Raw genomic sequence first — 281781 nt, forward strand, 5'->3', positions numbered from 1 at the left:
ATTTATAAACTACCTCCATTGGGCTTACAGTTGTCTCATCTGACCCCACAGGAACAAGAAACACCCCTCAAAAAAGAAGAGCCACACAAAATATATTGTGCGCAGCTAGGAAATGGTTTGCTCCCAATATATCTCATCAGGGGAAAGTGTGTTTTAACATGACGGGGCTGCCCTATTATAACCAGGATCATGCCAGTGAAGATAGTATGACAAATTAGCAGGGAGTCTCCCACTGTAATGTGTAACAAGCCCCATCTCTGATTTATGTGCTGCAAAACCCACTCCACCTTTAACCAGCAAATAATTTCTGTGATTACAGCATAGTGTGCAAATGGCTGCAGTTCTCTACCTGCCAGGACAGGTAAGTGGCTTGGCATGAAACAGCTATTTTCTGATTAAAATGAACCCATTATTTCCAGTAAAAGCAGAGCTGATAATCTAATAGATGTTTCAAATAAAATATTTTCTTTGCAGCTACAACATTGAAACAAGAGTCCGCAGCAGTCTTCTGCGTATCACTAAGGCAGGCATAAAGCAAAACCTACAGATCTCTGAGAATCTGCAAATCACTGTTTTATAGCTACTCTGTACTTCCTTGAAAGACTGTAATGCTTCTTACAAGAAAAAAAATATCAAATTTGGTACATTCTGACAACCTCTAAAGCAGTTCTTAGGAATTTCTGGACCAATCCTCACTTGGTCCTGTGAGGCAAGTATCATGGGTACTACTGGCATTCAACAGAAGGGAAAAGAAAGGAGAAAAGCTGGCAGACATAAAGAAGACAAGATGTGAATAGAGAAGAATCCCAGGACCACTTTAAATACCTACAGCACTGAAAACCACCACATTCAGAGAGAAATTAATCTGAGCAGGTTCAGCTCTGCAGAGGGCAGACAGATAAGCTACTCTAGGTCTCTAGGCTGCTTGATGGTAATCAATAGGAGAGGCACCTGCCCCCACAGGGTAACTTGTGCTGTCCTACCATGCACACCCAAAGTACACCCTTTTACAGGATATCATAAAGTAGAGCTGCCTCACTCTAGAGAGGTGAAATAAATCCTAACTGCCATGTAAAGACATAAGAGCGCCCAGGAAACATTTGAGAGCTGTCTGATCTTAAGCGTAGTACAGTCATTTGCATAACAGGTTGAAGACTTTTCATACTAATTTCGATTGACTTTGAAAAATGGAAGCAGGGTGCTATCAAATGACTGATTCTGTCTAAAGAACGGATGGGGATGTCCTAGTCACTTCCTCTGGCATCCACTGCAGATGCAGGTGTGGAGGCTGGTCGCTGTGGTAACACTCACCCACATGGATCCTGGTCCCATGCTAACAGTGTGTGGCAACAAGGATGAGAGACAGCATTTTTTCTTATTAGCTCTTAAAATAAGCCTGGTATGGCTAAATTGCAGCAGTAGTACCTTAGAAATTAAGTAACTGTTTAATTTCCACAACACAGAGGTGGTTTTACTCCATTTCTAGACTATTGCAATTACTAAACTAAAAGGATGGCCAAACTTTCAAACCAAATTCCCAACCCCTCCTCCCACACCTGATACCCTAAACCCATCTCCAATTCACAGCAAACACCCTGGATCTCAAAATGCCACACTCCAAAAAGCACGGAGATCTTACTACGGTCGAATTAAAATTCTGTGCAAGGAAGGAGTAATACAGAAATGCATTATACTTACAGCAGTCAGGAAAATATATCAAGGTGAACGTAGCCCTGAAGCTTAACATATGTGAGAGCTGCCAAAGCTATTAATTAGTTGACAGTATGAGGGAAAGTAGTTGATGCATTAAGAAAAAACAGTAACTAGAATGACAGCAAAACCAGCCTTGCAATCTTAGTGAAGTGTTAACACAGTGCAGATGGTCTTCTGTAGCCAAAGAGACAGTTTAAGGACTCTCAAGATAAAAGGGGATTTTACTGAGGAGGTAGCTTGCAGAGCTTTATATAGATACAGAAAGTAAATTCAACCCTACCATTTCTCTGGAAGGTATTTCTTCGATGCAGTATGAACAGTGCTATGACTGGATTGCAAGAGGAGATTGCTTGAGCAAGTCAAAAGGTGGCACTATTCAAATACCTCCTGCTGTTCAATCAAATAATTGCACTTTGAGAGAAATAGCCATGCTTCATGCTGGGCAAGGAAAACTTGAAAAACTTCATTAGGTCAACGCACTACATGAACTAGACTGAGCATAAACTTTTACCCATGGTATCTGGCTATCGTCTTCCCACAATCTTAATGTTAGGTATGAAGTTCACTGGTTTCTGTGACCTCTGGTGTTAAATAGTGCAATCCAGCTGATCATCTCTACTGCAAGAAAGATTCAAAACTCAGCTGTACCAAAAATCAGGTCAGAGAATTACGTGGCTTAATACTTCTAGCTAGGGTAAACTTGAGTTCCAAACCAATATTCTAGCTGTTTGATACCTTCATGATGTAACTGTTCTGACGTTCTCACAGCGTGACAAATGGTTAACAGCACACTAGGACAGAGTTATGCAGGACTGTAAAATCCTTCCTACCAAACCTACCAACAGCATCATGATTTTAGAGTGCTATTCCAGAAACACCTCAAGAGAGAAATCTTCTGCCTTACAGAACTCATACAAAGTGGAGAAGACAGAGAACAAAGTGGAGTGGCAGAGAAGGATGCTCATACAGGACTATACGAATATCTTACTGCTTATAATAGTATAGATCTCCTTTGGTGGTTTGCCACAACACAGAAATACACAAAAGGATGCTCACCAAAAGCCAGTGGCAGTTGGTGCCATGGTAAGTCCCAGCACTGTCTTCTATAGATCACAGAAAGGCACGGCCAGCATAGTTAGCAAGGCCAAGGATACAAAATTCAAAATGCCAAACCAAAAGAATTCCAAGCCATTAATTTTGGAGACCTCTTTTGTTATAAGCCTCTCATGCTCCTCTATTCCTATTACTTGCTAAAAATGGGATCACTCTCAGAAATCTAACATTGCATTAACAATATCTTCTTGCATTTAAATTACCCCACCTTAATGCAGTGTGGGGAGGGAAAATGGAAGTGTATTGGCCTTTTGGAAGCACAAGAACTCTTCCTTTACCAGAGACGCCTAAGGTTATTTGGATTACCTCAAAACCTTTCTTCCAAGCCTATTCAACATCCAAAACCAAGTAACAAAACCCTAAGCTATACAAAAACCTACAGCTGTGGATAAAGCAGACAGCAAAGTAACTTAGCCTAGCAGATACTTCAAGCAAAAAGTAAGTATTATCCCCAAACAATTGCACCTCAGGAAAAAAACAAACCCAAGGCTTTGGTTCAAAAAGAACATCTCAAGCCAAAGAGAGCTTTAACAAATGCCTAGGTTTATTCATGTATTTTAATTCCACTGATTTCACTGGAATTTAAATGCTGGTTTAATTTATGCATGCTGATCTTGTAAAGTGCTTTACTGGATATGGGCCAAAAGAAATGGATGCTTCTTGCAGCTTGCCCTTAAGAACCAGAATATTTCCACTTAACACCAATGAATAAAACAGTTAAAGCGGTTCCTGAAGGCAGCAATGCAATATGAAAGTGCCTTTCCATCACCATTCCCTTTTTAAGGAGAGCTCAGAACAATACTCCTCCACATACCCTACTGCCACAGGTAGTTTTGTCAGATGTTCTGAAGAAGTCCCTCTCCAATCTCTACCGTTCTTGTGATGTTCTCTTTACCATGTTCGTATACAGTTACATTTCAAGCATCTTAGGTACAGATCCACAAAGTTTAATCAGTTCCTACCTAGGCTGACAAAGACTACCATCCAACAACATACTAGACTTGAGAATTAATCAGTGTACGTTAGAGCTTTCTAGTAGCACCAAATCCACTAAGAGCTGACCAGCTATTCTGCTATACTTGCACCAGCTGACTGCTAACAGCTAATTTAAAATTACGTTGGGAGACAGCTATTCACACATCAGCACTGCTGCTCCTGGAAGCCCTTCCTGTGCCGCGAAGGAGTGCACTTACAAATAGACAAGCAAATACAGTTAGCAAGTTCCCCTACCTTTCTCTGGACATCTTTTAAGGTTTAATAAAATAATGGGATTCTTTCTCTAACCACATTTCCTAAGGAAACTGACAAGATGTTACTGAAACTTGTTTGAGTATCTTTGTGAGACAATGGAGAAGGATCACTTAGGTTTAGCCAGCAGTGAAGTGAAACTTGTGGGGAAAAAAAAGTAAATAAAAATCTTTGAAGTGCGTAGTTAGAAAGCTGTATAGGCCCAGGGTGCAGATATGTTTAACTTGAGCTGAAGCTTATGATTCAGATTTCCCCTTTTTTTTTGTTAAGAAAATTATTCTATTATATATATTGTTTTAATCAAGTTGTGGTCTTTTTAAAACTGGGAGGAGTAGGAAAGTATAGCAACTACATATGCACAGCTATATTGCTTTGTGGACAATTTATTATGCAGTAAGAAAAAGAATAAGCTTTGAATAAGCTTTTATACAAGTCAGGAAACTGCAACAAAGTATTAGCTAAATATTACAGTACTAGACCATGTCTTAAGCTATAATTTTTGATTTATAAGTCAAATGCACGGGATACTTAATGCACAAGTAGATCTCATTCATCAATATTTCACTATTCAATACCCTCCAAAAGAAAGGAGAAAATCAGAAACTCAAGCTCATTTCCAGATTACTTTGAGCATGGCTGTCATTCTGGAAATAACTACATTAATACTCATGTACATATATCCATCTTTCAGCACAGATGTATGTGAAGATCAACAGATCTAGTTAATGATGTGTTAAAATTCCCATCTGAAACCTGTTATGACCACATACAGCACCTCCTTCTGTGTCCAGTCAACATGCTATAAGACTACCAGACCCCACCAGAAGGCAGCACTCTCAGCTGAAGTTTTAAACTGGTCTATCCACCACAATGAGATTCAGTTATTTTATTATTTTTTTTTGCTACCTACTTCATGAAAAGATTATGATAATTTTGCTAAAATAAAAATGTATTTAATGATGGGGATCTTAAAGCAATACTGCTTATCAATATTACCAGGGCAGGAGAGGCTACTACTCTTATCTGAAAACTCCCTTGAATTTTCATTACCTCACACCCCAGTATTTTCATGCTTTCAAAGCATCAAGACATTTAAAGACCTAATAAAACATCAGCGTTCTCACACTCATCTGCAGATACGCATAGGCAAGTCACAGATTCTTCAGCATTTTTAACCAAAATCAAACATAAAAAAAAAAAACCCTGATGTGTCTTTTTTGAGCAAACTATTCAACCTGAATATGCAAAACAGTTTGGTGAGCAAAACTGCCCTTTCCCAAACACAAGATCAATAAATTTTACATCATGTAAAAAGCTTGGTAGTTAGCCCAAGCTAGGTCTATCTATTCCCTTTGTTCAATGAAGCAATAAAGCACCATATGAAAGTAGCTGTTTGCCTTTCAGTAGAGGATCAGCTGTCTTCTGAAGGTGCCTATGCCTCTACCTCCAATAGCAAGATTCTGGGGTTCAGAGGCTAAAGGACCTAGAAGACCAGCTTACTTCTGGCATCTAGTCTGTGGAGAGGCGAACATCACTTTTGAGCTCCAAAGCAAACATACACATGTAGGGCTATATAAGAAGTGTCAGTTTGTGACATGAGGCAAACATCCCTCACCTTTGGCACACTGCATTTAAAGTTGCATTATCTTTTATAAGTTTGCGTGTGCTGGAAGCTTTACTTTGGATTTTCACAGTTTTATGGTAGACTTCTGGCACTTCTATTTGCATGAATATGAATTAATTTGGCCTGAAAAACAACTCAGTAGGGGGTTTTTGTTTCTTAAAATCACCTCAGAAAAGCAATGTCTGTTGTCCAGGAAAAAACATCCCTACATTTCAGCCTGAAGAACCCTCAAATTTTCACTCATCTTGCTCATTCATTTTTAGCCTTCAGCATGCCTTACTGCATGACTAACTATACAATACTTTGCTTGCTATGAACAGGCATTTTTTCCTCACACATCCATTTAGTGTTCTTCCAGAACATGAAAAAACTACCTTTCCAGAAATCAGATCAGTAAAAATCTTGTGTGTTACGTAAGAGAAAGATTATCATAGTAAGAACAATCCACCACAGTATGAATCTCTGAATTGCTCCCTTGTCGCGACGGAGGGAAGACACAGTCACTCAATATGAGTGATCAGCAGACTTCGTTTATTGTCCCTTACAGTCACCTTTTATGCCTTCTTATAATTAGCTCATACATATTACAAAAGTTAAGCTCATTATTGGTTAGTTGCCTAAATACCAAGCCCGCCCCTAGTTTCTCTTCTGTAGTTTTCTGTTCCCACCTGCAACATTCTTTTCCCACCGCGATCTTCCTGTTATTAGTAACAAGGACAGCCAAAGACAGTGTATTTTGCTTTACTTCAGATAAGCTGAGAGCGATGTGCATTTTTGTCCAGCCAGCTGGACTATGTCTATGTGACCCTTTTCAGCTAGCCAGTTATCCACACTCCCTCTTGATGATTTGTAGTTCTCTTAAAAAAAACAAAACAAAAAAACCAAAAAATGGATAACATTAGTTTACTAGCTCAGTTCAGGTTTTGTTTTCCTTGCACAGCTCTTCATCCATCTGTCAGTTGATGCCAGACACTGAACATCTGACCATGAGAGAGAATGCAGTCAAAGCTGATAATTAGCTACATCCAAGGGACTGGAATATCAGTGACTGATCCCAATGCATACATGAGGAGGGAAAGAAAGTGAAGCTTGAAGAAGCACTGGAATATTAAACCATGGCGTCTTCACTTCTGTAAAAGCTCCCTCTCTGCTCAGTTAATTTACATTATGTGCCATCTTACGTACTCAATAGGAGGCTGTTACAATATATATATAAACACATAAAACCTTATTTTAATGTAGTATGTAAAAAGAAATCCCTGGATATTGAACAACTGAAACTGAAAGATGGAAAAGAGAAAGATATGGGGCTAATGGATTTTTTTAAAATCATGTTAAATCATAGAGGACGTGGAAATTCATCTTCTTGCTTAATTCTGTCAACATTTTTTCCTCTGACAGCTATGCATGTTTATCTTGGTTTTGTATAGGATGAACAATTTCTCTCTGAAAACAGAAGATGTATGAAAAATGCATTTACAGGAAATCTTGCAACTCCCATAGGTACTAGAGAAGTAGCTGGGAAGATCCAAGGCTTTACTATTTCAAGAGAAGCTCTGACACCACAGCCAGGCTTTCATGCATTCACGCCCTAATGGAGATAGGCAGCTTCCTCCCAGAAATGCATGACTACTTCCATGTGTTAGCTGCTTGACTGCCAGAGAGTGGAACAGAACACTCTGATCAGAGTTCAGGTTTTTCCCATTTCAAATGTCAAATGGTAGGAGGAAAAAACCAACCAATCATGCCTTTTTTGTTCCTAAATCTGTCAGTCCAGTTCTGTCTCTTTGGATCTGAAAATTTTCATCACAACCTCATTTCCAGTACCACCTCTAGACTCTTCAATCCCTTTGTCCTGAAGCCCCCAAACTCCAGAGGATGGATAAGCAGTGTGGAGGGTTTGCTACTCAAGGATGATACTCTTGTCTATTCTGTACAAATCACAGCTATGGCTGTTTAGAGAATCTGAGGTTGTCAGACAGAAGGAATTCCAGTTCAACAGTATCATCAGTGGTCTCTACTGGTACATTGCTCTTTTCCACAGGGCTTGAGTAATTCTGTACTTCATGTCTTGAAGCCAATATCCTTGAACTCCTATTGCAAGAACATGCTTCTGGTTGTCTGATGCTGTCTGAGCAAATATGGTTAGGATGGTAAATGCTTGGACAGGAAGTTGTTTGGTGATGACTAGGGATGTAGTATTTAGTTGTCAATGGACTTGAGTCTACATGAAAAGAATCATTAGCCGTGCAACAGGTCTGGAAATAGTTATTATTTCTGAATCCATGATGAAGGCCTAATTTAGCAATAAGGGGCTTCTCAACATTAACTTACTTCCTTTCATCCATTGTATCTTCTATTCCTGGATACTCATAGTGCAAGTAAACAGTAAAGATCAAGTGTTCCTGCAAAAGAGAAAAGGGGGGCAGGGGGTGGGTGGAGAAAAGTTACACTTCCTCCCCAGATAAACAATATAGGAAACACTTAAAGAGGCACAGTCTACTGGAGAAAGACACTAATCTTTTTTAGGAGCTAAAGACATATATTAGGGAAGACTTGTTTACTGAGGACCTCTCTTGCTTAATACCTGCTCATCTGATAGTCTGTTTCTAGAAGCACTTGTATTATACCTGCTGCCAAAAGCACTGAAGAAGAGATACGAAGTAATGTCCAGCACAGATGTTTGTGATACAGATACGGAGATAAACTTAACAGTGCCACAGTATGTTGAAGTGAGAACCTTCCAGAAACTGCATGTCCAAGAGCACAGATTGGAATGGAAGGAGATGATATGTAACATTTTCATCTCCTATGAATGACTTTGTAAGATGCAGCTCTGCTTCAGGTCACATCTCCACAGTGTGCAATAGATTATCTTCACAAAAATAATAATCTTGTCGAAATTCAGTATGGGCCTAAAAAATATAAAGTGTCTTGCACGATGGTATCAGCATCGCATATGCATTGATTCAACTAAGAAACTAAAGTCACTGAATTGCACTACTAGCCATTTTTCCCATCCAAAGAACATATTATTATGCAAGTAATACACAGCTATCTCAACAGAACTGCAAAGCAATGTGATTGATGTAAATTATCTGAACAAACTTGTGAGGAATAATATATATATTAACCCTTAGTTTTTGCAGTGAACTTAGCCTAGTGTAGAGGCAGTGTTTGGGAAGGTCCTTTGATACTAAATAGCTTCCAGTTTCCTCAGGAGTTCCTTTATTGGCCTCTTTAGGATCCACATCCAGGTCCTGTTGCAAGAAAGAAATGAGAACTCAATTGAAGGTACAGAATTTGTAGATCATAAAATAGTTAGCAGTATTTCTTTTTATAAAGTCAGCATTTTCTTCTTAAAAGGAAATAAAACACCAATCTTTGATTACTTGCAAAAGCTGCTGAAACCACTGTTAGTCACAGGCAGCAGAGGTTACATCTGAGTAGGTTACCCTCTTTTGCTAATGGTTCCTGTCAGGCTTGCTTCAGGGCTGCTTTTTTGCATGTTAACTTCTACCATGAAGTACAGTACTATACCACTAATTCTATGAGCTAAAAATACCTGCATTTATTATGCACATTAACTCAAATATTTAATTCATAAAGCATCAGAAGTGTCCTGTTTGTTCTGTCTAAAAAGGTTTTCTGCCCCATGTCCTCTTTCAGAGACATCAAAAAAGACAGTTTTTTGCCCCAAGGAGCTTTCTGTTTTAGTCTTATCCTTCACTTCACTGTGATCAGCTGAGTAACATCAATGGAACTGGACAGGATCACCCAGGTGCAAAGAACTGTAAAACTAAAGCCTAAGAAACCTTGTTCTGCAAGGCAGATGTCTCCTCAGCTCACATAGGAGCTACTGACATTTAACTTCTTTAATTAAATATAACAAATATATGATATTAGACAACAAAAAACAAATGAGACTTTGAAAGAGATGACCCCAGATTAATTTTAATGTATTTTATATATTTAAAAATATGATTAAAAAAAGAAGTGTAAATGTGTGTGTTTGTACAGGCACACATATGCAAGCACCTGATTTCAACATTTAGACCTATTTTATGACAAAAGATGCAGCCTGACATGGACAGACCAGATAATTTTCAGCTTCAGTGGAAGGAGATCACTGAGACCAATAGGAAGCACTTAAAAGTGCGAAGTCTGTAACGTAGGCTCTGCAAACTACTATTTCAGGTGGCTTCTTTAGTATTGGTGTGTAGATTATCATGACATTTGAAAACTCGGCTGCAAACCCCAACTGAATCTGAACACCACATTTGAATTCAAGATACATACTTTCTGGAAGCTCTGCAAATAAATAACACATCATTAAGTTCTAAATCAAACTTAGCATATATATTTTCTATTTTTTTAATTTTGTTTTTAAATTCAAAAGTTTTAAAAAGGTATAGACCTCTTCCTGTTGCCCTCCCACTACCTATTACATATTTACACTGAGGCAATCCAGGTTAGAAGCTAATCAGGCAGCAACAGTGTTTGCTAGTATCACATGGTAACCTGCAGACACTGCCAGAGAGCTGACTCAACTTCTGCTTCATCGGTTTCTTTCCAATCTCTGCAACTAGCAAGGTAACATTTACTTTAACTAGGGTATAGCTTACTGACCCAAGAACTTGTTTACATATCTGTAATCCAACCAGTAAGGTTAATATGGTCTATATCCAATATGTATGAGACACAGCTATAGCATTGTAAGAACTGAATCTGACAGCAGAACAAGTTTCAGGTTCATTTTTTCCCTTTCACAAAGCCTATTAACACGTTCCCAAAGCCTAGCCTGCAGCATTTCTCTATATTTTGGTTCTCTCTCAATCCATAGTAATATATCTGAAAGCACTCGAGAGCCAATGACATCATTCTGCGTCTGTATGCTTTGTACTGATTTTTCTACTCCCACTGGAAGTGGATTATTTAACATTATCATAGACATATCTTTATACAAATATAAAGGTTATCCTCTTCCCAAATTCCAAACACATTCTCTTCTATGCATGGCTTAAAACAAATAAACCATAAGATAATATTATATCTTTATAATTTTTGTTTTGCATTTCAATCATTTAACAACCAAGAATTAAGGGCTTGATTGCACAAATAAAAATCCACATCTGTGAAAGACTCTGCCTACATGACTAGTTGTCTTAAAAATGCCACCCCTGGCCCTCTGTCCAATCTGTTTAAGAAATTTGAAAACGTACTCCAATATGTTTAGGTGAAAAAGATACAAAGATCTTAAACCTCGCTGCCCTTCTTAAAAGAAATCTAGAAAGCCTGAAACCAATCACACCCTTATATTAGTTTTCTTAGTTTGTATACATGGAAATCTCCTTTTTGTCATGCGCCTTGACCATACAGTTCACCTGGCTATTTTAAGTGATGGCTTTAGAATGAGATTAGCGATGTCTTAAAAGCATCATTGTTAGACCCAAACAGACTACTGGGAAATTATTCCAGGAGGTAGACATCATATAAGTCTCCCAACAGCGTTTGAGCTGTTTGAAATACACTTACTCAGGGTGAATTCTATATGTCACCTTGTTCATTACGATCTCATGTAGAGGTAAACCCCAGCACAAAAATTTACAAGACCTGAATGTACTAATGAAAATTCAAATACAAACTTGAATTTCTTCCATTCAGTATCACAACCCACAGACTAGAGATTATTAAGGAAGTATGTCCTCTTATTTTTTCCATCATGCCAGCAGGACCATCCAAAAGTAGACTGTACTATACCATGAGCTTTAGCCCACTGTAGGTTCCGGGCCAGAGACTCTGCAGAAGCTGTCGTTTGTTGAATGGGATCAGTTAATGCCCTTTTCTCAGACAAACTGCTGCGGATCTCCAAAGCTTGCTTGCCTTTGGTAAGGTGACATTTGCCCATATCTAAAAATAAGATGCATACAGCTTCTTTCAAAACTCAATGCTGCTGAAATTGTAACTGAATTAAGTACATCACTGCATTGCTGTGTGGTTGCTATGGTTATGCCAGTGTCAGCATGTCCATAAAAACTTGTAGTGTTAGAAGTATTCATTGCTCAGCTATTCATTCAGTTAAAGCTAAAACAGCATGCCAGATACCTGCAGAGAATCCTGAGGGTTTTGCATGTGTCCTAGTCAACATGCTCACATGTTATTCAAAAACCAGTTCAAGCAGGTCCTTCTGAGGACTCAGTTAATTGCTTAAACAAACATGGCAACGACTGGACTATCACCAGCAGCTGACACCACAAGACAGAAGAGTAGTTTTTGTGGATGGACAGATCAAAGCTTCATGCAGAAAGACACTCAGAACACATGAGGCTCACTTTTTAAAAAGGAGAGTATAAAATTGATCACTATTAAAGAAGCTAAAATCCCTTTATAATATCACAATCTTTGTTAATGTGCTGCCCAGTAGCACCTGCCTCTTGATAAAAGCTGCTATTTTAACAAAATGCAACAAGAAAGAGCTTAAAGTAACGTAACACATTCACCATGAGAAGAACAACATTTAAACAAAGAACTTTTTAGTAATGCAAGCTGTGAAGACTGTTAGCACAGTAAGCTGGAGTTCATCTTCTGCAACCTCATCAAGCAGTACAGTAATCTTCTTGTCTTCTAACAAACAGTCCTTCAAGAACTTCATGAAGATTCCATTGGCCAACCCCAACTGCTGAATTTCAAAAGCTTCTGCTCCTTGGCACCTATGAGATCACCAATATCAGACAAGGGAAAACCACTGAAACATCTGTATGATTAACATCAACATGAGGACAAAAGGAGTAAAGTTATGTTGGGAATGGGGAAAAGAAACCCTACAATTTGAAAACCAGGTTGTGTCTAACACCAGCTGCCTTTTCACATTCATTTGCAAGCAACCTATCCTGGGAAGATTTCACTTACAGTCAAGCCACAGACCAGAGCTGATTTCAAACTGCTTATATGAGGAGCTCAAATTTCTTATAGAAGACTTCATTAAAGCTCTACTACTTTTGTTCAACAGCTTTTACATTTGACTTGAAAATTGATAGAGGTTATTTAGCTTTCTGCTTAAGTAGTCTCTTCAAATAGTTTAAATTGCAGCCGTAACTTTATTCTTTACACCAAGAATAAGAAACACAGGGACCAATCTATATGCTACTTCTCCCATAACTCTTTTACTTACATTTCTATTTTTTTCTATAAATTTAACTTGCATTAACACATGACCAAAGAGGGTACAGCATGTAGGTTATAGCTCATAAACTGCTCCACAGTACTTGACCTTCTGTACAAGTTCACAGTGCAGTAAGTACCATTAGAAACACACAGGACATAACTCCCCCTTCCCCATCAGCATAAACATAAAAAAAAAAATAAATCGAACACTATGGTCTGAGGGTAAAATTTGCTTTTTACTTCTCTGGTTTTTTTCATCTCTAATAAATAATACTTTGATGAGTAGAGCACTCCTACAAGTAACCATTAGGAAAAGATCAGGAACACTGTCCAGCAGTTTCTGGTTTGCTGAATGCAGTTCTCTATCTGCCATTACCCCACATATGAATAGGAACATTAAATACTGGGAATCACTACATACGCATTTCCACAGTCAGACTGTGGAATGATTCAAAGAAAGAAGCAAAAAAGATAGTGTGAGGACACAGATACAGATATGAAGTACTGGTCCTTTAACACCACAGTTAGTATTTTGCCTGTAAAAAATTAGCTATACAATCTCAGTGCTCAATTCTGGCTTCAAAATTCCTGTAGCACAGCAGGAGAAAAATTTCCTTACGTTGCATATCCAAAAACGATGTTGGCCGTAACCTTCAGAGCATCTAAGATAAGAATTGTGTCATCATATTCATTTCTACAATAAATGGAAACACATAAAAGAAAAACAATAATGTGAGAACTAACAATGGTAACAAACTCTAGAGTTGTTCAAAATATTGAAACAGCAATTTTATTCTCTCCTGCAATTGTGGAATGAATCCTGACTGCTGAAAGACAAAAATCAGCATCATCATCAGTCTTCATGAAGGCAATGTAGACATAGTCAAGTGTCACATGTTACCCAGCTGAGGGCAGGCTGTATTAACCAATATAGAGTTTGGTTACAATTTCTTAAAAAATGATTTCTGATAACTAGCCATTTGAGGTTATAACAAAAACTGTATGAATTCCGCCGCCCTCCCCTCCCCCGCCATGGTGTCTGTGTAGTTAACATGAGGCTTATGTAGCTGTACTTTCTATGTGGACAGCAGATTGTAAACTGAACTGGGTCACTGGCATTTTATTAGCAGTGAAGTTTAGAGGCTCTACAAACATTAAAGCACTAGCAATTTTCTATTATGAAAGATTCCTTAGTGACCAAATTTCAGACGTGCTGACTGAAGAGTTGATTTCAAGTGCAACTTTAATTGGATATAGTAGTCTCTTAACATGGAAGGAAAGCAGTAGTTTGTTTAGAAAAATCCAATAAACCAGTTGATTTTTAGCTCTAAATAAAGATACAACATTCCCAGCATAAAAGCAGTCTGCAAAATCCATGTCTTTGAAGAGTTCTAAAATAAGCACTTCACTTGAGCCCTTCTGCCAAATTAACATGCCTTTCATCATGGAGTCTCCTTCCTGTAATGATGAAGATAATAAATGATGCAAGGGGGAAAGGTCATTTTCCTTTTTTAAGATGCCTAATTTTATTTTTATCTAAGAGTGACACTTCATAACTTTTAAACTTTTAACTTTAACTATAACTTTTAAACAAAAGAAGAAGAAATAAATGTCATTCAAATCAAGAGGCAAGTATCTATCCATTGAAACAGAAAGTCTAGTCGCCAGCTTCACATTCCCATCCAAGGCCAAAGGCAAAACAAATCTATGAATGAATCCTATTAACTTTAAAAGTACTCGGGTACAGGCTGTGAATTCTCAGAACCATGAACTTTCAAGTACAGTGAATTCTCAGCCTAAAGTCTTCTCCTCAGTGCGAAGTCCAGCTTTCTCTCAAGATCTCTTGCTAATCTCTCAAAGTGGCTGTTCAGTTTTATTTGTTCATTTTTAAGATACACTCAGTTTCAATCTGTTGCTGCAGTGAATGAACTGAACTTCACAGTTGGTTCTCAAAACTACAGTCATACCTTTCCTTCTATCATGAAGCAAAATAATTCCTCAAACATTTAATGTCAGTTTGCACTATTCATGAATTATGAGATTATACCTTTTCCGACACATATCCAGTAGGAATATATTAAGTCCAGTCTCTTTTTCCTGCATTAGTTTGAGGATGTTCTGCACGCACAGACAGTTGGCAGATCGGTAGGGATTTGGAGCATCAATAGGAACCATAAAACTGTTTCCATAGTTTTCGTAGCCATGGCCAGCATAATATAACAAACCTGAGAGTTCAAAATACACATGACTGAAAACACAATTCAAGAGTACATTTCTATAAATTATAGCACAGTCAAAAACTTAATGCACTACGTCTACACTATGTGTCTGTGGGAGATTAAGATCATTCAAGCTACTCCAAGCAGTTATGGGTTTTTTTGGTATCAATATGTCTTTGTTAATACAGGAAGAAAGGAGAGACAGTGGGGGAATCACGTTAACATCAACTTCACAATACACAGACACCACACATTTTGAAAAAAAAATATTTAAAAAATCACTCATGCATACTGGCATCAAACACAAAGTTAAATACTCTTTAAATGCTTTAAGTAGAATTACGACCTGTAACAGAAATAATCTTTTATGTATGATATATAACTCAGAGACATGAACAAGGAAATGTGCCGACTGTAAAACATATTCTCCACATGTGCAATTGCAAAGCTTTGAGCAGCAGCAAGTCAGTGGAGATTTTCTAGATGGAAAAAAAAAATTACGCTGAACAGTATAGATGGATTATTTTTTTTTTTTTAGATGAGAGATGCTGTCATCTTTAAAATTATTCTCCCTTAAGTTTTGGGGTTTTTCTACTTACCATTAAGCACTGGTAGTTCTTAAAAGTACTTCAAGTAGAAAAAAATCAAGAGAAAAACCTTGCTTGCACTATGAGAGCATTTTGCAAGTTTTTAGTTTTGCTGTTTCCTCTGTACCGTCACTTCCTACAGTTGTTTTTGTCTTTTTTATAAAAGACATAATATATGTCTTTTATATATTATATATAGAGAGGGTAAAGAGGGATAAGAAAGATTTTTAAATTTGGGGGGAGGGAAGATTATTCCATGAGCATGTTTGGTAGGATTCCAGAGCACATTCCCATTACTAAACTACCAACAACTGATTTTTAGTTGATTGTATCTACATCTCTTTACAGTTACAGTCTTATGACTCTTGAGGGTCTATTAAACAAACAAATACTTTGCACGCTTACCTATATACAAAAGATTATCCTATAATCACCTCCTTCAGGTGTCAATACACAATGGCCTACAGTATTTTAAGATTTAAAATCCTCAATAAAACATGCAATGTTTTGTATAAAGAAAACATATAATGAAATTTTAAAAAGCTTTTCTTAACCCTGAAAAAGGGAACTGTAACCTAGGGCTTAGATTTTACTTATATGACTAAAAATGTCAAATATTAAAATCAATTTGCCCTAAGATTAGATGATTTTAGCATTAATAACCTCCACTGCTGTAAAATGCAGTTATGAGATGCTTGTATGATTAAATGCAATTTTCCTATTGTCTGCTCCCAGTACTAATTTTGCATATCTATGGCAAGTTCCATCTTCTAAAAAGAAATTTTATTTATCTGTACAAAGTAGTCTATTGATCAGATATTCAAATATTTTATAGTGCTGCAGCTGAATAAAATTCAACAGAGATATGATGATTTATGCTAGAGATATGGTCTTATGTCATTACTCTTACTAAAAATAGCTGTGAAATTTATGTCACTAGAAAACTTGAATATTCAGAAAAAATAAAATAAGGCTCATCCTAACATACTAAAAAGATCTACATTTAAATCAGGTTGAGTAGGTAGGTATGCTAGATGTTTTTATCTTTTCATTACAGATAGCTACAACGAATGAAAACACTTCTCTCACACAGCCCTGTACTTTTTGTAAAGGAATATAGCACTTCAAATTAATCCTTTGGTTCTCTTACTTGTAAGCTCTCAAGTCATTAACAACTATGCCAAGACCTTGCAAACTGCTCCATTCAATCAACAGCGCTCAATTTCTTTTTATGGGAAACATGCATAGTCAAGATAAGCAGCCAGCAAGTGCATACAAGGTAAACTCCAGGGTACAAGGTTTCACTTAAAGAGCCTAACGGTTATTCATCTGCTAGAGTCTTGGAAAATGGCAACAGCTTTATTCAGTTAAAAGTCAGATTTCTAAAGGGCACAGAACTGAAAGTGTATGATTAAAAACCTAAACAAATAAAGATACTATGGGGCTATTTATAAGATATTGGGCTATTTATAAGATTCCAATGGTTACCTGAGACTAGGTAGTTTCAAGAGAGTTAAAAATGAAGTGCCCAGTTGCTGACTCCATGTCAGGTCCTAAGTTAAAAGGAAACGCTTATATTTGATTTCCACAGAGTTTGGATCTGGACCTAAATCAAGGTCATATTTGAAATTATATACATCTGAGTGTATGTTAGATAAGTAACTGGACTGAGTGTTTCTTTAATGTAATGAAATGTTTCTTTAATGTAAAGCATGATTTATCAGAGTATTTCCTCAATGAATAGAAATGTCTCAGAAATAACAACCACATTTCTTTTATATCCTTGGCAGATGACTATGCTATGCTTATTTGATGAGTACCTGCAACAGTTAACATGTTGAGCTCAAGACCAGAAATAAATCTCTGCATACCCAGAGTAAGCAGAGTAAACATGGAGTGCCTCATTAGACACTGTGACACAACAATTTCAAGTAAGCTCAAGTTCCTCGTAGATGTCAGCATTTAAGCAATATCTGCCCGCCCTGCCCCCCCCCCTTTTTTTTTTGTAAAAAAAGAAAGCAGCCTAACTTTCTAGCCTTTAAAACATATGGGTCTATGCTTTTACCTTTTGTGGAATACAATATTAATTACATCTTACATCTAGAATAATATAAACTAAGGTATCAGAGGAGACCATCATCACTGCATTTACTGCTTCTGCTCTTAAAGAATGCTATCTCAAATGCCATTTTCCTGGTCACAAGCAAGAATTACACAATGTCATATTAGGCACCATGAATATGTGTAACAAGGACTAAAACAGAAGTAGCCACTGTGTGTCTTCTATTTGGAGCTATGCCTACTAAAAATGCAATAAATCATTATCTATTTGTGCACTGACAGCATGTTTTATATGCTTTAAGACATTAATAGCCACTATCCAGAAAGAACAAGTGACCATTTAAATTGAAGTAGTTATTGCCAAACACTGAAAGAATACTCTGCTTACCTTTCTGAAATATCAACTTGCTGGAAAAACACACCTGCAAAAATAAGCCTTATAAAAGCTTTCATATGGTGCTGTGGTGAGAAACTCTTTATAGCTTTTCAGTACTGTATTTTCTAAATTCATGTCAACAATTACAGAAAAAAATTGAGAAGGTACAAGAATCTAAAAGCTCTCTCAAATGTATAAGCACATTATTTCCCAGGGAACAACAGAAGAAAACTGCTATCAGAAAGTCTACTAAACTTTACTGCCATACTTAGTTTTCATGCCATACAAGTTTTGGCTCTGATATTAATACGCAAATATCAGATCAGCCAGTTCTGCACAGACAGAGCATCAGGTAACACACCATTCAAAAAGTCATACTAAGAAATAACCTGACCTTGTGTTCCAAAAAAAGAATCAAATAATGTTTTCTTGGGTGGGCATTACTATAGGAGTTCTGCAATTTAAGTAGGATAACCGGCAGAACTTTTTGGTCTCCATTCTAAAGAATTTCTGGAGCTATTTACACTACCTTAGCTTTTAGAAAAATGACAAAAACAGTGGCAGTCGGTAGCAAACTCCTCAAAACCCACAGCAGAACAACTGTTTCTTACACTCCAAACCAGGTCATTCTAGGCCTTTTCCATGAAAGACATGAAGGTTTTTGTTCTGTGCATCAATTCCACTATGCCCTCCCTCAGCTAGCACACCACCAGTTCTGTCTTGTGTTTGTCCCTCAAAATCAAGTTTATGCAAGACAAGGTATCCCAATATATGAGTAACCATCTAAGAATCAATGCATATCAGTAGTAGCAATGCATACCAGACCCAATTGGTTAGTCATTATCCAAGCAGAAGGCACCTCCTGCGCATGTGGAGGAAAGCTTAAAATTTTTATTAATATTCTATTATAGGTATCTTATAAATGGATGTGACTCAAATTACAAAAAGAAAAACGTGTTAACCACATATCTTTTAGTACGCATACTTTGCTTAATTTGTCTTCCTATAACTTAAACCAATACTGATAAGATGCTGCAGTACAATTATGAAAGCGATGCTGCAATTTAGAGGTGGGAGTCTTGGAATTTTGTGGGGTGTTATTTTTAAGTCTGAAGACTAACAAAAAAAAAAATAGATAAGGGTTGCTGCCTGCTTAAGCAGCATAACCCCTATTAAGCTTTCCATCTAATGTGCAAAGACACACGGGAAGAGTAAATTTTTACTATAAATTCAGACCTTCCACAGAACTCAGAAACAATAGTTGTAGTTCTGCCTGAAGAGGAATCTTAGTATTCAACTCAGTGAAAAGTTCTTTATTATTGACGACTGTAGCCAGTCAAAACCTTAAGTCCACAGCTCATTAATTTCTCAGCTAATGCCTTTCCTTAAGCAAGGTATATTCTGCAAAGGATAATGTGAATTCCCCTCAGTTTTATTTTAGTTCTTTAAAGTGCACAGACATAAGAGAACTACATTTTCATTTCACATAAACTTATTTTCAATTTTCTTTTTGAAGTGGAAATCCAGGTTTGCACAACTCGCTCTCATTCCCTGTCAAGAACATTATGAAAAACTCTGTGCTTGCCAGGCCAGTATCACAATAACTGAAAGGAAGCAGCAATTCAAAATAAGAATTTCTACTGAACCTGAAAACCTGGCAAAAAAGAGGGAAAAAAAGATGTCCCACTCTCCTCCCCCCGCAACACACCTGGTATCAGAGTGCAGCTCACTGTCAAGGCAAAGGAAAGCACTCCTCTTCCTCTGTTCTTTACAGAGCTGGCAAGTGAGGACTAAGAGAACAGAGCAGCCCCTCCCAAAGAGCACCAGAAGGATGGAAATCCAGAAGGAAAAAGCACTCTGCAGACATCCAGTAGAAAGACAGGGGATAAACAGAAGGCAAGCCCATAACATTCATGCTGTGCTTAAGGCTGTTCCCCACCTCCCCAACAGAAGTGCAACCTAACAGTCTAAGTAAGCCAAGGGACTGGCTAGTGTGAATCAAATCATTCATTTGCAGGCACAGAGAAGGGAGGAGAACACAATAAAAGTTTACAAAGAAGATGTTTAAATGGTCTCCTAAAGGCACCAAGGACTGCTGCCCAAGACTACAGGTAGTCTTGTATACTGCAGTTACACAGTTCTCAACTACCAGCTCATTTCCAGAATACACTAATACAGGTAACAGAACAGATTATTCTTGCTCTTGCTTCAAAGACTAATGACTTCTAGTACAAATGTGCATCTTCTGCAGAGCATGTTGTCAAATATACTATACAGATGCAGCAGGTTTTAGCAGACAAAACATATCAGTACTACCAAACAAGAAAGTGCACTGCAGTTTTAGGCAGAAAACATAAAGAAAAAAGTTCAAACATTTTATTTGTTCTAAGAATAAAGAAAGAATAACATTTTAACCAAAGTCAAAAGGCATGCTGGTGTGCGTTCTTCACTTTTCCCATTCTACATACATGCCATTTACCATGAAGTTTGCTTTGCTATTGCATATGGTGAGCTGGCAGAGGTAAATACCAGATGTTTGTGTACTTGATGCATCATAAAACTGACCTACTTCAGAAGGGATGTTGCATGTTCTTACCATATACTCCTTTGTCCAGGAGAAGTAAAAATTCATCCACTGCATTTCGCATCTCAGACTCAGTAAGATCCAGCAAAGAAACAACATTGAAATCCAGCTGTCTTAGCAAATTGGTCAATTCATAGACATCAACCATTGGAGCCTTGAGTTGGTGATTCCAGTAGCTCATATTTCCTATTAACAGAGCTACCTTATCTGTTGCTGCAAAGACAAGGGAAAAACAAAACCACATCAGGTTTATATATTCCATGGGTTCAATACCTTTACATTTAATTTCTTCCAAAGTGAAAATAGTATCCAATCTCACTTCAGGCACAAGATTTTATATGATTTTAGAAATCATCCTACATCAGTAATACAGGTCAACTCTCTTCTCATCCAAAAAACCATTTCAGCAAGGTCTGACAGTTCACATATCTGACCTGTGACGCATCTCAGGCTGGATAATCTGTCAAGAAGTGAGTTACTAAGGCTATCTCCCATTTCTTTCATTTTTCTGAAAGCACAATTATTGAATTCCCCCATGCAAGAAGAAAGTTAATAAACATGAAAAATCTTATGGCAAGTGGCCAAAGCTACGGCCGGTATACTTTTCCAATAACCTCAAATTTTCTTATGCTTCTGTAAAAACAAACAAAACCCCACCACACACAAAAACACACTTTCACATGTCCCGTCTCTCTAAACCACAGTACATTTAGGTGGAAACTTTTACAGGTCAGAAGTTAAGTCTTTTTTCTGTTTGTTAAGGTTTCTTTTTACTGTTGCTTTGGTTAAAAACAATTATACAGAGATATAAGAAATTTACAAAATTTGGAGGAAAGTCTACTGATATTCTCATAGTTTGAGAGATGTTCATTTTGATTTTAATATAGTCTAAAGTAATTCTGTCATAAGTAAACAAAGCAGCAATGAAACAGGAAAAAAGTCACATGAACAGAAATGCTTTAGGGACCACTAGCCTGATTTTTATGCAAAAAATTGCAACTAAGTTACAGAAAGGCACTTATTCAAAGTAAAGCATTTCCTCCCTGGTTTGTTACTTCTCCTCTCCAATAGGTATTATAGTCCCACAGCTCTGGTGGCAAATGACGTCATATGAATGCCCAAAATCATCTTCAGAATCAGTAACCCTGCACAGCTAGATTCAGAAGAGCATGTCTGTCCATAGCTTCCAAGTTTAACATTTCACCTCCTTCAAACAAGATGTTTCCAACATTTTTGCAGCTGGAAAACCTCCAAGGTTTTGAACAGTGTAAACTATTTTAAACAGCAGAGACTGATTAACAGTGGCATACTGTCATTGAAAAACACTTTTAAAAGTACAGGCTTTAGAAGTGATTTATAAAAGATGAACCAGAACCGGGGAGCACTTCTACTCCCTCTCACACAGATGAACCTGAAAGTGGTAAAATTTTGACAGAGGCCAGCAGCCTTTCCACCTGGTTTAGCATCGACAAGACAACATGCCTGACCATAGTCAAGTCTACCATGCAAATTTAAGAATGCAGTTAAACCCCAGCAACTATTCTTCATAACACGCATATGCTACACATCCATCTTTATGAGCTCCAGGTCAGGATCAAAGCATCCTCACACCGTGCATAAGAGCTAAGCTTGCAGGGAGAGCATACCCTTAGCAGACAGACTACCAATCCTTTTTAATCATATCATCCTAATACCTCTATCTCCAACTGCCAAAATAGTCAAAGTAATGGAGTAACACACTAGTTAAGGTTGTGGCCAGAGGAATTTGAAACAGTAAACTGAAACAGATGAGAAGTTGTAGATGCTCCACTGAGTCACTAAAAATACTGGTGTCCTCACCACAGTTTACTACTGAAAGGGCATCCAAGCATTATAAAAGGACTATAAAAATACACAGAAGTCTCCCTCCCTGCAGCTATTTGAATGCACTACAGTTATTTCACTAGCAGTGGCAGAAGAAGCAATATTCAGAAGCTAAATGTATTTCCTAGATATGAAATACATACGTTCATTACAGCTACACAAAACTACTTACCAACAGATCTGTGATTTGATTGTTCTTGTAAGTCTGCTTGAAATAGATTGAAAGAGCAGATCATCAGTAACTACAGTCATAGTTGCCAGTGTCAGAAGATGAACTGCACGTTCCATACAGCCAGTCTATTGGTACTGCTTTGCTTAATATGTTACTAGTTTAAGAAAAAAAAAGCGTGCTTCTTTTTTTCTGGTGAGGTTTTAGGGTGGTGTTTTTGTCATTGTTGACCTGATTTCCTTCACCCTCTTCCAGCAAACATAGCCCAACAGGATATGAATAGCTAGTTCTACAAGTTAAGAAATAATAGATGATTACAGTATAATTTTGAATCTCATAAACTGCACATCAGCATTTTTAGTAACTTCCAAAACAGTTCATCCTCTCCAAATGAAAGCAGACATGTAAAATTAGAGATGTTTAGCAGAGATGACCATCTGTAGGTGAAAAGTCTTTTATTTTGTACTTCACAAAGGGCTGGTAGAGCCAATGCTGTGCCAAGAGGAACAGGTAAGTGATATGCCAAAGTGGTACACTTTGGGTTACATGTTATTTGTCATGACAGTACCACTTCAGTGACTAAAACTAACTCTTGGCAAAACTAAACATATCTTTGATATCTAACCTAGGAAATTATATGACCTTTGTGATTCGAGATTTTGGGAACTCTATATCTGGGATAATCTTTTATGGAGCACTACTCCAGATCTGTGTTTCTATAATAAACATCAAACAGGCTTCAAATCACATTAGCTCACTCCAACATGAATTTAGGAAATATACCAATTCAATCTATCGTGTGACAGTCATCTTACATCTTTTTCACCTTAATCATCTGAAAAAGCAGCAGCATACTAAAACTTAGAATCCAAAGCAGCCACAGACAAGAATGCAAAAGATAATTCCTTCTATATTTGTATAAGTATACATGCAGTATAGAAGACCAGCCTTGTGTGATTTTACAAAGATAATAGCAACCCTATGATTCACTATATTCTTCAAGTTAATGTATTGGAACCAGAAAGCTGTGCTGCTCTTAACATGATATGAACCTCTATTAAGCTATATACTGTAACTATATATTAAACTATATATTGTAACCCTGCTAGGCTTCAGTGATTTGTAACATAAGATGAAGATGCAAAATTAAAGTTTTTCAAAACTTATCACTTACCTGGTCTTTGAAGATCAGTTAGACCTTCTGTGAAGAAATACACCAGTAAAATCAAAATGAGAAGCAAAAAGATACAGTTTTACTAATAAAAATATAATTGTCATGCCATTATTAATAGAAGCTGAGCATTAGAAAACAAACTACCTTTCTAAATACTTTTGGCTTTGCATTTCTGTAAATCTAATCTTTCATATATTTATTCCACTCAGAGAGAAGAGAAAATCCTGTATCAGTACACGAAGCTATGCTAGAAACAGCATTATAACATAGCATATCTCAAATCAAAAAGAGAAACATACTATGCCCCAGTCCCACAGACATGCAAGCAGCTGGAATGAACAAGGAACAAGATAGCAGAATCAACCATTTGAAAAATAGATGGTTGAAGGACTGCTGTAAAAGCAACATCCTGAGCAAGAAATCTTACTTTGTAAAGCCATGTGTATTCAGAAAGACTTCAGATAAAATTTTCAAACATTCTAAGCTACGACAGGTTTCACCTGTTTATTCTGAAGACATTAGAAACTATGGAAAAGAAAAATAATTTACCTGAAGCACCAGAAGTCTCTTAGAACAGGCCTGCTCCATCCAGCAGAGCCCTAGGCAGACCTCTTAAGCCACAAAAAGCAGGCTCATATATCCACGTGAGAGACTGTAGTAACCCAGGGCAATATTACTGTAGGTGTTAATATAGCTTAGTAGCAGAATGATGTTGCATCCAAGCAAACTGTAGTTTGGGTGTAGACACCAACAAATATGGTGGTTACCTTCTGCTTCAAACAGTAGTTGAATCACAGGCAACAAGGAGGCTTCTGCATGGCACTCTATCAGGTAATACACACACCCCCAAGCTAGAAAAGATGTGAAGGCTCAAAGAGACCACCAGTCACAGAAGCTATGCCATGGAAGCGGCTGATACCGAAATGTGTATCTCTTGCATGTTCCAATAAGTGACAGTATACAATCCCGTCACAATGTTAAACCTTTAACAAAAGAGCTAAAGGGGAACATCAGCTCTGGTTAAAATCTGAACAAGAAATGATGCAGAGCAGTTTGATTCCAAGAAAACTCTACAATTCTATGAAAAAAAACCTGGGTAGAGAGTAATTTATTGTACTTTGCAAATCCATTTGTTTTTTTCATTGTTGGTGGATAAGCTGGGGGGGTGGGGCAGGGGGAGGCTGCTGTGAGCAGCCTTACATCTTTATACATGATCCCCCCATGATGTAAATATTACAGGCTTTGAGATGCTTAGCAATCAAGGGATGGCATTAACACTAAAGTTCACAATGCACTTCTTCCTCCCCACTGCAGCAATGCAAAGGAAAGCAGAAATTGTCCTAATAAGGTTGCTAGAAATACCTCTTGCAAGAGCTGACAGTGGAACTAGCTCTATCCAACTCTCTAAGGTCACCCAGGTTCCTAAACACTTTTAGGTTTTCTTGCAAGGATGTTGCCTCCTGAGCCCAGCCAAAGGAATCTCTAGATCTTTAATTTCACAAGAAACTGCAAGCACAGGACAAAAGTCAGTGCAAAAATCAAACAACTTTGAATACTACAGAAGGAGGAAGTAGTTTGCTTTTTCTCCCATGTGCTCTAGATCATGGTATCAAGGCAAAGAAGACAGAAGCACATGCAGAAGGAACGTTGTATCACACGTCAATGTTTTAAAATAGACTGAAGCTCTTAACCCACACATGCTTTTCAGTAACACACTCAATCTATCATCCCCATCACTAATTTTTAAAAATCAATTCACAACTAAAGATTTACTTTACCTTCTGTGCACTCCACTGCCATAGCTTTCCTTCCTTGGGTTTTAAGACAGGGCGGGGGGGGGGGGGGGGGCGGAATTGGAAGACAATTTCTCTCAGTTATGAGAGTTAGCACACAAAGTGAAAGACAAAGGTCACTTCCAAGCTTCTCTACAATCTGGCTTATTTTATAGCAGTACAAATCAGCACTGACCACAACACTGTATAGTAATTATTACTACAATTCAGGAGTACTAAACTAGACTATTTCTTAGGATAGGAAACAACTTTTCATATGAGTTATGTAATAGTATTCCCAGCTAGATCTGAAAGCTATACAGATCTTTTCTTTAGTATATTGCAAATATACGCACATACACTAAACTGTGTTATATTCATTTATTCTGCTTGCTATGAATAATCTCACCTGTTCTGATTGCTAAAGGACTCAGCGTAACACAGTTCATATCACCAGCAAGGGTTAAACCATATTTTAGTTGTCAAAAAACACGAAGAGATCAGCTTGCAATCTGCTGACAAGCCACATACATGTTAGCAGTGCCAAAAAGTGATAGCATTCCTATGCTGGTTACCATAAAAACTCAAAGCCCTTTATAACTGATAAAGCTCTAAAATTCCATTTGCTGCAGGCAAGCACAGCTATTTTAACAAATGGATAAACTAAAAAATGCAGAAAGCACGTTCTTAGCTTAATACTGAAAGCTTCAAAAGTAAATTCTAATGATAAGAAAGAAATCGATAAATCAGATGACCCGTATCAGAGAAAAACTCCTTACCTATTACAACTTCTATCTTCTTGCTGTCTTGATCTTCCTGGTCATTGAATACATGACACCAATACGTCCCTTGATGTTCCATTCACATGAGTTACCTATGCAAGCATCATCATAGTCACCCACCAGACTCCAAAAGAGCACCTGTATCAGTTTCATTTAAGCCCACATGCAGGAAAGAGTAAAAACTAAAAGCAAAGCCTAAACAAATCCAAAAGCTACCGAAACCCTCATTCTTCAGTAAGCTGGACAGCATGTGTGTTCTAGAAATGCTTTCAAGAATTGAAGACAGACTACAAATCCACCTCAGGCTTGAGATGCATTAAGCACTGAATGCAGCAGCTTGTACAAATCTGAGTGCTTTGCAGGGCAAGACAGAAAGAGAAGATTACATTTTTACTGATACTTTGTTATGTCAGTATGTCACACCAATCTAAAATACACTATAGACTTACATCTCATGACTACCACCTGAAATGTGTTCAGGATTAAAATTACGCACCCGAGCACCTCAGAACAATATGAGCAAATAAGTAACAAGAACAGGAGTACAACTTACAGCAAGCATTTCTATATGAGGTTATCAAGGCTATAAAGAAGTTATTTTCTTCAAAGAAGCTTTATGTGTAAGGTTAAGGGTGGTTACACATTAGCTCCCCCAAGGCTGCCACTTTGCAGTAACTTACCATGTAGACATTTTTGCTCCCATTTGCCAAGGGAAATCCATTCCTGAACCACTGGTAACGAGGAATTGGGTTTCCAACAGCTCCACATTCTAGTACCAAAGCATCTCCCACTGTCAGGTTTTGTGGCTGAGGCTGAACACAAATGTGCAACTTATTTTTAGGGAAACCAACTAAGCTCCCTTTATCAAAAAACAAAAGTGGAAGAAAAAAGGAAGGGTGAGACAATCTAATCACATATAGATTAATAAGAATTGATGACATATGGCCACATCTTCCTGGAACTACAAGACTGTTTTAATAGCAATGAGATTAAGTTACTTGTCTTTTAAGAGTAAGCTAAAAATGAATAGCTACAGCTTTCCAGTTCTTCAGCTGAAAAGCAAAAAGCAATGGACATTAAATATATCCCAGAAGTAAAAAAAACAAATGTAAGGCCTCTTTGCATTATTTATTCCTGCCTGTAGGATTATAAACGGTCCAGAGAAAAGAGCAAGTACAAAGAAGAATGGCTACTGAAGGACTGACTGAGGTCACATAGACATAGTCCAGCTGGCTGGACAAAAATGCACATCGCTCTCAGCTTATCTGAAGTAAAGCAAAATACACTGTCTTTGGCTGTCCTTGTTACTAATAACAGGAAGATCGCGGTGGGAAAAGAATGTTGCAGGTGGGAACAGAAAACTACAGAAGAGAAACTAGGGGCGGGCTTGGTATTTAGGCAACTAACCAATAATGAGCTTAACTTTTGTAATATGTATGAGCTAATTATAACAAGGCATAAAAGGTGACTGTAAGAGACAATAAACGAAGTCTGCTGATCACTCATATTGAGCGACTGTGTCTTCCCTCCGTCGCGACAAATATTTTACTTCCTGCTGACACAACTGAAGCTTAGAAAGAGATGCATGGTGACCTTTTTTTTCTGCTAAAGCCGTACATAGACAAATAGTATCTTTCAAGCAATCTTTGTATGTCTTGCTGGCAAGTAACAAATCATCTACATATTGTACACATATAGAACCTCCAGGTAATATAATATCTTTTAAATTTTCTCCTTGCCAACCCAGCACATGATCCTTAAAATAGTTGCAGGTGTCAGAGGCAGCTTGGTCCACAAACACACTTGCTGCCAATTCATTATTAAAATTCTGGAGAATCATTCCCTCATACTTCAACAAAGCCTGTTGCAATCTTCCCCAGTAGTCACTGGGGTGTTCCCCTGGCCTCTGTCTACATTCCTGTACTTTTAGTTCAATTTACTCTTATCTCCTGGCAAGCTCTAATCACATTTATCAGATTTCTAACCACTATTCAGCAATTATCTCTATCTGTTTGATTATTATAATCCCAATTAGGATCAGCCTAAGGCCAGGCAGTGTGATTTCCCCTGGCTGTAGGGATAATTCCACATTCTTTTCAATTATCTTTCTGTCTGGACCTGGATGGAACAACTCTCTCAATAACAGGTTAACATCAGTCCAGGATGGATTATATCCCAAATATATATTGGAAAATAATAATGCACATAGACCTGCATCTTCCTTTAACCTGGGCATTTGATTTCCCCACATAACCAAATCCCTGGGGTTCCAGGGGTGATGGGTGTATACATGTAACACTGGAGGTGGGGGAGGAACAGTTCACATGCACACACCCATCTCTCCACCACTGGCTGCATTGCAAGAGGATTAGGGATAACGTTAGAAAACACAGAGTAAGGCCCAGCAGAAGCAGTGAGGACAGCAGAGGCAATTTGGGGGGGGAACCAACAAGCAATACAAAGGGAGGAGTATAGGGTGGTGCAGTTACCCACAGCTGCTGCAGCTGAAGTTCTTCCTCAAGGTTTTCGTACTCGTTTTTGATCATCCTCTTTATGGTGGTCATAAGCCAAATTATTCCATACATATCAATAATCCATTTGCTGAAATTTTTTTTCACCTTCCAAAATTTTCCAGAGGGTAGCTAATTTCTTTAATTCAAAGGATCCTTCGCGGGGCCATACCCCTGCTCCTCTAAGTGCTGGCCAGTCTTCCTTACATAACATTACAAGTGAGTTGATTAATCTGAAGAAGGATGCGCATACTAACTTGCAAAACTCAAGGTCCTTTGTGTGGGCCCAAAGGATAACATCAACAGGAGGCCTCACACATCAAGTAGAATATGAGTTAGAACAGAGTCAAAATTGCTGACCCCCTGCAGTGCTTGAGAAGGGATAATACTTAACAGGGTCAATACAAGGAAAGTCTAACACTAAATCTTTTGAAAATGAAATATCATAATGGACTCAAGAAACAAAGAGTATGCTTTAAACTCTTTGCAAAACATGGTCAAGTTCCAAGCCTCTGTGTCTATGCACAGTCACTAAAATCTATAGAATCACAGAATGGTTTTGGTTGGAAGGGACCTTTAAAGGTCATCTAGTTCCAAGCCCCCTGCTGTGGGCAGGGACATTTTCCACTAGATCAGGTTGCTCAAAGTTCCATGCAACCTGACCTTGAACACTTCCAGGAATGGGGCATCCACAACTTCTCTGGGCAACCTATTCCAGTGCCTCACCACCCTAACCATAAGAAGTTTCTTCCTTATATCCAATCTAAACCTACCCTCTTTCAGTTTAAAGCCGTCGCCCCTTGTTCTGTCACTACAGGCCCTCTGTTCATCTTCGTAGATGATCTTCATAGCTTCCAGGAGGATCTATCTGTTCCATGATCTTACTGGACACAGAGGTGAGGCTGACTGGTCAGGAGTTCCCAGGGTCCTCCTTTCCACTCTTTTTAAGAATGGGTGTGATGTTTCCCTTTTTCCAATCACCAGGGACTTTGCCTGACTGCCATGACTTTTCAAATATGATGGAGAGCGTCTTAGTGACTACATCTGCCAGTTCCCTCAGGACCCTGGGATGCATCTCATTGGGTTCCATGGACTTGTGTATGTCCAGGTTCCTCAGGTGGTCTTGAAGCTGATCTTTTCCTATGATGGGAGGCACTTCATTCCCCTAGTCCCTGCCTTGAGATTCAGGGACTTGAGAAATGTGGGAAGAACAATTGCCAGTGAAGCCTGAGGCAAAAAAAATTGTTGAGTACCTCTTCTTTCTCCTTGTGAGTTGTCACCAGATCCCCTGTCTCATTTTTCAGGGGTGGTGGTGGTGGTGGTGGTGGTGGTGTTTCTTTTGTTGTCCTTTTATGACTAACTTACTAGTAGAAGCCCTTATTATTCTTCACGTCCCTTGCCAAATTTAGCTCCAGCTGTGCCTTAGCTTTCCTAATCCTGTTAGGGATTCCTGAGCAGTATCCCTATATTCTTCCCAGGATGGATGTCCCTGCTTCCAATGCCTATGCATTTCCCTCTTGTGTTTCAGTTTGACCAGGAGGCCCTTACTCAGCCATGCTGGTCTCCTGCCTTCCTTGCCTGATTTCTTGCACGTGGAAAATGAGAGTTCTTGTGCTCTGAGAAAAATGTCCTTAAAGAATTGCCAGCTCTTATCTGCTCCTTTATCACTGAAGGCAGGTCCCCAGGAGGTCCCATCCACCAGTCCCTTAAACAACTGAAAGTTCACTTTCCTAATGTTTAGGGTCTAGACTATACTTTTCATCTGGCCTGTATCCCTCAAGATCATGAATACCACTGGGGCATGATCACTGCAGCCCAGGGTACCACCAGTCTTGACCTCTCCAATAAGTTCCTCTGCATTGGTGAGCAACAGGTACAGTAATGCATCTCCTCTGGTTGGGCTTAGAAATCACCTAGCTTAGCAAGTTATCCTCAATGCACTCCAAGAGTCTCCTGGACTGCTTACAACTTGCTGTGCCTCTTTTCCAGCAGATGTCAGAGTGGTTGAAGTCTCTCAGCAGGATCAGGGCCTGGGAGTGTGATGCTTCATGTAGTTTGAAGTAAGAATGCTTCATCAACATCCTCCCCTTGATCAGATGGCCTGTAGTAAATACCAACCGCAAAGTTTCCTTTGTTGGCTTGGTGTCTAATTTTCACCCATAAGCTCTTCACCTGTACACTGCTGTTTTTCAGGCAGCTCTGTGCAATCAATCATTTTTTTTACGTAGAGGGCAACCCCCACCCCTCCTTCCTTTCCTGTCTCTCCTGAACAGTCTATAGCCGTTGATTGCAGTCCTCCAGTCATGCTATTCATCCCACCAAGTTTCAGTGATAGCAAGAAGATCATAGCTTTCTAGCTGCACAGTGGTTTCCAGCTCCTCTTGTTTCTTACCCATGCTGCATGCATTGCAATAGAGACACTTCATTTGGACTGTCTCATCTTTTTGGAGGAACTTTTTTGGAGGGTTGGGGGGCATTCCTCACTCACTACTCTGGTAGGTGCACTCATCTACCCTGTTGCTTGTGAATACACAAGTGTCACAGCTTTGGACACCCCACCCCCCCACCCCCACACCCCCAAGTTCATCAGTTTAAAATGCAATTCACCGAGTCAGCCAATCTGCCAGCAGAGTCTCCTTCCTCTTCTAGATAGGTAGATCCCAGCCCTCCCCAAAAATCTGTATTTATTTAAGAATGTCCTGTGATCATAGAAGCTAAAGCCCTGGGTGACGACACCAGCCGCAAAGCCAGGTGTTGATCTGCATGATGGGTCAACATCTGCCCACACACCTATCTCTAACTTTCAAGATAGAGGAGAAGATCACTTGGGCCCCTGTCCCCTTCACTTGTGCCCCCAGCGCTCTGAAGTCCTGCTTGACCTTGCCTAAATTATGCTTGGCTGTGTCATTGGTGTCCACATGGAAAAGAAGTAGGGGATAGTAGTCTGTGCTTTTTACCAGTTGTGGCTGTGTCTCTGTGACATCCTGGATCTTGGTTCTTGACAATCAGCAAACTTCCCTTGAGTGTATATCAGCCTGGCAGATCAGTGCCTCGGTGCTTCTCAGTAGAGTCACCCACTGCTAGCACTCGCTGCTTCCTTTTGCAGCTTTTTGCAGCTTAGATGCTTGTATTTGTGGCTTACACCAATTTACTCATAGTGAATAGGTCTGGAATGAAAAGCATACTTGAAGTTCAGGTTAAATGCCTGTTAGTCTAAGTAATGAGAGAAAATAGGCAATATTAATCAATTTTTAACAAAGCAGGACACAGAAACTAGATGGTTATTTTCTGTTTTATAGGTTGTTCTTTATGTTGCGATGCATTTTTTCTTTATATTGCCCAAATGGTGTTTTAACTTAAAATTTTCTTTAAAATCTTTAGATCCAAAGTATTCTGAAACATCCCTTACTTTAATGCAAATTAATGGATTCACTGTGAATTCTAATTACATATTAAAAGAAAAACAGAGAAAGAAAACATTAACTTCTAGAATTAGTGGCATGGTCAAAATGTGTTAAAACTTTCTGTCTTCTGTGTAAAAGTCACAGAATGCTAATAGAAGGTTAATAGTTGCTTTTGCTGCCCCTTCCTCCACACTGGGAAAGAAGTATATTCTCAGTCAGTTTCTTAGGTTGATTTTTAAAGAAGTTGAAATAAATGAGTGGTCTGACTGATTCAGAAGTTATAAAAGATTACTAAGTACATCATGGATTACAAAGTTTTAAACATGTTTTTGAGGGAAGAAATAATTATGCCAACCAGCAGGAATCAGACGTTGAGAAGAATGTGTGGAAAAGTTATACCAGATCTCCTCTCTCCAACACAGTTTTAATTAAGTGAAATAATTAAATATCTAAAGCTCAATTAGCCTATAATAGCAATTTGAAAAATTCTGTGTTCTGTTTTCTTGAGCTTTTTGAAGAACAAGAAATTGGATATGCTGATGTTTTCCAGCCAACTAAAGGATGAAAATAAAAATGTCTCCATAGAAACAAAGCTTCTTTCTAGATGGTTTCTCAAGATATGCCTGAACTAGAAGCAGATGTCTGATTTGAGAACCTTCAGTGTAAATGAATGACTTATCAGCAGGTATTGGAAATAATGTGGAAGTCCTATTAAAGGGCCCTGGGTTCCTGTCACTCAGGAAGCCCCTGCCAAAAAAGGGTTGGTTGTCCAAATAAAATAGAATAAATTCTCATTAGGCTTTAGCTTTTCTCAGGAAATTATTTTCTCTGCATGTTCTTTCTCCTGTGAATCTGAACATAAGTTGTTTCTTCTGTTCATCTATTCTGCTGGCTCTCACTTTCTCCACCTCTTTTTGGATTAACACTTGATATGTGCTGCTACTTTAAGAGTTGTGACATTTGTGATTTTTAACCCCCCAACCCTCTTTCCCCCACCTCCTGTGATAAAATAACAACCAGAAAAGAAATCTAACAAGGCATTGCATGCCTGTTGAGAGAGAACAACCTTGATTTAAGGAGAGAACAGAAAATATGTGACAGGGGAAGTGGATCAGCAAAGTTATAGACGGCTAATTTCTCCAGTTTGTGTGAATTTATAGATTATGTTGTAGCCCTTGACAGTATAACACCAAGTGTTGCTAAAAAGAAAAAGATTTTTCTTTTAGAGGGACCACAACTTTGAAAGAGTTTCGATAAATGTGTCAGCTTTGATTACTGATGATACACTTCTAGGATTCAAAATCAGATTATAGGGGGTTTTTTTGGTGTTCGGTGTGTCGTTGTAGTCATCTCCGTGTCCCCCCGTCCCCCCCCCCCATCTGACTAAGAAGTATGTACATTTTGGTTTTTCTTTCCTTTTGAAATTATTGAGAAAATTTATCTGCAGTTAATAATGTGTTGTTCTAATTTAACATTTGTGCTGCATTTGCACTTTCTAGCATCAATTTTGGACCCAGACACCATTGCACTAAGCACTGTGCAAATGCAAGGCTAGAATTTGTTTACTTACAGCCAACAGATGAAAAACTTTATCACAGACCTTTCAGAAGCAGACACTTAGGACATGTTTTCCAATGTTTCTAGATTGAAAGTCAAGACCATATTCCCCGCTGCTCATCTCTGCTTTTTTTCAGTGTCTAAGATGTACATAGTGATGCTTTTAATAATACTCAAATGGATAAATGTGAATAAACACAAAACAAGGCTTCTGAAAAGCCTCAGTATTACTATGCAGCGTTGTTGTGGGTTAACTAAGCACCACAGACAAAATAGAACCATGGGGTTCAATTCCATAGCTGTTTGTTGGCACAATAAGGGACTCAGTAATTAATCTGCATCGTATGGAGATGTTGTCACCCTGAGCCACCATAAAAGGGGGTAAAACTTTATTTTTATCATTTAGTGTGAGGGTGGTGTCCATGCCATGGTGTGTGACTATTGCAACAAGCATCACTGGGGTTTTAGTTACAGCATTTATTTTGAATTTGAAGGTCAGACTCAATAGATCTGATTGGTTTGCCGGATTGCTTCGCCAATTACACACCACATAGACAGGCCTCGTCAAGGTGAAGTTATACCAACAGTCAGTCTTGTCATTTTTAGAAGATTTAGAGATCTCAACGTTGTTGGTACTTGGGTCCAGGGTGGTATAATTGCCGACGTGCTTTTGGCGACAGCACATAATAAGGTATTCTTGCTTATCACATTCCCACTCAGCAGTATGACAAAGTTTTGCTGAAATACTGGGGTGAATTCTGGTTGTTAAATTTGGATCCAAAAGATTCCCAGAGATGGTAATTAAAGAGGCCTTTTCATAGAGAAGTCCTTCCACTTTTCTACATCCTACCGTAATCTTTTCTCCAATTATTCCAGTCAAGGTTCTGATCCAGTCTTTCCTATCCCACTCCCATTCAAGTGGGGAATAGGGCTTATCATCATGCAGTACTACAGTGGCCAAATTTGGAAAGTGATTCTTTGGATACTGCCCGGTAAAACCAGTATACCCAACAGTAACTTTAGACCAAGGCCATTCAGCACCCTTTTGGTTATGCGTAAGTGGGAAAATACAAAAAAGTAGTACCAGTCCAATTTTACTATTAGTAATTTTAAAATTTAGGGCTTTGAATTTTCATCTATTTATAGTTCATGTTCTCAGTGTCCCTCAGAGTTCTCCTGCAAAAATAAAACAACAGAGTTTGCCTCCCTGAGGCAAAAAGAGTTAAAATGATGGGTATTTATCTTATGTTCCTTTCCCAGGGCATCAGAGGCCACCCAAGCACATGCATTCAGTGGGGCTTTCAGTACCAGTGGTACGTTTCCCACAGTAGGAAGTGCCACCAGAACGGGTTGCCCTGAGAAGTGAGCTGGGTTCTTTAAATCATTTGGTCCCTTTAATGAGGGAATCAAGGAAGGAGCCGTTGGGCAAAAAGCGGTTATTTTGGGGCATCCGTTTACCCCTCATCTATCATTTACACCTTTAACAGCTTCCCACAAGCGGACATCCCAATTTCCCTCGTGAGGTTTCAAAAGTCGTTTTAAGAGACCATTGGTCCTTTCTACAATTCCATTAGTATAATGGAATAATTACTATAGAGCATGTTCTTCACATCTTGCCCAGTCTGAACTTAACAGTTGTACTGTTCCCACACTTGGTCCTGTGTTGTGAGGGTCGCTGCAATCGGTGACAGGAGCTTTGGGGGCAGAGGAGGTTCAGACGGAGTTGCCATCGTTGACGGTGTGTTGAGAAGAGCTGTGCTGTCAGTGGAATTTACAGCCTCCCCTGGTTCAGTGCTCACGCTGTTGTTGGAATTTACAGCCTCACCTGGTTTAGCACCATTAGTAGAATTAGTCGAAACTTGGAGAAGAGTAGCTAGAATTTGCCACAAGGTTGCTAAATGTATTCCCCACCGCGGAGTCCCCCTCCGCGGCAGCATCATACAATCGTCTGCCGACCGCTTGCCAGGCAGAAATTTGCAAAGTGCCATCAGGTGGAAAGTCCAGCACTTTGTCACGGATCCATTCTAATAGAGTCACTAGCTGCGGACCCGCCACAGCTCATTGCTGAGTTGCAAGCAGCCGTCGCAATACATCCAGGCTGCGCTGTTGATCTCGGGATAACTTCCCGCCCATCGTTCCCAACTATTCATCTGTTTTTTAAGGTGATGGGTGCACAAAATTTTCCGTGGCTCCTGGTTCAGTCGGGCTATGCCACCGGTTCGGGCTCTGTGAGCCTCCCTCCTTAAAAAACCCCACTGTGGGGCGCCATTTGTGGCGTACGAGGCACAGACATTGCAAGGATGGTGAAGCAGACTTTTATTGTTAGTTAGTTACAGCTTTTATAAGTTTATACTCTGTACACGCGCTGCTAAAAGCTTTATTATTGGTCAAACTCTACTGTCCACGCACCCGGCCGCTGTTCACTATAGGCTACTCTCTGCTGTTCACACTGTATCCTTATTTTCTAGAGGTGAGATCACATTCCTCCTTTGTTTCTGTCTCATCCGGGTTTCTTCTCATACTCCCTCAAAGTTATTTACCTCTTTGCTGCAGGATCACAGCTGCACATCGTCAAAGCAAGGCCACAGCTGCATATTATCAATGTCAAAACAACTCACTGCCTCCATTCCCTACACCACACAAACCAAGACTCCTTGATTCCCATCCAGGAGCTGATTCACCAACTAGAGAACCAAGGAGTGATCAGCAGAACCCATTCACCCTTTAATAGCCCCATATGGCCAATGTGAAAATCTAATGGAGAGTGGAGACTAACAGTGGACTATCGTGGCCTGAATGAAGTCACGGCACCATTGAGTGCTGCCTTACCAGACATGCTAGAACTTCAATATGAACTGGAATCAAAGGCAGCCAAGTGGTATGCCACTACTGATAGTGCAAATGCTTTTTTCTCAATCCCTTTGGCTGCGGAGTGCAGGTCACAGGTTTTTTTCAACTTGGAGGGGCGTCCAATACATCTGGAATCAACTGCCCCAGGGGTGGAAACACAGCCCTACCATCTGCTGATCCAGGCTGCACTAGAACAGGGTGGAGCTCCAAAAAATCTGCAATACATTGATGACATCATCATATGGGGTGATACAGCAGAAGAAGTTTTCAAGAAAAGGGAGAAAATAGTCCAAATCCTTCTGAAAGCTGGTTTTGCCATAAAACAGCGTAAAGTCAAGGGACCCACACAGGAGATCCAGTTTTGGGGAATAAAATGGCAAGATGGACGTCGTGAAATCCCAGTGGATGTGATCAACAAAACAGCAGCGATGTCTCCACCAACTAATAAAAAAGAAACTCAGGCTTTCTTAGGTGTCATCAGTTTTTGGAAAATGTACTTTCCAAATTACAGTCTGATTGTAAGCCCTCTTTATCATGTGACCCAAAAGAAGAATGATTTTAAATGGGGTCCGGAGCAACAACAAGCCTTTGAACAAATTAAAGAAGAGATAGCTCAAGCAGCAGGTCTTGGGCCTGTTCAGACTGGGCAAGATGTAAAGAATGTGAGACTGGGAAGGGACACAGCCAGGTCAGCTGACTTGAACCAGCCAAAGAGGTATTCCATACCATGGGACGTCATGCTTGGTATATAAAACTTGGAGGGTTAGCTGGGGGGATCGTTGCTTGGGGGCTGGCTGGGCATCGGTCAGAGAGTGGTGAGCAGTTGTACTGTGCATCACTTGTTTTTTTCCTTTTCCCTTTTCCTTTGGATTTTACCCTTTTCCCCCACCTTTCTGTTTTAATTGTTATTATTGTTATTGTTGTTGTTCTTACCTCTTTATTCTGTTTAAATTATTAAATTGTTCTTATCTCAACCCTCAAGTTTTACATTCCTTTCTGATTCTCCTCCCCACCCCTCCGGGTGGGGGGGAGTGAGCAAGTGGCTATGTGGTACTTGGTTGCCGGCTGGGGTTAAACCAGGACACCAAGTCAGTGAAGAAGTGAGATCGTTTATTGCATACATAAATGCTAGTTATATACAAATGCTTATCTACCCAAGTTCTGCCCTGGAATGTGGCTACGTGCAGCAAGCACCTGGGAATTTGTCTATGTGTAGCAAAGCAGTTACTTATTACGAGCTGTTCACACTCTTGGGGTTTCACTGCCAAATTTGGCCGCTTATCTGTACACTAACAGCTCTGCCAATTCAGCCTTGTTCCTCTACAAGGTCAACTTATTTTAGTCCCCTACAATATTCCATAGCGTATTATGTCATGCTTGGCAATTAAGGGAAAAGAGGGGATTTTAGGGGGGGGTTAGCCATCTTCTGATCAGGAACTGTCTGGGCATCAGTCTACCTACAGGAGGTGGTGGGTGATTACCTTTGCATCACTTGTTGGGTTTTTTTTTTATTCTCTCTTTATCCACTTAGCCTTCACTTACTAAACAATTTTTTTGCTGTTTTATCTTAATCGCCAAGTTTTCTTGCTTTTACTCTTCCTTTCCTTTTCCCCTGTTCCACTTGGGGTGGGGGGAGAAGTGAGCAAGCTGTGGTGCTTAGTTAACCCACAACAACGCTGCATAGTAATACTGAGGCTTTTCAGAAGCCTTGTTTTGTGTTTATTCACATTTATCCATTTGAGTATTATTAAAAGCATCACTATGTACATCTTAGACACTGAAAAAAAGCAGAGATGAGCAGCGGGGAATATGGTCTTGACTTTCAATCTAGAAACATTGGAAAACATGTCCTAAGTGTCTGCTTCTGAAAGGTCTGTGATAAAGTTTTTCATCTGTTGGCTGTAAGTAAACAAATTCTAGCCTTGCATTTGCACAGTGCTTAGTGCAATGGTGTCTGGGTCCAAAATTGATGCTAGAAAGTGCAAATGCAGCACAAATGTTAAATTAGAACAACACATTATTAACTGCAGATAAATTTTCTCAATAATTTCAAAAGGAAAGAAAAACCAAAATGTACATACTTCTTAGTCAGATGGGGGGGGGGACGGGGGGACACGGAGATGACTACAACGACACACCGAACACCAAAAAAACCCCCTATAATCTGATTTTGAATCCTAGAAGTGTATCATCAGTAATCAAAGCTGACACATTTATCGAAACTCTTTCAAAGTTGTGGTCCCTCTAAAAGAAAAATCTTTTTCTTTTTAGCAACACTTGGTGTTATACTGTCAAGGGCTACAACATAATCTATAAATTCACACAAACTGGAGAAATTAGCCGTCTATAACTTTGCTGATCCACTTCCCCTGTCACATATTTTCTGTTCTCTCCTTAAATCAAGGTTGTTCTCTCTCAACAGGCATGCAATGCCTTGTTAGATTTCTTTTCTGGTTGTTATTTTATCACAGGAGGTGGGGGAAAGAGGGTTGGGGGGGTTAAAAATCACAAATGTCACAACTCTTAAAGTAGCAGCACATATCAAGTGTTAATCCAAAAAGAGGTGGAGAAAGTGAGAGCCAGCAGAATAGATGAACAGAAGAAACAACTTATGTTCAGATTCACAGGAGAAAGAACATGCAGAGAAAATAATTTCCTGAGAAAAGCTAAAGCCTAATGAGAATTTATTCTATTTTATTTGGACAACCAACCCTTTTTTGGCAGGGGCTTCCTGAGTGACAGGAACCCAGGGCCCTTTAATAGGACTTCCACATTATTTCCAATACCTGCTGATAAGTCATTCATTTACACTGAAGGTTCTCAAATCAGACATCTGCTTCTAGTTCAGGCATATCTTGAGAAACCATCTAGAAAGAAGCTTTGTTTCTATGGAGACATTTTTATTTTCATCCTTTAGTTGGCTGGAAAACATCAGCATATCCAATTTCTTGTTCTTCAAAAAGCTCAAGAAAACAGAACACAGAATTTTTCAAATTGCTATTATAGGCTAATTGAGCTTTAGATATTTAATTATTTCACTTAATTAAAACTGTGTTGGAGAGAGGAGATCTGGTATAACTTTTCCACACATTCTTCTCAACGTCTGATTCCTGCTGGTTGGCATAATTATTTCTTCCCTCAAAAACATGTTTAAAACTTTGTAATCCATGATGTACTTAGTAATCTTTTATAACTTCTGAATCAGTCAGACCACTCATTTATTTCAACTTCTTTAAAAATCAACCTAAGAAACTGACTGAGAATATACTTCTTTCCCAGTGTGGAGGAAGGGGCAGCAAAAGCAACTATTAACCTTCTATTAGCATTCTGTGACTTTTACACAGAAGACAGAAAGTTTTAACACATTTTGACCATGCCACTAATTCTAGAAGTTAATGTTTTCTTTCTCTGTTTTTCTTTTAATATGTAATTAGAATTCACAGTGAATCCATTAATTTGCATTAAAGTAAGGGATGTTTCAGAATACTTTGGATCTAAAGATTTTAAAGAAAATTTTAAGTTAAAACACCATTTGGGCAATATAAAGAAAAAATGCATCGCAACATAAAGAACAACCTATAAAACAGAAAATAACCATCTAGTTTCTGTGTCCTGCTTTGTTAAAAATTGATTAATATTGCCTATTTTCTCTCATTACTTAGACTAACAGGCATTTAACCTGAACTTCAAGTATGCTTTTCATTCCAGACCTATTCACTATGAGTAAATTGGTGTAAGCCACAAATACAAGCATCTAAGCTGCAAAAAGCTGCAAAAGGAAGCAGCGAGTGCTAGCAGTGGGTGACTCTACTGAGAAGCACCGAGGCACTGATCTGCCAGGCTGATATACACTCAAGGGAAGTTTGCTGATTGTCAAGAACCAAGATCCAGGATGTCACAGAGACACAGCCACAACTGGTAAAAAGCACAGACTACTATCCCCTACTTCTTTTCCATGTGGACACCAATGACACAGCCAAGCATAATTTAGGCAAGGTCAAGCAGGACTTCAGAGCGCTGGGGGCACAAGTGAAGGGGACAGGGGCCCAAGTGATCTTCTCCTCTATCTTGAAAGTTAGAGATAGGTGTGTGGGCAGATGTTGACCCATCATGCAGATCAACACCTGGCTTTGCGGCTGGTGTCGTCACCCAGGGCTTTAGCTTCTATGATCACAGGACATTCTTAAATAAATACAGATTTTTGGGGAGGGCTGGGATCTACCTATCTAGAAGAGGAAGGAGACTCTGCTGGCAGATTGGCTGACTCGGTGAATTGCATTTTAAACTGATGAACTTGGGGGTGTGGGGGTGGGGGGGTGGGGTGTCCAAAGCTGTGACACTTGTGTATTCACAAGCAACAGGGTAGATGAGTGCACCTACCAGAGTAGTGAGTGAGGAATGCCCCCCAACCCTCCAAAAAAGTTCCTCCAAAAAGATGAGACAGTCCAAATGAAGTGTCTCTATTGCAATGCATGCAGCATGGGTAAGAAACAAGAGGAGCTGGAAACCACTGTGCAGCTAGAAAGCTATGATCTTCTTGCTATCACTGAAACTTGGTGGGATGAATAGCATGACTGGAGGACTGCAATCAACGGCTATAGACTGTTCAGGAGAGACAGGAAAGGAAGGAGGGGTGGGGGTTGCCCTCTACGTAAAAAAAATGATTGATTGCACAGAGCTGCCTGAAAAACAGCAGTGTACAGGTGAAGAGCTTATGGGTGAAAATTAGACACCAAGCCAACAAAGGAAACTTTGCGGTTGGTATTTACTACAGGCCATCTGATCAAGGGGAGGATGTTGATGAAGCATTCTTACTTCAAACTACATGAAGCATCACACTCCCAGGCCCTGATCCTGCTGAGAGACTTCAACCACTCTGACATCTGCTGGAAAAGAGGCACAGCAAGTTGTAAGCAGTCCAGGAGACTCTTGGAGTGCATTGAGGATAACTTGCTAAGCTAGGTGATTTCTAAGCCCAACCAGAGGAGATGCATTACTGTACCTGTTGCTCACCAATGCAGAGGAACTTATTGGAGAGGTCAAGACTGGTGGTACCCTGGGCTGCAGTGATCATGCCCCAGTGGTATTCATGATCTTGAGGGATACAGGCCAGATGAAAAGTATAGTCTAGACCCTAAACATTAGGAAAGTGAACTTTCAGTTGTTTAAGGGACTGGTGGATGGGACCTCCTGGGGACCTGCCTTCAGTGATAAAGGAGCAGATAAGAGCTGGCAATTCTTTAAGGACATTTTTCTCAGAGCACAAGAACTCTCATTTTCCACGTGCAAGAAATCAGGCAAGGAAGGCAGGAGACCAGCATGGCTGAGTAAGGGCCTCCTGGTCAAACTGAAACACAAGAGGGAAATGCATAGGCATTGGAAGCAGGGACATCCATCCTGGGAAGAATATAGGGATACTGCTCAGGAATCCCTAACAGGATTAGGAAAGCTAAGGCACAGCTGGAGCTAAATTTGGCAAGGGACGTGAAGAATAATAAGGGCTTCTACTAGTAAGTTAGTCATAAAAGGACAACAAAAGAAACACCACCACCACCACCACCACCACCACCCCTGAAAAATGAGACAGGGGATCTGGTGACAACTCACAAGGAGAAAGAAGAGGTACTCAACAATTTTTTTTGCCTCAGGCTTCACTGGCAATTGTTCTTCCCACATTTCTCAAGTCCCTGAATCTCAAGGCAGGGACTAGGGGAATGAAGTGCCTCCCATCATAGGAAAAGATCAGCTTCAAGACCACCTGAGGAACCTGGACATACACAAGTCCATGGAACCCAATGAGATGCATCCCAGGGTCCTGAGGGAACTGGCAGATGTAGTCACTAAGACGCTCTCCATCATATTTGAAAAGTCATGGCAGTCAGGCAAAGTCCCTGGTGATTGGAAAAAGGGAAACATCACACCCATTCTTAAAAAGAGTGGAAAGGAGGACCCTGGGAACTCCTGACCAGTCAGCCTCACCTCTGTGTCCAGTAAGATCATGGAACAGATAGATCCTCCTGGAAGCTATGAAGATCATCTACGAAGATGAACAGAGGGCCTGTAGTGACAGAACAAGGGGCGACGGCTTTAAACTGAAAGAGGGTAGGTTTAGATTGGATATAAGGAAGAAACTTCTTATGGTTAGGGTGGTGAGGCACTGGAATAGGTTGCCCAGAGAAGTTGTGGATGCCCCATTCCTGGAAGTGTTCAAGGTCAGGTTGCATGGAACTTTGAGCAACCTGATCTAGTGGAAAATGTCCCTGCCCACAGCAGGGGGCTTGGAACTAGATGACCTTTAAAGGTCCCTTCCAACCAAAACCATTCTGTGATTCTATAGATTTTAGTGACTGTGCATAGACACAGAGGCTTGGAACTTGACCATGTTTTGCAAAGAGTTTAAAGCATACTCTTTGTTTCTTGAGTCCATTATGATATTTCATTTTCAAAAGATTTAGTGTTAGACTTTCCTTGTATTGACCCTGTTAAGTATTATCCCTTCTCAAGCACTGCAGGGGGTCAGCAATTTTGACTCTGTTCTAACTCATATTCTACTTGATGTGTGAGGCCTCCTGTTGATGTTATCCTTTGGGCCCACACAAAGGACCTTGAGTTTTGCAAGTTAGTATGCGCATCCTTCTTCAGATTAATCAACTCACTTGTAATGTTATGTAAGGAAGACTGGCCAGCACTTAGAGGAGCAGGGGTATGGCCCCGCGAAGGATCCTTTGAATTAAAGAAATTAGCTACCCTCTGGAAAATTTTGGAAGGTGAAAAAAAATTTCAGCAAATGGATTATTGATATGTATGGAATAATTTGGCTTATGACCACCATAAAGAGGATGATCAAAAACGAGTACGAAAACCTTGAGGAAGAACTTCAGCTGCAGCAGCTGTGGGTAACTGCACCACCCTATACTCCTCCCTTTGTATTGCTTGTTGGTTCCCCCCCCAAATTGCCTCTGCTGTCCTCACTGCTTCTGCTGGGCCTTACTCTGTGTTTTCTAACGTTATCCCTAATCCTCTTGCAATGCAGCCAGTGGTGGAGAGATGGGTGTGTGCATGTGAACTGTTCCTCCCCCACCTCCAGTGTTACATGTATACACCCATCACCCCTGGAACCCCAGGGATTTGGTTATGTGGGGAAATCAAATGCCCAGGTTAAAGGAAGATGCAGGTCTATGTGCATTATTATTTTCCAATATATATTTGGGATATAATCCATCCTGGACTGATGTTAACCTGTTATTGAGAGAGTTGTTCCATCCAGGTCCAGACAGAAAGATAATTGAAAAGAATGTGGAATTATCCCTACAGCCAGGGGAAATCACACTGCCTGGCCTTAGGCTGATCCTAATTGGGATTATAATAATCAAACAGATAGAGATAATTGCTGAATAGTGGTTAGAAATCTGATAAATGTGATTAGAGCTTGCCAGGAGATAAGAGTAAATTGAACTAAAAGTACAGGAATGTAGACAGAGGCCAGGGGAACACCCCAGTGACTACTGGGGAAGATTGCAACAGGCTTTGTTGAAGTATGAGGGAATGATTCTCCAGAATTTTAATAATGAATTGGCAGCAAGTGTGTTTGTGGACCAAGCTGCCTCTGACACCTGCAACTATTTTAAGGATCATGTGCTGGGTTGGCAAGGAGAAAATTTAAAAGATATTATATTACCTGGAGGTTCTATATGTGTACAATATGTAGATGATTTGTTACTTGCCAGCAAGACATACAAAGATTGCTTGAAAGATACTATTTGTCTATGTACGGCTTTAGCAGAAAAAAAAGGTCACCATGCATCTCTTTCTAAGCTTCAGTTGTGTCAGCAGGAAGTAAAATATTTAGAATTCATATTAAAAGAAGGACAAAGATTAGTAGACCTAGAATGGGTCCAGGCTATTGTAGAAATACCTCAACCGGTAACAAAGAAAACAACTGTGAGGATTTTTAGGCACAATAGGATACTGCAGACCCTGGATACTGGGGCTAGAGGAGTTAAGCCAGCTATGGACAGATGCTACCAAGGCAGAGGAAGTTGATGTCCAGAGAGAGAAAAGACTTTCCAAACTATAAAAGGAGCTTTAGCTTCTGCTCCGGCATTGGGATTGCCGGATTACTCCAAGCCCTTTGAACTATTTGTGCATGAGAACAAAGGACTAGCTAGTGGAGTCCTTACTCAAAAGCTAGATCCACATCGCCACCCTGTGGTTTATTACTCATCTGGATCCTGTAGTGGTGGGGAATAATTCCTGTGCTAAAGCAATAGCAGCAACAGCAACTATCACGAAAAAGAGCAAACCATTAGTTCTCGGTCACCCAACAACCGTGTATGTCCCGCACAAAGTAGAACTGATTCTTAAACAACATGCTACACAAGCATTGTCCCCACAAAGAGCACGTTGCTATGGATTAACAGTTTAAAATGCAGAAAATATTACTTTAAAAAGATGTAATGTTTTGAATCCTGCAAATTTACTACCTGTTCCCTCCAATGGTGAGCCACATCATGATTGTGCTATGGTAGTGTTCCACTCCAGCCACCTACGGGAAGATCTGTGACATCAACCTCTGGAGAATGCTGATCTAACCCTTTCCACCGATGGGTCTTTGTATTACATGAATGGAAAATGACACACGGGCTATGCAGTGGTGAGAAACTTAGAGGTACTTAAAACCTCTGTGACCCTTAGTGAGTGCCCAAGAGGCTAAATTAACTGCTTTAGCAAGAGCAGCCTGGTGGGGATGTAATCAACAGATAACTATTTATACTGATTCTAAATATACCTTTGAAGTGTGTCATGCAATGGGTATGCTATGGAAAGAATAAGGATTCCTTACCTCAGCGGGAAAAAAAATATTTCTAATGGGTCTGTGTCATGGTTTAACTCTGGCCGGCAACCAAGCACCACGCAGCCGCTTGCTCGCTCCCCCTCACCCAGAGGGATGGGAAGGAGAATCAGAAAGGAATGTAAAAGTCAAGGGTTGAGATAAGAACAATTTAATAGGTAAAGCAAAAGCCACACACACACAAGCAAAGCAAAGCAAGGAATTCATTCAGCACTTCCCATGGGCAGGCAGGCGTTCAGCCATCCCCAGGAAAGCAGGGCTCCATCAGGCGTAACGGTTACTTGGGAAGACAAATGTCATCGCTCCAAATGTCCCCCCCTTTGTCCTTCTTCTTCCCCCAGTTTATATACTCAGCATGATGTCATATGGTATGGAATACCTCTTTGGTGAGTTCGGGTCAGCTGCCCTGGCTGTGTCCCCTCCCAATTTCTTGTGCCCCTCCAGCCCTCTTCGCTGGCAGGGCCTGAGAAACTGAAAAGTCCTTGACTTAGTATAAACATCACCCAGCAACAACTAAAACCATCAGTGTGCTATCAACATTGTTCTCACATCAGAGCCAAAACACAGCACTGCACCAGCTACTAAGAAGAAAGTGAACTCCATCCCAGGCAAAACCAGGACAGTCTGAAATCTTGATGCTGTTGGAAGCTATCAATCTTCCAAGGGAAATTGCTGTAGTACACTGTCCAGCTCATATCAAAGGATCCAGTGAAACTGAAAAGAATAATGAATTGGCAGATAAAGCAGTAAAAGCTGCTGCCTGCCAACCTATATACAAGTGTACTGCTATAACAACTCCCTCTACTAGTGATTGGCCAGATATCAATAATGCAGCCCAAATATATGCAGAGGTCACTCAGGAAGAATGGGCTTGATGGGGAAGTTGGGAGGCTGTGAAAGATGAAACTGGAATTTGGACTATTGGAGGAAAATCCATTTCACCAAGAAAATATGTAATGACTTTGGCTAGGGGGTTTCATGATAAAACACATGGAGGGGTGGTAGCAATTGTTAACCAGAATGAGATAATGTGGGCAGCTCCAGGAATACATATGGCAGTAAAAAGGATTGTGAGTTCTTGTCCCACATGTTGGACGTTTTCCAACTCAAAATCCAAGCAGAAGGCTGGAGGATGACCGTGGGCATGGTTCCCATTCCCAAACCTGTAAATTGATTAGGCTGACATGCCTCCTGTGAGCAGACTTAAGCACCTGCTGGTGACTGTGGATCAACTCTCAGGATGGGTAGAAGCTTTTCCCACCAGGAAAGCTGATACTGTGGGAGTGGTCAAAGCACTCTTGCGGGAAATCATTCCCAGATATGAAATACCTGAAACCATAGAATCCGATAGGGGTTCTCATTTTTCAGCGGAAATACTAAACAACATTTATAAAAGTTTAGGAATACAGCGACAGCTACCTGTTCCATATCATTCGCAGTCCTCAGGACAAGTGGAAAGAATGAATAGGACTCTTAAAAATAAAATTGCTCAAACTTGTAGTCAACTGGGTTTGAAATGACCTGAAGTTTTAGGAATAGTGCTATGGTATATTAGTAATACCCCTCACCAACCTCTAGGGTTGTGACCAGCAGAAAGTGTTTGGCAGGCATTTAGCTGTACCTGGGACCTTTGCCCCACTAGGACCAATCTCTTAGATGGAGATGAATGAGACTTGGATTGGGAATACAAAAACATCTACCAGAAAATATGGCACAAGCCAAATGGTTTCAACCAGTACCAGCAGGAACACAGATACATGATACCCAGTTTGGGGATACAGTAATGATAAAAGTCCGCTCTTGCAAAATGAAGTTGGACCATAAATGGGAGGGTCCATATACTGTGCTATTAACTTTTTATTTTGCTGTAAAAGTTACTGGGAAAGAGAATTGGATTCATCACTCATACATTAAACAAATTCCTAAAGGAACATTGGTTAAATGAATAACAGCCAGCCATGCAGAACCCCACCAAACCTGCTGTGGAGATTAAAGCCAGGACCATTGTAATTCCCTAAGGAAGAAGGAATTCCAGAACCATGTTGGTTTTGTTTCCTTTCTAGAGGAAAGTACCTGGACCAGAGACTCGGCTCCTGCAGCGTGGCCAAGTGGACTATTAGATACTGTTAAAAGAGGACAGTGTCCTGTTTGGTGTATTCATCATCCATATAGAGCTGCTGTATATCCAAGCAATTCCCCAAGAGGAGAACAACTCAGGTTTTATCAGCATGGTTGGCTTCAGTTATCCTGAAACAATTGTGGCCCATGTCATCCTAGAAGGTGTACTAATAATTGTTTTAAAGGTCATTGGGAACATTGTTCACAGAGTTGAAGTCAAGGAAGTATAACTAGGGAAAGCGCCTCTGGACACATAAACTGGTGCTGTGCATGCATACTACACCAGCCACTAACAGTTATATGAGCTTTGCAACAATACAGGGTATTGATAATTTGGGAAAAACATCCAGATGAATTACACACATCTGTAATGCTCAGCCTGTTTAGGTCTAGTCATATAGCCTTTATATTGATTATATGTGTGTTGCGTTAAAGGGGGTGGAGTAATTTAGCAGAAAATACCGCCCACCCACCCCCACCTTCCAACTCTCCTCACCGAGGTGGGAGGTTAGGTGCGGCTAGGTTTAAATTCTAAGTGATGTCCAATTTACCACTATCAGTCCAGTCGCGTCTAATATGTATATTAAGCTACCACAGTTCTGGATACACTGATAGCAGTCTGCACTGCCAGTCCAGTTGTGCTCATGAACTAGCACGGCCACACTCTAGGGTATGGTTGCGTTCAATGAGAAACTGCGACAACCAGCTACTTAACAGTGCAGTTTTATTTGTGCAACAGATATACATATTTTTGGATTGCCAGTGATAGTGACTGTCTGCAAAAAGGCATGTGCAAATAAAAAGTTATAAAGCACAAAACGCATGGAAAAGTTACAAACAATACACTCCGCTCCACCCTCCACTGCTACTCTAGGATAGCAGGTTGTGTGGCTTAGGGAACTGTGGTGATGTAGATTCCATGCATGCCAACTGTTCAAAAGGCAATAGCTGTATTTTACCCTAAAAAGCTTTCTGTAATACTACGCTTCTATTAGGACCCAATTTTTCTCTAGTTCCCCCCCTCAAGGTGATTTTCCCACAATGTGGGAGCTTGTGATATTGATACTCTTAATACTCCTTAGATCCTTTTTAGTAATACTTTGTATATATTTACATTTATCAAGAACTAAAATAATTGTGCCAGAATGGGTAGCGACCCTAATAGGCCAACCTCAGGAACCATATACTCCCTGGGCTTCTTTCATTGATTAACACTTTTTATTAATAGTACACTAGCTAACTCTAATCTGGCTTTTGCCTCCATACAAACAATAGCGGAACATCTAAAATGGTGTTTCAAACCCAAATGTATTTAGATTTATTCTTAGCCAGTCAAGGAGGTGTTTGTGTAGCTATTAGTCAATCTCGCTGTTTCTATGTCAATAACATGGGCAAAGCGATAACAGATGCTAACTATTCAATTGTTAGTTTCCCATCTACACCCAGGTCCCTCAAAACATTAATGGGAAACACTGTTCAGCCACTGGGGAATTAATTCTTGGTTATCAAGCCTATTAGCCACTATTATTAAGATTTTACTTCCTGTATTTGTTATGTTCTTATTGTTCTGTTGCTTTTTTCAATGTGTTCAGACTTGTTTAAGAAATATAATACTTAGGAGCATGCAAGGGTGTAGATGTACCCTCCTTGATGACCCTTTATAAGACAGGTATGCTTATAAAAACAAAAGGGGGGACCGTCGTGCGATTTGGTATACTACTTATATAGAACTTGCTTAGCATAACTTGCTCAGCGTAACTTGCTTAGCATTAGTAGCTAAATCTGCTGAAGCCTTAGGCTACAAGCTGTGAATTTTCACCTAGATATTCTGAACTTACCTAGTTAAGTAAAAGGAGGCCCCAGAGCTGGTTCAAATTGGAAGATAAGGAAGCAAGGAAGGCCACTACCATTGTCAGCTGATGCAGTAACCTTAGAGATAAGAGAAGAAACAGCCCGCCTAGAGACAATGAAGGGACCCAATGAAGAACAGGAAGACCCCAGACCCTAATATTAATACTAGTAAGAACTGTTGTGTGAGGGGTGGGAAATTTAGATTGTAAAGGTATAATATAACTGCCCAGGGGTTTCTTTGTTCAGGGTCTCTCTTTGGAAGCACCCAGCTCAAGCTGCTCTGCATGTCAGATAAATAAACAACTTATTTACTCAGCGAATTGGCAACTCATCTTCTTCAAGCAGGAACCTAGGGCCAAGCCCTGTTGACTGTGGCATAATTCCTGGCACATGGTGTAATTCCCTCAACAGTCTGACTATGGTTCCAATAAGAAAAGCTTCTATAGGTACATCAGTGATAAAAGGAAGACTAGAGAAATTAACTCTATCCCAGCCAAAACCAGGACAAGAAGTTTGTGAAGAACTGCAGCCCATGGAAATGACTCACATTGGAGAAGTTCATGGAGATCTGTCTCCCATGGGAGAGACTCCACGCTGGAGCAGGGGAAGAGTGTGAGGAGGAAGGAGCAGCAGAGACAATGTGTGATGAACTGACTGTAGCTCCCACTCCCTGTCCCCCTGCATCACTTGGAGGGAGGGGGTAGAGAAATCAGGCCCAGGAAGAAGGGAGGGGTAGGGGAAAGGTGTTTTTAAGTCTTGAGTTTAGCTTTCATCACCCTACTCTGATTTGAATGGTAATAAATTAAACTAATTCCCCTAAGTTGAGTCTGTTTTGCCCATGACAGTAATTGCTGAGTGATCTCCCTGTCCTTATCTTGACCCACGAGCCTTTCATCATATTTTCTCTCCCTTGTCCAGTTGAGGAGGGGGAGTGATAGAGTGGCTTTGGTGGGCACCTGGCATTCAGCCAGGGTCAAACCACCACATCAGTGAACAGCATTGTGATTTAAAATTCAGCCTCTTAAATTCCAGCTAGACACTCTGGCAGTGTTCTGTGTAAAGTCCCCACTCACTCATCAGGAAAAGTTCTCTGCTGACATCAAAGTCGAAGTTGGCATGTGCGGAGATAGTCAAGCCTTGCTTTAAGCAATGTGTGCCTAGCTATTGTGAGTTCTGCATTGAAAAGTCATGGTCGTGTGAGCTACTGAAGGGAAGAAATGCACTGATAAACTTCCGTAACCTGGGACTGAGTAAAGTCTCACAAATTAGACACATGCATCCATATATACCTCCCCAACCATTTTTCTTTTTATCACCCGCCCATGTTTTATCCACCTGCCCAGTTAATGGACTGATCTGATAATCTATTTCATTGGATGCTTAGCAGTAGCTTTGGCTTCCTAAGTCATGTAAGGTACAGGAAAAGCCTAAAATATATTGGGTCTTTACAAGATGTACAAGATCTGACAAGGGAAGAGATGAGCAAATTGCCAATCTCTGTTAATGCCTGGGATAAATGTGATCATGTTTCTACTGATTGAAGCATTCTGCAAATTGAGTGAATGTTTCTTTTCAAATTAAGGGTGCCTGTAATCATATGAGCTTCTTGAAGTTTTGACATTTGCTTACTTTTGTACTGATCAAGTCAGGAAAAAAATAGGATTAAAAGGGGAGAGAGGAACAAGTCAGAAAATGTGGAAAGAGGTCATTACCTCAGTCCTAGAAATATTCACTAAAAACAGACATTATTTTCTTACCATTTTCTAGGTCATATCTGCAGCATAACAACTTCAGAATACTTTAGAGACAAAAAGGCAGAAGAAAATGAAAGTGTTTTCCCTGAAGGATCTAAACATATAGAGTGAAAGGGAACAGAAATGTGAAAACTTAAACTAATACCTTTGCCATGAATATGACCTATGTTAGACGTAACCAGGACTGAAAATGTGGGGCATTGGGACAAAGTAACTGATTTGCATGTCTGTTGAAGGATACTAAATAGGATTTCTCATGAGGCTGTTTTGAGAAATGATCTGTATGGCTTTAAAGCAACATAAAGGCTAATTAGTGCTAGGTTATATCCTTCTGGTCAAAATAAAGAATTAGACAGGGAACATAAATGCCAGGAGAAAGTTGTTAGGACCTATAACATGAAATGCAAATCCACTTAGCTATTCCTAGAGAAGTTAAAGCTTCAAACTTAGTCATTATTACTTTGAATCCTTCAATATAGAAATTAAGGGGTGGGGTGGGGTTTTGTCCTGGTTTCAGCTGTGTTTTGAAATTGCTTGGAGGGGGGAATTACAGATCTAATATTATATCAACCCTTTAGGGAAAAATACAATTGCCACTTTCAAACAGTCGGCATGCACAGAATCTACATCACCACAGTTCCCTAAGCAACACAATCTGCTATCCTAGAGGAGTAGCGGAGGGTGGAGCAGAGTGGAGACACCACGGCCAGGCTCTGCTGTACTCCCTGCAGGACTGGGAACGTGATGGTACCATACAGCTGATAAGCTGCATAGCGGCTGTAAAATATATGAGAAGATGCCCATTGCTGGGTCAACAACTGTGGCGAAGACCAAGCAAGAGGGTCATTATCTGCGAGAGAGGGCCAGGAACTAGGCTCCTTTAGCGCTTCAAAGAAAAGATAAGCTTTCTAACAAGTACATGCTAACTGCTAAAAGAAAACAAACTGCTGAAGAGATAAAAGTCAAGGATGCTAGGATAAAATAATTGTGGTAGTGGGAGATCGAGACCTCCTACTCAAATGGCCCCCCCAAAGAGAGTGAATCCCCCGCTGGGGGAGCATGAGCAGTAAATTTAAAATGAACTGTTTCTTTAAATGAAAGTGAGAGAATTTTACCCCAATCATAATAAAGGAATGTATGATTAGAGTCACTCAACCTCCACGTGTGAGTAAGAGGAGTATAAAAAGTAAATGAATGAGGGGACAAATGGGGAAGACACCACGGAGACAGACTCCTGGGACCGGCCGACAGACTGAGCCTTTCTTCTCCCCCCCTTGGGACACCTTGGGTGAGACTTAAATTAAGTGCTTCTTTGGGAAACTTAGAAATCTCTCTAGAGAGTTACTTTTTAATGCTTGTAGCCAGGCTGTATTGTTGTAACTTTTCCACACATTTTAGACTTTATAATATTTTACTTGCACGTGCCTTTTTGCAGACAGTCTCTATCACTGGCAATCCAAAGAACCTGTATATCTGTTGCTAATAAAACTGCACTGTTAAGTAGCTGGTTGTTGCAGTTTCTCATTGAACGCAACCATACCCTAGAGTGTGGCCGTGCTAGTTCATGAGCACAACTGGACTGGCAGTGCAGACTGCTATCAGTGTATCCAGAACCGTGGTAGTTTAATATACATATTAGACGCGACTGGACTGATAGTGGTAAATTGGACATCACCTAGAATTTAACCCTAGCCGCACCCAACCTCCCACCTCGGTGAGAGTCGGAAGGCAGGGAGGGGCGGTTATTTCCTGCTAAATTATTCCATTCCCCTTTAATGCAACAAGCTGGGATAGATTTAATTTTCTTCTTAGTAGCTGGTGCAGTGCTGTGTTTTGGCTCTGATGTGAGAACAATGTTGATAGCACACTGATGGTTTTAGTTGTTGCTGGGTGATGTTTATACTAAGTCAAGGACTTTTCAGTTTCTCAGGCCCTGCCAGCGAAGAGGGCTGGAGGGGCACAAGAAATTGGGAGGGGACACAGCCAGGGCAGCTGACCCGAACTCACCAAAGAGGTATTCCATACCATATGACATCATGCTGAGTATATAAACTGGGGGAAGAAGAAGGACAAAGGGGGGGACATTTGGAGCGATGACATTTGTCTTCCCAAGTAACCGTTACGCCTGATGGAGCCCTGCTTTCCTGGGGATGGCTGAACACCTGCCTGCCCATGGGAAGTGCTGAATGAATTCCTTGTTTTGCTTTGCTTTGCTTGCATGGCCTTTGCTTTACCTATTAAATTGTTCTTATCTCAACCCTTGAGTTTTACATTCCTTTCTGATTCTCCTCCCCATCCCTCTGGGTGAGGGGGAGTGAGCAAGCGGCTGCGTGGTGCTTGGTTGCTGGCCAGAGTTAAACCACGACAGTTTTGTATGTGCATTTTTACCTTCTAATCACTGTTGCTGGTACTGACAAGACTTTTATAACCCCTGTTAGGAAATGGGAAACTAAGAAAGTGCCACTGCAGGAAAGCATTCACATTCAGCTTGGCTCAGTGCCATACAGTCCATTTTAATCACTGTTCAAAGTGGAAGGATAACAGTTTTACTGTGGTGCTCAGTTTGAAAAGAGGGCTCTAAGTAAAAGACGGATATTCTTCAGAGGAATTTCTTGATAGCATAAAACATTACCTCTTTAGTGTTTTCTTATTGTTCTAAAACTAAACAAATAGCCTTGTATGTTCTGTTTAAATTCACTTGCTGTGAAAACGTAACGAGTGTTAATATTCTTGAAATATGCTGAATGTTTGGAATTTTTTGTGTGCATCCATCATCAACTTTTGATGAATGCTCACAGAGCGTTATTGCTTTCCCTTGCATTGTGGTACATCACTGAATCAAAGCCTGTAATACACGCTGGTGGTAATTGTTCTATCAATCTTTCATGGTGGTGAGCCCACAATTAAATTGCTGCATTGAATGAATGCTCTGGCTAGTTGACCTTTTTCTTTATCCTGTGTTTATATGCTCTAGCTAAATCCCAGTATTCTCCTCTCTTTTTCTGTTTCTATATTGATAGAGCTGCTTGAAGTGTCTCATGTGTCTGCTGAAGGAAATAGCATGAAAGATCAGTAACTGGAAACACAAATAAATATTTGAGGAGAAGAGAGCTGTAGTCCAGCATTTCCTTGGCACTGTTCTGTTCCTCAGATTTCCAAAGATGATTATATTTACCCTCAGGCCTTCTAAATCTCTGTAACTCAGTGGCCTTTTACCTCTTGGCTTCAGTGTGCCTGATTTAAATTAAAGCAACATTTAGGATTTTGCATGCTGTTGTATTGGGTCTGGCTGGGATGGAATTAATTCACCCATAGCAGCCTTCATAGTGCTATGCTTTGTATTGGTAGCTACAAGGGTGTTGATAACGCACCAGTGTTTTGGCTACTGGTGAGCAGTGCTCCCATACCATCATGACTCTCTCCAAACGCCACCCCCCTGTAAGAGACTGTCGGTGAGAACCACCATCACCACAGCAGATGTTTGACTCAACATTGCTACAGCAGGGAACTCACACCAAATGTTTATCTGTGGCAGGAAGCCAACACCATCACCACAGGAAATGTTTATCTCAACATTGTTAAGGCAGGAAACCCACCAACTGACACCACGGAGCAATGGGGGGGGGGAGGAGCTAATCCTGAGAAACTTAACCAACCCCCTGTGCATGCATCCAGACGTGGGGTTGGGGGGATCGAGGGGTCTGGAGACCTCTGAGGACCACCTGACGGTATTGAGCATGAACACCACTGCCGGGTGGAAGGTGTGGTTAAGCAGAACAGCTCGTGACAACCCTATAAAAGAAGGGAACCAACCAACATTGGATGGAACATTCCCCCACTGGACTTGGAAACGAATCGGACTATTGGGACACCACAGCTCCAGGGTGGTAGCTATTGCTGTGAACTCTTTCATTCTTTCCTTCTTTCTTTCCTTCCTTTCTCTCTTTATCTCTCACTCTCTCCTTTGCATTTGCAAACCTGTTGTCAGGCAAATAAAGTTCCTTGGCTCTTGACTCTGTTTTGAGTCTTAATTCTGTTCCCGAGAATACAAGCAGAACCTCGCTCCAGTCTTGGACCAGCATGTGATACACCCTATCCCCAAAGGCCAGTTGGCTGGGGCTGGGCAAGATCTTGGGAGGGGACATAGCTGAGACAGCTGGTCCAAAATAACAAAGGGATATTCCATACCATAATGACGTTGTGCTCAGCAATAAAAGCTAAGAGAAAGGAGGAGGAAGTGGGGACACTGGTGGTTATGGCATTTGTCTTCCCAAGAAAACATTATGCGTACTGAGGCCTTGCTTTCCAGGAAGTGGCTAAGTATCTGTCTGCGGATGGGAAGTAGTGAAGGAATTAATCTTTTTTGCTTTGCTTGCATGCATGACTTGCTTTCCCTATTAAACTGTCATTATCTCGATCCATGAGAATTCTTACCTTCCTTCTATTTTCTCCCCATCTCATGGGAGAGGGTAAAGAGCAAACAGCTGGGTGGGCGTTTGGCTGTTTAGCCTACCACAGTCCATATTTGGCACCCAGCATGGGCCTTGAGATAACAATAGTTTTGATCTGAGCATGCTATAGTTGTTATAGTTGTTAATTGGCATGCTTCTGTGCTAGAAATGGAGCTTGCTTGCTTTACTGTATATTAGAGTCTAGGGCTGGTAAGCATCTGCTTTTGGCTTTTGCTGTTGTCTCTGCTGCTTATCTGTTTTTCTGTGCCTTGGAACATTTTGATAAAAGCAATAGCTGTAGAGGAATGAAGGCAGTGGGTTGATTAGCATTGATAACATGCAGCTGTGGCCTTGCCTCAGAGGCAGTGGGTTGATTGACATGGATGATGTGCAGCTGTAGCTGGTTCCTGCTAAGTGGTTAAATAGCCCTGAGGATTGTTGGGTTGGGTGTAGCATTGTTTCCAGTACTGTGGTCTGAACTCTGAAGGAAGGTGCTACTGTACAGATAGTAGAATCTGACCAATGGTAAAGCCTTGTTGCAGCCCGATAGCTTGCCTGTGCTACAACAATTGGTGCCCCGTGTGAGGCTGGCTGAGTTGGACTCTGGCTGCAACAACTGGTGCCCAACATAGCTGAGACAAGCAGGAGAACCTGCAACCCATAACAGACAATGTGAGAGGTGAGCCATTGCAACTAATTGATATGGGTGTATTGCAGTATTTGTTGTCCATCTTAACTCAAATTGCAATTTTTGGTACCTGATGTAGATGAGGACTAATTGATATGGCTATGGAAGAATAAATTCCACTTTAACAATGCTTAGAGACATATTTGAAAAAGATGTGTAAAGTATAACAAAAATGCAGTAAAAGCTTTGCTAGGAGGGTGCAAAGTAAATGATGTGCCAATTATGCTAAAAAAATGTTTCCAGTGTTTGGACATGGTGAAATGCTGGAAAATTTCTTTTTGAGGCTGCCTTGAGGGGCGATAAAATAGCAACAATGTTGCTAACAACATAGAGATTAGTCTTGAACTTACTAGAACAATTAGAAGTTGATAGGGAGACAAATTCTATATTTGCAATGCTTATGGATATATTTGAAAAAAGAGGTGTAAAATATGACAAAATGGCAATAAGAATTCTGCTAGTGTGGTGTAAAAAGTATGATTTGCCAGTTACAGTGAAAAAGGTTTTCAGCATTCAGATATGGCAAAGTGTTGGAAAGTTACTTTTTGAGGCTGCCTTGAGGGGAGACAAAATTGCCAAAGCTTTGTTTACAGCATGGAGATTGATCATAGATTTGCTAGAACAATCAGATGTGGACAGAGAAATAAACCCTATATTAACAATGCTAATGGAAATATTTGAAAATAAAGGCATAAAGTATGATGAGATGGCAATAAGAACTCTGCTAGGGGTGGTATAAAAGGAATAATTTGCCAGTCAGTGAAAAATGTCTCAAGCATTCAGATATGGCAAAGTGCTGGACTGTTACTTTTTGGGGCTGCCACAAGAGGGGACAAAATTGCTACAATGTCATTGACAACATGGAGATTGGTCTTTGATTTACTAGAACAATCAGAAGTGGACAAGGAGACAAAGGCTGCAGTTGAAATGGCCACATCCCCCGGTTGCAGAGATGGTGCCCAGTAAGGTACCTTTGGTGCCATTGGATTCTCTGCTGTCACCTGATTCATGCAGTCAAGGCCGGCAGGAGGAGCAGAGCGGCGCCAGGTCAAGCGGGCAGAGTTTGTTCCTTTTGGGGCGACAGGGAGATCTACTCATCATCCCATTTCCTATCTGCGATGGGTTTATCGGAGGAGACCTCGGGTCATGTTCAACAACCAGTCCAAATTACATCATTGGGACCAGATCCTGCTAAAATCTGGAAAAAGATGCGGGAGCAAGCACTCATGGAAAGGGATATCGATGCTGCAACTGCCATGGGGGGCAGGGTGTTAGCCTCCCCAGTGCTTTGAAAGGATGGTAATGCTCCCCCAGAGTGGGAAGCTTTCAACTGGGGAGTGATAAGAGTTAAGATCAACCTGTATACAGTATGGAATAGGCTCACCCTATGCTCAGTCATTGTTACGTAGTACTTTCACAGCAGAACTTACTGCTCACGATTGCTGTTCAATTGCACAAATTATACTGACCCCTATGCAAATGTTAATGTTTGAGTCAAATTGGAGGTGCTTGGCAAATGAGCAATCATTGATGAATTTGGAATACCCCCAGGATGATCCACATCTTGGGGCAGGGATTCCACAATTGATGGGGGAGGCTCCAGTTAACTCTACTCAGTTACAAGCTCACCTGGTTCCATTATGCTATACATCCCTGAAAAGTTAATTGAAAAGACCAATGAAGAAGTAACTATTTCAAACAGGTTAAAATTCATAAATTTAATATTCGCCAGCTAGGAAAAGGATGTTGGAGGGTTCAGCTCTGTGGCATGGGCACAGCAGTAGTTACTAAGTTCACAGAACTAGAAATTAAAATTGGTGAGGGCAGGATGCCTTCAGCTGACACAATTTAGACCAAAGTAGGCTTGCAGTGTGTTTAACAAATTTGAATTTTATAGTGTAGCCAGAATGATGGGAAAGGACAGAAATGAAAATCAGTTTTGTCTTACCTTTGTTATCCTTCAAAATTATTTTCCTTTGCTCTTTTCTATCTTCTTTATGAATCATGCCTGTCTCACTCTTCAAAGACTTATCAACACAGCTAGGATCCTTGCTGACATTTCCTCTCTCCTCCAGTCGAGGCTTTTCTTGACAGCGTTGCTGGTGGCAATTTCTTCTTGGCTCCAGCAGATGAAGGCCCACTCCTTGCTTTGTCTTGTTTATATTTGATGGGCTCAGTCTCAGCAACAGCTGGTGATGTCTGGTAGGATTTTGACCCTTCCTGATTTCTTAGCCTTTCCTTATTGACTGGGAACAGATCATATGGGGTTGACACTAAGGAGAATGGCTGAGTTCTGCTGCATGATGGTGGTTCTTGAAAATACTGGTTGTTCCCTGAATCATCTGGTGGCAAATTAACTAAACCAGTTACTACTCTCTGATGTCATGACTTCTTTATCATACTCCATAGACTTAATTCAATTATCAACCTCAGTTAACTTGCTGGAAGAGATCAAGTCAGGACAGGACTGCTTAGTGCTAATATTCATAAACTGTCTCTGAGCCTTAGAGCTAGCTAAACTGTGCAAAGGAGCTTCATCTGGGTTATATCCAATAGCTCTTAGAATCTTTTATTTTCACACAAGACTGCTTCCTCATTTTCTTCAGGCACCCTATGGAGCTGATCCTTCAATGCTTTGCAGAAAGTTTCCAGCCTACTCAAATTTTCATCTACTTTGACAACAGTTTGTGTGGATTTGGTTTTTACCTGACTTCCTGTGCCAAGACACCCCATTGATGATATACTGGTAAGATGGCTCTCTGACTGGCTTACAGGTGTGAAGAATGGTAATGTTTCTTTTACAGTCCCTTGTTGGATATCCAAACTGATCACTGGTATCTCTATAATCTTAATTTGCTATGCTGTGATACTCATTTTGAGTCTTTCTAGGCAGTGGGGGACTAACTGATGTTACACTTACAGATGCATATGCCTGACTTTTTTTTTTTTTTTGAAGAATCAGTTTTTAACCCTTCATCAGACTTGTATTTTTTGTTGACAGCACCTTCACCTTGTTCTGATGTATTATGAGGGGAAAGTGCAGCCTGACTCTCTGAAACATGACTAACTCCTGAGTCACAGGAAGTTCCAGCCCTTTGTTCATCACCCATGCAAATCTCTCTCTGGTTTTCTCCTGTTTGACAAGGTTTGTATCTGGGCACTTCTACATAAAAATATCTTAAAAAATGGATCCCCAGGGGAGGGAGTGAATGCCACTTCTTGTTTTTCTATTTCTGTCAGCTGGTCTGTATTTTGGGGTAGATTTTTTGTGTTATGGTTTCAGGAGTCTTAATTAAAAGTGGGCAATTGCATTACATAATCATATTTCTGTGCATCAGAAAAAACTTGAAAAACTTGACAGTCCTTATTTTTTTGAAAGATGATAGCTGTCAGAATTAGTGTCATTTTGCACATCCAAGTCTGAGTGATCTCCTCTTTCTTGTAAATTATTTTCAGAATTTTTATGTATGGTGTTAACGGAAGAGTGTTCTCCATGTGTAAACTGACCAGTATTTTCACTGGTGAAAATGCCTGTCTTTTCAGGGAAATAAGCCAATGCTTTTCTTGCTGGATAACAGCCTCTAAAATGACACCCTTTACCCGTTACAGACTCGTTTATCAAGGATGTATTGTGCTCAGTATGAAGCAATTGTCCCATGCAACTTATCTGACATGTAAGCTGGGTTTTCTTTTTCACATGCTAAATTAACACTGAGCATTTTTTAATCTTTGAAGAGAATCTGCATCACAAATTTGGGAAGCATTATTAATGGTAAGCTTTCCTTCCCAAGCGACAGTCATTTGAATGGATCCATTACTGTCAGTTAAAGTTTGATTTGGCTTCTGCTCCAAGCACTCATCTGTATGTATGATACTATTTGCTGAAACACAAATGGATGGTGTTTCCATTTTATTTCCAGTGCTAGAATCTAGACATATACTATCAGTTTCTACCACTTGTGCAAGACAAATGTTTCCTATGGATGCATGGTTACATGCTTCATCTGTTTTAAGTAAGATATTAGAAACACTGCACTCTCTTTTTTTTCCTCTGTTCTTTGTCTACTAGCTGGTTGCACAATAGGTTCCTCTGATAGCAAATTTATTGCCAAAGGGTGATCAGAACCAGTCTCCTGTACAAAGTCCAGTTCTGTGACTTTGTTATCTGTTGGCCTAACATCTAAACTTGTGATGCCCTGGTTTTCAAATGGGATTTGATAATCTGACTCTTCTTCATGAAGAAGCTTCCACAGCTTGTCATGCACTGCAGATATATCAGCATCTTCTCTGCACCCAGGTTCTCCAGATTTCAAGACTGGCTTGGGATTAGCTTCAGACAGAGATTAATCACATGACAGACTGCAGAGAATATGTGTCATTGCTACTGTGTGAGTCAAAACTACACATTTGTGATGAGCCAAGGGAGGAAGACCATAGCTTTGCAGAAAAGAGAACAGCACATAAACATTCTTGTTTATCAGGAACAGTCTGTATCCCATAATGGAAAAGGTTAAATGTAATTCTTTGATTTGTTGCCATTACTAATAATATTAATTCTTTGCTCACTGAAGACTTGTTGGTGACAATTTACTTTCTTATCACAAGAAGCATGGTGTTGAGAACAGGTCTGTAAATTTGCATTCTTTGTAATGTCTTTTCAGTACAGAGCACTTCTGAAGCTGGATGGATGGTTCCTGCACTCTCATAAATCATGAAGTTGCTTTCCTTTTCTATTTCAGGCTCCATAGTTAGTCTCTCGCAATTCTGGGTGAAGACTTCAAGATTAGCACCTTGGTTCTACAAAGAAGAAAAGAGAAATGTAGTTAAATCGCTGCTTGACACAAGCCTGAAAGAGTCCTGGCTTGAAATATACCTTTTTATTTACTTATTAATAGTGTTTGTCAACAGTCAAGTTTCTGACTTGTAGCTGTGAACCTAACGGACTGAAACCATACTCCTGGGTCTTAATAGCCTTGAACCCTGACAAGTTTCAGATCTGGAACCAAATGCTGAGAAGTACAAAATTTAATTAAGAAAAGATCAATGATTGATATAGTCCAGCTAGATAAAAACCAATAAAATAAACCAATTGTATCTATGTCTTTTACTAATGGTTGGAGTGTCTCACCATACTTATGTAATTATTGCATAATCCAAACCAATGCATTTCTGGAACTACCCAGACTGTTTTTTTGGGAACTTGCATTCCCCTTTGCTTCCATCATGGGCATTGTTATTTTAGGTTTCACAAAGATGCTTCCTTAATATGTATCAGTCTTGAAAGGGGGTGCATTCTCTGAAACTTGTCTGCCATGCTATGTACTTCAGAACAAGGCTCCAACCAAAACCTGAACATCTCTGAGTCTGTTCTAAGCTATCTTCAAAATTTGTCTTTAGTCATCTCTGACCCCTTGAGGTGACAACTCCCCCTTCAAAAGGGAGTGCCAAATGTCATTTCAGCTCTTGCTTCTGTCCAAGTGGTAATGAATTCTCATTGTAAGGCATGTTCAGCCCTCCCCTAGCAATGAGACATGCCCTGCAACCTCAGGGGTACTGTGGGGAAAACTGGGGCAGAAAATAAAAATGCATATTGTTCCCACATCTCCTTTACTCTTCTGTATCAAAATATTCCACACTGTCACTTTATGTAGAAACAATCCATTCCTCAGTTAATTAAGTTCAGTTTGGCTTAGTTTATGCAAGGAGTGTAGACCTTATTAAAGAGAGCAACTGGCTGCTGTTTGGGCTTGCAGGGGATGAAAAAAGTGCTGCCATCTGCCTGGCATACTAAGTCTGTTAAACTGTTCACTGTTCCCCTTAGGACCGAGCATTTACTCTTAAATGCTTTTTCCACAGCTCCTGCCAAGCTCTTGTTCTCCAGGATTTTCTCTAGTTCTTTTCAGTGCTAAATCAATTCCTTTGAGTTGGTGAGTGTATTTCACCCGTAGCAAATCATAGATGGAGAAGCCTACAATTTTTTTACTGGACAAAAATACAATGTTTCATAACTGAATTATGCTTTATGCTTTTGGTTACTGTCTATTTGCCAGAACAATCTGTAAAAGTAGAGAGAAATTTATCTGTCAACCTTTGGGAAAAAAAAAATTAATTTCAAATAGCAATTTACAGGATATAACAACATGGACCTTAGGAATTAGTTTGTACATTTGACTGTGTACCTTTCTAGTGGCTGGAGCTTTGCACCTACTCCCAGCAGAAATGATGAAATGCTCTAAAAAAAAAAATTAGACTGAGTTTAAAAAACACCAATATCTGTAGACATTTTTCATTTTTTTAGGTTTTACCCAGCCACAGACTCCACTTCATAACTTCATCACCTTGTAGAAAGGTGGTTGCAGGCATTGTGAATCGTAATCCCACTTTAATAGAATGAATGGATGTATGTGGGAAGGTGGGAACTGCTGCCTTCCAAACAGAGCGTCTGGCAAAGACCTTTGCTGTTGCAGTCAGGGTCATTCACTGTTGTTACACATGTGGGCAAGAAGGTCACCTAAAGAAGGACTGTCCAAAGAGATGGAGGCAGGGAAGGGCTGATGGCTCTGGTTTGGTATGCCATTGGTGTAACAAACCAGGGCATTTTGCAAAATACTGTAGATCTAAATTTAACACTCAAGGACAGTTACTTGTAGGTGGCAACAGAAAGCAGGGGAATGGGGAGAGGAGCCGTGGTGATGATAGAAATGAATCCTCCACAACCATTCCAGGCTTATGCAGCCAACTCGCAGCCTGAACTTCAGGGAGTGCCAGATTGGATGTTACCACAGCAGCTGCCATCACAATAGAGGATGATAAAGTACATAAGGTCCCACTGAGTGCTGTGGGACCCATCGGCAATAAAATGAGTGCGCTGTTGCTTGGATGTTCTAGTGTAACATTACAAGGTTTGTTTGTCTTGCCAGGAGTCATTGATGCTGATTATATGGGTCAGATTCAAGCAAGGGTGTGGACCCCCCCACCCCCCCTCCCCGTGTCAATTGCTGAAGGTAGCTGGATTGCACAATTAATTCCTTTCTGCGTGCAAGTTAATTATGCCCATGACAAAGTCCAGGGCAAAGAAGGGTTCAGTTTGACAGGAACATCACAAATTCTCTGGACTCAGAGCATACAAAATGCTCAACCAACTCTAACCTGTAAAATCACCTTTGCCAAAGGGACTCCTCCTGCAATACAGGTGACTGGAATGATTGACATGGGAGCAGATGTAACTATTATGTCTGCGCACATCTGGCCTTGCTCTTGGCCTGTCTGTTCAGCAGGTTCCATATTGGCAGGAGTGGGTGGTGTGATGCAGCGTCCAAAGTTGGTATATGGTGCAAGTTTGAAGCCCCGAGGGCCAGACAGCAACAATCTGTCCCTATGTGCTTGATGTCCCTATGAATTTGTGGGGGTGGGATGTTTTGGGACAGTGGGGAGTTATTATTGGTACCCAGAAGGATTTTTAATAGGGACCACTGTGATGGAGTGTGTACAAAGACTTACTCTGCCTTTGACTTGGAAGACAGATACCCCTGTTTGGGTGGAACAGTGGCCTCTTCCTGAGGGAAAAAACGTGTAGCCCTCCAAAAATTAGTCAAAGAACAATTAGCACAAGGACACCTAGAACCTTCCTATAGTCCTTGGAATGCCCCTGTGTTTGTGATAAAAAAGAAATCAGGCAAATGGCATTTGTTACAAGATTTAAGGAAAGTAAATGATGTAATGGAGGGAATGGGAGCCCTGCAATCGGGCATGCCTTCCCCAACGATGATCCCGTGAAACTGGGACATTTTGATAATCGATTTAAAAAGATTGTTTTTTCAGTATTCCTTTACATGAAGCTGGTAAATGTTTGCTTTTTCAATTCCTAGCAGAAACAACATGACTCCTTGTAAGCGATACCAATGGATGGTGTTGCTGCAGGGTATGAAAAACAGTCCTGCTATATGTCAATGGTATGTAGCAAAGGCTTTGTCACCTGTATGGAAACAATTTCCACAAGTATATTGTTATCATTATATGGATGATGTTCTTGTATCAGCTGCAAATAAGGCTGAACTTCAGCAAGCGTATCCAGTATTGCAGCAGTCGTTGGCCACCTTTGGACTATGTATAGCACCAGAAAAGACTCAACAGCAAGCCCCGTGGAAATACTTGGGAGTTAAAGTGCTAGATCAAACGCTTGAGCCACAGTCTATCCAGCTCCCAGTAAACGTCAGAACCCTAAATGATTTGCAAAAATTATTAGGGACCATAAATTGGGTAAGGCCATACTTGGGCCTTACAACAGACCAATTGAAACCACTCTTTGATCTCTTGAAGGCTGACACTGATTTAATGTCTCCCCGATCACTAGCTAAGGAAGCCAGCTTAGCCCTAGAGAGGGTGGCCGATGGTCTGCAATAAAAAAGGGTACACCGTGTAGACTTAGAAACTCCGATAAGTTTATATATTGTCATTGCTAACTATCATCCCACGGGATTGTTGGGCCAATGGAATGAGTGCTGGCAAGATCCGCTACATGTCTTAGAGTGGTTATTTTTATCTGTACAACCATGGAAGACAGTGAGCACTCGGATTGAGCTAGTATCAAAAATCACCAAAGGACGTACGCGGTGCATTCAGCTCACGGGCCAAGATCCCAATTACCTGATAATTCCCATTGAACGTGACTATGTAAGCTGGTGTTTGGCAAACAGTTTACCATTTCAGTTGGCTCCGGAAGGATTCAAGGGACAAATATCCTGTCATCTTCTCAGTCATAAATTATTACAAACTTATTCGGACATACAGATACTTCAAAAGCCGCTGTTAGCAGATAGCCCAGTGCAAGGCCCTACGGTCTTTACAGATGGTTCTGGGAAATCGGGAAAGGCAGTGGTCACTTGGTATGATGGAAAGCAATGGCAAGAGTTGATACACTTGACACGGGGATCACCTCAATTGGTTGAACTTAGTGCTGTCACTGTTGCCTTTAAAATGTTTTCTTGATGTGCTGTAAACATTGTTACAGACTCTGCTTATGTTGCGGATGTTGCACGACTCATTGACTGTGCACTGCTTAACAAGGTAAATTCAGAACAACTATTTTTTTTATTAAAAACATTATGGGTAATAGCGAGTCAACGTACACATAGATGCTACATCCTGCATGTCTGCAGTCACACTGGATTGCCAGGATTCATCTGTGAAGGAAATGCCCGTGCTGATGCTCTTGCAGCTCCCGCTTGGACTCCTCCAGTGCCGGATCTGATACGACAGGCCCTCATGTCTCATCAATTTTTTCATCAGGGGGCTCGGGCACTGCTCCGTCAATTTAAAATATCTTTTGTGGATGCAAAATCCATTATCGCTGCTTGTCCAGGGTGTCAGCAATTGGGTCCCAGACTAATGTTTCCACGAGGGGTCAATCCACATGGATATCAGTCCTTGGATCTGTGGCAAACTGATGTCACACATGTGCCTTCTTTCGGTTGTTTACAGTATGTTCATGTCTCCGTTGATACCTTCTCAAAAGTTGTGTGGGCGTCGGCCCATACTGGGGAGAAGGCTCTGGATGCCATTTCACATCTTCGACAGGCTTGGGCTGCTCTGGGGGTTCCGAAGCATCTCAAGACAGACAATGGACCAGCATATTCATCTGCACGCATGGCCAAGTTCCTTGCCTCTTGGGGGGGCAGAACATGTTACTGGCATCCTGCGTTCCCCAACTGGCCAAGCCATTGTGGAACGTGTTCATCATACTTTAAAGCTACTTCTTGAAAAACAGAAAGGGGGAATGGGTTCTGAGACTCCACATGCTTGTCTATGGAAAGCTGTGTATACGTTGAATTATTTGACTGTGCTGGCTGGGAAAGAATGTCCTGTGATTATCTCACGTTTCTTGTCTTTGCGGGGAGGAGATCCTCCTATCTGAGCAAAGGTTTTAATGAGAGATCTACAAACGGGAAAATGGACAGGCCCGTGGAATTTAATTACCTGGGGATGAGGGTATGCTTATGTCTCCACAGATGCAGGGCCACGGTGGCTTCCAGCTAGGTGTGTTAAGCCTGTTTTAGATCCTAGAATTGACAAGAGGACATCAGATACTGGCTGTTCCACAGAACCCTTGAGAGGGGCGTCAGAATATCTGGGTGACCCTGATGCGGAGGCTGAATCAGATGTAGCTTTGTTCCTTCTTAACTCAACCTGAACAGCCTTTCCACATATCCTGCCAAGAGCCCTACAATAGATGATAGACACAGCCTTTTTGGTTAAAAACAAAAAGGGGGAATTGTAGAGGAATGAAGGCAGTGGGTTGATTAGCATTGATAACATGCAGCTGTGGTCTTACCGCAGAGGAAGTGGGTTGATTGACATGGATGATGTGCAGCTGTAGCTCGTTCCCACTAAGTGGTTAAATAGCCCTGAGGATTGTGGGAGAGGGGGTTGGATAGAGGAGCAGCAGTGTGGTCTGACCTCTGGAGGAAGGAGATACAGCACAGATAGTAGAATCTGACCAATGGTAAAGTCTTGTTGCAGCCTGATAGCTTGCCTGTGCTACAACAAATAGCCATGCATCTTGGATTGGCATATGGCCCTGGCATTGCCGTTCCTGTACTGTGTGAGCTATTTTGTGGAAAGAAAAAACTCTTTCCTCATCTCCTCTGGGATTGACATGGCTAGCTTTGCTGCATGGCCTCCCAAGGTTCTTGTACATTCTTATGTAAGCTGCTTGATCCCATTAGCTAACATCACTGGCTTGTTGTTGAGTGTGTGGAATCTGGTTTGTTCCTGGCATAACAGTAAACAACTTGGTGAGGTGACAGAGAAACGTGCCCTGAGGCAGTCAATCCCTGGGTGGCAGGGTGTGTGGGAGGATTTGAGTGGGTGGATATCAGCAGCTCCTAATACTGTTTTAGGGCTTGGCCTATGCCTATTGAGCCTCTGTCCAGTACCATCAGAGTTAGCAGGGTAAGGAGGGCTTCTACATCTAACACCACCATGGCTGAGATGGGGACTCAAACCCCAACTACACTAATCACCCCGGTAGTCAAAAAGAAACAGGGGAAGTGGAGGTCAAGGGGTCCATATCATTGATTAGTAAGGGAGGAGGAAGGGTCTAATCAAGAAGCTGGTCCTTCAGCAAGGAAACAGGACGAAGTGACCGAAATCACCCAAGAGGTGGAAACCACCTGGTCTCTAACCCTGGGTGAACTTTGAGATATGCAGAACAATTACAGCCACCAGCCAGGTGAGTGGATTGCTGCCTGGTTTCTCTGATGCTGGGATAGTGAAGGCAACTGTCAGGAACTGGAAGGTAAGAAAGCCCAGCAGGTGGCATCCCTAGCTAGGGACCAGGGAACTGAGAAAGAAATCGGAAAAGAGGTGACAATCCACGGCTTCTCTAGGCATCTCCTGTTCTATGTGAAGGCGAGATATCCCATCAGGGAAGATTTTTTAAATTACTAAGGGAAGTGGATCACAGCTGAGGAAGGTGTCCAATATGTGAGAGAATTAGCAGTGGTGGAGGTTGTCTACAGCGACTCGAACTGTAGGGTAAGGCCTCAAGGACAAGAGTCCAAGCACTGTTAGCCTGATGAATGGAGACGTGTTAGAACTTGTAGGGCACCAAACCCTGGGAGGACAAGGAGTGTGAATAGATAACAATTAACAGGATGAGTCATGCTGAGAGAGGATAGGGGAGTGAGGAATGGATGGGGCCAAGGAGAGGTAACACCTTGCTGTTAATTGATGACTGTAAACACTTACTTTAAGTGTCCTTTGTTTGTAGTTAACCACCAATTAGGGATTGCCTAGCCTGCAATGCTTAGCTTAAAGAACCAATCTGTTTAAAGCGCGCAGCTTCTGAAAACATATAAACTCGTGATTGCGTACAATAAATCGACATTTGCTTGCATCAAGCAGCGTCCCGTCTCTCCATCGCAGCATCGGACAAGAACCAGGTCTCCAAAGATCCAGATGATGTCTGGTATACATGGGCCATGTGGAAGAGTTTTGTCTGAAATGCACTGGTGTCATATGCCAACATCCTGGCGATGATGGACTAGCCAGACCTCAAGATACCAACTGTGAAGAAACTGTCTTGCCAGCTCTGGTGTTTCAAAGAGAATCTCTTCCTTCTTTTCTCCACAAGCTAGTGTTTCAGCTACCAGAAGCACCTAATGGAGTCATTTTCCACCTGCCTGGAAGGAAAGGGAACCCCGGGCACTTGCTGCGTGGCACCCTGTGGTTCTTCCTGTGTGACCAGGGAGAGGACACAAGGAAATGGGTTGGAGACTCTACATATAAGCTATAAGCCTGTATACGTGAACTGAGGGGGAAAACAGCTGCTAAGAAGATGCCATCCAAGAAGGCTGCCACTCCAGGTGCTGTCAAGATGGTGGGAGGCAGCCAGCAATCCCCCAGATGTAAAAGAAGGTCTAAGAATGCCTCTCCTCTTGATTTTGGTGAAGGGACTTATGGTCTTGACACTGCAGGAGTCAGGTAGCAAATACTCCAACCCAGAATAAAGGGTCCCCACCTCTGGCCAGGCAGAGAAAACAGATGAATGGGTTTACTGGACTGTGTGGATTTGATGGCCTGGCACATCAGATCCATGGGAATATAAGGCTCTGGTAAACACCAGTGCACAGTGTACCCTAATACCATCAGGTACAAGGAGGCAGAACCCATCTGGATTTCTGGAACAACAAGGGCATCCCAACAGTTGTCTGGGTTGGAGACTGAGTTGAACCTAAAAGGGAACAAGTGGTAGAAGCATCCTACTGTGACAGGCCCAGAGGCCCCATGTATCCTCAGCAAAGACTATTTAAGAGGAAGGGACTTTAAGGACCCAAAAGGGTATCAATGTGAGCCTTTTGTTTAGCTGCCATGGACGCAGAGAAGATTAAATATCTGCCTGATGTCTCAGAGGATCCCTCTGTGGTGGGTTTGTGGTGTGTTGAAGAACAGCAGGTGTTGATTGCTATCATGATGGTGCACCAAGGGCAATAGCACACCAACTGAGATTCCCTGGTTCCCATCCATGAGTTGATTTATCAACTTGAGAGGCAAGGAGCGATCAGCAAGAGTCCCTCATCCTTTAATAGTCCCATATGGCTAGCGTGAAAGTCTGATGGAGGGTGGAGGCTAACAGTGGACTACTGTGGCCTGAACAAAGTCATGATGCTGTTGAGTGCTGCCATCCAGGACATGTTAGAACTCCAGTGTTAATTGGAGTCAAAGGCTACCAAGTGGTATGCAACAAATGATACTGCCAATGCTTTTTTTTTTTTTTTTTTTCCAATTCCTTTGGCATTAGAATGCAAGCCACAGTTTGCTTTCATGTAGAGGGATGTCCAATATACCTGGAATTGACTACCCCAGGGGTGGAAGCACAGCCCTACCATTTGCCATGGACTGATCCAGACTGTACTGGAACGGAGCAAAGCCCCTGAACATCTGCAATATATTGACTATGGCGTACGAGGCATGGACTTTGCCAGGATGGTAAACCAAAGACTTTTATTGTTAGTTAGTTACAGCTTTTATAAGTTTATACTCTGTACACGCGCTGCTAAAAGCTTTATTATTGGTCAAACTCTACTGTCCACGCACCCAGCCGCTGTTCACTATAGGCTACTCTCTGCTGTTCACACTGTATCCTTATTTTCTAGAGGTGAGATCACATTCCTCCTTTGTTTCTGTCTCATCCGGGTTTCTTCTCATACTCCCTCAAAGTTATTTACCTCTTTGCTGCAGGATCACAGCTGCACATAGTCAAAGCAAGGCCAAAGCTGCACATTATCAATGTCAAAACAATCCACTGTCTCCGCTTCCTACAACTGACAACATCATCATGTGGGGCAATGCAGCAGGGGAAATGTTTGAGAAAGAGAAAAGAATAATCCAGATCCTTCTGAAAGCTTGTTTTGTCATTAAAAAAAGCAAGCTCAAAGGATCTGCATGGGAGATCTAATTCATGGAAAGATGGACATCATCATAACCCTATGGATGTGATCAGTAAGATTACAGCCATGTCCCCACCAGCTAACAAGAAAAACAAGCTTTCCCAGGCATCATGGGTTTCTGGAGAATGCATATGCCGGGTTGCAGTCAACTTGTGAGCCCTTTCTGTTGAGTGACCTGAAAGAAGAACTATCGTGAGTGGGACCCAGAGCAACAAAAAGCCTTTGAGTGTATCATAAAGGAAATAGCTCATGCAGTAGCTCTTGGGCCTGTCCAGACAGTAAGAGCTGTGCATAATGTGCTCTACAATGCAGGTGAAGAGCATGGCCTCACCTGGAGCCTCTGGGAGAAAACACCTGGAGAAACCCAAGTTCAACCTCTAGGGTTCTGGAGCCAGGGTGTAAGGATCAGAATCCTACTATACCCTGACTGAATAAGAGATAGTAGCAGCATATGAGGGGGTTCAAGCTGCTTCAGAAGTTGTTGGTACAGAAGCCCAGCTCCTCTTGCCACCAGGATTGCCTGTGCTGTACTTGGATGTTCAAAGGAAGGTTCCTCTCTACACATCATGAAACCTACGCTACGCAGAGTAAATGGGTAGCATTGATCATGCAACGGGCTCAAATGGGGTAACTCAACCACCTAGGAATCCTGGAAGAGATCATGAACTGGCCAGAAGGCAGACATCTTGGAGCATTGCCCAAGGAGATGACCTGTGCCCAAGCAGCAGCACCATATAATGAGTTACACAAAGATGGAAGGCACCATGGTCTGTTTACTGATGGATCCTGTCATGTGGTAGGAAACCATCAGAAGTGGAAAGCTGCTGTGTGGAGTCCCACACAACAAGTCATTGAAGCCACTGAAGGAGAGGGTGAGTCAAGTGTTGTGGTTTAACCCCAGCCAGCAACCAAGCACCACGCAGCCACTTGCTCACTTCCCCCCCAACCCGGAGGGGTGTGGAGGAGAATCAGAAAGGAATGTAAAACTCGAGGGTTGAGATAAGAACAATTTAATAATTGAAACAGAATAAAAAGGAAATAACAATAAGAACAGCAACAATAACAACAACAAAACCAACAGTAGTTATAATGGAAAGGTGGGGGAAAGGATAAAATCCAAAGGAAAAGGGAAAAGGAAAAAAACAAGTGATGAACAGTACAACTGCTCATCACCCGCTGAACGATACCCAGCCAGTCCCTGGGGCAAGGATCCCCAGGCCCCAGCTAACACATCCCACCCCCATCCCCCATGTTTATATACCAAGCATGACGTCCCATGGTATGGAATACCTCTTTGGCTGGTTCAAGTCAGCTGACCTGGCTTTGTCTGCTCCAAATTTCTTGTGCCCCTCCAGCCCTCTGGCTGGCAAGGCCTGAGAAGCCAAAAAGTCCTTGACTTAGTATAAACATCACCCAGCAACAACTAAAGACATCAGTGCGTTATCAACATTGTTCTCACATCAGAGCCAAAACACAGCACTGTACTAGCTACTAAGAAGAAAGTTAACTCCATCCCAGCCGAAACCAGGACAGTCAAGTCAGTTTGCCGAAGTGAAAGCCATCCAACTAGCCCTAGAGACTGCAGAACAAGAAAAGTGTCCAGTACTCTATACTGACTCCTGGATGATGGTTGATGCCCTATGGGGGTGGCTACAGCAGTGGAAGAAGATCAAATGGCAGCACAGGGGTAAACCCATCTGGGCTGCTGCATTGTGGCAAGACATCATTAACCAGGAAAAAAAGCATTTTGCTGTAAAGGTGTGCTCAAGTGCCCAAGAGCTGTGCCACAAAAGAATATCAGAACAAGAAGCAGGTAGACTAGCCCTCCAGAATTGAAGTAGCTCAGATGGACCTGGATTGAGAGTGTAAGTGTGAGCTATTTGTAGCCCATGAAACATCAGGACATCTAGGGAGAGATGCAACATACAGATGGGCTCGTGATCAAGGGGTGGACCTGACCATGGAGGCCATCACACAGGTCATCCACGAATGTGAAACATGCTGCAATCAAGTGAGCTACATGAGTAAAATCTCCCTGGAATAGAAGGTGGTGGCTGGGTTTTCTATATGGTGAGGCCTGACAAATTGACTACATTGGACCACTGGCCATCCCCAGGAAAGCAGGGCTCCATCACGCGTAAGGGTTACTCGGGAAGACAAACGCCATAATGCCAAATGTCCCCACCTTTGTCCTTCTTCCCCCAGTTTATATACATAGCATGACATCATGGGGCTTACTTGTCCTGGTTTCAGCTGGGATAGAAATAATTTTCAAATTAGTAGCTAGTAAAGTGCTATGTTTTGGCTATGATGTGAGAACAATGCTGATAACACGCTGATGGTTTTAGTTGTTGCTGGGTGATGTTTATACTAAGTCAAGGACCTTTCAGTTTCTTGGGCCCTGCCAGCCAGAGGGCTGGAGGGGGAACAGGACACTGGGATGGGACACAGCCAGGACAGCTGACCCAAGCTAGCCAAAGAGGTATTCCATACCATATGACATCATGCTGAGTATATAAACTGGGGGAAGAAGGATGAAGGGGGGGACATCTGGCATTATGACGTTTGTCTTCCCGAGTAACCGTTACGCCTGATGGAGCCCTGCTTTCCTGGGGATGGCTGAGCACCTGCCTGCCCATGGGAAGTGCTGAATGAATTCCTTGCTTTGCTTTGCTTGCATGCGTGGCTTCTGCTTTACCTATTAAAGTGTTCTTACCTTAAACCTTGAGTTTTACATTCTTTTCTGATTCTCCTCCCCATCCCTCTGGGTGAGGGGGAGTGAGCCACTGGCTGCATGGTGCTTGGTTGCCAGCTGGGGTTAAACCACGACAGTCCTCTTTGGTGCCAAACGTGGGGCTCGAAAGGTTTGAGAAAACAACAGATTTGATTGGAATGTGCTAGATCAAATTCATAGCTGTTATTGCTGTTTAGCTATTAGGGGCAGATTTCTGTGCTTGCCATGGGGCTTGCTTGCCTCACTGTATATTAGAGTCTAGTGCTCGTTAGTGACTGCTTCTTGCTTTCGCTGCTTGCTGTACTGCTTATCATCTTACTGTGCTGTGCCCAGGAACATTCTGATAACAGCAGTGGTGATGTGCCTGGGCTGGCAGGTGGCCAGGGCATGGCTGCTGTTTCTGTGCTGCTGTACTGGACAGGCTGGAACTCCAGTGTGAACTCCAGTCAAAGGGACTGTGACCTGTGGATGAGTCCACGTGGGAGCAGGACATCCCAAAGCCCCTGTGGCCATGAATAAGCCCATACCTGAGCAGGTATATCATGGAGTGTTTGTGCCCATGGATATGTCTGTGCTGCAGCAGGTATGCCTCTGAAGGGATTGTGGCCCAAGGACAAGTCCATGCTGGAGAAGGTACACCTCAAAGCATCTGTGGCTGTGTGTGGATAACTGGCTAGCTGAAAAGGGTCACATAGACATAGTCCAGCTGGCTGGACAAAAATGCACATCGCTCTCAGCTTATCTGAAGTAAAGCAAAATACACTGTCTTTGGCTGTCCTTGTTACTAATAACAGGAAGATCGCGGTGGGAAAAGAATGTTGCAGGTGGGAACAGAAAACTACAGAAGAGAAACTAGGGGCGGGCTTGGTATTTAGGCAACTAACCAATAATGAGCTTAACTTTTGTAATATGTATGAGCTAATTATAACAAGGCATAAAAGGTGACTGTAAGAGACAATAAACGAAGTCTGCTGATCACTCATATTGAGCGACTGTGTCTTCCCTCCGTCGCAACAGCTATGGATTAGTCCATGCTGCAGGAGGTACACCTTGAAGCATCAGTGGCTGTGCATGAGGTCATGCTGGAGCACCTCAAAGATGTGGCCATGGATAAGCCCATGGTAGAACAGGTACAGCCCTGGAGGGATTGTGGCCAGGGATAAGGCCATGCTGGAGCTGATTTACTTCTGAAGGGACTGTGGCTGTGGGTAAGGCCACACTGGTGCAGGTCTATGGTCATGGCCCATGGAGAGACTGTGGCTTGTAGCTGAGACTCCACTTGGAGCAGGTACAACCCTAAGGGACTGCAGTCTGTGGATAAGTCCAAGCCAGAGCAGGGGCAAGGGGAGTAAGTATTGTTTAAGTAAAAAGAAAGAAAAAGAAAAAGATTGTGGTGAATATTCATATTTCCTGGCCACCAGACAGAAAAACACTGCAATGTTAAACCCTACGGGGTGGTCCGAAGGGACCAGGGTTGGAGATTGTAATGGATATACCTTTAAATTGTTGTAACCCATGATTTGAGTTTCATGTTATAGGAATGACTATAGCAGCAACCACCTGAACCACTGGAGGACAAGCCTTACAAGAAGCAGTGCAAGCACAACAGTGACCCGACATGAGCTGGCTTTGTTGCCCGATAATCCCATAGAACACACAACCTCTCTTCTCCTGAGTGACCACCATAAGAGATCGTGTTCATGGACTAAATGAACTCAATGGACATTTTGTGGACATTTGATAGACATTTTTACAGGGGTGGTGCATAGACCAGGGGAATGATATCTGCATAATATATCAAAGGATGATGGTGTTTAATGAGGTGGTATTGGGAAGTGTGGCATGAATTAAATGGTATGGAATAAGGGGTGGATACTGCCCTGGTTTCATCTGGGATAGAGTTAGTTTTCTTCTTAGTAGCTAGTACAGTGCTGTGTTTTGGCTATGATGTGAAAGCAATGTTGATAGCACACTGATGTTTTTAGCTGTTGTTGGGTGATGTTTATACTAAATCAAGGACTTTTTGGTTTCCTGGGCCTTGCCTGCCTTGTTTGCAAAGGGCCCTACAACAGATGATAAACACGGCCTTTTTGGTTGAAAAACAAAAAGGGGGAAATGAGGGATATGAGGGATTAGACTGGGCTGCTGGTGGCTCAGGCTTCAATGATGAGATAGAGCTGTGTCTTTAAAGAACGCGAGCCACAATCTTGACCAAGTGAACTCAAAGACAAGAAGGAAGAGAGAGAAAACAGGATATGAAGCAAGGCTAGAGCTGGATGCGGGGTGACATGTCAGCTTCTGGCTGAGAACATGAAACCCACACATCTTAGCCAATCAATAGTTGTTGCTGAGCATGCTAGATGTAAGGATAACCAATTGGAGAAGCTGGGGGAAGGGTATATAAACCTGGAGATTCAAATAAAGGTGAGTTTTTTGATGCTTGCTATTTTGTTCGTGTTGCGTTATTTCCTGACCGCTATAACTCAATAACAACAGCTGTCATGCCCAGAAAGGCTCGCAGTTCTCTCACCGTCTGTGGTCTGGGCATCTGGCAGACGGCTTCTATCCTCGCTGTTCCCAAAGAATGTTGTCCACAAGAAACTTCATAACCCAGGTACATCACTTTCTCTTGCACCAGCTGCACCTTCTGTTGAGAGACTTGATAGCCGCTTAAACCCAGAAAGTTTAAAAAGAGAGATTGTCCACTGGACACATTCTTCCTTTGTTTCAGTTGCTATTAGCAGATCATCTACATATTGTAGAACACCATCTCCCAGTAGCTGCTGCCATAGCCCTAATTCTTTAGCTAACTGATTGCCGAATAAAGTGGAGCTGTTTTTAAACCCTTGAGGTAACACTGTCCAGGCTAACTGCATCTTTCTTCCACTGGAAACTGATTCCCATTCAAAGATGAATATCTTTTTGCTCTCCTGTGCTAAGGGAAGGCGGAAAATGCATCCTTCAAATCTAACGCTGTAAACCAAATCAAACTGTTTCAGATTATCTTAAGATTTTACTGAATCTATATTTTGTGTTTATGTAACAGTTATAAGAACATTTTGATTCTAAGGAGTTAACCTTCATGATAGAATTATGTTAGCACTTATTAACCAATGATGTATGAATTGCTGTGCTGCTTGTTATCCGAGACTGTTACTTGAAGTCCCTATGTTATAGACCATAATAACCTTAGTCTTTGCTCTCTAGACCATAACCAGAGCACCTGGGTTCTATTGTGTATAGGATGAGTTATTGGACAGCTTGGCAAGGCAGATATCCAGCCTTCCAGCTTGGCAACAAAACTTACTTTTAAAGTGTCCTGAGGTGAACTCCCTTCATTATAATACTAAAAATCACGCCCACAGGTCAAGACGACCCTTCCCCCACGCAAGTGTAGTAACAGAAAAGGATGACACAGCAAATATTACAATTATATGCAAATTACTAACCAATCATTGTAACTGGGAGTGTACGACCTTGTAATTTTGTGTATAAATGTAATGGTAAAATCTACACAGGTGTGCTTGATTTGTGGAGATGCCACTGAGCACCCAGCGCTGCAATAAAGGAGTGCCTGCTTCTTAATGCTACATTGGTGTTAAGAGGTTTGATTCCCAATTTTGGTGACAGAACTGTCCCTTAATTTTGTCAAAAGAGTGTATGAATTTGCAACTACTGGGTGTATGGTTTTAGCTATTCCATTTACTGCTCTTAAATTCTGAAACAATTTATAAGCTCCATTTGGTTTCCAATTTTATATTTAAGAGTTTTCAAAAGGTATGCTTTCTCTGATTGGCCAGTGGTTCCTGTGACAAGAACAAATTTATCACTTTTAGGCACCAATTCCTGATTTAAAACAGAAAAATCCATTAATCACACATCTATCTATATAAAAACACATATGCATGAGTCAAACAGCAATAGAATCTACTCCACTGAGTTTCTTCTAATTTCTGGTTAAACCCACACCAAATACACCACAAATTCAAGGTTCTATCTAATCTTATTTCCTGGTTTCCCCTTGGTCCCAAAATATATTTATCTCATCTATTACATTTACATCTAACATAAAGAGGGCAATTACAAAAGAATCATTCTTATTCTTGGTCCTACACAGTGTGGTATGCTTACAGTTAACTTTTCAACATCACCTCCCATAAATCTTCTAACAATGTAGTTACTAAGACTTCAAGAACCAAATCATTTGGCACACTGCCCTCAGCAATGAGTTTTCTCGAGCAACTCGGGCAAAGAAACAATAACAGGTGTTTCACACAATTTAGGTAACAAAAATGTTCTAGATCCACAATACCCTTTCCAATAACAAACGAAACAACACAAAAACCAAACACAATCGCAGCTCCAATTCATAACATACAAACACAAAAGACTTAGTCAAAACAAGACAAGACGAGAGGGGTCCCCACATTCAATCACACCAGGGACACAGCCCACTTCCCTCCGGAGGACTACAAGGATCCTTAATTCCAGGAATGCTGTACATACCAGGTAGAGGGAGTGGATCCCTGTACAGGGAATTAATCCCTCTTAAGGAGAAGTCTTTCCTTCTCCATCCTGCAACCAAGACGTCTCGTGTTGACTTACAGGTTATGGCCAGACAGAACAGGTCAGGAAAATATATAAATGTATATATTTTTATTTCTGAGCACTTCCTGGTACAAAGGAAGTAGGCAGCCAGTCATAAGGAGTTCTAAGAACATATAGGTAAGATAGTGTCAAAAATAGACATCAGCCAACCACAAAGCAGTATGAAAACACATGGGGAATGACACCATCAAAAATGGCAGCCTCCCTATAAGTAGTCAGTGGGGGCTTCCTTTTCTGGGTACACTGGTAGGAGTGGCTAGTCCTGCCAGCCAATCACAGGGCTACCTGAGAATACTTGGGTATGACAGTGTCAACAAATTGCCATCAACCAGAGAGCAGTATGAAAACACATGGGTTATGTTATAAACAACCAGAATCCAATTTTATAAAAATCATACAATTTTATTTAGGTTCAATCAATTTAGGCTGAGAAGCAATAAGCAAAGCAGCGCTGGGTATGCAGAGAGCCTCCCTTAGGTCCACCACACACACACCGAGTTCTAGAAGCAGTGTCTTTTATACCAGCATCTTAACCGAAGAGGGTCCCCTGTGGAGAGTCGGCCAAGTCACGACAATCACACCAATATGGCTACATGCCGTGCTCACTTTATTAAACAAACAGGTCATATTTATAACTTAAACCAACCGCTCACAAGACTTTACACACAGGTGATTGGATAAAAGTCTCTGCCCACGCGGGCGTCCGTGTCGCTGATCGGTGAGCATGCTGCAGGCGCCTGATCAGAGTGTGCCGATGAGAGTGTGCTGATTTCGCGGTTCCCAGGACTTGCTCTGCACCTGGCTTCTTGTTTGTGCAGAGCTTGTTTTCTTTCTCACACTGCTTGTTCCCAGGACAATTTAAAGTTGCTCTGCAGCTTCAACTAACAGGCCTGGGTTGTCCAACCCGGACAATGGTAACATATGTCCTCAATCTTTTAAAAATTCCTCGACACTTGACCAATCTCTTTTCGCCAGATAATCGTCCTGTTGTTCTTCCATTGGGTCATTTGAGTTGCTGGGGTACGCCTCCTCCTCCTATTGGGTCTTTTAGAAGTCTCGAGGTCTTTGTCTCTTGGCGTGCTTTTCTCTTATTGGATCTTTTGAAAGTCTCATGGTTTCATCTTTCGGCAGGCTTTTCTAAGCAGCAGTTGCATCAGTTCTAGGGGGGTTTCTCAGAAGTGGTTACATTGTTTCAAGCGAGAAGCGCACTCACCTGTATTTTATTCTTACATATTCTCAATTTGTGATAAACACAGTCATGATTGTAAGAAACTATGGACTAGAGTATTGTTTATTAAGATTTATGTTAAGCCCAATGTAAAGATTAGGCAACAAAAGATAAGATAACCGCCAGGTGTCCAGGATGCCGCTTGTGAAAGATAAGATAACCGCCAGGTGTCCAGGATGCCGCTTGTGCATATGAATGAAGGGTCAACACCTCCACTACTTCATGAACACGAAAGTAAAAAAAGTATAAAAAGGGACTGTTTGAACTGCTCAGTACGGCAGTTGGCGAAGCGCAGACTCCCCTGCCGTCCAGCGCTGTCTTTGCTCATATTCTATTTGCTGTAATTAATAAAAATTTTAATTGGATTATGATCCATTGTGGTCTCAATTTATAACATGATTCATGTCAAAATAGAATATAGTGTGATAAGTGTAATTGTTGTACCCTATGTAAATCTAAAATAGTTTGTGACCATTATAACATGTATCACAATTGTAATGAATAGGCGCATGTGCTTCTCCTTTGAGACAATATAAAAGCTCCCTCTTTCCCTGAGGCAATCGCTGCTTAGAAAAACCCGCCAAAGGAGACAAAGAAAGCACACCAGGGAAAGCCTGCCAAAGGAGACAAAGACCCTGAGATTCAAAAAAGCACTCCAAAGGAGAGCCAATAGGAGGAGAAGGTGTACCCTAACGGCCCAGTGGGGAAAGAGCAGGACGAACATCCGGTGAGAAGAGATTGGTCAAGATGCTGGTATAAAAGACGCTGCTTTTAGGACTCAGATGTGTGTGTGGTGGAACTAATTGAGTTCTCCGTGCACCCAGCGCTGTTTTTGCTTATTGTTTCTCAACCTAAATTGATTGAACCCAAAATAAAATTGTTTTAATTGTTATAGTTTATAACAAATTTGTTTCAAACATTCATCACAATTGTGATATAGGTTATAGGGGTCACAAATTATTTTAGATTCATCCAGGGCACAACAATTACACTTATCACACCATATTCTATTTTGACACGAATCATGCCTATGTTTTCCACAGTTATTATCTTCAACCAAATGGCAGTTCCCTGCTTTAAAATGATAGCTCCCCTGCCATAAAATGGCGTCTGAAAGAAAACGTTGGTCTCCTGTGTATGTAGGGGAAGGGACATCCTGGTTTGATGTACTTCCAGATAAACTGGAAGAGGTGCCAATCACAACAGACCATGTGACCAGAAGAGGGGAAAGACTTCTGGGGCAAATGCCCCTAAGGCTTCATGCAGGGAGGCAGTACTTCTGCCAAAAGCTGGGGGTGGGGCATCTCTCACTTTTTATCTTTGATAACAGTTATGTCTATACTACTGCTCACTCTTTAATTCTTGATTTGTTTATGAGCAGTATTTATACAAGTTTCCCGTCTTTCTGGCATGTCACATCTCTTTTTTTTCATAGCTGCCACAATCCTGATGCATAAATAGTTTTCCCTGAAAATTTTTATTACCCCAGTGAGTGTGTGTTTCTTTTCCATTGCTGCAGTTGCTGTTCCCTAGTCCAAAGCAGAGTGCTTGTCACTACTTTAGAACAGGTCAGCAAATAGTCATGAGGTGGCTTTTAGCACAAGCCCCATATTTAATATGAACAGTACTGAAATTTGTTCACCCAATGGCTAGTTAGCAATTTGAAGCTTTCATTATTTCTTTTCAATATTCTTAATGTTGATCAGGAAAAAGAGACAGCAATTAGGCCATAATTATTTGCTTTATGCCTGACTTGATGCCTTAGAAAAAGCACTTAATTTTTCTGTTAGGGAAACCTTGGTTTCCCAGTCTGTTTTAAACAGTAGTGATATCCTGACCATGGAAGTCAAAGCACTAAGCACTTTGACCCTGATCCAAACATGCCTACACAAATTGACTTTCATAGCACTTTGTAGACAATTTAAAATTAAACATAGATTAAGTCTGCAATGCCTCAGGGAATTTATTAGACTCACATATTTCTGATAGGGTCCTCCAAGTCGCTGCTCCCGATTATAGGAATATTTGGAACACAGATGCTCCCAATGTATAACTCCATAATGAGTGGCTAGAGGCATGCAAGTCAATAAATATCTATTTTGGGGACCTACACCAGTGGTCTGTAAGTGGGCTCAAAGTGTTTCCATGTGCTTGATAAACACATTCACTTCATTTAGAAAGGAATGGCAAGTAAGACACAATCACAGCTCTGAAGTGTCAGAAGCCATCCTCCACTGGTAGTTTGTATTGAAGATTTGTGTCTTCTTATCTTGGATTAAAGTTGTTCCTATACTACTTGTACTCCCTGCTTGGCAACACTGTCTAATAACACAGCTGAATGTTTCATATTAGTAATTTTAAAAGTTGGGGGGGGGGGGGGGGGGAGGTGTCCAGATGGGAGCATTTTCCAAACTGATTCTCCAAATCCTGAATTTTGTGTGTGTGCATTTACAGACTTGTTTCCCTTTAGTTTAGAAGATTATGACGTCCTTCCTGTGATGTGGAGAATAAGCTGCCTTGTAGCAACTTTACTAAATTTCTTTCTTACCACTTTATGTCTCACATTGCCATAATGTATGCAAAGTGCTTAGCTCCTCAAGAGAGCTTTACAGATCATTTTCCTCCAATAATAGGCAAATCAGCAGCAAAAACACTTCATGGTTTAAACGTACTAACAGAAGTCTGATTGCAAAAATATGTACTGTATAGTAACTTCCTCAGTCAGAAAGGCTCAGCATTTTCACGAGTAGATATTATATTTTTCAAAATCTCTCTTTTTTCAGCTATTCAGAGTATATACAGCCAAGAGGCATTTATTGCCTCTGCGCTACCAACTGCCCTTGACCTAACAACTTTATTGATTTTCCACCCTTGTCTTTATTCCTATTGGTCTATGAGGACAGACACTGCTATTGGTGTCTCTCAGCTATTAATTATAATCTATATGATAAGCATGAAGGAAGCCCTTTAAAGAAGAATGGTATTCTAATAATTGTTCACATACATGTAGAAATAGACAGGCAAGGAGAAGAGAATACATATTCCAGGTTATAGTATGATTGCAAGCCCTTTCTATTGAGTGACCAGTAAGAAAAATTACTTTCAATGGGGCTTTGAGCAGCAGCAAGCCTTTGAACAAAGTAAATGGGAGATAGTTCAAGCAATAGCACTTAGGCCAGTCCGGACAGGACAAGATGTGAAAAACATGCCTTAAACTGCAGCCAGGGATAATGGCCCCACCTGCAGCCTCTGGCAGAAAGCACAAGGGGAGACTCAAGGTCAACCTCTAGGGTTTTGAAGCTGGGAATATAGGGGTTCTAAAGCCTGTTCCACTCCAACTGAAAAAGAAATAATAGAAGCATATGAAGGAATTCAAGCTGCTTCAGAAGTAGGTGGTATTGAACCACACCTCCTTTTGACACCTTCATTGCTTATGCTGAGTTGGATGTTCAAGGGGAGGGTCCCCTCTACACATCATGCATCTGGTGATACATGGAGTAAGTGGGCTGTGCTGATAACACAATGGGCTCTAATGGGAAACTCCAACTTCCTAGGAAACTTTGAAGTAATGATGGACTGACCAGAAGGTAAAGATTTCTGAATGTCACCAGAGGAGGTGACTCATGCTGAAGAGGCCCCACTGTATAATAAATTACCAGAAAATGAAAAGCAATATGCCCTGTTTACAGATGGATCCTGTTGTACTGTGGGAAAACATCAAATGTGGAAAGCTGCTTTATGTAGTTCTACATGACAAAATGCAGAAATTGCTGAAGGACAAGGTGAATCAAGTCACCTTGCAGAGGTGAAAGCTATCCAGGTGGCTTTGGACATTACTGAATGAGAAAGATGATATTTTACTTCTATACTGACTCATGGATGGTGGCAAATGCCCTGTGGGGGTGGTTGCAGTAATGGAAGCAGAATAATTGGCAATGCAGAGGTAAACCCATCTGGGCTGCTACATCGTGGCAAGATATTGCTGCCCAGGTGGAGAACCTGGTTGTGAAGGTATGTCATGTAGATGCTCATGTACCCAAGAGCTGGGCTACTGAAGAACACCTAAACAACCAGCAGGTGGATCAGGCTGCTAAGACTGAAGTGGCTCAAGTAGGTTTGGATTGGCAACATAAAGGTGAATTATTCATAGCTCAGTGGGCCCATGAAACCTCAGGCCATGAAGGAAGAGATGCAACATATAGATGGGCCCGAGATCAAGGGGTGGACTTGACCATGGACACTATTGCACAGGTAATCCATGAATGTGAAACATGCATTGCAACTAAGCAAGCCAAGTGGTTAATTCCTCTCTGGTATGGAGAACAATGGCTGAAATATTAATATGGGGATGATATGGAGAAATAGTGTGAAATGGGGACAATGGACATCGATCGTGATTGTATGTGTCTGCTCAAGGAATGTGGGTATGGTGACTAGTCATGGGTGCGGTGTCTGGTCACATAGGCACACAGCTCTGAGGAGACACCTGCCCTTCTTCCTCTGACAAAGGGGCTATTTATAAAAAGGATGAGAAAAGGATGAGAGACATTCCAATGTTATCTAGAGGGAGGGAGTGCTAAGTCTCCTTGCTGGAGAAGATCGAATGGTCACAAGGACATGAATCACCTACAAACCTGCAAGACCACCGCATTCCAGGCAACGGACTGATAAGCTAATTAACATACGAAGCGGGGTTTAGGTAACGAATATGTATAGGCGTTAATTGAATATTCATTTGTTCATTGTATAAATGTGAGATGGTTCGTCACTTCGGGCATGCACGCTTGTGGAGGAGCGATCCCCCGTGCATCTGCGCGCAATAAACATACCTACTTTATAACTTTCGAGTTATAGAGTCTAATTCCGCACGTCAGTTTGGCGAGCCAGGCAGGAGGATTTCTGCTCGGCTGAGGGACCAGCTGCGGAGCGGACGCTCCTAGGCGCGCCCCGGGAGATTTCCTCGGAGGAGCCTCCTCTTCTCAGCTGTTCACCCGGGAGCAGAAGAGAAACCCCTGGATCCGCGGATAAAACGGTATGTTTAGTAACGGGGCGGCTGGTGAGACGCACGGAGACGTCCGGCGCGCAGCGTAGTCCCCAGGAGGAAAGGTACCTTGGGAGGGGGTTTGCTGACCAAGGGGTGGCCGCTAGCGATCTTGAGGGCAGATCGAGCAAACCCGAGGTTCCTGCCATTCCTAAAAGCCCGGAGGCCTCGTGACGGAAAGCGGGGGGCGGGACGGAATAAGGCGGAATCTCACAGGAACAAGAGGGACCTCACAGCAAAAGTAAAAGGGAAACTTTTGCGTAGGAAAAAGAGGAAGCTAAAAACTTCCTCTAGGTTGTCTTAAGAATTGGGGAATTCCTGGAATGTAACAACTGAAATAGCGCTCTGTGTCTTGTTTGTTCTATGTGTTGTCTTGTTACATGTTCAAAACTCGGAGTTATGAAATGTATGTTGAAAAATAATAATATTCTGGTAATTCGTGGCAAATACCGGAAAACTTAACACTCTGCTTAAGACCAGGAAAAATTTGGGTTTGTTGTTTGTTGTTTGTTTTTTGGCAGATGTTCATTGAAATGCATACTTTGTGAACTGTTAGTGTTCCTAAAAGTTGCACATAAGTGCACGGTACCGTATAACATACTGCTTGTGTGACTGCGGGCTGCCCGGAGAGTGTGAATGGTGTGACTGAGATGCGCATTTTGATTTTCCGTGTATAGCTTAATTATTTTGACTGAGTGTGAGTGCAAGAGTGCTTGAGACAGGCGTTTGAGTGCAAAACGAGTAAAAAGCTCTATCCGCGTTTCCGACCTTGGGTGGCTAAGGCGGCCGGAGAAAAACAAAGTAATTAAAATTGCAAAATGGGAAATGGAAGGAGTAAGCCCTGTGAAAAATCGCCCTTGGGTTGTATATTAAAACATTGGAGGGATATCATAGGACAGGGTGGTACCGAAAATAGAAGGAAATTGGTTAAATATTGTAATCAGTGGTGGCCTTTGTATAAATTGGGGAGTGATGCGAAATGGCCTCAGGAGGGAGGAACGTTAGATTATAACACTCTCCTGCAATTAATGTTGTGTCTGAGAAGAGAGGGAAAATGGGACGAAGTATCGTATGCAGACATGTTCTTCGCCCTCCAGGACAAACCTGAGTGGCAAAAGGACTGTGGATTAGTACCCCCCTCGGGATCCTATGGTACTAGCACTAGAAAGAGTGCGGGATTAACATCACCTGATCTTTGATTGTGGCTCCAGAAAAGGATGGGAAAAACTGAGACCTAAACTAGAAAGATGTTCTTGTTGAAATTTTTGTGTTAAAAAGCTCAGGTTGCGGTTCCTTCTGTGGAGCAACCAGAATGAAACACATTGTAAGATATAAAAACTTGTACTGATGTATGTAAAACCTGAGGCGGGTGTGTGTCTGTGTGGAGAATCAAAGACCTTGTGAAAGTGTTGGGGTGAGTTTGTACAAACCCCTGTACCCCCTCGAAGGTGCGACTGAATCATGCTGGGATGCATGGCAGGGTGTTTGCTGTTTGCCTGCAAAGGCATGATATGTAATAACAGACTTAAAGCAACAAGTAGCAGATTTGCATTCAGGGTAAGAAAGAGTTAAAACAGAAGTGCTGCTGCAGAGGCAGGCTTGTGTAACCTGCAGAGCAGGAAGAGCATCTCCTGCCCCGAACCCTTCTGCTGGTGAGGAGGAGGGGGTTGCTGTTGCTGACAACTGAGCAGAAGGACCTGACAATGTCACCCCAATTGCTGCAGCATTTGCAGTACAACAGGACCCGTAACGGCCCTTTTAGGGCAGGCAATGGGTATGAGGTGGAATTTTAGTGAATACAAAACCAACTTATTTGTTAAACTTCAGTAAAAAATAAATAAATAAATAAATTTGTTACAGTTGTGGGAGCTGCCGGCCACCAGGAAAACATCCTGAAACCTTTAAAGTACAAACTAAAAAAAACCAAATAAGAATGCCAAATTCACTAAAATCTTTGTTGGGATGAGATTTATTAGAATATCTAGACGTTTAAAGAAGGGGAAATGAAAATAAAAGTTAAAAATGATCAAGTAATTGAAATATTGAGCTTATCTTTAATTCAACAGAAAAGAGGAAAAGAGGACCTCCCTGAAGTAAAAGAAATTTTTAACCAGGTGTATCTGAAAATAAATTCCAGGAAAGGTGAAAAATGCTTTACCTGTTACAGTAAAAATGATAAGGGGGAGGCTTGCCTAGTTCAGGTAAAAACAATATCCCTTGGTCAGCAAGGCTGTGGGGATATTGGCAGAAAAAGTGAAATAAAATACACTCTGTAGTAGATCTACTAATGTAAATCTGTGTGTTTTGCCATAACAGTGACTTGTTATGGGATGTGCAGATGAAACTGCATTGACAACGAAGTACAAGGAATAAGGTTGGTCAGGTGCCTCCTACCATAGTCAAGGGCAAGACTGGGTTGGCCTCTGTGTTTGCCACCAAGAAGAATCTTGAGCTCCGCTGTTGGCTGCAACCCAGTAGGCGTTGAGCGGTGGGAACATGTGCCATGCCAGACCTTGATGTGAGGAACGGCCCCCGCTGTTATAAGAGGGTCATCCCGGAAGAAAGAACATAAGATGGCCCATTGAGGCACTGATTTGGAAATTGGAAACCGCCTGGCCGACCATGAGGCCAGACGAGTAACAGAGGAGGTAGGAAAGGAGGAATTATCCTTAATACCAGACGATAAAATCCAAACTGTAAGTACAGATCAAGAGCCAAACTATTCTAAAGAAAACTTAAAGGTAATTCAGGACATGAATGATAAAATAAAAATAAATAAGTGGACTTATTTAAGGGATGGTCGTATAGTGGTACCATCCAATTTAATATGGACCACAGCCCTATTATTAATAAGACGCATTGGGGAGCTGATACTTTATATAAAAGTCTAAATCAGAAATTGAAAGGGCGAAACTTGTATACTGTAATAAAACAGGTGACTCAGCAATGTGAAATGTGTTTACGCAATAATCCCAATACAGCAAATAAAATAAAACTAGGGAACATTAGCAGAGGGAATGTTCTAGGGCAACATTGGCAGATCGTTTTCTTGGAACTTCCTAGAAAAGGGGGGTATCGATATTTATTGGTACTAACAGATACCTTTTCAGGTTGGCCAGAAGCCTTCCCGTGCAGAACTGCTAAAGCCCGGGAAGTGACCAAAATACTACTCCAAGAGATAATACCTAGGTTTGGAGTCCCAGCGGTAACGTCCTCGGATAGAGGACCGCATTTTGTGTCCAGAATAGTGCAACAGATCAGCCACCATCTAGGAATAGATTGGCAATTACACACCCCATACCGACCACAATCGAGTGGCCAGGTGGAAAAGATGAATCATCTAATCAAACAACAGATTGTCAAGTTAGGCCAAGAAACAAATCTAACTTGGCCCCAGTCTTTGCCATTAGCTCTTACACGAATTCGAACTAGACCGAGAGCAAAAGAGGGGCTTAGCCCATTTGAAATTTTATATGGACGACCCTATGGGGTACAAAAGGGGATGTCTTCACAGATTGGTGAAGAAACAATGACTTCCTATATGGTGGCACTAAACAAACAATTAATAAGAATTGAGAAGCATGTGATGGGAACACGCAGTAGGGGTCTGGATGGACCTGTTCACGATATACAACCAGGAGACTATGTATACGTTAAGTGTTTTGCAGATAAAACCCTGGAACCACAGTGGACCGGACCTTTTCAAGTCCCACTCACCACCTACACTGCAATCAAGGTTGAGGGACAGAATTCTTGGATTCACCATACCCGGATTAAGAAAGCCCCTGCAACTTCGTGGAAAGTAACCCCAGATAAAAAAGAACTGAAACTCAAATTTACTCGGACAAATGGGAACAATGTGGGTGGCAAGTAAGTGAACCTGAGCGGTTGCGGATCCACCATATGGGAAGGGCACCACAACAAACAATATAGAACAAGAGTCGGGGACTGAGCCAGTGGCCAGTCTTGCCCAACTTGTTATTAGTAAGCCCCAACTCAAACAAAGATATTTTTGATCAAAACAGATTTTAACGTTTAGATTCTTAAAATGATCAATAGTGGGTTTAAACCATTTGTGGTTTTTTGTACCCTCTCTCTTGCCTACAACCAAGAGCCTGATAATTGGCCTTGGAATCATGCCCAGAAAAAACACACTGGAATAATGGGAAAGGTGGACTCAAAGACGAAACTAGCTATGGTGGTTTTTTCTGAAAATGAGGTGTACCAAAGGAATCAATGGGATCGGGAGGATGTACACAAAGTCGACCGATTATGGGGAAAATTAGGAGATAAGATAAAAGTAGGATGTCAAACATATAATGAAAAGGATAACACCAAGATTTTGGGAGACACCCTGATTAATGTCAGAAAGGTAGATAAGGAATTTGCCCTTCTAAATACAACCATGTGCTTTAATTCACGGGAATGTTGGCACAATTTTACCTTAACCGAGCCCATCTTTATAATATGCCTAGGAAAGGAATCCCCAAGAACAGCTCTGACTTATAAGATCAAAATAACAATCATGCTAACCACTGTTCCTACCACCACCACAGTTACAACAACCCCATTAACGCTTGATCTTAAATTAACTAAACCAGATCCAAAGATTTATACAATTGGACCATATGTAATCAGAAATACAGGTCAGCAACAAATGTTGTTTAACCCAGAATGGTCTCTTAAAAGAATAGAGTTACAAATACAAGTCAATGTTTCTGATGTTAAGCCATCCTGTTCCCCCTTCTTACGAACCTCTTATGAGGGATGGACAACTTGGTTAAGAAAAAGGGGAAATATTTATCGAAACAGAATAGTGAGAGATGTAACTGGAATGTTGGGAACAGGACTCGGAGTATTAAATTCCATAGACTCAGAGGTGATAATGAATAAACTAGCCGCCACCACGGCCGATCTATCAAAACTACAACAACCACTAAAATCTTCATTATTGGCATTAGGGGCACACCAATGGTTGATATCGAAGGTACTCCCCAGGTGGGAACAAATAAACATGGAAGATCATCAACTCATCACTAAGGCATTAGGTGGTTTACAGGATGACGTCGCCCTGGCTCTAAGTTGCATCCAAGCCCAAATGTGGATGCAATCAATAGCTGCATCCATAATAAGAGAAGGAGAGGAAGGCATATTTCCTACGGAAATTCGAAAGATGGTTTGGGACAGTGCTACGGAGGTAGAAAGAAAACTCCAGTCATGGTGGAATATGGTGAACTTTACCTACGACCCCAACACACACACCATCACAGCTTTTGTGTTAACCATACGTAATGCAGTAATAATTACCATACACCCCATTGTAGCCCTTGGAATTAACCATAATGGGGTGCTCCTATACCCTTTTGAACATAGAACATGGGCCAGAAAGACAGGCGACAAGTGGCAAACAGTAGATTTAGAATCTTGCATTATGCGAGAGCAGCAGGGCTTCCTCTGTGAAAGCAATACTATAATGGCTCAGGATACTTGTTTAGATACAGATCAGAAAATATGTCATTTCGAGGCCCGACCAAATGCAAACTTGAAAACAGTAATTATATATGCAGGGAAGGGATGTGCGTGTTTGAGAACTAAGTGTAACACAATAACCATAGATGGGGAGGTAAAGGAGACTGCACAGTATTCAAATTATTGTATTTGTAATTTTACTACTATCACAGGATGCGATTTTAGTTACTCAGCCCCAGTAGTGTCTCATCAATTCTTAAAATCCAATTTTACCCTATCACAGATAATAATTCCTACCCCCATAGGACTATAATATAAGCAGTATAAAAGAACTATTAAAACATGCAGATTTACAACGTATACTGGAAGAAACCAAAGAAAAGGGTAACACTTATGTATGATGCTTTATATCATTCAGGAAGACTGCTTAAGTAAAAGAATTTACTTAATTTAACAGAAAAGGGGGGATTGATATGGAGAAATAGTGTGAAATGGGGACAATGGACACCGACTGTGATTGTATGTGTCTGCTCAGGAATGTGGGTATGGTGACTAGTCATGGGTGCGGTGTCTGGTCACATAGGCACACAGCTCTGAGGAGACGACTACAGTTTTGAGGAGATGCCTGCCCTTCTTCCTCTAACAAAGGGGCTATTTAAAAAAGAATGAGAAAAGGATGAGAGACATTCCAATGCTATCTAGAGGGAGGGAGTGCTAAGTCTCCTTGCTGGAGAAGATCAGATGGTCACAAGGACATGAATCACCTACAAACCTGCAAGACCACCGCATTCCAGGAAACGGACTGATAAGCTAATTAACATACGAAGCGGGGTTTAGGTAACGAATATGTATAGGCGTTAATTGAATATTCATTTGTTCGTTGTATAAATGTGAGATGGTTCGTCACTTCGGGCATGCACGCTTGTGGAGGAGCGATCCCCCGTGCATCTGCGCGCAATAAACATACCTACTTTATAACTTTCGAGTTATAGAGTCTAATTCCGTATGTCAATAGTAGTTAGTACAGTGCTGTGTTTTGGCTCTGATGTGAGAACAATGTTGATAGCACACTGATGGTTTTAGTTGTTGCTGGGTGATGTTTATACTAAGTCAAGGACTTTTCAGTTTCTCAGGCCCTGCCAGCGAAGAGGGCTGGAGGGGCACAAGAAATTGGGAGGGGACACAGCCAGGGCAGCTGACCCGAACTCACCAAAGAGGTATTCCATACCATATGACATCATGCTGAGTATATAAACTGGGGGAAGAAGAAGGACAAAGGGGGGGACATTTGGAGCGATGACATTTGTCTTCCCAAGTAACCGTTACGCCTGATGGAGCCCTGCTTTCCTGGGGATGGCTGAACACCTGCCTGCCCATGGGAAGTGCTGAATGAATTCCTTGTTTTGCTTTGCTTGCATGGCCTTTGCTTTACCTATTAAATTGATCTTATCTCAACCCTTGAGTTTTACATTCCTTTCCGATTCTCCTCCCCATCCCTCTGGGTGAGGGGGAGTGAGCAAGCGGCTGCGTGATGCTGGGTTGCCGGCTGGGGTTAAACCATGACACACACACCCAGCTCTGGACACCTGAGCATGCGTGAGGGGAAGGGCAAATATTATAATTATTTTTGAGTAATCCCGTGAATATGTATGTCTTTTCTGGGAGATGTGTTCAATATGTATACATGTACTACATTAAAAAAGCTACCTGAGGGAAGGAAGCCATGCACGTTAGGTGGAGCAATCCCCCATGCATCCAGCACCGCAATAAAGAATGCCTGCTTCTTAATGCTACATTGGTGTTAAGGAGTTTTATATTCCTGATTTCAGTAACAATGGAGCCCTGCTTTCCTGGACATGGCTGAACACCTGCCTACTGATGGGGAGTAGTGAATGAATTCCTTGTTTTATTTTGCTTGCATGCACAGCTTTTGCTTTACTTGTTAAACTGTCTTGATCTCAACCCATGAGTTTTCTCACTTTTGGTCTTCTGATTCTCTCTATTCCACATGGGTGAGGGGAGTGAGCAAACAAAAAAACAGCTGTGTGGTGCTTAGTTGCTGTCTGGGATTAAACCACAACAGATTTATATGCACATATCTTCTGCAACATTGAGGAAATTATTTCAGTACATTACCCAGTTATTTCATCTCTTTGTGTATTTAGGAATAGATTTTCATTTGCGTTTAGTCTCCTCTATACTCTGATAGAGAATAGAGGGACATTTAAATGAGTACGTGCCTTATGAATAGATGTGAAAAGGATCTTATAATAAACAAAGATTAGACTTTTAGGTTACTGTTTAATTTAGTGTGAGAATATGTTACATAAATTATCATTTGAAGCCAGAGAACTGTACAAATATAGATTCTGTTTGCTATGTAACTAAAAATGGTAATGGCAAAAACTTGGCCATTTTGGATCTCCATTTACTATGCAGTAACTGACCATGAGAACAAAGCTTATTTGACTTCTGGTATCATCAAAACTCCAATACAGTTAAGTATGATGGGCAGAGTCTTGGCTGCTATAAATAGTTGTCTCTATTGAAGTAATATATAACTGTATAATAACAGCTGTAGCTGTTATTTTTCTAACTTAACAAAATGCATTACAAAACACTTCCCTTTAAAGAAAGCACACTTTAAAGGATTTAAAAACCTGCAGATGAGAATTACAATAATGAACATGCATGCAGTTTAAGTAAGTTGCAAGAGGGTAAATAAGACCTTAATGTAATGCTGCTAACAGCTACACGCTGCACTATTAAATTATCATCTCTTAACAAACAAAGCCTAAATCTGATCTCATTTACCTTCACTTATCTTCTTGACTTTCTTATTTTGTTATTCCCTACACCTTTCTCACAGCTTTTTGGCCACATTTTTCTCGTGGGCATGCCCTTAAGCTGGTCTGCAAAGCTACTCAGAAAAATATCCACTAAATGGCCATTTCTTTGTTGCTGAGGAGAAACTAGGTGACTAAATTATCTATCTATCTATCTATCTATCTATCTATCTATCTATTTATTTATTTATTTTTAGCATCCTACTGTTCTGTTCATTTATAAGAGGGGAAGGAAACAGTTTGATATCTATAAGGGGAGTGAGTGAGTTCAAACTAAAAGCAAAATACAAGACAACATAGAACAAGATACGGAGTGCTGAATGGTTATAGGTAGGATGGAGAACAGTAAGGAGTTTTAACTCATAAAATTATGATCAAATTAATTTGTATCAGCCATCAGATTGATCTTTTTGTGTGGTGTTTGTATCCCTTTCTTCCACCTTCCACATAACATTTTTTTAAAGCAGGATTTCTTCAGCTTTTGTGTTTGAGAAATACCTCACACATTTTAAGACCTGATACATCTTAAATGCCTTTAATGTTAAATTAGAGCAGAATCCCATCCAAATAGCCCTCTCTCTCTCATCTGAAAGAATCCTGTATGGTGCCATAGCTTTAAAAGGGTAGTGGTCTCCATGGTCTTTAGGCAATCTCATATCACAGTGCTGCGCATAACTTGTGGCTGCTTTTTAAAATTCCTTTGTCTGAAGGAAGGAATCTTTTGGCTGCTTTTGAAATTCTAGAAGCTGTATTTTGGTTTAAAAGTGCCTGTTTAAGCATTGATAAGAAATGGGCAACAGAAATCTGAATGGGAGCTGTGACTGACAGATCCCATTGAATCCTTAAAAACTTCAATTCTTTCTAAATCCTCCCCTGTACTCTCAGAATCAGTATAAAAGCAGGTTAACTGTCTAAAGCCATGGGCACTTGTTTTCCTTCTCAGTTTATTATAACATTTGTAAATTCCTTCATATCTGCTCTTTGTTAGACATTTGCAAATTTATGTTTTACTTTGCTGTATCCTACAGACTTCTCAAGTAACTTGTTAAACCATCTTTCTCCCTCAAGGAAGTAATTCTAGGGCCTACATTTCCAAAATTTACTCAGGAACTAATGAGTTGTATATCTATGTTTGCTTTTATATGCACTGTTACTGTGTGCCAATATTAGGTAACTGCATGTATAAATGATTAGGTGTCTGCTTTAAAGCCCAACTATAGAAAATGTTGATATTGTATATATGCTAATGTTAGACTCTAAAATCCCCATTTCCCTTAGTTCTGTCAAATGCAATGAATTCTTTGCACCTTACTGCAGATGCTGGTAATGGAGATGGTCCAAGTGCTCTGTTACACACAGGCATCCAGTTTCTGCTGCTTTTCTGGAATGGTCCTTAGACTTATGGCAGATACCTAAGCCAACAGAACTTTTGGCAGAGACAGCTCTTGCCCCTTTGGGGTGCATTATATCTTGGCCCTTAGAAGACAGACTGAGAGTATCACTATCATCCTGATTACATTTGACCTTAAATTCACCAGGGCCTCATCACCCCTGAGCACAGCCTGCTAAGTTTGTTTCCGTTTCCCAAAACAGAGCAATTTACCCAAATGCAGTTTTACCTAGTTCACTGTTTTCTCATCCTGACCTGCGGAATTGAACTCTACAGCTCGAGGAGAGATATAAAGCAGGTATGTTTATTGCAGCACTGGGTGCAAGGAGGATCACTCCTCCTCACTTGCACACTTAATTTTACTCATAATACGTATAAATATACAGTGAAGTTGGTTAGTTCGGCCCAAAGTCCACACCTACTAATTAATTACTGGTTAGTTGCGTTCTCGCTTCAATTTAAAGGTTCAGTTCATTTTAAATTCACTATGCATGCTCCCAGAGCAGGTGATCCACCCTCTTCGGGGGGGGGGGGGGGGGGGGGGGGCATTTGAGTAGGAGGTCTCGATCTCCCACTACTACAATTATTTTACTCTAGTGTCCTTGAGTCGTATCTCTTCAGCAGTTTGTTTTCTTTTAGCAGTTAGCACGTCCTTGTCAGAAGGCTCCTTATTTACATTCTTGTGCTCATCTACATTGGTACTAACTGTCCCTTCTTGAAGTGCTGAGCAGGCCAAGCTCCAGAGCTCCAGCCCTTCTCTCGCAGACAGTGAGGATCTTGCTTTCGTGTTGATGTTTCTGTTATCTATGCAGCTCCTGCCTACCACAGAGTTTTAGGTTTTTCCACTATATTTTCTCACATCAATCCAGTGCCTCCTCCCAGGTGAATGATTGCACTGAAGATCCGTGTGAGCATAAATGTGATTCCAGTCATACATTGCGGGTAAAAGTGTGGACCGTGGAGCAGTCAGCATGTTATCAACCCACAGCTGAGCTTACCTTATTCTTCTAGCCATGCTCCAAGTTACCACTAGACTAAATCACCTAGTAAAAAGGTATTAATGTTCAGCAGGTGCCTAATTATGTCTAGATTTTAACAACTGACTCTCATTTCCATGTGAAAAATTGTTTTTATAAAATCCTAGATGAAGGCTTTGCAGAAATAGTACACTGTCACATCAAGCCTCTAAAGGGATGATGTTAGGAGTGGCTACCACCTCCTGCTGTTTTGGGCTCAGGACTTCTTCCTGTCCAGCCATTGGAGCCCAGGCCTGGGGGCCTCTGCCCAGACTGAGACATGGCTGCTACTTTCCTATTTGAGGTTCAACCAGTAGCAAAGCTAAGCACATATCCCAGAGACATACAGAGAGGAAACTGACACAGCCAGCTACACAGACTGCCACAAGCAAGGTGCTGCCTTCAATAGCACCTACATATAGGATTCACATAAAACATAAACACAGACAAGTCCCCTTCCTTGTCTTTGGCTGGTAGAGACAGAAGTTTACTAGTGAAAGCACACACACAACACTCTAGATTCAGAAGCACATGCACTTTCATGGATTCCTCAAAAACCAGCATGACACACACACCCCACACACACACTCCCCCCATCCAATATCTCTGCCATCTTATCTGCTTCACAAATCTATTTGCTGGCTAGTCCAGCATGATGCTCACTAGCAAACATACACATACACACACACTCTTCTCACAAGTAGTCTACACTTGCAGGTCCCCCCTGACTACCACCACAGACCCTCCGACCACCTGATACCCCCACCCAGACCCAGGCCATCCTACTCACCAGCTAGGCCAGCTTAAAGCTGGTTAGTGAATTACACACACACACACATGCACACCAAGTTTGGGGAAGATACAGACACTCAGTCCCTCATCAACAGCTGGCACCAGGCACATGGGCCTGTGACTCATGGTGGCACTCCAGACACTGGCACTGAGTCCCCTCAATCACCTCACTCGTGCTTGTCCGTCTCAGTAACTGTTTTTTGAGATGAACACTGTTTCCAACCCAGTGGATGGTGGCTGAGACCCTCACGTGCTCCAAATGAAACTGAGACCCCCACTGTCGTACTTTAACCCCAGCCAGCAATCAAGCACCACATAGCCACTTGCTCACTTTCCCCCACCCCTCGGGGTGGGGAGGAGAATCAGAAAGGAATGTAAAACTCGAGAGGGTTGAGATAAGAACAATTTAATAATTGAAACAGAATTAAAAGGTAAGAACAACAACAATAACAATAACAACAACAATTATAATGGAAAGGTGAGGAAAAGGATAAAGCCCAAAGGAAAAGGGAGAAAGGAAAACAAGCGATGCACAGTACAACTGCTCACCACCTGCTGACCGATGCCCAGCCAGTCCTGAGCAATGAACCCCAAGCCCCAGCTAACCCCCCAAGTTTATATACCAAGCATGACGTCCCATGGTATGGAATACCTCTTTGGCTGGTTCAGGTTAGCTGACCTGGCTGTGTCCCTTCCCAGTCTCTTGTGCTGCTCCAGCCCTCTGGCTGGCAAGGCCAAAAAACTCGAAAAGTCCTTAATTTAGTATAAACCTTACCCAGCAACAACTAAAACCATCAGTGCAGATAGCAACATTGTTCTCACATCATAGCCAAAACACAGCACTATACTAGCTACTGTGATAAACGCAGTCATGATTCATGCCAAAAATAGAATGTACTGTGATAAGTATACTTGTACCCTGTGTAAATCTGGGACCTGTATCGCAGTTGTGGTGAGTGGGCGCGTGTGGTTCTCCTTTAAGACAATGTGATGGCTTCCCCTTCCCCTGAGGCAATCACTGCTTGAAAAAGCCCGCCAAAGGAGATAAGGAAAGCAAAACCAGCCAGGAAAGGCCCGCCAAAGGAGACAAAGACCTTGAGATTTGAAAAAGCGCGCCAAAGGAGAGCCAATAGGAGGAGAAGGTGTACCCTAACGGCCCAGTGGGGAAAGAGCAGGACGAACATCCGGTGAGAAGAGATTGGTCAAGATGCTGGTATAAAAGACGCTGCTTTTAGGACTCAGGTGTGTGTGTGGTGGAACTAATTGAGTTCTCCGTGCACCCAGCACTGGTTTTGCTTATTGTTTCTCAACCCAAATTGATTGAACCCAAATTAAAATTGTTTTAATTGTTATCGTTTATAACAGTACTAAGAAGAAAATTAACTCCATCCCAGCCAAAACCATGACAGTATCCAGCCCTTATTCCATAGCATTTACGTCATGCTACATTTTCCAATACATCATCATTGCCTCTCCTGTCCTTTTTATAATTACACATGTAGAGTTGCTGTGAAGACAATGGATATAATATGAGCAATCCAGACCAAGTAACTGTTGTAATAGCAGGCCAAAGCTGTAACAAGCTGCAGCTGTTGTGAAGGGCATATGCAAGGCCAAGAGAGACAAAGAAACTGTGTACTGGCAGAGAGATAAGAAAGTTGGACTATTAAGGAACTGTACGTGGGAAAGAGATAAAGGAGTTGGACTGAAAAATAAGAAAATAGAATGTCAAAACAGAATGTAGGCGAGGAGCATGGATACCACGCCGTGACCAATCATAGACTGCAGGAGAGTGAATAGACAAGCAGCTTTAGCCTATTAGCAAACTAGAAGCAATGTGTGTGCTTTGTGCTAGTGTGTAAATTGCTGTGTATCCTTTAATAAAGTGGCACTAACTTGATCACATTGGTTGTACAAGTTGTGTCCAAACCTTCTGCGTCAACATACATGGATATCATTCCCTTAGTCTATGGACCATCCCTCTAAAAATCCATTGAGTTCATTTAGTCCATGATGTTGGGCTCCATCTATTATAATAGTCTTTCTGGGCAAGGAGGATGGTACGAGGTGTTGGATTGTTCCATGTTGAAGCCAGTTCTAATCCTATTACAGCTGTGCTGATCTGGGTTTCACCAGTCGGTCTTTGTTGGTGTGGCAGTTGAAAAGAAATAAGGTTCAAATCTTCAAATCTGAATTAGTAGAGATGGGTGCCACAAGACATCCAGTCTCTCCGGGGGTGTGGGTTCAAATTCTACCATCATCACCAAAGACAATATACAATATTATGTAACAATTAACATCACTCAATTTATTGGCTGTTTTCACCCAAAATCAAATCCCCTTGAGGCACACATCAAACTTCCCCATCTTCCTGTATTACCCACCAAGTGCTCCCAGGCCCTTGAGTACAAACAATCCCATGAATGGGTTTGCCTTTGCCTGAGGCAGGAATGACCCAGACTGTTTTCCTAAGCATATTTTTAAGGTGCACTACAGGAACTTTATCCCCCTCTACAGTACCCAAAAGCTTTGGCTGGGCAGGACCAGCTCGGGTAGCAGATCCTCTGGTATTAACCAACCAGGTAGCCTTTGCTAAATGTGTATCCTGATGTTCTTATGTGTACATAAACAGTAGTTTCAGTCACAAGTATAAATTATATGCCCTGAACAAATGGTAGAGATGCTGTAAGAACCTTCTCATAAGCCTTGATGAATCAGAGCAAGGGAAAGTTATGTGATTTTGACAAGTTCAGCAAGACTGAACTTACTTTCTCTATCTCTCAATGTTTCCACGGAATCTTTCACATGAGGGAGAATACAAACATATCTCACAAAACAGGCACATCCCCATCTGTGACAAATACATATAAAACTGAGCTGCTGCTTCTCTAGGTTCTAAGCATGATTTCATTTATTTGTACACTAATATATTCTCACTTTTGTTAAACATATTACATCTCTCTAAGAGGCAACTGTTGCAGTTCCAGTTCCAAGTTTTTGTTACATCTGGTATACTCACAGCCTTTGACAGATTTGCATAGTTGGCTATAGTCAATTTTTTGATCAAATGGCTGGAATTCTCCTATTTTTTTTTCATATCTGTTGTGGTTTAACCCCAGTAAGCAGCTCGGCACCACATAGCCGCTCACTTGTTCCCTCACCCAGCAGGATGGGGAGAGAATTGGAAGGGTAAAAGTGCAAAAACTCATGGAATGAGATAAAGACAGTTTAATAAATTAAAAGAGAGAAAAGGAAAATAACAACAAGAAGGAAAAGAAAACCCAAACTGAGAAAAACAAGTGATACAATAAAAACAATCAGTTGCTCACAACCAAATGACCAATGCCCAGTTGGGGTCAGCTGTCCCATCTGTGTCCCCTCCCAATTTCTTGTGCACCCCCAGCCTACTCACCGGTGAGGCAGTATGAGAAGCAGAAAAGGCTTTGATGCTGTGTAAACACCATTAAAAAATAACTAAAACATCCCTGTTATCAACACTTTTCAGCACAATTAAAAAACATACCCCCATACTAGCTACTATGAATAAAATTAACTTTATCTCAGCCAAAACCAGTACAATCTCCACCCCTTATTCCATACCATTTATGTCATGATCGGGTCTCACACTATACCAAATACATCATTAACCACCACCACCCTTCCCATTTTTTGATATATATACACAGGTATCATTCCCTTAGTCTATGGGCTGATAAATTGTCCATTGAGTTAATTTAGTCCATGACATTGGGCTCTATCTGTTGTGGGGATCACTCGGGACAGGAGAGATGGTGTGTTGTGTTGGAATGTTGCACACTGAAGCCAGCTCAGGTCAGGTCACTGCTGTACTTGCACTGCTTCTTTTGAGGCATGTCCTCCATTGGTTTGGGTTGTTCCTGCTATAGTACTTCCTGTAACATGCAACTCAAATCATGGGTTACAACAATTTAAAGGCATATCCATTGTAATCTCCACCCCAGTCCCTTTAGACAAAGTTATAGGGTTTAACATTGCAATGAACATTTCCCCTTGCCTCTAGCCTGACTTGTGGCAAGGTGTTTCTGCTATAGTGCTTTATATAACATGCACCTTGAATCATGGGTTACAACATTTTAAAGGTATACCCATTACAATTTCCACTCCTGGTCTCTTTGGACCAGGCCATAGGGTTTAACATTGCAACGAACTCCTGCCCTTTCCCCTGCTCCAGCATGGACTTATCCAAAGTCCACAGTCCCTCAGGGGTGTATCTGCTCCAGCGTGGACTTATTCATGGACCACAGTCTCTCCAGGGGTACACCTGCTGTGGCCTGGGCTTATCCATAGCTGCAGTTGCTTTGAGGTGTACCTGCTATGGCATTGCCTTATCCATCAGCCACAAACCCTTTAGGGTGTACCTGCTCCAGTGTGGCCTTACCCACAGCCACAGAGTCCCTTCAGGGGCATACCTGATGTGTCATGGCCACAGATGCTTCAAGGTGTTCTGGCATAGCCTTATGCACAGCCACTGACACTTCAAGGTGTACCTGCTGTGGCATGGACTTATCCATGGCCACAGATGCCTCGAGGTGTACCTTCTCTGGCATGGACTTGTCCACAGGTCACAGATCCTTCAACTCAAGTTCATGCTGGAGTTCCAGTCTGCCCAGTACAGCAGTATATGAAGACTAGCAAATCCCTGGCCATCTGCCAGCCCAGGCACATCACCATTGCTGTTATCAAAATATTCCCAGGCACAGTAGAGTAAGATGATAAGCAGTACAGCAAACAGCAAAAGTAAATAGCAGTCACTAATGAGCACTAGACTCCAATATACAGTAAGGAAAGCAAGCCTCATGGCAAGCACAGGAGCCTGCCAGTTAATAGCTAGACAGCTATAACAGCTATAAATTCAGCCCAGCAAACTCCAGTTAAATCTGTCATTATCTCAAATCCTGTGTGTCCCACGTTGGGTGCCAAAAAGGACTGTCATGGCTTAACCCTGGTAGGCAGCTAAGCACCACACAGCTGCTCACTCACTCCTGAACCCAGCGGGATGGGGAGGGAATCAGAATGGTAGAGTGTGAAAACTCATGGGTTGAGATAAAGAGCATTTAATAATTAAAGAAAAAGAAAATAACAAAGAGAAGAAAAAAAACCATTAAGAAAAACAAGTGATGCAATATAAAAAATCACAATTGGCTCACCACCAACCAACCAATGCCCAGCCAGTCCCCAAGCAATGGTATGTCTGGCCAACCTCCACCACCCTCAGTTTTACTGCTGAGCATGACATCATACGGTATGGAATATTGCTTTGGTCAGTTGGGGTCGGCTGTCCCAGCTGTGTCCTCTCCTAACTTCTTGTGCACCCCCAGCCTATATCTTTGATGTGGTAAGTATAACATTAAAGTCTTGTGATGTTCTCTACCTGTGTTAAGTCCAGCTTAATGAATGGGAGGGTACATTTGTATTCCATACACCCCCAGCCCAATGTTCAAACACTAACTGCTGTAAAGTTTTCCTCTTAAAACTTAATTTTGTAACATACAGGGTCTGCAGATTGCTGAAAGCCTTGGACACTCCCTGACCCAACACCAACAAATACAATGGATTATTCCAAACATTACTTACACTCCCAGAACTACTTGTGAGCTTCTCTACTACTGCAATCAGGTATCTGAATTCTCAAAACGTAGAATAAAATTAGTGTTTCCCTTAACACACAGGATTGGTTACAAGTTTCTCGCTTCTAATGCAAATTAGTGCACATCCTCAGATAGCACTACTGTTCTTTGTTTCCCCAAGATTCACTTCCTTGATTAGAAGTCCTTTCATTCATCAGTTTAGAGGAATTGAGATGATGAGTCATTTAATGACTTGAGAGGGTGGGTCAGCTTGACCTAAGCTTTGTGCGCATTCTTGTTTAACTAAATCAGAGATCCATAATTCAGGAGTTTAGGCAACACTTGGGTCTTGGAGTAAGCCATTTTGCTCAGCCCCTGGATCAGTAACTAACTTCTGATCCTTTTCATCATATTCAATTGTCTCGGGTAGGGGCAAAGACTTTTTAGGAATCAAACTTAATACCTCACCTCGTTCCACAGATTGTCTTGCCTCGTGATCAGCCAATTTATTTCCCACTTCCCTGTACATGTTACCTTTATGACGTCCTTTGCAGTGCATAATCACCACTGCTGACGGAAGCTGTATAGCATCTAAAAGTCGTAAAATTATATCAGCATGTTTTTTAACTACTCAATGGAAAGGTATGAGTCCTTGTTTTTTTCCAAATCACTCCATGGGCATGGACTACACCAAAGGCATACTTTGAATCTGTCCAAATATTCACTCTCAGTCCTTTGGCAAGCTCCAACACTCTTACTAGAGCAATTATTTCAACTTGTTGTGCAGATGTGCCCTTAGGAAGTGACTTTGCTTCCACCAACTGGTCTGTGGTGGTCACAGAGTATCCTGCCATTCAGACTCCATTCTTTACAAAACTGCTCCCATCAGTATACCATGTGTGGTTGGCTTCTTCCAGCGGCTCCTCCTTCAAGTCTGGTCTGTTTGCATACAGTCTCAATAATTTCTATGCAATCATGAATCCCAGGTATATTACTTCTTTCTTCAAGATCTAGGCTTTCTGTAATGAGACTCAGTAACCACTTAGTCCAAGAAAATTCAACAAAGCCACAGTCCATTCTTTACACTCTCCGTTCTTCTCTGTGGCTATCAAAATATCATCCACATATTGCAAAAGGAGCTCATTTCCCGGAGGCCTCACCCAGGTCTCTAATTCCTTGGCTAATTGATTTCCAGAAATGGTGGGGTTATTCTTAAATCTTCGAGGTAACACTGTCCAGGTTAGTTGGGTTTTCCATCCTGTATCAGGGTTTTCCTATTCAAAGGCAAATTGCAGCTTTCAGGAGCCAACGTGAAGCAAAAGAACGCATCCTTTAGGTCTAATACAGTAAACCATTCATAGGTTTCCTTTAAACTAGTCAGCAGAGTATATGGGTTTGCCACTACCAGATACAAATCGTCAACTATCGGATTTATTGCCCGCAAATCCTGTGCTAATCGATAAGTTTTAATATCGGGCTTTTTGATAGGCAGGAGTGTTATATTCTGAAGGGCACTCAATCAATAGTCCATATCTTCTAAATTCTTCTACAATACCTTTCACTCCTTGCCTGTCCTCCAATTTCAAGGGATATTGCTTTACCCTAACAGATTGTGCCCCTTCTTTAAGTTTAATAACAACCCATTCTGCATTTTTAGCTTTTCCAGGTATTCCTGAGGCCCATACTCCTGGGTATACTTGGTCTTTTATTTCTTGTATAATTTCTTCTTCCCTGATTTGGGATTCAGTAAAAGTCAAAATTAAAATTTCAATGTGGTTCTTTTCTGGTATTTTAAATTCAATTTCCCCATCTTTAAACTTTATTTCAGCATTCAGTTGCTCTAGCAAATCCCTTCCTAAAAGTGGTCTAGGAGCCTCAGGCAGGTAGAGAAACTTATGAATCCCTACACTCTTCCTGATTTTGAATTTTAGTGGTTTCAAAAAAAAAAAAAAAAAAAAGGCTTTCTCAACTTGTCCAGTTGCTCCTATGATATTAACATTTTGTTGACTTACAGGCAATAAGGTCTGATTTAGTACTGAAAATGTGGAACCCATATCTACTAGAAATTCTACAGGTTTCCCTTCCTTCCCTAGCTGAATTTTTACCAAGGGCTCCACTAGAGAAGATTCCCCTGGTTCCTATCAATCAGCTTCCACATCAGTAACCATCACCAACTTGCCCAAGTGCAGGCAATCCTTTTTCCAGTGCCCCATTTTCTTACAATAAGCACACTGATCTATCAAATGTGTTTGATTTCCTTTTGGTGGAGCATTTATGCCACCTCTCGTGGCCACTCTTCCTCCATTAGTGTTGTTTCTTGATGGGTTTTGAGAGAGTACCTGGTTTCCTGTGGTGCGTAAAGCAGCTACTGTAGCATTAGCAATTGTTTTGCTCATTGTTCTCTCTTTCTGACTATATTCCAGTACACTTGCCATGCAACCTCCAGCAATTTTTCTAAATCTTTCATATCTACTCCTTACACTTTCTGTAACTTTCTTCTGATGTCATCTACCAATTGTCCCAAAACCAGGAATATCAGCTGACTCTCTCCCTCCTGGGAGGTAAGATCCAAAAGAGTATATTTCTCCATCCCTTATTTTAATAGACTCAGAAAATCAGTAGAGGATTCCTTTCTATCTTGTTTAATTTCATACAATTTGGACCAATTCACTGGTTTTGGGACAGCATTCCTTATTCCATATGCAATCCATTCCCTGTATCAGGTTTCTGGCCATTCTCACAACCATCCACTTCTCTAACTCACTAAACACCACATCCAACATTGCATAAATTAACCTTTAAACATCTTTGACCAATGCTACAAGCTGAGCAACATCTTTTTAACTTCCCATTCTTATTTTTCTCTTTTTCTATCGCCAGGACCACAGGGTCCTGGGGTGCTAAATTAATTCCACATTCTTTTTGCCACTCCAGGTGATTTTGCAGAGTAAAGAACATATCTGCATAAACCACTTGATCCCATTTACCTTCTAGTCTCAGAAACAACATAATTTGTAACCAAATATTCTAATTCAGAGTTCTGTTAAAAGGCCATTTTTCTCCATCATCCAACTTCTATAAAGGTCACCACTGATTACAATACTTTATCAAAGTTTTCTTATTTACACTTCCGCTAGGTGGACTCCTAATATCTTTCCAATGAGCTAATATATATCCTAACGGACTTTTCTTTATAACTCCTCCACTCTGCTGACCACCCATAATAATACACACAAAATAACCTCTATACAAAAAGTAGTAGGGATAGCTCTTACACAACCGCAAATAATCACAATTAAAACCAACAATACTCCAATTACAATTCCATATATCACCAAAATAATCAATTCTCAAATCACAAAATTATACAAATCAAAACCAAATACTAAAAACATGTCCAAAGCCAAAATTACCAAAATTCCAAATGCATACCAAAGTATACCCAAATGTATACCAAAGTATACACAAGCATATACCAGTAAGGTGCTAGCAACCTGGTATACGCTGTCCAATGGAAGATCTTGTCTTGTAAATTACAGAAAGGTCCCAAATTAACTGGTCCCAAACAAACAAATAAAAGAATACCTTCATCAGATGGTCTGTAGTGGAATGAAGCTGGGTTAATTAGCATTGATAATATACAACTGTGGGTTGGCTTCAGAGGCGGTGGGTTGGCTGATGTATATAAGGTGCAGGTGTGGCTGGTTAAGTGATTGAGAGCCAATGAAGAGAGAGAAACCAAGGAAGAAGCAAGAGAGAGAACACACATGTCCTAGATAAGGCAAGATGAGGAAAAGGCAGCAGAGGGAGTGTATGAAGAGTATGCTGGTATGAGATGGTGAAAGACCTTGTTGCAGCCTGCTAGTCTGGAGAGTGCTGCGACAATGGTCCTTGTCTGTTCCTGCAGTGATCCAACTAAGGCAAGGAGTCCTTCCAGAAAAATGCCTGGGGGTACCCAAGGGAATCTTGTTCTCAACGGGTCCTACAGCCGAGCAGAGATGGTCCCATCTGGGTCACCAAAACTGATACAAAGATCAGCAGCATCCATATCCCCTTGCTTTCTAACCTTGCCAAAGTGGGAAGTTAGGTGCAGGTGGGTAAGGAGTCCAATATAATAAAACTCAATAACAGCGGACTGTTATTAAGCAAGGCATTCTTTATTGCAGCACTGGGGATAGCTCCACCATAAACACTCCCACAATCTGGCAAACTTTTAGAGACTATATACCATAAAATAATACATACTCACAAGATTTCCAACAGCTCATTTATGTATACATGATATTTCCTGGAGCTCATTAACATATGCAAATGTACGGTCTGCATGCGCAGTCATCTTCCCTGATGGTCTTTGGGTGGTCATCAGGGTCTTCAGATGAAGGCTTGCAGTCTTCGTCACTGTGCCTGCTGATTGACCTTTACTTCTGTGCAAACTCAGTTCTGGGATCAGTAGACCATATCCTTTGAGGCTATTGATGCAATTTATTATCTTTATGGTCCTGTGTATCCATTCTCAAGATTGTCTACCATGAGATTATTAGGGTGCCCCCTTATCTTACAGCCACCTGGAGCCTCTTTTGTTCAACTAAGTATCTAAGGTACTTACAAGATCTTCCTTGGTTTCAGGGCCTTAACCCTTTCACAAGGAATAAACCACCTAGCAAAAGAATGAAATCCAGTGGGTCTTTCTATAAGGGAGTTTTGACTCCACCTATATCTCCGCAGGTAAGTTCTTAATCACAGATTATTATCCAATTTCTCAACTATACTCATACTGGGAAAAAATCACTCCCAATGTACAAGTATCTGACCTTCTTGGTGGTAAAGCTTTTCATGCTATGCTGCCACATATAGTACCACCTGTTAACATGTAGTTTAGTCTGGTTTAGCTTTGTAACTCTATTTCTTATATATTTTGTTTTAGCTTTGCAACTATATTGTTTGCTTCAGTGTAATCACTACAGAGATATTGCTAACTGCCCCTGGTTATGTAAGAGTCATTTAAAACGTATGATCACTGAGAAGACCATTGTATAGGTAACAAATGAAACAAACTTGGACTCTTCTTGGGCTCTCCATATAAGGGAAATAAATTAAGGTTCAGTGATCCATCAGCTGTAACTATAGGGTCGACTGTTGTTTGCGATCCCTTAGAAGACTCAGAGATACCTTTAAGGAGCATGTACGATGCTTAATTAACATAGTACAGCCTGTTGAATTAATATGTATTTTTCCAAGAAATATAATGCATAATCATAAGTGTGGACTATATAATTTTGTTTGAATGAAACATACGGCATGCACATTAGGTGGAGTGATCCCCTGTGCATCCAGTGCTGCAATAAAGAATGCCTGCTTCTTAATGCTACATTGGTGTTAAAGAGCGTTCTTATTCCTGATTTTGGTGACAAAAGTATAGCTAGAAATTTCTTAGGACCCAACCTGAAATTTAGCCACAGTTTTTTTCTGATTTCCCAGTCTTTTCAAAGAGAAGCTGTAATTCCATTAAACATTATTTCATTTGGAGTTAAAAACTCACTCTTTGCAGTCTCTTTAGATATATGAGCACCAAAATAGAAACAAGATTTCAGAGTATTTTTCATTAGATCCTATATATGGTAATGCAAGTTCACAGTTGAAAATATAAATAGATTAGGAAGTGGAAATACAGCACCCTGAGTGCCTGCTTCATTGTTATACCCACACCAGTGTAATAAATAAGTTTTATTCAAATGTGCATTTAAACCAACTTAGCACTCTATACAGTACTCTGTATATGTTGAAAGCATCATTTTGTAAGTGTTGAAAAGTTTCTTTTCTCTCAGTCTCTTCAAATGAAACCAGTCATGTTTCACCATTAATGAATTTCCATAATTCTTTCAAGTATTATTATAGATTCAGCAATCATTATTCTTTTCCTTAAGAGAACATGATCTATATTCAATGCCAGGGGAAATTGGTTAATTGACAGTAATCACTGTAATACTATAGTTAGCTGTGCATCTTGGGTATGATAATTTTTCAATTTCTACCTGTGTTCAGGTTCAGAAATCATCCCATACTGCTTTAGGCAACATACTAACTGGCTATCTCTAATATAAGCAGAGGTTTACAATACGACCCACGTTTTTACTTCAGTATCCAACTGCCTCACTTCCTGCACAAGTACCAAATGGAAGCCAATTATGTGCTATTGCCCTCTACGTTTTCTCCCCTATTTTAAATGCACTTGTAGGAATTGTATTTTTCTCAAGTATTTCTGATGGCCTTATATAAGACTTATGGAGGACCATTTATTCTTAGTATAACATGCTTTTTTAATAGATTTACACATGAAGATAGAAAGATATTTTCATTGTTATTATATTTCCATTTAGACAAAGGCATTGATTAGTCATCTTAAGGTCCTTCTCTGCACTCAGTTTAAAGTAATAAAGACTGGAATCAGTTTCCTGATAGACTTCTGTTATCATTTTATAAAATTATACATAGCTGTAAAAAGCATTCAATTGCTCATCCCAAAATGCATTTGACCAGGCCACAATTTTTATCCTCATGTCACTTATCACTCAGTAATGACAGACATTTCCTTTTACTTTCCATTAGGAGATTTGTTAGTAATGTGCAAAAGATATTTGATGCTCCTATTAATACAGGTTGCAAAGCATATACACAGTACAAGATTCACTACTGAAACTTCCAAATACTTGCAGTAAATTTGGGTTTGAATTATATATTGTTGAAAAAATTGTAAGAAGTCTTATTACACTAAGAACAGTAAATATTTTGTGTTGATATTTACTGGAAAAATATCATACTGAGTCATGATTTTACATACTCTAATGCTATGTGTATGGAAATTCTGTGGAAAGAGATATTTGCATAGTTTCCTACCTGTGAACTGTCAGTTTGCATTCATATACGAATTACTTTTTATACTGATCTTTTAAAATGTATGTTCTTTTGTTTTAATGTTTGCTAATCAGGACAGTGTTTCTCTTTAAAATGACCAAATGAAAATACAAATTTAAATGTGAGAGAACATTGTCCATTTAAATCTTTTGCTGATGGCAAACTCTTAGTTATCTCTTTTATTTGTGGTGTTGAATGATAGCTAAAACTGTAATGACTGTGTTAATATCTGCTGGAATCACACCAGGCGTATCCAGTTATGATTTACTCAGCTACAGAATTATTTGGGCAGAACAATATAGAAATAATTTGACTTCCAGCGTTGCTGTAGTGGTGATCACTTTATTTTTATAGTTACATATAATGCATTCTGCGCTATAAGTATTTGAGCCCATCTGGAACACTTTGCTTGCATTGAAATACAAATATATTTTTTAAAAAGCTCAAATCTCATATACCTACTACATACCTGTGTTTTGATTAGGCATTGCTCAGGTATTTTAACTTAGGAAATCATATAATGTAAGATGATAATTTTTCATCTTCCATACTAACCTTTGGTATGAGGTTGTGAAAAGTGTTGTGGCATGCTTTGATTTTGAACTAGTCTTCCATTATAAAATTATGGTCAATGAAATAGATATCCATAGTTATTCTAGTGACATATTTTGGATTGCAAAAATATAACCTCATTTGATACACTCTTTGGATGATGGAAGGAATTATGAATAATACTTTCCAATTATATACTAAAAGAACAGCCTCTATCTGCATACTGAATAACTGTTTTCTCCCCATCTTGTGACACAAAAAGAAATAAGGTGGAAATGATGTCCTACCAAATTATTCTAATGGCTAGAACATTTCTGAGGATGTAAGATCAAATATTCACTTTATTAAGTGGAGGATTTACACAGTTACGTTGTATACATTAAAAATCTTAAAAAAGAACCCAGGGTCTGATACTACTATGTACAATGAGGAAAACCAATGTAATTCCATTGAAGATGATGTATTTACAGTGCTTTAAAACTGGAATGAAATCAGAATTAGGCTACATATACCAAATAATAGACTGCAGAAGAGTAAAAGCTACAGTAGGAAAAGAATGTTTGAGGTCTTAGATACATAACCCAAGCATCTAATGTTAACATTTATAACCCAGAAAAGCATGAGATGGCTGCAAATAAATTAGTCAGTATGAAAAGTGTCTATAGGTTAATAAGAATGCACAATCATATGCCCGAGAGTTTGAGTTGCACAAAAATTAAAACCCTATAAAGAATAAAAGCTGCCTTTTAAAAAGTAGTGCTAGTTCAAGAAGTTGAAAGAACAAATGTACTTGAATGCTGAAGAACGTGATAAATAAACATAGAAGGAATCTTGATAGAAGTGGTAGTATTTCTAGGCTTCCAAAATACAGATTTATAATTTAGGTTGCTTGGCATTCATTTCACGATAAAGGCAGTAGATAAACAACAGGAAAAAAGTCAACAAAGAAGTGGCAGATGCTAATATTGAACACTTAACTATCTCCCTTTTATGAGCTGCTGAACTACTGTGGCATCAACTTGCACTCTGCTGATGTAATGGTGAAATATGTGTCATATGGCTATGTCAAGTGTTTTTTCATTGCTGGAACTTAAGATCCTTTTCCACCAGAACTAGGTGGACTATATGGGAACAGTTGGCTGATGCAGCTGATGCAGTGGCTCATTGCCACAGAAAGGGTGGTTTCATGTCCTCATACCTACCAGCCATTTCCCTTGCACTGGTTCTAAGTTTCACCTGAACCTTTGGGAAGCCAATTCAACTCCAGTTCCAATGTAATTCCTGAGATCCATAGCTGGCAAAAGAGGAAGAGGATGAGATGGTGCAGGGCAGCGAAGGGCACAACAAAGGGTGACAGAGGGAAAGATCTCCCTCTGTTTCTTCTGTCCCACTTGGCTGCACTGTGAGCACCAGAACCCTTCTGTGCACAGAAGCCATATCACCCACAGAGCCCACTGCTTATGGCAGCCATCTCACCCTGTCACAGTCCATTTGGATCTCTCAAATTTATGACAGATTACTCTGCAAATTAAACTTTAATTCATGAGCTCATTAGGTTAAAAAACCTCCAACTATCAAATCAAACAAGAACTCAACCCCCTTTGTACAGACTAGTCTAACGTGAATTCCATAATTCATTACTTCACTAATTTTCATGAGCTGGTCGCCCACAGGAGCCATATCACACACAGAGCCTGGCACCAGGCCTCCATGTCTCTCTTGGCCCTGCAGTTGCCATGGCACCTTCCCTTCTCATCAGCCTCTCTCTACACTCGAGCCAGAGGAAAATCGAGCTGTGGACAAGACTTTATACTGCCCTCACCTCAAACTACCTCTCTTCAGTAAAGACACCAGAAGAGAAATACCAGGCCATAAGAAGACATTTTACAGAGGATTTTCTCTTGGCTACAAGGTACAGTTTCTAGTGACTAGTATGTCGCAGTAAGCCAATATGTCAGTGCGCCCCCTGTTGGGTGCCCAGGACAGATACAGCATGATGCGAGACGAACAGCACACAAGGTGCTATTCCCCAAGGGGATTTAACCCTCACCGCACTCGGGACTTGAACTGAAAAGCAATGATAATAACATCATAAGGGTCCTTGTGTGAGGGACGGAGAGATAAGTTACTATCCCCGTTTCAAAGAAGGAACAGGAAAAGGGTAGGATCGCCGTGAATACGCTGAGCACCGTTCTGTCTCTCTCGGCTGGTGTAGCGCGGGCTCACTGGGGTTAATGCGGATGGGCGGGGGAGCCGGGATGCGCAGGGTGGTGGTATGCCTTCCAGCCGGCAGGTGGCGCCGCAGCTGCGCCGCAGGGGCGTGGCGGCTCCTCAGGGCAGTCCCTCAGTGGAGGCTGGCTTCCCTTATTTCTCAGGGGGGCGCCCAGGGGCACGGGTGTCGCTACGAGGGAGGCACATCAATAACACCCGGCAGGTTCTGCCTAAATGCTCTCAAAATGTCTTAGTGTTTACAAGTGAGGGAAGCTGTAACAGGATTTAAACATGCTTCAAGAAATAAAATCTCCCATTAGTTTTACACACACATACATACATACACATACACACAAACTCTCCTTTCAAATGTTCTATTTAGTCAGAAAGATATGTAGGATACATCTGTGGTGTACTGAATCCAGCTTTATGCACAACATAAGAGTGAGGCTATATACTTGCCTTGCAAGCAATCCCCTTCTGATAGTTTCTCTTGTGTGTATTTTCTTTTCATTTCTGTGTTGTATTGTCAACAAATTAACAAATATTTTTTAACCCTTTCTTAGTCATTAGTCTATACCATAGGACCTTGGCAGATAGCTATTACTTCTAAATAAATATCACTGGAGAACTCATAAACAACACATACTGGAACAAACTGATTATTTTGGTTGAAAGGAATTGCAAATACTGAATGTTATTCATTTAACAGTAGACAACCAGCAGATACAATTTGTTCTAAAAAAGAACTATTTAGGAAAGCATACTGGAAGGGTAATTTGCTCTATTCAGACATATTGATGGCCTCTAAATTAACTGTAAGCACTCAAGACTGAGATATAATTGTGCATAGCACTATGAAAACATCTTTCTAATGTACAATGGCAGTCAAAAAGGACTTGTAAGATATTCCATTGCTTAAGATTGGATGCTGACTAACAATAAAAATCAAGTGTTGTTATATATAGTCTGCTGGTTTACTGTCATGTGAGTACCAAGTTCAGATGCTAGTTGCAATCTTTCAAAACATCACAGAAAACATATCTCAAACAATAAATATCTTTAGGTATATGGAAGAAATGAAAGACTGAGCTTGATTAGTGCAAAGATATAAAGGTGATAGAGTGGTGGTTCCCCAATCTTGGCTCGTGAACAAGAATACTGAAGATGCAGCATGTTTAATATCATGCTTTGCTCCCTCTGACAATCTCACTCTTAATTTCCTGTGACAGTGAGAAACATTAAAACATCTCACAGACAATGGGTTTGCTATAATACATGACTACTTGAATAGAGGAATATAAAATTATTAATGTTACAAGGAAAGTTTATCAGGAAGTATCTGTACAGGATTAGGTAACAGTATGGATAATATCTATGGGTAATAATTATCTGTATGGGTAATAATTGCATATGTCATTTACCAACGGTTCTTATTAGGATAAAATATTTATAAAGGATGTTTCATATTTCAAAACAGAAACCAAAAATTATGGAGATGAGGGCTGAAAAAAAAATATCTTCATAGGTTATCACATAATTGTCCATTATGAGGGTCTTCCCTAAGTCACAAAGCAAATAAAACGGTGTGTAATGGCTATCAGCTGATGCCTGATTCAGGACTACATCCATTAAAAATCTGAAGATATTTATTAAGTAGTGATTTTGAATCCAGCGATGTCAATGGGAGTGGCACATACAGATTAAATTTATGGCCCCTGGGGTATCTTTTCTCACTAAAAATGCAAAATTAAATGAGTCTCACATTTCAGGTACACACAGTGTTCATGCCTTCTACACTGAGCATGTAAAAGAGTTGGTTAAGAAAGCAGAGTCAGACTTCATCTACTGGGGAAGGTTACAATATTATTTGAGGTATGTAGTTTTTTCATAGGACTGTTGTGCCCTCAATTTGGGGAGGGATTTTGATCAGTTGATCCATATGTCACAAATTCATTGACCCATTCATATCCTTTCTTTAGACTTTATGCCAGATGCTGTTTGCTGTGGACTTGAACTCAGTGCAGCAATGTTTCAGGCACAGAGCAGTTGTACATCTATTGAATACTTCTTGTAACTTGCACCACACACCCATTTTCATCTTTTTGGGTCACAACTTTTAGGAGGAAATTCTGATATGTTGAGAATTTATTTAATGAAGAAAAATCTTTTCCCCTTTGGTTACTTATTTGCATTTTTACATTTATCATATCTGTAATTCAATGTATAGAAATCTTTATCACTGAATTTAATATTAACACATTAATCTGGGACCACAAGATAGACAGATAAATACACACATATACCTACATACATATGAATTTTAAAATCCACACCAGTAAATAAAGAAGATGCTTTTACTGAAATATCATTTTTGTTTGATAAATAGGAATACAGAATTTAGAATAAAATTCACATATTCATTTACTGTAATAAACATTTATAAAAATATTCCAAATTTTCTTAAATGCTTTTATACATAAAAATAAAATATAGATCTAAACAAAAATCAAGCATTTTTAAAGTAACAAAAGACTTTCATGCTCTAAAAAGAGAACTATATTATTCTATTGATTATTACATTTTAATTTCTTAATTTCCTCTTAGTCTGACACCTTATGGTGGACTGTACATAATTAATATTGTAAGCATATATGAACAGTTGTAAGAAAGAGCATGCAATTTTCAAAACAGATGACAACAGGTGCCAGAGAGGACATCACACATGAAACTAGAAGATGGAGAGTGATGCACCCCTCTACCTACTTAATAGACTACTATGACTTTCCTGGAAGATTTTGCAACATTCCCAGATAGCTAATTTAATATGGAGGTGGACAAAGGTAGGGCAGGTGTGGGAATTTTGAAATATTTTACAAATCCACAAAACCTAGAACTTAATATGTCTATCAAACTGTGTGCTATCACCCTGGAGGCTACTAAAGGCTATGTAAAGACAGGCTTTCCAGTACTGGAATTGAAGGCAAGCTGGTCTAGGGTTGTGAAAAAGGATAATTAAAAGCATTGGTTGAATAAAGGTCACAACAACAGAATATAAAATGCAATATATCAATCCCTTGAAATTATAGCTTCTTATAAGCAAGGGAACTATCCTAATGTTTTTATTTGTTGCAAATGTATTTTATTTCTTCTGTATATGTCAGCACTATTCAAATACCATTTTCAGGATTACCGGCATAAAAAGTTACTAGTGTCTAGTATAATTTTATCTCCCACAACTTAATTTCCAGCTGAAGGTGGAGAAGATACTTCTCTCCTCAAGTAAATTATTACATTTCCCCTTTCCCTATGAAAGAAGACGTCTCTTCTAGGAAGAGAATGCAAGGATATAATAAAAATGTGCATTATAGACTAAAACCAAAAGTAGCAAAAGCAAATAAAACGTGCAGGATGTTACATATATATATGCCCTACAGGACAAATAAGAAAAAGCTGTGTTCCTCGCGGCCGTTCGGTGTGAGAGACCGTCCACTCCCCTCTCATACCCTCCCCGATGGTTGCGAGCCTGGCAGAGGCGGTCTTCGAGCGCCGGGCTTAGTCAAGGGCGGCATCCCGGGAGTTCCTCGCTCTACCAGCCGCTTATTGCCGGCGCGCAGCGGCGCAGGAGAGGCAGTCCGCCATATTTCTGCCTCACCACGCCCGCGGAGCCAAGCCATTGAGAAGCCCGGAGAACTGGGCTCACGGTGTGCATGCCCCAGTCTATGCCTGCCTTCTTTTACTCTCTGGTGGCGCCCTTTCTACTCGCCTCCTTATCTCTTTCTTACTGTCAGGGCAGGAAGGAGCCGCGACAGCTCTTCGACAGCAGCTCTCCCCGCGAGAGGGGGTAAATGACCGCGCCTAGAAGAAAGATCCACCGTAAGGAAGTTCTTCCGTCAGGCGGATGCTGAGATTGCTGGGCGGCGGCGGACTTGCCCACTTTCCGAGCAGCCGAACTCTCGCTTTAGGACAGAGGGAGCGACTGGGAAGTGTGTGTGAGGGGGGGAGGGATTAACGGCATTTAGCATTTCCGTGGAGGGTGGTTACTTCGGAGGGCGGTGGGAGTGTAGTTTGCGAGGGACACTCGGGGACCGCGTTTGTTGCAGGAGGAGGAGGCGGTGGCAGAAGTAGTGGTGAGGGAAAGAGGGAGAGGGGTGTTTGTGCAGAGCAGCTTGGCTCGCCTAGATAGCACTGCTGCTGCCGCGGCTGCTATGGTGGATGATTTCATGTTGCTTGGTGCATAATTTAGAGGAAAGGAGGAGTTGGAAGCGGCGACTATTAGAGGCAGGGAACGGGGGATCTGTGCTGCCAGGGCCCCCCCTCTCTTTGCCTGTGTGTGGTATTGAGGCAGCTCCCTGCGCTAGCCCTGCAGTGCCCGAGTGGGGGCTCCCGGACAGAGAGTGTTTGTGTCCCCCGGGGCTGGTGCTGTGGTGGGGTGTGTGTGTGCACGCGTTTTTAGGGTGGGGGTTGTGTCTGAATCAGTTAGGAAGAATGACTTTGGAGTCCATCATGGCGTGCTGCCTGAGCGAGGAAGCCAAGGAAGCCCGGCGGATCAACGACGAGATCGAGCGGCAGCTGCGCCGGGACAAACGGGACGCCCGTCGGGAACTGAAGCTGCTGCTGCTGGGTGAGTGCGGGCCGCCGTTGACACACACGCCTTTAAGTGCCACTGGGGGTGCAACCCAGAGATCGCCGCCCCGGGCTCCCTCCGGCTGGCTCCACCGGTGCTTTACACGGCGCGGTCGGTTCGGTTTCTCCCGGGCGCTCGCCACCTTCGCCGCGAGGCGGCCGTGGCGATGGCGGCGGTGACCCGTTCGTCGTTTCTCCGCCGCAGCGTTGTGTGTGTGTGCGCGTCCGTGTGCAGGCTTCGCCGAGGCGCTTGTAGCTGGATAAATAACTGTGGTTCCTATGGGTGGGTTGATATGGTAGGAAACCCGGTCTTCCAAAATGGAGAGGGAAAGGATGATTGGTGAGTGGGGATTTTGGGGGAGCATTGGCGATGATGGGTGTAGGAGAGTGATGGTAAGGAAGCAGATTAATGAAAAAACACGCAGGGGGAGTTGCTTTGCAGATTGGCAGTGACAGGCTTTAATATCTGCATTGTTCTGTGAGCCTTGGAAAAGTTGTTGGGTCACCGTTTGCATTTTTTTAATTGTGATTTTTATTTAATGAGTCAAGCTGGGATAAGGGGCTTATGCCCAGATTGTAGACTGATTTTTAAAGCAAAAGGAGAAAGAAACCATAAAGACCCAGATGCATCCATGAAGCTGAGAAGTAACTTTAAGTATGCTGGAGGATAACAGGATCTTTAATACCTTTGGAATCCACCCATTGTTCAGGAAATAAAATCTATTGTATTATTTGTATTTAATTAAAACAGAGGTTATTTTGAAGCCACAAGTGTGCAAAGGCAATGCTTGTTTAATAGGAATTTGGCTCGTTCTAAAATAAGCCTTTTGAATTAAAATACATTCGTCTATATCTGATGTGCTCTACTACATTATGTAGTTCTTGTGGTAATACTGCTTCTACCTTAGACTACCAGGCCTTGAAATATGTCTGCACCAGTGTTTGGTATGTGGATGAATGGGAATGTTCCAAGTGGATGTGGGGCACTTATGGCAGACTTTTGTCTTGGGTAATGTACATGAAAGTAATGATTTATATTGGGGGAATAAACTGCTTTTTCAATAAGGTAAGGAGAGTTGAAAGGAAGTCAGAATTTATTTTAATGCTTGCTTATGAATGTGTTATTTCCTACTTTAAATAATACAGTTGGTCTTCTGTATATGGAGAAAGGTATTAGGATCCTTAACTGATGTGGAAAAAGGAGGGGTGGAGACAGATACAATGCTACTAGTAATAATGTTCTGTCTCATTTTGGCCTAATTTTTTGTTGATGGAAGTGTGTGCTGTAGCTATTTCAAGATCTAAACCCAAGATAAAATAGGTTGCATTTGTTTAATTTTATGGATATTTTAGTATTATTACTTAACTACATACGTTTGCTACAGGAGAGGCAGTTGACATTTATTATTCAGGTTATTCAGGTCCAAATCGTTTCTGCATTTCCTGGTTTTCTGCAGTAATATCCTGCAGTAATAATAGAGATTTGTCCCAAGTTTTAAAGAATCAGAATCTTTTAGGTTGGAAAAGGCCTTTAAGATCATTGAGTCCAACCGTTAATGCATGAAACCTATTGAATGATGCCAACATATACCACCCAGAGAAGGAATTCAGAGATTTGGTTCTACAATCAGTAGTGCAGAACTTATATTGTTTTATAAGATCCACCCACTGGTAATATTAAGTGTATGGACAGGTAATGGTAGATTAGGGCCTAATTGTGGCGTTACTTTAGGCCAAATGAAATAAGGGGTTTTCAGAGCAAATAGATAAGAAGCCATCACTTAGAAAGTTTTGGAGAAAACTCACTGATTGCATATATGAATGTTTTCTGCATATATCAATATCAGTATAAACCATGTTTCTGAAGATTTAAGCATGATGTATGACAAACTGAGAGGTAAATCTTCTGCTTCATATTTAATAGCATATCTGTATTTGAGTAGAAACCAGTATAGAAACTGTTATTGTGTATACAGTTTTTGTATTGTACTTTGTCAGCCTCAATCATATATTTGATTGAAAGTGTTTGTGCATGTGCAGTTGTTTAACAGTTAATGATCTCATCTTGTAAAATGCAGTATAGTAGTGAACCACTGCTGAAATCACAGGGTTGGACAGATTCAAGTTTCAATTTATTAAAAAAAAAAAAAAAAAAAAGAGCCCCCACACCAAAACTTTCTAAAAATTTGTTTTAATTAGCGGGTTTCTCGGGTATCTGACAGTACTTTTTTCAGTCACTCTCACTGCTTCCCCAGCATAGTCATTTGTTAATTTCTTAAGTTTGTGTTATTTGTTTGGGTCATTCATATGTTTGAGATGGACAAAACCAATTTAAAAATAGGAAAATAATAACTAAAATAGTGAGACTGGGAATATAAATGTCTGAAATTGCTTAAAGTCATCCATTTTTTTTGACTTCACCTCTACTGTCCCACTATATATCATTGTCCTTCAAAACTTAAAGTAGCAGTATTAACTTTATTTTATGTAAATGTTAGGCAAACTTTTTTCAAAAGTGCCAACTTCTCAGTCCCACTTTGAAAAGTGTTGTTGGACATAGAAGCCTAAGTGGGTTAGAGGCTTTTGAACATGGGACAAAATCCTTTTGATCATAGAGAACACAAGCTGAGCTGTGTTAATTGACCGTGCATGCTCTGAAGATGTTGCAAAGTAAAAGGTATTAATACAAAAGGAAAAAATGAACATATCTATGCCACATTTTTTTCTTGTTTAAAAATTAGACATACATACAAATGCACATATGTAGCAAATATGGGTCAGAAAAGAGGATTTTTTTCCCCCTCCTTAACTTGTAGAAATTATAGTGCTTCCTTGCAAAGTGAAATATTTCCCTCCTAACTGTGTAGGTTACTGTTACTGTGTGATACACTATGCTGTGTATACCCTTCTTGTGTATTAATAATGATATCTTTTTACTTTTCACGGGATCAAAGAGTTTAAAATGTTGAAAATAATTTCTGGAAAACTTTTGTTTGCATGGTAGGATTATTTAAAATTATTAGTTAAAAAATACAACCTCTCCATGATTAAACATTAAAATACCACTTTTAGGTACTACATTGAACATCATTGTCCTGTTCCAATCTATTCTAAAAATTTAGCAAAGTGTCTTTTTTTTTAATTGTAATTCTAAAAAGTGAGAATTCTAACATATGCACTGAAATGTATTACAAAGACATAGTAATAGTTCAGCTAGCACAACTTAGCTGTAATGTTTAAGGTACTTTGGAACAAATTAATTCTTCCACTGAATTTGGTTTTAATCTCCTGTATTTTTCAAGTTCTTCTGGATTTCATTACTACTGAACAATTTGATTGTTCTCTAGAGCATAAAGTTGTTAATATCCATCTGCTTTTGCTGTTGTCAAAACATTTATTGTTGTAGTACAAAAAAGAGGTGGTTTTAGTGTTTTATATTGGTATGTACCAAACAATGTACAGTATTCTGCATGGCTGTGTTTTAAGCATGTATGCACGTATTTATTTTTAAGTAGTAATAGCCATGTGCTCTAGCTTTCTATATATATCATTTTTACTGTCATCAGTGGAAGTTTTGCCTGGTCTCAGAAAGCAATGTTTGGGCCTAAATGTTATATTGTAGCCATAAACTTTCACTACTGGACATACTATGCCTGTACACTGTATATACTTATGCATTATTTTCTCATCAGGAAAGTATCTTGAGTATCTAAGAAAATAATTATCAATATCTTGCTAGCTATGTCTATATATCTATAAGCTTTGGCAAAATTAAGTATTGGAGGGCTTGACAGTGTGTTTGCTATTTTGTATCATGCTTGCAGGTATTGTAAGGTGCAAAACATGGCTCTTATGGCAAAGGTGTTCTTTTTGTTTGAAATAGCAGATGAGTCAGTGAAGCAAGGTATCAAATATGAGTATCCTTTCATTCTCTATATGTTACCAAAGGAAACAGGTGGGAGGTAAAACGTTTGAAATTGCAACTAGTCTTAACTGGAAGACTATTTTTTTGTTCTCTGAACGTACAGGATATATATATATTTTTTATTTTATTTTTTATACATGTGTTAGCTGAATGAGATTCGTGTGCAGAACTCAGTGAATTAGCAAAGACTTAGACTTAAAAAAAACTTGAAGTGGGCCCATCAAGCCAACAGTGAATCTTCTTCCTGTAATCTGAAATACCTATGCAGTCTACTTATATAAGTAGGTAAAATTATGCTGTGAGTTTCAGTTTTATGCACACAATTAAAAAATTCTGATATTGGACAGTATATTCTAATTAGCTATTTTCTTTGCTTTTCATTAAATCAGAAAACACAATTATTTTGAAAGAGCATTGCAACCTTTTCTTATTATCTTGTATTGATCCATACTTATACTCACACTGAACACTTGAAAATAATTTAAAGTAGTTATAACAGTATGTATTTACGATTAGAAAACAAACAAATACTTAATATATATCTTGATGTTGTGTGTTGAAACTAGATTGGTAAGTATCTCTTACTTTGGAGAAGCTGTTTCTAAGGTTATCTAATTTGATTCTGGATGACAAACACTAATTATTCTATTTATAGACATATACAACCATATACAAAAATAACTGGTTTTGAGGAAAACATGAATTGTCATTTGATATTGATGTGATACCATGATTTCACATTTCCTGGAAAAGAGCATATTATTTTTTTTTTTAATGTGTGATAAAGGAATATTTTATATTCAGCCCTTATAAAGGATTTTCTTGTGGGTTGGGTTTTTTTTTTGTTTTGATTTTCCTTCTAAAGAAGTGATCTACTCTAGTTAATGGAAATTAGCTTAGAACCTCAATAGTCAAAGAATTCTGACTAACTTAATTTTGCTTATATGTTAAAAGGCCAAGGGACTCCAAATTTGTACTTCCCATTAAAAACAATATTGAATTCATATAGGAGGGAAACATATGCTGAACAGAGGAATCTCTTGAGAAGGGGCTTTTGGGTATATATTCTAATGTTAAATAATTCTGTGGTTTTAGCTACTTCAAATTATTTTTGTTGGTGTATAAAGGCAATGACAATTTCATAAGGGACAGCATTTCTTTTGAAGTAATATGACAATCTCTGCAAAATTAATCCCAGAAAGGAGTGAAAATAGCATTATAAGGTATGTGTTTCTCTCTCACTCTGCTGAATGGAATAACACTCAGGAAAGATGTATTCTCATACTTGAACAAGACTATTAACAGCTTGCTAATAAAATTATGGGAAGTTTTTCAACATTCACCTTTTATTTGTTCTACTTATTTAAAAAGTCTGACTAGCAAGAGTCAAGAGCAAGAAAGCAATATCAAAGCTGAGGAAGGACTTGAATATAGGAAATACTATGAAGTCATATATACGGTATTCTTAAGATCAAAGAAGTAACCATGCAGCAGGCTTTAAGTATTGTGTTAATGCTGTGCAAAGAAATACTGAAGGGCACGAGTCTAAGTGATACTACAGTTTGGGAAGTTTTAAAAGCTACTGGGGAAGTTTCAGAAACATAGATGTGGGGTTTTTTGTTTGTTTATATTTTTTTCAAGCTAAATTTAAGAATAGAATAGTTTAGTTGAAGGGACCTACAATGATCCAACTACAATGGTCCAACTGCCTGACCACTTCAGGACTGACCAAAAGTTAAAGCATTGTCCAAATGCCTCTTAAACACTGACAGGCATGGGGCATAGACCACCTCTCTAGGCAGCCTGTTCCAGTGTTTGACCACCCTCTCAGTAAAGAAATGCTTCCTAGTATCAAGTCAACCTCCCCTGAAGCAGCTTTGAACCATTCCCATGTGTCCTGTCACTGAATACCAGGGAGAAGAGCTCAGCACCTCCCTCTACAGCTTCCTGAGGAGGGGAAGTGGAGAGAGCAATGACCCCTCAGCCCTCTTCTCTCCAAACTAGACAAACCCAAAGTCCTTAGCCACTACTCATTGGATGTGCCCTCCAGCCCTTTCACCAGTTTTGTTGCCCTGCTTTTGATGTGTTCAAGGACCTTAACGTCCTTCTTAAATTATGGGGCCCAGAACTGTACACAGTACTCAAGGTGAGGCTGCACCAATGCTGAATAAGCAGGATAATCACCTCTTTAGACCAGCTGGTTATGCTGTGCTTAATGCCCCCCAGGGTGCAGTTTGCCCTCTTGGCTGCCAGGGCACTGCTGACTCCTATTGAGCCTGCTGTTGACCAGCACCCCCAGATCCCTTTCTGCAGGGCTGCTCTCCAGCCACTCCTCTCCCAATTTATACTTCTGAGAGTATTTAAACTCTTAAGTCTTTAATCTGAACATTAATTATCTTGCTTATGTTAGAGAATGTTGGATACGAATGCGTGAAACTATTTCAACCTGTGTTTCTGGGTAAATGGGTGTCAGCCAGAAAGTCAGACAGGTTTCTGTAGCAGTAAATGCTAATTTAAAAGCCAGAAAACCTCAAATGCATAGAAGTTGTGAAAGATGTCATCATTCCTTGTACTTTTAGGAACTTATCAGGCTTAGGAAACTGAAGACCTAATATGGGACTTTTTTTTTTTTTTTTTTTACTCTGATACTGGATTTACTGAGCACAATGTGTGCCACTTCATCAAATAGACCAGGGCAATACTAGTAACAAAAATTAAATGCTTGTACTGGGTCTAGCTGGGATGGACTTAACTTTCCTCATACCAGCCTATATGGTGCTGTGTTTTCGATTTGTGACTAAAGCAGTGTTGATGTTGTTACCCGGTGCACAGCAGCAATTCACACACCGAGTAGAGGTATTCCTTATTTCTTTATTCCAGTTTGTGCAAAGTAGGGAGCTAGGTGGTAACTCAAATGCCTAGCTCTCCGATTGTCAAAACTTTACACTATTTATACGTTTCAACAAAGACATCAGCCTTCATTGGTTACAAGTTACACAACTCTTTCATTACTTAGTACTCAGTTTCCTATTTCTTAAGCAATTCTCTTGCTTCCTGTATTAATTAGTCCGCATGCTCAATCTCCACTTCTTTTTGAGTCGGTTGGTTTCTTGAGTCGGTGGTTGCGATCTCCCCCATTACCTTTCCCCTAGTTTTGCTGAGTTTATTGCTTGTGTTGAGCTTCCTATCAGCTCATCTGTTTTGTGGAGGTGCTTCCTCAGTGAAGTTCCTTTTCTGAACAAAAGGATTTGCAGGCGCTTAACAAAGGGCTTAGCGGGACAGCAAAGTGCTTGTATACCGGAATTAACCCTTAACAAGTCATTCGCTCTACTTGTCATAAAGTCTAACTGCTAACAATACATTCAATTTTATTAATAATTCGAGATGAATATCGCCGATTTTTTGGTTATTGCTTTCACAGTGTCAAGATTTTATCTTTTTAAATCTTTTTTTCCTCCCACTCTGCACCCTCTTCACACACACACCCCCAAGTGAATAAGTGTGTATGAGTAGGAAGTTTGGAAGGACACAGACAGGGCAGCAATTCCATAACATATGATGTCATGCTCAGCAATAAAAGCTCTGAGAAAGAAGGAGGAAGGGGGGAAATGTTCGTGGTTATGGCATCTGTCTTCCCAAATAACTATTGTGCATGCTGAGGCCCTGTTTTCCAGGAAGTGGCTAGGTGTCTGCCTGGTGATGGGAAGTAGTGGATTAAGTCATCATTTTGCTTTCCTTGCCCATGTGGTGGCTTTTGCTTCACCTATTAAACTGTTTTTTCTTGATCCACAAGTTTTCAACTTTTGCTCTTCTGATTCTTTTCCTCATCCTGCTGTGGGGGGGAGCAACCAAGTGACTGGGTGGGGCCTTAGCTGCTGGCCAGGGTCAACCCATCACAGTGCCAAAACCAAAGGAATGGCTTATGTATCTTCAGCAGGTTCTGAGGGGGAGGGGAGAGAGTGAATACGAATGCCTGAGGATTAGATGACTACTCTACCATGACTAAAGTATTCTTCAAAATAATTGCTTTTCAGGGTGGGTTCATCATTTGCAACCTGCTTTCTCCTTTCCTGTATAGTTAACCTTACGTTTAGCTGTATTCAGAAGCACAGCTTCTGCCTGTTCCTGGTTTACAGGTTATTCCAATTACTTCACATCATCATATCCTCTTCTTATTTTACCAGTTTACAGCTTTTGTGTCACCTACAGGTATTGTCAGTAATAATTTTAAAATTTTCTTCTGTCTTGTGGATTAGATACTTAAGTTTCTTATCAGGATGGGGGTATCGCCAGGATCCTATTAGAAACAGAGCTGAGGACTTTCTCATATGTAATTTGATATTTACTGCTTAAACAACTCTGTGTGCTATGTTTGTTTGTTCCATGACACCAAATCAGTTGCTTAGCAGAAGTCCAGCTCCTCAAAACTGCTGCATTTATAAACCAAACCATTAGAAGTGTTGTAACTGCATAACTCTTGGTATGCAATCTCTCCCTCATCCTATTCCCAACCTTGGTTTTGTTTTTTTTTGGGGTGATATTTCAAGACTTATAAGGCAGGAGGGCTTCTCAGTCAGTTCTTCTGAAACTCTGATAAGAGATGTCTTGACCCTGTGTAACAATGTTAGTAACTGCTCTATAACATCTTCAGTAACTGCTGTAGTGGAAACTGTTTCGTTGTGTTTCCCTAAAAACAAAACAGAAATATTTATTAACTATGTATGGATTTTCTGTGTTAATATGAAGAGCCATATCCATTTAGTGAAGGACTGATGTGGTTTTAAATATTTTTTTGTATGAAAATGTGAAGTTTAAAAAACAAACAAAAAAAAAAAAAACAACCCACCCAAAAATCTCTGGAACCCTGGAGTTCTTCATTTGACTTTTTTTTTCCTTTAACAATTTTTAATACTTCCCAAGGTTTTGGTTTATCTATTTCAACGTTCTCTTTTTACTTCCCCTCTTATCCAGACTGCTTTTACTGTTTTTCAGGTTTTCTTGTTTTGTGGAATTGAGGCTGTCTAGCTAGTTAATGAAATGTTCTGAAATGACTCTCAGTTGTTCCTATTTTAAATTTAAATGCAGTTGTTCTCACTCCTAATTCTGTCAGCTTTTGTTCAAATATCTCTCATGAAACATGAAGTATTGTACTACTGGTTTTGGACTTCTTTTGCTTGCACGTAGCAAATGTAATCAAGTCATGATCACATCCTCTAAAAGTTTTTACTTCAGTTCTGCCACAAGTTCTTTTTCTTAATATGCTAAGCTGTATTTTGTATGGTGTTTTTCTGTGTTAGAAAATTATAATTTCTGAAATACAGAAATTCCAAGGTCATTTGATTGAGACTTTTAGCATCAGTTATGTGGCCCTGGGAGAATATTACCTCCTTCTCTTTTCATTAAAGTTAATTGTTTAAAGAGCCCCACTTAGTTGTCTGTCAAATCATTTGTGACTTGGTCATTTGTCATGGCTCCAGCTTTTGTGTCAATTTTTTAAATCTATTAGAATCTAAACTGAAAACCGTAAAGATCACTGGCTAGAAGCCAATTTTGAAGCACAGAAATGTTAATCACTGAACTTTCACTCATGTAAATCTTTACTTCAGTTATACCTCCCTGTTCAAATTTAATCTGTATATTAGCAAGTTTTGGGGTTTATCACTTACACGTCTAGCATTTTTGTACAAACAGTTGAATTTTCTCATTTAATTTTAATCTTATTTTGATTTTCCCCCCTGATAAATAAGTGCACTATTGTTTTCCCTCTCATTCTTCCCTTTCAGTAGTGAAATGATACTCTGGCCTCTATGACCAGTCTGTCTTTCTGAATGTTGTTCCTTTTAACAATGAGAACTATCCAAACTCTTCAACTCCATCTTCAACATACATCCAGTGACTGTTCCCCAAACTAAAACCCTCTATCATATATTTTTTACCTGTCCAGCAGTTCACCTCTAGGTGTTGTAGTGTTTTTTTTCTCCTGTTGTGGAACGGGATTATTGTTTAAATTGGGTGTCAAGCTAATAAATGTAGGATGTTTAGATATTTATGATTTGGAAGAATCAAGATTATTGGCTTCGTAGCAAAACTGAAGTATCATCTGTGGATGCTCACAGATTATGTTCACATATGTTCAATTTTGCTGTCATTGTCTGTGTTAAAAAATAAACAAGTCCCTTGATCTATTGTCAGAGACTTGCATCCAAATACAGTGCACTTCAATGGAATAGCTATCCCAGCTGTATGCATCCTACCCCTTGGGATACCTGCAGACTTATGTTATGTACTATATGCACTGTGCTCATGGCTCATCTACCTCATGAGCACTATACAACTATACACCAATGCCTTTCTGCAAGGGGCAGTGCTTAGTGAATGTTATTTAGCACTAATGTGAAATATGAAAAAAGTGTCATGTTACACTTTGAGAAACAATGACTTTGGAGGACTGTTATAATGCCTTCTGCATTTTCTGTGAAGAGTCCAAGTGTGTCCTTAACAGCTGCATGGTTCTTGTTCTGAAGGAATTAAATGTTCTAGGACTTAACTGCAAGTGGAACAGTCTGGGATGCTTACACTATACCTTCTCTCTCTGATCACAGTATAGCTTTTGGTTGTGGCCAGACTTAATTTTACCAAGATGAGGATTTGGGGCCTGTGGGACTACATTGTCCTGTGTGCCTGTGGTGACCAGCAGATTGTGCATAATTTTCAGATGCGGATGAACACAGCTGAAGCATAGTTGGGATTTGACTCCTGCTCTCTAGTACTGATACATGCAGCCTGAGCTCCTGTACCCCCTGGAAATTAGTTTCCTTGTCTAGTAGAACATTTAAACCCCTGACTCATTCTGCTTGGTGGGCAGGGATTTTGGGGTTAGTGAGTCCACAGTGTGTGTGCTGCAGCATCAGCTTGCAGATGTGTATGAACTATGTTGCCAGTTTACCCAGACCTTTAATTAGCATGGCTGGAATCTTAATATGCTGCCCGTCACTTATCAGTTGCTCATGTGCTCGGAGATTTAAAAAAAAAAAATACTTTGCAGACACTCCTGTGTCACTATGACAGGCTACTTGAGGAAAATCAGTGAAACCCTTAGTTCTGCAGTTTGGAGGGCTTCCAGCGGTAGTAGGCCAGCACACTTCTCAGGGAGTAGAAGCCTCTGTGCTGGTAGTCTATCATTTGGGGTATACAGCAGAATATTTTTTTACTCTGGATTATGGGCTCTATTGGGTATCCTAAGGCTATGTTTCAACTGATCCCTGAACATCTACAGGACTGAAGCAGAATGTAGCTTCAAGTAGTTGACTGTAAGCCAAGGAGCCTTCAGGACTGACCTGGTGTTAGTATCCCCAGTGTGGTCAGTATCATTGTGCAAGGGGTTTGGCAAATAATTACAAATAGAGTAGTCACAGCAGGATTGAGACCTTCCAACTCAGGTACACACAGTTTGGCAATGCCCCTAATGCCATATGTGAAGTACGCAATACCCAGTTGTTCTCTCATCTCTTGCCAGATCAGACATTCTCCATCCTCCTCACATATATCTCTTCAGACATTCTCTATCCTCCTCTCCCACACTTAATGATATTGTATGCATAAGCCCAGGGCAGTACCAACACATCCTGATAAATAACGCTTGATCATGATAAATAACTTCAGCTCTTCTGACCAGTGCTCAGGAGGTCTCTGTCTACTGCCAGCAAATTCCCTTTCCTCACAAAACAAAACCTTTAAGTAACACAAGATAAAAATACCCTCTTCTCTTTTCCTCCCAGCACTCTTGCTAACATGTGTGCTACAAAGTCAGGAGACTTTGCAAAGGCCAAGATCTATCTGCAGGTTCCTTTTTTAATGTAAAACTGCTGCTTAGTGCTCTTACTAGGCAGCGAAATCCTTAAAGAGATTTAGGCCTTAACAAATAGATCTCTTTTAGTCTTCAAGTAGTCATGCTTGGCTCTTTGCCATTATTTTCTAAAAAGGGCAGGCAGATTTCTGATTTTTCCTTTTATATCCCTGTGTTTTGTTTTTATTTGTAGTGGTCTTCTGAGCCCTCAATCTGTGGAACATTTTGAGCTGAAAAAGAAAATGATGACAAGTAATTTCCCAGGCTCTCCTTAGTTGATTCCAATAATGGCTATTATTAGAGTTGGCTTTTTGATGCTATACTATTTTCTTTCTCTCTGAAAATCCATACATGATAGGGAAAAATCTATTTGAATACTGGATTATCTTTTTTCTGTCCTTTCCCAGTAGCCTGCTTTAAATGTACTAAGGCCTTTGTTTGCTATAAAGATTTGTCTTTCAGTCTCTTTTTCTCAACAGAATAAATGGTTTTAAAAAAAAAAAAAACAAAAATAACTTCCATGTTATTGAACAGAAGAAATGGAGAAAACCTTGAAGGTTTAGGTGTGCATTTTTCTACCAGCCAAGTATACTGATCCTCTTAGTTTTTTAATATATCTTCTATGCTGAAGTACTCTAGAATATCCCAGGTTTCCTTCATTGAGAGGACTGTAATGAGGAAGTCTAGAAATTAAGTTTAGGTTTGCAGTTGTAAAGGAAGGTTTACCTTCCTGCCATTCTCCTTTTTTATTCAATTGCCTTACTAATGAATCCTCATTCTGGAGATCATGGGTCAGAATCTTTGTCACTCTTTTAAAATTTGGATAGTTTAACTTGAAGAGGGTCCCAATCGGAGAGTCAGCTGAGTAACAACACTCACACCAATGTGGCTACATGTTGTCCTACTTTATTCAGCAATTTAGTCATATTTATACTTCTAATACAGTGTTCACACGGTAACAATCATTGGTTAGTTGATTGCAATCATGTCTTCAGGTTACTTGTTGATTAGACTACAATTATGTATTCAGGTTAGTTGTTGATTGGTTGTTAATTACGTATTCATGTTGCAAGCGCCTAATAAGGATGTGCTAGCTTAGTGGTTTTCATATCTTGCTTGGCATCCGTCTTTGCTCTTGTACAATGCTCATTATTCTTTATTTGCCTATTCAAGGACAGTACAAGATTTTCAAAGTAACTATGCAATCTGCAGGCCAGGGTTGTCCAACTCCTGCAAGGGTACAGTATGCCCTTGTTCTGCCAGGAATTCCCCTACATTAACTGAAGAGATTAAATCTATAGGAAGGCTACTTAAAACCAGACAGGAAATAGTTGTTTCCCTTTGCATTTTCTCTCAGAACAGAGGGGAAAATTATTCTTTCAAAGTGGAGGGCCTCCCTGACCAATTGATATTGCAAATTCAAGCATTTCGTGCTTTCACAATAATCTTGTTCTGGATTTGGCAGTCTTTTAAGTCTGTCAGCAAGCAAGGTAGATTGCTTTTCTAATAATGCAGACTATTGCAATTCTACATTGTGATAGAAATGTCACCTAGAAGTGTTTCTTCTTTTCTTAAGCTAACAGTATTTCTGTAATGATAAATATCGTGGGTCTTATTCTCCTCTCAGCAATCTCATTGTAATTACAGTTCTTCAGAAAAATGCTGGAAAAGACATTAGGCTTTGTTCCTGGATCAGTTTAATGAATTCACACTCATCATCATTTCTCAAACAAAACACTGATTCAGGCTGATCTAGGTTTTGGATATTGGATTTTTTTTTCTGTGGTGGTTGGTTGGGTTGTGGGGTTTTTTTGTAGTTCCCCCCCCCCATTTGCTTTATAGTGCATATGATTTTGCAAATTATCAGGGAGTCAGACCAACACTGCTATTTGTCTTTGAACCACTTAATTACTATGCCTTGGCTCCTTCTGTGTTATCCCAAATCTGGGTTCTTCACCCAGTGCATGCAAGAGCCAATCCACACACAGAGTAGAGATGTTTGTTTATTGCTTGTCTGTGCAGAGAAGGGTGCTAGGTGGTAAATCCACACAGATAGCACACCTCAACACATAGCAGAACTTTTTATACACTTTGAACAACTGTTTACAATTATGTTTAGTCACACTTAATTCTCATTGGTTCTTAAAAGTCTTGTCTCCATTTAAAGGTACGGTGTTCTTTTTTTACACGGGGCATGTTCTGTGGGGAAGGGGCTTTGTTAGTAGGGGGCTTTCTTTGCTCGAGGGTGGATCTTCTAGTATGCTAATTAGGATAGTACACATGTAGTTCCAGTAATTTTCTGTTTAGTCTCATTAACCAGTTTATCTTGTGCCCCAGCTTGACATATTTATGCTGTCTGTTCCTTCTTCCAAGGCCATGTTTTGTTAACTGTAAGAATTAACTAGTATCCTCTGTTTTTCAGATTCTTTCCTGCTTTTCAGTGTAGTTATTTACATATTTCTTTCTTTCTTTCTCTTTTTCTTTTTTAAAGTAAATAATTCTTATATCATATCCCCCCTTTTGAGACTATAAAGGAATAATTGATATTTTTCCCTTCTATTAGTCTCATCTTTTCATTAATTGGTCCACCCAAGGTCAAACATAATCTCCATGTACATTGAATTAATACATATATAGTTAAAAATATTACAACTCTTACAATAACAATGTGTATCTCTTTGTCCATGAACTTAAATCTGATACCTAAGAGGTCAGCCATTTCCACATTTCAGCAAAGCCAGTAGAAGTGCCATCCTTCTGTATCTCATGTTAGATATTCTATTGCTTTGGTACACTCACCCCCCACCCCCACCCCTTAGATGCTTACAGCATGTCAGTCTATTTTGATATAATTTACCTGTTCCTTTCAGCAGATTGCATCTTTGGAAACAAGTGCAATCATTTTTCTAGGAGATCAGGGGTAGTTGTTTCCCATTCCTGTTCTTCTGTTCCTCAACTTATATTAAAGGACATATTTGTCCATAATTCTCCCTAAGATACATTAGAAAGGTATTCCTCTTTCCGAGGCTTCTGGGAAGTGTGTACAGATCCTGCAATTGGTTCTGTTTACTGTTTGTATTGTTTTCTGTATTAGTTTAAAAATGCATATTTTCCTCCCAATGATCCTTTAATGGCTTCCTCTCAGGGTTCCTACATTGTTCTATCACCATAACTAAGCAAAGGATAGCAATTTCTAGTACCATTTCTCGTTACAAGGATATTAATATTTTTCTGGGTGCACTGTTACTACTACTGTTCTTATTACTAGCATGCAACAATACAAAATTAATCCTTAAGTACAATCTAAGTCAGGATATGGTTTTCCAGAATCCTTTATACAGTTAATCAAACCTTAGTAAATTTTAATTTACAGTCTCTGTTTTGTTCAGTGGTCCACTATTTTGTTATAGGTGCTTTCTTCACTTGGGTATAATGTATCCAGGAGTTGACTCCTCCTAATTTCACTGCTGTGTGGGTAGTCAGTAAAACGGTATGTGGTCCCTTCCATTTTTCTTTTAGTGGTTCATCTTTCCAACTTTTGAGGTAAACCAAATCTCCTATTTGATGTACCGGTGAATCCAAAGGCAAAGGAGCTCTTTGGTTTATGTATGTATGTAAGGAGGGTAAGGTTCGTGACAGAGAGATTAAATATCTCCTTAAGATTTTTCTTTTTTAAAGTAAATAATTCTTTTATCAACTGGGTGATTCTATTTCTAAATGATCAGTAGTTTGCCTTCAGCTGAGGACTCTGAATCAGTATTTGCATATAATAACTTTTCTGTTTGGAAAAGTATCGTACTGACACTAAATATTCAAGTTGGGGGAGGAGAGGAGGAAGGAGATATTACTCTTGTAGATGATACTGTTCCCCATCTATCTTATCATCCAATTTATAGGCTGAGATTGAAAAGAGACCAAGGTACCAAAGTGTGGTAGCTTTTAATAATTTGTTGCACTAGAAATGCTTGCCAAAGAGTAGTAAGATTTTCATGTTACCCAGGCTTCACTAAATGTCTGAACTAAGCTTTACATTTAAATATATTTGGAACATCATCTTGTTATAATTCCATTAAAAAATTACTGTTTATAGGACTTCATTGAAAGATGCAACAAAAAATATAAATATAGAGACTTCTGTAAACTAGTTTGCATGAGTAACAGCAGAGTAATCCAGCAAATATTACTTGTAAATATTTCTAAAACTTAGAAATGTTCATAAAGAATTAGACAAAAAATTGTGTTTGAAATAAGTTGCAGCAGTTCAGAAAATGAAAGGAACCAGAAAACAAAATATAACAAATATAGCTATTCAAATGTGAGGGGGGGGAAAAGAAAATTTACAGCAGTTTTAAAAAATGCAGGTGACAAAAATGCTTTTATTTCACCTGTAGCATTGTGTGTCTGTGTTGAAAAGAACCTAGTTAATCAGCAAATTTACCCTTACATTACATGTATACACTGTTTGCATATGTCAGTTGTACGACCAAAGCTATCTTCCACAAGAGGATGGGTCTGATCTTGCTACAGCTGGAAGAAGTAATCCTAGTGTCAGCACACAGTCCACTGCCCCCAGTGCTGGCTCTGGTACTTAGCAGACCCTTCATTTCGGCTCTCTAAACTGGCATAAAACTCCTTACCCATTTGTACTGATTGCTGAGAGGTATTAATATTTTTGATGGCACCAGTAGACATTTGTTCTGAAAAAAACATATTATGAGATGTTCTAGACTATGCAGTCATACTGGTGTTTGGAAATAATTTTGACTAATATTTTTGAATGTGTTTATGAAAGCTCCTGTCACTGTATCCTCTAAATGTCTGTATAAAACTGCTGAAATTCAAGGGGCTTATTTCCGATACATCTATCTTTAGTTACTGGCTCCTTACACTGCAGCTATTGGCAGATTTGCACACCTGAATGCGTTCATTTATCTTCATCATGTCACATTGTGTAGATGAAGAATCTATTTCAAGACATTCCAGGATTCCCAGAGAGAATGGGGTCCTCCATCAGGGAGCACTTCAGTACCTGAATTATTTGCCCATTGACCTGATTTAGAAGCCTAGGCAGAATAGGATTAGTGAGTAGGCACATGCATAAATAATAGAGACCTGCAAGGTCAAGGCAGAATCAGAAGCCTGGACTCTGAGTTTTGACTGACATTGAGAACATGGTAGTTTTTGTGCCTTTAATCTGATGATGCTTCCTACTTTTCAATATATGGAAGGAAGATATACTATAGTGTAGACTGCTAGCGAGTTTGCTTTCTTGAAAGATTGAAGATGGGAGTTTGAATTGTATTAGGCAAATGAATTAAAACTTTTCCACATCCAGCATGACTCTGCTAAAGACTAAGCTGTTTTATGTAGAAGAGGTTAGAAGAGGTTATTGCCTCCTTTGTCTGTATTTTGAAGCAGAGAAATTGCCCTCACATTGTATGATAAGCTTGCTTTGGTAGATAAACTGTCAGATGAGCCCCTCTGGGAGGCAAAAAGATGTTTTAGTTTATGGACTCTGATGCTTAAGAATGTGGAATTAAACTCCTTTGTCTTGCCAACAATAGGATACTTTAGGATGTCAGAAGCAAAATCCTAACCATCTGGAGAACTTAAATGTAAAAAACAGAGGCAGTATGGATTTTGCACAGTAGAAATACAGAACAGCAGAACAGATACATTGAGACTTTCCATTTGTGGAGTTGGGCCTAAATCCCAAACCATTCTTTCTTTTCTTGTTGCTGTGAAGGGAAATTCAGACTGAACATGTCTTACAGTAGCTGAAAAAGGCCCCGCTAAGGACAGTGAAATTCACTGTCTCGTTTAACCCCAGCTGGCGACTACGCACCACAAAGCCACTCACTCACTCCCACCACAGTGGGATGGGGGAGAGGCCTGGAAGAGTAAAAGTGAGAAAACTCGTGGGTTGACATAAAGACATTTTAATAGATAAAGCAAAAGCTATGCACAGAAGCAAAACAAAACAAGGAATTCATTCAGCACTTCCCATGGGCAGGCAGGCGTTCAGCCATCCCCAGGAAAGCAGGGCTCCATCAGGCGTAACGGTTACTCAGGAAGACAAACGTCATAATGCCAGATGTCCCCCCCTTCCTCCTTCCCCCCCCAGTTTATATACCCAGCATGACACCATATGGTATGGAATACCTCTTTGGCTAGTTCATGTCACCTGTCCTGGCTGTGTCCCCTCCCAATTTCCCATGCCCCTCCAGCCCTCTGGCTGGCAGAGCCCAAGAAACTGAAAAGTCCTTGACTTAGTATAAACATCACCCAGCAACAACTAAAACCATCAGTGTCCTATCAACATTGTTCTCACATCAGAGCCAAAACACAGCACTGCACCAGCTACTAAGAAGAAAATTAACTCTGTCCCAGCTAAAATCAAGACATTCTCAAAAAGAACAGCAGGATGCACATCTGGAGTGTAAGTCAAAGCCTCAGTTTAGAGCCCTAGTTTCCAGGTAGAAAATGTGTTCTCATCACATACCTAATGAGTGACTTTTTTTAATAGTACATATATTGCTCTATCGTCTTCTGCCTCACATGCAGGATCTGAGAGTTTGGATCATCAAATTCATAACAAACTATTGCTGTATTGTGAAATCTGATTGGTTAAGGAACTTCGGAAGCCTTAATATAATGCTAAATAGATATCTTAAAGATACTTTTGAAAATGCTGGGTTTTTAAATTAATATCCTCACATACCTTACATAATCTTTGGTCAAATTAGGGAAGAATTAATAAATAGAATAGATTAACAAAATATTGTTGGTTCTGGTTTTGTAGCAATTACATTGAAAAAGATTCGGTTAATTTTTGCCTGCCTTTTTTTTCTTGGTTGATAAGTATTAAATATCCTTCTCAGGCTTATGAAAAACTTTTACTGTAATAAGGGCAGACTTCTACTTTACAAAGCAGTATCCTAACTAAAATCAACAAATGCACTTTGTGTGGGTGTATCATAATTTTATCAACTTTTATGAAATAAATATGATCAGAGTTTAATAAACTGGAATAAAGTTTAACAGTAGAGTAATTGAAGATATTCCAAATTAATTCTTGCTTTCACTCTGCTTTCTTTTTGGATGGTAGCAGTTCAATAGTATTTTTAATAAAAGGGAATAGTTAGTTTGCACTTTACATGTTTGGTGTGTTGTACATTCACTAGCTAATTAGTCTGTCACCTTGGTGAGGCAGGTAAGTAGGTAATTACTGTCCCAGTGATTGTAGGTGGGGGAATGGAGGCAAAGGCTATGTCTATATTAGCAAGTAGTGTGGACAGGAGAGAGTGGGTCTGTAGGGCAAAACAGTACATGTTGAGATCCTGATTCCCCATGTTCCAGGAGTTGGAGTTATTTTTTCCTTCAGACCAGGTCTACTCTGATCTCAGGGACTAAATGCCTGTTTGTGGCTTGAATGTATTGTGTGGTCTTGGAATACATCTTTCAGGATGTACGTCGTTTCCATTTGCCTTCTTAATTTCATTCTAAAGGAATCCAGTACCTCAGTTGGGGATTCTTAGATGCTAATGAATAGCATATGCATGGTAAGCAGGGACAATCAGGAGGTTCACTTCAGAAGTGTGCTCCTGAACCTAACAGGTCCAGAGGGATACTCTGGGCAGTGATTTCAAGTGGGAGTTTTGCCATGCCTACAGACAGAGAAAGCCAAGCATTAATTCACAGTTGGACTTGATGATCTTAAAGGTCTTTTCCAACCTAAACAATTTTATGATTCTATGATTTTCAGAGCTGCTAAGCCGCAGCTCAAGTGGCAAAAGGCTTATGTTTGCTAGGCATCTCTAAATAGTATTTTATGTACACAGAATAAAAACTTGGTCCTAGTGATTGAATACTATGCACAAAAGTGCTAGAACTGGCATTTCACTTCAGGAACTTTCCTTCCCTGATAGTGCTGGGTAATAATAAAATATTAATCCTTTAAATAGATTGATTTAGGTTTAGAAACATCTGTTAATTACGTCTGATCCTCTCGAACATGAGCTGAGTATTCTTTTTTATTTATATCAGTGTCAGTAATAATGTAAAAATCATTAGTCTGTTAGGTGAAAACACTTTGAATGTTTTGTACTCTTTATGGTATTTCTACATTTTAAATTGTCTAAGCCACTGACAGTGTTTCACTTGTCCATTGCCTTGCTTTCCACGTTAGACTGTAGAGAGTTATTTTTTGTTATTAATTGATTAGGGAAGATTTATTCTTTGATTAGGCAATGTAAAAACTATTCAGTTATTTGTCTTTGTTGACATCTAAATTACCAGTCTTTTTTTGTTTGATATGACTTCCTTTCAGGTAATGGTTATAACTTCTGTCAATTCACATCACTGAATTCAAGGGAAGCATCAGTGAAGTAGGAGATGATGAGAATTACTATTTCTGGTGTTTTTAAAAATAAGAAAACAAGCTGGGAAAACTACAAACAAAACTTTCAGGCTGTCTTTTTGTCAGGAAGAAACAAAAGACAACTCCCCTCCTGCTTCTCTTTGCATGTGCAGGTATATTCACACAGCCCTTAAATTAACTTTGACCTAGGCGCTATGTGTAGATGCACAACAGTATTCTTAGAATTAGAGGTTTGAAGTTGGTTTTCCCATGTGTCAGTTCTAAGTCTATCAAAATGACCCTGACTTCTGAATTTTTCCTACACTTAAACTGGGCCAGATGTCTTTAACTTGATTTACAATTTACAATTACATTTCTCAGAAGTCCTTTTCACAGGTTCTTGGTCACTGATAAAAGTGGAAAAGAACAGCTTAAGTTAATAAAGAGATGGGAAGCTTTTGGTCAGATAGATGATAGAATAGACTTAGAGCAATGGAGAAGTGTGTCTCAGAAAATATCCTAAACTAATTAGAAGGGGGAAAAAGAAATCTTACTCAGCTGAGTTTGTAAGGGAGTGGACTATTGCACTCTAATGTTATAAGAGTCAAATACTCCCCTAATTGTGGTCTTCTGTGTTACTGACAGCAAAAGGCTTGCATCCTTAGGTAGGCTATAGAACATTGCTATAGATCATGTATTTTTTAAAAATAATAAGGAAAATTGTTGTTTATTAAGTGAGATGAAGAAAACAAAACAAAATGGGTGAAAACTGAGACAAGACTGGATTTGGACCTAGGAAATTAGCTAGCTGAATTCACAGGACAAATATAAAACATGAACTTTCTTGTCAGTCATTCTCCAACTTCATGGACCAATAGAATCTCAGACAATGTTTCTCTTATGGCTTTAAAGAAAATTAATAATTATCACCTGAATTATTTAGAAATATGATAATTTCAAGTAAACAAATCATAGCATATTTGCATCATGCATTGGTTTCTAACTAAGATTGCCAGTAAAATTTATAATGGTAAATATGAATAGATGCATCTTTTTATGTTAGCAATCCTTCCTAGCAAAAGCCAAGACATTATTCTATAACATCTATTTCCCTGTATTGGGTTTACATGGCAAGGGCTGGAGGCTGCAGGAGTGGCTTCTGTGAGAATTCACCAGTTTCAACCAACGCCAAGATAGACTCACTGCTGGACAAAGCTGAGACAATCAGTAAAGTTGGTAGTGCCTCTGTGATAACATTTAAGAAAGGGTAAAAAATGCTATGCAACAGCAGCTGAGAGGAGTGAAAATGTGTGAGAAACTATCATGCAGACACCAGTCAGTGCAGAAGGAGGGGGAGGAGGTGCTCCAGTTGCTGGAGCAGAGATTCCCTGGCAGCCCGTGGTGAAGACCATGGTGAGGGAGGCTGTCCCACTGCAGCCCGTGGAGGACAACAGTGGAGCAGATATCCACCTGCAGTCTGTGGAGGACCCCACATCAGAGCAGGTGGATATGTGCTGAAGGAAGCTGCGGTCCATGGAGAGCCTACGCTGAAGCAGGTTCCTGGCAGGAACTCGCAGGAAGAAGGGAGGGGTGGGAGTAAAGTGTTTTTTAGTTTTATTCTTATTTCTCACTATCCTACTATGTTACAATTAATTGGCAATAAATTAATTTCCCCAAGTTGAGTCTCTTTTGCCCATGCCAGTAAGTGTCCTTATCGCGACCCATGAGTTTTTTGTTGTATTTTCTTCCCCTGTTCTGTTGATGGAGGGGAGCAATAGAGCAGCTTGATGGGCACCTGATGGCCAGCCAAGGCCAATCAACCACAGGCATTTCTGTTGCCCAAAGTGGGGCTATCAGGAATTAAGAGATAAGGGTAGTAATTGGGAGAGGTAACAGGCAAAACACAGACTGAACATTGCTAGAGAGTGGAACAGCTGTGGGAATTTTTTTTCTCATAATTGTGAAGGAATGAGGGGTAAAGCATGTGTGAATTGTACACCCTTGTCAATGTTCTGATTATGTTATTTTGACTTGGGTCCGGGGAATTCTTTTTGTTGATGTAAGTGAAGTTTGTGAAGATTGCGTGATGAATTTAATCTCCCTGTCCTTATTTCAACCCATGAGCTTTTCTATTGTATTTTCTCCCCCTGTCCAGTTGAGGAAGGGGAGTGATAGAGCAGCTTGGTGGGCACATGGTGGCCAGCCAAGGTCAACCCAGCACAGGAACTAATCTGAGAAGTGCTAAGTCACATATAGCTGGCTTAACCACACTGGGCTCAAATCTGTTCTCATTCAGGTAAATGGAAGTTTCACCACTGAATTGGAAACAAATAGGATCAGGACCTGTTCATATAATTTTGTGATATCTTGCAAATAACTTTCTCAAATAGAAATTAAAAAGCATTAGAGCAGTTTAATAATAATCTTGTAACAGTAGAGATGCATTAGACTAAATATAGGGAATTAGTGGAAAAATTAAGTGTTCTGCTCTTTTCACTTGACAGTTTAGTTTAAAAAATATAGTGGTTCCTAGAAAATTAGTGTGAACTCTAAATAAATGTTACTTCATTTGTTAGTATGCTATAACAAAGATGAAGTCACTTTTCAGGACAGCATTTAAACATGTTTAATCTTATTAACAACTGAGTCCAGTAGAATTTAGTGAAATGAAAGAGGGCTAATAAATTAATTTATAAAGCTTGGTATTTGTACATAACTAAGTTACACATGCCAAAAAAAAAATGTGGAGCAGCTGATATGTGGTAACTATTCACACCATGGTAACTTGGTTCTTGGACTCTTCCTTCCCATTTAAAAAAGCTATTTAGATACTTGGGTTACTAAGTGATAGAGAATTTTTTCTAAAGCATCTAATGCTTTTTATTCTTTATTTTTAAAGAATGCCTCTGCAATGATAAAACCCTCTTGCAATATATTCTCTATCTCTATGTTTTCTACCCTTATTCACATCAATAAAGCCATAGATTTGCAGTAATCTGTTGGGACTACTTAAAGAGTAAGGATGTAAGAATAAAATCCTTAATAAGATTTCTATGATTAAGCTTTCCTGAGGTCATTATCGCTTTCCTTAATTTATTTTTCCAAGCTGTTCTGTAACTTAATTTATTGAAGAAGTGCAACTGTACTGTACTACTGAAATCAGTAAAATTGGTAATGGGAGAATATGAAGTGGTTTATTATTATTATTATTGAAAATGGTCTGAAGCTCTTCTGTTCACTTACATGGTTCAAAGATCTTTGGAGGAGACTGAACAGCTGGGTATGGGTTTGTATGAAGGAGCTGTGTCTGAATGGCATGCACAGTCAGTGGAGGTGACGCTTCTTTCTTCGGTGGTGAATGGAGATCTCTAAATGGTGAATTCTGCAAAATGATATCCAAAGTCATGTCTGTTAATCAGAAATCATGAAGTTAGTGGAAGGAGTTGTGTTTATATTAATATATTTCCTTGTGTTGAAAAATAATAATTTTCAAAGGGACTTTTATTATAAAAGATTGAAGGCCTTTAGGGCAACAGTGTTGTTACTTTTTTATACATCTAAAAGGGCTAGGCTATTTTTTTAGTCATTACAAGCTATTATCTGTAGTTTCTGTCTATGTGTCCAGTGCAAGCCTGAGAACAAAGAAAACATTCTTCTGTTTTATTTCCCAGAGTTTGTTTTTCACAAGATGCTTTCATATGTTCCAATCCCACTTAAACTGTAGCCTCTAAATCCATTTTATCTAATTTAGAGACTACAATTTATCAAAAAGTTTTTCTATTTTTTACTTAAAAGAATTTAAGATCAGTTATGTTTCCTCCACAAGTTCATGCACATGTGCCTTCTTACAGTTGCTGAAGAAGGATTTACAGGCCTGGTGTAATTTTAAATAAGCCAGTTGACAACTGTTGTGTGTTGTTGTTGACAGCTGATTGTGTGCCTGGTTGCTTGTTTTTTTGGTTTAACTGAAGTTATATAAAAAATTTATGAAGATGGTTGACTTGCGTGGATAACATTTTAATAGCTGAAAAAGTAAGCTAAAAATTTGGACTTGAACACTTTTCATTTGACTGTTGTGCAAAGGAATGACGTATAAAATAAATGTTTATTTCCAGGAAGTAAGTTTCCTTTGAAAAAAAAAAGGTAAAAAAGAAGTAAAAAAAAATTAATCTACAAGTCCTCCCCCGCTTCTTGTGAGCTGAAGTTGCATTATGAATCTTTGTCAGAATATCAGAATAGGGACTGATTCCTTACCTAACCATATTCTTAAGTATCTTGTTCCATAAGAAATAAAAATATAGAAATAGAAATGCATTTGAGTCAGTTCTGTAAAACCAGAAGCCAGTATAACTAGTGAAAAGTAGAAATATTTAAATGCTTATAAAAGGCTTATAAAGGCCTTAATTAGCCAGTGTAGTGGGTTTGTGTGGCAAGGTTTTGATAGCGGGGGTGGGGGAGCTATAGGGGAGGTTTCTGTGAGAAGCTGCTAGAGGCTTCCCCTATGTGCGATGGACCCATGGCTGGCCAAGGCCGAGCCAATCAGTGATGGTGGTAGCGCCTCTGTGACAACATATTTAAGAAGGGGAAAAAAAACCCTGTGCAACAAAATTGCAGACAGAAGAGAGAAGTGAGACTATATAAGAGCAACAACTCTGCAGACACCAAAGAGTTCACTAGGAAGGGGAGGAGGTGCTCCGGGCACCAGAGCAGAGATTCCCCTGCAGCCTGTGGTAAAGTCCATGGTGAGGCAGGCTGTCCCCCTGCAGCCCATGGAGGTTCATGGTGAAGCAGATATCCACCTGCAGCCTGTGGAGGACTCCATGCCAGGGCAGGTGGATATGCCTGAAAGAGGCTGTAATCCTGTGGGAAGCCCACACTGGAGCAGGCTCCTGGCAGGACTTGTGGACTTGCAGAGAGAGAGGAACCCAGGCTTAAACAGGTTTACTAGCAGGACTTGTGAGCCTGTGGGGGACCCATGCTGGATCAGTCTGTTCCTGAAGGACTGCACCCTTGGAAGGGACCCACACTGGAGCAGTTTCTGAAGAAGAGCAGCCTGTGGGAAGGATTCCTGTTGGAGGAGTTAATGGAGAACTGTCTCCTGTGGCAGGGACCCCACTCTGGAACAGGGGAAGAGTGTGAGGAGGAAGGAGCAGCAGAGACAATGTGTGATGAAGTGATCACAACCCCCATTCCCTGTCCCCCTGCCATTCCCTGTCCCCCTGCACTGCTGTGGGGGAGGAGGTAGAAAATTTGGGAGTGAGGTTGAGCCCAGGAAGAAGGGAGGGGTGGGGCAAAGATGTTTTTAAGTTTTGGTTTTATTTTCTCATTACCCTACTCTGATTTGAATGGTAATAAATTAAACTAATTTCCTTGAACTGAGTCTGTTTTGGCCGTGGCAGTAATTGGTGAGTGATCTCCCTGTCCTTATCTCAACTCACAAGTTTTTTCTTATATTTTATTTCCCTCATCCAGTTGAGGAGGTGAATGACAGTGTGACTTTGGTGGGCACCTGGCATTCAGCCAAGTCAAAGCACCACAGGCAGTGAAATTAGAATTTTCCCTCAGATGCAGAGGTAAAGAAGGATTTATAATGTCAATAACTTTTATGCCTGTGAACAGTTTGTGGACTTTTATTAAACAAAAAGCCACATAACATTTTGAGAGAGCAGAACTATGAAGAAACTTTGGGAGAGAAAGGAGATGGCTTTTTGTAAGGTACATAAAGCTGTACCAAAGTTGTATAGCTTATTTGCTAGAGCTAATGATGTTTGAATAAAACAGTAGTTGTAACTCAGCACGCTTCTAATTCTTGCATTTATTAAGACTTCTTATACTGTAAAAGTATCAGTGAGTAGATGCTGTTGCTGAAAGGCAACAAGGAACACTGCTTATCTATAATTTCCATTGTGTTCTGATTGAGATAATCTTATGATTTTTAATGCCTTTTTAATAGGGAGCAGTTATTTATTAATCTAACCATTTTTGTTGATTTTTTTTTTGGGTGTATATATATAAATCCTATAAAAACATTGCAAAATTTATTAAAACTTCTGGAAAAGTTGCTGATTTGGTATATATGGGGTTACATAAACAAATCTAAATAAATATGTACTTTCAGCATATAACAGGCTGTTAGGTAATTATAAAGAGAAGCAGCAGGTTGTCTTGAAGAGAATGTTGGGGGTAATAGAACCATTAGTTTTGATTTGTCTGAAAAGGCCGGAAACCATTTTCCTTTTACCTACTGAATTAGCTCAGCTGAGCAGGTGGATAGAATGGAGCTGAATTCAAACTAGTCTGAATGGGCACTACAGGTGAATGCTGTCTGCATAATAATGCTTATAATGCTTTGTTCTGCTGCTGCTAATAATTCTGCAGAAGAAATGGAATATTTCACTGTTCTTTTCAGCCATAGGAAAGCAATGCTTTAAATGATATGGCGTGTTAATACATTGTGCTGTTACAAATGCAAATGCAAAATGAAGTGACCAGATGCTTTGGCTGGTAAAATCTGGCTGTTTGTCCCTGGTATCTTCTAATCTCATGTTCTTAGTGACCCAATAAAAGCTTCTGTCCTTCCCTTCCCCCAAAGTTAATTAATTTTAAAAAAAGTAATTTTCATTTATTTTCATGAGCAAATACTGCATCTGAAAATGACATTGCGTTTCATTAATTGTGTAGTTAGCATCAAAATATTTATATGGTATAGTGCATAAGGCTAGCAAGGATGTCCTCTCAGAACTTAGCTATCCAATTTGCTTTCTCTCTTTTTTTTTTTTTTTTAATACTAAAAAGCAGGGATCTTTTTGTGTGTGTGTAGAATCTAATTATTATTTTAATTATAAACTTGTTCTTTGATAATATTGCCCTTGACCTGATTTCTTAAACTTGCAGAGTACTAGTGGTATATTTGTATCTATAAAGTCTTCATCACTCTGTGTGTGTCTGTGTACACACGTGAAAGTATGCACATAAGCATATTGATATTAAATTATACAAGGAACATGATTAAAACATGAATTTATTTAATGACTGTCCTGGTTTCGTCTGGCATGGAGTTAATTTTCTTCTTAGTAGCTAGTACAGTACTGTGTTTTGAGTAGCTTAACAGGGGTCCTCAAACTACGGCCTGCGGGCTGGATACGGCCCCCCAGGGTCCTCAATCCGGCCCCTGGTATTTACAGAACCCCCCCGCCGGGGGTTGGGGGGGGAAACCAAGCAGCCGCAGATGACTGCCTGCCACTGCATCCACGCCGGCCCCCTGGTTAAAAAGTTTGAGGACCCCTGAGCTAGGATGACAGTATATGGGAGCGAGATGAATGCTCTTTTAAAAAACATCTTTGTGTGGCCTTGAAACTAGGTAGGTATAGGTCTAGATAGTTACTGTTTGCTCAGTGTTCTTAATAAGAAAGAGGACTGTGAAGAAGTTCTTTACACTGGTACAAGGAAAAAGGGTTAAATGTGAGAAAATATTAACTGTAAGACTTAATATTTAATTTACACTGTTAAGATAGTATTATGTTTATGGTACTCTCAAGATGTATTCTCTTTGGAAACCAATAAGGATATACAATGCACAATAAATATTGTAAGGTATATTACTTTAAAATTCATGTTATCCATGAGGATTCAAGTTGGTGAAAGGCTTTGGTTGCAAGACCCTGGACTTGTATTTTTTTGTGTTTGTGGTTTGATTGAAGTAAGAATTACTTTATTGTTTTAGTACAAGTGGTATGTTTGAGCCTTGAAAGCATCCTTCTTGTTTTTTTGGGTGTAGTGCTGACTGAGTGTGGTGACACTGAGCAAATGGAAGTTATGGATAATGGAAACTATAAGACAAGCATCTGAATACTGATACTTGATATATAGTAGCTTTATGTTTCTAACATAAGTTGATAATAATACTAGTAAGTTGACTCTGTCTAATTATCTATTCATAAACAGCTATCATGTTGTTATCTTACTAGCACAAAGGATGTGGAGTGTTCTGAAGCACAAACAACCAAAAAGCAGAAGCAGAAGTCATAGGGGATAGTTTTAGTATCTTCCCCAGAATTATATAGCACAATGAGATCTCAAATAGCTGCATGGGAAAAACATTCTTAACCCATCATGTTAGAAGAACCAGCCTGACCTGCATTTATGTTTTGTACCATCTAAACCCATATGATAATGTTTTCTTTTGCACTACTAAACAACATATAAAAATGTTCTAAAGCAAAGTACTGGTTGCCAGCAGGTCAAGGGAGGTGATTCTCCCCCTCTACTCTGCTCTTATGAGACCCTACCTGGAGTACTATATCCATTTCTGGGGTCCCCAGCACAAGAAAGACATGGACTTGTTGGAGCAGGTCCAGAGGAGGGCCACAAAAAAGCTCAGAGGGCTGGAACACCTCTCCTATGAAGAAAGGCTGAGAGAATCAGGATTGTTCAACCTGGAGAAGGCTTTGGGGAGACCTTATTGTGGCCTTTCAATACTTAAAGGGGGCTTATAAGAAAGCTGGAGAGAGGCTTTTTGCCAGTGCCTGTAGTGATAGGACAAGGGGTAATGGTTTTAAATAGAAAGAGGGTAAATTTAGATATTAGGAAGAAGTTATTTATTATTAGAGTGATAAGACTGTGGAGCAGGTTGCCCAGAGAAGTTGTGGATGCCCTCTCCCTGGAAGTCTTCAAGGTCAGGTTGGATTGGGCTTTGAGCAACCTGGTCTAGTGGAGGGTGTCTCTGCCCATGGCAGAGGGGTTGGACTAGATAATCTTTGAATATTTGGAATATCTCTGCAACCCAAACCATTCTATGATTCTAGCTCTGTTTGGTTATTATAAGGAAAAGTAATTCTTTTCAGAAGGAATGCTCCATGATATCTAGGCTAAAGCCTAGAATTTGAGTGAATATCTCTTCTGGAAAAAGTGGCCAACCATTTTGGAGGGAAAAACCCCATCAAAGCTTAAAGAAGCACTTGCTGTTCTTAGTCTCTCATTTAAGATAGTGATATTTAATAATATAAAACATGCTGCTTGACATAAATATTGCACTATAACAGAAGTATAACTATTCCTATAACTTCTGTTTTCAGTAAATATATGTTTATGCTGGCTTTGGTATGATAAAGCTATTCATTTTGAAACCATTTATACATTCTAAGAAACAAAATGCTCTGCAATATCCTTTGATTTCCTGGATGGAGGCCCTTAATACAAGTGAGAGGTCAAAAATTAATGTTAGGCTGTCAAAACAGACCTTACAAATGTAAAATATGTTAAATATTGCCACCCACCCCGCTTTGGAAAGTGTACTTTTATGTTTTTGCACTTCAGTTTTTTACATATTATTAAAAATTAACAAATTAAATAACATACTGCAGTTTAATCTGCATTTCTATTATATACAAATATATATTAAGTATACTTTCCAGATATTATACTACTTATTTTAAATATCAGTTAGAAAATCGAGCACCAAATATTTTATCTATAATTCATGAAAGCAGAATGTACAAAGTATAAAGTTGTATTTGTGTGGTAAATGTGTTTTGTTGTGGTTTTTTTTTTTCCCTAGATATGCTTTGGTACATGATAATTATGTATAATACTAGAAAACATCAAGAGATCCAGACTCACCTTTTCCAGTTGTAATGACTAAAATTTCATTCAGTGGAGAAAAATGTTAGTGGGGCTGGTGGGAGATGACAGGACAAATTAGGAAGAGCCATTGATCCCCTTGAGGGTAGAGAGGCCTTACAGAGAGATCTTGATAGATTAGAGTGCTGGGCAATCACCGTGTGAAATTTAACAAAAACAAACACCAGATTCTGCACCTGGGTTGGTGTAATCCTGGATGTACATATAGACTGGTGGAACAAGAGGCTGGAGTGTAGCCCTGCAGAAAGGGATCTGGGGGTTTTGGTTGATGGTAAGCTCAATATGTCAACAATGTGCCCTGGTGGCCAAAAGGTCCAACCGTGTCCTGGAGTGCATTAAGCACAGTATAGCTAACCTGTTGAAATAAGTGATTGTCCCACTATACTCAGAATTGGCGTGGCCTCACCTTGAGTACTGTGTGCAGTTTTGGGCTCCATAGTACTAGGACATCAAACTATTAGAATGTGTCCAAAGGAGGTCAACAAAGATGATGAAAGGCCTCAAGGGCATGACTTGTGAGGAGTGGCTGAGGATAACCTAGGTTTGCTCAGCTTAGAGGAGACTGAGGGGTGACCTCATTGCTGTCTAAAACTTCCTCAAGGGGGGCAGCAGAGAGGGAGCTGCTGATCTCTTTGTGGTGTCTGGTGACAGAACATGAGGGAATGGCTTAAAGCTGCATCAGGGGAAGTTCAGATTGGATATTAGGGAATAGCTCTTCACTGAGAGGGCGATCAGGCACTGGAACAAGCTCCTCAGGGAAGTGGTCATGGTCCCAAGCCTGTTGGTGTTCAAGAAGCATTTGGACAATGCTCTTAGAGCAGGAGGAGTGGAGTTAGGAGTTGGACTCTTATGATCCTCATAGGTCCTTTCCAACTCAGGATATTCTATGATTCAAAGCCTATTCTGTTTTACCATTTTGTAGTTTCATTTTTGCAGGTTGTGTGCCCAGAAAAATAGTAGCAATGCAATAAATTGTGCATGATGTTTGTGTATAAGGGGTTACTGCTGCATTTAAGCAACTTGACTACCTTCCTGGCTCTGCTATGAGTGTGATATCAGTCAGTGCTTTGATCTTCTCATAATACTAATCATGGGACTTTAAAAGATCAAAAATATATAAAAATAGTGAAATCAAGGTTTGACTTCAGTGCTGTAACAGTTTTAAAACCCACTCCCTACCAGGAATAATGCTGTAACCATTGCAGCTTTGCTTAGCTAACCTTGGAGATTCATTATTCCCAACTTCTTGTTTTGTTGTAGTTAATAATGTTGCTTGTTTTATTCCCAGTTATTCTAGTTGTGGGGGAAGTATCTGAGCAAATTCCTAGACACATGCATGTATTTGGTGTTCTGCCACTACTAAACAGCTTTCTTTTCACCTAAAGAGGATTTATTTTTTTACAGAAATATTTGATTTGATAATTAAAAAAAAATACTTGAAACTTTCTGTGTGCATTTCTTGTCGGTAACAGATTATAACAGAGAAGCTATTAATGTAAAGATTTCATAAGTTCCTGTATATTGTGCTGAAAATGACCATATTCACTTCCTAATAATTTCTGTGCAATCCCATAAATTTTACTAGATCTATAATTCATATTATTTTATTCTATTTTAGTGCATTCTGTGCTAGAAATTTTCCATGATCTCCTTTTTCACCAGGACTACTTTTCACACTTTTCCACTGTACATAGTGTCATAGAATCATTTAGGTTGGAAAAGACCCTTAAGATCATTGAGTTCAACGGTAAACCTAACACTGCCAAGTCCACCACTAAACCATGTCCCTAAGCACCACATCTAAATAAGTCTTTTAAACACCTCCAGGGATGGTGACTCAATCACTTCCCTGGGCAGCCTGTTCCAATGCTTGACAACCCTTTCAGTGAGTAAATTTTTCTAAATATCCAGTCTAAATCTCCCCTGGCACAGCTTGAGGTCATTTCTTTTTGTCCTATCACTTGTTACTTGGGAGAAGAGACCACCATCCCAAGCCTATAGCATTGCATGGGGTTGTTATGACCCAAGTACAGGACATGTGATACTCCATGCAGTTAAGGAGGACTAGAAATGTTCTCTCTGCTGTTGCTGCTGGCTTAACCACAAGATTAGTTTGTGGGAAGAAACAGGATGGTTTACTGAGCATAGATCTAAGAAGGAACAGACTTGAGGAAGCACATAAGAAGAGAGAAATGACGTTTTTATATATGTATGTGTAGTAGTATACTTTTTTGATGTGTGTGTGTGTATGTGTGGCTGTTCCCTTACAGACTTCCAGAAAAGCTGAAGATAGGAGTAAAAATAGTTTTAATTCAGCACCAGTGAATCATAATCTTTGCATATTTTAGCATACCTTTAGATCTCCAAATATAGTTTATTATTAGTCTTAGGCTGACAAAGACTTAGTACAGTGTAATCCAATTAAAGAACCACAAATCGTACCAGGAAGCATGAGAGCCTCAGCAGTACAGCTGCTGTTGGATACACTTCAAAAGCTTTTTGGGTAAGCTAATATTTTATACCTTCTAGCATGGAGGTTTTGTCTATACCATTTCCATAAGTTAGCAGATTCTGATGAGACTGCCAGGCAAAAGATGATGGCTGCTGAGACAGCAATTTGTCTGTGATGATGGCTGTATAATAGCCCTTTAGCGCTTTCTGGCCACCTGTCCTGCCTACCTGGTGCTCTGGCTTTGACCTAACAGCGCTGCTTCCAGCATACATCAGGCCTTAGCATGAGCTGTGTTAGCCAAAAATCTAAGCAGGAGTTGAGTGAACAGTCACGCACAGTAAAGACAAAAGCTTTTATAGACTTCCAGGTTAGATTTTGCAGTGTACTACCTCAGAAGTACTTAAGGGTTGCCAGCACAGCATCATGCTTTAACCTTATATTGCACTGATTGTGAAATACACTACTCTGAGACATCTAAAGCATGTAAAGTATAAGGCTTGCTTTGTCCTGGAAGCTAAATATTAGTGCATGAATGAGGCATGAAGGCTTTATAAAAATGATCAAAATAAAATCCAGCTGAAAGGCTAAGAAGCGCTGCATGCAGGTAAATGCATTGCATTTCTTAGGGGGCTAAGTAGCAAGGTTAACATACAGCATTCATATGGACATGCAACTGTTTGTTCTAAATTTTGATTCCTCCTTATAAATTATTCATATGATTTGTAGCTTAGATAAGCTCTCCTAATCATAGAGAGACTGAATTGGGCCAAACAAAAAAATGCTGTGTGATATATTGTGTGAAATTCTCAACAAGCAGATTGTAACCAATTGTTAAACATTCAGAATGTTAATTTATAAGTTATTATTTGTGCTTTGTGTAAAGTACAAAGATGCAAAGAAATTTAAAGGAAGTAATGACTCTTTGTTAACTAATTTGAGCCAAATTTTAATTAAAGGTGATTTTATATGTTTCTGAGGTTGAAGTTTGCAGAACTGTAATTGTTATATTATTTGCCTTTCTAACAAATTTATGTATTGGTTGTATATTGCTGCTTACCATAACGTCCTGAACGTTGGCCAAGTGAGATAATTTTTTTTCTTACTCTATGTATTTTTGTAATAGAACACCTCATAGTGATTCCCTATAGTTATTGTTGAGAACTATATCTTCAGGGATGGAAATTTATGCTTATAATTTTAAATACAGTGGTATATTCTAGATATTTTGGAGTGTATACTTAGTTTTAGTTATTAGTTTAGTTATTCATTGCTATCTTTTTTTCTACTTCTATGTTGTCTTCAAAATAAAAGTTTTAATTCAGTGTCGCTTCAGTTGTTACTGTGTTACTGCTGTTTTGATATTGAACTGGTCCTTGTAGCAAGCACCATAACCACTTGACAGTGTTCTGCCCTGCACTGAACAAGCTGTCTGCTTTGTGCATAAAAGTCATGTTTATGTCGAGTGGCTGAAAGTATTCTTATTTGTCTTGCAGGCACAGGAGAGAGTGGCAAAAGCACATTTATCAAACAGATGAGAATCATTCATGGATCAGGTTATTCTGATGAAGACAAAAGGGGCTTTACAAAATTGGTGTACCAGAATATATTTACAGCAATGCAGGCCATGATCAGAGCCATGGATACCCTCAAAATCCCATACAAGTATGAACATAATAAGGTGAGATTTTTGTTTATTTCCATAGCTGAAACTTTTCCTCTTTTATCTTTAGGAAATGTACTGAAGGTCTCTAAAAAGTGTATATCACTTACAAATTATATTTTACTTAAAGTTTAGAAGAAAAGTGCTTCTTCCAGTCTTGCCTCTAGTTCTCTGCCCTTTGCACTGCTCTGACAACACAGGTGCTGTACTTAACAAGATGTCTGGGGGGGGGGTTGTCATAGCAAGAGGGTAAAGGGCAGGCTGGTGTGTGCCTGTGACTTTAGCTTTTTTCCTTTCCTCCCAGCCCTTGTTCTGGCCATAGCACAGTTAAGACATTTTTCTTGTTTGTACCAGTACTACTTCAGGTTTTCCGTTAATATTATGTGGGGAAAAAATAAAATTATTAGAAAAATAGGTGGGGATATCTGCTTCTGTGTGAGTATATTACGAAATAAAACTTTTGATACAAAGCCTTAAAATAAGCAAATTCTTTTGAAAGTGATGATATCATTGAAATTTAGAAAGAAAAAATACATTTAAAGCATTTTGTAAGGTATATCTTTGATTAGCCTGACCATTTTTTTCCATTCAGAAGTTGAAATCAAATGTATAAATGGTATAACTAATATTAAAAAGGAAATTTGCATGTGTATTTCAGCTTCATGTTTTTGTTGTACATAAAACACTGAATTTCCTAACAAGCTGACTTAAAAAGTTAGTTGATTGATTGTGAAGCGCACATTTTTTGTCAGAATTGGTACTGACTGTCACTTTGCTGTAGTATATGAAAGTCCCAATCATAAATCAGTAAATTATTTCCTTGTATTATACTAGAAAGTATATATTTGTTACAATTATTGTTCAAATTGAGGTTTTAATTTATATAGAATGTTTTTATATAGTTGAAGTAAATTAATGTTGCATAGCTGTATACATGTGGCCAGACCTTTCTAATTAGAGCTGTTCACTTTCTCTCTATAAAAGTAACTTGAGTGAAAGTGAACAACTCTTACGTACTCAACTACTTCACAAGCATTCTCATCAGTTCTAATAGGGCTACGTGCAGAGTAAAGTAAAATGTGCCAAGTTGTCAGGTTCTAGGTGCAATTCCTTTAAAAACTCTGGGATTTTTTAATACAGGGGAATTAAAAAAATGCAAACTTGTCTTCCCCCCCCTTTTTTTTTCTCTTCGTTGAAAGCAAACTCATTAGCCTTGCAAACTAAAAAACACACAGGAAGGCTACTTCCTATTAATTTGAATCTCATATCAGGAAATTCAGTCTGGAGAGAATATCTCAAAGTTTGAGTAACAGCATATTTTTAGCATGGTACTTGTTTTGCACAATAGCTTAGAAAACTACAACTCAAGCTGATGTTTATGTGTCTGAACCTAAAGAAAACAGTGATGTGACCCTTTTATCAAATTTAAAAAGTTCAACTAAGTAGGCAGTTGGGATCTTTGTACAGTGTAAAAAATTACATCTAGGCTGGATTATTTTAATATCATCAATGGAGGCATGTTTTAAGTTAAGGAAGTTAGTTCCTCCAGCATTGTGTTGGCTTCATAGTCACCGATATAATTAAAGAGGCAGAGTGTGAAATGCATTGTCCTCCATTATAATAATCTAGGCTCTTTGACAGATTTATTATCAGAATACTGAAAGTCAATTGAGAAATGTAAATATTAGTGTTTACATTGTAATGTCTCAGAACTGATGATAGGGCATTGTATCATACTTCTTTCCTCATACTTTTCATCACATTTTTTTCTCTTTTCAACTCCAGAATATCAGCTCTACTGAGGTTTAAGATAATGGGTGAGGGTTATCTCTTCTCTTAGGGATGTGACATAGGAAATGGTGGCTTATGGATTGGGTTTTAGATTACTTTTGAGTAACCGTTACTGTTTCTCCATTATTTTTTAACCAAAGTTGTGAAGTTTTTATATGCATCTTGAACTTTGGAGAAGCAGTTTATAAAATACAGAAAAGGCTTAGGTGGTTGTTTTGCTTTGTTCTGTTTTTTTGCAGAAATGGACTTGAGCAATTCTCAAAATTGCCTGTCTGCAACATTTTTGTGAATATACAATAGTAACTCACATGCAACTACTGACATTCAAGTCAAATTTTAAAAAATATAAGCTATAGATGTATATATTTTAAAATCTTTTAAAAAGCTGTCTTTTTAGAAATCTGACCTGTGTATCTATGTTCCTGTCAGTCCTTTCAAATATTGAATTAAGAAAACCTTTAACTTAAAAAATTAAACTTCTGACATTCCCAGTGTTGTCCATAGTGGCTTAGAAGCCATTGCTCCAGGTAATGTAGTCCCCCATTTCTTCTTTTCTGGCTTTTTTCATGTCTAATATTGCTGAAGGATGGCTTTTTATTTTTTCTCTCCTGTTGTTACAGAAGTTTTACTAAAAAAAACCTCTACTACTGTACTAAAGAACTACTACCACTTTTACCCCTTATTTTTCTCTTTCAATGAAATTTCCAGAACAGAATTGCCTCTTACAGACTGTCAGGAAGGTGTCACTTAGTAGTGGTTAGCAGGCAGGAAATCTTACGTGAATCCATGCCCATAATTTCATGTGAGATTTCTTAAATATTTATAACAAGATATCTAATGTAAATAAGATAGTAACAGAACAGGTTACAAGAAAATATAGAGACTGAAAACATAAAATCATGTGTTATTGTAGACCAAGAAGTTTGCTGTAAGTTTCAGAGTGGCTCTATTGGTGAAGTTGTTTCTTTATTTAAGCCTATTTCCTATTAGGGTATGTTTAAAAATTAAAATAAGCAGGTATGGGGAAATGCTTTTAAAGTCCAAAAACTTACTGACCTTATTTTCAAGGCCAACTTTACTTTGCTGATAGCTTCTTCCTCTCTCGTAAGTCAGATGAATCTACTGTAACAAACACAGACAAAAGTAAGACATCAGGATCAGGTATGGAGTCAAATTACATACATTCTCATCTCAAGTAAACAATTTGGAGTCTTAAATGTTTTGAATCTCTTCAGTGAACTTTCACGTTGAACAAACGTAGGTTGGAGAAAAGGACCTCCCTCATATACCCCACCTGATATGCCAGAGTATGAAGGACTGAATCCAAAGCAGCAGCGTGCAAGCTGTGTGTGAGGTTCATTGACTCTCAGATGATGCAGAATGTGTGGGATTTCTGGCCTTTTTAAAAAAGAATTATATTCTTTGGATGTTGAAATGAAATGCTTCTAATGAATAGCTTATTGGTCTGGAATGCATATAATTAAGTGGCCCTTCAAGCAGATGGAGAAAACTGAACTGTGCCATCTGTGCAAACAGTATTCTTCAGTGTCTCAAACCTGAAGCATAGAGTTTAAAAGCAGGTTGCAGGGAAAAGGGAGTTATACTAGTCATGTTAGTTAGTATTCAACATATTCTAATACTCTCAGATATCTTCCTCCAGGCACACAAAAATAAAGAAAAAATTACCCAGTAAATAGAACTTTTGCAGACAGTTAAATGCTTCTAATACTGTGAAGTTCCTGATGCAATTTTTTTTTTGGCAAGAAGACTACCTAAGAGCCAGCCAACATCGAAGAGAGTGTAGTAAGATTTCAGGTATCATAATCAATTAACATCTATTTAGATAAAGAAATTAAAGATTACTTTTTTTTTTCTGGAGCCTTGTTTGACATGAGGTAAAAATGGCTCCCCAATAGCTTTACATTTCCTCCCATGAGGATGTTTGTCATGTGAAAGGCGGGGGGGGGGGGAGGAGATTCCATCAGCCCCGGGTGTTTGTTCTGTCTATCAGCGCCCCAGGAAAGCTGAGACCCTTGTGCCCAACCAGTCTGTCAGCGTCCCATTATAGGGACCCTTCACTGAACAGACCCACTGGATCGGAGGGCGATTTGACTGACTTGTTCAGGGAAACACTCCAACAGCATAAGGGGGACCCCTCAGTGGGTTTTCCCACGTTATTCAAATATGTTATCCACTGCCAGCGACTACTAGCACCCACAAAGGACTAACAGTTTACAGAATAACACCCTTTATTAATATAAAATCGTGACAAGTTAAGATTCATGATTGCCAGTGATAGAGACTGCCTGCAAAAACAAGCTTGAAATGATATACAACCAAACTATAATCACTAACAACAGCTAGAATGAGTTAGTTATTTAGCACACATAAGTCAAAGTTCTTACCCAATAGGCGTCCCTATGGGGAAGAAGACAGGCTCAGCCCATTGACTGATCCCAGAAATTACAATGGACTCTTCCCTAACTTCTCCCCTCATCTGTCCGCTTTTTATACTTCATAATACATTGCATATTCATTCATCATACACAGGACTGGTTACAAGCCTCTCGCTTCTAATGCAAATTAGTACGCATCCTCAGATAGCACTACTGAAGTTCTCTGCTAGCTACGCATGCTCCTCAAGCGGGGTTTTGCCCTCTTTCGAGGGGGGCTATTTGAGTTGGAGGTTGTGATCTCCTACTACCACTATTACCTTTGTCCTGTTTTCAACTAATTTTCTGTTGATGTCAGTGGACTGCAACACCTTATCATCCTGTTTCCTCTCATAGCCAGAACTTTCCTCACTTGAAGGCTTCTCTCTGCGTAACTTAGATAACGGTGTTCTTTTCACTGTCTGTTCTGTGTTTCTCATGCTCCCCAAGGCTGACTCCCTTGATTAGAAGTCCCTTCATTCATAACTACTTCAGAGAGTGGGTCAGATTGACCTAGCTTTGTGAACACTGAATCAGAGTTGGGTAATCTGGGAGTTTAGACAACAATTCCCCCTGCCCTGGACTTATTTCAGTCCAGGACCAGTCCATTTCCATCACATTTGGGTGGAGCTTGAGTGACTCCAGTCATACATATTGTTGTTACTAACTGGTGTTGTGTGCCCAGTGAGGTGTAGTAGTACCCTGGAGGCGGGTAACTTTAAGATGGAGGTGTGCATTAGTATTACAATGAGATTATTTCAGCTGAGGAGAGTCATTTCACCACAATGGTTGGCTCAGCCACAGACATCTCATGGATTCTTCATGTGACAACTGGTATGCAGTTTATCAGCTGTGTGGTGCCATGAGTTCCCATTCCTGCAGGGAGCACAACAGAGCATGGCCGCAGTGTCTCCACTCTGCTCCACCCTCTGTCACTCCTATCAGCATGTGCTGAGCTGGCAGGGTGTGTTGCTTAGGGAACTGTGGTGATGTAGATTCCGTGCATGCCAACCATCCTGAAAGCGATAACTGTATTTTACCCTTTAAAAAGCTTTCTGTAATACTACGCTTCTATTAGGTTCCAGTTTTCTCTAATTCCCCCTCAAAGTAATTTTCCACTATGTTCATCAAAGAGCTTTAGGGGCTTCAATAAAGCCATGAACAATTTCTTCCTCAGTGCTTCATAAAGAATGAACTTCCACAAGGACTTCCATAATCCTAAATAGGTCTCAGTCTCTCCCCAACTGCTTTTCTCTTTTTTTTTTAACTGTCTCCCTCTGTCAGTCATTTACTCCTGTTTTGCCTAACTGGCCCCTCTCTAGTCTTTTTACATTTGATCTTTTAAACTTTTTACCTTATGAAGTTTTTATGTATTTACCTGTTACCTTACCATATTGTCCTATTTTCTACCGTTTTCATTTTCCATTATATTTGAAGCAAACCTTTTCTTAAAAATCTTTTTATCAGTGTAGTAACTTATATCCTGGCCACCTCCTACCATGTTGCTTACTTCCCTCATTTGTTTACCTTTTGGTTAGAGCAGAGATTTCTTGCATTTGTCCATATTGCTCCAGTAAATTTGTAAATTACTTCTTTCCATCTCTTATTATCTGCTTTACTATTTCATATTTTATCCCAAGAGAAGTGACTTTTAGATTTATTTTTTTCCAAGTGTAGGAAAAATGATTGTGTATCATAGGTAAAGTTAGGTTAGCAAGGTCACTCAGCTGAGAATATCTTTCTTAAAACTAAACATAGAAATATACAAGCAAACATTTTTCACCTTCCCAGTAAAATTATAGGTAATTTCACCTATATGAAATGAGGAGACGATCTAAGCCTTCAGTTCTGCAAACTTACTTGAATGTTCACATTTTAGAACAGCTGCAAGCCCCCAAAATTCAATTAATTAATCACATTTAAGTTCATGCATGTGCTAACATTTAATTTTGAAAAGAGCAGGACTTTGATTATGGAATATATATGCCAAATATAGGATACTGTAAACATAAATTTGAAAACTCAATGTTAGCTACTCATTTAGCAGTGCATTAAAATTTCTTCATTCCTTCTTTTATATTTCATTTTAAGAGAAGCACTTTTTTTAAAAAAAGCATAATTTTTTAAGTGATTAACTACCCTTTACTAATGGGGAGTGATAAGTCATATCCAAAAGCATATGAGTGGGGTGTGATGTCCATGTTTTACCTTTCCAATTCCACCATTTTACTGCTAGTAGAGAATGGGCGGTGAAAATGCTTGCTTACATATTCTTCTAGATTTTGCAATTGTTCCTGCAGGGGTTAAAGGACAATAACTATAGGAAGATGTTTCTAGCTTTTTTTTTTTTGTCATTGTTACTTCTTTTTTATAAGTATTCTTTCTCTTTTACTTCAGATATGTTTGTCACATTATTTTTCTTATTGTGTTATTTTTCTTATTGTGTATCTGAAAAGAAACATTCATGTGAGCATGCATTTTGACAAAAACGTGAAATACTCTCAGGGCAACTTTTCTATGTAATAGAGATCTGGAGTTTATTTTAAGGTAATGAGTAAGATGTCAGAGTATTGGAACAATTCTTACTTTTTCCTTTATTAACAGTAGTTATATAACTACATGAGTATTTATATTATATATAATATTTAATATGCAAATAAAAATTAATTTTTTCTTAGACTAAAATATTTAACTTTCTAATTAGTTCATTCATTTGTACAGGTTATGTGTTTAGATAATTCAGCATTTAATTCTGAATAAATTTCAGATTGAAATATTTTTTTAAAATTCCTCTGAAACTTTAAAAAAATGTTTCCTTCCCCCAGTAAACATTTTTTTTGGAAACTGACTGATCCAGTTATGTTCCATTTATGTTATGTGAAATTGCTAAATACTCTTCAGTCTAATGCCTTCATTGTTCGTTTCTACTATCTCAAAAGTTTTGCTTGAAGATTTACTGCCATGAATTAAGAAACCATCAGCTAAAATGGGCCATTTTTTCTGAAGATTTTGTCAGTCTCTCTTTTTCAGTTTGCACTTCCTATGCGGTAAAAGTTGTAATGTCTGAAATGCAAGAAAGTTTCCTTCTAATATACAGTTCAGCTTTGGTGTAGAAAATTGGCTAATTGTTAAGCAAATGACTTGTGAGGTTTTTAAAAAGTTAAAATTAACCAACTTATTTAATTGTGTTTTATATCCTGATTTAAAGAACGAAGTCAAAATTTCGTAGTGACTAAGTATCCTTTATTGGCAGCGCTGGATGTACGGGGGATCCTTTCACCAAATGTGCATGTCTAAAGTAACTAATCATTTTATATTTATACAATGAAATAATGAATATTCAATTAACGTCTACACATATTCATTACCTAATCCTGCCTATTCTCGCTTCGTATGTTAATTAGCTTATCAGTCCTTCACGCTTGCGCAAAATCCTTCAAGAATTGTGGGCAGGGGTCTCTGAGACGTGGGCAGTGGTGTCTGGGAGGAAGGCCGTAGGCCTTCCTCATGGTGTACTTTTCACCTCTTGCCTGATACGTGATAGTCTTGCACACCTGCAGTGCTCTTATTAGTCTGAAGTAATTTATGTCCTTGTTGACCATTGGCTTTTCCGCTTGCTCCTTCTATTCTTATCTGTCTTTTCCTGTTAGAGTGTTTTACTAACGTTTTAACCTAGAAGGTCGACAGATGGGAGGATGTTCAACCATGGATAACAGAGTGGTCACAGAAGGTTGATGATTAATACGTGGCGGTCCAGGATGTCTTACAGTGGTTAACAAACGTTATAATGGTTATATTCTTTAATCCTATTCTAAAGTAAGTTCACCCAACATCAATCCATATTATCATTATTATTGTATTTATAGTGGGATGTATTGCTTGATAGAGGTATTCACATAATTACTTTGTCTACTTTTTTTTTATTGCATTTTTTTTCTCTGTGATTAATGTAGATCTAAAGTCTAAACATTAGAGTTGATTACATATTCACACTATACGATTCTGATCATATGCCTACCTGTTTTCAGAATATGGACCCATGTACCTCTATTCTTACAGTAAAGTGAATAAAAAGTCTAACTGTAAGTGACTACATAAAGGTGAGGCATGAGAGAAAGGTCCAGTGTTTTATTTCTGGAAAGGGAGGTTGGCAAAGAAAAATCTTTAAGTATGACATTATTGGTGGGGTTTTTTCATTTCCTTTTGACAATGTGCTTTTCCAGAATCAAAGCACAAAACCTCTGTTGCATGCCTCAGTTTTGGCAAAAAAAGTATTAACATTTTGACTGGCTTCTGTAGATTATTTGATATTATGGTGGACCTAAGCTATTGGATAGGTAGAAAATTATATGTTATGAGCAAGTGACTTCTGTGAACAGTCTTGAGTTTGACAAAACAGAATTTGGTTTTGGATTGGAAGGGTAACAGAGTTGCTTTGAATCCCTTCTTACACTTCTCTAATTCTCATGTGGCTCTCGGTTTCTCAGCTCTTGGTCTGTATTGTGCATCAGAGTTCATGAAATGCATGCCTTGGCTGGGGCAAGTAATACTATGAAAAAGCTGTTAAGATTAAGAGTTTTTTCATGCTAATTCAGTTTGTTTCAGGTTGATGACTTTCCATTTTTCTTCATGTGACCAATAGGGCAGTTAAAATTTGGCTTGTTTTTTTAGTTAACCTTGTTAGATAATTTGTATACAGTGTAACAATAGATTGCATGTACATGTTTTACAAATTTGGAGTTTTTCTTGAAAATTTTCAAAAAGTAAATTATGTGCCAAGTAGTTTGTTTGAAGATGTCCCTCTATTTTTAGATTTTTTTTCTTTAATAAGCTATGAGCCTTGTTTTGAGAGCATATGCTCTCAGTATGTATTGTTGGCTATGCAAGCAGATAAATGAGCGCTCTTGGAGTGTGCAGATGTTCTTTGCGTGTTGCCTCCAGTCCTTATCCAGCTATTTTTTTTGACCAGAGAACCAAGTGCTGCCAGTTGTACAGGTTGTGCAAAAAAGTAACTGTCACTGGAACATAAAAAAAAACTTGGGCACACTTGCTTCCATTCTGGACTCTGGTACAGCCATATACTGGGTGGAGGGAGAATGGGAACGTGCCATGGAGTAAGAGGTATTAACACACCAGTTGTGTAACCCTGGTGAATCCCATAGCAGTCTTTGTGGTGCCAATTGCACCACTTCATGGCTATTTTGATGGTTTTATTTCTGTTTATCCAAAAAAGAAAACCAGCGATATCAAAATTATTGACATTGGATTTTGTTTGGTCATATTTTTCATACCTAGTCTATATCTATTTGTAATCTACAGAGGTTTTGCTGTGCATGTTTAGAAGAAAAGCACCATCTCGACCTTGGAAAGTCTGATTGCAAACTTGTTTTTTCTAATTGTACCATTTATAGGGCCACACTAGTTTAGAACTAAATTGTAATACATTTTTTGTGTGCACATTTCTATTAGTGCATTTATTCAATTATGATTACTTTTGAGGTAGTCTAATAGTTTATTCTTTACTGCTGGTTCTCCTCAACTAGGTGCTTGACATTGGAGAAATGTGGTAGCACCAATTATTCAAAGCTCCTTCAAGCATTATTTAAAACAGGAATCTGCTGAGTACAAAACGGACATAGCTTTTACACCTGCAGGGTTCACTCAGACTACACTAGCAACTTGTAGTTGGTAGAGAAACAGGATTTCTGCCTCATTTAAGCATTTTAACAGGTGTTCTGACATAACATAACTTTTCTGCAGTGTATTCCAGTGTTTCTTTTGAACTGGGTATAGATGCAAAAGTAGTATCAGTTATCGATCCACTTTCTCAGAAACTGAAAAGATGTGAATCATTTGGTTTATAAGAGTTTTCTTTACTGTTATGATTTTTATTAAGAGTAGGAATCATGATGATATTCCATTAAAAAAAACCAACACCCTCCATTTCTGCATCTAAGGCATAATGTCATATGTTGATATATCATTTGGTAATAAAACTAAGGCCAGGATAATTAATTGTATCAGCCTCTGAAAGCTAAACTTGCTTCTTAAAGGCGCATGTCATAACCACATAGGAAGATTCTTGTGTAATTTTAAGCTCTTGAAAGGTGAGGGTTTTTTTACTTAACTCACAAAAACATGTAATCAGATAAAATTGTGTGTTTTCTGAGATTAAATATTTTTATTTTTAAGAAACATTTTATAGACTTTTTCTTGTTCTCATTGATGACCCTATGCATTTTTTTAAAGCTTATTTCATTCAAAATCTGCATTGAAAAGGAACTTCTGAAAGCTGAAATATTTTGTAGTAAGGCTTTTCAATGACTTTTTTCCTCATAAAACCAGAACTTTCTGGGTTTCCTTTGGTTCTTTTTCTGCCTTTTGTCTATTTTTTTCTGTCAGCCTGGAACTTTTTATTTCTGCCTTGGCCTTTGAAAATTTAAAACTTAAAAAATAAAGCTACTCAAAACAGCGCAAAAATTTACTGGATATTTGTGGTGGGTTGACCCTGGCTGGATGTCAGGTGCCCACCAAAGCAACTCTGTCACTCCCCCTCCTCAACTGGATAGCGGAGAGAAAATGAAGGGCTTGTGGGTCAAGATAAAGACAGGGAGACCACTCAGCAATTAGTCACGATCAAAACAGACTTGATTTGGGGAAATTAATTTATTTCCAGTCAAATCAGAGTTAAACCCAAAACTTAAAAACACCTTCCCCCCACCCCTCCCTTCTTCCAGGGCTCAACTTTACTCCTGATTTTCTCTACCTCCCTCCCCGAGTGCACAGGGGGACAAGGAATGGGTGTTACGGTCAGTTCATAGTCAGTTCATCGCATGTCTCCGCTGCTCCTTCCTCCTCACACTCTTCCCCATTCCAGAGTGGGGCTCCTCCCACGGGAGGCAGTCCTCCACGAACTTCTCCAACATGAGTTCTTCCCACAGGCTGCAGTTCTTCAGGAACTGCTCCAGCATGGGTCCCCCACAGGATCACAAGTCCTGCCAGTAAACTGTTTCAGCTTGGGCTCTTCTCTCTCTGCAAGTCCACAGGTTGTGCCAGGAGCCTGCTCCAGTGTGGGCTTCCCACAGGGTCACAGCCTCCTTTGGGTGCATCCACCTGCTCTGGCATCCCGTCCTCCACAGGCTGCAGGTGGATATCTGCTCCACCATTAACCTCTATGGGCTGCAGGTGGACAGCTTCCCTCACCATAGTCTTCTCTATGGGCTGCAGGGGAATCTCTGCTCCAGGGCCTGGAGCACCTCCTCTCTATCTTTCTTTACTGACCTTAGTGTCTGCAGAGTTATTGCTCTCACTTATTCTCATTCCTCTCTTCCAGCTGCTGTTGTGCAGCAGGTTTTTCCCCCCCTTCTTTAATATGTTATCACAGAGGCACTACCACCATCACTGATTGGGTCAGCTTTGATCAGTGGTGGGTCCATCTTGGAGCTGGCTGGCAGTGGCTCAGTTTGACATGGGGGAAGCTTCTAGCAGCTTTTCACAGAAGCCATCCCTGTAGCCCCCCTGCTACCAAAACCTTGCCACACAAACCCAATACAATTTTATAAATTCTCTTGCAGTCAGTCTGCAAACTAATATTAAAAGAACATAGGGAAGTATGAAATTTGACATTTTTCGAAAGTAGTTTGTGGAACGTTTAATTTAGATGTGCAGTAACAATTTGGGGAAGAAAATTACTTCAACATTTATTCTTTTTTAAAAATATTTTTTTCAGCTACCTGCCATTTCATAACTAGCTTGTGTTTTTTTAAACCCTTTTCTGTAGTGAAAACGTTAACTGGTTCTGTGGTAATGCAGGTGCCAATGGTATGGGACTGAGATATCACTAAAAGATATGAAGAACATTTGACTAGTACATGTAGTAAAAGTATGTACTGTGGCAGACAGTATAAAATGGATTTTTCTACAATAAAATTGGAGCTACTTCTCTGTTTCAAATTTGGTCATGGGGAAAGGTGTTTAAGGATATGCATGAGGAAATTTGAGGAATACATGAATGGACAGATCTTTTCAGGGGTTGCAAAGGAGTGTCTTACACAATGGGATCTCTGCAATGGAGAACAAAGAGGGTTCAGGTAGTTTCTTAACTACCTTCAGGAAGTTTCAAAGAACCCTATCTGTCACTTTTTGGATGCTTGTCATCTTTTGTGGTCTTCCTGTAGAGCTTCCTGTGTACTGTTCTTGGATACCATATGAATCAGCAGTGTGTGTGATGTTTTACCCATCTGACAAATAAGAAAACTGCAACAATATTTTTAATATTCTTCATTGAGATTGGCTCTAAGAAAACTTTCTTAAATTGCACTGGAATGAATTTATGTGATCCAGTAGGTCTTTTTTAATTTCTGTTGTCTACTAGATAGGATAGACGGTAGAAAACAGCCTTTTATGAACACATCCCAAGCAGATGTTACAACCATTTGGGTGTACTGATACAGATACCAAGCCTTTTCAACATAAAATGTAATCAAATTGTGGTCGTTCCACATTCTAATGTGTTTTAATCATGTCCTACGTTACTTGGTTGAACTACACGAGAACTGGATTGTATGATTTCTTTCCCCTTGGGTAAGGAATGAAAATTAGATTTCTCATATTAAGCTATCCCAATGAGAGGAAATGTACATAAATATGCTTTGGAGGGGATCTGACAGTATAAAGGTAGTGATATAGTTGAGATGCAAGTTGAATTGTGGAACCTACCTTTAAGGTCCAGGTTAATGCCTGAAAAAGTGTATTCAGTACTGTTTCTCCAGTGTTCAGATGGTCTCATTAAGTCATTATTCCTTAAATTAAGTTTTTTCACTAAACACCCTTTTTTTGTCTGTTCTGGATTTGACAATTAGATCTCTTTGATCATGTTGGGGTTTTGTGTGTGTGTGATGGTTTGGAGGGGTGGGTGTGTTGGTGGGGTCTTTCACCTTGGGTATTTTCCATATCTGATCTGGTATAACTGTATTTTGCTGAAGAGGATAAGAGGAGGAAAATAAACAAGAACTGTTATACTGCTGCTTTTTTCCTGGTTCCCATATTCCTTTCAAGTACTTAGTCTTTTTGAAACTTGGTAAGTTTCTCAGGAAATTCTCTCCAGCAGATCACGAAATTAATCACATGGGGGTCATTCTTTGACATAACCTCATTTTGTCCAGCTATATGAAGCTAAGGTGGCTGTGAAGTACAGTCTTTCTGGTTTAGCAGTATTTTCAAACACTTATTCTGTGGAGAGAGAGTTATACTAGCTGCAGAGTTTTGGAGAATTGTAATATAATGTTTCTTAAAATAAGTATGCCAAGTGACTGTGGAACCAAACAGAAAACAGTGTCATAATTTTAGGCTTTACAGTTGATGGTATTGTACAAAATACAAAACATCCCTTCTATAAGCTATTTGTAAATAAGCAACGGTATCTTTTCTTTATGAAGAGCAAAAATGTAATGCATGCTTTTACCATGAATTAATTTTGTCTTGGAAAATGGAGTTTATAGATACTTTGATAGGCTGAATAAAATGTGCTTAACCCAAACCATACCACACCCAAAATTCAGACATCCGTATTTATCTCCATCTCCTAATTATGCAGATGAACATAATGAGTAACAAGAATAAGTCTTCTCTGTTATGATATGTTACTGGTGCCAGCACTGTTATAGTTTATAAATATAATTTATATATAGGATATACAAAATCAGTAACTGAGCAAAGCATTTTTTTCTGCACTGTATATAATTTTTTCCTCAGCATAACCAATTATAGAATAAGGGAAAGGTTTGAGCACTTTAAAATGTTTCTTCTGTTTTGATGGAATCTTGCCATTTTGAATGTTAGCCTGTGCTATATTTCATGCTTTTACAGCATCTTGCTATTCAGCAGCACAATGGTGTTAGAGACCAATGGGTAAGACTGAAATAATTATATAATAGACCGTTAAATGAAGAGTAGTACTGGAAAAGTGTTTGAAGCTGTTATCCAAAGACTATTTGAATGTAGACCTCTTCTCCCACTCCTCCTGAGTGTAATGCTGAACTGTGGCACTATCCACTGCCCCAGCCTCTGCATCCCTTGCCCTACTTACATTCTCACAGTGAGCAATCCCAGAATAACCCAACATTTGATTTACAGTGCAGAGTCATGAATGGAAAGCAGCAGTAGCATGCCCAGCACATGCATGAGGTAAAAAAATCCTCTTTGGAACTAGGTCGTTTTTGTGTAAATGATGTGTGGTGGACTGTAGGGTCCTTTATCTTTGATCCCTGTCTCTGTAAGCAACTTATGCTGACACAAGAAAGTAAATTTTGCCAGAAATGTTGAATATGCTTATTAAATTTGGGTAATTCAATCTCAATATCCTATAATGCCTTAATTTCTTTCACTTGCTTTAAATACTTAGTGCAACATATGCTAGCTATTGAAATGGATGTACTTATTGGCAGCTAAGAACCTAAATATAGATCTTGGATTGGATCCTACAGCATTTAAATTTGCATTAATATTTCCTTTGAAACTATAAAACTTTAAACAAATAAATTTGAATATTATAATAGTCTCTTTTATCCCTCTCTTTTCACCTCTGTGTAAAACAAGGTTGTTTGTTCTCTTTATAACTTTATTGTAGCAAAGTGTTAATCATACTAGTTTGGGGTTGCTGCAAAACCTGTATGATTGTAGAAGTGAATGCTGTAATCATGTATTTGTGGCTCAGTGCCTTGTGCCACTGTGCAGAAATACATGCTCTGCATATTACAGGAGCTGGCTGAATTCTCATAAATGAGTCCTAATTCTGGAAATTGCAGGAGTGTGCATAGTCAATTTGTAATAAATAAATGTTAATGCTTTCCCTTATCATTTTCCTTTTTTTCCTGTCTTACATTTCTCCCTCCTCTTTTTAACGCACTTCCTTTTTAACTTTCCACTATCACTTGTTTCAATTATATGAAAACAAATTTTGCAACTGAATAGAAATCAGATGTAACTGTTAGAAATAAAAAAACCTCCTTTTCATCATCTTCCAGCTCTTTTAGTTGAAAGCTGTTAAGCAGAAATAGTTTTGTGCCTGATAGGTGTACAATGTACGCACTGAGAAGTACAATGAACATACTGAGAACATTCCTCTTTTGTAATTGCACCATCTGCCTAACATGGGTAGAAAGAGATTGACTCAGCTAACCAGTATTTCCCTTTACCCCATTTGTGCTTTTGCTGTTGGTGCAAAATATGTATTGATAGTGCATGTGACTTCCATACAGATAGTACACTCACACAAATGTAATCTTTAGTGCATAGGTAGGTCTCTTCAGTTGGATGTACTGACAGGGTGGGGTCTATGGGGCAAGCACAGCAAGCTAATTCTTGCCAGGAAAACACTCAGCTCAATCACCCAATTTTTACATATTTAATTTGCGGTTACTTGGTTGGTGTTTTTTGTGGTTTGTTTTTAAGCCAACACCCCACTACCACCCTGGCCTAGCTGTCTGTGATTCAGCTGCTGTGTGAGTTCCATGCAGTTAATAAAAAAGTATAGTTTGCCCCAAAGTTCTTTTTCACATAGAATCACAGAAAGGTCAGGGTTGGAAGGGACCTCTGCAGATCATCTAGTTCAATCCCCCTGCTAAAGCAGGTTCGCCTAGAGCAGGTTGCACAGAGTTGCATCCAGGTGGGTTTTTAATGTCTCCAGAGAAGGAGACTCCACAACCTCTCTGGGCAGCCTGTTCCAGTGGTCTGTCACCCTCAAGGTAAAGAAGTTCTTCCTTGTATTCAGATGGAACTTCCTGTGTTGCAGTTTGTGCCCATTGCCCCTTGTCCTGTTGCTGGGCACCACTAAAAAGAGTGTGGCCCCATCCTCTTGACACTCACCCTGAAGATATTTGTAGACGTTGATAAGATCCCCTCTCAGTCTTCTCCAGGCTAAACAGGCCCATCTCTCTCAGCCTTGCCTCATAAGGGAGATGCTCCAGTCCCCTCATCATCTTGGTAGCCCTCTGCTAGGCCCTGTCCAGTAGTTCCCTGTCTCTCTTGAACTGGGGAGCCCAGAACTGGGCACAGAACTCCAGATGCTGCCTCACCAGGGCAGAGTAGAGGGGGAGGATAACCTCCTTTGTCCTACTGGCCACACTCCTCCTAATGTACCCCAGGATCCCATTGGCCTTCTTGGCCACGAGGGCACACTGCTGGCTCATGGTCAACTTGCCTGTCCACCAGAACTCCCAGGCCTTTCTCCACAGAGCTGCCTTCCAGCAGGTCAGCCCCAGCCTGTACTGGTGCAGGGGGTTGTTCCTCCCTAGGTGCAGGACCTTATATTTGCCTTTATTGAACTTCACTAGGTTCCTCTCTGCCCAACTCTCTAGTCTGTCCAGGTCTCACTGAATGGCAGCACAGCCTTCTGGTGTATTAGCTACTCCTCCCAGTTTTGTATCATCCGCAAACTTGCTGAGGGTACATCCTATCCCTTCATCCAGGTCATTGATTAATAAGTTGAACAAGACTGGACCCAGCACAAGCTAGCTACAGGCCTCCAGCTAGACTCTGCATTGCTGATAACCCTCTGAGCTCTGCCATTCAGGCAGTTCTCAATCCACCTCACTGTCCACTCCTCTAACCTGCACTTCCTGAGCTTACCTATGAGGATGTTATGGGAGACAGCGTCAAAAGCCTTGCTGAGGTCAAGGTAGACAACATCCACTGCTCTCCCCTCGTCTACCCAGCTAGTCATCCCATCATAGAAAGCTATCAGGTTGGTCAGGCATGATTTCCCCTTGGTGAATCCATGCTGACTATTCCTGATAACCTTCTTTTCCTCCCCATCCTTAGAGATGACCTCCAGGATGAGCTGTTCCATCACCTTTCCAGGGATGGAAGTGAGGCTGACTGGCCTGTAGTTTCCTGGGTCCTCCTTCTTGCCCTTTTTGAAGACTGAAGTGACATTGGCTTTCCTTCAGTCCTCAGGCACCTCTCCTGTCCTCCATGACCTTTCAAAGATGATGAAGAGTGGATAGGAGCCCCTTTGTCTCTGATTTTTATGAAGATTATCTGTTGTGGGTTATTCTTTGCAGTTAAGAAGTACTTAGCCACTCATCCTGGACTCCCAGTACCTGCATTTCAAATTAGAAGGGGATGGTTAAAGGCTTTCCTACAATTTACCTCAACAAAAGAATAAAGATGAAACGTAGTTGAAATTGTAACTAAAAATGTGAGGTCTCTTGCCATGTATTCACTCAGCAGGCAGAGTCCCTCTTGACATACATCCCTCCAAGCATGCTTCTAGTGGAAGCCTCAGGTAAAAACAAAAAAAATTTGAAGAAATCTTTAAGCTTTTTAGTATAAATTGAACTATATTTGGCCCATAATTTTTTTTTCTCCCCAAGGACATTCATGACTCAATGTTAATAGATGATGAGTCCATTGTCTGTCATCTTAGTCAAGTTGATGAGCACTTGTTCAAACTGATACCAGATTATTCACATAAGAATTCATGAACATGAATGCTTTCAATATTTGTGGTTAAAGGAATTTTGGAACAAACTGGATAAAACTATGACAATCCTAAATTATCTGTGTTAAAATAATTTTATGTTTTTGTTTGTAAATGTTTCACTATTGTAATAAAAAAAACCAACATCTCGGATGATATCAGTTAAAATCATAGAAAATGCCTTCAGCTCTGTGTGTTATATAAGAAAAGCAACAATGAAAATAAACATAGAACCTAATTCGGGTTCAAGTTTGTTGTTTTTTTTTTAAAAGCTACATTAATGTATATGATGTTACATATCAATATCTTTAGATATAGCATGCATAATTTGTAGTATTTAAGGAGTTATGAATAGATGTACTAGAAATAAGAAGGAAAAATAATTAGTTAATTATAAATTACGGCCTAAACAATCAGGACAATTTTTTAATTTCTTACTTTTTAACATGAACTAAAAAAAGGGGCGTTAAGAGATTGAAGGGTGTAATTAGAAGTCTTGTAGGATTTTGGGGACTTATACAATAATGAAACTTTGTATAGTTATATCCCTATGTAGTGTTGTTCCCCCCCCCAGTGGAGTAGAAATACACAGAGTAATTTATTCATCATAATTGCTGATTATTTGATTGTTGTTCAGTATGTGTGTGGGTAGTAAGGTTAATCTTATCCTCATACTGATTTTCAGGTAAATAGCAGAATCTATATACTTATAAAGCAAAATTGAAATTCATCTGTGATTCTCCATAGTGCCAAAAATAAAAGGAATACCATGAGAAAGCAAGAAGTAAAACATTTGCATGTGGCCTTTACTTTTATTCAAATAACATATTGCAAATTGATTCAAACTATGTATATAGGTCAAGGAAAATATATGGCTTACCAACACTTGCTCTAATATTTCCATTTTACTTTATTGTTAGTCTTGTGGTGTTTAATCATATGGAAGTATGCTTACTAGATGGCATGCACAGGAAGTAGTCTGAGGAAAAACTCCTTGAAAAACATAGTTGATACTATCCTTCCACTGTTTTGCTAAATTGTTTTACAAATAATCATCTAGTGCTCTGTCCCACTTAATAATGTCCTCTCTGGAGCCAGGAGCTCTGTCAGCATCTCTTGGTTTGCCAAAATTCCAAGCCTATGGGTATGCTGCTCTAAGAGGAAAGGAAGTTTCTTGTTTCCTGTACCTTGGCCTTACTGTGGTACAAAACATGAATAAGCACTCAGTAGTTTTAAAACATAGACATATTGAACCATGTTTCATTAATTTGCAATATATTCAGAATTGCCTTCAGATAACTCAGACTTAGTAGTTACATGAAACATATTAAATCATTAAAACCTCAGCGTATTCTGTACTTTTCTGGAAGGGTAGATGGGGAGGAGGTTGAGGTTTTGTTTGTTTTGGGTTTTTAAGATTAGTTTGTGTTTCGGGAGATTGGAGTAATCTCAAGAATGTGCTGGAAGCCCCTCATTTTTAAGGTTCAAATATACGAAGAGTTGGAAAACATGTTCTAGACAACAATCTTGAACATGTAGGTAGATATGTTTTTTATACTTCCTATTTTTTTTCCTTAAAGTTTAGTGATAAATCAAAGGTAAGTTCTTATAATAAGTATACTGGTTTAATACAATTATATATCACCATAGGCATGTATCAGTTACAGATGTTTTCACTGGGCACGCTTCTATTTTTCCATGTTACCAAGCTGCACACACCTTTTGGAAGCTGGAGTATTTACAGGTAATTTGGGGACTAACACAAACTGTTTAACAAATTCGGGCAGCAACTTGGAAGGATACAGTAGCAGAGGGTGCAAATAAAAAAGGAAATACTTGGAACAATGGAAAATACATGAAAAATAGAAAGGATTACTAGAGGAATAAAGGCTGCAAAAATAATAAGATTATGATTTGTGTTACAGCAGCATGTGATCCAGTATAGGACCCTAGTTTTATCTTAGCTAATTTAGTAAGACTTTTGTATTAAAAATGTTTCCTTTTATAAATAGATCTAAATGATGATTACACTCTGATCATCAATATTTGTCACAGATATTTATGTCACTTGTAGACTTCAATTGTTATTTATTCCTACTAGTATTCTCAAAAGGATAATAAAAAATAAAGGAAATATCAAATAAGGAATATAGTTCTCGCCTTTCCTTGAAGTTTTTTGTTTCAACATTTATATAGGGTCTCCTAGTTCTCCTGCAAGATCTTTTATGACCTAGCAAGCATTGCTCTTCTTTTTTTTGTTCATTTGTTGAAATCAGACATCTTCATATGTCTTCAGAGACTTCAAAGCAAGAACAGTTAGCCTGTACATAGTTTAGGAATCAGGGCATTTATCTTATGCTGTTAGAAGAAATCCTTCCACAGTAAAAGCTTTTATTGAGAGCATAATTCTGCACTTGCCTCCAGAATTGGTTGATTCCAAACTGTTCTACTAGGTTCCTCTGACTCATTTCATTTGCTGGGTTACCAAAGGACAAATAGGAATTGCTTCAGGCTTCCCCCCCACCTTGGATTTTATCTAACCCTTCTGCTCCTCTAAAAGGAATTTCATCCTAATGAGGAATTTATCCCTATTTTTATTGCTTTTTCCACTGATGTTTCAGAAAACTTAAATTTGGAAAAATGTGACATTTCAGACAATTTAATTTAGAATTTTAACACTGTTGCATTTTTTTAATGTTGTGTTTAACAGTTACTTAAACATAATATACTAAATAGTTTTATATTTGTGCTATATATTATGTTTAACACTGTAGGTTTATTGTCTGCCTTCAGTGGGATTAGCAAAAAATAACTAGAACGGTAGAAAAAATTCTTTCAACTTTCTTATTTGACTAGTTTGGAGATTTGCTTAAATTGTTACTGTACAGAAAGACTAAAATATTGTTTATTGAAGATAGCAACTGTGATAAGCACTAAAATGCATAGCAACTTTTTTTTCCAAATTCTCAAATTGTGGTACAATGCAACATACCCTAGAGGACTGATATTCTGTGGATCACAGAATTGTTTAGGTTGAAAGGTATCCATTGAGATCATCTAGTTCCCCTCCCTGCTCAAGCAGGGGCAGCTAAGAGCAGATGCCCAGGACTGAGTCCAGTTGGGTTTTTAATATCTCCACAGATGGAGACTCCACAACCTCTCTGGGCAACCTGTACCAGTCACCTTCACAGTAAGAAAATATTTTCTTGTGTTCACATGAATTTCTTGTGTTTTAATTTGTGACCATTGCCTATTGTTCTGTCAGTGGGCACTACTGAGAAGAGTCTGTCTCCCTCATTTGTCCCTTTAGGTTTTTATACATATTGATAAGACACCTTCCCCCTGATGTATGAAGCATTCTCTGATTTTTCACTTATTTTGAACTAAAATAATTTCAGTTATTCCATACTAATAGCTATATATTTCCAAGTGCAAAGCCCTATGATTTTCTTCATGAACCTGAAAACAGGGAACTATTATTTGGATCAAATACAATGAAGATGAATTGAAATAAAATGTTAAATGGTCACTGCTTGGAGAAAACCAAAAAAGTCCTTTTTTTTCTGGCAAATCTAAATCCAGTAGTAAAGAAACAACAAGCACTTCCAGTTTCAACAATTTCTTTCAGCCAAGCAATGTAATGCAGGAAACAAAAAGTAGCAATATTTGCGCCAGTGAATCCTGTCCTATTTCAGTGACTTCTGTGTACACTCATGTACCCGCCCACCTCATCCTCATTTTGCTGAGCTGTAGTTAAGCTTTTAAGTACTTAAAAGAAAAGCCCTGAATAGAGAAACACAGTGTACTATTTTTGTTGTTACATGATGGATTATTTTTTCTTTTTCTTTTTTTCCCCTTATAATTTGAAGAAGTTGACATCACTAGAACAGTTTTAAATGTACACCCTTTTCCCTGCAAGTTTCTGTAGCTACACCTGTGATAAGTACTTATAAAATGGAGACATTGTGCTTAACATGCTTTTATAATTGTGCCAAACACATTCTTGAGTACTTTTATTTCTAATTACTTCTTTATATTAAAATTTGCAGTGGATCAGTGATACTTTTACTTCTGCAACTTCATGGATTTGGGTAAATGGGTTTATCTGCTGTTTTGGCAACTGGCTGGTGAAGACATGTAGCCTTCTTTTTTGTGGTTGGATGGTCCTTTTGAAGTGATTTGTTTTAAGATCAGATTACTTTGATGTAATGTTAATGTGTTAGAGTACAGTAACAAACTTAACTTGGCTCAATTAATTTGTTAAATTTCAGAGTCTGAATGAGATAAAGATAGCTTTGTGTTAGTTACTGTTACCTGGGGCAGTGGTACCATTGTATCATTTTTCATTATAATTTTAATTATTTCCAGAATATATTTTTTTTATGGTTCTTTTAAAATATGTTTTTTAACAAGTGAAATAATAGCTTTGAACTCCAAAGTTCTCTAGTGTTTGGAAAAAATCAGTTATATCCTAAAGATTTTTCCTTTTAGGTAGTTTGTAAATATTGGAACAATTCATATTTTTAAAATGCTGTATGGGATTTTATGTTGACTTTTTAAAGAAGAAATTTGCTATTGCAATCATCATAGATCATGAGACCAATTTTAGACTGTCATCTGGTAATTCCCAAAAGAGTCCTGCTTATCTTCCTGCTTATATTGGTTTTGACTGGGATAGAGTTAATTTTCTTCATAGCAGCCAGTATGGTGCTGTGTTTTGGATTTGTGACCAAAATAGTGTTGATAACACATGAGCATTTTAGCTATTGCTGAACAATGCTTGCACAGCATCAAGGCCTTCTCTGTTTTTCATTCTGCCCCTCCCAGCAGATAAGCTGGGGATGGACAAGAGGATGGGAGGGGATTCAGGGCAGCTGACCCAAATTGACCAAAGGCATATTCCATACCATATAACGTCATCCTCAGCAATAAAACTGGAGGGGAAAGTTTGCCAGGGGGTGCCGTTGCTCAGGGACTGGCTGTGCATCAGGTGGTGGTGATTGTTTTTTGCATCACTTGTTTTCCTTTTGGTTTGTTTTATTTTGTTTTGTCTTTTTTTCCTCTTTTACTTATTGAACTGTCTTTATCTCAACCCAAAAGTTTTCTCACTTGTACCCTTCTGATTCTCTTTCCCATCCTGCCGTGGGGGAGTGAGTGAGCAGCTGTGTGGTAATTAGCTGCCTTCTGGTGTTAACTCACAGCACTGCTACAAATGTCTTCCTGCTTGCCTGCCTTCTTGAAGGTTATGTTTCACAGTCATGCTTTACTTTTGGTTTCCCTTTCCCTTCTTTTGATTCCCATGTGATATCGATTTGTCCATCTGAGTCTTCCCAGTGGGCCTCTATGTAGTTCAGAAAGTCCTCTGTGGGGCTTTTTGGACAATATAATGTCAGCATTGGATCCTCTACACAGTTAACTTCATGGGAATAATAATTTATGTGGAAACTATTTCAGAAAAAGACATATTCCCAATCTTATCTAATGAATTTTAATTTTATGCCTGAAATTTGAGGGCTTTTGTGTTTCTGATTGGATTGTCCTAACTCTTTCAGGCAGGAGGTGACTGAAGGATTTGAAATGGGTTGCTTGGCTTGGCTTGTTTTTCTCAGCAGGTAGGAGGAAGAAGGCCTAAGAAATTTTGGTTCATTATTTTACCTATTTTTCAAAAGAAGTCTTATATTCTAATTGCATAAAGTAGCCTGAGTAATTTTTTTAACATGGGAGAACAAAAGTCACAAACTGTAAACTGCAGTGACTGTTTACTGAATGTTTACAAGAAGAGAAATGTAGATATAATTAGATAATTTCTTCTGAAAATTTCATAACCTTCCAAAAAATCATCTGTCAGAATACATTTGGGGGGAGCAAATTTTGTGTGACTTTTCATGTGTTTTGGGGAAGCTAGTGAAAAGTTTTTCAGTCTTATTTATACTGAAATTACTGTCTATCTTTGTCTGGTTCTTTTTTTTTTTTTTAATTCCCTTCTGCACCCTTCCTGATTTCTTCCCTTACCCTGTCTAGCAAATCTATTTTGGATTATTTGCAAATACATTGCAGGGGAGGGACATGACACAACCTTCATTAACTGCAGATGAATCTCAAAAGAATTCAAATGGAAATGTACCTGATATATATAATGTAAGCCCAAACAGGCACCTATTTACACTCCAGAATCTCAAGCATCTCTTTTCAAGCCATCTTCTTTCCTTGCTTTCACTTTCCTTGAAAGATAAGCCTTCTGCCAAATCTGTTGTGTCATCACTCTTAAGGATTACTGACATAAGGTCCATGCTTGACATGCATGAATGAACATCCAAACTCAAAACACTTGTTACTTGTTCTCTGAAAATTGTTCTTCTCTTCTGATAATCTTGCTGATTATCAAGCTGGGAACCAGAAGGTGGTTTATTTGGGAGCACTTTTCTTGCTGGGTTGCAGGGAAGCAGAGAACTTTAGCTTCTTGAATGGGACTTTTTAATGGAATTTCTCCATAATATTGTATACAGTCTAGGACAGCAGAAACACTTTTCTTATGTTGTCTACACTTCTCATTTTACTTGCTTCTCCTATATAAAAGTTACTTAAAGTATGTAGATCGGTTATGTAGGACTGCAAAACTACTGGTCATCTAAACTGATAAGTATGAAAAGAAATATATAAGGAAGTCCAAACTGATGTGCTTTCCTTTAGTTTCCCTCTGAGAAAATGTGTCCTTGCTTACCATATATAAAGAAGTTGTAGTGGTTTGAAAATGTGGTTCGGTAATTTTTTTATTTTTCCACTTGCAGTTTACCCTTCTGAAGTAATGAATCACCTTCCCATTTATTTCTTTCTGGCTGTATTTTAGATTTCTCCAAATGCGTTGGATAATCTGTTTTGTAATGCATAGTTATTCTAGTGATTGTACTGTAATTCCAAATTACTTCAAGTTTGGTTTCCATTAAAACAGAAAATTATGTGTAGCTCAGGGAGTTCTTACCCTTTTGACATCTGCATTTTATTTGAGGGGAGAAAAAAAAGTAATTAATAAAATCATGGAATCATTTAGGTTGGAAAAGACCCTTAAGATCATAGAGTCCAACTGTTAACCCAGGACTGCCAAGTCCATCACTAAACCATGTTCCTAAGCAACGCATCTACGTGTTTTTTAAATACCTCCAGGGATGGTGATTCCACCACCTCCCTGGGCAGCCTGTTCCAATGCTTGACCACCCTTTCTGTAAAGAATTTTTTCCTAATATCTGATCTAAACCTCCCCTGGTGCAACTTGAGGCCATTTCCTCTTGTCCTGTCACTTGTTATCTGGGATAAGAGACCTACCCCCACCTGCCTACAGCCTCCTTTCAGGAAGTTGTAGAGAGCAATAAGATCCCCCCTGAGTCTACTCTTCTCCAGACTAAACAACTCCAGTTCCCTCAGCCACTCCTCATAAGACTTCTTCTCTAGACCCTCCACCAGCTTCATTTTCCTTCTCTGGACACGCTCCAGCACCTCTACATCCCTCTTGAAGTGAGGGTCCCAAAACTGAACACAGTATTTGAAGTGCAGCCTCACCAGTGCCGAGTATAGGGGGACAATCACTTCCCTTGTCCTGCTGGTCACACTGTTTCTGATATGAGCCAGGATGCTATTGGCCTTCTTGGCCACCTGGGCACACTGCTGGCTCATGTTCAGCCAGCTGTTGACCAACACCCTCAGGTCCTTTTCCTCTAGGCAGCTTTCCAGCCACTCTTCCCCAAGCCTGTAGCATTGTGTGGGGTTGTTATGACCCAAGTGCAGAACCTGGCACTTCTCGTTCAACCTCATACAACTGGCCTCAGCCCATCGATCCATCCTGTCCAGATCCCTCTGCAGAGCCTTCCTGCCCTCAAGCAGATCAACACTCTCGCCCAACTTGGTGTCATCTGCAAACTTCCTGAGGGTGCACTCAATCCCCTCGTCCAGATCATTGATAAAGATATGAAAAAGAACTGGCCCCAATACTGAGCCCTGGGGAACACCACTTGTGACCTGCTGCCAACTGGATTTAATTCCATTCACCACCACTCTTTGGGCCCAGTCATCCAGCCAGCTTTTAACCCAGTGTAGAGTACACCTGTGCAAGCCATGAGCAGCCAGTTTCTCCAGGAGAATGCTGTGGGAGATGGTGTCAAAGGTTTTACTAAGGTCCAGGTAGACAACATCCACAGCCTTTACTTCATCTGCTAGGCGGGTCACCTTCTCATAGAAGGAGATCAGATTAGTCAAGCAGGACCTGCCTTTCCTATACCCATGCTAACTGGGCCTGATCTCCTGGTTGTCCTGTATATGCCATGTGATGGCACTCAAGATGATCTGTTTCATAACCTTCCCTGGCACCAAGGTCAGGCTGACAGGCCTTTAGTCTTTAAGTAGTCTTTAAGTCTCTGTAGTAATTAAAACAGACTGCAATGACGAAAACTCCCTGTATACACTGTTCTTTCCTGTTCCCTTAGTGCAGTTACTTAAAATACACATTAAGAGTAATAGATCAATTTATTAAAATTCAACTGTTAATGAAAGCAAAAACTGATTGAAGCTTAGATATAACTATTTTAGAGCACCATACATGTCCTTTGCCAGTGACTTTATTAATCATATTATAATTATAGTACTGTACTTTAGTGTTGTGGTTTATATAAAGTATAAATATGTATATAAACCCGTATATTATCATTATATTATATATACACACACACTTTGTATATCCATTTATATATAATCATAATATTCTAGTTTTGTGTTTTGATTTAGCCCCAGCTGCCAACTAAGCACCACGTAGCTGCTTGCTCACTTCTTCCTAGTGGAATGGGGTGTGGGGGTGTGGGGTGTAATTGGAAGGGTAAAAGTCAGAAAACTTGTGGGTTGAGATAAACCAGTATAATAATTTTTTTAAAAAATGTAAAAAAAACCCCCAGACTGACAAAGAAAGAGGAAAATAAAACCCAAGAAAGACAAGTGATGCAAAAGAAAATGATTGCCAGCCACTTATGGACTGATGCCCAGTCAGTCCTGGAGCAACAGCAGCCCTTGCCAACCTCCACCCCCCAGTTTTATTGCTGAGCATGATGTCATATTATATGGAATATCCCTTTGGTCAGTTGGGTTCAGATGTCCCAGCTGTGTCCCCTCCCAATTTCCTGTGCACCCCCAGCCTCCTCACTGGTGGGGTAGGTTGAGAAGCAGAAAAGGCCTTGACTCTGTGTAAGCACTGCTCAGCAATAACAAAAACATCCCTGTATTATCAACACTGTTTTCATCACAAATCTTAAACATAGCCCCATACTAGCTACTGTGAAGAAAATTAACTATCCCAGCCAAAATCAGTACAACTTTGAATGAATTTATGTTGTTTTGAAATAGTGTTCAGCCTTTACAATTTGAATATGCTGGAGGCTGAATCCAGTCCTCACTGCTGTACAGTTAAATGCATTATAATCACTATATATTTATAATAATTATCATTTCCATATTATAATATGGAAATAACATGTTTATTTCCAAGGATTTTTTTCTAGCAATATGATTTTCTTCTGCATCTGCATATAGCGTTAGATCTCTGTTGACTTATTTCTGAGCCCTTCTTATTTATAAACCCTACTGTGTTGTGAGAAGGAAGTAACTTCTTCATATTTTTCAGTCTTTTCTAAAAATTTAAGTTTTTTCCTAGAAAGATCTCCTTCCTAGTGCATCTTTAAAAATATTTCATATCTTTCTGTGACATAATATTTTGTTGGAATCATGTTTAAAGAATACATGGGTTTTTAATTATTATTTTTTTAGTATTTTATCAAAGACCAGGCTAAAAATTTGTTTTCCAGTATAACTTTACATCTTACTCAGATTTAAAATATTTGATAAAGTTAATCAGAATCCTCTTCTTTTGAATTTATTTTCTGTGAATTGTAGTATATACTGTTTAAACATCTAAATGCAAAATCAAATATAAAATGTAAATTTTAACTGTGAAGACCTACATTCCAAACCAAGTGGGATTTAGATGAATCAATATCAGACTATAGCCACCTTAACAGAAATATTTACTTGATATTTAATGATCCCTCTTCAGCCTTTAGCTTCAGATATATGATAGTTATTTCATCCTTCCAGAATGATACTGAATACTCATAATCCATTTGAGAGAAGAGATTTTGAATTCATACCATTCATACATCTGCTGTTTACTGGGCTGGAGTAATATTTATCAAAAGTTAATGCTTATTTTGATGATATAAGGAAAGGTTTTGAATGAGACACTGGTGAAGGTTGAGAAATCTTGACAAATCAACATTGGTTTCAGTGAATCCACACTGATTCATATCAACTGGCCCTGCATTCAACAATTACAGATTACTATTAGTGAGATAATTTACTGCTTTAGTAAATTTTTGTTAAGATTGTACTAAAATAAATACTGTAAAATGTTTTACAACATAAGCCTAATTATATTCCTTAAAAAAAAGTTAGTTTCTTCTATTACCATTTATATGTTACATTTCTAGCAGATATTTTCCTCTAACATGAGGGGGGAAAAAAGTAAACAAAGCTGAAGAAAGGAAATGGACATTACAAAAGTTTCTGTCTTAGGGTTTGACTCATTAATGTTCCATACAGTCTTTCTTGCATCTTTCTCTTTTGTAAGTGGGTGGGCAAGGACTGCTGTAATGGAAGTTGCAGCAGGGACACACAATACACCAACCATTTCAGGTTGCCGCCTCCTCCCATCATTTTTTATAGTGAAACAGGATTTGGGATGCTTTGTGATGTTGGCCAGAACTGCTTGCAGGCTTTCCACCTGCAGCCTCCCATCTGCTTGATTCTTTGAGGTGAATATAACTTGAGTGAATATATAGTTCAGTGAGTGTTAAATCTAAATGACCTAATTTAGCTACAAACTCCTGAACATTTATTGTAATATGCTTCTCTAGAGAAGCAAATCTAGGACCCTGAAAATTGCATTAGTCCATCCTATTCTCAAGAGACCAAAAATCACACAGAAGACTTCCAATCTCTCGTTCCTCGACCAAGTAATTGAGAAAAGGATAACTAAAAATCTTCATTAGCATGTTTCCTGTATTAACATTTCAAATGTCTCTATATAAAGGTTCAAACTAGGGCAGAGCTCGAAGATTAGCTCTTTATTATAATAATAAAACCTTTCAAGAGTAGACTTGGTTTCCAAAGGCTGATCTGAATGAAGGACTGTTTACTGAATGAGTATGTCTATGCAATGATGTAATGTGGTTTAATAAACCTTTTAAAAGTTAATTCCAATTATTTTTTCCCAAGTGTTTGTGTGGAGAAGCAATTGAATTTGATAGTGAGTGGCACCTAGAATGCCTTGTAATACAGGAAGATTTTTTAAAAGTGTAAGAAAAATATAGGGAGTACTTAATTTATTCTTAAAATAGATATGGTGTGGTACCATATTTCTCACTATTCACAAAAGGGGTCACAGAAATGCAAATATCAATATAAAAAATAAAATACTCTCTATAAGCAATAACTTAATTCTATATCAAAATAAGTCAGTGAGCATAATTGCAGCAAGCATAGCACTTACTTGAGCTATATATATGTGATATAAAACAGCCTGTTTAATGTGCCAGAGAAAAAGCAATTTTTTTAAACCCTGTTTGTTAAGAACTGCATGATAAATGCATGTGGCTTTGGAATTTATCAAAGCCTGTGAGTCAGTAAAAACTCTAGTACTGCCAAAGAATAAACTCAATTTAAATGTTTCTTATGTATAGAAAAGAAGTTGGTAATTTCCAAATAAGTAATTTTTTTTGGTGATAAACCTATATTCAAGACCATAAAAGCTAGCTGGCTTCCAAGCAGTCTAAAAGAATCCTAACAGTTTAGCAGCTTGAAAAGAAATAAAGGGTTAAATGTCTGGTTCTTGAACTGTTTCACAAGAAAGTGCTAAGAATTTTGCAGTGCAGTAGCAAATGAAGTTTTTATTTGTTTTTCTGAAAGGAGGGCAAATTTATCAACCCATCTACAAGGCCTTCAGTAAGCAAAACTAAAAAATTGCAGTTTATCAGAGCTGTTCATATACAGTTATTCCTGTATGTCTGGATGAGTATTGCTTAATGTGAGATGAAAATAAAGAAGTAATGGGTAACAGAAAACTGTGTGTGTAGGAAACAGGTGCATGGTGTGGGTGAAAAATACAAATTATTTTGATAGGGATTCAGTGTTGAAATGCACATGAATGAGTTTATTTTCTTGACAGCTTTCAGTTTTGATAGTTTGTCTATTTAATAGTTCTGCTGGCTTCAAAAGATTTCTGTCTGGCTTCAAAGTAACCAGAAGTCTGTCTTCCAGCAGCCTACCATGTCATAAACACAATTAGATATGTTTTCATGATAGTTTTTTTTGACCTACTATTCCTTTCACTAGCTGAGCAGTATATTTAGACATTAGTCTCCAAGCTAATTGTGATATAGACAAAGAGCACTATTCTGAATGCATGATCAGATTTCAGCTGTTAATTAGAGACATGATTTTTTGTTCTAATGAGAGATTCTAGTTATAAGATGGAGAATGCCCTTTCATCCACATTACATGATATCAGGGAAAGCAATTTTAATCTTGAAGGTTTTTTTGCTTGCTTCTGTTTTCCCAATCACTGATTTTTATTTCTATTTTTTTAAATCCTCTTTAGACTATAAATGTCCATATTTCCTATAAGTCAATAAATGCAGTTATTTTCTAGGTCCTGCTTCAAGCCACAAGCTGCCCTGTTTGCTCCTTTTGGGGATATTCTAGTGCACATTTTGAGACATGATATAATTGATAAGTATGTTAGGTTCTCTTCTACACAATTTCCTTTATTTGATGTTTCCTAATATAGCTCCATGTCTTCATTTGCACCAACAGTTTAGAAACATTTCTTGGCGCAGCTGTCTTCTGCTCTGTTTGATTGTCTCTCTGCACTGGTGAGGCCGCATCTCGAATACCATGTTCAGTTTTGGGCTCCTCACTACAAGAAAGACATTGAGGTGCTGGAGGGTGTCCAAAGAAGAGCAGCGAAGCTGGTGAAGGGTCTAGAGAAGAAGTCTTATGAGGAGTGGCTGAGGGAACTGGGGTTGTTTAGCCTGGAGAAAAGGAGGCTGAGGGGAGGAGACCTTAATGCTCTCTACAACTACCTGAAAGGAGGTTATAGTGAGGTGCGTGTCAGTCTCTTCTCCCAAGTAGCAGTGATAGGAAAAGAGGAAACAGCCTCAAGTTGCACCAGGGGAGGTTTAGATTGGATATTAGGAAAAATTTCATCACTGAAAGGATTATCAAGCATTGGAACAGGCTGCCCAGGGAAGTGGTTGAATCACCATCCCTGGAGGTATTTAAAAGACGTATGTAGATGTGGTGCTTAGGGACATGGTTTAGTGGTGGACTTGGCAGTGTTAAGTTTATGGTTGGACTCTATGATCTTAAGGGTCTTTTCCGACCTAAATGATTCTATGATTTGTGTATGGCTCAAAAGTTCTTGGCAAGCTGCCACCAATGTTTAGATAAGTAATTTCTTTTTCCCCAGAGTATTTGTTGTTTGTTGCTTGTTCTAGAATCTTTATTTACTCATCATGTTGAAAATGAGGACCAGAATTAATCTGGGGAAGGCCTCTTGGTGAAGACAAAAGGGCTACTAATGCTATCAACCTCTGGTTTTTTCCAGGGGCATGAACTCCTAGCAACCTTTAAAGTTTAGCATTCAAGTTCCTGTTTTGGTACCAAGAACATCACTTGAACATTTAATACTGAAAACTGACTTATCTGTAATGAGTTTTTGAGAGGGTTCTACATGGAAACAGCCAATATGGTAGTGCCTTTACTATGGAAAAATAATTTTAAAAATTCTAAGTATAGCCAATATTATTAGAGCTGTGTTTTTCAGTTACTTTTAATAATTTACCTGACTCATTGAACTCTGAATAAAAGTTGGGAGACCAATATAGCAGCATCATTTCAAATATGCTTCTAAATTAGTGTTTTAGGAATGATTTTAATACTTCCCTTGGTTTTAAGATATACACCCTTCCTTTTATAACTGTAAGGACAGTAAGAGACGGCACTGCCCACAGGATGTCCTCTTTAAAGAAGTAATTTCCTTTCCCATCTCTTCCTCCTTGTTGCCATCACATTTTTATAACACATACAACAGAATGTACTGAGTAGCAGTATTTTCTGTTATATTAATAAAAGTAGATTTGATATGAATTAATCCTTACAGAAGACTGCAGGGCACTTTTCAGCATACAAAATGTTGTAATTAGGCTACACAGGCTTTTGAACTGGTTATCATCATTCATCAAATACATATGGTAGTTGAATTTCTATTATGATCTGATATCAAGGCAAGGAGAAAAACACGACGTCCAGATCCTTGTAAGACCCTTACAGAATTTATCTAATTTATCTGGTTCATGTAGGGATAGTAATTTCTAGAGTGCTCATTCATTATTTATTTATTTATTTATTGACATAGAAGTATTAGTGCCAGACCCAAGATACTGTTAGTCATAGAGGTGAAAAAAGTTTTGGTGGGTTTAAAGGTTAGTTTAGTATCAGTCAACCACTGTGATTATTTTTTTTGTAAATCAAAGCTTTGCTCACAGTCATAGCAATGAAGTTATAGGGACTTAGGATGTTTACAATGTATCAGGACTGATGGACAGAATTCATGGACTCCTGTGAATATAGTAGTAGGTTATATAGGAGAAAAGCAAACAATGACATCTCTGATAACATTGAGAGGCTGACCAGAAATGTATGCTCACCTCAATTTGATGAAACTGCTTATTAATCCTTTGGTCTTTATGGAATCAAAATATGATTGAACTGGGCTCTGAGCAACCTGATCTAGTTGAACATGTCCCTGCTCATTGCAGGGGGAGTTGGACTAGTTGACCTTTAAAGGTCCCTTCCAACCCAAATTATTCTGATTCTATGATCTCTAATTAATTTTTTGTTTCCTCCTCAAGAGTCCACATTTTAAAAACATTTGGTACTTTCTTCTTCACTAATGGGTCTTGTAAATATCACGCACAGAGCCCACTTATCAGAGTCGAAACAGTATTTGTGACCCTCACAATACTGCAATACCTGTGACAGTGTAGTGCAGGAGGCTGAGAGCTTGTGCAGAGCAGCAGCCACAGAAATGGTGCATAGACATTCTATTCTTATCCAGAGGTTTTTATTTTTCATGTGTAGTATTTTGTCCTCATCCTCCCGTCCTCGTCCTTGTCCTCCTCCCCCCCCCCCCCCCCTTATACTGGAGCTTTGCACTGCCTCTCAGGAGCAGATGCTGAAAAATGTTTCTGCCTTTTTGCTGCTTAAATTGCACAGAGGGTGACCTACAAAGAGCAAAAGACTTTCTGACCTCTTTTTCTGAATGAAAATACTTATTTGCCAGGTCCAAAAAGGAATTATGATAATTTTCTTATTGAGGGGGAGTTTAAAGCTTACTGAAGAAAATAGAAATCTTAATAATAATATATTGGTTAGTACTGGGTCAGGTCAATAGTGGTCTGTTGGCTTTTTCAATATAATCCTCTCTTGTTCCTTAAGGTGAATTAATTCTATCTTCTGTTTTGATTTGCAGCTATTTTGCTATCTAGTTCAATCTTAATTTGCATTAAAACTGTAATTCCAGTTCAAAGTGCTTGTGCGTGTATGTGGTTGCTGCATGATGATTTCTTAAGTAGTTGTCTCTCTGATAGCACCTATGAACAGAGTAGATAGGTCCTATTAATACACTTCTTTCTGGATAGTAGAATTTAACAAACAGCCTGTCTTTTCCGCAACAACACTTTCCCTAAATTAACTTGATTAATTTGTCTCCTAGATTTTCTGGGAAACCGCTCTGGGCATTTGTGAAAGAATTATTACAGGGATAGATTCAGAACATTTGTGGCTAAGTAGGACCTCAACTCCAGGAGATTTGATGGAATATATCAGTATTTTGCTGTTGACTTTTTCCCAAGATCTTCAGCTCCTTGTTGCACCCTGGAGAATCTCCAGAGTATATTTCACAGAACGATTAAGCAATTTAGTATAGGCATCTTGCTATACAAATAATGAGAATACATAGTTTTTCTCAATAGACTATGTTGTCGCTTTTCTACCCTTTTTATTCAGTTCCAAAAAGCTTCTTCCAGATTTAATTTAATCTAAATTAATTCCAAAAAGCTCAGTTTTGCTTTCCTTCACATATATTTAACACTCACTGAAAGCAAGGGCTTACTAGAAACACAATACAAACAAACAAACAAAAAAACCTCCAAAACCTGTTTTCATGACTAATGGTCCATTTTATAGGGTCCATGCCCAGTTTTGGCTAACATCTTGAGGAGGTACTCTGTTTAAGCTTTGGCAGATAAATAAACCTTCCCAAATGGTTGTTAAATAACCTACCTTGGCCTTTCCCTGTCAATACTGATTAGTTAGTAAACAGAATTAATCACTTTAAAACACATGTTAATTTGGTTAAGTCAGAGTACGGATCAGTTTTGCACACACCAGGCAACACAAGAAGAAGCTTTCAAGGTGTTATATAAACAAGACTAAATTTTTTTTGCAAATACGAAAGATGTGTTTTTATTTGGCTTTCTTCCTCCTTCCTAATGATGGAAGTTGGCACCATCTTTCAGGAGACTGGTAGTTGCCTGAAGTCATGAAAGACAAGTCAGCAGTGCTTTGCTGTCCTTTAAATAAGCTCTGCTTGGCATCTGATTTGACAGAGCAGAAATAAAGGTATGTTTCTAGCAATAAAAAGACTGTGAGTAATTTATAAAGCTACCACTTTTTAATGTCAAACATGACATAAAACTTTAATCTCCCTCAAGGCACATTTCAAATATTTACTCATCACTATGCTATATGTAATATGTCTGTGGTTTCTCTGGAGAAAATAATGTTGGGTGGTTATCTTTAAAAAGACTAAATTCATTCTTCCGTTACCCTGTTCAAGACAACAGCTTTTCATCTGAGATTAAATTTTACCATTTATTCAGCCCTGCCAGTTTTTTGCTCTAGACAAATGCTTGCATAAAGGGGTTAGGGAAAGCACTCAAAAGAAGTAGGCAATCAGATTCTATGTCACTTTACATGCCTAGGATAAGTCTGAAGCTAATTTTCAGAGTTTTATTTCCAAAAAATTAGGTGATTGTTTAGAAAGACAATCATCTTGGTTAGAAAACACACAAATGCAACCATTTAAGTTTGATGCAATGTTTTCAGAGGAAAATTCCCACTGAAATCATTCATTATTTTCAAAGGGACCCTCCCAATCCTGATATTTCTAGAAATACCAGTTTGAAATTATTGCTTTCTTTGCTATGTGCTAGTCAGCAGAGGGCACTCTCTTTCTTTGAAAATACAATAAAATATGGCTTAAAAGTACAGAGAATAAATGCTTCTCTTTGCGATGCTTTTGACTTATTTCAGTTTTAAATTTCATAAATATAATTTATAAGTACAAGATTATTTTTAATGCAATACTTCCTCCTCTAAATTAAAACAGAGATATGATGGCATAAGATTTTTTTAAAAGAATCTGCTATTTGTTTCTCTCTGTCTGTCCTGTATACATCTTAGACTTTTCTCTAGATTTTAAAGACAGTGAAATTTCTGCAGTTCCTTTATTTAGGCAATTGAATGGAATTGCTGAATTTCTAAACTGCCTGAATCAACTGACCATAACTTCTATTCTATAAAGAGGCATACAGATTTTTTCAGTTCTAGCTATTTAAATCCATGAAGCCAAGCAAAGCTGTTATTCCTCTGATCCTTAAAAACACCTCTTCTGCAAGATGCATGCAGGCTTTGTACAGGAGTGAGGCTCAGGAGTTCTGTGCATTTGTATGCTTCTTAGGTAAGAATTCACATACCTTTTTTTAAATGCACTCACTATTGTATTGCAATGGTTGACTGAAGCAAGTGGATTCTTCGAGGTTTGTCAAGTACAGCCACTTATTTCACTTGAAAATGGAATGAAAATTTGAGTGTGTCCATGTTTTGCATAACATTATCTTCAATAATACCAACTATATCACTATATAAAAATAATATTGCAGAAAAAAAATGCCATTATTTACATAATATTGAACACCATTCTTCAGAACCAGGTGCTAGGACATGAAGCTTGCTATAAAGCTCTTAAAACCCATGATGCATGTAAAATAGAAGAAGGATTATTTTTAATTAAAAAAACCCCAACAATAATTTATCCTACCTTCTTATGAAGTCACTGTAGAGATGTAGAGAGATTGGCAATTCAGTTTATTATTAACCCCTATTGGGTTCCAGATCCTTTTTTTTTCTGTGGGAAAATCAGATGAAAGATGCGCTTTAGGAAGGATTGGGAAGGGGACGTTTTTGGATTGTTTGTTTCCATGTTATATACTGTGGTCCAATATACCCTTTGATACCTGTTTCCTGGTGACCAGCTTGTCAGGCACATGCTACTGAACAATATGCATGATAAGGAAGCACATTGGAATGAAAAAGTCATTACTGACTCTGGGGCTGCATCATTCTCTGCTCACTGTTGTTTAAAGCAGTTCCGAGTTTGCCCCAGGTTACACCAGCTGAATATAGAGAGAGCTCTTTGATATTTCTAGCTCCAGCTCTGCCTTTGTATACTCTATTCTGCTCCATATAAGCTTGATACAGTAGTTTTAGTGACATTTATCTGGAGTTTCAACTGGAGTAACACTAAGAAGCAGTCCACCAGTGCTCATTTTTGTCATGTATATACTAACTGGTTTAGATAGCTCAAGAAACAATGGTATGGTTGCTTATGTGTCCAAATCATAATTATTTGTTTAAGTACTGAACAAAATTTGTTTGAAGATGTTAGATTAAGAGCAGATCTTAAAAAAAAATAAAATTAAAAATATCCAGGATACTCATATTTTTTCTGAAAATCTGATTGTATATGCATGCTTTGATATGTTTATGAAAATGTTTATTGAAAATACTATCTTTCTATAGACAGAGCAGTAAATTGGATTATTTATGTTATCTACAGTAACTGTTGTGGGGGTAGATTTTGTTGTACATTCTTTCTTATGTTGATTCAAACCTGAAATGTTTTTAAGTCTGTTTCTGTCATTGCAGATTTGTGTTAAATTTTAAATAGATTTTATCACTTGAAAAAGATTTTACCACTTGGGTTTGTCAGTTACTAATTGTGAGGACTTCATGAGGCTTGTAAGATTGTTGCTAGTGACTATGTCCAGGAGAAGAATTTGATTTAAGTTTTATGTTCAGATTGTTTAAATTAGTAATGTTAGAAACTAGATGCTGCAATTAATTTCAAACTCCTTCAGAAGTTCAGTAGGGGTTTCTTCACTGAGATCTTCTACTACTTCCTTGGAAATCTTAAGGATTTATCTGAACCAGAACATGAATCCCATAATTTTGACACCCCTGCATCTGGTAAAAGATTCTGGTAAAAACCTATGAAAATTTGGTGGTAAAAGTAACATTTTGAAAACAAGTCAAAACAAGACCCATGTTTTAAAATACATAGTAAAAGAACTTTGGAATTTAGCAATCTGGATTGCCCTTTACTTACAGGGCCTGAAATTTACTTGTTGCTCTAATTTCTTCAAAGTAAAACTAGGCAAACCATGGAAAGAAAACAAACTAAACTTGTTGAATTAATTCAGTAAGGTCCTAATCAAGCACTTAATGTATATAAATGGACTATACTGAATTTCATAATCAAAGAAGTGAAAGCTATTCCTTTGTTCACAGTTAGAACATCATTGAATGTATGGGGATTTTTAAGGCGTCAGCTGAAGTGACAGTAATAGAATAGCATGTTTAAATATGCAGACTGTCTTGAGCTATTGTAGGGCAGAATATCTAGCCTCTTAATATGACATAAATAATGAGTAAAGTGTTTTCTTGTGTTCAAAAGGAACTTCATGTGTCCTTTTCATGTGTCCTCTTGTCCTGTCAGTGGGCACTACTGAGAAGGATTCTGGCTCCCTTTTCTTTGTTCCCTCCCATCAGGTATTTATGCACATTAGTAAGATTCCCCCTAAGCCTTCCCTTCTCCGGGCTGAACAATCCCAGTTCTCTCACCCTCTTCCCATATGTAAGATGCTCCAGTCCCTTAATCATCTTTGTGGCCCTGTGCTGGACTCGCTCCAGTAAGTCCATATATTTCTTGTACTGGGGAGCTTGGAAATGGGCACAGTATTCTTCAATGCAGCCTTACCAATGCTGAGTAGAGAGGAAGGACCATCCCCTTCCACCTGCTGGCAACACTCTTCCTAATGCAGCCCAGGAAGCTGTCGGCCACCTTTGTTGCAAGGGTGCATTGCTGTCTCCTGGTCAGCTTGCTGTCCACCAGGACCCCCAGGGCCTTCTATGCTTTCCAGACTGTCAGTCCCTAACATATATTGGTGCATGGGGTTATTCCTCCCCAGATGGAGGACTTGGCATTTCGCCTTGTTGAACTTCATGAGGTTCCTGCCTGCCCATTTCTCCAGCCTGTCAAGATCCCCCTGGATGGAAACACAGCTCTCTGGTGTATCTGTTGGAATATGTAGAATTTTATGGTGTTTTGGTTAGACGGAATGTAGAGAATGTATAATTCTATCTCAGAATTGCCCTTTCCCATCCTGGACCCATATTGTTCTAAAACAGTTCTCTTTAAATAGTACACTTAAATAGTACACTATAGCAAAATGAAAAACTTTATTTGAACAGTGAAAAACAGGATGCTGTCCTGAAAAACAAAGAAAAGGAAATATAAACAAGTACTGACAGAAAGATAAAAAGGAGTGTCATAAGTTTTATGGGAGAGTTTCCTCAGTCTTGCAACAAAAGAAATTTTTATTTTTCCTTCAAACCCTATTAAAGACAACTTATACATTAGGAAACTGGAACTTAATTATTTTAGCTATAGAAAGCTATGTTTCAGCTTCAAAGAACAGAGTATTCTCTGTCAGAGACAAACTTGTTTCCACAAGCGGCAAGTAAGCTATAACATACATTGTATCCTATCTGTGAAACTTGTTACTCAAAGGGAAACTTTATTCATATATGCACAGATAAATTTCCTTAAACTGAAGTGATTGTTTAGACAAAGTGTATTTTTGTATTCAGGGTTTTATAGCAACGTGTGTGTGTGTGTGTTTATGTGTGGGTATTAGAGTAGCCTGGTATAGTATGTCATTTAGTATTTCTATGACTAGTAATGTAGGTAGATCAGGTTTTGTACTGTTTCAGTAACAGAAATATTTATAAGCCAGTTTTTACCATTTTAAGCTGACAGCAATTTTCTTCTACAAGACTGAAACCAAGTTTATTATGAGTTATGTATATACCGGTACTGTTGACATTTTATGATAATGGATCTAGTAGTCACTAGAAAATAGTTTTGTCTTGTGTTTGAGAAATACCTTTTTGTGCCTTTTCATCAGTTTGTTTATCTTAATGCTAAACGACATTCCTTTTATTCCTGTAATTAATCAACTGAGATGCAATAATAATTGCTTTTATTTGGACACTAATAGGTTTATGCTTTCATCAGTGAAAATGATTGAGCTGTGTGTTGTGATAATTTTATATAACTGCACTTCCTAGTGGTATTTATGACCTTTGTAAAGGGTTTTGAGATCTTTTGGTAAAAAATAATATGTAATACAAAAATCTAAATGTCAATATTTGCTCTGTAGAGTTGTCAATTCAGGAAGATTTTTATCATACTGAATATGGAGTTATCTGTTTTCTTTTCCGAGTTTTTTTGTAAATTGCTCTGCTTAGACTTACCACAAACAACAGAATTAGGATGCACATCCAAACTCTAGCCACCTTTTGAGAAAAAGAGATAACTTCAACTGTTAAAGTCTCTGCTATCTAAGATCATGGAAAGATTAGTTCATTTAACTTCATCTGCCGGTTTGTCCTCTTAGTAGAGAGTATATTGCTTATGGATGCTTCAGTTCTCTTTTTTCCCGTTTTGTTTTACAAACCTGTTTTTTTTCTATAGAGGTTAATTACCAATAGCATTTGTTGAAGAAGTTGTTTCAATTAGTGGAAATATGGATATGAATTTTTGGGAGGGAAGGGGTGAATAGAGACAAAAGCAATAATTCAGGCCTTTACAATTAGATATTCTATCAAAATAACAGTAATGAGCATTTTGATAAATTTATGGTTTTTATTTGTTAGGCAACAGCTTAATTGATAGTCAGGCAACCTGAAGTTTATATATGGGAAATATGAAACCTGGAGAGTAAGTGACAAAAGTCACACCCTTTTTTGCCCTGCAGTGTGGCATGGTGTTTACTGTCTTTGGTCTGATGCAACTTAAAAGTAAATAAGAAATTAGGAAAATTAAGGGCACTGATTTCAGTGTAGAAATAAATTTCTGATTTATTCAGCTACTATGTAAGCTTTCTCTAAGTCCTATTAAAAATAAAAAAATAAATAGGTGTAGATATTACTTTTTTTCTTCCATTATTCCAGTGTTTTCTTATATAAAAGTATTACAGGTAGAGTTTAATGATACATTTTGAACTGAGTCATTTTCAAACTTAAGTCACAAGATATTTTGTTTAAAACCTTATTTATTGTTTTACTGTAGTGCCCATGAGTCATGGGTTAGGACTCATTATTCTAAACATTTTACAGACAATGAACAGTAGCAACAAAAACATTATTGCAAACTCAAATGTTTAGATTCTGTTATGTTTCTGTGGAATTATTTTTCAAAGAGCATATGCTGTTTTTCCTACTCAAAAGTTAGAATCTAAAATAGGAAAGGATGACAAATTCTTATTTAGGCATTTTTGATACCCTATTGACCTTTTTTAATAACTGCAGGATGATTAGCATTGTACCAAGGTTCCTTCCAGCAATTCACAATGCATTTTATTAATTTATATACAGTTCTTCAGTGTATCTGTTTTGCTAATTGACTGGATACCAAGAAAAAATGAACTCCAAATCAATTATAAGAATAAATGCAGTTTATTATATTACACTATAATAAAGGAAAAATAAAATGCAATATGATAAAAGGAAACAGTACTAGTTATTATGCACAATATAATAAAAGAGCAATAGGAGCAAAGCATCAAATCATTACTGCAAAGCATTACAGAGACTAAGAAAAGATACATCACCAATTCCCACCTTAACATCATCCAGGCCCACACTTCGGCTGGGAAGCCCCATTGCATCCAGCTCCAGGAGCCTCTCTGTAACTGGGAAAATTCCTATGTGGTTCGTCCACCTGTAGGTGAGGCTTCTGGCCCAGTCCCACAGCTTGCCCGCCTTTATACTCAGTGAAAAACAAAAATAGTTTACACACCTAGTGTATGCAAACTGTTAAGTTTAGGCTAAGTGCAAGTGTGCACTATCTCATGATTCATAAGGTTCACACATGCCAGGGACGTTGGCCAGATGCCCAAGCATGGTGGAGTTACTATTGTGACACAGCTGCACACAATATTTATTGTCTGGATGGTCCTGCTCATATCTTGCTTGTTCGGGGGGCTCAAGACAAGCACCACCTGCTCATTAAAGTTGTCCCTGAGCTCCCTGTCCAAGTTAAGTGATCCCTAATTAAAGACAAAGGCTTTTTCATAAGGAGTAATCAATTTAATAAAATTTTACCACAGTGTACCACACCATGAAATCTCTTTCTGTTTAGTCTAATCCATTCTGTGCTTCAGGGTTGCTCAAAGGAAGTAATTACCTCTCTACAGTCCTCTTCCAAATTCTCTCAGACTGCTATGTAAAAGTACTTCCCTACCTTGGACTGATCTTCAGAGATTTATGATTTCTGATACATTAAGGAACACATCCCCCATCTGTTCCTTGTTCAAGACAGTGAAATATAGTCTACTATTACTCTCCCTGAATGTGACACCTGTTTCAATTATGTGCAGGTTTGCAGGAAACACTAGATTTTCATTTGCTCTTGATTTAGTAGGTCCAAGGAAAAAGAGAAGGGCAAAGGATAGATTAAGATTTCCTCCAAAGCTGCATATCTTCCTATACAACTCAGTAAGGCAAGGTATTTGTATGTACCACGGAAACTGTAAATGACTCATGACTTTTGTTGACTAGCATAAATGTCTCTCCTATAAGCAAGAGCTACATTCTCAAGAAATTAATCACTTTGGGGTTTTAGTCCTCTCAAGACAAGAGAGAAAAGATCATGGTCATGATGATGGCTTTTTGTACTGACTTCTATTCAGCTCCCAAACTGCTTGGATCTGATCTCATGCTATTGCTGTCAATTATGCAGTCTACGTGAATTATACCATCCAGACCTACTTAATATCACTGTGCTTCATGATTTAGTTACTGACAGGCCAAGCACTACAACCTTATACAAAATGGAAAATATTTGCTAAGATATATTTTTCCACATGAGAGAGCTTCTTTAAACGGGCATCTTTAAAAATTGGCTAGTCCACACAGACCACTGATACGAAACAACCTTGCCTACTGCATCTCAAGTTTTCTTCTGTGGATCAGAAGAGGATTTTTTTTTTAAATAGACTGCATTTGCGTATGTCTCCCTCATAAATCTTTCTGGTAGGTTAGAAAGCTAGTTTGAAAAAATTACAGAGAAAACATCGAAAGGAATATAAAAATTTGAACTTTTTTCCAAGCTTGCTCCAGCATTGACTGTAACCACTGTTATAAGATTTCAAAAGGTTGGTGCATGTATGGAGAGAATATGGGAACAGATCCATTTGCTGGCCCACCTAGTCACTGAGGAACATCAGTGCTTTTAAAAAATTAGTAGATAATAGGTATAAAATTGGCACTATGGACCCTAGAGATTAATAATATATACTTGTTTTAATAGCAATTATGTGGAAAAGAGTATTGCCAGAAAGACCAGTATAAAAATATAATGTTCTTCAAGCTCAGAATTAGTTTTTAACACTGTCAATAATTTTCTGAGGGGAATGATGAAGAAGGAGAAAAGAAGATAACTATTTTGGTATCCTCTAACACTCAGAGATTTCCTGGTTTCAGAATCTAATGATATTCCAGGAAATTCCAGTTTTCTTTGTCTGGGATAATTTTTTTGTACTTGTAGAAATCAAGGAAGAAACTCTTAAAAATCAAAGATTGATATGATTTGCTAAAGATAATTGAATGAATGTTTTTATAAGATCTGTGGCAAATAGTGTGCAAATTGTTACAGGTATTCTTATATCCTCAGAAGGACATGGAAAATGTTCTTTTGACTGCTGATGTCAAGAGTGTATTGGACTGAAAAGTCAGTTAGACCATCTAGATTTTTTTTGTAGAACATTACAGCTTAACTAGTAATTACATCTTAATTACCAGTTTGAATTTGGTGGTACTTGCAGAATCCTTCAGTTTTATCTTTTTTGTTTGTTTGTTTCACTGTTTTGATAGCAATTATTGGTGTTCCAAAAGAAAGAAATCTCAAAAAGTGCAATTTTCTAAGGGTCAGCAGCTTTACTATTTTTTTTCAAGTAATGTCTGTTTTGCAGTACAGCAAAAAGTATCAATGAAGGCTAAGAAGTACTGGATAAAATTTATACTGCAGAAGCTAGATGAATGATGAATCCTCGGATTTTTCTTGCAAGCGATTTGAGTGCTAACATCAAAAGTAATGTTCCAGAATTGATATTATATTAGTGGAAGGAAAATAAAATTAGTAATTAGCAGTAGTGACACCACGTCATGCATGACTGAGTCTTTTTCTGCATTAAATTTATGTTTCTGCATCTCATTAGGTTTCAGTAGAATTAATTTTTACATTTACCAGAGCAAATGAGAAAAGAATTAAGCCAGTAGATGAGATCCTATATTTAGTTCTCTGTCTCTCTGACCAGAAATTAGAAGCCAGTAAAAGATACTGACTGACAAAGACTCAGAGAAAGAAAGAAAAATTTTAATCTACAGGAAAGTATAGTACCTCTGGGGAACAAGAAGACATAGCATAAAGACTTGAAATCTGTGTAAAGGGTTATTACATTATTTTTTTAAAAAAAGAAGCATTGTTATTAAGAGCTGTAAGTCAGTAGGGTGCAAGTAGTCATGAGTCTACCCAAGCAAATCCCAGGGAACCAGAAACAGTGTTCACTGGGGAAATAATATGTATTTTTAAAAGGCTGAATTAGATTTCTGACAGATACAACTCATTGGCATATGTCAGTTTATTTCAGAAGTTTTGCCACGTAGTGCAAAGTCATATTAGTTGTAGGGTAGGACATACAGAACTGGAAAGTAAACCAATTTAAAATCTTGGACTATTTTGTAGTAATTATACGTCTAAATGGATAACTGAATAAATTACCTTTTATGAGTATCTGTACTACTGATGTAGAATAATTGAGCATCTGTTAGGGAATGTTTAGAGAACTGTTAGAGAAATATCTCAGTTATGATGAATTTCTGATGAAAGCTTAAGAGCAACTTTTGAATAATGAGTCACCTCTGTTAGCATTTTGTTATCAGCTGGCCATAATTTCAGAGATCAATAATAATAAAAAAATAATATCTGAATATGTTGCTGTATCAGCTTGTTAGAAGTAGTGAGCAAATACTTGGGGCATCATTCTTTTGGAAGAATACAAAACCAATTGAACACATAACTGAGTTTGAGAAAAAAAACCCACAAAATCTTTTATGGAAAAAAATAATCTTCCTTTTTCACAACAGTATTGGCTTGTGCTTATTAGGATACCATTTATTTTTTTTATTTTGTTATGAGACAGTAGAGACCCTTCATGATTTGTCCAGTTTTGGGATGGGTGGATGTGATGTTCCAGAAGAAAATATACTTTGTTAGAACTTGGAGACTTGGGTTCTTATAATAGAGAGCATATGTTCTCCATATATTGAAGACAAATATTTTTCACATTGAACTTGGAGTTCTTGATTTCCACATGAGTAAACAATAGTTGCAGGTATGACATTTTCTGAAGTAATGAGTAGTAGCATTCTCCTGGACTGTCTAAAAAGGAGAGTGACAGGTTATATGTGTGTAAACAGGATAAATTACTTTAAAAAGAACAAAACCAGTCCTTTCTGTATGCATTTACCTAATTTAAAATGCAAAGGGGTTTGTGTCCTTGCTGAAATGTGTCTAGTCTGCTGAAATGCAGACTAGATTTGAGAATAGAATCCTTTAGGTTTTTTGCTTGACTAAGTTTTCATTTCTTTTTCTCTCTTAGTGTATGTACATAAAAATTAATCTCTTTAAAAGACAAATTTCCTCCCTCCTCCCCATTCTTTCTGCTCCCATCAGTCTAACTCTGCCAAGTTGCTTAACTGGTTATCATTTAAAAAGCAAGTATATTATATGCCCTAAAATTGTACCTGAAAAATGAAAACTTTCTTAAAATTTAGCTTAATTAAATGTAAATTTTAATGTGAAAATTTTATCCATTTCAGCTAAATAATACTGGATTAGGATAAGATTATGCTAGAATAAGGGCTCATATACACATTAATTAATTCACCTTCTCTCATGTCATCCTTACTATTTTTCTTAGTTCGAATACACCTTATTATCATTCATTCATAACCTCACATTGGTGAGATGGCCAGTCGGAAAAATTATTCTTGTTCATATTCACTGTATATGAACTATTTGTAAACATAGAAAACAAAGTAAATTTTATTGTTTTCTTTGTTTCAAATTAGGCTCATGCACAGTTAGTTCGAGAAGTTGATGTAGAGAAGGTGTCAACTTTTGAGACCCCCTATGTAGATGCAATAAGAAGTTTATGGAATGACCCTGGAATCCAGGAATGTTATGATAGACGACGAGAATATCAGTTATCGGATTCAACTAAGTAGTAAGTATATAGTGGTTACAAACAACTGTATCTTATTTTCTGTTCTTTCTAACAAAGTAATTCTTACTTTTTATTTTTTTATACTATATTTTTGTGTACATACATGTACAATTTTGTGTGTGTGTGTGTGTACAAGTATCTGTGTCTGCATGCATATTCAGCACAAATATAGACTTAATAACATTAATGTAAAGGCTACTGTAAGGAAGGTAGTGTATCTAGTTTAGTATTGTGTGTGTGTCTGTTTCCCAAAATATAAGCCTATGATAATTTGAAATCTTACATTAAGTTTATTACTAGGGAAGTGCAATCAAGGGTAGACCTCCATGCAATTCATAAAAATTATAATGCCCTAGAATATCTGTTTTCCCTTTTTTTTCCCTTTCCCTTTTCTTTATCTTTTTCCCTTTTTTCCTCCTTTTTCCCTTTCTTTTTTGTGGTCCTGATGATGAGGTAAATAGTACCAAGCAAGTGTTCTTGTGTTTTGTTCAACTTCCTTTCTTTTGTACAAACAAGACCTAATCTTGAAAGAATATGGCTGCCAAGAAGGCAAACACATAACTGAAAACAGGCTTCAATTTGTAAAAGGTGGGAAAAAAAGCATTTTAAGTTAAATCCTGTTATAGATCGACAACAATGAAAATACATATGTGACTAAATTTGGTCTTGAATGGTACTCATGTACTCTCTTGTGGCAGGATTCTGATAAAATAGCAGTGTGGAATTTAACACTGCACCCTGAAGACTGTCTAAATGTTGACTCCAAGAAATTCACTTGCTCTGAATAATATACTATATAGCTCTGGTAAAATTTTTCATCTGTTAAAAAAAAAGGATGATGGTAGAAGAGGATGACCTTTTGGTATTGCCCACTAGAAAAACAATTAGCATACTTGATTATTAAAGCTGTGGCAAAAACTTCCATGGTCTCCACTGGAACTTTTAGCTATGAAAATTAATCTGATTTTATCATTCTAGTCTCCATGTCATGTTGGCATGAAAGGAAGCCTCACATTGAGGAAAGCACAGAAGAAACTGAAAAGCACCATGAAGGTCCCATTAAAGTCAATGGAACATGGCCATACACATAACAGAAGTCTGGGGTGAGATTTATCTGCACAGTAGTCTGAGGGTCCTTATCTAGCACAATCCTTTATACATGATTGAGTCAAGACGAACTTAAAAATATCTTGCTGATGCAATTTAGGCAGCTAGAGAGCTACTACAGCATGGATTAGGTCTGCTCAGATTTTCTCCGATGCTCTGTTATTACCACACCATATTCTGCTTTTGCTTTATCAGCCCCACATACAGGGTTCCTGTTGTCCTATGCAATCTGTTGTCCTGGAGAGCTGGTTACCTTCCCAATCTATCACTTTTATTATTTGTATTTGCATATTTTGGTGCACAGTCATGCAAAGTACAGTAAAATCTCTCTTGTATTGTATGGATTCTCAGTGGACCCAAAAATACAATTTTGTGGTTTATTTTTCAGTGGTAAGAAAGATAACAATCATAGGAAATTACATATAAGTGATAATCTTTAGGATACATAAGTGGTAAAAAAAAATTAGAGACAAATTAGGTTGACTATACTTTCTGATTTTTTTTATTTTGAAATGAACAGCAAACATTAAGTAGAAAGTGAAACAGCTTTTCTTATACTTTGAATATATTTGTAGGTCCTAACTTTGATTCCACGATAGATATAATACTGATCTCAAAACTGAAATAAATGTATATATTTTAATGGTTTTTTTAGAGGGATACAATAAAACTAGTAAGTCTCCAAAATAGGAAATAAGCATCTGATACTACTTCAGATCAAATTGTACTAAATATCTTACTTTTGACCTAGTTCTAATGAAATCATCACCACAGTATATCTTTTCAGTAGTATTAAAATAGTATAGCTCATTAACAAGCTATGGAAACAAAATTTTCATACATTTTCTTCCAAAAGGTAAATGTCCTAGTTGATTGGTTATTTTTAATGTTCAACATATGTCACCATTTAACAACATGATTTATTGCAGATTTGTAGATTTTAATTATAATAGATTATAGCTCATTTTGTGGAGTTATGCAAAAATTCTTTTAGAACAATTAATAAAACATTATAATTATAAATCACTATATATGAGTCTTTATATGAGCCTCATATATTTATGCTTGTAAGTAGAGTTTCTTTACATATATAAGTCCAAGAAAAGCAATTAGCAGAAACCATAAAACATTGTTTCAAAAATACAATCCACGTTTAGGGATAAAACATCTAAACACAATTTTCTAGCTTTAAGTCCTTATGTCACAAAGCAGGAAAACATAATGCTTGAAATTTACTACTGGGATTCAAAAAGCACTTAAAAGGAAGTAAGCATCCAGTGCTCACTGACTTGCTGAGACTAGAGTAATTTCATCTGGCTTGATATGTAAAACCAACACAATAGTTTGTTGTTCACTAAATCTCTTGTATATATGTTTTGAAGCATATGTGTCAATCTCATGCTGCTTCTTCCTTCATCCCTTGCATGTCTCTCCTTTAGTCTTCTTGGCATTTTGGTGTTTTCCCCCAGCTTTTTTACAGTAGTAGTATTTTTAATCTGTTCCCTGTGTTGCTTTTTTTTTCCTTACCGTTAGTACACTTTCTAAATATCTTTCTCTGTATTTTCTGGTTTTGTTGTTTCTAAATTCTGTTGCTAGCTTCTAATATATCTTGTAAGTTTCTATACTTCCACTTTCTGTCATCTTTTGACCTGCTTTGTCATCCTTAGCAACACTTTGGAAGTTTTATATTCACTGCTAGTACACTGGAAGAATATGTCAGATAGATGTGTATTTACCAGAAGAGGTGAGAGGAATGTCTAAGAAAATAAATTTCCTGAAAGGTGGGAGTTGTTTTGAACCTCTTGGCAGCTCAGCAAACACATTCCATTCTCTCCCCTTACCATTGGATGCACCAGTGGTTGGATATTCATATTGGGTTTTAAGTAACTTCTAGACTTATATCTGCAGTAAAGTCAAGAGCACATCATATAAATAGACATTATTCACTTCCCATATACATTACTGGGTGACTTGCCAACTTATTTACCACTAAACCACTTCCCTTTATGGCTTCAAAGATACCATTCACAGTGTGACAGATGTAAACCAACACCACAGTATGGATAGCCTGAGATAATAGCTGTGTGAGATGACAACTTTCTCTATATATACTCTACAGACCTTAACTCCAACAGAAACAAGTTACCAGTCAACAGTCTGATTATATAATGTTTTTTCAAAGTCTAAAGGGAAGAGAGGCAACAGTCTTGCCAAGAAGAGACAGTTGTTAAAAGTAACATTTCATGTTTGTGTTACAACTTGCAGAATTTGGACTATAGCTATAGTTTGTGGAGACTCATCACCATAGGAAGCATCTAGAATGTAACCGGAAAACTTCTCATAACCTTGCTAAAAAACTTTGCCTTCACTAGCCCCATTAGATGGAAGAATTATGTCATTGTCTATCTCCAACCAAGGGTTTTCTGGTTGTTACACAAGTACTGAGGATACTTGTTTAGCTTCTCTTCCCTGATTGTTTTATAACACTTCAAATAATTAAATATAATTCTCCCCCAAGTCCCTACCCTGCTTTATCTATGCCAGTCAGGATTTAATGCATTGATTTTAGTCATACATACAGATAATCCTTGAGGCTTTTGTTTCTGCATTTGCCAACAACTTTAAAAAGGAAGTCAAATAAAACTAAATTGCTATTGTATAATAATACAGTCTGCATATATCTGTGATAGTGTGAGCTGAGTTAGCTGGGCAGTTAATTCATAAATGCAGTTTCCAATACTTTCCTTTGTAATAACAAGTGATGCAGAGCTCCAGGGTGTGACTCCCAGGACATTTTCAGCATATCACTGATTGTTAACAGGAAATGAAAGAGATCAATCCTGATTATGTCTTCTCATTAAAATTCATGTGTCACCTTTTCAAAAAATATTGTATTAATTGTAGTGCTTTGGTGAGCTAGTAATTTTTGTATAATAGTATTCTACCAGAGTTTGAAGTTCCCTGTAGTTTCTACTGAACAATTAATTTCCTCATATTTGTCCTTTAAAAGTAACATTTTGCTTCCATGTTCCACTTCAGAAGTAGATGCATTTCAATGGAGTTGATTGTGTCCTAAATAAAATGTGAATAATGACCATCAAAGAGAAAGATCAGTATATGCACCTAAGTTATTACTACAGCACTTTTATCTATTATTTGCTATTGCCTCTGGTGATCAGAACATAAATTCTTTTGTTTCATAAAACTATAGGGAATTCTTTGGGCATCCCATGTAGGTGTAATTTTGTTGAAGGTCTCTATAAAAAGAAGAGATTTGTTATGCTGGTAACATCACTGGGATAGTAAATTATGAACAACTGTCTGTAAAAAGTTATTTGTCTGATACGAGAACCAAATTCTCATATACTCGTGATTTATAATAATATACACAGGCACATCATCATTTAATAAACATTTTTATATTGTTCGTTCTTTTTCTTCCCTTTTTAAAAATGTACTTGAAGGTTCTAAAGCTATATTTTTGTGTAACTTGTGCTGCAGAATAGCAGATCCTGATTTTATATATTCACAGTTTATATGACCTAATTTGTGCACAGTTTACAATAAGATAAACCAGCAAATAAAAATGTCAGGTCTTTACCACGTGAAACAGGCTGAAGCTTAAGATAAAGTAATAGTGGTAGAAGTGTGCTTACCCTATCATGCAATAGACATATTAAATATAAAAGGAAGGTCTGAAGAAAGACATGGAATTTGCCGTGTAGTGGTGCTTCCTATAGAAAAAAATGAAGATTAAGCAATTGAACTAGGGAAATTCAGAAAGAGAAGTGAGATTACATTAAGCAGTACACAGCATGCATTTCTTTCAGGATGGTTTTTTTGGTGCAGTACTGAATATGCTTTTAATATCTGTATTATTCTTTAACCCCATTTCCCATTTAGAAGTTCTGAAAAATTTGCACAGGTGTTTTTGGGTTTGATGACCGAAGAGGGTCCCCTGTGGAGAGTCGGCCAAGTCACGACAATCACACCAATATGGCTACATGCCGTGCTCACTTTATTAAACAAACAGGTCATATTTATAACTTAAACCAACCGCTCACAAGACTTTACACACAGGTGATTGGATAAAAGTCTCTGGTCACGCGGGCGTCCGTGTCGCTGATCGGTGAGCATGCTGCAGGCGCCTGATCAGAGTGTGCCGATGAGAGTGTGCTGATTTCGCGGTTCCCAGGACTTGCTCTGCACCTGGCTTCTTGTTTGTGCAGAGCTTGTTTTCTTTCTCCCACTGCTTGTTCCCAGGACAATTTAAAGTTGCTCTGCAGCTTCAACTAACAGGCCTGGGTTGTCCAACCCGGACAATGGTAACATATGTCCTCGGTCCTTTAAAAATCCCTCTACAGCTGACTTCAATTTTGTAGCCTTCTGTTAATTTTTGGGTTTTAGCTGATGTGCGGAATTAGACTCTATAACTCGAAAGTTATAAAGTAGGTATGTTTATTGCGCGCAGATGCACGGGGGATCGCTCCTCCACAAGCGTGCATGCCCGAAGTGACGAACAATCTCACATTTATACAATGAAACAAATGAATATTCAATTAACGCCTATACATATTCGTTACCTAAACCCCGCTTCGTATGTTAATTAGCTTATCAGTCCGTTTCCTGGAATGTGGTGGTCTTGCAGGTCTGTAGGTGATTCATGTTCTTGTGACCATCCAATCTTCTCCAGCAAGGAGACTTAGCACTCCCTCCCTCTTGATAGCATTGGAATGTCTCTCATCCTTTTCTCATTCTTTTTTAAATAGCCCCTTTGTTAGAGGAGGAGGGGCAGGCGTCTCCTCAAAACTGTAGTCGTCTCCTCAGAGCTGTGTGCCTATGTGACCAGACACCGCACCCATGACTAGTCACCATACCCACATTCCTGAGCAGAAATATACAATCACAGTCGGTGTCCATTGTCCTCATTTCACACTATTTCTCCATATCATAGCCATATAGGAATTCTAAACTGAGAGGGACAGTTAGGTAAGATTTGGATGGGATAAGAATAAAAAGAACGTTGTGCAGCTTTCTTCACCTACTACTCAACTTCCCACTAATCTTAGATTTACACTCTTTAGTTTAGACTAAGATTAGATAGTTCTGGAAACTGGTAAACATGCCTCAACTTTCTGCCAGTGGTAAAGAAGCTGAGAGACACAAACCTCCACAGAGATTTTGAAAATGTGACCAATACTTCTTTACGTTTAGCTTTGCTCACAGCTTGTGTTACTACACTGGAAATTGATTCCATTTACTGTACTGTGTGTTACCAAAGAGGATGTTTGTCTCAGTTAGTCTGGCAACTCTGATGTAGGAAAAAATTCTGCTACAACTACTTTAACATTTTGCTTATGTGGAGTTGGGAGACATTAAAGTTGTATGTATTTTTTAAAAGTGCATAAAAAGCCCCTTCCCTTTCAGAGCTTATTGTTTTCTACCACATGGTCAAAATTACTGCTTGTTTTGGGTAGTCTCATCAGCCAGTTCAATTTTTTGCAAAAAGAAAACTAACAGAACTCTCCCACCAAACCCCAACGACCACCCGGTAAGGGTAGCTCCACCCAATTTCAGAAGAAACAGACCCCAAAGGACATAAATATAATGAATTTAATTAACCAAAGCTTATGACTAAGTCTATTTAATAAGACTATTTAGTTTTATTTTAACTTGAACTGTCAGTGTATGTGTATAAGACAGACCATTTTGTAGAGGGTCATACCTACGAACTATCTTTCAGGAAAATACATTTTTGCATTAAACTGTCATGGATGGAGTGATGCACTTCACTTGTAAAAGACAAGTAGCCATATGTTTATTGGTATAAAACAGTGATTTAACAAAATTTGATAATAAATGCAACAGTGGTTTAACAAGATTTGATGGCAAGGTATATTTGATTATTTACTGCATAGAGGACAGGGTCAGACAGAGCTGTCAGGGAGACCCTCCCGTTGAGTCATGAGGTTCAGAAAGAACCCCCATGTGTTCTCAACTTCTCAGAGAGGAGTTTAGGTGCAGGTAGATCCAGACTTAGTCTCAAATTTGGTCAACAGTTTATATCTGAAGTATTATATATATACAATCAATCCTTTATACCACTTAGCTAAGATTTCAAAGTTTAGCATGCTACTAATCACCCAGAATCTGTTGCGGCAAGGAATCTCTAAACCTCGAAAAGTAACCTTGAGAGGCATTCCTACTCAAGGGGAGATCCTGGCATGTAGCCTGCTGTGGTGCAGGAGAGTTTAATGGGCCCTGGGCTGTCCACTATTTACGGAGCAAGATAATTGACTCAGTCATATTTGCATACCGACTACAGAAGTTAGTTTCTTTCACACTTTGCTTGAGTCTGACTGTGACCAGCACTGTGGTTAGGTGGGTGTATTGTTCAAATTAGCCCTTGGCTATCATGTCATTATCTGTGTCCCCGGAATCCACTTTGAGTGGATGCAGCCATCACAGCAAAACCCATCCAACTACCATGACCGTGACCGATGGTTATCACCTGAGCATTTTTATGAAAATAAGGGGGGGGGGGGGGGGGGGGGGAAGCACACCATCACATAAAACTAACAGCTTTAGGGTTGAAAAGATGTAAATGTTTACTATTATTATCATATCTTAAAAAGTCAGTCATGCTGTGTCTGTCTTCACATGTGGTTGAACACACTGAATCCACTTGCTCATGAAATGTTGCTGGTAGGCCTCACCCTTTTAACTGTGATTATAGAATGATAGAATCATTTAGGTTGTAAAATAACCTTAATATTATTGAATCTAACAGTAAACCTAACATTGCCAAATCCACCACTATATTATGTCCCAAAGCACCGCAGCTACATGTCTTTTAAATACCTCCAGGGATGGTGACTTCCCCGGGCAGCCTATTCCAATGCTTAACAACCCCTTTGGTGAAGAAATTTTTTCCAAATATCCATTCTAAACCTCCCCGATGCAACTTGAGGCCGTTTACTCTTGTCCTATCACCTGCTACCTGGGAGAAGAGATTGACACCCACCTTGCTACAGCCTCCTTTCAGGTAGTTGTAGAGAGCAATAAGGTCTCCCCTGAGCCTCCTTTTCTCCACGCTAAACAATCCTGGTTCCCTCAGACACTCCTCATAAGACTTGTGCTCCAGACCCTTCAACTGGCCTCAGCCCATCGATCCATCCTGTCCAGATCCCTCTGCAGAGCCTTCCTGCCCTCAAGCAGATCAACACTCTCGCCCAACTTGGTGTCATCTGCAAACTTCCTGAGGGTGCACTCAATCCCCTCGTCCAGATCATTGATAAAGATATGAAAAAGAACTGGCCCCAATACTGAGCCCTGGGGAACACCACTTGTGACCTGCTGCCAACTGGATTTAATTCCATTCACCACCACTCTTTGGGCCCAGTCATCCAGCCAGCTTTTAACCCAGTGTAGAGTACACCTGTGCAAGCCATGAGCAGCCAGTTTCTCCAGGAGAATGCTGTGGGAGATGGTGTCAAAGGTTTTACTAAGGTCCAGGTAGACAACATCCACAGCCTTTACTTCATCTGCTAGGCGGGTCACCTTCTCATAGAAGGAGATCAGATTAGTCAAGCAGGACCTGCCTTTCCTATACCCATGCTAACTGGGCCTGATCTCCTGGTTGTCCTGTATATGCCATGTGATGGCACTCAAGATGATCTGTTTCATAACCTTCCCCAACTCAGACAGAGATGCCTGTCATTCCCCAGGTCCTCCTTCTGTCCCTTCTTGTAGATGGTGTCGTGGTTTAACCCCAGCTGGCAACCAAGCACCACGCAGCCACTAGCTCACTCCCCCTCACCCAGAGGGATGGGAAGGAGAATCAGAAAGGAATGTAAAACTCAAGGGTTGAGATAAGAACAATTTAATAGGTAAAGCAAAAGCCATGCAAGCAAAGCAAAGCAAGGAATTCATTCAGCACTTCCCATGGGCAGGCAGGCGTTCAGCCATCCCCAGGAAAGCAGGGCTCCATCAGGCGTAACGGTTACTCGGGAAGACAAACAAATGCCATAACGCCAGATGTCCCCACCTTCCTTCTTCCCCCAGCTTATATACTCAGCATGATGTCATATGGTATGGAATACCTCTTTGGCTAGTTCATGTCACATGTCCTGGCTGTGTCCCCTCCCAATTTCCCATGCCCCTCCAGCCCTCTGGCTGGCAGGGCCCAAGAAACTGAAAAGTCCTTGACTTAGTATAAACATCACCCAGCAACAACTGAAAACATCAGTGTGTTATCAGCATTGTTCTCACATCAGAGCCAAAACACAGCACTGCACCAGCTACTAAGAAGAAAATTAACCCTATCCCAGCTGAAACTAGGACAGAAGGGTTTTAAATTTGCTAAGCTCCAGTCAACTGGGACCTCCCTGGTTAGCTAGGACTGCTGATAAATGATTGAAAGAAGCTTGGTGAGCACTTCTGCCAGCTCCCTCAGTACCCTTGGGTGGATCCTATCCAGCCCCATAGACTTGTGTGTGTCTAAGTGGTGTAGTAGGTCACTAACCATTTCCCTTCAGATTATGGTGGTTTCATTCTGCTACCCATCTCTGTCTTCCAGCTCAGCAGGCTATGTATTTATAGAAACTTTTTTAATTTTCTTTTACTGCAGTAGCCAGATTAAGTTCTAGTTGGCCTTTGGCCCTACTAATTTTCTCCCTACATAACCTCACAAAATCCTTGTAGTCCTCCTGAGTTGCCTGCCCCTTCTTCCAAAGGTCATAAACTCACTTTTTTCCCCTGAGTTCCAGCCAAAGATCTCTGTTCAGCCAGGCTGGTCTTCTTCCCTGCTGTCTCCTCCTTTGGCACATGGGGACAGCCTGCTCCTACGCCTTTAAGATTTCCTTCTTGAAGAATGCCCAGCCTTCCTGGAGTTCTTTGCCCTTCAGGACTGCCTCCCAAGGGACTCTGTCAACCAGGCCCCTAAACAGGTCTAAGTCTGCCCTCCAGAAGTCCAAGGTGGAAGTTCTTCTGACCTCCCATCCTTACTTCTCCAAGATTTGAAACCTCTATCATTTTGTGATCACTGTGCCCAAGACAGCCTCCAACCATCTCATCACCCACAAGTCCTTCTCTGTTTGCAAATAACAGGTCCAGTGAGGCCCCTTCCCTAGCTGGCTCCCTCACCAGCTGTGTCAGGAAATTATCTTGCACACACTCCAGGAACATCTTAGACTGTTTCCTGTCTGCTATATTGTATTTCCAGCAGTCATCTGGTAAGTTGAAGTCCCCCATGAGAACAAGGGCTAGCAACTGTGAGACTTCTCCCAGCTGCTTATAGAATATTTTGTTTGTCTCTTCCTCCTGGTTGAGTGGTCTATAACAGACTCCCACCATGATATCTGCCTTGTTGGCCTTTCCCCTGATTCTTACCCATAAACTCTCAACCCTATCATCACCATCATTAACCCTGGACATTCAAAACACTCCCTAACATACAGGGGTATCCCACCACCTCTCCTTCCTAGCCTATCCCTTCTGAAGAATTTATAGCCATCCATTGCAGCACTGCAGTTGTGTGAGTCATCCCACCAGGTTTCTGTGATTGCAATTACATCAGAGTTTTCCTGCTGCACAATGACTTCCAACTCCTCCTGTTGGTGTAGATGCTCTTCAGTTGGTCTGTTGATCCCACCACCTTTTTGGGGGAGAAGCCCTAATTCCTATGTGACCGTTCCCAGGTGCTTCCATGGTTTCTAACTCATCGACAACCCTTGCATCTTTGCTGCCGCATGGATCTCCATCCCCTGCCTCCACTGAGATGGCTAAGTTGCTGCATGCATTAGTACAGGGACATTTCAAATGTGCTCCAGTGTATTCAGCACATTGTCGAGCAGACCGTGAAGGACCTCTCTAGCACACCATCCCTCAGTCCTCGATGTGCCACCCCCAGGCTTATCTCTAGCAGGCTTGGGTTTATCCCCTTCCCCCTTCAGGTCTAGTTTAAAGCTCTTTCAATTAGCCCTTGTAACTCCTGAGCAAAGATCCTTTCCCCCCTTTGAGAAAGGTGTTGACAGCAGGCCTGATGTCGTGTGGACTGACCTGTGACAAAAAACAACAAAATTCTGTTGGTGACAGTGGTTATGGAGCCAGGTATTGTTCAGCTGGCTCTTTCTGTTTCTTCCCCATCGTTCCCTGCAACTGGAATGATGGAGGAGAACCCTACTTGTGTTCCTGATCCCTCAACCAGTTGTCCAAAGGCCCTGAAGTCTGTCTTGATTGCCCTCAGACTTCTTGTTGCAACTTTGTTGCTGCCTACATGAAAAAGCAATAATGGATAATAATCTGAGGGCTTGACCAGGGTAGGAAGTTTTCTTGTAGCCTCTTTAACCCTGGCCCCAGGGCAGCAACACTTCCCTAAGTGGGTCCAGTCAGCATATTGGACCTTCTGTTCCCTGCAGAAGAGAGTCTCATGTGACAATAACCCATCTTTTTTTTCTTTATGGAAGTGGTTTTGATGAGGGGCATAGGCCAACTTAACCTTGGCAACACCTCCAACCTGGATGGACTATCATCCTCATCATTGTTTGGTTCTGCTTGCAGAACCTCATACCTATTGTACAAGGACACCTGGGAAGGTGAGGTAGTCATGGAGGAGATGCGCCTGCTGCGCCATGCAGGAACTTGTTCTCATCCCCCCCACCCCTTAAGTCACTGCATTCTGATGAGTGGAGGGAGGATAGGGAATCCTCTGTATCATGTGTCCTATCTGCCTGACAGGTCTGTACCAGAGAAGGTAGCGTGCAGTTCCAGTAGTCAGTCTCCTTCTCAGACTCGCTGATACTCCTCAACCTACTGTCCTCCCTGTCATCTCCTGAACGAACTTTCTGTTAAACAGTAAACTTTATAAGTTTTTTGGGTTTTGTCCCTACCGTCTTCCCCGGTACTCCTATTCACCTCATATAGTTTAAGAAAAAGTCTAATTCTTTGCTGTGTTGTAACAAGTTATCTTTACTATTCTTAGATTGACCCTTTTATTAGTGTGAAAAATCACCTCTATCTCAACATATTTATTTTTGTTTAGAGATTTCTTTTGGAGGGTTTCTAGTGGTGGTGCCAGTCACATTCCATCTCCTCAACAGTGTGTTTCAGAAGCAGTATATCCCCCAGGAATTTCTCCCATGTTCATAAGATCTTGCAGTAGGATTCCTTCTAAACATGGGGTTTATTAATATGCTAATGAATACTAATCATAGAATGGTTTGGGTTGGAAGGGACCTTTAAAGATCATCTAGTTCCACTGCCCCTGCTGTGGGGAGGGACATCTTTCACTAGATCAGGTTGATCAGAGCCCCATCCAACCTGACCTTGAACACTTCCAGGGAGAAGGCATCCACAACTTCTCTGGGAAGCCTGTTCCAATGTTTCACCTCCCTCATCATAAAAAAAATTATGTTATATCTAATCTGGACCTACCTTCTTTTAGTATAAAACCATTATCCCTTGTCCTGTCTCTATAAGTCTTGTTTAAAAGTCTTTTTCATAAGCCACCTTTAAATATTGAAAGGCCACAATAAAGTCTCCCCAGAGCCTTCTCCAGGCTGAACAAGCTCAACTCTCTCAGCCTTTCTTCATAGGAGAGGTGTTCCAGCCCTCTGAGCTTTTTTGTGGCCCTCCTCTGGACGGGCTCCAACAGGTCCATGTCTTTCTTATGTTGGGGGCCCCAGAGCTGGACACAGGACTCCAGGTGGGGTCTCACGAGAGTGGAGTAGAGGGAGAGAATCACTTCCCTCAACCTGCTGGCCACGCTTCTTTTTATGCAGCCCAGGATATGATTGGCTTTCTGGGCTGCAAGCACACGTTGCTGGTTCATGTCCAGTTTTTCATTTACCAGTTCCCCCCAAATCCCTCTCCACAGGGCTGCTCTCAATCCATTAATCCCCCAGCCTGTACTGATACTGGGGATTGCCCTGACCCAGGTGCAGGACCTTGCACTTGTCCTTGTTGAACTTCATGGGGATCACATGAGCCCACTTCTCCAGCCTTTCAAGGTCCCTCAATGGCACCCCTTCTCTCTAGCAAATCGACTGCACCACTCAGCTTGGTGTCATCTGCAAACTTGCTGAGGGTGTATTCAATCCCACTATGTCATTAATAAAGATATTGAACAGCACCAGTCCCAATATGGATCCCTGAAAGACCACTTGTTACTGATTTCCATTTGAACATTGAGCCATTGACTGCATCTCTTTGGACCTGGGCATCCAGCCAATTCCTTATCCATCTAGCAGTCCATCCATCAAACCCATTTCTCTCCAGTTTAGAGACAAAGATGTTGTGGGGGACCATGTCTGAAGGCCTTAAAGAAGTCAAGGTAGATTATATCAGTTGCTCTTCCCTTGTCCACTGATGCAGTCACTCCATCATAGGTGGCCACCATATTAGTGAGGCATGATTTGCCCTTTGTGAAGCCATTTTGGCTCTCTCTAATCACCTCCCTGTCTTCCATGTTTTTGGGCATGTCTTCCAGGAGGATCTGTTCCATGATCTTACTGGGCACAGAGGTGAGGCTGACTGGTCAGTAGTTCATCTGATGAAATTATTCCTGAGAAAATGCTAATATATCATGTGACTATTTGCAACAGAAATCTTACCTCAGTGATACTGAAAAATTCATGGTTGGAGATGGGTGTTTGATTAAAGTGCCTGCACCATGTTCATGTTGAAAATGTTTCAAAACTTCATTTATTGAAAGTAAGTTCAGATAAGTTTTGATGGTCTGTCTTCATTAGGTGGCATAATTCTGTGAAACGAAGCTGAATGTTGAGTTACAAAGTTATGGTGAATGGGGTTATATTTAACTTCTTGAAGAGGGTTATTGGTTAAAACTACTGTTGTTTGTTTATTAAGTTTAGGAGTCTTGTCACTTCTTTGCCTGATTTCTATATGAGAAAAACATGGGAAAATACAGAGGTAATTAGTCTATTCCTATTATCACATTTTTTTCTGTTCATTTTGTAATATGGAAAACAGTACCTTTGCAACTCTCTTTCAAGGGTATTATTAGCACCTTCATAGCCTGGTAACTTCCTTGAAGGCTGGCTGCAGTTTTGGCCCTTGTCTCAGGGAATATATAATTCATTAAAAGTAAGTACTTCTTTTTCAACAGTGATTAGGAAACAAAAGGCTTTCTTCTATTTCTGATCAGTGTGCAGATCAGAAGTATGATACTTTAGCAGTTTTTTTCTAATATTAAGAGAGGGCTACTGTCAGCAGATTGTTACACATACATTACTGTCTACCTGTTGCTATAGCAACCCCACAAAAATTACCTCAGCAGCCATTCAAATTCATTTTTACAAATGTAAAGTACTTATAGCTATAACTAACTTTTAAAACTTGGTCTGTAGTATAATTTTACTCAGACCGATGTTACTGGGATTTTTTTTAAGTAATTTTATGCAATTTACATTTTTTTGTTCTTTTGTATAATGCTTAGCTGAATAAGTACTGTATAACTACAGTATGTCTCATCAAAATAAGACATTTCTTAGCAGGTGGTAAAAATAAAATCATAGTGCCATGTAGTTCTGCCCTAATTTTTTTGCAGTTGCTGCTAACTGTATAACTGACTTCCCAGTAATAATTGTGATTATCTGGTTTTGGACTCCACCTTAAGACAATGGCCAGGATATTTCCAATATTTGTATCATCAGGGTGATTTTAAATTTTGAAGTTAATAAACTAAGAAAACATCTGTTTTTGGCAATTGTTGGCAACACTTGAAAGTTCACATTTCTGGCAAGTTTCATGGTTTTTTTGCAAGAGGCAGTTGTGCCACAAAATCTGATTGCAGAATTTGTGCATGCATGTATGTAGTGAAGCTTCTAAGTGCTTGCAATTTTATTCGGGTGGGGTTTTTTTTAGTTAAACCCTTATCCTAAAATCCCTCATACATGCCTGTTATGTGCTTAAAATTTTTGTATTTGTATATGATTTGTTTGCCCACATAAGCAATATATTTGTCAATAGTTTGATTAGAATTGCAGCAGATGAGTGCTTAAAAGCCATGGTGAATTGGGTCTTTAATAACTAATTGCACAAATAAATAAATAAAAATCTTTATTTTCTGATAGTATTCACTTTCACTCTTCATCCAGAGCAGTCTGAATTCAGAGACTCAAGATGTTTCATGTAGCCCTATCATTTCATTGTGTGTCTTATAAATTAAATGTCTTTAGAAGTCCTTTTCTGGTTGCAGATAAACCAGTGGAAGAGGTAACCATCCTGCTTTCCTGCTGGAGGTTACGGACTTCCCACACTCCAGTCTGTATCAGTCAAGCTGGCTTAAATTTGAACAATTGCCATAGTCTTTCTTTGAGTCTTTCTTTGCTATTCCAAATCAATTTCACAGCAATAGGTTATGGAGACATTGCACAAGCACAAGAGCTAGTTGCTAGAGATAGACTGTGACTTTTGGAAAAAGGTGCAGTGAGAAGCAGCTGGAGTGGGGATTTGGCCTGCACAGTTTCATTTGGAAAAGGTATTTGATGTTTTGATGTTTTTATTTAAAGTTTCTACTTGTGCCAGACTCAATACCAATGTGATTCCCATTACTGTTCTCTGTAATATGCTTGCTGTCATGATACTGGGCATCCTCAGGTGCCAGGAAGGAATATGTGGATTGAAACCAGTTCAAGCCTGTTGCTCTCCTCAAAATTCTTTTGCTAGTTGTTCAGTTCTTATACTCTATATTGGGCTGAGCCAGGTATACACTCCTCCCATGCTGGTCTGGCTAACTCAAGAGAGACATTCACACTCTCTTAATGAACTCAAGGAGAAACATTTACACCACCATTTGATCCACTCAACTTGTTCATCCAACCCTTTTGATATGAAGAAGCCTTGAATATTATTCACTGCAACAATAAAGACTTATAAACTATGTGTCCTGGTTTAACCCCAGCTGGCAACCAAGCACCACGCAGCCACTTGCTCACTCCCCCCCAACCCGGAGGGGTGGGGAGGAGAATCAGAAAGGAATGTAAAACTCAGGGGTTGAGATAAGAGCAATTTAATAATTGAAACAGAATAAAAAGGTAAGAACAACAACAATAACAGCAATAACAACAGCAACAACAACAAAATAATAATAATTATAACAACAACAACCGTTATAATGGAAAGGTAGGACAAAGGATAAAATCCAAAGGGAATGGGAGAAGGGAAACAAACGATGCACAGTACAACTGCTCACTATCCGCTGACTGATGCCCAGCCAGTCCTGAGCAATGATCCCCCCTACCCCAGCTAACCCCCCAAGTTTATATACCAAGCATGACGTCCCATGGTATGGAATACCTCTTTGGCTGGTTCAGGTCAGCTGACCTGGCTGTGTCCCCTCCCAGTCTCTTGTGCCCCTCCAGGACTCTGGCTGGCAAGGCCCGAGAAACTGAAAAGTCCTTGACTTAGTATAAACATTATCTAGCAACAACTAAAACCATCAGTGTGCTATCAACATTGTTCTCACATCAGAGCCAAAACACAGCACTGCACCAGCTACTAAGAAGAAAGTGAGCTCCATCCCAACTGAAACCAGCACAGTATGATAAACCAAAGCTATAATAATCCCTTTATCAAAAGTGTATCAAAGATGTGACCTCACCTTGAGTATTGTGTACAGTTCTGAGCCCCACAATTTAAGGAGATAGGTCACGATCACTTGGAGATTCATATTTCTCTATCCTTTGTAGACATTGCAGAATAATTATCAAGAAATACGTTATAATTTCAGATAAAATTATAGTCTTATATTTCTTACACATTTTATCATATTATTTATCTTTAAATTAACCAGAACTAAATAACTGAAAAATTTTAATTGTTGGTGATTCAACATGTGAAAGACAAGCAAATTTATATGAAAATCATAGTAATCGTGCTATCTTTCTGTAGAATTTACTTGAAGCTATGAAAATGCTAGGAAGGGAGAATGGTGCGCTCCTTTATATTTCCTTCCCTCTTTAATGTTGATATTGCTCTTATTTCTGTTGCAGTTCTTCCTATCCCACACCCCATTTCTTTTCCCAAGTCTTCCTTTCTGTTTTCCTCAGTGGGATTATTGTATCATTCTCTTGCATTCCTGTTTCTCCCCATCTATAGTTACCTTAATGATTTGGACCGCATAGCAGATTCAGCCTATCTGCCAACTCAGCAAGATGTGCTTAGAGTTCGAGTCCCAACAACAGGGATTATTGAATATCCATTTGACTTACAAAGCGTCATTTTCAGGTAGAAAAAATGTTTAACACCCATTCACTTTGTTTCCTTTTACATTAGTAATACCATCTATAGGATATTGGTTAAAAGTACAAATTATTCAGTGTTTTTAAAATTTGAGCTTGTTCATTTTATTTTCATGTTTTTGTCGATATATGATTAACAGCTGTTGTTAAATATGTCGAGAGGATGAGAGACAGGCTGACTTGTGTTTTTCTGAAGGCAGTTATTGGTAGAAAACCTGGAAGTAATTTTTCATTAAAATGAGTATATCAGTTTTATTATGAATAATAAATTATGAAAAGTAAAGGTACCACTTCTGTACTTGATTGTTAAAGAGAAGTGACATTTTGTAAGATTAATATTACTCCTACAAATAATTTTCCCCACAGCTCATTTTGAGTGCAAATAAAATTGCTTAAAGAATAACTATGCAATTACAATTTCAAGTTAGACACCCGAGTGTCTAGTTACATTGAGACCCATAGTGAATTGGGAGTACACTGGCAGCAAATTTTAGTTTTATTTTGACTATTAACTCTAGTAAATACAGATTGTATTCTTTTTATACTCTTAAAATTAGGCAGCCTTGACAAGTTTGGAATTTTGACTGGTAATTTCTTGGGAGAAAGGCAGACTGCCAACTTCATTCTGTGGACGTATGTTTCTGCTGAATATACAGGGCATACATTCTAGAATTGTGGCTCAGCATTATGAGAGTTTTGAGTATCAGAAATTTGAGGGCTTTGAGATCCGTAATAATTCAAATTCAGAAAGCACATCAGACTAAAAAGCAAATACAATAACCTCTTTACTTACAATGCATTCCATTAGTCTTCAGTATGAATGGTAAAATTTTTAAGAAAAACAAACAAAATTGTGTTTTCAACTAAAATCTTGAATTCAGTGTTCCATATATGATTGTATGTTTATCTGCTAAGGTATTTGTGGCGTTGATGTGATCATTGTTAATTTTGCAGAATGGTGGATGTAGGAGGACAACGATCGGAAAGAAGAAAATGGATACATTGCTTTGAAAATGTCACATCTATCATGTTCCTAGTAGCTCTTAGTGAATATGATCAAGTGCTTGTGGAGTCAGACAATGAGGTAAGCAAGCATCAGCATAACTCACAAGTTTTTAAGAAAAAATAATTTTACTAAAATTAATTTTAAGTTTTAAATATTTAAAATTTGATTAAAGCACAAGTTTGTAGACATCTTCAGTAGAAATGTGTGTATCTTTACATAATTATTTGGATATTAAATTTGTTGGACCAATAAAGTATAATGATAGATTGAATACTTCATGCTAAACAGCAAAGCTCAAAGTTGCTAGTTCTTTTAGGACATTTTCAAAGCAGACTGGTTTGTCCAGTCCTGGCTGTTTTCTAAATGTCTACCAGCAGTTGTATGCAACTTCATGTAATGAAATGAGAAGCTCTACAGGGACTGAGGCTAATCCTCAAATAATATGAAACAAACTGATCTCTTCTATGGAGGGTCAGTGGAACCTATTTTGTGTTAAAAGTAGAATAGTTGACTGTAGAGAAATGTTCCTATTGTAGCTATTTGCAGAGTTAGTGTTGTGTAGCTGAGCCATAAAAATAGACAGTGGGAATTAAAACAAAATTCATAGGCTCTTTGCTAGAACAGACCCTAAAGTAGTAAATTTCAGTCCGTTGACTTAAAGTATAGGATTTATATTGGCTTATATTTTCTACTTGTATTGCTATTTCAAAGAATAAAAGAAGAAAGGCGGTGATGTATGAACTAAGCAGGCAAAATGCAGTTTTGTATACAGTTTTACAAAGTAGGGAGGGAATTTAATATTTTGATTTTTTCCTTTCATAAAGATTATTCCTGTTATTCATCAAACTTACATGAGTTACTCACCAGCATTGTTCTATGCAAGTTTTTAACATTCATCTACAAAACTTAGATGACAAAAAGAAAACATTTTAATGTTCTTCATGACTGTGTATATATGCTGATTTCATTGTTTCAGAGAAGGGTTGACATAGCAAGGTAAAACAGATGTCCCTGGGCAATCATGATTGTATTCTCAACTTTCTCCAGTATTAATTTTTTTAAGAAAGACTGGGAGCTCTGAATGCTTTTAAATTTATACTTTTCCCATAAAAGAAAGAAATCTCATTACATTATTTATATCATCAGCCATCTCCTTAAAAAGTACAGCTGTTGCAAAGAAGAAATTTTCAGTTGCTTATATAGTGAATACATCTTGTAATTTATTTTTGTATTCTTTTAACTTGGCAGGTATTGCAATGTTTTTATTTTGTTTTGTAAAATATATATTTGATGTCGTGGTCCAAACAATAATGGAGTCTGACAACACATTATAAAACTAAGCTTTATTGAGGAAGTAAGAAAGTTAAGCAACAATTCTCCATATAACAACTCACCCAATCACTGATAGTGAATACAGGATCATAAGCAATGCCATGGCTCTGGTGGACTGCCACGGACATTTGGTGTATGGGTCATCTGGAAGAAGCAGCCAATCATGCAAATGCCTTCTGAATGTGGAGTTGTAACAATGTAGGTCAGGGGCAGGGTGTTGGCAGTCTGTCTAAGCTGCCAATATTGGTCAAGGGGCAGGGTGTCAGGAGGCAGGGTGTCACTTCCACCCCTTGATTCTCTCAAATCATCACTTGACAGGGAGTTATAGGCTAGGGTGTTATTTTGGCAGGTTGTTAGTTATATAATAAGCTAGGTGAGGTTGGTGTTCCAACACCTGTAGGGTATAAGTTACACAGTCAGAGGTCAAAAGCATCATGAGATGGGTACCATAGAATCACCTCTATCAAGTATCAGTTGCACAGGCATCTGCGAGGTGATTACTATGGCATCTTCTCAATTGCTACAAGAGAGGCTGCAAAAGAGATTACAACCAGCATCCACTTATACCTAGTGGCCCCAACCTGGGTCAAGGAGTGGCTTGACCATGACTGGGAAAATGCTTTACAACACAATCTACAACCCCATCCACTGATATGAAACAAAACATAAATAATAACAATAAACAAGATAATTACAAAAAGTACAGCCAAAATCTTTTGACAACTACCCTGAGATCTGGGAACCAAGAGGTAAGCCATAACCACAATTTGCCAGTTCCCCAATCGATATTTTTGGTTGCCACCTGATGGGCTTTAGTTGTTCTTGTGTTTTCTTAAGGTCAGTCTAAATGCATAGATTTTGATTGACATAGACACAGCAGGTAGTATTTACTAATGCGCAAATGCCACCTTGTATTGTCAGCAAGTACAAGCTAGTGGTTTTGAATGGTAGTCTGTGATACTTGAGCAAATTCTTGCTGCGGTGCTTGGATGACATCAGTTGTTAGGTTTTCTATATTTTGCAGGGTAGCAGAGAGATTGATGATTGCTTTCTCCAGCTTGGAGACCCCCAGCCAAGGAGGGAGGATCTGGGAAAACTGATGAATTCTGGATCCCTGTTCTACCAAACGGTTAATACCACATTGATGTTGCAGGGCATCAGCGTAATTAATTGGGGATTTGGGTCACATAGAGGTTTTCTTCAGCATGCATCCCAGGCACTATTAGTCTGGGTGTGCAGGTCCCCTCTTGTTCCATGGGAAGGTTTTCATGGCACACCTGCTGCACAGCCAATATAGGCCAGGGGCACCTACTGTATTGTGCTAAGGTCACAGCAGCACATGGTATCTTTCAGGCAATTGTCAGTATTGGCATGGTAGGTTTGCATGGTGTAGGATGGACCCTGCTGCATGGTTTATAGTTGATCATGAGATGTATCATAGCCCGTAAAGCTCTGGAGGGCATAGAATTCTGTTCCATTTACCAAGATGGCAGTAGGTAGTCAGTGGTTGAGAGATTAGCCTTAATAGGGTAATATCTGACAAAAGTTTTAGGTGCACAGCCCCACAATTCCACCAATACCAACATTCCTACCACGAGAACCCCTTGGTGCCCAGATGCAGGATGTTGTGTACAAATCCAACAATCAGTTCCCTTTCTGACATTCACCAGCACCTGAGATGTGAGAATTAACAAGTTAGTATCCCAACCAGCAAGGTCCTGGTGGACTGTCCCTAAGAATAGTATCCAGAGCATATTCAAAAGAGGGGTTTGCTCAGAATAACTGACAGTAGTACAAGTAAAACAACTACAATAAACAGCAATATAGCAGCAGGATTTTTCCAGATTGTTATGGTTGAGATAAAGACAGTTTAATAGGTAAAGCAAAAGCTGTGCATACAAGCAAAGCAAAATAAGGAATTCATTCACTATTTCCCATAGTTGGGCAGATGTTTAGCCATTTCCAGGGAAGCAGAGCTTCATCACCTGTTAACAGTTACTTGGGAAGACAAATGTCATGATGTCAAATGTCCCGCTCCCCTCCTCCTTCCTCCATCTTCTTGTGCACCTCAGCCTACTCAGTGGTGGGGCATCATGGGAAGCAGAATAGGCTTTGATGCTGTACAAGCACTGTTCAGCAATAACTAAAACATCCCTATGTTATTAACACTGCTTTGGTCACAAATTCAAAACATAGCACCATATGAGCTGCTATGAAGAAAATTAACTCTATCCCAGCCAAAACCAGTACACAGATCAGTCCATTAATCCAGGGTGGTCCAGTACTTGGGCTGAGTCAGTGGCTCTGGGCTCATCATGGACTTTATAACTTCCTGAAATACAAAATCACTTCTAGGACCTCCCAAAGGGGCAGTCTGTGGATCCAACAATGAGATTTGGGCCCTGGTGTCCACAACAAAGGTGACTGAGAGCCAGTTATTCATGACAACTTCTAATTGATTTGAAGAATCAGTCACCAATATTAGAGTGAGCGGAGGTTATCTTTATTCGGCAGCGCTGGGTGCATGGGGGATCGCTCCACCAAAGTCATGCACACCGAGGGAACCTTTCAGCCCCCTCTTTATACAAGCAACTCAGACCTATTCATTAACTTTCTGGGAAATCATTTACATATTCATTACAATTCCAGGAACTCATTTACATATCTCGCTAAACTAGTGACCATGATTTAAGTCCTTGTCTTTGCCACGCTGTATAAACAACAGGAACTTAGGACCAGATGGTTTTTTAAAGATGACAAATCCAAGGACTTAGCAATTAGTGCATCCGTCATGTTAGCAATAAGGGTCCTTGGACGTTTCCCAACTTTTGGATAAACATAAGTACGTCATCCTATAGATAAGTGGTACATCATTCATCATTCATTCCCCCCTTTTCTAGTAACTTTTGAAAATTTTTTTGCAACTACAAAAAATCATTATGCCTTATGATCATTCTTCGACAGCACCAAATAAAACATTGAAGTAATACACATATTAGTATTCCTAAAACTATTACAATAAATATTATAACAAAAGCATGCTTTATCCATTCCAAATTAGGTAACCACAAAGTCCATTTGTCCCATATAGCTTAAAAACTCCACGATAAATTGTCTTTAGTAATTTCATGCAAGATTTGAACCTTGTTCCATATCTTATGGATGTCTGTTTCAATTTGATTACTTTGATCTACGTATACACAAAAACTCCGATTTATTATTATGCATACCCCCCCTTCTTTTAGGGTAATTAAGTCAAGGGCCATTCTATTTTGGATTACCACCTTACTTAAAGATTTCACTTCCTGGTTCAACCTGCTTATCGTGTCTGTTGTTAAATTAAACATTTGTTCTATTTCTGCAGACGTTTACCACTGTCTTCTCTAATTCAGTAACTCCTAAACACAGAATAAACCACCTAACAAAACTGTGGAATGCAGTATGTCTTATAGCAATGGGGTTTTCATTCCTCTTAACACGTCTTCAGACATTACGATAGATCCCTGGAGATGGAGACGTCTGGTTATAAATTTGATCTTGAGTGGTTAAATATCCTATGGTGCACATACCTGACCATCCTGGGGGAAGTTGTTTTCTGTTAAATCCATCCCCACATAACCACCAATACCCTTGAGGAAGTTTACAAGGCCCATGTGTTGCAGTTAAATTTGCCCCCAAAATCTCCCTGCTTTATACCAACCATATGTCCAATTAGCATCTTGTCCTGATGGGTTATAACCTTGTAATTGGGTACTATTACAAAAATCTATTACTGTTATATTTCCAATTTGATCTACATTCCAATTTCCCACGTAGATGGTAGTTTTATTTATCCAGTAATTATTCCATCCATCAGATTGGGAACAAGTATTTTGCCCTGGGTTTCCAGGAAATGCTCCCCCTGTCCTGCTTCGAGCTTTCCAATGACAGTTATTATCACTTTTCATAAATACTGTGGCGGTTAGGTTTAATATTTGTAAATCAACTCTAGGACCCAACTCATATGTTTTATCATCAAATAGGCAATATCCCCCACGATTGTCTGGCTTTTTCCAAAAGTCTGGCCAGGTAGGCCATTTGTCATCGAGATAATTCCAGTTTTGAGAGGCCACCCCATACAGGGATGTTACCAGGCCTCCTTTAGGAAGAGAGGTACATCTCCAGCATTCCTTGGCTTTCGTAGCATTAGCAACCATTTGCAATGTTTGAAGACGGGTATTGTTTACCCATGCTTCAGTTTCTAAAATACTGACAACTGTTACAATCAAGATCAGAATAACTTTATACAAATATCCCCGATCCTTTTGACAGTCCATTGTAGTAAAGGTGTGGCTAACAATAATCAGTAGGGTCCATTCCACTTCTGTAGAGGATCCCCTTATTATAATTACGATCTAAAGAACCGTAGTTTCATGGGTCCTGCCGGGGTGACGGCCCATGATTTCTTAGGAGCCTTCTTTATGGCAAGTAGTGAATCCAGGCTGGTTGTTCTATTATCTTGACGGCAGTGAAGGTTGTCAGCAGCACCTGATAGGGTCCTTCCCACTTTTCTTCCAAAGGTTTCCCTGAAAAAGTCTTTATATACACATAGTCACCAGGTTTAAAGGAGTGGATTGGTTGATCTAACCCTCTGGGCCTCGTTCCCAATACTTGTTTATTTATAATTTTTAATTGTCCCTGGAGGGCTTTCACATATTCACACAAATATCCCTCTCCTAACTGCCTTAAATCTTCTCCAGCAAATTGTAACTGGTACGGTCTCCCGTATAATATTTCAAAAGGGCTCATATTTTCCTTTGTTCTCGGTTTAGTTCGTATTCTTAATAATGCCAAGGGAAGAGATTATGGCCAAGTTAGATTTGTCTCTTGTCCTATTTTCGCTATCTGTTGTTTAATTAAATGGTTCATTTTTTCAACTTGCCCACTTGCTTGAGGCCTATAAGGAGTGTGTAATTGTCAATCTATTCCTAATACTGTACTCACTTGCTGTATTATTATAGCACAAAAGTGTGAGCCTCTTATTGGAAGAGATTGTTGCCGGAAGCCCAAAACTGGGGATAATCTCATTTAACAATCCCTTCGTTACCTCTCTTGCTTTATTTGTTTGACAAGGAAAGGCTTCTGGCCAATCTGAAAATGTATCAGCCATAACTAATAAATATTGGTACCCCCCTTTTCTTGGGAGTTAGGAAAAATCAACTTGCCACTGTTGTCCTGGCTAATTTCCTCTGCTAATGTTCCCTAGTTTTATTTTATTTGCTGTATTGGGATTATTGTGTAAACACATTTCGCATTGCTGAGTCACCTGTTTTATTACAGTATATAAGTTTCACCCTATCAATTTCTGATTTAGACTTTTATATAAAGTATCAGCTCCCCAATGAGTCTTATTATGTTCTATTAGGGCTGTGGTCCATATTAAATTGGATGGTACCGCTATACGGCCATCCGCCAAATAAGCCCACTCATTTAATTTTACCATTCATGTCCTGAATTAGCTTTAGGTCTTCTTTAGAATAGTTTGGCTCCTGATCTGTACTTACAGTTTGGATTTTATCGTCTGGTATTAAGGATAATTCCTCCTTTCCCACCTCCTCTGCTACTCATCTGGCCTCATGGTCGGCCAGGCGCTTTCCAATTTCTAAATCAGTGCCTCAATGGGCCATCTTATGTTCTTCCTTCCGGGATGACCCTCTTATAACAGCGGGGGCCGTTCCTCACATCAAGGTCTGGCATGGCACATGTTCCCACCGCTCAACGCCTACTGGGTTGCAACCAACAGCGGAGCTCAAGATTCTTCTTGGTGGCAAACACAGAGGCCAACCCAGTCTTGCCCTTGACTATGGTAGGAGGCACCTGACCAACCTTATTCCTTGTACTTCGTTGTCAATGCAGTTTCATCTGCACATCCCATAACAAGTCACTGTCATGGCAAAACACACAGATTTACATGAGTAGAACTACTACAGAGTGTATTTTATTTCAGTTTTTCTGCCAATATCCCCACAGCCTTGCTGACCAAGGGATATTGTTTTACCTGAGCTCGCAGGCCTCCTGCTTATCATTTTTACTGTAACAGGTAAAGCATTTTTCACCTTTCCTGGAATTTATTTCCAGATATACCTGGTTAAAGATTTCTTTTACTTCAGGGAGGTCCTCTTTTCCACTTTTCTATTGAATTAAAGATAAACTCAAGATTTCAATTAATTGATTATTTTTAACTTTTATTTTCATTTCCCCTTCTTTAAACGTCTAGATATTCTAATAAATCTCATCCCAACAAAGATTTTGGTGAATTTGGCATTCTTATTTGTTCTCTTAGTTAGTACTTTAAAGGTTTCAGGATGTTTTCCTGGTGGCCAGCAGCTCCCACAACTGTAACAAATTCTTTTCACTGAAGTTTAACACCAAATAAGTTGTTTTTGTATTCACTAAAATTTCCACCTCATTTTTCCTAGTCCCTAGTTCACCAGAACCCCTTGCTGGTTCTTTAGCTTAGGGCAATCTCGCTTCCAGTGTCCACTTTCCCTACAATATGCACAGTGATCCGATCCCATAGGAGAGGGATTCACTTTTCACTTCTGCCTGACATTCCTCCCGCCTCTGCCAGTTTAGCACGTCCCAGCTCTTTTCTATCAACGTTCCCTGTTCCTTCTATCAACTTTTCTACATCACGATTACCTAGTAACAATCAACTCGAACCTTTATCTAGTGCAGGGGTCCTCAAACTACGGCCTGCGGGCTGGATACGGCCCCCCAGGGTCCTCAATCCGGCCCCCGGTATTTACAGAACCCCCCCGCCGGGGGTTGGGGGGGGAAACCAAGCAGCCGCAGATGACTGCCTGCCACTGCATCCGCACCGGCCCCCTGGTTAAAAAGTTGAGGACCCCTGAGTCCTATTAGATCATCCTGATAAGTCTTTCACAACCAACTTTCAAACCTCTACATTTCCCCATCCGAGATTCACCTTTACTCTCCTCAGACCCGCTGCCTGCCCTAGAGGGGCCGTTACCGGTCCTGTTGTGCTGCAAATGCTGCAGCAATCGGGGTGACATTGTCAGGTCCTTCTGCTCAGTTGTCAGCAACAGCAACCCCCTCCTCCTCACCAGCAGAAGGGTTCGGGGCAGGAGATGCTCTTCCTGCTCTGCAGGTTACACAAGCCTGCCTCTGCAGCAGCACTTCTGTTTTAACTCTTTCTGACCCTGAATGCAAATCTGCTACTTGTTGCTTTAAGTCTGCGTTCTTACATACCATGCCTTCGCAGGCAAACAGCAAACACCCTGCCATGCGTCCCGCAGGACTCAGCCGCACCTTCGAGGGGGTACGTGGGTTTGTACAAACTCACCCCAATACTTTAACACTTTCACAGGGTCTTTGATTCTCCACACACACACACACACACCCCGCCTCAGGTTTTACATACATTAGTGCAAGTTTTTATATCTTACAACGTGTTTCATTCTGGTTGTTCCACAGAAGGAACCATAACCTGAGCTCCTTTTTTTGCTCCTTTTTTTTTTTTTTTTACATAAAAATTTCAACAAGAACATCTTTCTAGTTTAGGTCTCAGATTTTTCCTATCCTTTTCTAGACCCATAATCAAAGGATCAGGTGGTGTTAATCCCACACTACTCCTGACACACAAACATATCTGCACATATTACTTCATCCCATTTTTCCTCCCACCTTAAAAATAACATTAATTGTAGCAAAACGTTATAATTCAGTGTCCCATTTAAGGGCCATTCTTCTCCATCCCCCAATTTATACAGGGGCCACCACTGGTTACAACACTTAATCAAAGTTCTCTTATTCACACTTCCTCCAGGTTGCCCTCCTATTTCCTTCCAGTGACTTAGAACACATCCCAGTGGACTCTTTCTTACTATTCCACCACTCTGTTTTCCCCCCATAATATCTTAATTGCTTTCCCAACCACAGACCACTCTAATTTCACTTACAGCTCTCTCTCTTATCCCAGGATGTCCAAGCCTTACAGTTAGGGCATTCAATTTCTTGCCCCCACCGTATATATAATAATTCTTTACACCACAAGCACCTTAAGATGTACAGAGGTTTACACTAACCCCTCGGATGTTCAATACAATACTCGCATACCCACATTCATATCACACCCAATACAGAAATGTTCTTACATTTAAAACATAAAATAAGCACAACAATTATTATTAATCCTATAATTATCAATCCTATATACAAGGATTGACTCCAAATCATCAACGTTTTAGTCTTCAAACTAAAACATGAATTTCCGATATTACTTTAATATCAAAACAAATACCAAAACAGAATCGAATATCAATCTTATGTATATGGATTGACTCCGAATTATCCAACGTTTTAGTCTTCAGACTAAAACACAAATTACCAGATCAGAATCAGATGTATACCTGCGGTGCTAGCTACCTGGCATATGCCACCCTGCATAAGCACACAGAAATCTTATGATTTACGGACAGCTTTACAGACGGACCGGTCCCAGAACCGGAAATATCCAGAACAAAACAGTACTGTTCTAAATATAATAGTAATATAATATTTACAATTAATATAATATTTGAATAAAGATAGTACCTTTGCTCCACAAGATGGAGTCCTTGTCTGCTCCCATGGTGATCCAGATGAGATGAGGAGCCCCTGCGGGAAAATCCCCGGGGGTACCCTAGGGAGTCCCCGCTCTCAATGGGTCCCGCAGCCGAGCAGAGGAGCTCCCATCTGGGGTGCCAAATGGATTTGAAGAATCAGCCACCAATACAGAAGCAAGCGGAGGTTATCTTTATTCTGCAGCGCTGGGTGCATGGGGGATCGCTCCACCAAAGTCATGCACACCGAGGGGATTTTTCAGTCCCCTCTTTATACAAGCAACTCATACATATTCATTAACTTTCTGGGAAATCATTTACATATTCATTACAATTCCAGGAACTCATTTACATATCTCGCTAAACTAGTGACCATGATTTAAGTCCTTGTCTTTGCCACGCTGTATAAACAACAGGAACTTAGGACCAGATGGCTTTTTAAAGATGACAAATCCAAGGACTTAGCAATTAGTGCATCCGTCATGTTAGCAATAAGGGTCCTTGGACGTTTCCCAACTTTTGGATAAACATAAGTACATCATCCTATAGATAAGTGGTACATCATTCATAATCAAGCCTAGGACGTAGGGTATGCAAAAATGTGTGCCAGGAAACAGAACTAGGAGGCATATCTCTGTCTGGTGGTGGACACCCACCCACCAGTTCTCAGGCAGCACCTTAGAGGAAGTAGGGACTGAAGGTGAGGCACTGCAAGGCTCACAGGGAAGGGCCAGGGGCAGGGCATCTGGTGTCCAGGTCATCTTGCAGCAACAATGAATCGTGCAAATGCCTTTTGAATGGAGGTAAGTATTGTACCACCCCTTGGCTCCACCAATGGTAGTGCGATTTGAGAGAATCATACCTTACAGGAATAATGTGGGCAGCACCCTGCCTGTGCTGCCAATTTTGGTCAAGGGGCAGGGTGTCAGAAGGTAGGGTGCCAGATGTGAATTTAATTATTTTTCTCAGTGTATTGATCTAACAGAATCACACTACCAGTATTGTGTTTTCAACTAGACCCCAAGTATGGAACACAGAGTGGAACATGAATGAAACAAGGAAAAACAGTAGTGCAAAATGCTTTCAGCATAAAATGCATCCTGCTTAATGAGGTAGACAGAGATGAATTTAAGACTGTAATGTGTGCTATAAATAGGCTCCTAGTTTTTGTGAACATTTTGGTTTCTGTTAAATGTAAATAAAAATACATTGAAATAGTCTTTTTAGAAGGAAATTGAAGAGAAACCTCACTTTCACAATTTTGCTTGGATGTTAGTGTGTTAAATTATTTATAACTTGGCCATCTTCTTTAGAAGATGGAAGAATATCTTCCTGGGCTTTCAGAGTATACAGTCTTGTCCTTTGTTGTTATCAGCTAAAAGTGTTCACATTTTACAAACTGAATGGAACATATGGAATGAACATTTCCCTTCTGTCTTGGGCTTTCATACCACTTTGAAATGACTGAAGTGATTATTCCATGAATTTTTTACAACTCTTATGAAAAAGAACTTACTCATAAAGCTGTCTTGAGTTTTCAAGTTTTCTCTTTCAAAACAAAACATTTTGGAGGCAAATGTGGAAGTAAAAGTTCTAAAACTCCTCTTTGTCTTGAAGATGGTTCTTCCACCTCACCGCTAAACTATTTATTTATGTTCCTTATTAACATCAGTGAAAAACTTTTGAAACTTTTTCGTTTTCAGTTTGAAATATGTTTATAACTGTAATTCAAAGCATTTTTTCAAGTCATACATACAAAAACTTGTGGCACATTCCAACAGCCTTAGGCCTGTGTTCCTCTAGCTCTTGGGTGGATCCAGCCCATCTTGGAGCTAAGCACCCATCTGGTGCTTAGTTTTGGCTTTCAGTAAGCTGTATCCTGTCTATTAGACTATTGTGAGACAGGTTAGTTTTACCCCACTGATGATGTGTTGTTGCAATAGTAATCCCATTCAGTGTGAGAGGAACCACAGACTCAGACCCCTGGTGCATGCACTTGGCTGAGGAGCCACTGGCATGAGGCTACCATCTGCAGGCTTATGACTGAACACCTCTAAGTCAGAATCCCACCTAAACATAGCAATACCACAGTGCCACCGGCACCTCGGTGGGCTCACGACAGCCTGGTGCAAAGCACTGCTTGTGGTCAAGACTGGAGGGGTGGACAAATGCAGCACTGCCTCTTCCCCATCAGGTACCATATGATTGTGGGGCACCCAGCGCTAAATCATTCGTAGATGACCTGATTCTGGGTCAGGGTTTTGTACGTAGCAGAGCTGCACCCTTGCTGTGATCTACTGAGAATCAGCTCTCGACACAAGCTTTTGTAAACAATAAAAAAGCAAAAATAATAAAAAAATAATTGCGCTAATTCTTAAAAAGGGTAGAAAGGAGGACCCTGTGAACTACAAATCTGTCAGTCTCACCTCTGTGCCCAGGAAGATCATGGAACAGATTCTCCTAGAAGCTATGTTAAGGCACATGGAGGACAGGGAGGTGATTTGAGGCAGCCAGCATGGCTTCACCAAGGGCAAGTCTTGCCTGACCAACCTAGTGGCCTTCTATGATGGAGTGAGTACAAAAGTGGACAAGGGAAGAGCTATGGATGTCATCTGTCTGGACTTCTGTAAGGCCTTTGACACAGTCCCCCACAACATCCTTGTCTCTAAATTGGAGAGAGATGGAATTGATGGATGGACAATTTGGTGGATAAGGAATTGGCTGGATGGTTGCATCCATAGAGTAGTGGTCAATGGCTCAATGTCCAGATGGAGACAGACGCCTCAGGAGTCCATATTGGGACCAATACTGTTTAATATCTTCATCAATGATGTAGACAGTGGGATTGAGTGCACCCTCAGCAAGTTTGCAGATGACACCAAGCCTAGTGGTGCAGTTGACATGCCTGATGCCATTCCGAGGGACCTGGACAAGCTTGAGAAGTAGTCCCATGTGAACCTCATGAAGTTCAACAAGGCCAAGTGTAAGGGCCTGCACCTGGGTTGGGGCAATCCCCAGTATCAGTACAGGCTGGGGGATTAATGGATTGAGAGCAGCCCTGTGGAGAGGGATTTGGGGGGAACTGGTGAATGAAAAACTGGACATGAACAAGCAATGTGTCCTTGCAGCCCAGAAAGCCAATCATATCCTGGGCTGCATTAAAAGAAGCGTGGCCAGCAGGTTGAGGGAAGTGATTCTGGCCCTCTGCTCTTGTGAGACCCCACCTGGAGTCCTGTGTCCAGCTCTGGAGTCCCCAGCACAAGGACACGGACATGTTGGAGCAAGTCCAGAGGAGGGCCACAAAAATGAGGGATGGAACAAAAAGAGGGATGGAACATGTCTCCTATGAAGAAAGGCTGAGAGAGTTGGTGTTGTTCAGCCTGGAGAAAAGAAGGCTCCAGGGAGGCCTTATTGTGGCCTTTCAATATATAAAGGGGGCTTATAAGAAAGATGGGAGAGACTTTTTACCAGGGCCTGTAGTGACAGGACAAGGGCCAACAATTTTAAATTGAAAGAGGGTAGGTTTAGATTGGATATAAAGAAGAAATTTTTTTATGATGAGGGTGGTGAAACATTGGAACAGGTTGCCCAGAAAGGTGGTAGATGCCCCACCCCTTGGAAACATTCAAGGCCAGGTTGGGTGGGGCTCTGAGAAACCTGATCTAGTTGAAGATGTCCCTGCTCATTGCAAGGGAGTTGGACTAGATGACATTTAAAGGTCCCTTCAACCCAAACCATTCTATTATTCTATATAGATTTTTTTATCATACCAGAACACTGCTTTATTCCCATCCTTCTCCCTTCTCTTCCAGTCCCAGAAAGCAAGAATGAATCTATTTATTGCACATAAAGCAAAGTGTATTTTTGTCAGAATGTGTGACAGAAATATGCAAATGTTTTAAATGTATTATTTGTCACCCTAAATTAAGAAATTTACAATAAATATCATTCTTATTCCTCACTGTGATGTGACAAGTTCATTAAGGAATATAATAATTGAACTTGGATACTTTGTTAATCAGTCAATGGACATTTTTTCACACTCTGCAAAATACAACTAACCTTCGAACTGTGAAACAGTATTAAAATTTCAGCACCAAAGTGAGAGAGTGTGTATAAATGCCCTACTTCTCTCTTATGGATAGCATCAATGTGATACTATGATAGAATCTAATCCTTCTTTGATACTTGTGCCTGTCATCTGTGTAAGAGATGTGACTCAAAAACTTTCAGTGTTCTGCTGCTCCTCTTGCATTGCTTTCATGGCCTGATTAAACAGTAGATTTTTTCTACATAAAGTATATTATTATTCCATATACCAGGAAAAACTGCATTCAAACACGGATCACAGGTAGCTCTTCTAAATATATAAAATTTTGTGTTCTCAGGGCAATAAATACAAAAATTAGTTCCAGATTTCCAGGAGAGCTAGTAATCTAGTGGACTAGAGACAGCAGAGTATAGTTGTAAAATCTAGGTTCATAGAAGGGTATCTGGGTTCCCAAGGGTACTGAGGGAGCTAGCAGAAGAGCACACCAAGGTGGTCTCCATCATTTATCAACAGTCCTGGCAATCTGGAGAGGTCCCAGAAGACTGGAGGTTAGCCAATGTGACACCCATCTACAAGAAGGGACAGAAGGAGGATATGGGAAACTACAGGCTTGTCAGCCTGACCTCAGTGCTAGGGAAGGTTATGGAACAGAACATCCTGAGCGCCATCGTGCGGCACATGCAGGACAACTGGGGGATTAGGCTCAGCCTGCATGGGTTTAGAAAAGACAGGTCCTGCTTGAAGAACCTGATCACCTTCTACAAGATGACCCACCTAGTGGATGAAGTAAAGGCTGTGGATGTTGTCTACCTGGACCTTAGTAAAACCTTTGACACCATCTCCCACAGCATTCTCCTGGAGAAACTGGCTGCTCATGGCTTGCACAGGTGTACTCTACACTGGGTTAAAAGCTGGCTGGATGACTGGGCCCAAAGAGTGGTGGTGAATGGAATTAAATCCAGTTGGCAGCAGGTCACAAGTGGTGTTCCCCAGGGCTCAGTATTGGGGCCAGTTCTTTTTCATATCTTTATCAATGATCTGGACGAGGGGATTGAGTGCACCCTCAGGAAGTTTGCAGATGACACCAAGTTGGGCGAGAGTGTTGATCTGCTTGAGGGCAGGAAGGCTCTGCAGAGGGATCTGGACAGGATGGATCGATGGGCTGAGGCCAGTTGTATGAGGTTGAACGAGAAGTGCCAGGTTCTGCACTTGGGTCATAACAACCCCACACAATGCTACAGGCTTGGGGAAGAGTGGCTGGAAAGCTGCCTAGAGGAAAAGGACCTGAGGGTGTTGGTCAACAGCTGGCTGAACATGAGCCAGCAGTGTGCCCAGGTGGCCAAGAAGGCCAATAGCATCCTGGCTCATATCAGAAACAGTGTGACCAGCAGGACAAGGGAAGTGATTGTCCCCCTATACTCGGCACTGGTGAGGCTGCACTTCAAATACTGTGTTCAGTTTTGGGACCCTCACTTCAAGAGGGATGTAGAGGTGCTGGAGCGTGTCCAGAGAAGGAAAATGAAGCTGGTGGAGGGTCTAGAGAAGAAGTCTTATGAGGAGTGGCTGAGGGAACTGGAGTTGTTTAGTCTGGAGAAGAGTAGACTCAGGGGGGATCTTATTGCTCTCTACAACTTCCTGAAAGGAGGCTGTAGGCAGGTGGGGGTAGGTCTCTTATCCCAGATAACAAGTGACAGGACAAGAGGAAATGGCCTCAAGTTGCACCAGGGGAGGTTTAGATTTCATTTTAGGAAAAAATTCTTCACTGAAAGGGTGGTCAAGCATTGGAACAGGCTGCCCAGGGAAGTGGTTGAGTCACCATCCTTGGAGGTATTTAAAAGACGTGTAGCTGTAGCTGCGATGCTTAGGGACATGGTTTAGTGGTGGAATTGGCAGTGTTAAGTTTATGGTTGGACTCGATCTTAAGTGTCTTTTACAACTTCTTCTGTGATTCTATAGCTCAGCAACAGCAGAATCTGCAGGATTCACTTCCTTGATTTTGTTCTCTGGAGGCCTGTTTGGTGGTGAAACTGTTGTTTTCAGGTGTCAGCTCTTAAAAAAAAGCTTCCATAGCTAATCAGGCCTGCCTTAGAGTTTTCCAAATAAAGAAAGGAGTAGAGTTAATTCCTTGCACCGAACTCAGTTTGTTCCAACTCTGTATTAACTGCATCATGTCAGCCTAATGGTTCTTTAGAAATGTATCAAAACACAACAGAAGTTTAGTGTCAGAAAGCCCTTACAAATGCAACTGTATGCTTCACTTACATTTCCACTATAATGCAAAATACTTTTCAGGAGCAATTAAGCAAAGCTTAAGTAAAGGCTAACGCGATGACGTTAGAAATAAATTTACCATTTGTAAGATTTTATGTCATAAACCTTTGATTTGGGGAAATATTCTCAGGTTATCAATGAGTGAATTCCAAATTTACCTTGAACTATTTTAAAGCTGATCTCTTTCAAAAAATTAAGGATTACTTGCATTTAAAGTTCAGGAAAGTCATATAAAATAAATAAGGTTTGTTCTTAAAATGTAATTATTATGTCTTATTGTACACTTGTCTCTGCCTTTAACCACATGCATTTCAGTACCCATGAATTTGTTGGCTGATCATAACTGTGCATTATCAGTATTTACAATAGTACCTTTTTACAGCTATCATGTCCATGACCTGTGTTTTAAAGAATAATTATGTTTTTTTCATTGAGTTTGCAAAAGGAAACTGCCTGCACATTTAATTTACCACTTACCTATGAACTGTAAATGAATCAGTTAAATCTTACATTTCATTAAGAAGGTGGAAAACATTAAATGGATCTGTTTATCAAATAAAATGGAATATGCATGAAATGCATATTGATTTAAAAATATGTTAAAATTTATTTTCACGACTGCATAAATTTATCTTTGTGTTCCAGAATCGAATGGAAGAAAGCAAAGCACTCTTTAGGACAATTATCACATATCCATGGTTCCAGAATTCTTCAGTCATTCTGTTCTTGAATAAAAAAGATCTCTTAGAGGAGAAAATTATGTACTCCCATTTAGTTGATTATTTCCCAGAGTATGATGGTAAGTATATTGCCATGAGCTCATGCGCCATTTATACTGTGGTAATGACAAAAGGTAATAGCCTTGCCCGTATTTTGCTTAGAGGTTCTTAGGACAAAGATTACCACCCATTCTTCATTACACCCGTTTTCTTCTTTACAAATTGTACTTAGTACACCAAATGGTTAGTTTGTAATTGAATGACTTGCTGGTCATGTTTTTTAAAAAATTATTAAAACCAGCAGCTTTTAATACACCATATTTGTCTTGCGGGATTTCTTGATTACTAGGATTTTGGTTTATACCTCCATTAATTCTGGATAGGATGGCAATACCTTTCATGTGAAATTATTTATTCTAGATTAATAACATCATATTATCAATGGGCCTTATTCTGTCCTTGTTCATAAGTTGTGGCGAGGGTTTGAATTGAAGTATAAAGCTGAAATTACATAAAAATACATTTCTCATTTTTATACAGTGTCTCACATACTCTTTTTTATTTTTTGGTTTGTTTTTGTTTGGTTTTGTTGGTTTTTTGTTTAAGGCTGGATATCTGAACAGAAGTGTCATAAATTCTCTGTGGCTGTCAGAGATACCAGTGTCACTCCTCCCTCCCTTTCATTATACCATTTCTTTTTTGTTTCCTTTATTTTAATTTTATGTTACTTATGTGAAGTTTAATGTGCTTCTCCCAGAAAACATTACGTGGAACACACAGCTTTTTCTAAGCAAGCTGTACTTTCAGAAAGTTCTCCTGAGGTGAAAAGTTAGGTATTCTAAGGTAACTGAGTGGAGGCTTTGGTAGCAGAGAAAAAAACCCAAATTCATACAATAACATCTCTTTTGTCTCACCAGAGAGTGAAAAGCAGATTCAAAAGCTACAAACAAAGATTAAATCTCTCATTTGCAAAACTGGAGAGTGATAAAAGGAAAAAGTTAAAGGTTTTTCCTGTTTGAGAGGAAAGGTCATGTTCACAGTGAACAGCCTGCAGGATCAGACCATACTTATTTATGAGTCAGTATAAGCTTAGCTTGATAGTACTATACAGAAGAGAACTGTCAGTTGAATAGAAAATGTTTCTTGTCCTTTCAAGTTACAAGTGTGACAGGTGCCCTAGATGACATCCTGCAGGTGGGAAGGTTCTATGGACCCTTCTGTTATCATCACTCAAGTGGAAATACACCTGTGTTAAATGCTTGTCCAGAAAAAAACAGACAAAATTCACACCAAATAGTTGAGGTTAGAAGGGACCTCTGGAGATCATCTGGCCCAACCTCCCTGCTTAAACAAGGTCACCTCGTGCCTATTGCCCAGGACCATGTCCAGATGGTTTTTTAATATCTCCAAGGAGGGAGACTACACAACCTCTCTGGGCAACCTGTTCCAGTGTTCAGTCACCCTCACAGTAAAAAAGGGTTTCCTGATGTTCAGATGTCCTGTGCTTCAGCTTGTTCACATTGCCTCTTGTCCTGTCACTGGGCACCATCGACAAGATCCTGGCCCATCTTCTTTATACCTTTCCTCCAGGTATTTCTACACATTGATGAGAACCCTGCTTGAGCCTTCTCTTCTCTAGGCTAAACAGTGCCAAATTTCTCAGCCTTTCCTCCAGTCCCTCAATCTTCTTTTTGGCCCTTTGCTGGACTGTCTCCAGTATATCCATGTCTCTCTTGTACTGGGGAGCCCAGAGATGGAGACAAGACTCCAGGTGTGGCCTCACCAGCGCTGAAGAGAGGGTAAGGATCACCTCCCTTGACCTGCTGGGACCACTCTTCCTAATTCAGCCCAGGATACCATTAGCCTTTGCAACAAGAGCACATTGCTGGCTTATGTTCAACTTGGTGTCCACCAGGACCCTCAGGTCCTCTTCTGCAAAGCTACTTTCCATCCTGGTGGCCCCCAGCATATATTGGTGCCTAGGCTTGTTCTTCCTCAGGTGCAGGACTTGGTACTTCCCCTTGCTGAACTGCATGAGGTTCCTGTCGGCTCATTTTTCCAGCCTGTTGAGGTGCCTCCAGCATATCAGCCACTCCTCCCAGTTTTGTGTCATCAGCAAACTTGCCAATGGTACACTCTGCTCCCTCATCCAGATCATTAATGAAGATGTTGAACAGGACTGGACCCAATACTGACCCTGGGGTATGCCACTATTTACTGACCTCCAACTAGACTTTGTGCCACTGATCACCACCCTCTGATCTGAGCCATTCAGCCAGTTTTCAATCCCCCTCACTGTTTGCTCATCCAGCGCATACTTCAGCAGCTTGCCTATGAAGATCTTATGGGAAATCTAGGTAGATGATATCCACTGCTCTCCCCTCATCTACTAAGCCAGTCATTTCATCATAGAAGGTTAGTATGTTTACAATCAGTCAGCTCAGAGAAACCCTCTCTTCTCCTTTGCTATGTGTAAGGGAAACAAAAGAAGGTTGTGGACCAGTAGGGCCATAATGAGTAGGCCAGACTTGAAAGTCTTTAAGCATCTGACTCTTAATTCCGCAGATCTTGCTGGACTTAACCCCTTAGACAAGGTTACGGTTTGATTTGATTTCTTCTGGTGGAAAGATGAGGTGGATTACACAGTCTCTGGCTTGCATGGATCACTGTGTGGTCCCCTCTGCTGTTCCAGCACCCTGTTTGGAGATGTTGAAGATGGACAGATTTGGAGAACTCATCAGAATTAGGTATTTTTCAGCTGGATCACTTCTCCCATGAAGTTTCCTGTGTGGTAACACAATGGAGAAAGTATCACAGGAATGAGAAATGCTAACCAGGATGGCAAATTGGACTGATTAAACTAAGCAGTTGTACTGCACAGTATGTCATAACAACATTGGATGAGAGACTGAGACATGGTCAAGGGTCAGAGTATCACATGAAGGTATGCATTCACAGCTAATACAAAAAGACTGACTCACAGACTGGACTAAAAACTTGTGGGTCAAGATAAAGGCAGTTTAATGAAGCAATAGCAAAAGTCATGCACGCAGAAGCAAAGGAAAACAAAAGTTGTTATTCTCTACTTCTCATCAGCAGGCAATGTTCAGCCACTTCCCAGGAAGCAGGGCTTCAGTGCATGTAGCAGTTGCTCCAGAAGACAAACTTTGTAAATAACGAATGCCTCCCCTTCCTCCTCCTTTCTCCTAGCTTTTATATCTGAGCAGACATCATATGGTATGGAATATCCTTTTGGTCTGTTTGGGTCAGCTGTCCTGGTTCTGTCCCCTCCCAAGATCTTGCCCACCTCCAGCCTACTGGTGAGGAGGGGGGAATGCTGGAGAGACAGCCTTGATTGCTGCGCGATCACTGCTCAGTAGTAGCCAAAACACTGGTGTATCACCACCACCTTTCTAGCTACCAATACAAACCACAGCACTATGAGGGCTGTTATGGGGCTCAGCCAGACCCAATACACTTGGGAAGGAAAGAAGAGAAAAATGTCTATCCACAGGAGCACACTCCCCTCCAGAGTCTTCAAAGAAAAATTATTACACTCACTAAGCTAATGTAGCCAAGCCAGATTGTAGTATTTTTTATATAGGACTTGACTAACATATTGAGAGATCCTTTGAAGACTGCTAAATAGGGAGCAATGGACAAGAAACCTATTTATTTGTATTATAATTATTTTCCAAGATTATTTAGATCATAACCACTTAGCATTGTAAATCTAACATAGGCTCATTCCCGTTTTTCTAAATTCCTGATGTGGCAAAGTTTCTTTTTAACCTCACTTTTCTGTGCTTGAACTCCAGTCAAAAAAAATTTTAAATTACATATTAATCAGCAGACATTTTAGGTAAGCAAAATTTGTATACAGGCTTTGAATAGTGCAGTAGATTTTGAGAGGGACAACCCTGCCTGTGTCTACCTATTGTAAAACTAACAAAATTCTAGGAAGTTGATTAAAACAATAAATGGCTTATTTTGAAGAAATCATTGTCTTTGAAAGTCTTGGAGTCTCCTTTAAAAATATTTAAACTCATTAAGAGTAAAAAAGAATTGTAGTGAAATTTATTGTTGCTGCGGTTTCTATAAAATGTGTGCTGAAGCTAAAGGATAGAATCTGTTGAGAAACTTTTTTAAAATTTTTGAACAGTCCTCTCTGTCCTACCTCAGAGAACTTATCTGTTTACATGTTCTTCTGTACATCTCAGCAAATGTGTAGTTTGTGTATGTGTCTATACATATATACACATATATATTCATGTGCATACACCAAGATATTGTTGCAGAATCATGTTCTCCTTCCACAAGGTTTTGCAACCAATAGATATCAGAAAGCATATGATTTCTCTTCTGTGCTTCCTTTGCTATCTAATTTTTGCAGTTATCCAAATTAGAAATGTTTGCAATTGTATTTAAGTATTAAAACTAAGTTTTATTGTGCAGTTACTGAAAGTTATGTGGGCACACACTAACCCCCTAAGTACAGATTTCATAACCACTGAAGGACAGAACTATTTAACAGCTGATCACTGGTATTTATATTTTCATGTAACAAGACCAGGACTAACGAGGAGATAGGAGGAGGAGGCACAGCAAACATACATGTTCTGTAGAAACCCACATTGAAGAAAAAGGAGGGCATGGGAATAATGGCCTATGAAAACTGCATTGGTACAGAATAGCAGTATAGGAAAATAATAGCTTGTGGCTCATGTTTCTGCTTCTTTGCTGCTTTTTTGGCTGTAAACATGAACAAATCCTCACTGTTCTAAACTGGAAATCATTATTTTGCCTTCTGTCTTGTGTAAAGCAAAACATTTATATATAGCCTTTGTGGTGTTCTGAAAATTACAAACTTAATTTAGACTTAATAGGACTATACATATATTATAAATTAGAAATTTAAATATATAATTTAGATAAATGATTTGTTAGAACATTAACTTTTTGCAATTTAACAGCTTCAGCTAGCAAGCATTTATATTTTATTATCACTAAAGTAAATTAAATTCTATTGGAGACAGTGTCAGTCTAGGATGTAACTTGATTTTGCTACATTTTAAAAGAACGTACTTATTAATCAATGACCTGGATGAAGGGATAGGATGTACCCTCAGCAAGTTTGCGGATGATACAAAACTGGGAGGAGTAGCTAATACACCAGAAGGCTGTGCTGCCATTCAGTGAGACCTGGACAGACTAGAGAGTTGGGCAGAGAGGAACCTAGTGAAGTTCAATAAAGGCAAATATAAGGTCCTGCACCTAGGGAGGAACAACCCCCTGCACCAGTACAGGCTGGGGCTGACCTGCTGGAAGGCAGCTCTGTGGAGAAAGGCCTGGGAGTTCTGGTGGACAGGCAAGTTGACCATGAGCCAGCAGTGTGCCCTCGTGGCCAAGAAGGCCAATGGGATCCTGGGGTACATTAGGAGGAGTGTGGCCAGTAGGACAAAGGAGGTTATCCTCCCCCTCTACTCTGCCCTGGTGAGGCAGCATCTGGAGTTCTGTGCCCAGTTCTGGGCTCCCCAGTTCAAGAGAGACAGGGAACTACTGGACAGGGCCTAGCAGAGGGCTACCAAGATGATGAGGGGACTGGAGCATCTCCCTTATGAGGCAAGGCTGAGAGAGATGGGCCTGTTTAGCCTGGAGAAGACTGAGAGGGGATCTTATCAACGTCTACAAATATCTTCAGGGTGAGTGTCAAGAGGATGGGGCCACACTCTTTTTAGTGGTGCCCAGCAACAGGACAAGGGGCAATGGGCACAAACTGCAACACAGGAAGTTCCATCTGAATACAAGGAAGAACTTCTTTACCTTGAGGGTGACAGACCACTGGAACAGGCTGCCCAGAGAGGTTGTGGAGTCTCCTTCTCTGGAGACATTAAAAACCCACCTGGATGCAACTCTGTGCAACCTGCTCTAGGCGAACCTGCTTTAGCAGGGGGATTGAACTAGATGATCTGCAGAGGTCCCTTCCAACCCTGACCTTTCTGTGATTCTGTACTTAAGTATACTTTAAATATAGTAGATACAGACTGAAAATGGGCCAATTCTATTATTTTTAAAAATATTTATTAGTATAAAGCAACTATTTCTTCTGTTGTTCATTTTGTGTGGTTATAGGTTATCAATTTCACTTCTCCATTTTAAACGTCTTATGGAAGAAAGAGGATAGTCAGCAGGAAAAGAAAAGCTTCTACATGATCAACTTCTGGAATTTCCTTCCATTTTTATTTTTTAATGATTCCTACTGGGAAAAGACAGTGTATGGTAGTATTTATTATTAAAAATTTCCCCTTCTCTTATACGAGGATCACAGACTGAGTCTTTCTTCTGTTTTCTGCTTCTAAGGTTCCCCTCTTAAAGAAGCTCAAATATTTAATTGACTTTAGGAAAAACTGACTTTTTCCTTCTTAATTATCAGGACCACAACGGGATGCACAAGCAGCACGAGAGTTCATCTTGAAAATGTTTGTAGACCTGAATCCAGACAGTGACAAAATTATCTACTCCCACTTCACATGTGCTACAGACACAGAGAATATACGCTTCGTCTTTGCTGCTGTCAAGGACACAATCCTACAGTTAAATCTGAAGGAGTACAACCTGGTCTAACTGTGCTTAGGAGGCCCTCCAAGACCATCTCTGGGTGATTGAAGATACACAAGAGGGACTGTATTATCTGTGAAAACAAATTGCATAATACTAATTTATTGCCAGCCTGGACTCTGTTGAATGTCCACAGAGTTTTTATTTAATATTATGATTTTATTTAAACTGTATGGAGGAAAAACAAAAGATGTATTCACAGTACATTTCCTTATTTTTTAGGCAAAACCTTGTGACTCAATGTGTTTTAAATTCTCAGTCGTACACTCACAACGGATAACAGTTTTTTGCTACTGAAGCAAAATCAAACTGGTTTCCTCTTTCCCTGACCCTTTCTCTCTCCCTCCTTCCTCCCCTCCTTATGTTTTTAAAGGTACAGTGGCCATTTTCCCAGTTGCATTCCTTGGTAAAATATTTTCTGAGCGATTTGGTCAGGAAAAATGCTATCATCAGAACTGAAGTTATCAGTCATTCAAATTTTACAGAATGTACTTTCTCTGAAGGATCAAAAGTATTGATAGTGTGAGTTTTAAATTCTTTACATGAGTGTTTTCATTCTGTCTTTACTTTTGAGGCTAGAATATTGGGATTGCAATATAGTATATATTTAGAGTTTAACCATACTTTCACAGTTCAGATAGATGCATAGTAGGCAGTAATGAAATAATTAAAGACACAAACCTGGGATGTTCATGGAATATCACAGAATCTCTTTTTAATTGCCATGTGCCATTATTTTCTCTTTTCTTTATTCACAAATGCCAAACAGAAATGTCATGGACACTACATTTTCCCCAGTGGCTACAGCCTGAAACAGCCTGGAAGCTTTTTTTATCCAGTTTCATGCATTTTTTCTTAAGTTAGAGCTTTTTTAAAGTGTGCTTTTCCACAGTAGAAAAAATATTTTTGCTATGTAAAATCTTGCCAAATCTGGCTTTTTATAAAACCAGTACTTTTGAAACATAAGATACAGATTGAAATACCAGATTGGGAACTGACCTGACTGAGCCAACTGCCAAATGATAAACCACCATAATTTCAGCTCATATGTTCCCTTTGTTAGAAAATGTTCAAATTTTTAATGCCAAAACCAACAATGTGAGTGAATATGCTACTAGGTATACATGTATAGAAGACAGTTTAACTGTCTCCTTATGTCAGAGATGGCATGACATTGCATACAATGTTTTCTATAATAATATCAAAGCACCTTTGTACAGCATGAAATTATTGATGAATGATCACATTCAGGAACCTTTCTTGATAAGGTTGCCTCTTAACTGATTCACAGACATTTGATAGGCTTCATACAAAATAGCCTCTCTTGATGTTCTTTAGAAAGATTTATTAATGTAAATAAAACAATGAGAAAATCACTCTTGACATTTAAACATGCAAATTTTTAATAACAAAAATGTAGCACACATTGATGAGCAGCTTAGGTTGAAAGGTGTTTTTTTGACTAGGTGCATGATTGCTAGCAAGCTACAGAGAGCTCAGAGGTCAAATGTAATTGGATTGATTATCTACAATGCCAAGTAGCACTAGACTGCACTTAGCACAGAAATTGTGCCTCAGCAGCAGAGGAGAGGTGGGAAAAGAATGACTTATTAGTTGACTAACAAAGTTAACAATAAATACTAATGAGATGGTTTTATCCTTAACCCTCCCAACTCCAAAACAACAATAATAAGAACAGTTGCTATTTTTTGTTCCCTCATAAAACACCTTATAATTGAAAACTGACTGTAGGTATAGTGCAATTATGAATGCTATAATCATTGTACATACATGTCTATATATATATGGCAGCACCCACACTGGCTTTGCAATCATTAATTTTTGGCAAATTGAATGTGCTGTTTTGATATATATCTATGTAATTGTATTCAATGTCTTACAGCTAATTCACATTTTAAATAATGTTATTTTATTTACTTTTTTAAGAGAAGAATGTAAATTTTGTCAGTTTATTTCTGACTAGGGATTTTTTTGTTTTTATTTAAAAAGCAAAAAAAGCTTATTATAGTACAGAGTGGTACTAGCATCATGCTGTATAAAATCATTTGTACATTCCTGAGTAAATCAGAGACACGCAGAGGACATTCACAAAGTAATGCTTAAATCTTGTTAGGGTTTTATACAGATGTAGAAACCATTTTTGTTGGAAGAATTTATGCCATTATATCTAGGATTGGAACATAAGCTCTTAAATATGAATTTGTATTTGGCAGATTCAACTTCAGATAATTTTAACTTTATTAGAACAGTGAATTTAGAGACATTTCAAACTATTGAACATAAGTACTAATGGGTATATGCTATTTCCCTAAAAATATCATGAAAAAATACAGAACATCAGATCAGTTATATTATTTCAGAAATTACAGAAACCTTAGATCTAACAACAAAAAAGTTGCTAGTGCATGATAATATTCCTTCTTTTAACCTGGGAATACATTGACCACCTTGGATTTAGTGATATAAATAGAACTGTAGCAAAAAAAAAAAAAAAAGAAAAAAAAAAGCCAGCGGTGTCTAACGAAGGTTTGGGGTTTGGTTTGGTTTGTTATGGGATATTGGGGGGAGGAATGGGGTTTTAAATTTTGTATAAAAACAAAACAAAAGTTTACTCATGCTTTATAGATATATTGTGATTGCAAAATTCAAGAGTGTGTGCTTCTGGTATATTTTGAGTTGAACCTGTGTCAATGTTTGGATCATTTGAGCATATTCTGAAAAAATATATATTCAGCATGCTAATGCAAGCCTTACATGAGTCACCTAACACAGCATTGCAGTGTGACAGTGTTTACAAAAACATTTCCTTTTTAAATTACATAGCTGTTCCCACTTGCAATATATTCAATTGCTGTTGCTGTTTTAATTGGTGATTTCCACTATGCATTATAGTACTTGAGTCCAGAAGTATGTCCCTCTAACATGAAGCTGAAGGCAAAAACAAGACAGAAACCCTTTTAACTTTGCCAAAATTATGTGATTTCATTGAATGTCATAAATGGGAGAGGAGGGAAGGAAAACATTGGGAACCTGTGTATTCTAGGTGTTAACTAGTACAAGAAAGCTGTAATATGTGTTTTACAGAAACCTTAAACTAGCTTTTTTCACTAACTGGCACTGTCCTGACATATATAGCTTGATGAAGCTATAAGGGCAGCTTACTTTTTATAATTCAGATTTTTGCTTTTCAATGTGTATGAACTGTAATTTTTAATCATAATGCCACATGATTGTGAAACACTTTTTTTAGTTTGAAAGTGGAGAACAGACTTTATGCTGGTTGTCAGTCAGAACTGACGGCATGATTTGCAAAAACTTTAAAAGGGGGTAAAAGGACTGCATATGAAGACATTGCTGGACTGCAAGCTTTTGGTTGTAAGATGAAAAAGACTTTCAGATTACTCAACCTAGTGCCCCTTCTTATGCAGTCTTCGCAAAATAATGAAATAATAGGAGAAAACAAAGACATGTTAAACCACATGGGAAAAAAAAAGCCCAAATAATTTATTATATGTGCTGCTGTTCTTGGAGCTCTGTGCATGGTTATCCTGAATTACATTAGTAAACTAATGAAGTGTGCACAGTATTTTAATAAGGCCTTCAAATTACCTACCTCTAATTAAGAAACCAATAAAGTTAATATGTTTTGGAGAGACTGTCACAAGTTATGAAATTAAAATGGCTTGTTGTAGATATTTAATGTCTATTTTAGATATCCACACTTTTGTAGATACAGTCCCTCTTTGGACATAAACAACTAAGGTCATATGTCCCTGTCCAATTTGTTAGTTTAGTAGAGATCTTGAAAAACAATGTGTTTTGGTTTGATAAGAACCACTGATATCTCTTTTTTTTTTATTTCTGTTTTTTTCCCATAATATTTTGAGTGTATCAATCATAACAAGCATTTCCATGTAATCAGTAATCCATTGAGGGTCATTATCTAGTTAGAGGGATTTTACTGTAACTTTCACTCAAGCTTTTTCAGAGTAGCCATGCTGCAGGAAAAAAAGAATAGGAGAATTGTTTGGGCAAAGCTGATGTTGAAGATAGTATCAAAAATGCAAGAGAATTCAACCAGATCAATCTTATTCTAAAGCTGTTTTTGTGGCTGGTTGTTTTTTTTTTCTCTCAAAAGATGGTCTAAGCTGAAGTCTATTGCTGGATTCCTTATTTATCATGCTGCAGGAAATCCTTACTTGACCGATATATTGGGGGGGGGGGGGTCAGATACATTTTTTAATTTGCAGTGTTTAAAAAAATAAAGATCATATTTGCTATTCTTAAAGTGTTATTTAAATGCATGTATTGTCTATTGTTTGGGGGAAAAAAATAGGTTGTGCTTTTTTGTTGAAAAAGCTAATGCATAAATAATGCTCCTCAAAAAACTTGCTGGGTTAAAAAATCAGTATTTTTGGCCATAAATTTGTACTATAGTATCTTCATTCCTTGACATTTAACTTTTCTGAAATATATTTGAGCTTCTAGTTCTCCCAAAATGTTTCTTATGATAAATATTGTATAGATGTATTATTCCAGTGATTACTTTTTAAATTATACATGCTCTGTCCTCATTGTCCATATATTAACATTTCCTGAATATCTTTATTATAGCCAGAAAGTTCAAAACATTTAAAGTTCAGTACAGTGAATACAGTTATTTTACATTATTACTAAAGATTTTTTGGCTTGTGTAGAACATAAACTCAGAAGTATGGGGGAAAAGAAATAATTATGTCTTTATTAACAGAAAACTTTCAGAATTTGTAGGCTGTTTAGTGAATTTCTTAAGTGTTTTGCATGATTGCAGTAGTACTGGAAAAGCAGACTGTTTCTTTGATCTTTTTGTTTACCTAAGTGACGATAAGAATAACAGAAAGATGCCTACATGTTGCTTTTTGGGATTCTGTCTCATACTTCATACAATCATTGGATCTCGGATCTTTACCACTGAAGAACAGAATTTCGGCCACTTGCAAAAATTACTTTGTTCTCTACTATGTCATTACAACAGTTTAATTAAGATTATTGAAATGCAAATAATTTGCCTAAGGACTTCAGTGAATTGCTATTTATTTTTCTTTCCTGTTGCAGAATGTAAAGGAGAGGGATCAGTGAGGAAGGATTTATTTTTCACCTCTATGTCTCAGTGAGACTATGTATTGGGTTTGCGTGGCAAGGTTTTGGTAGCAGGGCGGCTACAGGGGTGGCTTCTGTGAGAAGCTGGTAGAAGCTTCCCCCATGTCCAATGGAGCCAATGCTAGCCGGCTCCAAGATGGACCAACCGCTGGCCAAGGCCAAGCCAATCATCAACGGTGGTAGTGCCTCTGTGATAACATATTTAAGAAGGGGGAAAGAAAATACCTGTGCAACAAATTGCAGACAGACAGAGGAGTGAGAATATGCGAGAAAAAATCTGCAGACACTAAGGTCAGTGCAGAAGGAGGAGGAGGAAGTGCTCCAGGAGCCAGAGCAGAGATTCCCCTGCAGCCCATGGTGAAGACCATGGTGAGGGAAGCTGTCCACTTGCAGCCAGTGGAGGACCCCATGCCAGAGCAGGTGGATGTCCAAAGGAGGCTCTGAACTTGTGGGAAGCCCATGCTGGAGCAGGCTCCTGGCAGGACCTGTGGAGCCATGGAGAGAGGAGTCCATGCTGGAGCAGGTTTTCTGGCAGGACTTGGGAGCCTGTGGGGGACCCACGCTGGAGCAGTCTGTTCCTGAAGGACTGCACCCTGTTGGAAGGACGTCAGAGAAGTTCATGGAGAACTGTCTCCCCTAGGAGGGACCTCATGCTGGAGCAGAAGAGTGTGAGGAGTTCTCCCCCTGAGGAGGAAGGAGTGGCAGAGACAACGTGCAATGAACTGACTGCAACACTCATTTCCAGTCCCCCTGCATCACTCAGGGGGGAGGAGGTAAAGAAATCAGGAGTGAAGTTAAGCCTGGGAAAAAGGGAGGGGTGGGAGGGGGAAGGTGTTCCAAAGACCTGGGTTTATTTCTCATTATCCTACTCTGATTTGATTGGTAATAAATTAAACTACTTTCCCCAAGTTAAGTCTGTTTTGCCTGTGATGGTAATTGCTGAGTGATCTCCCTGTCCTTACATCAACCTACAAGCTTTTCATTATATTTTCTCTCCCCTGTCCAGTTGAGGAGAGTAGTGAGAGCTGCTTTGGTGGGCACCTGGTGTTCAGCCAAAGTCAAACCACCAGAGAATAACAACAACAATACAAGTGCAAGTTGTGATATTTAGATATGTGAAATAGATGTAGAAACTGTATGTGATAAATTTTGCATAGTTGTGACATAAACTTACATCACATACTATGATCATATGACCTCATCGACAAACCATTTTGTACTGTACTGTTCCAAACACTTAGGAGTTTCAGAGTAAACAAAGAAAGCTTCATCTGCCACAAAATATGCAGTTGCCTGCTCCTCATGAACACTTCTGGTATCAATGACAGTGAAGTTTCACAAAGCAGTTGACCCAATTTCATAGCTCATTGCTTCCAAAATGAACCACCCTCTAATTCCTCCTCAGTTCCTGAGTATTACCCTCCTCCCTTGTGTCCACCTTTGGTACTTGGTAAACCAGTAAACTGGGTGAAAGCAACCCCCCACTCATTTCCGCTCTTCTTCCTTGGCTAGTTTAGTAGTCTAATTTTCCATTTTCTGAGCCAGTTTGGCTAATCAGTGGTTCAGATAAGTGCCAGCCTGACTAAAGGGAAGAGGCAGAAGTGTGTGGCCAAAAGAAAGGCTTATAAATTAGAAAACAAGGAATAAGACCTTAAAACCTAATCCTGAAATTTCCACAAAGAGTGAATATTATCTAAGCCCCTCATTTTAAGAACTTCATGGGCTACTAGGTATTCTGGCTTGGGAGAATTGCCCTTTTCACTTTAAAAGGTCTTGATTTAATTTTTATTCAGAAAAAAAAAGCCTTTAAAGAAAATGGTAGGACAAGAAAACATCTTTTCTGCTCCCCTGTAAGAATAACAAGTTTGTGTAAATATGGACTAAAATCAACTGTATACAGACTGAAGCCAAAAAGTCATGCTTGGTTTTAGGAATAGAAAAGTATAAGAATTGGGCTTTCATTCGTCTCACAGGAAAAAAAATGAGTTCTTGTCACTATGCGTGACATTCAAGTTTTACTATCTCCTTGGCCAAAACACTCCTTCCTTCTCCCTTCACACTTGTCTATCACACTGATTAATTGCTTCCTGCATGTAAGGAAAATATTTTACAGTACTGCTCTATGTATGTACTGTGTGGAATACTTTCTGATCCTTCTTAATTAAGGGCAAATTGGTCTTCTAAAACTGAACAAATGATGAAGTGTAGTACAGTTGAAGAATACCAGAGCTTCTTGCTTAGTCTTCTGTCATCTTCCTTCTCCCATTTTCCTCTGATTATTTTTCTATATCTTTCACTCAGGGTATCTCCACCCCCTTTTCCCTTAATGAGTTTCATCTCCTGCTGTTGTTTGCAGCCTTCTGAGCTTTCCTTGGTGTTAGATTGTTTTTCCAGTTGGTCTCCTACAGGTGCTAACAAAGGGGGAAGGAGAGGAGTCTGGAGTGAAGGAATGAAGTTGATTCTGGGAAAGGGGGAGGTAAGATATTGTTTTAAAGGCGGTGGGTTTTGTTCTCCTCACTACCTGAAAATATTTATTTTAATTGGCAGTAAATTAAATTTTCCCAAGTCAAGTCTGTTTTGTCCGTGACGGTAATTGATAGCTGATCTCCCTGTGTGTATCTTGACCCCCGAGGTTTCTTTTCCCCATTCTTCCTAATCCCCCCCCCATCTCACTTGGGGTGGGGGGTAAGCAGCTGGATGGGAGTTTGGCTGCTAGACAAAACTAACCCATCACAGAGACACACACAGGCAGAGCTGGATGGGACTCCCGGGTCCCCAGTAGCTAACTCCTCCATGATCTCATCTTTAGAGACACACATATGTGGGTCTTGCCCCTAGAGACCCCCAGACCCTATGGTGTCTTCAGCAGCTGGCTGGGATGACTCTGGTCCCTCCAGGAGCCAGCTCCTCCCATGGTCTCACCCTTAGAGAAACCATCCCCTCAGCTCCCAGGCCACTTCAACTACTTACCGGCTAGTCCAGCTTGATCTTCACTAGCACTCACACACTCACTCACACACCCAAACTTGCCCCAGTTGCTGGCACCACAAACACATGGGCCTCTGATCCCTGGTCCCCATACAGTGGCTGGCACTTGGTTTCGTGCACTCCAATGTTTCCAGTCATCAGCACCCAGGCACATGAGCCTTCTGGCCTATGGTCCCAGTCCAACTGCTGGCACCCAGACCCACACTCACTCCAGTTGCTGGCACCACAGATACATGGGTCCCTATGACCCAAGTGTAGAAGAATGGCTGCAGAAGCGTGGCCTTAGAATCTCTGAAGAGCTGCACAGTGCAGGCCTGGTATTAGAAGAGGCCTGTAATCAGAATTGTACTGAAGTTGCTGTGCTGAAGTTAACAAGAAAGGTAGCCTTGGGCTATTCTCGAATCCTGAGACCAAGTAATTATGTTGTGCCAACAGGCCGTGGCTGTAACAAGCTACAGCTGCTGGGAAAGCAGGTGCAGGGCCAAGAAAGATAGGGAGCAGCATGGGAAAATAGGGAGTAACAAACTACAAGGCTGAAGCACAGCAGCACAATTAGCTACATGGATAGAATGCTTATTTTAGTCATGATAATTAGGGGGGTGAGAACCGCGCGCACTTAGAGACTACTAACCAATTATATTTCTGCTTTACGAATGTGCATGTGTATCGGTTCTATATAAGTAGTGTTAGAAACTAATAAAGTTGAGCAAGATGCATAACTCATATTGAGTGTTTTCTTGACTCGGGCGAACCCTTCTCCCCAACAGATAAGGAGCCTTCTGACAAAGACGTGCTAACTGTGAAAAGAAACTATTGAAGAGATAAGACTCATGGACACTAGAAATCTGATCAAAAGTAGGGTAAAGGTAATAGTGGAAGTGGGAGATCCGCGACTGCCTACTCAAATGGCCCCCCTCGAAGGAGGCAGATCCTCCACTGGGGGAGCATGTGTAGTGAATTAAAAAGGAGCGGTTACCTTTAAATCGAAGCGGGAAATAAACTAACCAATAATTAGTTAAGAGACGTAGACTTTAGGTGGAACTAACCAATTTCACTGTATAAAAGTGCACTGCGAGTTGAGCTAAGTGTGCAAGTTAACAGGAACAATCCCCCTTGCACCCAGCGCTGCAATAAACATACCTGCTTTATAATCTTCCATAGGTTGTGAAGTTTGTTTCTGCAAGTCATATCCCTATTAATATAATGGAGGCAGTGATCATATGTTGATCACCCTTGATATTATAATGAGCAACACACAGAAAGGTAAAAAAATAGACTATAGAACTGATTAAAACATTATAGTAAGCTGCAAGGCAAAATAAATTAAATAGACATACAACCTGCTCAGAGGGAAAGTGCAGCATGAAGTTGATAGGGATTCTCAGGCTGGCTGATGGGGAGCTCCATCAAGCACTCCTTGAGTTGAGATTTTATACCCTTGCAGTCACATAGGCTTTTCATATGGATAACTTCAGCTAAGCAAGCCTTTTTTATCAGTTTAGACAAAACTGGATGTGTGCTCCCCCTTATCATTTTTTATCATTTGGGCTTTGTTCCCTTTGAGATGGGGGGTGTGAGGCACTGTTATCACACATGCACAGTAGGGATCGAGGGCCTCAGAAAGGAGAAACTAACTCACACTACACCCAGTCCTGCTCCTCTCTTATGGCTTCAGTGTCGGTTTCCTTTCTTCAGTACACCACTTCTATTTTGTTTTTTCCAAACAACAGCCTGCACCTCAGATAATTATTCTTTACTCCTTGATGGGAGCTGCCACAAAGACCACCCAGTAAACATACTGACAAAAAATATCTCAGCCTGCATCCAAGTCCCAAGACATCACTGATAAACTCAGTCAAAACCTCCTCGATGGGGAGTAGTTAGCAGAACAAAGAAACCCTGATGGGAGCAAGGCAAAGAAACTCATAACAAACTGACCTTCCAGGAAAACAGGAGTCAGCAACAACTATTTCAGGAACTGATGTCCTACACCTACTTATTCATCTACACCAAAAAGGTATAAAAAGTAACTCACTACCTACCCAAAATGAGCTTCTCTGCAAGAGCTTCTCTACAAAAGACAACAGACCAGACCGATGCCAGACCCAATGCAGGCTTAAATTAAGTGCAAAGTCTATAGTTATAATTCTTTCCTCTCTCTAGTTGACCAAAGAGTTCATTTCATACTGGTTTTGACTGTGACAGAGTTAATTTAATTCATAGTAGCTTGCACGGGGCTATGTTTTGGATTTGTGCTGAAAAGAGTGCTGATAACACAATGATGTTTAGTTATTACTGAGCAGAGCTTAAAGTGTCAAGGCCTTTTCTGTTCCTCGGACTGCCCTGCTAGTCAATAGGCAGGGGATGCACAAGAAGTTGGGATGGGACACAACCGGGACAGCTGACCCCAACTGGCCAAAGGGATATTCCATACCATATAATGTAATGGTGAGCAATTGTTTGTCTTTGAATCACTTGTTTTTCTTGTGTTTTATTTTCTTCTCTCTTTGTTGGTTGGCTTGGTTTTTTTTCCTTACAATTTTATTTTTTTAATTATTATTATTATTAAACTTTTTTATCTCAACCTGTCGTGATTTAACCCCAGCCAACAACTAAGTACCATGCAGCCGCTCACTCACTCCCCTTACACCACAACACCCCCCCCAGTGTGATGGGGAGGAGAATCAGAAAAAGGTAAAACCCATGGTTTGAAATAAGAACAGTTTAATAACTGATATTAAATGAAAGTAATAATTCCAACAACAACGACAATAATAATTACAATGAAGTAGAGAGTGAGTGAGAGGAATAAAACCCAAGGGAAAAAACCAAGTAAAGTGATGCACAATACAATTGCTCACCACCCATTGACTGATGCCCAGCCAGTCCCTGAGCAGTGATCAGCCGCCCCTGGCCAAGCCCCCTAGTTTATATACCAAGCATGACACCATATGGTATGGAATACCTCTTTGGCTAGTTTGGGTCAGCTGTCCTGGCAGATTCCACTCTCAATTTCTTGTGCCTCTCCAGCCTTCTAGTTGGCAGGGCCTGAGAAACTGAAAAGTCTTTGACTTAGTATAAACATTACCTAGCAACAACTAGAAACAGCAGTGTGTTATCAACATTATTCTTATACTAGACCCAAAACATAGCATTGTAGCAGCTAATGAGAAGAAAATTAACTCTATGCTGACCAAAACCAGGACAGGCAGGAAGCCACCAGAGAAGTGACAATATAGTGTTGAATAGCAATTAAAATCACAGAATTTAATTCATCAGCTATTTTCACCCAAAATCAAATGTCTTTGAGGCACACATTGAATTTCCTCATCTTCCTGAATTACCCACCAAGTGCTCCCAGGCCCTTGAGCAAAAACGATCCCACAAATGGGTTTGCCTTTGCCTGAGGTAGGAATGACCCAGACTGTTTTCCCAAGCATAGTTTTAAGCTCCACTACAGGACCTTTATCCCCCTCTACAGCACGCAAAAACTTTGGGCAGGACCAGCTCAGGTAGCAGATCCTCTGGTATTAACCAACCAGGTAGCCTTTGCTAAATGTTTATCCCAATGTTTGAAAGTTCCACCACTCATTGCTTTCAGTGTAGTCTTTAACAGTCCGCTACATCATTCAGTTTTCCCAGAGGCCGGTGCATGATAAGGAATGTGATATACCCACTCAATACCATGTCCTTTGGCCCAAGTGTCTATGAGACTGTTTCGGAAATGAGCTGAAATGTCTGATTCAATTCTTTCTGGGGTGCCATGTCGCCACAAGACCTTTCTTTCAAGGCCCAGGAGAGTGTTCTGAGCAGTGGCATGGGGCACAGGGTATGTTTCCAGCCTTCCAGTGGTTGCTTCCACCATTGGAAGCACATGGCACTTGCCTTGGCGGGTCTGTGGGAGTGTGATATAGTCAATTTGCCAAGCCTCCCCATATTAATATTTCAACCATCGGCCTCCATGCCACAGAGGCTTTAACCGCTTGGTTTGCTTAATTGCAGCGCATGTTTCACATTCATGGATTACCTGTGCAATAGTGTCCATGGTCAAGTCCACCCCTCGATCTCGGGCCCATCTATATGTTGCATCTCATCCTTGATGACCTGAAGTGTCATGAGCCCACCAAGCTATAAATAATTCACCTTTATGTTGCCAATCCAAATCTACTTGAGCCACTTCAATCTTGGCTGCTTGATCTACCTGCTGGTTGTTTAAATGTTCTTCAGTGGCCCGACTCTTGGGTACATGAGCATCTACGTGACATACTTTTACAACTGAGTTCTCCAGCCAAGCAGCAATATCTTGCCATAATGCAGCAGCCCAGATGGGTTTACCTCTGTGTTGCCATTTGCTCTGATTCCACTGCTGTAACCACCCCCACAGAGCATTTCCCACCATCCATGAGTCAGTACAGAGGTAAAGTATTGGCCACTTTTCTCGTTCAGCAACATCTAAAGCCAGCTGGATAGCTTTCACTTCTGTAAACTGGTTTGATTCACCTTCTCCTTCAGCAGTTTCTGCAACTTGTCGTAGGGGACTCCATATAGCTGCCTTCCACCTCCGATGCTTTCCTACAATACGACAGGACCCATCAGTAAACAAGGCATATTGCTTCTCATGTTCTGGCAGTTCACTATACAAAGGGGCTTCTTCAGCACGTGTCACCTCTTCCTCTGATGAAATCCCAAAATCTTCACCTTCTGGCCAATCCATAATAATTTCCAAAATTCCTTGGCGATTGGGATTTCCTATCCGAGCTCATTGTGTAATCAGCGCAATCCACTTACACCATGTAGCATCAGTTGCGTGATGTGTAGAAGAAATCCTCCCTTTAAATACCCAGCCCAGCACTGGTAACTGGGGCACCAATAGGAGCTGTGCTTCAGTACCAATCACTTCCAAAGCGGCTTGAACTCCCTCATAAGCTGCCAATATCTCTTTTTCAGTTGGAGTATAGCAGGCCTCTGATCCTCTATATCCCCGACTCCAAAAACCCAAAGGTCGTCCTCAAGTTTCCCCTGGTGCTTTCTGCCAGAGGATCCAGGTAGGGCCATTCTCCCTGGATACAGTGTAGAGCACATTCTTTACATCTTGCCCAGTCCAAACTGGCCCAAGACCTACTGCTTGATCTATCTCTCGTTTAATTTGTTCAAAGGCTTGTTGTTGCTCAGGGCCCCATTTAAAATCATTCTTCTTTTGGGTCACATGATAGAGAGGATTTACAATCATACTGTAATTTGGAATGCGCATTCTCCAAAAACAGATGACACCTAAGAAAGCCTGAGTCTCTTTCTTATTAGTTGGTGGAGACATCGCTGCTATTTTGTTGATCACATCCATTGGGATTTCATGAAGTCCATCTTGCCATTTTATTCCCAAAAACTGGATCTCCTGTGTGGGTCCCTTAACTTTACTATGATTTATCGCAAAACCGGCTTTCAGGAGAATTTGGATGATTTTCTCTCCTTTCTCAAAAACTTCTTCTACTGTATCGCCCCATATGATGATATCATCAATGTATTGCAGATGTTCTGGAGCTCCATCCTGTTCTAGTGTGGCCTGGATCAGTCCATGGCAGATGGCAGGGCTGTGTTTCCACCTCTGGGACAGTCAATTCCAGGTGTATTGGACACCTCTCCAAGTGAAGGCAAACCGTGGCCTGCACTCCACAGCCAAAGGGATTGAGAAAAAAGCATTTGCAACATCAGCAGTGGCATACCACTTGGCTGCCTTTGATTCCAGTTCATATTGAAGTTCTAGCATGTCTGGTAAGGCAGCACTCAATGGTGCTGTGACTTCATTCAGGCCACGATAGTCCACTGTTAGTCTCCATTCTCCATTAGATTTTCACATTGGCCATATGGGGCTATTAAAGGGTGAGTGGGGCCTGCTGATCACTCCTTGGTTCTCTAGTTGGCAAATCAGCTCCTGGATGGGAATCAGGGAGTCTTGGTTGGTGGTGTATTGCCGCCGGTGCACCGTGGTAGTAGCGATCAGCACCTGCTGTTCCTCAACTTTCAGTAACCTCACCACTAATAGGTCTTCTGAAAGACCAGGCAAGGTAGACAGCTGCTTAATTTCCTCTGTTTCCAGGGCATCTATACTGAAAGCCCACTGATACCCTTTTGGATCCTTGAAATACCCTTTCCTAAGATAGTCTATGCCAAGGATACATGGAGCTTCTGGGCCAGTCACAATGGGATGTTTCTGCCACTCATTCCCAGTCAGGCTTATTTCAGGCTCAATACAGTTAGCTGTTGGGATCCCCCTGTCACTCCAGAAACATTGATTGGTTCTTCCCCTTCATAACTTGATGGCATTAGGATACACTGTGTACCAGTATCTGTTAGAGCTTTATATTCCTGTGGGTCCGATGTGCTAGCCATTGTATCCACACAGTTCAGAAAACCCAGTTATCCCTGTCCTCCACCGTGCTGGAGGCAGGGTCCCTCTAATTCTGGTCATAGGATTCTCCACCAGGGCAGCAAGTGGTGCAGAGAGGATGTCGCGTGGAGCAGTTCTGCCTACCTATGTCTTGCCAGAATGGATTAGAATTCCTTTCCACAGGATTGGGAGTAAAATCAGCCCTATCACCCTGTCTGGGAAACTGCCCACTGGAGACTGAAGCAGCAACCTTCCTGAAAGAACCCTTAATTGTGATTATTTTTCCTTGCAATTCACGTACCCACGCCTCTAGGGTCAAGGTCATTTTTCCATCCTACCTCCTCATGTCCTCTCCGTGGTCCCATGTCGCGACGGAGGGAAGACACAGTCACTCAATATGAGTGATCAGCAGACTTCGTTTATTGTCCCTTACAGTCACCTTTTATGCCTTGTTATAATTAGCTCATACATATTACAAAAGTTAAGCTCATTATTGGTTAGTTGCCTAAATACCAAGCCCGCCCCTAGTTTCTCTTCTGTAGTTTTCTGTTCCCACCTGCAACATTCTTTTCCCACCAAAATCTTCCTGTTACTGTGTAACAAGGACAGCCAAAGACAGTGTATTTTGCTTTACTTCAGATAAGCTGAGAGCGATGTGCATTTTTGTCCAGCCAGCTGGACTATGTCTATGTGACCCTTTTCAGCTAGCCAGTTATCCACAGTCCCACAAGTAAAACCACAGGGTGCCCCATGGTGTGTACCTCCTATATTCTCTCTCTTAAGCAAAAGGACACTTTCTGTTAATAGCTGAGATGTGGGTCCATACAGGTGAGGAGTAGGATCTATACTCATTAATTCACTGGACTAATTTCTTCACAGCCAAGATGAAGGTGGTAGAGATGTTATCTTCATATTCCTGGAGTTGGCAAGCCACTTCACTGTTGGTGGTGCTTCATCTCTCCAGCTCATTACTGCCAATGAGTTGGCATACGATGATGGTGCACTCTGTACAAATTTCCACCACATGGATTGTGTGCATTGGACTTCATTGGGATATCTGCACATTGTCTTAGTCATAATAAATCATTTCTTTCACGGCTAATTCCCTCGGGTACTGGATACCTCTCCCCATGGTGGTCCACTTATCTGGGTGACATATAACTTATTCCTTGAAGGGATACCTTTCCTTCACACTTGACAGGAGTCGTCTCCAGAGGCTGAGGACTTGTGTCCCTCTTCCAATTGCCTCATCAACGCCCTCTTCTCTAGAAAGTGATCCCTGGTGCTTGGCTTCCCTACCCTCTAATTCTACACTGTTAGCCCCATTATCCCAGCACTGAAGCAGCCAGCTGTCAATGTACTCACCTGGATGACGGCTAAAATCTTTTTGCATATCCCACAGCTCATTCAGGGACAGAGATCGAGTGGTTACCTCTTGTTCTGCCTCTTCCTCCTGTTCCTGTGATGGCCCTGCTTTGTCATCCTTTACTAACGAGCTCTTTTCCATGTCCATTCCTTCTGTATAAGAGTGACCAGTACCGACATGGATTGGTCCTCTGCATCACTTGTATTGGGGGCTGTAATAGCCGCAGTGCTTGTCACAGGAACTGGAGTAGCCACATCTAATTGCTTAAATCTCAAACATATCCAAAACATCAAACCCTCATTCAGCATTCCTAGAAATAGAATCAGGGCCAACGCTATGCTGTTTCCAACATCCCAAGGTTATTAAAAAATTTTCAAAAGTCTTAAATATTTCTGTAATTAGCCCGGGGGAGAAGGGGAAGGTGTAGGCCCCACCCATAGGTTTGCTCTCCGAAAAGGAAAAGCGGATGGTACAATTGCTAGTATTTCCCGCTAGAGAGCACCCGAAGTACAGAGGCGACAGTATGAGTAGACAGACCAGATTAGTTTCATGACCAGCGAGTCCATCATATCAGAAGCCAGCACTATATATAGTACAACACGATGCTAACTTCAGCCCAGGCCCCACGAGCAATAAACAGCGCAACAGGGAACACATACTGCAAGTAAAATACATAAAGTAAAATATATAACGCAACACTGAGATCATGGGCTGCAAATTTAAGAGCAAACATTGTGGGCAGTGATTATTAAACCAATGCAATGAATACTTATAACAATTTTGTTTTAACACACTCTAGTCAGATCTGTAGATATCTCAGCCCTTCATGCCCTATGTTGGATGCCAAAAAGGACTGTCGTAGTTTAACCCCATCTGGCAACCAAGTACCACACAGCTGCTCACTCACTCCCCCCCCCAGTGGGATGGGGAGGAGAATCAGGGAAAAGGTAAAACTCTTGCACTGAGATAACATTTTAATAATTAAAATAAAATAATAATAAATAATAATTATAACAACAATTGCAATGAGAAGGAGAGGAAGAAAAGAAATCCAAAAGGGAAAAAACCCAAGTGATGCACAACACAGTTGCTCACCACCCCACTGACTTATGTGTGCCCAGTCCTTGAGCAGTGATCCACAGGCTCCAGCCAACTCTCCCCAGTATATATATTCAGCATGATGTTCTACAGTACAGAATATCCCTTTCACTAGTTTGGGTCAGATGTCCTGGCTGTGTCCCCTCCCAATTTCTTGTGCCACTCCAGCCTTCTTGTTGGCAGAGCCTAAGAAACAGAAAGTCCTTGACTTACTATAAATGTTACTTAGCAGCAACTAAAAACATTAATGTGTTATCAATAGTATTCTCATACTAAATCCAAAATGCAGCAATGTACCAGCTACTGAGAAGAAAATTAACTCTATCCCAGCCAAAAGCAGGACATATGTATTATCACAACTGTAATTATATACATGGAAGGGTTACTTGGTTCTTTCTTTCTGTGATATACACAGATCTTCCGCAGAGCCCTGGTTTTATGCAAGAGTGTAATTTCTTTGTAGGAATGGAGCTTGTCTTACCCATCTGGCCTACCTGTTTCATTTCCATCCTTCTTACATAGCAGACTGTAGCAATTACTGAGCCTTGAGGCAAGTCTCTGATATATGCTGAATACTGCAATTTATTCAATACCTCGGTCTACTTTGTGACATATATTTTGGTGATACTGATTTCTTATGTTTTATCTTAAAATAACTACGCAGGATATTTGCAATGTCTTCTCTGTCAGGAATTTACAGTCTTTCTAGTTGCCTTGTGAATAAACTGCTCCTTGATGTGACTTACAGAATTATGCAATTCTATTCCTAAGTACATACAGAGAGAAGGAATTTCCATGTAAGGCAGTGAGTGTATTGGGTCTGGCTGAGCCCCATAGCAGCCCTCACATTGCTGTGCTTGAACTGGTAGCTAGAAAGGTGGTGATAATGTACCAGTGTCTTGGCTACTGCTGAGCAGTGCTCACACAGCATCAAGGCTGTCGCACCAACATTCCTCCCTCCTCACCAGTAGGCTGGGGGTGGGCAAGATCTCAGGAGGGGACACAGCCAGAACAGTTGACCCCAACTGACCAAAGAGTTATTCCATGCTATATGACGTCATGCTGAGTATATAAACTGGGGGAAGAAGAAGGAGTGGGGGGACATTCAGCAGTATGGTGTTTGTCTTCCTGAGTAACTGTTACATGTGATGGAGCCCTGCTTTCCTGGAGATGGCCAAACACCTGCCTGCAAATGGGAAGCAGCAAATTCCTTGGTTTGCTTTGCTTGCGTGCATGGCTTTTGCTTTCCCTATTAAACCGTCTTTATCTCAACCTGTGAGTTTTCTCATTTTTACTCTTCTGAAACTCTCCCCCATCCCACTGTGGAGGGAGTGAGCAAGCAGCTGTGTGGTGCTTGGTTGCCAGCCGGGGTTAAACCACAACACCCATATCTTTCCAATTTAGAGAGAAGGATGTTGTGGGGGACCATATCAAAGGCCTTACAGAAGTCCAAGTAGATGGCATCAGTTGCTCTTCCCTTGTCCACTGATGCAGTCACTCCATCATAGGAGGTCACTATTAGTCAGGCACAATTTGCCCTTGGTGAAGCTGTGTTGGCTCTCTCTAATCATCTCCCTGTCTTACATATGTTTTGACATATCTTCCAGGAAGATCTGTTCCATGATCTTACCAGGCACAGAAGTGAGGCTGACTGAGTGGTAGTTCCCAGGCTCCTCCTTTTTACCATTTTTAAAAATGGGTGTGATGTTTCCTTTTTTCCAGTCACTGGGGACTTTGCCTGACTGCCATGATGTAAAAACAGAGAATTCAGGAAATCAGACCAACCTTCCTAATGTACACCATGCCTCATGGTCTCAGGATCTTCTCACTCAAGCACAGCCATCCTCAAGCGAGTTTATTGACAGAGTTGCTACTTTGATTCCAGTCTTCACCTCCCAGGTGCATTTCCTCTGACCATTTTTTCCCCCCTGCTCATTTTGCTCACATCCTGCTGAGAACACTAAGTGGCAGAGACAAGGTTACATGTCTTTTCTGAAGCCCCTGCTGCTGAACTAGAAGCACCCAAGTTTTCCTGCAACTTGGAGACAGCAAGCTCCTTTACTGCAGAGGGGAGGTTTTTGATACCCAAAAGGCTGCCTGTGTTAAAGAGTTTCAAGTGGGACACTTCTATGGATGAGGGTACACAGCATGGCAGGCCCACCTTCTTGGTCCTCATGGACAACCTCTGGCAAGGCCAGGAGTGAAGGTGCTGTTGAAGTCATAGCAACTGATGTGACCTTGCTGTTCATGGAAAAATTGCAAATAGGATCAACTGATGTCACCAAATTGTTCCTGAAGTGGTTATACTTGGTACGTTGAAGCATGCCCTTCTATCTGGTTTCCTGCATATGTTCTGGCAAATCTGATGCCGATTCAGGAGGTGCCTGTGCTAGCATAGCAGGCAATACATAAAAATGTGAGCAGAAAAGATTTAGGAGAAAAAAAAAAAAAGAGTATAAGGAAGAAAAATATTTAAAATATATCCTTCAAAAAAGACCACACTGCATTTTTCTGTTTAAATGTTCTTCCACCTCACATATCTGTGAATATATAAAGTAGTTCCAATTAGATAGCAAATATTTGCACATATACATTTCCCCCTGCAAAACATACCTTAAATGATTTCAGAACACCTTAAAGCACACAAGTATTCCAAAAACAGATAACAGAACTAAAGAATATACACGCTGTCTTTTACAAAAGCAGCTTAACAGACTATATGCACCTTTTGTGACAATGGTGTTTCTCACAGAATCTGTTGCATCCGCTTCTTGATTGTGCTGGTTTGGGCTGGGGTAGAGTTAATTTTCTTCATAGTAGCCTGTATGGGGCTATGTTTTAGATTTGTGCCGAAAACACTGTTGATAATACAGGGATGTTCTCATTGCTGAGCAGTGCTTACACAGAGTCAAGGCCTTCTCTGCTCCTCATGCCACCCCACCAGTAAGTAGGTTGGAGGTGCACAAACTATTGAAACTGGACAGAGTTGGAACAGCTGACCCCAACTGACCAAAGGGATATTCCATACCATATGACAACATGCTCAGCAATATGAAGCTGAGGGAAGAAGGAAAGAGGGGACATTTGGAGCGATGGTGTTTGTCTTCCAAAATAACTGTTACGCGTGATGGAGCCCTCACACGATAATTAATTTATAGGTGCATGCACAAGTTCACAAGAGTATACTTACTTCACTAGTTGAAATTCTGTAATAACTTGTAAAATACATATTTGCTTTACTCTTGCTTGATATACATATATATGAGGGGTGTCTAATGGGGTGACAAGAAAGCTAGATAGTCAAACCTGGATTTCTCCCCGATGTGTTCATTCAGCTGGTTCATTTAAATACAGGATGAGAACATGAACGTGCACAATTCTTATATCAATTTGACTGTTCTGTACATGCATCAGCTGATTCATAGATGTTACAGGTTTGCATTCAGAGAGCTCCAAACTGCTTGAAAAAATTAGGATACTTATTTACCCTATTAGCACAGCGGACAGTAAAAATAGTAGGGTCATCAGCCCAGTGAAAGAGAGGCAGAGGGAAAGCTAGAAGATAAAAGCTTCTCAGAGCAGAAGGACTGATTTTCTGACACTAGTTCACTGTATCTAGAAATGTTACCATGGCATTTGATGGATGCTGAGTTCTGACAGCAGCTGTTACAAAAGAAGAGAGCAGTGGTAGCTGCTGAATTCCTGAATGCTTGAAACATGGTGCTCATTTTGGTGTCTGATTGGGAGCTGGTCTCTTTTGAAAAATCTGCCCTTAAACTGGGAAAATTGAACATTTGAAAATCTAGCTTTTTGTAGTTCTTGGGACTGCAAAAGGTAGAAATCTTTACCCTATAGGCAGCAGGTCCAAATCCAGCTCCAGGAAGTAATTAACAAAACTGTAATAGGCATAAATTCCAATTAAAATTAGGATAGAGTTGCTTCTCCTGTATTGTCAAAGCATTCTAAGATGTCTTTGGATGTTTCCAACAACACGTAAGCAAGACATTCAATCTGTCTTTTCTTTCCTATATCTCTGCATACTGCCTCTCGTTCTCCCCTTAGTCCTGCTACCATTGTCTCCCACCCCAGTCTTTCTAACCCTTTCCAGGTTCCTCCCCATCATAAGCATAACCCCCGAGCTGTATTGCTACAGCTGTGCTAGGTCTGCTAGTAAAGTGGATCCAAGGTAAAAATGAACTTTTTTTTCTCCCCCTCCCCCCTTTTTTTTTTTTTTTTTTTTTAAGGGATGGATGTGAGAGACTGCCACCTTGTGTAATTGCATAAGCCAGCACAGGCAGGACGCAGGAGCAACCACAGAAGCACGGATGAAATGTAAAGAGTAAATTTATTTTCATTACCTCACCAGCCAGAGGATCCCCAAAGCAGCACCTGGGCAGAGGCACACAAGCAGGGACGCAGGCACCGCGGAGCTCGGTCCTTGCTATAGGATCGCCGAACCTGCTGTTTTCGCCTGTACTTCAAGGATTCATGCAGGCGTAGTTTACCACTGTGCTTTGATCTTTCCCACAGCAGGGCAGTAATCTCCAGCATGGTCAATAGGGGGCCTCTATCGCAGTGTCCTGGCTTCAGCTGGGACAGAGGTAATTTTCTTCCTAGTGTTATCCCAAATCTGGGTTCTTCACACACACGCACCCGGTGTGCAAGAGCCGATCCACACACAGAATCGAGATATTTACCTATTGCACGCACGTCTGCGCAGAGATGGGTGCTAGGTAGTAAAGCCACAACGCTAGCACACCTCTTAACTCATGGTAAAACATTTTATACGCTTCGAGCAACCGTTATCAATTATTTTACAATTACGTTTAGTTGCCCTTATTCTCGTTGGTTCTTGTGAGCCTGGTCTCCACGTAATGGTGCCGTATTTTCTCTTTTCACTGGCCGTGTTCTAAGGGGAAGGGGCTTTGTTAGTAGGGAGCTTTCTCTGCCCGAGGGTGGGTCTTTTAATATGTTAATTAGGGTAGTTCACACGTAGTTTTCTGTTTGGCCTTATTAACCATTTGGTTAATATCTCCTTAAGCTTATCTTGTTATTTCCTAGCTCGACTTATTTGTGGCGTCATCCTGTTCTTTCTCCTAAGGCCATGCCTTGTTGACTGTTCCTAGGGGTTGATTAACATCCTTTGTTTTAAATTCTTTTGACCTCTTGTTCTTCATTATAGATATTTATATTTTTCTTTAAGGTAAATAGTTATTGCATCACTAGTAGCTGGTACAGTGCTGTGTTTTGGATTTAGTATGAGAATAACTTGATAACACACTGCCGTTTCTAGTTGTTGCTAAGTAGTGTTTATACTAAATCAATAACTTTTCAGCTTCTCACGCCCTGATACTGAGAAGGCTGGAGGGGCACAAGAAGTTGTGAGAGGACACTGCCAGGACAGTTGACTCGAACTGGCCGAAGGGATATTCTATGTCATGCTTGGTATATAAACTTGGGGGAGTTAGCCAGGGGGGTGAGATTGCTGCTCCGAGACTGGCTGGGCATTGGTCAGCAAGTGGTGAGCAATTGTATTGTGCATCACCTGTTTTTTGTTTGGGTTTCCCCCCCCCCCCCCCCTTGAGTTTTCTTTCTCTCACACTCTTTGTTATCTCCCTTTCCATTACAATTATTTTTAGTAGTGACGTGCGGAATTAGACTCTATAACTCGAAAGTTATAAAGTAGGTATGTTTATTGCGCGCAGATGCACGGGGGATCGCTCCTCCACAAGCGTGCATGCCCGAAGTGACGAACCATCTCACATTTATACAACGAACAAATGAATATTCAATTAACGCCTATACATATTCGTTACCTAAACCCCGCTTCGTATGTTAATTAGCTTATCAGTCCGTTTCCTGGAATGCGGTGGTCTTGCAGGTTTGTAGGTGATTCATGTCCTTGTGACCATCTGATCTTCTCCAGCAAGGAGACTTAGCACTCCCTCCCTCTAGATAGCATTGGAATGTCTCTCATCCTTTTCTCATTCTTTTTTAAATAGCCCCTTTGTTAGAGGAAGAAGGGCAGGCATCTCCTCAAAACTGTAGTCGTCTCCTCAGAGCTGTGTGCCTATGTGACCAGACACCGCACCCATGACTAGTCACCATACCCACATTCCTGAGCAGACACATACAATCACAGTCGGTGTCCATTGTCCCCATTTCACACTATTTCTCCATATCAATCCCCCCTTTTCTGTTAAATTAAGTAAATTCTTTTACTTAAGCAGTCTTCCTGAATGATATAAAGCATCATACATAAGTGTTACCCTTTTCTTTGGTTTCTTCCAGTATACGTTGTAAATCTGCATGTTTTAATAGTTCTTTTATACTGCTTATATTATAGTCCTATGGGGGTAGGAATTATTATCTGTGATAGGGTAAAATTGGATTTTAAGAATTGATGAGACACTACTGGGGCTGAGTAACTAAAATCGCATCCTGTGATAGTAGTAAAATTACAAATACAATAATTTGAATACTGTGCAGTCTCCTTTACCTCCCCATCTATGGTTATTGTGTTACACTTAGTTCTCAAACACGCACATCCCTTCCCTGCATATATAATTACTGTTTTCAAGTTTGCATTTGGTCGGGCCTCGAAATGACATATTTTCTGATCTGTATCTAAACAAGTATCCTGAGCCATTATAGTATTGCTTTCACAGAGGAAGCCCTGCTGCTCTCGCATAATGCAAGATTCTAAATCTACTGTTTGCCACTTGTCGCCTGTCTTTCTGGCCCATGTTCTATGTTCAAAAGGGTATAGGAGCACCCCATTATGGTTAATTCCAAGGGCTACAATGGGGTGTATGGTAATTATTACTGCATTACGTATGGTTAACACAAAAGCTGTGATGGTGTGTGTGTTGGGGTCGTAGGTAAAGTTCACCATATTCCACCATGACTGGAGTTTTCTTTCTACCTCCGTAGCACTGTCCCAAACCATCTTTCGAATTTCCGTAGGAAATATGCCTTCCTCTCCTTCTCTTATTATGGATGCAGCTATTGATTGCATCCACATTTGGGCTTGGATGCAACTTAGAGCCAGGGCGACGTCGTCCTGTAAACCACTTAATGCCTTAGTGATGAGTTGATGATCCCATGTTTATTTGTTCCCACCTGGGGAGTACCTTCGATATCAACCATTGGTGTGCCCCTAATGCCAATAATGAAGATTTTAGTGGTTGTTGTAGTTTTGATAGATTGGCCGTGGTGGCGGCTAGTTTATTCATTATCACCTCTGAGTCTATGGAATTTAATACTCCGAGTCCCGTTCCCAACATTCCAGTTACATCTCTCACTATTCTGTTTCGATAAATATTTCCCCTTTTTCTTAACCAAGTTGTCCATCCCTCATAAGAGGTTCGTAAGAAGGGGGAACAGGATGGCTTAACATCAGAAACATTGACTTGTATTTGTAACTCTATTCTTTTAAGAGACCATTCTGGGTTAAACAACATTTGTTGCAGCCCATATGGTGCTGTGCTTTGCATTTGTGCCTAAAACAGTGTTGATAACACACTGATGTTTTGGCTATTGCTGAACAGTGTTTACACAGCATCAAGGCTGTCTGTCTTCTCCTCCCCTGCCGGTAGGCTGGGGTGTGGACGAGAAGTTGGGAGGGGACATAGCTGGGACAGCTGACCCAAACTGACCAGAGGGATATTCCATACCATATGACATCATGCTCAGCAATAAAAGCTAAGAGAAAGGAGAAGGAGGGGACAACGTTCGTGGCTATGGTGTTTGTCTTCCCAAACAACCATTATGGTGCTGAGGCCCTGATTTCCAGGAAGTGGTTAAACATCTGCCTGCCAATAGGAAGCAGAGGATGAATTCTTTTTGCTTTGCCTGTGCATGCAGCTTTAGCTTCACAACTGTCATTATCTCAATCCACCAGTCTTTTTGCCTGCCTTCTTTTTTCTTCCCCACCCCACAGGAGAGGGGAGTGAGTGAAAGGCAGGGTTTTGGTTTGGCAGCAGGGTAGGCTGCTGGCTGGGGTCACCCCTCCTACACCATCATAATTGACTTCCCTCTGTACAATGTCCCCTAAATAATTCATATTACTACGATGCACCATTGATAGAAAGCTTAGAAATAACTAGATTAATAGGATATGGAAAACTTAGAATAATTAAAACTCTCATTGTATGTACAAAGAGGAGCTTCACAATATGACTTTGCAGATTAGGCCCGGTCCTGGGGCCCTTTGTACTGATAAGGTGGACCTGGGATGCTCTGTGTGTCAATAAGAAGACACCGGTATGTGAACATCTGTGCCTTGAGATAGGAAAACTGGATCTGTCCTGTTTTATGGTTTGGAAGAAACTCAAGACACGACTGAGTCTGCGCGAAGAGTGAAGGTGAAAAGTTCAGAGTGAGGGAGACTACTAAGCCTTCATCCTCAACGACCCCCGAGACCGCAACCAGGAGACAGCGCGCAAGCGCAAATGGGGGGAAACTTATGTTAATGACTTCTCAGTAGACTAATTATCCTAACCCAACATATTCTCGGGCATCTATTGAATATGTATGAATGTATACTTTAAATCACATGTGCACAAAGCAGTCAGGGCAGCAGGTGCTTTTGGAATTATCCACCCTGATGCCCGCCGGTGAATTAAAAATACCTGCTTTATAACCTATCCTGAGTTATAGAGTTTAATTCAGCATGTCACCATAAAACTTTCAGGTAAATAGGAGACTATTCTTCACAGTGTACTCTGATAAATACACAAGGTTTAATACTCTGTTTTGGCAAAATGTCTTGCAGAATCTTTAATATCACAGATGGTCAATTCCTTGCATAAAAAGACATAGTTTCAATAGTGCAATGGTTTCTAATATCCTGCTGGGAAATATATTCACTTAATTGGTTAAGTGAGAAGGGAAAATGCCACCTTTCTTTGCGTGAGCTACATATGTACCAGAAATACCATATCCATGTGTTAATCAGACCTAATCCAGCTTTATTTATGTGAGACGTCCTCAGATGATGTCATTACAGACAAGCAAAATAACATGACAAGCAAAAAAGCATTATGAGCTAACCTTAAGAAGGCATGTGTAATAAGTAACTAAGGGTAATTTGCTGATCAAACAAGTTAAGCAAGAGGAAGGAACCCCTTGTGGTGGTTTTAAGAACTTCCTGTTTAACAAGAAGAGACATGTCCACAATGTTATCTTGCTGCACCAAACATGGGAACGTCCTGTCTGACAAGAAACCACGATAACAGAAGCAGCAGAGGGGCGTACTGAAGGTGTCAGAAGCGACCTCGGGGAAGATAAAAAGAGCTGCTCAGCTTGCTTGAATTTGCACGCCGTTGGTGGAGCTGCGACTCCCCGGCCGCCCAGCACTGCTTTTGCTTTCCTACCTTAATAAATATTTAGTGAATCCATTTTGGACTCTATTTGTTTAAATTCAACTATAACAGATTTGGTGCCGTGACTCGGATCCAGACAGCCGACTCTGAATTCAACTCTGGGAGGGCGCCCCATCTTCGGATGGTCCCAGAGGAGATTCCGACTTAGCTCACCTGGATTTTCCGAACTGAGATAGGAAAGCAAAAAGAAAGAGAAAGGAGATACTGTTGGGGCTCTTGCTGTATTGAATGATTATACTGAACTCTGAAGCAAGTGGAAAAATACTGAAGAAATAAGACGAGGTTACGGCCAGAACAGTGGGATGAAGAAAAAGGAGCAAATTGCAGATGTTTGCTCAAAACCAAGGCCAACGGGACGTGATAAGAGGAGCTGGGAAACCGCAGAAAGGAGCCTACATGCCAGAACAAGCAGAAACAGAAATCTTCCCAGTAAACAATTGTTAACCAATCATATTATTATACGCTTGTAAAATAGCCAACCACATTATTGCACGCTTATAGAATGCCTTATAAAAGTCTACCTGGTTTGTACAATAAACGGATCAGATCTTGAACTCTGTGAGTATTTGAATCTGACTCCCGCTCGCCCGAAATGCCCGCAGCATCTGGTGACCCCCGACGTGATCCGATGAGGGTCGACAGGATCGGTTAAAAGGTCAGGAGGATTCATTAAGGATCGTGTTACGAGCTGCGGAGCCGGCGAGGATCCTGCTGCCAGCGGAGAGAGAGCTGGGCGCCCGAAGAAAGGCGGAACGTGCACGGCTGACCGGTGAGTCAGGAAATTTAAGCAGGATGGGAATCACTGCATCAGTGGTGGAAAAAGCAACCGTAGACAGTTTGATGAAACTGGCAGAAAAAACTGAAACGCCAGTCTCACGGCAGGCAGTAGTTGATCTGCTATGTTGGAGTCGCCGCCGTGGTTACCTTGCTTCTACGCAAGATGTATATAATAATGAAACATGGAAGAAAGTAGGAGAGGACTTATGGGAATCTGTGCAAGTTGGGACTAAGGGGGTAAAGACTTTGGCTCGCACGTATCGAGCTGTACGGGGTATGGTCGCGCAATTACCACCCTGGTGTCCTGAAAAGGAACAAGCGGCGAGCGGCGGCGTGCGGCCCGGCAGGCCCCGTCCCGGTCGCGGTTTCTCTCCAAGGCGGCACCCCCCCCCCCCTCCGATCGGCGCCATGGCGATGCAAGCGGCCAAGCGAGCTAACATCTGGTTGCCCCCAGAGGTCAATGGGATCCTTTATATTCGGAACCTGCCGTATAAAATCACAGCGGAGGAAATGTATGATTTATTTGGGAAATACGGACCTATTCGACAAATCAGAGTTGGAAACTCTCCTGAAACTAGAGGAACAGTTTAAGCTTCTCAAGGAAAAAATACGGACTTGATTACAAACCCCCCCCCCCCCCCAAAAAAAAAAAAAAAAAAAAAAAAAAAAGAGAGAGAGAAAAAAAAAAGAAAAAAAAAAGAAAGAAAAAAAAAAGAAAGAAAAAAAAGGGAAAAAAAAAGAAAAAAGAAAAAAAAAAGAAAGAAAAAAAAAGAAAAAAAAAAGAAAGAAAAAGAAAAAAAAAAAAAAGGAAAAAAAGGTGCTTCAGATGTCACCTACAAGAAATGTGTTTCTGCTTTGAACTAGCTTTTGAGCCTTTGGGAGTAAACTATACGGCTATAAATCAATCATATTGGGGTTGGTTAGATAAGAAGTATAATGACACGAATTTTGGCTTTAGTGATAACTGTACCTGGTGGAATACTACACTTGTTAAAAATACGTATTTTTTGCAACAGTTGATTTACCGTTTAAATGTATCAATTTATTTACCTCAACAAGAATTGAGGGTGGTTGAGGGATTTATTGAAACAAGGTCTGTCTATATTGTTGTTTGTTATTCTTTTGTTACTTTTAGTGCCTTGCCTTTTACAATGTTTTCAGAGCTGTGTGGAACGCAGTATTAATGCTGTATTTAAAAAGAAAGGGGGAGGTGTTGGGGCTCTTGCTGTATTGAATGATTATACTGAACTCTGAAGCAAGTGGAAAAATACTGAAGAAATAAGACGAGGTTACGGCCAGAACAGTGGGATGAAGAAAAAGGAGCAAATTGCAGATGTTTGCTCAAAACCAAGGCCAACGGGACGTGATAAGAGGAGCTGGGAAACCGCAGAAAGGAGCCTACATGCCAGAACAAGCAGAAACAGAAATCTTCCCAGTAAACAATTGTTAACCAATCATATTATTATACGCTTGTAAAATAGCCAACCACATTATTGCACGCTTATAGAATGCCTTATAAAAGTCTACCTGGTTTGTACAATAAACGGATCAGATCTTGAACTCTGTGAGTATTTGAATCTGACTCCCGCTCGCCCGAAATGCCCACAGCAAGATACTGCAGTTCCCCATAATTTTTGTGCACGAAGAGCCGGACGAAGACTCGGGAGTGAGTGAATATATTGCGGTTCCGTTCGGTCGGGGATTGGGTACCCGGAGTGCGAGTGAGTGAGACGTCCACTGGGCTTAGTAGTCCACCAGGCGAAGTGAGTGTGGACCTCCTAATAGTGCAGTTTCCATTGTCCGCGAGGGCGTGGGCCATGAACGGAATGAACGGAGGGAAGCGAGTGAATTTTGAGTGAAAGAAGGCACTCTTGGAAGATGGGCCAGAAGAAGAGTAAGGCTTCTGGTTCCATGCAGGAGATATGGGGTGGGTGTGGGCTCCCCGATATACCCCAGGATAGCCTGTTAGGCCTAATGATCCAATATTGGGGTACTTCCCCTTCTGGAAAGGGGAAGTCCAAGGAGAAAATGGTCCATTATTGTATGGAAGCATGGGGAGAAAAACAAATAAGAAAAGATTTATATTGGCCAATTTATGGATCTTTTGAGGATTGGATATGTCAACAACTAAACATATATGTTAACAACAAATGACCATTTAATAAGGAGGAGAGCAAGTATGCCTTTTTATGGATCCTGGGCACAGCCCAGACCGCTAATTTGTTCCCATTAAAATAAAAGAAAAAGGATAGAAAGAAAAGGCGGGATGTAGACGAACCTCCAGCGTCTCCCCCACCCTATATTCCCCCTCCTCCGCTACCACAAGGTCCTGAGCATGATCTTCTTCCAACAGCACCCCCCCAATCTGAGGAAGAGGCCCCTCCTAATCGAAGAATGTCTAGAAGTCAAACTAGAGAAAGGAGGGAGGAAAATCTATTATATCCATTAAGGGAGACTGCTATGGGGGGACCACAACCCAGAGTTGGATATGTATCTGTACCCCCTCAGATCCAGGGATGTGAGGGAATTTAAGAAAGAAATGGGACACTTGTTAGAGAACGCATTAGGGGTAGCAGAACGTTTTGATCAATTCCTCGGGCCTAACATTTATACTTGGGACGAGATGGGATCTATTTTAAAGATCTTCTTCACAAACGAAGAACGAGGAATGATCAGAATGGCAGGCATGAGGCATTGGGATCAGAGGCATCAGCATGGTCCCGCCGGAGATGTAAAAGGGCCCTTACAATGGCCCAATTGGGACAATCAAAACCCCGCACATAGAAATAACATGGTTGATCTCTGGGATATGATAATTCAGGGAATCAGGGATTCTGTACCCAGAGGGCAAAATATTAATAAAGCCTTTAATGAACAACAGAAAAAGGATGAAACCCCTACCGAATGGCTGGAAAGGTTGAGAAAGACTAGACCCCGACAGTCAAGTGGGTCAAGCCCTGCTGAAAACTCAATTTGTGGCTAAATCTTGGATAGATATAAGGAAAAAGTTAAAGAAAGTAGAAGATTGGCAGGAAAAAGGATTACATGAATTACTACGAGAAGCCCAAAAAGTGTATGTGAGAAGGGAAGAAGAGAGTCAGAAGAAACAGGCCAGAATCTTGGTGGCAGCTGTAAGGGAAGGACAAAGTCAGGGCAGGAGAGGAGAAAAACCCCGGAAGGGCCCAGAAGACCCTAAAGGAAAGAGAGTTGTCTCACAGGACAGAGCGTTTTTATTGTCGCAAGAGGGTACATCTGCAGAGAAATTGTCTAGAAAAGGATGATGGATGAGAAAGTTTTTAAGGGGGTCAGGGGCTCTATTTGCTGGGGACACCTAAGGTTACCGAGCCCTTGATAAAACTGAAGTTGGGTCCTCAGCATGAAGTGTTTGAGTTCCTCATGGATTCGGGCGCTGAAAGATCAACAGTCCAAAAGTTACCAGCTGGATGTGTTGAATCAAAAGATAAACTTCAAGTAATCGGTGCTAAGGGAGAACCTTTCAAAGTGCCCCTAATAAGGAATGTAACAATAGAAGCTCCAAATAAATATGGAGTGGGAACATTTTTATTGGTCCCAGAAGCTGAGTATAACCTTCTGGGACGAGACCTGATGGTGGAATTAGGAATTAATTTGGAAGTAGGTCAAGCAAAATTAAAAGTAAGATTACGCTTATTAACCATGGAAGATGAAGCCAAGATTAATCCAGAAACTTGGTATAGACCAGGGTCGGTGGGAAAATTAAATATCAAACCGATCACGGTCTCCATAAAAGACCCAGACCAGCCAATTAGGATAAAACAGTATCCCATCTCTAGAGAAGGGAGAGAAGGATTGCAGCCAGTAATTGAGAGACTTTTAGCCCAAGGGCTTTTGGAACCCTGTATGTCCCCCACAATACTCCCATATTGCCTGTAAAGAAGCCGGATGGGTCTTATCGTTTAGTACAAGATCTGAGAGCTGTAAATGAACGAACCATTACCCGGTTCCCTGTGGTGGCTAACCCGCACACTATACTTAATCAGTTAAGTCCAGATTATAAATGGTATAGTGTTCTAGATCTAAAAGATGCTTTTGGGGCTTGTCCCTTAGAAGAAAAATGTAGGGACTATTTTGCTTTCGAGTGGGAGAACCCCAAAAACCCATAGAAAACAACAATTACGGTGGACCGTTTTGCCCCAGGGATTCACAGAGTCTCCGAACTAGTTTGGACAAGCTCTGGAATGTGGAATGCGGCGAATGAAGAGACGGGACGCAGACTGATGCAAGCAAATGTCAATTTATTGTACAGAAGCACGAGGTTTTATACACTTTCAGAAGCTGCGCGTTTGAAACAGATTGGTTCTTGAAGCTAAGCCTTGCAACTAGGCAATCCCCGATTGGTGGTTAACTACCAGCAATTAACTGCAAGGTGTTACCTTTCCTTGGCGCCATCCTTGGCGCCATCCGTCTCCCACTCCCCTGTGCTCTGTAAACATGTCTCATCATGTTAATCGTTGTCTAGACAAGCTCGAGCACATTCCCCTCAGCTAACTGATTGCCACGCATGGTCCTAGTTTCCAGCCCGCTCCTGCATCTCCCCCTTCCTGTTGCACAAAAAGAACCTTTGAAACCGAACGAGTAAAAACAAGGTATAAGTAATAGAACAAATAAAAAACCAACTGAGACATATTATCAGTGTCAAAATAACCCACTGTCTCTGTTCCGTACAATTTTACAATTTCCCCTTTTTGTTTTTGAACAGCTAGTACCAGGCTTGCCATGTTCTGCAGGGCCCTTGCAAACATGACGGCAACCAAGGTAACAGCAAACAAACAATACTGCCGATTGAGTGAATGGATGCCAAAAAGGCTGAAATTTTCTCAGATTTTGGTAACATGTTGCTGCAGTGAGGCGCACTAAAATCCACGCAGCACATACCATCCAAATCCTCACAGCCATGTCCTTGAGCCAACAACAAAAAGCAGTGGCAATTTTGACTCACATGCTTAACTGCCTACCAAACAAGGTGATTTAACTCTTTAATGCTTTCCCTGCTGTTACTCTGGATAAGAGAAGGACCGCTGCGACACGTTCCCATCATAGCCTCCTACTACATTAGCATCTACAGAAAGACAATTATCGACATTCAAAGTGTAAACAATATCATCTTCTTTTGGATTAACATTATACATAGGTGGAAGGGCACACCAAACAAGAACTGGTTCAGTCAAAAAGTTCAAAACATCGCATGCCTTCTCTGAACATACCTCTGGGGTCATTCCCTTCATTCCCTCTCTTTTTTATGCAAAGAGAAACACTTTTACCATAACAGAGAAGCCCCTATTTACATCTCTGAGCCCAGACACAAACCGCAGCTGTATGCTCCACCAGGCTCAGGGCAGAAATCATTTATGTAGTTACGTAGCTATATATCACTACAAGCATGCAGACACCTATTTATCACTAGATAACCATGTTTATCTTTCCTAGTCTCCTTCACAACACCTAGCTGTTCTCTCATCTCTTGTTAGGTCAAATAATTCTCCAGCTTCCTCTCCTGTATCTCTCTTCAGACATTCTCTATCCTCCCCTTTTTTGCTTGTTAATTGCGACAAGGCAAAGGGGGTGTGTAGCTGGGTGACCATGACCTGCTTTATTTTACAATCAACTAAACACTGAATACAGGAAAAAAAAGGCATGGGAGACATAAGGCAAACATCAATAAGGTGGTTAAAGATAGTTATAATAAATCCTGTAATACTTTTGAGTCATGGCCCAAAGTTTCCCAGCCGTGAGAAGAGACCAAAGGCATCCCGCCCCTGGCTCTGTTGCAGATCTTTGTTTTAAGGCTTTTGAGTTTTATATACTTTTGTAAATTAATTCACAGTGGTCACTCAGATTCACGTAACACATCCTATCAAAGTCTTCACACTTGTGTCCCTGTGCTAATAATAAAAATCAATAGCAACTCGGTTCTGTAGCAACATATGATGGACAGAATCAACATCTGTTAATAAGCCAGAAAAAAAAGAACAGTATTTGTAGTATTACTTTGTTTAGCAAGCTAGCAGCCTAATTTACTAAGCAAGTTAAGAGCGTGTACTATTCTTACAGAAGAGATTAGAGAAGGAAAAATGTGTTATGCTGCATTCCAGAACTCAGCCTGAGAATTACAGTCTGCTGTGAGTTCTGCGTTACAATCATTTGACACATGTTGGGGTTGCGATTGTGAAAGTTGCCCATTTACAATTTTCATTGGCATTATCACAGCTAGTTGTTTTAAAAGCAACCCTTGAGCTTCCTGATGTTCGACTTGTTGCAAAATATTCTGAAGCCAATCAATCAAGTTAGTATTAAAGTTAGTGACTCTCTAGGACCCTGCAAGACCGTGGCGAGACTCCCGCATCCTGACTGCCTAAACAGCCATCTCCTTCATTTGCAAATAGTTGTCCGTGGGATACCTTGCCCGAGTCACAGAATCGGCACAGTTAATTGCTCCAGCCAACTGCTCATAGTTAACAGCAATTCCCCGATTAAGGTTTTCAATCAAGGCCACTACACATAGCTCACAAAAATCAGATAACCACATCATATACTGTATCAGTTAGTACCATACAAAGCAATAACTTCCAATCCTGCAGTGTGAGTGTATAAGGCTCTGCCATCACTTCAAGAAGGGACATAGCAAATGGATTATGAATCCTCCCTTCCCGCACTGCTTTGCTTAACTCTGTAACAGCCTCGTATTGCACAGGCTGCCACTCTGCAGGTTGATTTGTCTGACAAAATACTGAACATGCCATAGCGACTCCCAAACCCCATCACTGAAGTGTTTCCCACTTGCATTCCTGTCACCAATCCCTCAGATTTCCTTTCACCCTCCCAAAAAATACAATCAATGCATCAGGAGAGACAAGGGGGTGGGGGAAAGGTCTAGCTCCTTTTCTAGATCTATAGGACCTGGATCAAAAGGTTTATCAGTGTCAATAAAATCATTGTCCGAGTTGTCCTGTTCCCGTGCTTGGTCCTGTGTTGTGAGGGTCGCTGCAGTCAGTGACAGAAGCTTTGGGGGCAGAGGAGGTGTGGACAGAATCGCCATCACTGACGGTGTCTTGAGAAGAGTCGCGCTGTCGGTGGAATTTACAGCTTCCTCTGGTTTAGCACCGTTAGCAGAATTAGTCCACACTTGGTGAAGAGTAGTCAGAATTTGCCACCAAGGTGCTAAATGCATTCCCGACACGGAGTTCCCCTCCGCGGCAGCATCATACAATTGGCTGCTGTCTGTACACACTTTCATTCTTTCAAAGTCTCTAAGGTTTCTTGGCTGCTCACCTGTCTCGATGAATACAGGTGTTATCCTCGGGGTTTAGGTTGTCCGCCTGGTCCAGACAGCAAGACGATCGTTCAGCCAAGCCGTCTCCTCCGGAACGCAGCCCTCTTCCACGAGCTGTCTTTTTTATCGACCAGTTCCGTCCTTATTCTTCCAAGGCTTCGGAACACCACCATAGGGGTCACCATTTGAGGAGACTGAGGCACGGACTCCCTGATCTGACTAGAAGACCCTTCATGAGTCCATATACGTCTCTTTCTGGGGACGAAGCCTGATTCCCCGTTACAGATTTCCCACAGCTCACCTCTCAACTCCGGGGGGATTTCAGGCCGGCTCCTGCTTCCTTTCAGCAGATCATTCAGAGTTCTGTGGGATTCGCTGCATGTCGCTCAGATAGGCCATTCGAGAGCCCTTCACGTTAGATCCTTAAACGGATCACGTCGGGGTCACCAATTTGCGGCGAATGAAGAGACGGGACGCAGCTTGTTGCAAGCAAATGTCAATTTATTGTACAGAAGCACGAGGTTTTATACACTTTCAGAAGCTGCGCGTTTGAAACAGATTGGTCCTTGAAGCTAAGCCTTGCATCCTAGGCAATCCCCGATTGGTGGTTAACTACCAGCAATTAACCGCAAGGTGTTACCTTTCCTTGGCGCCATCCGTCTCCCACTCCCCTGTGCTCTGTAAACACGTCTCATCATGTTAATCGTTGTCTAGACAAGCTCGAGCACATTCCCCTCAGCTAACTGATTGCCATGCATGGTCCTAGTTTCCAGCCCGCTCCTGCACTGGAACAGTTACTGGAATCTTAAGAATTAAGTCAGGGACTAATTCTAATACAATACGTGGATGATTTATTGATCGCTGGAAAAACTCAAGAAAAGACTATTAAATTATTGAACTTTTTAGGCCTCAAGGGATTAAAGGTTTCTAAATCCAAATTACAGTTTACTGAGGAAGAGGTAAAATATTTGGGACATTGGCTCACAAAGGGACACAAGAAATTAGATCCCGAAAGAGTAAAAGGAATTTTGTCTCTAACAGCGCCCACTAATAAAAGACAGATAATACAGTTATTGGGATTATTAGGGTATTGTCGACAGTGGATAGAAAATCACAGCAGTAAAGTAAAATTCTTGTACGCAAAATTAACTAAAGACGGGTTGGTAAAAAGATCCCTTGAAGATGAGAATTGTTGGGAAAATATAAAAAGAGATCTGGTAGAAGCACCCGTACTCAGTTTACCCGATATCCGTAAACCCTTTCAACTTTTTATCAATGTGGATAACGGGACAGCTTATGGGGTTCTGACCCAAGGATGGGCAGGACAGAGAAAGCCTGTAGGATATTATTCTAAAATACTGGATCCTGTAAGCCGCAGGTGGCCCACCTGCTTGCAAGCAATAGTGGCCACTCCATTAATGGTAGAAGAAGTGGGAAAAGTCACCCTGGGAGGTGAACTAAAAGTATACACCCCCCATAACATTCGAGGAGTATTACAACAACGGGCTGATAAGTGGCTTACAGACAGTCGATTACTAAAATATGAGGGAATTTTAATTAACTCCCCTAGGCTAGAAATGGAAACCACTTCTATTCAGAATCCTGCCCAATTTTTATACGGAGAACCTAAAGAAGATTTGACACATGAGTGCCTCCAACTAATAAATTTGCAGACTAAAATAAGGGAGGACTTAGAAGAAGATGAATTAGACAAAGGAGAAAAATTCTTTGTGGACGGCTCCTCACGAGTGGTTGAAGGACAACGAAAATCAGGATATGCTATTGTGGATGGGTATACTTTTAAGATAAAAGAATCAGGACCATTAAGTAAAGCTTGGTCCGCACAAGTGTGTGAGTTATATGCTATGTTGAGAGCATTAAAACTCTTAAAAAAATAAAATTGGAACTATTTATACAGATTCAAAGTATGCCTTTGGGGTGGTACATACTTTTGGAAAAATTTGGGAAGAGAGAGGCTTAATTAATTTTTGTGGTGATTGCTTTGCTAATATTTATAGGATGTGTGACATACTATCGCAGACAGTGTTTTGGTTGACCGTTATCGCCGCCCTTAATACTAAAGGAAACTCCTGTACCCCCCTCCTCAAACAGAGGTGGCAAAATGGATTTATAACGTTAGGCGAACAAGTGGCCAATGCTTTTAATTTGACAAACTGTTGGGTATTTGGGAGTCCTTTAGGATTCAGGGACTGGCCATGGATGTCAAAACCGATATTCCCAAGATGGCTTGTAAGTGATCTAAGTGATACACGATTGGCAATATGTCACGACGGAGGGAAGACACAGTCACTCAATATGAGTGATCAGCAGACTTCGTTTATTGTCTCTTACAGTCATCTTTTATGCCTTGTTATAATTAGCTCATACATATTACAAAAGTTAAGCTCATTATTGGTTAGTTGCCTAAATACCAAGCCCGCCCCTAGTTTCTCTTCTGTAGTTTTCTGTTCCCACCTGCAACATTCTTTTCCCACCGCGATCTTCCTGTTATTAGTAACAAGGACAGCCAAAGACAGTGTATTTTGCTTTACTTCAGATAAGCTGAGAGCGATGTGCATTTTTGTCCAGCCAGCTGGACTATGTCTATGTGACCCTTTTCAGCTAGCCAGTTATCCACAGCAATAATTCGCTATATTGGAATGAAGAAATGGAACCATGGAAAATCCAGTTTCTGGGAAAAGGAGAGTATTGTCTTAATCGTAATGATAGCAATAGAGCTTTTGTGGGTCACAGTATATGCAATTGGACATTTAAATATGGGGATCACTGTATCATCCCTGGGTGTCGACCCATTAATTGTTCAACTTATGATCGTTCCTCCTCCTATTCTGTCAAAGGGGACATGTTATGGTGTTTGTATTATAACACCAATGACGAAAATCTCATCCCTTGACAATCAAGGTGGGCACGGGTCAATGAAACTGGGCATAAAAACCAATTTGATAGCTTTTGGTCTAGAACCAATCTCACAGGGATCGTGAAATTGGGGGAAGCTAATTTTGTAACTTGTGCCATAAGTGGTATAGTTGGCCAAACAGTCACCATTAAATGCATCTATATCAGTCAAATAGGGGCATGGAAATGTAATCTTTGGATTAATGGAGTAAAATCAAACAGTCACATACTTTTGGAAAAATTTGGGAAGAGAGAGGCTTAATTAACACCCAGGGGAAAGGATTAGTCCATGAAAAACTAATCCTGGAGGTTTTAAAGGCATTAAGAGGTCCACTAAAGATAGCCATAGTCCATGTAAAAGGACATCAGAAGGGACTAACCCATACTGTAAGAGGAAACAATCTAGCTGACGCAGAGGCAAAACGGGCTGCATTATTAACGGTTCAGACCTTGAGAGAGGAACCTGAAAGGATAAGATTAGATAAGGCTTTCACTCTCCAAGAATTAGATAAACTGAAACAAATTGGAGCGAAAAGAGGTGGTGATAAATGGATGTTACCAGACGGCAGGGAAATTCTTCCAAAGGGACTAGCTAGGGGAATACTAAATAAATTACATCACAAAACCCATTGGGGAACTCAGGCTTTAGTGGATCAGTTTGAAACAAATTATGCCTGTGTCGGAATATACGGTCTAGCTAAAAGGATTTTAGAGGGATGTTTAACCTGTCACAAAGTGAATAAACGACAACTTAGGGAAAATGTTCAAGGGGGTCGTGAATTGGCTAAAAGACCCTTCGAGAAAATACAAGTGGATTTTACTGAATTGCCAAAGGTGGGGAGATATCAGTATTTATTAGTCTTGGTTGATCACCTCACGCACTTTGTAGAAGCCTTTCCAGTGGTAAGGGCTACTGCAAAGACAGTTATTAAAATTCTCTTAGAAGAAATCATTCCGAGGTATGGAAATATTACGGTAATTGATTCGGACTGAGGCCCACATTTTACATTCAAAATAATTAAAGAGACAACTGAATTGCTCGGTACAAAATGGGAATACCATACTCCCTGGCACCCACAAAGTTCCGGGAAAGTAGAAAGAATGAATGGGGAAATAAAGAAACACCTAACCAAACTTATGGTGGAAACAAAAATGAACTGGGTGAAATGTCTACCGCTGGCCTTGCTCTACATTAGGACTCAACCTAGGACAGATACTGGTATATCCCCCTTTGAAATGTTGTATGGGATGCCTTATGACTTTGGAGCACCCGAAGGTCGAGGATAAAATTTTAACAGAATATATTTTGGAACTTACAAAAAGGAGACAGGAATTAAGAAAGAAGGGTTTGGTAGTACAAAGACCTCCCTTGGACATTTCCATATACCAAATTCAGCCTGGAGACCAGGTATTAATCAAAACCTGGAAAGAAACCTCCCTAACACCCCGTTGGGAAGGACCCTTTGTTGTTTTACTTACCACAGATACAGCTGTACGGACAGCGGAAATAGGATGGACTCACGCCAGCAGAATTAAGGGACCTATCTTCCCAGAGACGTGGACTGTGACGTCGGAACCAGGGGACCTCCGAATGAAGATAAGGAAAAACGAGGCCGGTAAATGAACCACTCCAGAAGGGAAGTAAGAAATAGTTTATATCAATGGTTCCAAATACCACCTGGAATTACCCTACGAAAGGTATATTTTGCACCCTGGAGTGAAGAACAAATACCTGACCAAATGGGGGGGAGCTGGATTATACAAACTGACAGGAACTCCTCAGATTTTTCCCTTTTGCTGTGAGACAGAGACAGATATACCCTAATCACCCGGTATAGGAGACATCTGTGGAATACCCTATTTAAAACACCCTACTGCCGGACACTTATGCTGGGTTGTTTGCCAATGTTTAAATTGTGATAAAAAGTGGTCTTGTGTTTCAATTAAGAGACAACCTTATTGTATGAAATGTCACAATAATCTGACACCTACCAGGGAACAACGGGCTCAAGCAGAAATTTGTAAATTATTTTGTGGATGGGAACTGTCAGTACCTGAACTTTGGGAAGTATATGAAACAGACTGGTATAGAGTTTTAGGACAGTGTACTATAAAATTCCCCTGGAAATGGGCACAACAACCAAACAGGTGGAAATATATTTGAGAGATAACTAAATCTTTAAACCTTGAAATTATTGACAGGATAACAGCAAAATTCCCCTGAAGACGACCTGCTGCTGCCGAGAAGATATTGATATCCCGTTGCTCTCTGCAAAAGAGTAGACGAGGAAAGGCAGAGAGGTACTAACAGTGGGGAAATGAAGGCTGTTATCCTGATAATAATATTAATTACCACAATTTTAGAAAATGAACATCAACCCTTCAATTGAACCTTAGGTCGATGGGAAGATTCAATAGAAGTTCGGTATAACGTGACAGTCGGACCCCCAGAATTCCAAGTTAAATTGGAAAATTTAGTCTTTTATGAAATAGTCCCACCCGGTCGACGAGAAAGAGCAATAAAACCATTTTATCTCTGCCCCAGTTCGAATCCAGGGAAAAGTTATTGCAATTTCCCTAATCACTAAAATCAAACAGTCACATTAAACACCCTTTGGGTTTGAAAAACACCACCTATTTTGAGACTCTTTGTAATTCCAACCTAAGACAGAAAGGGAAAGGACCATTTGCAAATGGAATTTGGGCTTTAAAAGGTCACTGTTGGATTTGTGGTCATTATGCATATCGAAAATTACCAAGTAATTGGAGTGGGACATGTTATGTAGGCTTTATACACCCCTTCTTTTTTTTTTTTTATTACCAGACCAAAAGGAAAACAATTTGGGAGTTAAGGTATATGATGACCTAAATCGACATTGACCGTCCATTGATACTTCTATGACAAGGGAAGTAGCCAGTCCTGGGGGAAATGATTGGACACCCCAACGTATTATACAGTATTATGGACCTGCAACTTGGAATCCCAATGAACTCATTAGCGGTGCTCAAGAACCTATCTACAATCTGAATCGTATCATTCGGCTACAGGCTGTCTTGGAAATCATTACTAACCAAACAGCTAAAGCTCTTGACTTACTGGCAGACCAAGCAACTCAAATGTGAAATGCAATTTATCAACACAGGATGGCTCTCGATTACCTGCTAGCCGAAGAAGGAGGTGTTTGTGGTAAATTAAATGTTTCCAATTGTTGTTTGAAAATTGATGGCAATGGTGAGGTAGTTAAACAAATCACATCAGAGATAGGGAAGTTAGCCCATGTTCCCATCCGAACTTGGAAAGACTGGAATATTGACTTGTTTTCCTGGCTTCTCGGGAGCTCCTGGGTAAAACGAATCCTATTTTATTTGTTATGTGGATTAGCCACCTTATTGTTTTTGCCATGTGCTGTTCCATGTTTTATAAGATTAATTCAACACGTTATAACTAACATGCAATTTGCTACTATGGTTTCACCCGATGGCGTTAAACAAATTTGAGTGGTACGCCGAAATGTAAAGTTGACTATACAGATTTTATAGTTAACACAATAACAATTTAATAGCAAACAAGAATCTGGGAACAATTGACTATTAACAATTCATATAGCAATGTAGGCTGAGTAAAAATAAAAATAGAATAGCAAAGAAAACAACTGCCAGGAACGCATAGACGAGGATGTGGTAACGTCTTTTATATTTTTCCACCTCCGCCATAAGTTCTTGACGTGTGACAGTAGAAAAACGCACCCTCTGCCTAAACAACAACAACAAAAAAAAAGGTTTTTGATTCCCCTTTATAATGAACCATACAGGTTAGACGTTTAAAAAACACTCACCTTACGGGATGTTCAGAGGGGGAAATGTTCACTCCAGACCCTTCCTCCCTGGCAGGTGACGTGGCGGTCTGATGGTGAGAAAACATCATACATTGAAAGCAAGGACCTGTCATTTGGCCATAGTGCCATAAATGTTACTATTAACAGACTTACCAGAGTGGTATGCTCGGGAAGTGGGTCTGGGACTTCATCTGGACACTCAGCAGCCATCTTTTATCACACGAATGATCCGTGTATTCCTTTGAACATGCACATGCGCAATTTTAAAGTCCCACGGAATGTGTTGGAAAAATCTGGAAAGACCGCACATGAGAAATCCCTATAGTCTAGCCATGATAGTGACAAATGGAAAAAAAAAAAAAGGGGGGGAATGTGTTAAGAAACTATAGTGTTTACAGTTCATTTAAATAATATTGATTTTTATTATTACCTAAGTGAAACGTATAGGTATAAGTATTGTTTTAGGTTTTGGTTTTTGTAGGTTATTAATATAAGTATTACCCAACCCTTTTGATTTATTTTGAAAACCGTGTGTTGGACGCAAAGTAAATTCAATGAATCATTTGACAACCAGTAAACAACAAATAACAATTTATTAACAAACATGAACTGGAAGTTGAATAACAGAATAACAGTCCAGAAAAGTCTCATGTAACATGGAAAACAGGCTTCTTCACTCGTGAGTCCAGCACAGTCCTGAATAATGTCGGGGTGGTAACTCCATCTGTTCCCTCCACGATAGTCTGTCTCTGGTCCTTGGTATTTTTCTTCACGAGGTAACAAAGATGAACAGAAACCAATGACAAGTCACATGGTAACTTTGCTGGAGATCAACAGGTTTCTTTTGTTTATATAACAGTCTCTCGCACTCTGCTTTGGTATCCCATGGGTTCCACTACTCGGGGCGGACTGCGAGGAAGAGATCGCACTCTTCTGTACCGGCGTGACCAAAAACACTCACAAAAGCACATACTGATGGTTACTGTAGTCACGATGAGACAAAGGCTGAACAGCAAAACCGTACAAAGTGCGTCGTCTCCTGCTCCCATCTTTTCCAAAATGATAAGGATTGTTTGTGGCGAGACAAACAAATTGGTCCGTGACCCTCCTGGTCAAGATTCAGGCTAATGCCCTGACCAAAACTGCACAATGAAAACGCATGCGCAGCCTAACCTTAAAGGGGCATGAAAATTTACCCTTTTAAATGCCCACCTCTTGGCTCTTGATTCTTAACCCCCACAAACAAACCTTATATATGCTAAGAAATGTTTTATTTTGTTTTGTTATGTAATCCTGTTATGATAATGTTTTGAAATTAGCTTATGACATGTTTGAGTTTTGAATTGTTAGCTAACGTTTGTTAGGGATTTATAGTTATTGTTAGTCATTTTTAGTTATTGCCTGTTATTGTTTATTGATAATGGTAAATGGGTTTAATGCTTAGATAAAGATTGTTAACCTCGTTTGTATAGTTGGCAGAATCTTTTCTCTATCTCTATCTATGCCACCCACGGAGCAGCAATGTTGAGCCACGGGGCGGTGTGAAGGACGTTATTGGGACATCGCTATCTGTCTCACCATTGCTGGCTGACCGCAAAACAACACAGAGACGGAGATACCCGAATCACCCAGAATAGGAGATCTCCGGGGAATACCCTGCTTAAAACACCCTACTTCCGGACATTTACGTTAGGTTGTTTGCCGATGTCTAAATTGTGATAGGGATTGGTCCTGTGTTTCATTTAAGAGACAACCTTACTGTATGAAATGTCACAATGATTCGATACGTACCAGGGGACCAGAGGATCAAGTGGAAATTCGTAAATTATTTTGTGGATGGGAACTGTCAGTACCTGAACTTTGGGAAGTATATGAAACAGACTGGTATAGAGTTTTAGGACAGTGTACTATAAGATCCGCCTGGAAACGGGCACAACAACCAAACAGGTGGAAATATATTTGAGAGATAACTAACTCTTTAGACCTTGGAAATTATTGACAGGATAACAGCAAAATTCCCCTGAAGACTACCTGCTGCTGCCGAGAAGATATTGATATCCCGTTGCTCTCTGCAAAACAGTAGACGAGGAAAGCAGAGAGGTACTGAACAGTGGGGAAATGAAAGCTACTATCCTATTAATGGTATTGATTACCACAACTTTAGAAAATGAACATCAACCCTTCAATTGGACCTTAGGTCGATGAAAAGTGCAACTAATGGTGATGAAGCAATCAGAACTGAAAATGAAAATTATACTGAACAAAAATCCTGAATTAGATGCAGCTTGTGAGGTATTGTCTAGGTTTGATCAGCAAATCACTTAGAAATAAAAGAAGGGGGGAATTGTAATAAGTAACTAAGGGTAATTTGCTGATCAACCAAGGTAAGCAAGAGGAAGGAACCCATTGTGGTGGTCTTAAGAACTTCCTGTTTAACAAGAAGAGACATGTCCACAATGTTATCTTGCTGCACCAAACATGGGAACGACCTGTCTGACAAGAAGCCACGATAACAGAAGCAGCAGAGGGGCGTACTGAAGGTGTCAGAAGCGACCTTGGGGAAGATAAAAGGAGCTGCTCAGCTTGCTTGAATTTGCGAGCCCTTGGTGGAGCTGCGACTCCCTGGCCGCCCAGCGCTGCTTTTGCTTTCCTACCTTAATAAATATTTAGTGAATCCATTTCGGACTCTATTTGTTTAAATTCAACTATAACAGCATGTAGCCATTTAAAGAAAATATTCTTAATAATATTGATATTTATTTTTTGTGCATACTTAATATATCATATTCTATATTCTGCGCTCGTGCATGCTCTCTCTGATATACCTATGCACAATGCTCATTTACATGCTACTGTGCTATTTCAAGGGAGATATACGTGGCTGATAGAAATAGTCAAAGGAGCTGAAGTTACCATCAGTGTAATTAAAGAGCTGTGACTATATACCTCTTTTTGCAGGAAATAAACATGGATTGGGCTCATATCACTTCGATTTTTATTTTTTTTTTTCCATATTGGGTGTTCGAGTCAGACCTGAGCTTCTATAAAACTAACATGGAGTTGCTGTCCTGTGCAAAATGAAAGGGAAAGAGGGGAAAAGAAAAAAAAAACCCACCCTCCAAGGCCTGTAGCCAAAGACTATAGCCTTCCCCTTGCAATAACAAAACAAAACAAGCCATCAACAGTGTTGAAAAACAAGCCAAAGATGGATCTGAGATAATACACAAATCTGAACACAACACTAAAGCTCTTTCAAGGCAGGATCAGACAGAGAAGCACATTAAAACCTGCAAACCAGCACTAAATCAGCTTTGTAGCATACGACCTGCTTTTCAAAAACCCAGATTTTTATAGTAAATTCTTCCTTTCTCTATACTAACCCCTGAAGTGAGAAAGAAAAGTAGCAGCAATGTAATAGAGCTGTGTTTTCTAAGTACAACCTACAACTCAGCCGTGTCTGTGTGGACTGCCTGCACCTGCCATAGTCTGCAGGAGCGGGCTGGAAACTAGGACCATGCGTGGCAATCAGTTAGCTGAGGGGAAGGTGCTCGAGCTTGTCTAGACAACGATTAACATGATGAGACGTGTTTACAGAGCACAGGGGAGTGGGGGACGGATGGCGCCAAGGAAAGGTAACACCTTGCAGTTAATTGCTGGTAGTTAACCACCAATCGGGGATTGCCTAGGATGCAAGGCTTA

The 281781-nt window shown here is 39.9% G+C and overlaps 2 protein-coding genes, 1 long non-coding RNA gene and 1 pseudogene across 3 annotated transcripts; 1 reads left to right on the plus strand and 3 right to left on the minus strand.

The window, feature by feature from the left end:
- Positions 1-6208: 6208 nt before the first annotated feature.
- Positions 6209-27942, minus strand: LOC129783193 (mucosa-associated lymphoid tissue lymphoma translocation protein 1-like). Its single transcript, XM_055793069.1, is given in 13 exon segments — positions 6209-8103; positions 8833-8958; positions 9846-10009; positions 11459-11610; positions 12283-12408; positions 13482-13556; positions 14910-15087; positions 20702-20902; positions 22725-22760; positions 23896-23922; positions 25674-25706; positions 26447-26529; positions 27092-27942. Coding segments are annotated over 13 exon segments (1959 nt in total). The 5' UTR covers positions 27391-27942; the 3' UTR covers positions 6209-7644.
- Positions 27943-34170: 6228 nt separating this feature from the next.
- Positions 34171-81061, minus strand: LOC129783194 (uncharacterized; annotated as a pseudogene).
- A 33529-nt stretch (positions 81062-114590) lies between these two features.
- Positions 114591-241457, plus strand: LOC129783094 (guanine nucleotide-binding protein G(q) subunit alpha-like). The gene is made up of 7 exons (XM_055792783.1): positions 114591-115461; positions 149178-149362; positions 194738-194892; positions 212119-212247; positions 213216-213345; positions 230170-230323; positions 236677-241457. The coding sequence occupies exons 1-7, from the start codon at positions 115053-115055 to the stop codon at positions 236865-236867; spliced, it is 1353 nt and encodes a 450-aa protein (XP_055648758.1). The 5' UTR covers positions 114591-115052; the 3' UTR covers positions 236868-241457.
- On the minus strand, positions 200001-223760 carry LOC129783100 (uncharacterized). The gene is made up of 4 exons (XR_008745082.1): positions 223195-223760; positions 211318-211408; positions 208611-208759; positions 200001-206058 (listed from the first exon to the last, which is right to left on the minus strand). It is a non-coding gene; the product is annotated as an uncharacterized LOC129783100 (long non-coding RNA).
- Positions 241458-281781: the final 40324 nt, after the last annotated feature.

The sequence above is a fragment of the Falco peregrinus genome, chromosome W (assembly GCF_023634155.1).
Source record: "Falco peregrinus isolate bFalPer1 chromosome W, bFalPer1.pri, whole genome shotgun sequence".
In the NCBI taxonomy this organism is placed as follows: Eukaryota; Metazoa; Chordata; class Aves; order Falconiformes; family Falconidae; genus Falco; species Falco peregrinus.

Coding starts and splice junctions, on each gene's coding strand:
- LOC129783094 (XM_055792783.1), top strand. CDS start 115,053: ATGATTTCATGTTGCTTGGTGCATAATTTAGAGGAAAGGAGGAGTTGG. Junction 115,462..149,177: donor ACTGAAGCTGCTGCTGCTGG/GTGAGTGCGGGC, acceptor TTTGTCTTGCAG/GCACAGGAGAGAGTGGCAAA. Junction 213,346..230,169: donor TTGTGGAGTCAGACAATGAG/GTAAGCAAGCAT, acceptor TTTGTGTTCCAG/AATCGAATGGAAGAAAGCAA.